This window comes from Scleropages formosus, chromosome 10, assembly GCF_900964775.1.
Source record: "Scleropages formosus chromosome 10, fSclFor1.1, whole genome shotgun sequence".
NCBI classification, from domain to species: domain Eukaryota; kingdom Metazoa; phylum Chordata; class Actinopteri; order Osteoglossiformes; family Osteoglossidae; genus Scleropages; species Scleropages formosus.
Genome location: NC_041815.1, coordinates 26,949,412 through 27,237,769, shown reverse-complemented (window position 1 = coordinate 27,237,769; position 288,358 = coordinate 26,949,412). Strand labels below are relative to the sequence as shown.

Below are 288,358 nucleotides of genomic sequence, written 5' to 3'. Positions count from 1 at the left end.
CAAGACACCTCACGCAGGACTCAAACCCCAGACCCACCGGGGAGCAGGACTGTGGCCCAACCCACTGCACCACCGCACCCCCATAACTTAAAAGTAACTAAAGTACAAAACACACATAATTGAATACATCGATATTTTTAAAAACGTGCTCCATGCATGCCCTTGGCTCTTCAGTGTGACAATGTGGAGCAATCATTGGACCCACGACTCTCAGATCCCCACCCAAACGTTACACATCCACCAGAGTGTTTCGCCGTTGAAAACCGGCAGCGAGGGCCGAAAGCATCCTTTGTGCATGCACAAATCACACTGCCAAGCAGACTTTGGCCTTTATTAAAATTTAATGCAGCTTCTTTAGATAAATATTTATAAACATGAGCGCTCTGTGTGTCTTTTACTTCTTCTTGAACACTTGGTGGCAAACCACATCTCCGCAGGTCAGCTCCTGAAAGGCAGGGGAGAAGAGCGAATGGCCTCTGACCGTTAGTCACAAAATCCGTGTTGCGTTTCCAGGTGTGACAGCACTCCTTCAGAGGCTTAATCCTCCATTTTCACCGCATTGCTACCGTGCTCATGCCTTTGCTTTTCAAATGAACATGGCCGAGGGAAATTTCTGCTCACCAGGTGCAGCAAGTCCCCCTCAATCCAGTGTTTCCAGCCCCGGCCAGGTTTCTCCCCCTTCTGTGTGCACACCAGCTTGTCTCCATCCCAGGTCACCAGGGTCTGGAAAAGAGGTCACAAAGCATCCTGAGGAATCTGGGACCACCTGGATTTTCCATAAGGAGGTGTGAGAGGATACAAATGGAGGAGAACCAGACACATGTCAGGTATGTGTGCTTCAGGTGGTCCGGAAGACCCTACCTTGACCACCCTGTTATCCAAGCCCTTGGTGTGCTCATCAAACTCCACTCCAACCGTGAAGTTCAGGTCGTAGTTCCGGAAAGTACTCAGCGTCTTGGTCTCAAACTTGTCCCCATCCTGGACAAACACCTTGGTCTGAGTCAGATGGAGGGCAATCTTACGGGTGGCAAAGTCAATATCTGAGGTGAACAGGGAAAAAAAAAATCCTCCATTTATCACGGCACATATTTTGATCACTCTGCAGCGCAACGATCCGTATTTTCCGACAATTATACAGGGCTGCGCCGGCGTACGGTCTTCCAACTTACTTTGAAGGGTAAATATATTTTGCTGCGCTTTTAACAGCGGGCTTGGAAAACATCTTGATATTCACACCATATTTTGCAAAGATGAAAACTCAATTCCATATTTTACATTTTTATTACCTCTTTATTTACCCTTTCAAATTATGTCCTTTCCACCTCCACGTCGGCGTAATTTACACGCGCCTGGTGGGAACGAAGGCGCCGAAATGAAAGTTTCGAGTTTCGCGAGGGAGGGGGGTGCCATGAATTGCAGATAAACTGCTGAATAATGAAGGGGCCCCACTTTATAATCAATGCCTTGTGGAGCTGCGGATTGGTTGGGTTGGGGTGGGGTGGGGAGGGGGTCGACGCTGTATTGGGGTGACACGCAAAGCCTGGCCTAATTTTTCTCACTGGGATAAAAATGCAGAAAAGGCCGGATCGATATTTATTCCACGTGGTAATGAGCAGAATCCATTGGTGCGCCGAAGGTTAAGCTGCGACGACAGGTGCTCAATAAGTAAATGGAGCAACTCCGGCGACCCTCCGCTCCGTGTTTTTCTCTCCCCTGATTTATTTATTTACCCTGGATTGGTGATTTTATTATTATTATTTTTTTTTCCCCGTTGCGAGAGCAGTAAAAGCAGAGTCTTACCCAGAACTTTCATGTATTCTTCAAAGTTCTCGTTTTTCACCATCTCCCAGCGTCCGTTGTAGTCGGCAGGCATCTCGAAGCGACGGGGCGAGAGGAGGTGGTGTCTGGACCGTAAACGTGGAGAGAAACGGGGGAGGAGGCGCGCATACACTCCCGACTCCTTTTATACAGGCAGGTCTCTACTGTGGTAATGCGAACCCGGGTGCGGAGGTCGGACGATAAGGCACTTTATTGCTCTGGGCCTCTTAAGTTGTGCGGCAGGGTTGTTGTCTACATTGCGCAATGAATTATTAATTCTAATCGCAAGCAGACGTGGTGGAAGCTCGGCAGTCTAAACAAGAACGGTCGCCGACACAGAGGCCTTTGAGTAAATGCCTCGTCCAGTTTCTTTTTTCTTTTTTTGACGCTGTTTGGACACAGGTGCAAAGCAGTCGTGCTTTAGCACGCAGCCCGGAGATGGGTCTCGGGTTCGAGCGAGCACCTCTAAAGGCGTCCTAAAGAGGCCGACGGTATGCAGGCTATGCTCTGTTTGCCAGTCAGTGCCGCAGTGCTTTCGAAGGACTGCTTAGGAGGAACGCTGATTTGTAATGCAAGCACTTTGCTAAACCGCCTCCTTGCAAGGAATTATGGGATCTTTCTTGACCAGTGTCCCCTGTGTCATTTATTATGAGGAGTTCATTCAAGGTTCTCTTTGTTGTTGGGGTTCTTGTTAAAGCCGCCATGCGTCGTGATACGAGCACCTCCAGGGGAGTGGCTGGTGGAGAGGTCACCGAGTTTGAATCCCACCTCCTACTGGTGTATCCAAAGGTAGAGGTTATACAAAATGCAAATTAATGTGATTGCAGCAACCAGCTGGATTTCACAGTGGAACAAGTTGAGGCCGGATCTTATTTCTAAAGGTTGTGAATAGTTTTGTGTTCAGGGAAGTATTGGAAAAATTATAGCTGGGGGGGCAGTAGAGTTAAACAGAGGGTCGAATCGCAACAGGGCTTTTGGTAACTGTGCAGCATATTCAGCAAAGACCACATGAATTTCACATTTACTTATTTAGCAGATGCTTTTCTCCAAAATGACTTCCAGTGAACTCAATGTAGTGTTAACAGTCCATCCATCCATCCATCTTCCTCCGCTTCTATCCGGGGCCGGGTCGCGGGGGCAGCAGTCCGAGCAGAGTCCTCCAGACTTCCCTCTCCCCGCACACCACCTCCAGTTCCTCTGGGGGAACCCCAAGGCGTTCCCAGGCCAGCCGGGAGACATAGTCTCTCCAACGTGTCCTGGGTCTGCCCCGAGGCCTCCTCCCAGTGGGACAAGCCCGGAGCACCTCCCCAGGGAGGCGTCCAGGAGGCATCCGGAACAGATGCCCGAGCCACCTCAACTGGCTCCTCTCGATGCGGAGGAGCAGCGGCTCTACTCCGAGCTCCTCCCGGGTGACTGAGCTCCTCACCCTATCCCTAAGGGTGCGCCCAGCCACCCTGCGGAGGAAACTCATTTCTGCCGCTTGTATCCGCGATCTCATTCTTTCGGTCATGATCCAGAGTTCATGACCATAGGTGAGGGTAGGAATGTAGATCGACCGGTAAATTGAGAGCTTCGCCTTACGACTCAGCTCCCTCTTCACCACAACAGACCAGTACAATGACCGCATTACTGCGGACGCCGCACCGATCCGTCTGTCAACCTGCCGCTCCATTTTTCCCTCACTCGTGAACAAGACCCCGAGATACTTAAACTCCTCCACCTGAGGGAGGAGCTCCCCCCTAACCCGGAGGGGGCAATCCACCTTTTTCCGACTGAGAACCATGGCCTCGGATTTGGAGGTGCTGATTCTCATCCCCGCCGCTTCGCACTCGGCTGCAAACCTCCCCAGTGCACGCTGCAAGTCTTGACTTGATGAAGCCAACAGGACCACATCGTCCGCAAAAAGCAGAGACGAGATCTCGCGGCCACCAAAACAGACACCCTCCGTTCCCTGACTGCGCCTAGAAATTCTGTCCATAAAAATAATGAACAGAATCGGTGACAAAGGGCAGCCCTGGCGGAGTCCAACATGCACCGGGAACAGGTCTGACTTACTGCCGGCAATGCGAACCAAGCTCCTGCTCCAGTCATACAGGGAACAAACAGCCCGTAGCAACGAGCCCCGAACCCCATAATCCTGAAGTACCCCCCCACAGGATGCCACGAGGGACACGGTCGAATGCCTTCTCCAGGTCCACAAAACACATATGGACTGGTTGGGCAAACTCCCACGAACCCTCCAACACCCTAGTGAGGGTATAGAGCTGGTCCAGTGTTCCACGGCCAGGGCGAAAACCGCATTGCTCCTCCTGAATCCGAGGTTCGACTATCGGTCGGATTCTCCTTTCCAGTACCCTGGCATAGACTTTCCCAGGGAGGCTAAGGAGTGTGATCCCCCTGTAGTTGGAACACAATCTCCGGTCCCCCTTCTTAAAAAGAGGGACCACCACCCCGGTCTGCCAGTCCAGAGGCACCGTTCCCGAACTCCACGCGATGCTGCAGAGGCGTGTCAGCCAAGACAGCCCCACAACATCCAGAGACTTGAGAAACTCGGGGCGGATCTCATCCACCCCCGGAGCCTTGCCACCGAGGAGTTTTTTGACTACCTCAGCAACTTCAGCCAGGGTAATGGACGAGTCCCCCTCCAAGTCCCCAGCCTCAGCTTCCTCTACGGAAGGCATGTCAGAGGGATTGAGGAGATCCTCAAAGTACTCCTTCCACCGCCCGAGGACATCCTCAGTTGAGGTCAGCAGCGCGCCACTTCCACTGTAAACAGTGTTCGTGGAACACCGCTTCCCCCCTCTGAGTCGCCGGACGGTTTGCCAGAATCTCTTTGAGGCCGACCGAAAGTCTTCCTCCATGGCCTCACCGAACTCCTCCCAGGCCCGAGTTTTTGCCGCAGCGACTGCCAGAGCCGCGCTCCGTTTGGCCCGTCGGTACCTGTCAGCTGCTTCAGGAGTCCCATGAGCCAGCCAGGCCCGATAGAACTCCTTCTTCAGCTTGACGGCATCCCTTACTTCCGGTGTCCACCACCGTGTTCGGGGATTGCCGCGACAGGCGCCGGAGACCTTATGGCCGCAGCTCCGAACCGCCGCACCGACAATGGAGGAGCGGAACATAGTCCATTCAGACTCAATGTCCCCCACCTCCCTCGGGACCTGGTTGAAACTCTGTCGGAGGTGGGAGTTGAAGACCTCTCTGACAGGGGCCTCCGCCAAACGTTCCCAACCGACCCTCACTATGCATTTGGGCCTGCCAGGTCTGTCCAGCTTTTTCCCCCGCCATCGAATCCAACTCACCACCAGGTGGTGATCAGTTGACAGCTCAGCCCCTCTCTTTACCCGAGTGTCCAAGACATATGGCCGAAGGTCAGAAGAAACGACTACAAAGTCGATCATCAACCTCCGACCTAGGGTGTCCTGGTGTTAACAGTCCAAACACCTTATTCACCACAGTGACTTACACTGCTAGATACACTCCTTACAATGGATCACTCATCCAGACGTCAGTGTAACACACACACACTCTGTCACTCACACACTATGCATGAACCTGAACAGCATGTCTTTGGACTGTGGGAGGAAACCAGAGCACACAGAGGAAACCCATGCAGACACGGGGAGAACACGCCAACTCCATACAGACTGAGTGGGGATTGAACCCATGTCTTCTCGCACCTCCCAGGTGCTCTGAGACAGCGGCGCTACTTTTTGTGCCACCACTGCTGCGGAAATGCAAAGAATTATGGAAATTACCAGACCTGTACCATGTTCCTCTCCGTGTTTCGGAGCTCAAAGTGGAACTGGTGTTAGTGAAACACACATTCAAAAGCAGCTGTTTATGACAGACAATTAAGCACATTTGCTTCTCTGCTTCGCTCCCATTTAGCTTTTTTGCATCTGGCCTCCAAAGAAGCGTCAGCTAAATGAATAAATGTAAATAAGCCATACAATATGTATTTCAGCTTTTTCCCTTTTATTCTTTTTCATGACAAGTATGTAAAGCATTTCATATGTCACATGGACAGCAGGAGACATAGCAGTTAGAGCTCTGACAGCTGGCAGGGTCTTGGTTTGAGCCACACCTTATCATTTACATTTATTCATTTAGTTGACACTTTTCACCAATGCAGCATACAATTATTACCTACTGATAATTATTTACCTATTTTCACAGCTGGGTAACTTTACTGAAGCACACACACACATACACTTTCTGAACCACTTGTCCCATACAGGGTCACAGGGAACTGGAGCCTAACCCAGCAACTCAGGACATGAGGCTGGAGGGGGAGGGGACACACCCAGGACAGGATGCCAGTCCATTGCAAGGCGCCCCAAGTGGGACTTGAACCCCAGACCCACCAGAGAGCAGGACCCAGTCCAACCCACTGTGCCACCGCACCCCCCGTTTACTGAAGCTGTTTAGGGTTAGTATCTTGCTCAAAGGTACTACAGACAGAGGTAGAGATCAAACCTGTAACCTTTGGATCGAAAGGAACGAATGCTAACCACTACGCTGCCAGCTGTCTCCAAGGTGCTCACCTTGAACTGAAAGAGTAAAAATGACACTACTGTATAAATTGCTAAATCAAAATAAGTAGCGGGGGGGGGGGGGGGGGGGGGAGAGCAGCGATGCAGCGGGTTTGGCCTGTGCCTGCTCTCTGGTGGGTCTGGGGTTCAAGTCCTGCTTGGGATGCCTTGCAATGGACTGGCATCCTGTCCTGGGTGTGTCCCCTCCTCCTCCAGCCTCGCGCCCTGTGCTGCAGGGTTAAGCTCCGGCTCGCCGCGACCCTGCTTGGGACAAGCACTTTCAAACTGTGCGTGTGTGATATAAGTAGCTTCACGTACAAACCTTACATTGTAAGTCAGCTGCAAATAATATCAAATTATAATAGCATAACATTAAATAATGACTAATAATAATAGAGTGCTTCAGCGTAAGCTTTGCCGCTGGTGACTTTCAATCGCTCTGTGCATCACGATTCCCAAGATGAAACTTAGGGAACTTTCCAGAAAGATGGAGTCTCACCCTGGCCCTGTGTGCGTTGATTTCAGTGTCATCTATAGTTATATTTTGATGCGTTGACAGGGTAGATGAGGATGTCTGCTATATTACCGATGGGATATAGTTGCTGAGGTCTGACAATTTTTGCCGCTTTGACTGTGTCCTTGCAGCATTTCTGCCCCAACTCCAGAATTATAAGTGACTCATTAAAATGCATGAGGAATGTATGAGCAAATTGAGCTATTGATGATCTGCTGACATTTGATCGCTCTGCATTTGCGCTCCATGATGATCCCACGGGGAACGGCGAACGGCGAGTAAACAGTTTTCACCATCGCCCGTGCCGGCGTCCCGTTCTCTATCAAATCTGAGGAGCGCCCCCCCCACTTGTCCATGCAGACCCGTCCTCGGGAGTGGGACGCCGGCTCATTTGAATAAACACAGAACTGGGATTACTTCTCTGGTTCTCTTCATCGGAACGAGCCTCTTCTGTTATGCGTCCGGCACAAAGCTCCCGGCGAGTTCCAGATTCGCAGATGCCTCTGCTGCTGGCCTATTTGGAGAAAATAAGTTCTTAATAGCCCCTAGAAAGTGCCATAAAGACAGCAACGTTCATTCAGAGGGGTCCAAGGTCACCAAGTATATACCCCGGTCTATCAATGAGGCGATAAGCCTCGAGGCAAGAGGAGCTGGACTCTTGAGGCTTTGCTTATCTCTGGGCTGACGTGTCGTCCTCGACACCCCGCTGTCCTTTGAATCGTCCTGGCGTGACACCTGGCACTCAGATGGGCGGGGCCATGTTACCTCTGAGCTGCCCTATTGGTCTATATGACACACGTGACGAACAGAAGCAGTGAGCACAGAAGCTTGAAAAGCGCTGTCCTAATTTTTTACTTTTTACGTACTTGCAAAGGATTGTATGGCGGTGCAGCAGATCGCACCTGGTGCTTCCTGGGTCCTGGGCTGTGCCTTGGTCTCGGGATCGAATCTGGATCAGTCTGCGTGGAATTTGCACGTTTTCCCATGTTCACCTATTATTCCACCAGGTGCTCTGGTTTCCTCCCACAGTCCAAAGACATGTGTTTCAGGTGGACTGGTTACTCTCAAATTGCCCTTTGGGCAATGAAGGTGTGTAAGTGAATGAGTGTGTGTGGTTGCCCACTGGCGGACTGGTGTTCCTTCCATAGGCTCAATACACCCATAACCCTAAATTCACAATCACCTAATGAATATGGGGAAAAGCTCATGTTATTTATACTAATGCCTGGCTGTCAGGTGCAAATGTCTTATCAGAAAGGAGGTGTTAATCGTCCGGCCTACACTAACACGCTTCCCATCTGGATAAGACTGTCAGCTCTGTGAACTGAAAGTGATCTGAGGGTTATTGACACACTTTACCCAAAATAAGCCTGCAGGGATAAGACCAGAACTCTGTGAAGCTGGCCACCCTTACAAAGAGCACAAACAAAAAAAAAATCCCCCGTGTTTCGTTAGTGCTGCGTTTCTGCAGTTTTTGCAGTGAAAATTAGAATTTGCCCTCTTTTTGTTTTCCACATAATTGCAATTTCTATTTTACAGCTGTGACGTCGCTCAGCCGCCCTACAACAGCACAGGGACCTCAGATGGCTTATTCATTTCTGACTGTTTGTGCCATTTAAAGTACCATCGCATCTCTCTTTTAACCCTTTGAGATATTTATTTGCATTTTTATTTTCAGACTGTGATGCCACTCAAACCCCTTCTTCAAAAGATGCCCTGGACAGCATGATGTACAGCAATTTTTGACCAATATGTAATATTTCAGCCTTAAGTAACATACTTGAAAAGGTAGTGTTTCTACTATGAAATAATTTTGATTAAAAATAAATAAATAAATAAACTATTTTGGGGATGTTTCAGTCAGGTTTTCCTACAAGTATTGAGACTGCTCTACTAAAACTAAAAAAAGTCCGAGACTCACTGCCAGTAGTAGAGTTCTATGGGTTCTTTTGGATCTCGGTTGAGCTTTTGACATCAAAGACCACTGCATATTACTACATTGTCTGGAAAGTTGGGTTGGTCTTCGTGGTGCTGTGCTTAACTGGTTTCAGACATACCTAACAGACAAAAAATTCTTTAATTTAGGTGATCATGTGTCTGAAAATAAGTATGTTGCATGTGGTGTTCCACAGGGATCAATTCTTGGTCCTATTCCTTTTTTCCTTATACATATACATATATATATAATGCTTCCACTCTGAAAAATTATTTGTTTCATTATTTATTCGGGACAGCTGGTAGTGTAGTGGTTGGCGCTGCTGCCTTTGGCCCCAAGGATCGCAGGTTTGCATCTCACCTCCTGCTGTAGTATGCCTGAGCAAGGTATTTACCCTAAATTGCTCAAGCTTAAATTGCTTAACAGGGTAAGTGAATTTAATTTATAAAAGTAAATTTAATTATCTATTTCTATTTCAATATTACCATTATAGGGGGTGCGGTGGCGCAGTGGGTTGGACCGCAGTCCTGCTTTCCGGTGGATTTGGTGTTCGAGTCCTGCTTGGGGTGCCTTGTGATGGACTGGCGTCCCGTCCTGGGTGTGTCCCCTCCCCTTCTGGCCTTACGCCTTCTGTTACCGGGTAGGCTCCAGGTCCCCGCGACCCCGTATGGGACAAGCGGTTCTGAAAGTGTATGTGTGTATTACCATTATTATGGTGACAACTTCCACAGCTATGTAGACAACACACGATTATATAATATTTCAGTTGTGCCTCTTTTTATTCTTCTGATTTTGTTTTTGAGATATTATAATTAATTCGTTTCAGGCTGCGATGTCATTTATTCCCCAACAGCACATGGACCCCAAACTGGGCCTATTCATATGTCACCATTTGTGCTGTTCATAAGTATCATTGTATCTCTGTTACAATTTCAGATATTCATTTTTATCTCTTTTTTTTTCATTCTGTGACATCATTCAGCCCCCCTGCAACAGCACAGGGACCCCAAAACAGGCTTATCCGCTTGTGTCCATTTTTGCGGCTTAAAACAAACACCTTTTACTTTTTGAGATATTAATTATTGCTAATGGGCAAAGCAAGATTATTAGAGAGAGACGGGCATCTGAAAGTTCGTGGACATCGCAGCTGATCGATGACACTATTCACGGCTTTTCCATTTTATCCTCTGCAAATCCTTTAATGCAGCTGCTGTCAGCAATCGCTCACAGGCGTCTCTCCCAGAATCTACTGGGAGAAAGAAGACTCAAATGCCACGGGTGTGTTAGTGCAGCGTGGAGGCCTGGCGAGTTAACAAATCTATTGGCAGTAATTAAGTTTAATAGGGCCGAGCCGGCGAGCGGGTTACATGAAGCTTTTATGGCCATCGCTCAATACTGCGTTGTTGTATTTATTATCCCAAAGGGGGGCTGCGTTGTGTTCTGCCGCCACTTGGGGACAGTGTTGTCATCCCGTTTGTCACAAGTGTCCTCGCCAGACGTCTCCGCCGGTCCCTTTTCAACAGCGGCAGCGGTTCCTTCATTTCAGCAAATACCAAAATGATTTGTCAGTGTGCGGTACTTTGCATTATCTACTTCAAACAGTGTTTTGGAAAATGACACCGTTCTCAGTCTTCCGCTGTAATAAATGGGTTTTCGGCCCCAAATCCATGCGGGAATTAGGCAAAGAGGCGTGACGGCTGTGGGTTTCATGCTATTCAGCCTTATCATATATGTTGCATGTGTTACAGACTGGACCCTAGTAGCGTAGCAGTCCTGAGATGGGTCCTGAACCTGGCAAATTTACATTTATTTATTTAACAGACCCTTTTCTCCAAAGTGACACCCAATGAACTCTATGTAGTGTTATCAGCCCACACACCTTATTCATCACAGCGACTTACATCACTAGATACACTACTTACACTGGTCACTTATCCATACATCAGTGGAACACACACACTATGGGGAACCTGAACAGCATGTCTTTGGGAGGAAACCAGAGCACCTGGAGGAAACCCATGCAGACACAGGGAGGACATGCAAACTCCACATAGACTGAGCAGGGATCAAACCTAGGTCCTCTTGCATCACCCAGGTGCTGTGAGACAGCAGTGTTACTCACTGTGCCACCATGCCACCCGTAAATTAAAGAATCTAATGAACTAGACCAGACGACAGACTTTCTGATACTGAGAAAAGGTGTTGGAGGTACCCCCCCGGTGGCCCTTGCAGCGTGAAGACCCTTCTTTGGACCGGGCAGTGCAGAATCAGCAGGACAGGTGTGCCATGAACCCCCCCCCCTTACGGTTATTAATGGTCTTACAATGGGGTGATTTATTTCCCATTAATAATGCATCACGCAGACACTCCGTAGATCGGGGAAGTCTCCGCCGTGGGAGTGTTTATAAAGTGCCCATCTCTCACCATGGCAAGGTGATCACTCAAGGTGCCATTAGTTCCTGATTAAATGGAGAAATGGAAATAACTGGTGAGCCATGCATTATTAACACTATATCGCGCGTGTGAACGGGTGGGGGGTTGTCCAGGTGTGTGACAGGAACGCAGGGGGTCCCTCACTTTCAGTTCCAGAAATTGCTTCATTAAACACTGGTTTTGTACATTCTGTGTGTTGGAGGTTTGCCGTTGTAACAAGCAGCAGAGCAATTTCAGGACTTCCAATGAAGGTACAGTTATTTTACACCAGATAAGATCAGCGAAATACCGACCTATGAAAACTAGCATCCTGTCTCTACGTCAGCAGGTCTGCACATTGAGAACTGCTCATGGTGCCAACAGGGTGGTCTAAACCTCATCTGGTACTCGGACCACCAGCGCATTGCTCTTCCTCCCACTTCCATGGCGTGGAAGTTTTTTGTTTTCCTCTCCTCAGTTGCCAGATGCCTTATTTCAGTGCAATTTATTAGCATCTGTCTTTGGTTTTTTATTCGCTACCCTGTGTCACTCTGTAATGACTACCATTTGAAATATGTTTTGAACTGTTAAACGATGTTCATTGCCGTGTCAGAATGAATGTCGGATGAAGCTTCATTTCATCCTGGACTGTCATCTGCAGGTTGCCTTGCAACCTTTGAATAGCTACAGTATTTTAACTTACGTAAAACTGTGTATTTAAGTTGGTTTAGACAAAGACATCTACAAACTAAATAATAATAACAACAAAGAAACAAAGAAGCAAACAAAATAAATAGTAATAAAGATAACATTTATTTATTTTTCTCTCCACAGGCATAACTGGGCATCAGGTACTGTTGTGGTTACAGTCACTGCCTCCCTTGGACCTCCTATTTTGGTGCCCTTAAGTCAAGGTGTTTACCCCGAATTGATGCAGTAAAAATTACCCAGTTGTATAAATGGGTAAAATGCTGGAACAAGTGTAACACTGAGTCGCTTTGGAGAAAAGTGTCAGATAAACAAATGTAAAGGCAAACACAACATCTGTCAATAGAGACACTGTCACGGGAGCATGTCTTGAAACATCCCAGCATTGCAGAGCGGGCTCATCTGACCTTGGGTTCAAGGTCTTTCCGGAACAACACCATTTTTAAGCCCAGTTGTGTGTGTATGGAACCATGAAACGGTAATTTTCTGTCCTCTCTAATTAATGGCTTCGCTCTTCTCACATAGACAAGGATGTGGCCTTTGCACAAAATTGTCTAAAAATAAAAGGCGGAAGCGATTGAAATGTGCGATGAGGCTGCTGCTCTGGAGCGCGGCCCGATGGGCGAGAGCAGCGGCGCAGCAGAGATGCGTGTCGCAGCGGCGCCTGCGGGACACGCCCACTCGGCGGGAAAGCGTGTGGGAGCGTGGTGGGCTTGGACACGCAGCCCGATGGGATTGTCATAGCGCATGTGGGACAGGGGGACACCAAGACAGGCTTGATCCCTGCAGGAATGGCAGGTCTCGATCTTGGAACAGGCACACACACACACACACACACAAATGAGCAGACTCCTCGACAGTCACACACATAGACACACAGAGACTCGCACATGGACGATCACAGACACCTATAGACAATTATATAAACGCATCGATACACATGTACATATAGAGTGACATACACACATCAATGTAAAGAGACATACACACCGAAACGTGCACGCGCGCACAGTCATACATGTACTCTCGCATATGTGCACACAGAAACACCTGTAGACTGAATCGCATACGCACATACGCATGCACACACATGCAGGAGACATATACATAGACACTCTTGCTGCGAATCACGCACAAGCACATGCACGCACGTGCACGCGCACGTGCACTCAGGCATATACAGCATGTCCAGAAATGTGCCAACAAGTAGGCATTCACATATGCACGCAGACATACACACTCACACGTACGCGTGTACGTCGTCACACGCACACAGAGACACACACCGAGACAGGGTTTCACACACTCTGTCGTATTTGCAGCCACGCGCTGCTCCCTAACGACAGCGTCACGGGATGTTGATTAATGGCTCCACGTCCCAGTGACTCAGGAGCTTTACACACAGCCTGCGGGCATCCGGTGCCTCGGCCGCGGTCCTGAGGATTAACCCGGTCGCTCTCGGTTCCACCTTCCATCTCTCCTTTCCGCCATGCGGCCAACGCAGCGCCCCCTATCTGGTGGGTGGTCCAAGGAATGGTACTGTCCTTGTTCCTCCTCTTGTAGTGCCACTGAGCAAGGTACTCACCCAGAATTACTTCAGTAAAAACCAAATCACCCAGCTGTATAAATGGGTAAATAACTGCAAGCAGCTTTAAACTGAAAGTCACTTTTGGGAAACGCATCAGCCAAATCGCACACACACATTTTCAGAACCGCTCGTCCCATACGGGGTCGCGGGGAACCGGAGCCTACCCGGTAACACAGGGCGTAAGGCCATGGGGGCAGGGGACACACCCAGGACGGGACGCCAGTCCGTCGCAAGGCACCCCAAGCGGGACTCGAACCCCAGGCCCACCGGAAAGCAGGACCGTGGTCCAACCCCCTGCGCCACCGCACCCCCATATCAGCCAAATCAATGTAAGTGTAAAAAATGTTCCCGCTTTGCATCACGGGGGGTGGTGCCTTCACTCCTGACCCTGAGGGTGTCCTCTCACTGCTTCCCACGCTGATGTCAAAGTCTCCTTTCCTCCACACCGCCCTGGCTTCAGCTCCTACCCCTCGCACCCTTCACCCCAGGGCGGGAACCGATCCAAAGCCCTCCTCATAAATGGTGCTCTCGCTCTCTCTCTTTATCACATACTTATTTTGAAGGCCAAAATATAATTTGAAACACATTGAAGATGGTTGCCGCGGTTCCGGCTCGGTCCAAAACACACCCCGCCCCTTTTGAATGTTAATGAGCTTGTGTGAAGCGGTTTAGGGAGCTTATTTTTTAAAAGCACAAAGATAAGCACCAACACAGATTAGTCGGCGACTTTAATCGCCCCCCTGCTCCGTTCCCCTCAAGTTCTTTCTCTTCCCACTTTCCTTTCTCTTTCTCTCTGTCACCCACCCAGGAACGGACCCAGAATTCCCGGCTCGTGCGGATTAGCTTTCGAGCTATTGTACCGCTCATGTAAAACGCGGGTCTGACTTTTCACTGGCAGGAAGGCATTTCAGCAGCGCCTCTGAAGGCCCTGAAACAAAGTGGTTAAAAAACAGGGGAAAAAGATGAGAAATAAAGGAATCAGGCGTGACTTATGCAAAACACCCATACATCTCCCTTGTGTTTCAGCAGGAGATGGGCGCTGCTGATGCTCCCAAAAGCAATAACCGTCTCCAAATTGGTGACCGCTTCGCCCTGGGAACGACAGAATACCCAGCATGCATTGGGGCGAGCGGACTACATCGCCCCCTAGAGGCAGCTGGTCACCTCAGCGGTCAGAAGCGGAGGACGATTCCAAACGCAACGCTTCGCAAGTGGATCCTCGGTTCCCTTCGCAGCGGAGTCGCCCCGTCCCTTGATCTGCTCTCGACTAATCAGGCGTAAATCACCAGGGAATGGCATGTTTTCAGCGTTTTTGGATCTAAATGCCAATTGGCGAGTAAATAATTATTAAAAGGATAAGAGGCAGACGGAAATTAATAAGATGTACGCAGGGCCCTTGAAGTCTGACAGTGGGACACACTCGCGCTCTCGCTCCTTGTGAAGATGAAAGTTGTGATTATAAATCTCCAGTTATAACCCGTCTCTGCAGGCCGACAGAGTCAGAGCTGTGCAAAGCCGCTGACGAAAGACAAAACAGAGAGTGAAAGGAAAATATCTGTTTGGGCTCTAAATCCAGTCCCATGTTATTCCTATAAAAGTTGGAAATGTGACTGCATTAAGCAACATTTTGGGTGGGACTGGGATGGTCACGGAGGGGGTCCATCGCTATAGTGATGATGCGACACTCACTAGTGGCTTCTGGAGAGTGCATTTCCAAGTCGAGTCGCACTCGTTAATGAACGATTTGTGTCCCTGTCTTTTGGGGACAGATGCCTCGGAACGTGGTACAGATGAAGACCACTTTAAATCACAACATCTCACACCCTCTGTTTATGCCTGAGCCCGAATACAGACAGCTGGGCTTGGGTGACCTGTCTCTCCCTCCCTACCCTTTGCTTACTCACTTTCTCTTTTTCTCTCGCTCTTTCTCACACACACACACACAGACACACACACACACACAGACTCTGCCTTACATCACAGCTTGTACAGTTTATTTCTCTTTTGTTGTAAGTGCCTCCACAAGGTCCCTAAACACAAAAAGGAAAGGTGTGTGTGCGTGTGTACACGTGTGAATGGCTAACCCCTGTGTTTAAGTCAGAAAGCCAATAAAAGCTTTTTCAGTGCTGTGAGCCACACATCTGTCACCAATGACAACACTGTAGAAAAAGAGGAAAGAGAAACATATAAAAGGCCCTCGTGACACTGGAAACGGCCGAGCTCAACACGCGGGACGACACGTCCTTCCTGCGCTGCTGCAATGGAAATGTGGGATATTCTGCCAGGTGGATGCAGGGTGTGGTCCTAAAGGGGTCGCTGACATCCCCGCCACGGCAGCGTGTTGTGCACGTCGGTGCCGATGACGTGTGCGGGGTTACCGAGGGCAGCAGGGCTGGGGGTGCGAGCACAAGAAGGGGCTGTGAGGTGAGCGCCACTGCTGCCCACCCCGCCGGAGCTCCATTTTGGTCCATCTCCCCAAGAAGTGGCGAATAAGCAGGGAGCTGCTGTGGTTGTTAACATCTCTTGTGGTGAGAGGTTCCAGAGAGCATGATCTGAGAAACTGCGCTCCTCGAACCCCCGGCAGCGCTTTTCCCCTCCCCTGCTGCATTAAACCACAGTGTGTTTGGCTGTGCGGAGCTCCATCGCAAAGCTGGAAGGCCTCTCTGACCCAGAAGCTGTTCGGGTGCGAGACCTGCATATCTGGTACACGAAACGGCCGTATCTGCAGGTTCGAGGCGTCGTGAGACGCTGTGTTTGTTCTTCACCCCTTCCGCAAAGTGTCTGATGGGCTATTGCACACATTTCAGGATGACAAATTGCCGCGTAGCCCGTGGCGCTGGTAATCTTCAAGGGGGGCGGGGCTTATCTCTTGCTGGAATTGTCGACGGGTCCCCCATTTCCAAAGGGGCATCCACGGGACTTGACGCTCTTAAGTTGATGGATGTACGTAGCAAAAACGAGAAGAAGAAAGACGAGTAGGTTCTGAACCGCCACGTTAGGATATGCCCTCCTACAGTTTCCAGCGCAGGCATTCCGGAACTAATACCCCCAAAGATTAGGGTAATGTCATTTAGGCGGCCCGGACACGAGCTTTGTAGAGAACTCGGCAGCAGCGGCACGTCGGTCCACCCGCGGTATGACCGCGACACAGTGTATAACATCTCCGGTCCCCGGAAGCAACGAAAGCCTCGAAATCCTGGCAGCCATGATGGAATCCGGGGACCGCCGCTAATACGTCTCGGCGGCCTTGCTCCGCAGCTCCATAATTAATAAAAGCCCTGTTAAATAATGCAGGAATTAAGTACAGCGACCGACAAAATCCTCCCACCTTTCAGCACGCATGGGGGGGAGAGGGAAAGAATGTCCAGATTTATACTTGGAGGATTTTTCTCCCTCCTCTGGACTCGTTTTGTATTTCTCCCTGTTAAATAATTAAGAGAGCCTAATGTTTCTTTATGAACAATCGGCCCCCGCGACGCCATTAGGTCGCCGGCTGGGAAAAAGGGGTCATTTAATCTGTACGATCGCCTCCCAGGATCCTTTGCTGAGGGGAAAGTATCATTCAGGCCTCGCAGCCGGACACAGAGACCCCGGCCGGGGAGTGGGGGAGTGTCTAAAGGAAGCAGAGTTCATTAGCAAAGATCAGAGGCGCTAATGAACCGTGGGGTTAATGGGGAACGCGCATGGCGGCGCTCTCGAGCGTCTGGAACGCAGGCGATGGCCGTCGAGCCGGATTCCGCTGTTGGAGCCGTGCTATCGTCTTCCGGCACGGGACATAATTACCATGCTGTAATTGCTTTCAGAAATGAGTCGAGGAATAAATGAGCACAACAAGGTGCCCGAGACATTATGTTTAAATACATTAAAAAAAGGGGGACAGTATATCTAACAATGTAAAACGGTCTTGACATAATTGGGCCTCGTTCTGTTGTCTGAGCCACGCAGACTGTTTCTCTTTTATGACTCTCAAGTGGGAGGCGAGGACACTGATTGAAACTGTGAGTGTGTAGCGCTCCTCCCTGGGGTCCCCCTTGGACATTTACTTTATTTATTCATCTAGCCGGCACTCTTCTCCAGAGCAACTGATAGCGTCAGGCTCCTTACAGTGATTTACCTGTATCTTCAGGATAAGTACCTTGATCAAGGGCACTACAGCAGGTGGTGAGATTCAAATTCAGGTCGTCTGAATCCAAAGGTTGAGGTTGTAACAATTGTGCCCCTTCTGACATAGCCGCAGATATCTTGGATATCTGCAGTTATGTCAGAAGGGGGCACACCTGAGACCCCCCCCCCCCCCCCCCCCCCCACACACACACACACACACACACACACACACACACACACACGCACACAGACTTGATAAACATGCTTGAAAACAGGATGGGAGTCATGGACAGGCAGCTGGCAGGTCGAAAACCTAAGTTATTGCAGTCAGAGCAAAGACACAACATCGTTCAAAAAGGGCAAACAACTTCCACCAGTTTCCCATCAATAAAGAGTAAAGTATAGTAACAGCGGTAAAATAAGGTCACAGACTGAGTTTTTTAGCCTTCCTGCCTCAGGAATTTGTTTTGCCGGGGACTTGTGCACTTCTGCAACTGCACCTGGCACAGAGCTCAGGCTCAAGGTACCTCTGATGAAAAACGGAAATGCAAATAAGCGGGAGAAAAAGATGCGCAGATACATAAACTGAGCAAAGCACATTTTTTTGCCTGGCAAAGGAAATCATATTCCGTGTTTGCTCGCTACGTCGGAGATAATAAACGTAAAGCCGACTATACCGGTACCGGTCGTGTCCAATTACTTGAGTGTCACCGTGACGGTGTTATTTTAGCATCTCTGTGGCATCCAAGGTGAATTGTAAAGCAAACATTGAAGAGCTGTATTGGCATCCCAACTTTTTAACTGGTGATCTCTCACCGTTTCATAACTTGCAGGAGTGTGTTGTCCGAAGGAGTGCGCTTCCGGTTTCGGTATGATGTGCTCTTTCAGCCGAAGCCCCCGGGAGTCGATGGGAACCCATAGAAAAGTTTGGGATTTAATGATCGGGATACGTTAGAGGCGCACATTCATTGCTAATGTGCACTAAGGGAGTATCTGGTGGACGTGGCTCAGAGAGCTGCTCCCTTCCAGGATGTTGACTTGCCAGTCGAACGTGCTGCATGATGGAGTGAGTGGTTGTGTTTCATCCATGCGAACCCAACATTAATTCAATAACCTTGATTGCCCGGTGGGCTTGGAGAGACATGCACTTCAATCTCTCATCGTATGATGCGGCCGGGAAGAGCTGAAAAGAGGCCCACGCTGCCCCCCCGAGGCATGAGGTCTGAGCCTTGCGCTGGCCAGGAACACAATGACAATAATAAATAGCAAAATAAAATGCCGAGTCCTACCTGGCGCCCATCCCATGCCTCTTTCAGCCAAAGCCATTTTTGTTTCAAGTCTGATGCCATCCAGCCAAATCCTCCTGGGGGCTGGCGTGGGAGCCGAGGGGGGCTATGAAGAGGTGAGGTGGGAGTTGTTTGGAGACACGGGGGTCTTGCTCCAAGACATTTGATAAACAAACACTCATCGGTGACGCAGCCAAGCCGGCTTGTCTGTGCTTGGCTCCTTGGTGTGCTGGCTCTCTCGCAAGCCCATTAATATTCATGGGTACATGCCGTGAGCCCAATCGGCCCACAGTCAGCATAAGCACATGTATTCATTACATACAAACACTAAAAGGGAACAAAACTCCACTCGCTTGGACTGCGTGGTTTCAAATAAAAGAAAAACAGCTATTTGAAACATTTGAGGTTTCTGCTGGGGAAATGAAGACGGAGTGGCATGTGAAAAGGGTGGGGATTAGCGCTCATATGAGGGTCTGTAGGTATAATTCGTTCTACCGGGATAGACGAAAGCAAGGGCTGTCGTCCAGCATGCCTTACCTGCAGGGGACTAGGAAATCTGGGGGATGGACCACTCCCGCCCCCACCATGTGCCGAGACCGGAACAAGATCTGGGTGTAAACATGAATACGAGCGATTGTGGTTGAGAGAGAGAGAGAGAAAGAGGAGAACAAATTGAAAGGCAAAAGACAAACATGCCAGCAATATGAATAATCTGCTAACGGAGACATGCTGTGACCTACACATCATAGCAAATTTTGCAATGTGTAGAAAAGCCCAAAAGAAACAACCCAAGTCACCCTGGCCTAAAGGACAGAACCTCATTTTTGACATGGCTCCAATGTCATATACACCCTCAGGCAACAAAGGGCAGCAGGGCTGCAACAGGGACCTCATCTCTGCAGCTGTCTGCCACTAGCAAAAGACACAGAAAGTGGAGGTAACTGTCATGTGTGGCTCATTCTGAGATCTGCTTAAAGTGCAGGTTATCCCTTTGGCCAGTTTAGTTTGACTTTGGCCAACTTTGCACATCTCCTTCCTGTCAATGAGCACGAAACTCGTTTCTTTGTTTGCGTTACGCCAAGTTCACATGTTTTGTGTCCTGTTCAGCTAGTGTAATTCTGCAAGTGGGCCCAGTCCTTATCATCATCCAGAAGAGTCACCTTCGACTACATGGGGCCTCAACCAACGCAAACAAGTAGCTGCTACTGGAAAAATTCAAAGTGCCCAAAAGGTTAGCGAGTGTGCAAGCATCATCAGGAGAAGCAAGAGCCCACCAAAACATATAATTCACCAGGACTTCTTATCGTTGGGGAGGACACAACCTAAAATGTTCTATCCACCTATGAACTCCAAATCCAACCATCCATCCATCCATCCATGAATCCATCCAACCATCCATTCATCCATGAATCCATCCAACCATCCATTCATCCATGAATCCATCCATAAATCCATGAATTCATCCTCCCATCCATGGATCCTCCTTTCTTCCTGCCACATAATTCTCTTCAAGGGACAGACAGTGCTGTCCCTCTCATCATTTTCAGGAAGACCAAGAGCCTACCCAAACATGTCATTCCTCAGTGCTTTTTATCCTTGTGGAGGACATAGCGTGAGATGCTCTATCCATCCAAAAACTTATAAATCCATCCATCCACCAGTCCATCCACCCATCCATGGATCCTCCTTTCTTCTTGCCACATAGCCCTCTTCAAGGCACAGAGGAATGGCGCTGTCCCTCTCTTCGTTTTCATGTAAAAGTGTTCCCGCACTACAATCTTGGGAAGCTGGCAGCAGATAGACACTCATTGTTATTCCTGCCAACTTTCGGTGGGTAAATTCACCCCTCCGCTCTTGTTCTCGCTCTCCTTTTTCGATTCAGAGAAAGCATGGTACTCCAACTTTTCCCGGTGACAGCTGGTGGAGAGTCGGGATGTCCCGGGAGTGGTGAACCGTGCTTGAACGCCACGCTGTTGCACATGTCTGGCATTATCTTCTTCAATGGACTCCCAGATTTGTCGAGTTCATGCGTATGTCCCAGGATTTAACTCCCTCCACAGGGTAAAGATATGGTGGAAATCCAAAAACTTCTTCAGCTCTGAGGAAGCACTGAGGACTGGGCCACGCACAGCTCTGGGTGATGCGTATGTTCTCCCATGGGTGTGAGTCATGAAAAGGCGGGGTCAGCAGTCAAGGCTTTGCCCGTGATCAAGGGTCTTCATCAATAGACTGACGGAAATGTGTGTGTGGGCCAGGCTGGAGGGCTTAGAGGCTGCCTTCTACGAGCTTGAGTCCCCTCCCTGGTGAGGCCCGGAGATCAAGGTTAGCAGAAGCTTGGTAATTATCCCAGCTCCTGCCTTGTTGTTTGCGAGAGATAAAGAATGACACTCCGCTTGCCAAGACAGGAAGGGAGGCGTTGCTAAACATGCTTGTAGAATCCATTATCTGAGCTCGGCTACAACGGAGCTTCTCCCGGCACTCTCTTGTTTCTGATCTCCTCCCGTTCGTCTATTCCACTATCCGCTTCGACTCCAGAACCACCCTACCTGCAGATCTGCCCCAGTGACACACACCGCACAACCACTGCTATCCTGCCGGATGTTGAACCAACAAATTGAGCACGCATGTAACACTCACAAATACCTACTCGCCCACACACACACATACACTGACACACTCACGCACATGGGAGCCGGGCAGGGAGTTGGACAGCGCCAATTCGGAGCTCTACTGTCCCCCCCCAGCACATGGGAAGCACTCGCATCTTCCCTGATCCAACAGACCCGTCTGGTTCCGGCTGATATCAGCGATCTAGCGAGCAGCAGGCAGCCAGCGTGCGCTTCACACTTCTAATGAATTTCTCTCCGCGCAGCTACTCTCCTTCCTATCTGGATTGTTTGGCAGCCATTCGCTTTTCAGAATGCCCTGAAATCTATTTGTTTCGCCTCCTGCTGGCACCAAATGGTCCCTCCGTGATCCATGTTTCTAAAAGTCAACCGTTAAAAAAGAAGAATTATATATGTTTTTTTCTTTTTTGTTTAAGGGGTGTAAACAGTGGAACGGGAACTCGGGCTTGGGTGCGTCGAGGGTGATCGCTCACATCACTGCCCACAACGCAGCTCATCAAAAGACTTCAACAGGAGCGAGAATGAACTTAAACTCATGCCGGAAATTTTAATTGTCATCTGCGGTTCCTTGGAACAATTAACGCATTAATAAAATGACTAAGGCCTTCGAGCTAAGTGCAACTTCCATCGAAAGGGCCATAAACAAAACAGAATCCTATTATGAGACACAGCTTGAAATACATCCATGCAGCCACCTGGGGACGGCACTGATGGCACAGATACTGAGATGGAGGAAGTTATTACTTTGTACCAGTAAGAGCACCTCGTCGAAAATGTTCCTGGCATTCCAGGCTGTTCTCCGCCAGAACGATTGAAAAATCTTTCGTTAAATGTGCCTGAAACGATCTCTCTCACTGAACCTGCTCGAGCAATTTAAGGTTAACCGCAGAGGTGGAATCAGTTCATTAGCACCACAAACTGTGCATTTTATTACCCAACTTCCTCTGAACGGAGCGCTGAAGATGAGCCATCTCTCGGATGTTTCCTTATTTCCTGCGAACGAGCGTTTAAGGAGCATGTGTCTCCAGGGTGTGGAGCATCACAGGCTGTACCATACAGGTAGGTGCGGGACGCCCTGTTGGAAGGCCACGGGGTTAGGATCCAGATGAGATATTTGAACAAGGATCAGAAGCCTTGTTCAAACTGGATCTGAGAATCTAAAAATGACAATATATAGAATTAACACAGAGAAAGCACTGAGACGTCAACCTTCACAAAGAGAAGGACGCACACAAATGAGTTTCTAATCCTGCTTTGATTTAGTTTTCATCCTCAGATGAGGTATTTAGGTGATTTCTACAATCCATCTCAACTCACTGAGTCTGATCCACATTATGATGTGAGAGGCGTTTGTCAAAATACAGTCTCTCTCGTTTAGGAATGGCTTGCCGAATAGACCAGCAAAAGAGTAAAATTAAAACCCAGGAAAACTGACAAAAACCAAATAAGTTGATCCAAACAATATAATTTGTAATAAAACTTATTTAATCAGTGCTTTCGTAATGAGGGAAAATAACTCATTAAGCAGCAAACACACACACACACACACACACACACACACACATTTTCAGAACCGCTCGTCCCATATGGGGTCGCAGGGAACTGGAGCCTACCCGGTAACATAGGGCGTATGGCCAGAAGGGGGAGGAGACACACCCAGGGCGGAACGCCAGTCCGCCGCAAGGCACCCCAAGCGGGACTTGAACCCCAGACCCACCAGAGAGCAGGACCCGATCCAACCCACTGCACCACCGTGCCCCCCGTAAAATTAACCAACTGGAGAAAAAAAAAACTCAAAAGAAACACAGATTATCATTTAAAAAAAAGTCTTGTGTCTATCAGGCTGCATGTATTTCCATTTCATTGGATGACATCTCTTTAAGTGCTTTGTGGGTGAAAAAAGCACCTGGCATGGTAACACTACCCCTGGCAGTGTTTTGCAGCGGGTGGCCGACAACTTTCATTCCTGGTCTGAATCAGTGCCATTTCGTCATAAGGCTTGCTATCGTTTATGTTCCAGCTCCGCACAGAAAAGGCCTCCTCGGTTAGGCTAAGAGAGGAGGAGTGCGGTGGGTAGCAAAGCACGAAGTCGTGTGGGCGGCTACAACCAAAATCCAACCGAAACCGTTACACACACATTCACCGGAGGGGCGGAGAGCCACGTCGTCCTGTTTGACCACACATACTGTGGTCATCATCACTCACTTGGTGCGGTCAACCTGAGATGGACCCTACATGTGCTGCGCTGCATGGTCCAGGTGCTTCCCCTCCAGCGACGTTCCTCCATCACGGCTTCAAATGTGGAACGTTTTATCCTTATCCATGACCACATGCGGTGCACCGCATTCCATTATTCTGAAAGGGTAAAAACAAGATATTTTTCTTGCAGCAAAATGTTTTTAACAGGAAAAAATCATGTCCTTCACTCTTTCACTTCTCCTTTCAAAGGAAACCTGCGCATTTGCTTCGTTCTTCATGTCTTTTGAGAACCTGGTCAGCTGCTCTAGCGGTACAGTTTATGTTCTGAAAAACAAAACGCAGAGTAACTCCTGCCTCCGTCTCCGGTGAATGAACTCTGCTGCTCGTAAGAAGAGTGGCTTCCCGATCGGCAGAGAAGTAGTAGTCAAGGCCATCGGAGTGTGAGACATCTTTTAATTCTAGAAACGAACGGTGAAAGCCAAACTGCGAACGCATGTGAGAACCAATTTCATGTCCATCTTGCATTACTGCACGGGAAAACATGGCGACTCTCACGTTTTCACTTCCGAATATTGCTACGCACCACTCAGGGAAGGTTCATTCACACCAGCACTTTATCCCGTGTTGTTTTTCCCCTATATTAATACCAATTCAGTCACTAAGTGGTAAGAACAACAACAGACCATAAAATTTTAATAATACTCTCTCAATTTAAAAGACCATTAATTCACTTACAAATGGTAGCAAGCGCTCGTTTGGCTATGAACGCTCACCATTTTTGGGGAGAATCACATTTAACTACACAGGATAAAACTTAGAAGCGAAAACATCAGAACCTCCAAAGATGAAAACTCTGAGGCCGCCACCCTGGGACTGCATTTTTTTGCTGCTAATTAGTATGTTTATATCTATAGTATTCATTATATTGTAATATCTTCAGCTTTTTTACTGTGTTTATTGTTTTTCATTTGTGTACGTAGCCTTGTGTTGTCTTTTTATGTAGCACCATGGTCCTGGAAGAACGTTGTTTCGTTTCCCTGTATACTGTACCAGCTGTATATGGTTGAAATGATAATGAAGCCACTCTGACTTTGACTTTACTTAACACCATTAAAATTAAAAAATGTGCAAAACTCTTTACAAAAGAAAACAACCTTAAGCCTGATCTCCCTCTAAAGATAACATATTTACACACGCTCACACACACACACACACACACAACTCCAAAGGGAGATAAGGTTCAAGGCTGTTTTATATATACATATGTCCGTATGTGCGGCGGGTTCAGCTGGTGCCTGCTGTGTGGCGGGCCTGTGGTTCGAGCCCTGCTTGGTATGCCTTGTGATGGACTGGCATCCCTTCCTGGGTGTGTCCCCTCCCCTTCGGCCTTGCGCCCTATGTTGCCGGGTAAGGCTCCGGCTTGCCGCGACCCCACTCGGGACAAGCGGTTGTTGACGATGGATGGATATGTATGTCCCTTCTCTTCGATGACTCTCAGCTCAGACTTGCCAGCAGGTCCCCACGACCTCATGTTGGGACAAGACTCCTCCTGGGATATTTAAGAAACCAGCAAAGCTGAGCGATCAGATCCTACATAGAAGGGGTTTGGTCTTCCCTGCCTCTCTGAGAGGGACTAGTAAAAACTGGTGCCCGCCGGTGCCATTCCGGGGATTTGTCTGGTCTCCCTCCTCTGGCTCTTCTTTCTCTTGATCACCCTTGACAAGTTCAATCCATTGTCTTCACGCGGTGGGTGATGGGAAAAGTCAGCCCGCCCTATTGATTCACAAGTTTAACAATCAGTACTTAAGATGTGAGTGCACCTTCTGGCCAGTTTGTCATATTTTAAAGCAGCGATTTTTATGTTTTCATCCCCAGTTTTTGACTTCCTCTCCCCTTTGAGAACTTTTCTTCTCTCTGCTTCGGCAGACATCAGTCCTTCTGTCCATCTCTGGGTCCCGAATTCATCTGTGCTGTTCGCTTTCTGTTCACCCACACCAGATTGGCTGTTGGTGTCGTTGAAAGAACTTAATAGCATAATTGTGAGCTTAGCAATTAAACTACGAGAGTCGGGACATCTGCATGAGAGATTCACCATTCAGGGAGTAATTGCTTTCTGCTGAGAACAATGTACTTAGTTTTGTTTGACAAGATTTAGCCAGTTCATTTTTCCATGTTCTGCAGAGCCATAAGTCTGCTGCTTTGTAAGACCATATTTAACGCTCGCGTTCAGAGCCAAAGAAATGAGAAATTACTTTGCTCATATAAGTTTTGGTGTTAGCGGTCTGAAGTTCCACTTGCATTGCCTTAGGAATGGAGGGAAAAAAAAAGTGGAGTGATCTCATAATCTAATTCCAAAAAGATAATTTGCCCCAAGAAAAGGAGAAATCCAACCAGTAGGGAGAGAAAATTGAATCATGGCAGAATGAGTAACGTTCAGAGATGTGTGATGAGCTCTGGGAGATGACTTCTGTCTCATGTACGCGCACATGCCGCACGAGCACAGCTGGCGTCCGTGTGGCTGCATAGGGTTAGGGTTAGGGTTAGGATGCTCTCACAAGGGCAGAGATTTACATGATAGCTGTGTTTTGGTACCTTAGTCAGGAGAATGAAAACATCTATGAGCGTGCAATTCTTTGCCTTGGTCGCCATAGTACATACCACACATTTATCTTCCTGAGAAAAATTTGCTTCTGAAAACTGAGCTACATCCATGTCCTAGACTCATCCATGAAGAAAAAGAAGCCCCCAAGTGAATCCCTCATCAGTGTGCCTCAAACTCCTCTCCTGTACATTTATTTATTTATCAGACATGTTTATCCAAAGCAACTTCCAATGAACTCTATGTAGTGTTATCAGCCCACATACCTTATTTATCATGGTGACTTACACTGCTAGATACACTACTTACACTGGGCCACTCATCCATACATCAGTGGAACACACTATCCATCACTCACACACTATGGGGAAACCTGAACAGCATGTCTTTGGAGTGTGGGAGGAAACCAGAGCACCCAGGGAGAACCCACACAGACACAGGGAGAACATGCAAACTCCACACGGACTGAGTGGGGATTAAACCCATGTCCTCTTGCACCACCAAGGCACTGTGAGACAGCAGCACTGTGCGCTGCACCACTCTACCACCCAAGCCATACCGGCCTTGCTGTGGTGTACGTGCCACATATTAGTTCCTTATAAATTAAAGTCTTGCGTCTCAGGCCGAACCCCTGATATCTGAAGCTGTATATACCAGACCGGTGAAAAATGTTCGTACACCTGTGCAGCACCTGAATGGAACAAAATGGACAGAAGACTGAAAGCAAAGTAACACGCAAGTGTCCTGCATCCAAGGGAACTGGGCAGCAGAGGAGCTGGGAAGACGTGACGCCTCGCTCCCTCACCAATGCCTCGTACGGTAAAAATAGTTTCCATCAAGCGGACCCACTTTTTTGACGGACTCTCTGCTCATGAGAAGCACACGCCGCGACCCCACATGGCCGTTTTTGTAACCACGTGGGAAATCGTCACGCGCAAACACACGACCGGCCGGCAACCATCACTCACAGGCTCGCTGTAAGGTTGCCTACATCCTTCTGTGTTATTAACACTCGTGCCGCTGCGTGAGAGAGGCCTGTATTTCACCGACTTCCTAACAAACCCCGGGGCCCAAGGACACCGCCACCGGCAGGGCACTGAGGCAGACTGCCCCCCGGAGGCAAACAAATACTTCACACCAAACAAACAGGTATCTGTCACGCGCTTGGCCGAGCTTGGGCGACATCCTCAAAATGATTAACGGTCTCCAGGAGACGTTAGCACCGAGAGCCGCATCCGTGTAATTATACCTCCCTCTCTGTTGTCAACTCGAAAAATGGCTCGCTCGCACTTTAAATGTGCTGTAAATTCAATAAAAGCACTCTGCTCATAAAAAAAAGAACACTATTTGCAATGCTCGGGAAAAAATGGCCTTGATCGTTAGATTTTAGTCGCTTTCAGCATATCGTTGTCAAAATATATGGGTCGTTTGTGGCACAACCAAGAAAAGCTTACTTTTGTATTGTGCTTAATAGTGCGCCACACCAAACCGGGTATTGTAATTCGGGCCCGGGATCATTCGGGTGTTTTCTGCTAATGAAGGGTAGGACCGCGAGTCTGCAGCCGTCAGCAGAAATGTGAAGCGCAGGACGGCTTGAAAAGGCGAAAGTAGAGGAGATGTGTCTATGTTCAGCTACTTATTGCTCCAGGTAAATTTATTGGCTTCGATAGTTCATCGAAGGCAAGCGGAATGAAAAGATGACATTTACTCCCTTCATTTCATTATCCTCTCCATTATTATCCGTCGGGAAGTCCTTGGCAGTCTCCGGGGCGGAATTAAGCCAACAACACGCCGCAGTCCTTGCTCCACATGGCGGGAGTGATGGGAAGATTTGTCTGGAGTGAGAGAGTGAGAGCAGGACTGGCAGAGATGGAGAAGAGATGAATAGAGAGGGAGGAAAAGGGGACAAGAGAGCGAGTTTCTCCAGCTGGATTGGGTCCATTTCCGAGACTCGCTGCTGTAGGGCTGGGGGGGAGGGGAGGGTTGTGACTTTTAAGTGAGTATTTCAGAGCTGAATGGTTACAAACCAGTCTTGCTGAGTTGCGATCCGCCTAGTTTTCATCGCCTTGGTGCTGATCTACAGCAGCATGTGTGCGCAGGTGCGAGGAGGGAAGATGTGGGAAGGCAGACCGTTTTGTACGGCCGCTGGTTTCATGCATTTCAAATTAGGCGCCCGGATCTGAACGCCAGCACAGTTTTAGATCCTCAGCCGCCTACCCTTTTGCTCCCGGTTGCCCGGCCCTCGCCGCTGCGCTTCTGTATCCCCTACGAGGTCTTTGTCAATTTGGGTTGGGCATCCAGCATACCGCCTTAGCATGTGCCCTGTCACACAACCTCCTCTTGCACAAGAATGCAAATGGTGCCGTGCGAGTCGCCCTTCGCCGATCAAAGCGTGTAGCTGATCAATATTGCATTGAGTCGGCATGCATATTTCACCACGAGCATTGTCCAATTTCCTCGTCTCCGCTGGGGTGAGCAAACCCTCCTCTGCTGATGAAGTTAATGAACATCCTGGCCCAAGCGTCCACCTTTGCCAGGGAATGATGACCTTGGGTGAGATGCTGCAACAGCAAGGCTTTGGCAGTCAACCTCTTGCAAAACAGCTAATGTTTCATTTTCATTGGCTGAAAGTACCATGGTACTGTTCGGGACGGACCGAAAGTTGCGGAACAATTGTATGTCCACAAAAGTTGGCACGATGGCACAGCGGGTGACACTGGTGTCTCCCAGTTGATGCGGATGTTGGTTTAAATCGGGGTCAGTTATTGTGTGGAGTTTGCCATGTTCGCTTGGGTTCCCTCCAGGTGCTCTGGTTTCCTCCCACAATCCAAAGACATGTTTTTGAGGTCAATAGGGAGAGCTAGTAGTGTTGTGGTTAGATCTGCGGCCTTTGGGCCCAAAGCTTGCAGGTTTGCATCTCACTTTCAGCTGTAGTACCCTTAAGTTAGGTACTTACCCTAAATTGCTCCAGTAAAAATTACCCAGCTGTATAAATGGGTAAATAATTGTAAGGGAAACTAATATTATAAGTTGCTTTGGAGAAAAGTGTGAGCAAAATAAGTAAATTTAAACTCATCCCAAAACCTGCTGAATGTGTTTCTTCTAGCTGTGGCAGGACACTGACACCATAGGTGGAGGGATAAAAACTTGCATGGGAGAGGAAAACACAGCAGACACCTCGATTCCCTCCTCCGTCCAGGCAGGGTACATGCTGTGTGCTGCGGAGGCGCAACCTCAGTGGAAGCAAAAACCCGGGCTTCCTGGCAGTTGCTGCTCCCCGACAAGTCACTTGTTCCTCACAACTGCTGCGCTGACCTTTTTAGCATCTCGCACAAATTTCCTCAAACTCACTGGAGCAGCAGAAAAATCAAATCTCAGAGCAATTCAATAAAACCGAGAGGTGGTGCGAACGTCCGGCTCGAGATTTTATTAGAGTCCTCGGCCCAGTATTGGGGAAATGAAAAGGAAGAGAAAGATAAAGATGTGCTTTTTATGCAAGAATTCATGTGAGCCACATACAAGAGATCAGTGAATATTAGAAAGACTTTGATTTTGTTGTGTCCGACACCTGAATTACTATATATACAGTGTATAAATGACCGAGGGTTTTAACGTTTTAATTCTCTAGAACAGTTACCATCTGTGCAATAATTCAGGTGAATTCTGGATGCCTAGAGCCGTACACCTTTCAGACGGTGATACATCATCACACCTTCGAAATATTGTTCCAGTTATGGATGCGGATGAATTTGAAATTTCTCCGTGTACCATTTCTGTCTCAAAGTACTATTGTTAATCAATAAAAAAAGGAAAGATTTCACTAGAAACTGTGATATTTGAGGAAAAAAGTAAGCTATTCACAGTTTATTCATGACGGATGATTCATTTAAAATTTTCATAATGCAACTCGATTCGGAATCGGAATTTGGAAAGTTCCGGATGTAGCGAAATACGCACTGATCAGGTTCGGAACTTAGGGGGCAAAGTCTTTCACTTTCTTTCCCTCCTGGTCCTCACTGCTCCCAGCACCTGTGATCGAAAACACACTCCTGTCCACGCTTGGCCAATATTGTTTTTTCGTAATTGGAAAAAATGAAGAGGAGCTGCCGTTCTTGGTAATAGAGGGGGTCGGGGGACCCTGCTGGGCAGAGTTCATTAAAATTTCCATTTCCCAACCAGTGGGACTCCAAGTGAGGGCGGCTCCTGCTCCCGGGCAACACCATGGGAGCGAGGGGGTTGGCAGAGCGGTGGTATTTCGGGCGAACGTGCAGCGGCGGGCCACGCGGGCGTGCTCGCGCTCATTTGCGCGTCTACCCGTCGGTCGCGTCAATTAGAAGCGTGTTTTTTATCGGGAAGAAAAAAACCCACGCGCTCCGTTGCACGTTGCGCAAAATCCCATCCGAGTTGTCACTTCGACTCCGTTGCGGTTTGTCGGGCGGCAAGCGTGTGCCTGCGTGCGTGCGGGGGGCGCAAAAACACATATAGGGAAAAGTAATGGCCGTGATGGGCCGCTGAGGGGCCAGCGAGAGGGTTTGTGAGTACTGTCACGCTCAGGCTGAGTTCTGCTTTTACCCATGGCGTTATCTTCCGCCAGCAGCTGTGGAGAGCGTGCCGTGGCGGGGACACGCTCGAAAATGAGGGATGAACCGGAACTCGCGTCAGGGGTACGGATCAGTCCGCCGCGCATCGCAGGACGGCTGCGCCGGGGGCACCGGTCAGGGTGCAGGAGGTTGTAGGTTTAGGTCCCTTACTTTTCTCACACGTTCAGGCTGCAATTAATCCACTGCAGAGTATTAGCGTTCTCTACGGGAAGAGAAGACTCGATCTTCGAATGCATTTGCGAAAAACGATTTTGGAATATCTTCTTAAAGGTCGCTCTGGCCCTGAGAAAGTACCATGGTGTACCTTTTCTGACAAAATGTACTTTACTAGAACTTTTTCTGCTTTAAGTATTCCTATACTGCTCTTCACTCCACTATATTAGTCAAAGAAACGTACCGCATTCATAAGAACTAACATCCTCTCGGAGTCTGGCATCATTACAGTTTCTGCAGTAATGTGCAATTCGAGTCATTGAAAGCTGGAGTCCAACCGTTTTTTATGGTTACTTTTCTATAAGTAATCAGTTTACACGCGGGGTCATTGCATAAATGAGAATAACACAGGCTGAGATAATTGACTCTGGCTTCAATGATCCAGTTAGAAAATCACAAAAGGCCCTTGCATGAGTAATGCCAGACTCGGCCTCCTTCTGCAAACAGTGGGTTTGATGAAACAAGGAGCTATTTGCAATGAAAATCAGCAACTCCGGCTCTCGGCGGTTGGCCTCTCTCACACTGTGTTGCTAAGCGTGAGCGATGGCTAAAAGCATCACCGGCTGGGACGTGCTCACGTTTTGCGAGTTTTACTTCTGTCTGCGGGGTATAGGGCTCAAGAAACTGCGGCAAGCAGACGCACCAAGACGTACCAGGGCATACCAGGACACCGCCAAATGGTGCTGAAGTTCACGCAAAGCTGAAGCTTCAGCGAATGCTAGAGACCCAGTTGTATGAGTTCGTCAGCTCTGGTGGCATAAGAAATGCAAAAAAGGATCCAGACGGGTTGCCAGACCAATCCTTGATCCAGTGCCCTTGAAAGTGTTATGTAATGGAGATGAGAACAATGGGCTCCTTACATGAGGAGGCCTACAAAGCTCTGCAGTGGAACAAATAGGTGCTGGACTCTGCTCAATACCCCAACACCGAGACCGGCGGTCACAAATCACTCCCGTCGAACGCCCCGTCAAAACGACGAGTCCCGATTCCTCATTAGCGGGCGTTTCGATGCTCGAGGAAGCCGGGCGATTTGGATCTCTTTACGAGCTTTAATCCCGTGCTCTCGCCAGTGTCAAGTGAACAGCAGCCGGGAGACACGGCCAGGGGCTGAGCTGCATCCCAGCCATGCCAAAGGCCATGGCAATATGTTCATTCACTAATCAGCCTGCCAGCTAAATAGAAAGTGTGTGCGCGAGTGTGAAGGGGAGGACAAGGACTGGAATAGAGAAGCGATACACGCATCACCAACTGGGACCCACTAAATGGATGGATCTCCAGCCAGGATGTGTTAGATGGATAGTAACCCGCCCTCCCCCCCAGTGCACGAAGGCCACAGCACAGGGAAGCCAGCAGGCACCGACTGCGGGCGCGGAGTGAGAAAGTAGGTGAAGGATGGCTTGTGCGGTCGCTCTCAGGGGTTAGGAGATAGTCAGGACTCTGCGCTGGAGAGATCAAGCACCCCTGCAGAGTGGTAATGGTGCGAAGAGGGTCTGGATGTTAGCTGTGACGGGAAACAGCTGAGACAGCAGCACCCTTTCTGACTGAGGGCACATCATGAAGCACTCAGCAGATATGTGTTCAAGGAGCTTGCGAGGCATTTCTGGGACACCATTTGAAGACTGCATGGTGTGAGCGGTGATGCTGCTCTCTTTGGCCTGGTAGGGATTTCATCTTGTCTTTGGCCTGGCCTGGTTTGGATCTCAGGCTGTCTTTAGCCTGATGGGGATCTCAGATTGTCTTTGGCCTGGTACTGACCACAAAGTGTCTTTGGCCTGGTGAGGAACTTAGGCTTTCTTTGATTCGGTTCAGATCCATCTTTGGCCTGATGTTGATCTCAAGGTGTCTTTGGAACGGTTCAGATCCATTTTGAACCTTGTGTTGATCACAGGTTCTCTTTGGCCTGGTTCAGACTGCACATCATCTTTGGCCTGGTGTTGATCACAGGCTGTCTTTGGCTTGGTATGGATCGCAAAGTGTTTTAGGCCAGGTTCACATTGCAGGCCATGTTTGACCTAGTATCAGTCTTGGGCCTGGTAACCAGTGAAAAGCTTACATCTGGTTATTGGGAAAAGGACATTGACACAAACTGGGAACTGAGATGAAGGTGAAATGGTCAAATATCATCCTGAGCAACTTGACAATGGACCAAAGATGCCTATTTTGTGCGATGTTATGCTTCTGCCACAAACAGAGTTTGGGTGTTTGACAGAATAAAAGCCAGACTGGCCTCTGCCTAAGAAAACCATTGACAGCGGTCAAGGGGAAGCTCTCACAGCCACACTTGATCCAAAACCTCTTCTGTTTGCATGCTGTCTGACCGTGATGTGTGAATGTGATTCACCACCTTACTGAAAACCTGTGTATAAAAAACCGTAAGTCCAATGGGCAGCAGTGCATATAAATATCGTCGACAATCATTGGCGCTTCGTACTGCAAAAAATACCAAGGCCGGTGTATGTTTTTCAGAAATTTCCCTGTAGTTTCTCATAAGATGAGTCAGCACCACACATCACTGTGGCTGTGAGATCCTGTTTACTTGCCTGTTTCTCTTGCATGTTCTGCATTTTTCTCCAGTACTGCTTTTTTCAATAGCAAAGGAACTTTTACCCTACATTCATTCATTTATCCAATGTTTTTCTCCAAAGTGACTTACAATGTGAGCTTTATACACTGGGCCACTTACACTGTTTTACCCATTTAAACAGTTGGGTAATTTTTATTTCATCAGTTCATATGAAGTATCAAGGGCACTATGATGATAGCAGGTTCAAACCTGGGCCCTTTGAATACAAGGCAGTGGCTCCAACCTTTGCAGGCAGCATTATCATTTTTTGGGGTAAATTGGAGTTGGCGACTGGGATGAATTAGAGTTGAATTTTTTTTGACCCAGTCAGGTAAGGAATGGCTGGTCGGGGTTGAAATTTGCGAGATTGGCAGGTTTGCTGGCGGGGCTTGGAGGTTGCAAGGGCACCCGGGTGACCTCATTGGCAGGACACAGGTGTCTCATCGTCCGTCCCTGGATGAGATTGCGGGGCCCCGTCTGCGGCCCTGTCTGCAGCGAGGAGCTGTAATCCATCTCGGCCGATGGCGGCTTGGCCGGAGGAGCTGCCCCGGACGCACCGAGGCCCAGTTATTTCCGCTGCGGATACCCTTTAGGAGGGGACAGAAAACAAGAGGAGAACATCCATCTTCAGCCCTCTGAGTAAAATTAGGCCTTTATGACTGCTTTCTTCCCCTTTATTTTCTCATTTCTTTCAGAGCTAAAATTAGTGTTAACAAGGTGAAACCTCACATGCAAATTTTCCATTTCTGCAAGTTTTTTTTTTTTCTGGGTTTACTGGTTAAAACAATGACTTTAATTGATAGAATTAATTGATAGAAGAGGTTTCATCCCAACATCACTGCATTAATGCACATAACCAGCATATTTCTGGGAAAGAAAAGAGCTTCAATGTTAGGTGATTGTAAAATGAGGAAGAAATATTAAAGACAGGCTGGAAGGTTTCACTGAATATGTAAATAGCTTGGAACACTTAACACAGCTATCATAATAAATAAAAAGCATCAATGGAAAGAGAAATAAAAAAAAAAAAAAAAAACGAACGCACATAACCAGAATTATTCAGAGGCCAAACATAAAAAGCTTAAAGGGAGCGAAGCGGAAAAGCAAATGTGCTTAATTGTCTGTCATAAGCAGCTGTTTACGAATGTGCGTTTCACTAACACCAATTCCACTTTAAGCTCCGAAACACAGAGAGGAACATGGTACAGGTCTGCTAATTTCCATAATTCTTTGCGTTTATGTGTGTGGTATTTGCTGAACGTGCCGCACGGCTATCAAAAGCCCTGCTGCTCCTGTTGTGATTCGGCTCCCTGTTTAACTCCAGCTGCAATTTTGCGATATTCTCCTTGGCACAAACTTATTCACAACCTTTAGAAACATCATTCCGGCCTCGACGTTGTTCCAGCAAGAAATCCAGCAGGCTGCTACAATCGCATTCATTTGCATTTTGTAAAACTGCTATCCGAGCAGATCTGGGTTTATGAATATAAACTATGAAACACGTGGCTCGCATTCAGCAGCAATATACATTCACACCGTGCTATTGTACTCACATTTTGGGAAGCATATTTTACCACGTGTACCTGCATCTACAAACGCATTGTATTTTTTTACACATTTCTCTCACACATACACACACACACACACACACACACGCTGACTCCCAGCATCCACATAACCGAAGTCCAAGAAGCACAAACATCTCCATTTTGCACACATAATGCGGCCTCGCTGAAACCATGCAAAGCCAGCACCACCACAGCGCTCCTCACCAGCGGCGACGGGAACGTATGAAATCCCATCTGCATGGCAACGAGCGAGGGGGCGTGGACGGCAGCGCACGGGCGGAAAAGCCGAGTGGCGCGGTGCGGTGAAAAGCTTCCTGTAAGTACCAGCTGCCTCCGAGGATTATGGTAAACCTGGTCCCCACCTTCAGAAGTCTGTCCTGGGGCTGCGGCAAATCTGACGCTGCTGCGCTCCCCTTCGGGCCTCTCTGCCATGTCTTGAATGACTCATGAATTATTCATGGGCTCCATAGCACAACATAAATATGCAATCTGCTGGCAAAAAAAAAAAAAAGAACAGGGACGGTGACTTCATACTTCTCTGAAGTTTTCTTTTTCTTTTTTTTTTTGATAATTACCTTTCAAGGAGATGTTTCTGACACCAGAGAATGATGCTGCACATAAATATTGAAATGCTCGTACTTATTCTCATGGTCCGCATTAACTTAAGGGACGAGTCCACATTAATTGGCACATGTCGCATTTCAGTGTACGTCCTCCAATAGTGGTAGATAAACATCTGCAAATGTAAATCAAACCTAACATGATACCATGAAAACATTAAGAAAGAAAATTCCCAAGGGCATTACAAGTAATCTTCTACAATCAAACGTACAAAAGGCATGATGTACATTTATAAAACTGGGACAGGAGGACGAAAGTGTCCCTCCCAGCTGCAGCAGTGTGCGAGATGGAGAAGCGACAGGGGAGGGAAAGGAGCAGAGTGCTCAACTTTCTTCACTGCAATGGCAACTAAAAGTGGTCTGAGAGTCAAAGTGGTTCAACGGTCAGCAGGTGGCGCAGTGGTTAGAGCTCTCATCTTTCATTCATTTAGCTGATGGTTTCTTCCAAAGCATCTTACAGTGTTGGGTGCATTTGTTCTTGTTTAAAAAAGTACTGTTTACCATCGATGCTTTTTATTTGTTCTGATATTTGTAATATAGCCATATTAAGTGTTTTAACCTATGTATAGGTACAGTGAAACCTTACAGGCTGTCCCATCACCAAAATTTTATCATGTTAAGAAATCACCTGGCATATCTGTTTTAGTCCCCCCCCCGAATAAATTCATTGGTTATGTGAGTTCACGACTACGATCTAATAAAAACACCCAAATTCTATATATTACAGCTGGGTAGTTTGTACTGTAAAAACTTTTCTTAGTGTCTTTTCTACTGTATCATGACTATGATAGAATAAAAACTTTTCAATGAATTCTATATAATACAGCTGGGTAGTTTTTACTATATCCATTCAGGGTACGTACCTTGCTCAACAACAGGGGAGGAAAATGTGAGGTCTGAACCCAGTTCCTCCAGGTAGAAGGTTATGGCTACATACTGCCATGTGAGCAAAGCTCATTGGTTTGAGTCCTTCCTCCTGTGGTAATACCCTTGATCAAGGTGCTTACTTTGAATTGATGCAGTAAAGATTACCCAGCTGTATAAATAGGTAAATAATTGTAAGTAGCTTAGTGTACAAACCACATACTGGATGTCACCTTGGAGGAAAGTGTCAGATAAATGAATGAATAAATAATAATAATAATGAAGGTGTGTCTAACTCTGTGCAGAAACTGAGCAGGATTGTTCTGAGATTAGAGCAACAAATTGATGCAGAGAAAACCAGAGCAGGAAAACACAGCAGCGCGGTGCCAACATCAGTCATCAATCAGAGTTAGAAACACACAATTAAACAGTCATCTGGTGTGTTAGCACAAGGCCTGGCAATAATGAGCGCTGAGCCATGAATGTGAAATACTGAATATGTACCAGTGGACCTTGGGAAAAAATGACGAAACCTGACAGACCAGCTGACTGCTGTGATGGACAGGTAATATACAGACTCAACTGAGTCATTAATCGCACAGCACAGGATGTACTTACACCGACAAAACAGGACCTAGTCCCCCTCCCATTGTATGACCCATGATCAAGGCACCTAGAATGAATTGTAGTAAAATTACCCTGTTATACACACACACACACACACACATTATCAGAACCGCTTGTCCCTTACAGGGTCACGGGGAACCGGAGCCTACCCGGCAACACAGGGCGTAAGGCCGGAGGGGGAAGGGGACACACCCAGGACGGGACGCCAGTCCGTCGCAAGGTACCCCAAGCGGGACTTGAACCCCAGACCCACTGGACAGCAGGACTGCGGTCCAACCCACTGCGCCACTGCACCCCTACCCTGTTATATAAATGGATAAATCACTGATCAAGGTACTTACTCTGAACTGCCCAAGAAAAAAAATATCCGGCTGTATAAATGAGTAAATAGTTGTAATTGTAAAAAATAGTAATTATGAAGGATTCGCTTGAATGTTAGCATTAGACAAACACTCTTGAGGTGGACAGCAGCCTTTGAGAAGGACAATAGTTGTGTCCCTTCTGCAGCAGATCATGCAGCACCCTGCCTGAGTCGGAGCGGCTTGGTGATACCCGATGTTCCCCGGAATTAATATTACATCCGCACTCATGAAATATTGATGCGTAAACACAGGAATCATGGGAAACAAGACATTTTGGACAAAGTGAAATTAGGCAGTGCAATAAACCACCTTGTTGAAGAGCAACTATGGGGACACATCCAAAGTGATTTGGGTTTGGGCTGTACTTTAATGGGAGGATAAGACACGGCCTTTGCCGAAATTATTGATGGTTGGCTGGCGGGGGAAAAAAAAAAATGTCTTACTCTCCAGGCTACCGCCAGCGGGTTTGTGGTTACCTATTCATGAGCTCTGCGGGCTCCGTTTGAAACGGCGTGGGGGGGCGCGTGTGCGTGCGAACTCACAGATGACAATCATTAGAGCCGCTCGTGCTTCAGGCATACAAGGGACAGCTGTTAATGCGTGTGTTTCCCCAATCGGGCGAGTTCATCGCGTCCCAGCGAGCGCCAGTCACTGATGGGAGACAGTTTCGATGCAGATGGAGTGCAAAACTCAAATCTAAGTAAAATGAAAAGAAATCTGTGCACCTAAACAACTTCTTCAGTTCTTGAAGCCTTAATTTTATTTCTGTTACAACTACAATTCATGTAACACAAGAATATGCATAAAGCACAACGGACACTTAGTTCTTTGATTTATTCAGATTCCTCGTTCAGATTATTCTTGAACCAAAACAGTTTTTGGGGGTGGGGGTCTAAGTGGCGTGGGGGTGATAGTTATCACTTTACATTTGGAAGGTTCTGGCTCGCAGATAATCTCTCCTGCTACAGTTGCCTTAATGAAGACACTTACACTGAATTTATGTAGTAAAAATTACCCAACTCTTTGAAGGGGTAAGTCATTTGAAGTAACTCAGGAATCAAACCTAGCACTTTAAGTCATGTTGGAAAAAAGAACGTCAGAAATTAATTTAAATACATGAGCAGTTGCGAGTTCAGCACCACGGACAGCAGTAAGGCTGTAAATCTCGATTCCTTTGCTCGTAGTTTCCAAGTCTTTAAGTGCACTCATTCAACTATTAAAAAAAAATAATTAACCAAAAGTTTTATTTCTCTCCTGCCATACACTGGTTAGATCACAACCAAATTTTGCTTTTGATGAAGATATGGAATGTATGTGGATTATTGCTGGCATGTGATTGATACCCAGAAGTTCCGCACACAAATATATGCTGCACTCTAATTTTGGAGCAATTTGGAATTTTGGAAAACTTGGTAATCTTTCTGGAACTTGTTAGACAGGGATACTTGAGAACACCTGTGAAATACCTTCTGTCCTTTCACTATATTTACTGGTATCTGTATTTTCTTTGGGTACTGATTCTATCCCTGTGTTTTTGTGACCCATTTCTTTTCTGTTGTTAATTAAAATAATGTAAATAGCTTACTATACAAACCTAGCATTGCATGTTGCTTTGGGCAAATATGTGAGCTCAATGAATATAAATATTTTGGTATAAATTCAGCACGAGGACACTACACTACCCTAGACCATCCTGCTGTCAAGGCCTTCACTCGTAGCATCTGGGTCTTTAATCCCCGGTTAAATTGAACAAACAAATTGAAAATTTGATTTTCGGTGCTATTAAAACAAATTAGATTTGATCAAGTCATAGTTAGCGTAACTGAAAATATCAATAAAGATGTATCTCTATGTTTTTATTTATGGCCTTTTGCTGAATCATAATGCTGGTTACTTTGATTAAAGGGGTGTTAATCAATGGCTGCGTAATCACCCTTAATCCTTGAACAACCGAATGGAGCACTAAATAACAAAGGACTAAATAAAATGCTAATTTATTTTGTTCTGTTTTACTGTCACAAATGAGTAAATAGAAAGAGCGTGATTTATTATCACAGACGCATGCATAACGGTTTTTGAACGTTTAGTTTGGCTCAACCTGACTGGGAATTGATAGCGGGTTCTCGGCTCTGGGTTTAATGTGACTTGAGTCGTGTAACACATTCAATCTAAATCCCAATCAAGGGCGAGTAATTAAGAGCCCAGCTGCTGCAAACAGCAGCCCAGCCCACAAGGCCCGACAGCTTGATCCTCGTGCAGCTCCAGCTGATGGATCTTCATATGCTGTATACACACAATGAGTCAATAATAGATATTTGCTGAAGTCTGCGCAGTAAGCATGTTCCTTTGTACTCGGAGGACATTTCTGCACACGTCAGCATTCAGATTTCTCATATTCTTCGGTGTCTTTTCCATAATCATGCCCTGCAAGAAAATAGTACACAAAGCCCACACTGATCTAATAGCCTGATAGAATGCATTATATTTAAAGCCAGAATCCAGCTGGATAAATACTGTCTAGCGTTCACTTTCCACACTTGCACCGGTACGGCCGACACGTCCATCACACAGAGTCAGTCAGTAGGTGGCGTAGCGGTTAAACCCGGCACCTTACATTTGCTGGACACAGGTTTGAATCTCATGTTGTGCCGTACTGCACCCGATTGAGATATTTACTTTCGATCAGCTGTAATAGACCCCAGAAGGTCCGCCCACAGATATATGGTCCACAGCTCTTAGTTTAAAGTGATTTGAGTTGCTTGACCCTCAACCCTTACTGAAATAGTGATCTCTCTGTCAAAACATAGGGGAAATTTAGAGTGTGGAAATGGGTTTGTCTTAGGTTTGACATGGATCTTTTCCTGGGAAAATTGTCCACATGTCTCAGCTGATGTCCAGGACGGCACTGCATTGTGCTGCAACCCTTCCGTCCCCTGTTCCTGGAGATCCAGGTCACCTGCAGCAAGTGCTATTTTTCTATGGCGACCAGTGAGGTCCGGGCCCCGCCGACTGTTTCCCGATCTGCCCTACAAACACGGCCACGTGGAACAGATCGGCAGTCGGGTTCGAGGCTCTCAGGATACGAATCAAACCTCCTTCCATCCAGTTTTTCTCATCTCCGTTTCAATGGTTTTAATGATTCCACGTGATTTTACTTGATTCGGCACCGAGTTGGACTCCTTATGTTTAACTTTGTTTAAATGTTTCTTAGGCCCCTTCTTCTGACTCATCTGACTCAGCTGCGTTGCCTGGGATTGTCCTGTTAGTGCCTCTCCCTTTGACGAAGACTCATTTTCTGCATTATGCCGTCTCGCTGTTCTCAGTCAGAAAATATTCTTTTTACCACGAGGAAAATGGTCATAATTCAAAATATGCCTCTTTTATCCAGACTGGGGAAAAAAAACTGCATTTTTTAATCATAACTATATCTATCTCAGTCCTTTTTTGCTGCATCCCTCTCCAACACACACACACACACACACACACACACACACACACACACAGAGAGACACAGACGCATACATACCCTCCCTTTCTCTCCCTTCATCTCTACCCGTAAGCTGCACTGCACAGGTCATTTTTCAACTGCCCAGGCGAACGCATTCCCTCCTTTATTTAGGATTTGATTTATTCAGCTCTGAATAGGTAGCACCTGCTGTTCCCGTCCTCTTCTGCCTCTGACGCTCATGCTTTTCGGGGCCTTGTCTCACTCCCGACTGTCCTAGATGCACTCTGCCCTACCTCTGCTGTGTGACTGAATAGATACATTGCTTTGCAGATTGTCTGGATTTTTTTATTGGTTTTATTTTTTTTTAAACCATGAGCAACGTTAGCTGGATTTCATCTCCAGCTGTAAATACAGGAGCCACTCAGACACGGCATGCATCTGAGAAGCAATCTGTTCTGCCTTATATTTATTTATATACCTTGTTTTATTCTCCCTGCAGACGACTGTTTTTGAGGCACCCCCGAATCCTTCAGAAAGCTTAATCCGACCTCGTTTATTGAGTTTGTGTTTATAGAAACTGCTGGAATAATATGAGCGCGGAGGGATTTGCTGAAGATCAGACGACCTCCTACTTTCCGCTGCCTCGCCTGTTATTCTCGCTGTGAGCGGGAGAGGCCCGCACTATGGCTGTGTCAGCCGGAGAGAGATCAGCTCTGCTTTGGGAGAGATCAGCCTGGAAGAGATCAGCTCCGCTTTGGGGAGGCTGTGCCTGCTCCAGGCTTTAGCACCTCACACCCCTCCCCATGCATCCACCAAAGGAACTGGTGAGAGCTCATGGTCTAATCCTGCTAATGGGGAGTGAGGAGTCAGAGAGTCACTGTGGATTCTCTCAGATTCTCACTGCGAATCCCATAGTAACTTCGGAGGAGAGTGGAAAGAAAACCTCTAAGTATGACACCTGGGTTCTGACCGACATAAAACAATTACTGATTTAATACATGAAAAGGAACTTCCCTCTCTCATGTCGCTACCATGATCCAGTCGAAGGTCTTCTCAAGTAAAAGGGCAGAAATAGTCATCATGCTAAGTTTGGGTTTGACGGAAGGCCAAGGAAAGCGAGGACATCACCTGGGCATTTCTTGAACTCTGCTTCATTGAAGAGCACCTGGCCCTGTGTCCTTCCCCCTAGTTACATTACATACATTTACTCATTTAGCTGATGCTTTTCTCCAAAGCAACTTACAATTAGTTACCCATTTATACAGCTGGGTATTTTAACTGGAGCAATTTAGGGTAAGTACCTTGCCCACGAGAACTACAGCTGGGTCTCACATTCCATCTCTCACTCAATAGCATCAAGGCCTGGTGACTAAACTCCTTCCACCTCTAACTTCTCGGTGTTCCCTAAAAAGGTACCCAAACCCTTTAGTCTTTTCAGTTTGGCTCTGATGTGGTGCAAGGAGAGCCCTCTCTCCCTCAGAGCTGCTAAATCCCTCCAGGCATTCGAAAGGGTCACAAATCCATCTCTTTCAGACCCACTTCCCTCCTGAAAACTACATGAACTTGCATTACATCATCTGTCATGATCGTCTTAACTCTATATGCAACTATTCGCATGATGTGTGCAGGCAAAAAGTATGGTGCTGGACAAACTGACCGCAATTCGACTGTCACGCATCTCTACATGAAGCTCTTGGTCTGCTGTGAAATATACTTTGGATTACTACAAGTTGGAGAAAAGCATGGGCTGAATGAAAAGATGTAACGTTTGAATAAGGGGCAGACCCAGATGACCTACGCAGAGTCACAGAGACCCACCAAGGGGGACAGCTGAGCAATTAGAGCCTCTTTTCATTGAGGGACAATGTCAGGATGCTGACCTCAAACAATACAAGCATCGTCTTTTTATGAGAGATGGGTGGCTCCTGTTTCCCAGCTCTCCTGTAATTGGATTTTTTTTTTGCTCATGCCCGATTTGTTGCATTTCTGAATGCGGCTGGATGACAAAGAAAGAAAATGAGATTTTTTTTAGCATGTGCCGCTATGCAATTGCGCAGAGCTACACGGGAGAAATCACACTGAGAAGAATGGCTGCGTACCAGCACTGAGAATCAGAGCTCTGAAGGCAACCAAAGGACCAGTAATGACCGTTCGCATTGCCGTTATGACATTCCTTCGATTTTTCCAGGTGCACGGTACACAGTGACTTTCTTAAAGCGAACTCAAAGACGCTTACAGCTGGTGAGCCAGTTCACGGCAATCTTTCTTCGTCTGATCAATGAAAAAGCGGTTCTACAGCAAAAAAAATCCGGACTGCTGTCAGATCCATCCTCAAACCTCAGACCTGCAGCAGGTTTCTACATCTAGCAGGAGTGTAACAGAAGCAAAAATACAAGTGAGGAATGTATATGAGCAGCCATCTGTTAAGCCAGTGGAGCAGAATTCTTTACATTCCTCAGTTTTGCTTTGCAGCTGGTTGTGAGAGGGTAAAGGGAGCCACAGGGTGGGACTAAGATCAGAGACAGCAGGACTTTAACCATTAAAGGGGACTTCATATCAACCGAAACAAGCCCTTCTGGACATAACACAACACATAAAGTAAGTCAAAACCAAAAAAAAAAACCTCTTGCCCTCCTTCCCCCCATGCCACTCCCCAATTCTTCAGGCCAGCTGCCTTTGTAATCCTTAGAATTGGTCCTTAATGGCCAGCAGCTGGCTGTCATGGTTCAATTACGAAAGGGCCGGGTCCCTGGGAGCTGTCGCTCCTGTTGCCTCTGCCTCCTGCCCCGGGTTGGACTGTCCAGCAGCTGACCTGCTCTTTATTTATTTATTTTTTTTATTTATGGTAGCACAACGGAACAGAACTGGATTACAAGATTATACAAAGAGAAACAGATGAGAATATAAGAATAATAAAATAAAACAAAATACATAGAATGGTGGGGCGCGGTAGTGCGGCAGGCTTGGTTGGGTCCCGCTCTCTGGTGGGTTTGGGGTTCGAGTCCTGCTTGGGGTGCCTTGTGATGGACTGGTGTCCCGTCCCGGGTGTGTCCCCTCCCCTTGCGCCCTGTGTTGCCGGGCTGAGCTCCAGTTTCCTGCGACCCTGCTCGGGACGAGCAGATTCAGACTGTGTGTGTATGAAAGGAATACAGAAGGGAACAAATCACATTTTTTTGTTTTGAACAGTGGAAAGAGCATCGCTCCACTAAGAATCTCTGAGACCACTTTAGATTCATTATTTACACCGAAGGCCCGCCTATCCTGTGCATCTCAGGCAACGTGCAGAAAAGTGCTCCCTCAGCTATACAACTCCATCAAATAGGACCTATTATGTCTTCCACGTGGGGGCTGTTGCTCGCTTTGTTGCACCTCGTGTCCTATTTTCCATTAAAATAATACCTTGCGTCCTCAGAAACACTCTGCAGATCACAAATATCTTGATAAACAGATTAAGGTTACTAATTATTATATAGGTTACCTTATTATTTTATAATTACAACATACAGTTCTTTTAATTCACTAATTACAACGAGTGTTTGTGCAGCTTGCCATCACATGGGGGAGGAAAACTTCTAAGGCTTTGAATAATAATAATAATAATAATAATAATAATAATAATAAGAAGAAGAAGAAGAAGAAGAAGAAGAAAGAAAAGAATAAACTTTACTGTTATAGTGCCTTTAAAAGGATTTTGTCAAAAGATAAATAATAAGTAATGTAATAAAAACATAAATGGGGCGCAATAATAGAACAATGAAAATATATTTACAACGAATCATCATAAAAAATTATGTTTAGATAATTAAACAGAAAATTAATACAGAGAGATGAAACTGTAGATTGCAGTAAAACAAATAAGAAGAGAGAAAAGGGAAAAAGAAAGGAGGCTCACTTGAAAGGAATTATGAACATGCGAGGATCGATTGAAGCCTGGATTGAAAGATACCGAGGGTACGTGATTCCATCATGCTTTTGGGAAGGGAATGTCACAGTTTGGGGAAAGGCTTGCAGGGGGTAGAAAAGGCTAGAAACTGATGACCATATTACTCTGCACCTCCCACAATAGGTAATACCTCCCTTTCGTGCCAGTACACTATGTAGAGCAGTGCTGTCCAACCTTTCTTGGCCAAGGTCCCCAATCATTGCTGTGAACAGGTCTGAAGGCCACACGCATAAATCACAGTGACATACTGCGCCTTAAATGTCTAAACTGAAGAATAATTACTTCATTGTATTTAGGTTGCCTTTACTCATCTAGCTGATACTTTTCTCCAAAGCAACAATGATAAGCTACCGACAATTATTTACCCATTTACACAGTTGAATAATTTTAGTGGAGCAATTTAGGATAAGTACCTTGCTCAAAGGTTCTACAACAGCAGGTAGAACTCAGACCTGTAACCTCCAGAGCTGAAGGCTGCAGCTCTAACCACTACACTTTCAGCTTCTTCATAGGTGTGTTTAAATATGTGTTTGATGTTCACTGTATAGTCATGCGATTCAGTAGAATGTATAGTATTTATGGTAATTTATAGTATTTATGGTATTAATGGGGCAGCACGGTGGCACAGCACCTGGGTGGTGCAAGAAGGCATGGGTGTGATCCCCACTAAATCTGTGTGGAGTTTGCATGTTCTCCCTGTGTCTTCATTGATTTCCTCCAAGTGCTCTGGTTTCCTCCCAGAGTCCAGAGACATGCTGTTCAGGTTCACCCATAGTGTGTGAGTGACAGAAAGAGTGTGTTCCACTGATGTATGGATGAGTGACCCAATGTAAGTAGTATATCTAGCAGTGTAAGTCACCACGGTGAATAAGGTGTGTGGGCTGGTAATACTATATAGAGTTCATTGGAAGTCGCTTTGGCGAAAAGCGTCTGCTAAATAAATGTAATGGTAGGTATAATATATATTAATAATTATACACATGTTCTTGTTGGCCACGTTAAATGAAATGCTGGACCTCGTGTAGCCCTCAGGCTGCACGTTGAACACGTATGATGTACAGCTTTATAGGTAAGCATGAGGGTTTTGAAGTCAACTTGTTAGGCCCAATTACACAACATTGCAGCAGTGGGCCCAGTTACTGAGGACATTATGGGCTGCAAAGAACCGCCATGGTGCAACTGTTTAGTGTGAACCCCAATCACCCCGCCTCCAGCGTTCTGGAGAGGGAATAAACACCCAGGCGAATGCCTTGTTAATTGAGCAGCACGGCAGTTTGCTAATTCCGTCATAATTAAATCAGAACTTAGCCAGCGACGCGGTGTTGTAGGAGATAGCATCTCTGCCGCTTTATTATAGCGGTGTTTATCGCGAGGGCCAATATTTGTCGCGCACGCATGTGAGACTAATTGCTCTCGGCGGACAAGCGTTGAAAGTGCCGGCGCAACTGGCCGCGACGCCCTGAGGATTAACGCACACCGTCTGCCCACGATAAAGACCCTAATCTGGGCTCGCCAACAACAGCACATTCATTAGGCTTTTACTGGGAGGAAAGCTGGCGCTCCCCACTCACACCATTACAGGTGAATTAGCCGTGCATTGTAATTTCAACCAAATTAGGGGCCTTTTAACTAGTGGGGGGTGGGATTTAAACCCTCTCTCACCCACATCTAGACAATCTCATTGACTTAATCGTGTGAGAAACCGGCTGGAGATGTTAAGTGAATAGAAGAATGCACACGTGCGTGTGGAGGACAGGCAAGGGTACCCATCCGTCTCCAGGTTTTGGAAAATGAAGATATTGGTTGAAAAAAACATTGTAAAAATGAAAATGGGAGGGGAAAAACCTTCGAAATATCTTTCTTTGGTTGCCTTTGTCAAAAATGACAGGTTTATACATTAAAGTGCTTACAGTGATTTACCCATTTATACAGCAGAGTAATTTTCATTGCATCGGTGCTGGGTGAATACATTCCATAAGGATGCTACTGTAGGGTCAGAGATTTAATATTGGGTCCTTTGATTGCAAGGAAACAGCCCTAACCAGTATGAACTGTCCCCAGATACATCATTACAGATAATCAGGGTCTCAGCCAGTGGAAAACACCCATTAAATTTTGTGAAACATTTAGGTTACTTCACTGCACAATGTTACCAGTGCTTCTCTAAAAAACTGAATTATAGTGCAGGCTGAGAGCAGTTTTTCACTCTGACATCCTGAACTGTAGGATGGGGGGGTGGCTAAGCTTGACTGATGGCTTTCTAATGCCCCACCCCATTCCAATTTTCAGAATAATGACGCTAGATGCCACTAACTGGTAGGACACGAGACTATAAATTATAGGCAGCTGGTCTGAAGATCTGGAGGGAAAAGGAAATTCTCACTGCAATGAGTTGCCTAGGAGTTTCTTTGCTTTCGGTTCATATTTTTGGACTGTTTTGTAGCCTTTGTTGTTGTTTTTATTTACTCCCTTAGCCGGTTAAGCTCAAAAGCACAACGTCCCAATTTCTGTTAATTGTTTTTCTCTCATAATGATCTCTTTTTTTTTTTTTTCCCACCTCCCTTCCTGGGAACCCCGCTGTCCCGTCAATGCAATTGCTGCAAAGGGCAACGAGTGCTAAGGGATCGCATATTATATATCTGACTTGTGCAATTTGTGAAATGCATGTCAACTGTTCCTAACCTCTTTGGGCCCTATCAGCGCAAAACATGAAATGCAATAAAGTTTTTTCTTTTGTTTATAGCGGAGTTCAAAGCAAGCATTGTCTGCTCTTCTATTGCTTCCTTCTCAGACTGGTTTATTTATAACCTGGAGAAGGCTGGCTTCCCCCTTCATGCGACACACTTACTGATAACCCCATTCTGCTGCATTCACGCACAAGGCGACTAAAGAGCATTATCCAAAAATGTCACTTGTCAAATCATAACAAGACAACATATTATCCTGTTTCTTTAAAAAAAAAAAAAAAATTCACATTGATTTAATCTAGCCTTTAAACACTTGCTGCGGCAATAAAAACTTGAGAAATTGCTTGTTTTTACATTCCACGCTATAAAAATACATGAAAAGGGAAAGGCATTTAAAAGATAATGAATCCGCATGCGAGGTATTGACAAAGCGCGGGGATGTGGGAGAGCTGCGCCGCTAACACAAGTGAACGTCTTTTATTTGAATTGAATGAGAAGAAATATTAGAGAGCGGGCCGAGCCATTTGTTCTTGCTGCAATCTTAAATAGAATCGGGTTTAATTATTTAAATCGCCCGTAACTGGCAATAAATATTAGCTAACTGCCATTGCTATTCCGCTGGAGGGTTTGAATCTGTCTTTTTTCAGGCCACGACCGCTGAGAACCCTGGTATGACAGTAAAGGGAATTCAGATACCCAGGTTGTAAAATTTAAAGTGTTTTACTCCAATTAGGGGTTCTTTTACTGCTGTTCTAGCCACGGAGTCTGATTCTGAAATGAATTGTAACTGTAAGAAATTCTTCAGAGTTTGCGTTTCCAGCCTCGCCGCAACCCAGCGGTCGGACCGGAATCCGAACCAGGGAGCGTTTTACCGAAGAGCAGTAGGTTCAGAGGAGCTCCCCAATAATGAACCGACGGGCTGAGTCACGGAGCCGAGCCAGCAGACGGGTTTAAACGGACGTCCGCACGTGACGCTTCCAATCTAATTGCTCGGTGACTACATTATTTTTCAAAAGGCCTGAAAATGATTTTGCATTTCAAACCACCTCAGTTCCTGTAAACTGGAGTGATTATTGAAACACCCCAGGGTGCGCAGAAATGGATATTTTATATAAAAAAAAAACAAGGTTTGAATCCTTGCCACTTTCTTTGATGAGCCTGGGAAACTAATTCTCTTAGAAGAATAAAAACATAAGACTGATGTTTCAGTAGCATCTTCATACCAAGGGGCACTAGTCTGGTAATCTAGTCTTTTAGCATCCCAACATCCTGCTTTATTTATATATAGATTTATTAATTTAGCAGATGCTTTTCTCCAAAGCGATGAACAACTCATACAACTCCCATCTATTCTTTTTCTATCGATCTCTCAAATTCATAGTTTTTACGCAGAGAACACCAGCAAGAGTTTACATATCAAACATACTCATGTACCGTGGATCAGAATGACACGCCAAGGCATTGTGATCCATGGCCAGAGGAAATCCGTGGATCCATGGTCTCGGCCCAAATGGCCACGGATGCTGCCCAGTCACTGCTTCCAGCCAGGAGGGGCTAGCAGGGGATTAGAAGGTATTGCCCTGACAGAATCCGCCGCTTAGCTGCTTAGTCAAACCCGAACCGGACAGCCAACCGCAGCTTGTCACATTGCTGGAGGAGAAGCTGCGGAAAAGTGGGAGGCGAAAAAAAAAAAACCTTTTCTTTGTTGCCTCCAATGCTGACTTTGCGCCTGGAGCCTGTCACTAACCTGCAGTCTCACCTCTTAACCTGTTCATGTCCAGACAGGTACTGATGCTATGGAAAATAAGCACATATAGCATATATACCAATAAAAATAAGCATATATATAGCTTATGTGATATAGCTTATACATAAGCATATGTATAGCTTGTGTGATGTATGTTGATTCATAGGGTGGAAAGAAAAAAACTAGCTGGACTTAAGAATCACTCGTCCGTATCAATGTCTCTCTTTCCACTAATGTAATGAACACATTGTATTTTATATGAGATGTGTGTATATATAATATATATATATACATACATATGATGGTTTTCTCCAAGAAGACTTACAATGATGGTTTTTACACTAAGCTACTTATCATTATTTTCCCATGCATACAATGTAGATAAATAGAAAGCATTGAATATAATTGATGCCTATCATTTCTCACGTAACTATACATCTAACCCCAATAGATCTGAACATGTAAGCTTTGATCCATACATATAGGATATAAAAATGGTTATTGTAACGTTTTAGGTAATAGTTATAGGAGTATCTTGGTTACAGGGTTACCATTACACTCTCAATGAAAGTACACTGTCTTATTGTAGAGAAAAGTGTTGAGCTCATCAGAGCAAAACCACTGACAGAGATGTCCTATGCGTACTTTCTGACCGCATCTGGAATGAAAATTAAAAAAACGCCCTGGATTTTGGAAGGTTAAAAAGACAACAGCAGCGCTACGCTGGAAGTTCTATAACGCGAATGCCCTTTTGCTGTGTATTCATCATATTTTCAATAGTTCAGTACAACTTGAATTTATGGCCTGGCTTTGCAAGGAAGAATTTATGGTCCACGCTCGTTCGATATTCTGAAGTCGACAGGTTAACAAGGTGCGGAATAATACATTCGGGGTGGGTTTGCATGGCGCGCGTAGAGGGTATCTCTTGGGCCGTAGGATTGGATGTGGGTTTGAATATGATTCAGTCTGTGTGCATTTGTGTGTTCCTCTTGTCTTTGTATGGGTTTCCTACAGGTGCTCTGGTTTCCTCCCACAATCCAAAGACATGTGCGTCAGGTTGACCGATGACTCTGAACTGCCCTTAGAGTACATGTGTGTGTGACTGATATGTGATGAATGGAGACACCTGCGAGGAGTAAATTTTATGAAATCCCAGGTGTTTCAATGCAAAAAAACGCCGGGTTCGAGAATTTAGGCCAGGTGATGTGTATACAGGTCGCCCCCACAGCCCCCTGCAACACTTTCCCCACCAGGTGTGTTTCTCGACGCTCCAGCAGATCGCATCAGTCGACAGCAATTACGCAACAAGCGATGCCTCTTGCCTAAACGTCCCCGGTGACGCGCCTCTCTTTCCTGCGGCAGACGCGATTCCACCGAGGCGCAGCGGCTCTGAGGAGACAAAGCAAAACAACAACACCGACATCGTTGTCAAGACAGAGCAACGTGTGCGATGACAAAGACAACAGAGCACAGGTGAGGGGAAAAGAGACCTCCAAGGTTATGAATAATCATCTAAACGAAGCACAGAACTGAAAACAGACAATACTCTACACAACCCATGTACTTTACTACAACAACGTGACCTACACAAGCACAATATAACCCCATATGCTACACGACAGCACTACGGGTGGTACACAGCAAAATAGAAACGCCAAAGAATAGATTCATATGAGGAACCTAATAAGCAGTGGGACCACCCTTTGTCTTCTGAAGAGCATCAGCCCAACTTGGAATGCTGACATACAAGTCCTGAACTGTCATTAGTGGGATATTGCAACATTATTCAAGAAGAAAAGCCATTTCTTCTAGGGATGAAGGAGGTAGAAATCTACTTCATATTCTGAGCTCCAGAACACGCCCATAAAGTTTCAGTGACATTTAGATCTGGTCTTCAAGAAGGCCATGGAAGGCCTTTTACTTCATCCTGATGTTCATAAAACCTCTTGTTCATCCTGATGTTAGTGAAACCTCTCTTGAATTTGTTTAGCAGTGTGTATATCCCTCGAGATGACTGCCCACATTGTTGCGGATCCCCAACCGTGACAGTTGGCAACAAACAACATGGGTTGAAGGGATCCTTTGGCTTTTTCAAACGTTAACTCTTCCAGGCATAGGAAACAGGATGAAAGATCACTCATCAGGCAATGTTAGCTTTTTCTGTTACACAGGGGTCCAGGTTTTATGATCCTCGCACTAGGTTATTTGTCATTATGTGCATTATATTTACATATTTATTTAACAGATGCTTTTGTCCAAAGTAACTTCCAATGAACACTATGTAGTATTACCAGCCCACACACCTTATTCACCGTGGTGACTTACACTGCTAGATACACTACTTACAAGGGGTCACTCATCCATACATCAGTGGAACACATTACACACAAGAGGTTTCATAATAGGAGCCCTTTGTGAAGCTCACAACATACAGTTTTTGTTGAGACTGGGTTACAGAGCTACTAATTCAATTCACTTGTAATTTTTGAGGCTGGATTTTTGAGGCATTTATCGACTACCCTATGAATTGCTCATCCATCCCTTTTGGCACGCTTTAAATTACAACCACTGTTTCTCTTTACCAATGCAGTTTCTCCATGTTTGTCACATGTTGACATTATTTTTGAAACCGTAGGTAAATAATTTAGCAGTTTTGATCACTGATGTATCTAGAATTCCTGCGCAGACTACTTGGTCTCTTTGGAACTCATATTGCCTCCCATCTCTTTGTAAACTCAAATATTAAAATACTAACGGTCAAAACTCTTTCATTGCTGACCATACTGCTAAATGGCAATAAACCTAAAATGAGTACAATTTCCATCTGCTTTTGTAATTATGATCGAGTTACTTCAAAATTAAACTCCTTTTACCTGCAGTGACTGTTATTTTGTCCACCCCTCGTATACACAGAAGAGAAACACCTTGCCCTGAACAACAGCACGATGCAACATGCTCTGGAACAACATGTTCTCACTACGGCAAACCCTCTTGACTCCTGTTCAAATTCCCTCTGGTCTCATTATGAACATTATTTTTACAAGCCCCTTTATTTACTAATCACCTTTACTTGTTTGTCTGCGCTTGAAATTGTGCTTCCTTTCCCAACTTTCAAGATGCTTAAAAAGATTCTTACGCATTTTGCTAACAAATTCTTGTGTTCCTTTTTTTGGGTGAAATATGTTTTCGTTGTTTAAATATTGTATCGCAATAATCAAGAAGCAGCAGAGAAAAGTCTCAGCATCTTTGCGCCCCCTATTGGTCATTTTTTAAGCTTTTCCATTCGAATCAAATTCATAATACATTTGTACTTGAATTTGAATTTCACTGTGCTTATTCTCTCTCTCACACACACACACATACACACACAGAGTCTGTAAGACACTTATTCAGCACAGCTGAGAAGCAGAAACAAATTAATTTTGCTCAGTTTATGGGCGAGGGGATACTACATGCATATGAAATCCATCTTTGTGGATTTGTGGATACAATCTGCATCTTTCTGTAGTTTGGAAAAAGTAATAACTACCATAACTGTCTTGTTTTTAATGTACAGCGTGCAGCAATCCTTTATCATGAGTTTAATAATCCACCATAAAGCAAGTTAGAATGTTCTTCTTATTATTTCTACATTGTTTTTTGTATTAATTTTCATGACACTGCGGTGTTTTGCTGAACAGTATAAAACACTGGTCACCTCTTTACTGCACTGATTTTTTTTGTTGGGGGGGGGGGGGGACCTGTGCAGGTTACGTGTAGGAAACACAAGTAACTAGGGCACATGTAGGTAACCAGAGGACACACATGCAGGTAACTAGGGGACACACTTGTCCGGATAACTAGGGGACACACCTGTCCAGGTAACTATGGGACCACCTGTGCAGGTAATTAATGGACACACCTGTGCAGATGAGCATCTTCATTTAGAGGGAGAAAATGCACATCCATGCTAAAGCAGTCGAAATTCTTTGGGCACAAATTATATGTACCTGTCACTTACACCAGGCAAATCATTTACTAGGTTACCGGCTCATTTACCCTTTGTACTGTTAATACAGTAATCAGGACGCACTAGGCAGCCTAGGATGATTAGAGCTGATAGAAATTACAAGAAAAATCTCCAGTAAACGTTAGGCGGCTTTGTGAAAGGGAAGTACTTCTTGTGCGCTGTTGTTGTAAGTAGCGCAACAATCTGCCAGTTAATCGATTTTGATTAATCCTCTTTAGAGATCAAGGAGATCGATTTTATAGATCAGTAAAAGTTGTCTGGCGATGTGAGGAAGACCACACCCTACCTACCGCCATCTGCGGTCACAGAGAGGGACGACGACCCCCCCGTCCGTGTTTCACAACTCGAACATACGATTAAAAAAATAAAAAGGGGGGGGGGCGATCGTTCTTCAGATGAATATTCATGGATCCCTCTCAGTGACGTAACGCCCCGGTCCCGGGGCGCGCCGGTGCGCGGTCCCGTTTCGCCAGATGCCAGAGAGTCGAACCCGAGAAGCACGCATCGCGGCGCGCGGCGGCACCCGTCTCTCACGCGCCGTCCCCGAGCCCTGTCCCTGCCTCGCGCACGCGCCCGCGAGCGAGCGAGCGAGCACCTGTCCGCCTGTCCTGTTCTGTCCTGCGCTGTCCTCTCGAGACGCGCCCGCCGCGTGACGATCCCGAGGAAGACGCCGCGAGGCTCCGAAAGAGAGCGAGAGAGAGAGAGAGAGAGAGAGAGAGGGGAGGCTGAGAGGAGGAGGAGGAGGAGGAGGAGAGAAGGAAGAGAGAGGAGAAAGAGAGAGGTCATCGCGCCCTGTCCGCATTCCGATCCGTCGACATGAAGATGCTGAGAACATGCCTGATGTGCGTGGTGGTGGCGGCGGCGGCGCTGGAGCTGTGCGCGGTCCGAGCTGGAAAAGGTGGGTGCAGCTCGTGGTGGATGGAGATGCCAGATGGAGATGGAGATGATGGGAGAAGGATGGAGATGTCCTCCTTCCAGGATAGAAAAGTGGCTGTGTGTCAGGTGCTTCCTTGAGAAGAAGGTGGTGTTGGGATGGCGATGTACTCGGTGGAGATGTCGGGTCTCGCGCTGGATGCAACTGAAGTGGTGAGATGGAGGAGCGCGCGTGACACGCAGACCGGAGACGCGCGGAGGAGTGACGGACCCGGCGCGTCCTGTCGGGTGATGCCGAGATGCTCTGATGCTCGGAGGGGTGTGTTTCCCTCGCCCGTCGCGTGCGCACCTGCCGTCTCCTCCGCGGCGATCCTGTAAGAACATCTCCGTGTTTTATTGTGTGCGAAGTTAGTTTCCTGCAGCTCGTCACCGAGTCCCTCTCACTTTATTCCCTCTCACTTTTACTGCGAATTCAGAAGGAGAACCCAAAGATCGCTGTGCAGCTCTTGCTGGGCTCAGAGACTCTAGAACCGCACATAATAATAAATAATAATAATCTGTAAAGACTGAGTCGCACATATAATATTGTGCAGCCTTGCAGTAAGTGCGCGAGCTCAGTACCTGGCCGTGTCCCGTGTACCCCGTCGTCTTAACCAGCACTTTATTTTTAGTCGGCAAATCTAGTCACGTGACCAAGGTCTAAGCAGGTGTTCGCTCCGGGGACGCGGGAGACCGGCGCGCCTTGGGCGCAAGACCGCTGTCCGTCAAGCGGTGTGTGTGTGTGTGTGTGTGTGTGTGTGTGTGTGTGTGTGTGTGTGTGTGGTGGGGGGGAGGCGTCGCTGAGAACGTAACCGCACTGGAAGTAAACAATTTGCCGGAAAAGTGAAGGGAGGGAGGACGCGCTGCTCACGGTTCTAATTAAGTCCCCAGGGGGGTGCTGGGGGGGGAATGGTTGGGGTGAGGGAGACCCGGCACGTGCAGGACTTGAGCGCCTCGCGCTCCAGCCATTTTTCACTCGTTCAAATACGGAATGCGGTCCGTGAGCGCGCGGCGCGCGCCTCTTCCACGCGGATGTGGCCGAGAAAACAGTTCCTGAAAAACAAAGCAGCGCAGCGGACCTGTCTGCGGTGTTCGCGCGCACGTCTCTCTCTCTCGCTCTCTCCATGTGCGTTGTGGGTTTGGAGAAACCCTCCTACACATACAGCCTGCAGACTCCTTGTTGCGTGTTTTCTACCTGCATCCTGGAGGTAATGGGTTTGCATCCTTTCTTATGCAACCCCTGATAAACCCTGGCATGTGTTATGACGATTAACCAGGAGGACACCTTATCTCAGTGTTCCCCGGTTCGATGCTTATGACTTTTCACCACTTCACCATCTAAGGCAGGGCAGCACCGACGGGATCTGCATCCGTGGAAACGGGCAGCTGACGTCTCCACCACTTGGCTGCGCCGGCGAGGCGAGGAGGCTGTGTGAAGGGTGTCTGATGGCCTGCAGCCAGGACGCTTGGCGAGGCCTGTCGCCTGGGTTTCAGGAGGCCTGACTGGGGCAATCGACCTGCGCCCAGGAGGCTGTAGGTATGAGGGGTCATAAAGACGTCGGAGAACATCCCTGAGGGTTTCGACGCTGATTTCGGATCCCGCCGAAAGGAGGCAAAACGACGCATTGGCAGCAGACAAGGCGAAGGACAGGGGTCACATCACGCGGGGTCTCGAGGAGAACATGCAAACATTTTCTGCAGCTGCAAAACTCACAGCTTCCACAGGGCGTCTTAAAAATAGAACGTTAAATAGCATGGTGGCAAAGGTGCCCCGTTCGGCGCGTGTCGTGCCGAGAGCAGATGGGAGGAAATCATAAAGGCGCCGCGGCGATTTGCTCATTTGTGTTGTTTTGTGCGCCTGCGGTGCCCCTCGCTCGCCCTCGCTCGCTCGCTGTGTGGGCTTGCCGAGGCTCCGCGGCGCTGACAGCCGCTTCTTCATTAACCGAGCGGGGGAGGTGGCGAGCGGCATGGTTGACCGGACCCTACCGCGGACCATCCCGTGTGGGCCAGTGCGTTCGGACCTCGTTCCATTCCCATTGCGACCGCTTGCGGTGCACAGGGAGAGGAGGCAGGAATGGAGACCCCAGAACCAGCACCGCAAAGGGCCATTTTTGCAGTTTTGGGTATAAACCTCCATCGGCCTTCCGGAGACACCTACAGGGAATGACAGAGAGACGAACGGTTGTTTAGAGTCGAGCCGGAGGAGAATAAAGGCAATTAAAGAGTAAACGAGAGCTTTCTCTCCACGGCGATGCCATCGATTTGGCTCTCACAGGACTGAGAGATGAAAAGACCTGCTCGAGATGCACAAGATCTGGGCCAATTCCTGCTCCTCGTATTTAAAATACCGTGCCAGAGCCTGATGAATTCCGCTCGTTCCGTCGGTCCGAGATGTTCGCCCGGATTTGCGTATGCAGCCGAGAGACGGAGGCGCCTTGGTGGAACCTCAGCGCAGCTGCCAGATCGATCACACTCCTCTTTTTATTTTCCGTGCATTTTACCTTCAGTAAAATTTGACTCATGAATATTCATCACTTTCAATGGAAATTGTTGGTCCTCTTTTCTATTTGTACCCCATTGCTGTTTCTGTTCAATTGATGCATCTGAAAGGTCCACAGTGGGTGTGAGGGTGTTACTGAGATGTGTGTATCTTTCTAGGTGTGGACATGTCAATAAGAGAGTGTGTGTGTGTGGGCGGGCACATCTCTGGGACTGTCTGTCTTCCCTCTCTTTCTCTCTGAAAAAGCACTAATGTGATCTATGGGATATGGCATAAGTGCGGGGAGCCCAGTGCTCTTTACCGCTCTCCTGCAAAAACGGCCACGATACAGTGGCATCTTCTGACATTTTTCTTTCTTTCTCCCCTGCTATTTTCACTCTGAAGTCAACAAATTTACATTTTTTATTTACTGAGCTCCTTATCCCAAAGTTGCTTTTCAGCGTTAGCTCTTGGTATGAAGTTACTTGCAGTGATTTACCCATTTATAACGCTGGATAACTTTTTTTTTTTTTTTACTGTGTCATTTCAGGGTAAGTAGCTCAATCAAGGGCACTGTAGCAGGAGTTGGGATTTGAATCCAGGTCCTTGCAAGGCAGTGACTATAACCACTACGCTCTCTGCTGTCCTCACAGAAGCTCTGCTCTGGTCAGTACTGACATGTCCAGATGGGACTGACTTCTTATTTGCACAGCCTGACCTAAGGTGGCCTTGCCCAGGTGGGCTTACTTGTAACCTCAAGTGGTCTGTGCCGCTGATCTGGGAGGTGAAGTATCGAGGGGCAACGATGAGCTTCTCCCTAGAAATGGAGCACGAAAATGTGTGGGATGTGACGGCGTCTCCCTGTGGGTGCCTTGAGAGACCTGCTGAGGGACTCGCAGGGAGTTGGGGGTGCGGCCCACCGGCAGAGCTGGAACGAGACCACCGAGGCCACATAACCTAGAGGACTTAATGAAAACTCCACAGAGCCATGACCCGCCATGTCCTCCCTCCCACGCCGGGGTGTGCCTGCCCTCATCAGAGGAAATAACCCGGCAAGGGGGCGGAGCACAGAGAACAGCATGTGTCATAGAAATATTTTTACTCCGCCTCTCCTTGCTAGAAGCAGAAGGGCTTAATTAAGTGCAGTACCAGCGTCAGCTGCCGTGTTTGCGAAAGGACGGGAAGGGGACAGGCTCTTGTCGCCCCTCGAGTGGAAACGGATAAAAACCCCAGAGAAAAGAATGAGGGACCCCGAGCTGGAGAGAGCTCTCCGGCTCCCGAATCATCCCGACTCCCGCTGCGTGAAGTGGCCAGATGTTCCTCCAGGCTGGGTGGCCAATGGGGATCAGCATCATGCTGGGCAGCATTGGGGAAGGGAACGGTTATTTTTAAAATTTTTCATTTCCCCTCTATTTGCTGTCGCCGCTCTGCCGGTGGAGTAAATGCACCAGTGTCGGGCAATCCGACCAATCAGCTGCAGAAAATTTAGTTCATTTAAATTTTTTCTAACTCTAGGTGTATTTATATAGTGCCCTGATGTCTTGCAGCGCTGTACATTGTCATTAACACGGAGACCTTCAAAGGTCAAATCGCTCCAGAATTTCTGCATACAGAACAGTTTCCGGGTGCAAAAAGGATTAGATGTGTTGAGTGTCGATTGTGTTTCGTGCGCTGTAACTTTTCCTGTGTATTTCACACAAATACACACATGCACACACACACAAACAAAGGGAAGGACAAGAAAGCAATAATATAAACTCGTGCAGCATTGCATTGCATTTGCTTTTATTCCATAAATTTGGCTCCCTTCATAATTTAACACAACCAAGAAATAAGCTTGCTGTGCCGGAAGAAGCCCCCGGGTTCGCGTCCACCATGTGGGTTTTTTTCTTTAATTGTTGAGCATGGCTTGAATTGCATGACGCCTGCTTCGTTATCAAGGCCCGCAGGCGCGTCGAGCAGGCGGTCTCATTCAGCTTGCCGTTCGCCGGTATAAACACACACGGCGCAGCGTCGTAAACTCGACTTGACACCTCGTCACGGCGTGTACGGCTCGCCTCATTCTGCTCGGCAGATGGCTGGCGTCCGGGAAACAGGGGCAGATAAATAAATAAGAGTCACATTTAACCAGGAAGCTGGGAAGAAAGCTCCTTAGTAAAGGGCTCGGCTGGGAGTAGATTAGATGGAACAAGGGAGGATTTTTGAGGAACCGGTTTCTTGCCGAGCGATGTGGTGGCCTGCAGGCGGGGGTGGCATGCTCTGTGTGTGTGTGTGTGTGTGTGTGTGTGTGTGTGTGTGTGTGTGTGTGTGTGCGCCGGTGGGCTGAGGGACAGCCGGGCGTGAAATCGGGTGCGGAGAGGAGCCGTCTCGGGCACGGCTTGCGGATGGTGCGGCGCGGCACTCTAAAAATATCTCGCCTTGGAGATCGCTGTTTATTTTTCAAATTAATCTCTCTCCCCGGCCGCTTCCTTGCACGCGATGAATTGGTTAAGGTCACTCGGGGGTGCCGTGTGTTTAGTGGTAATTGGGAGTGCGTCCACGCGAGACGAAGAGCCGCTTCCGCCGCACCGTCGATGGCGCTCTCGGGTTCTGGCCCATCCCTTTCTGTGCATCGCTGGGTCCCCCCTGGTTTGGTCTGGAATGCAAATGAAACGAAATGGAAGTCAAGTGCTCTTCATTTCAGCTGTGTCTGTGCGCGGGATGGTGGGGCCGGGTGGCGTTCGTCTAATTTTATTACCCCTCTGGCACTAGACCCGGAATAACTTTTCCCCAAAGTCACCCGAGAGTTGGCTCAGGCCTGTTAGCAGAACCGTGTCGGACAGGCTCTCGGATAATGACTCGGGGGTCCAGATGTTGACAGGGAGGCGGAGGGAGGGGGCCGAGCGGAGGTGGTGCTTTTACACACATCCCTGCCTTCCTTCCCTCGTAGCTGCTGAATCCCTTTCAAGAAGGGTCTGAAAACACATCTCTTTCAGATCCGCTTCTCTTCAGATCCCTAAACTGTTCCATAAACTTGAGTCACACCATCTGCCACCAGCCATTATGTTCTCCATCAGCTCTGCAGCTGCTTGTGTGATGTGTACCGGGCAAAACGGTGCTTTTGGACAAATGGACTGTGCGATGAGAATTGTGTGCGTGTATCCATAACTCTTCATCTGTTGTGAAATGCACAATGTGTACTCAGAGTTGTATGGCACATTGGAAAAAGCTCCTACTAAATGAATAAATTATTTGAGAGTAAGTCACGCTAGCAGCTTCCACACGAGCCACAGCAGATCCCAAAGCAGGCTTCCTCAGTGTGATTGTCTCTTTGGTGCCAGTGTCAATTATCAGGCCTCATTGGTGAGTGTTGAATGCTCATATACACAGATGGAGCCTGAAGGTTCTTGGTTTTGCCTCTGAGGTGGAATAAGCTCCTTCTTCCCCTTCAGAGCTGCTGAATCCCTGTTGACATTCAAGAAGGATCTCCAAACCCATGTCTTCTGGACATCCTAATGTCCACATCTCTCTGCTCCTCAGGGGTTGCACTACATTATCTGTCGCAGATAACTTTGTGTAACCTATCAATTCTATGTGCAGCTGCTTGAATAAATTAGTCAATGTTAATGAATAAATGTACTGGGCGACTTTCACCTGGACATAGTCAAGATGGGAGAGGGACTCTGAGACTGAGGTTTCCTTGTTATCTGTCTATCGTCAGTCATTTACTGCTGGATATAGAAATCTATGGATATATATATATTTTTTACTGTCCTCCACCATGATGAATCAAAGATGCATTGAGGCCCATTTCCAGCATGGATCAGCTCTGCAGCTGAGCAACTCCCATTTTTCTTACAATGTTATTAGTTTTAAGTAAAGGCCACAATGGCAACGGGCAAGTATGTTCTTCATCTCCTTTTGTTTGTTTTTGGTGTCCTTTCCACAGTCCTCCCCAGAGACCCTGTCAACCCCTGTAAAACTGTTGTAAACCCTTTGCAACTATGCCTTTTACTATTTCTGGTGCATAGCGAACAATCTGTTCCTGAACGTGAACTACGGAAATGCAGCATGATTATGCTTTGAGTAATAAGTGTAAAAAGTTTTAGTCATTTAGCTGACGCTTTTCTCTAAAGCAGCTTAAAATTCTTAACTATTTACCCATTTATACAGCTGGGAAATTTTACTGGAGCAGTATAGGGTAAGTACTTTGCCCAAGGGTACTACAGCTGCAGGTGGGATTCAGACCTTGGTGTCCAAAGGTAGCAGCTGCATCCACTACGCTACCAGCTGGCCTGGTTTTAAAAAAAAAGTTAGACTAGGCCAGCAGGTGTAAGAATTCCTCATGGTGATGCGCGTCGGCATTTCCTGGGGTCAGATCCAAAAATGGCTGACGCGCCACAAAAGAACGGGGCACGGTTTTTGATAGCCGGCGCCAGGAGACGGAAGAAGTACAAGATCAGGTAACCAAAGGAGGTAAACGGGGAACGGGACAGCGGCAGAGAAGGAGAGGAAGGGCCTCTTGTGTGAAGGAGATGAAAAGAGCTGTGAAGGAGATCCACGCACAAAGCCGAAGCATCATGTAACCCGCTTGGGCTGATCTCTGAATATTGGCAGCGGTGAGGAGGGAGGAAAAAAGGAGGCTTTTCCTTTTGAGGGGAATATTAATTTTCATGATGCGACTCGCAGTCAGACATTATCTTCCCGTTCGTCCTGCAGACACACTTGATTAAGCCTAAATGTATTTGTTAAAATGTGTCTGCTTTCATCTGGCGATTTCCATATTTTGAGCGTTGCTCCTTTGACGGAAAACGGTTTCTCTGCGCTGAAGCCTGTCAAAGTATGAAACACTTTTTTTTTTTTTTTGCTGGGTTGCACTTTGAGGGAAAGAATGAGGAATTGGCTGCTGCTGCTGCCGCTTGGCAATCCCAGATGTGCAGGCCTCGCTGTCATCGACTCGTACTTCTTTTCTTTACGGGCGGCGGACTCAGAAATCCATAAAGAACCCTTTGGAGTTAATCCGGAGACATCACCGAAGGGCCAGTAAATCGCAGCGGAAGGCGTGCGGGCGGCAAGTGAAGTATGCTTTCGGTTCAGTGGTGCACCGGCACCTTCTGGAGTCTCCGAACCCCTGGAGATGCAGGGGAAGCAGTTGAGTTATAGCGCCTGCGGTAGCTGTCCGTGATGCAAGGCGGTGATCGATGGCGCTGCCACGTTGCGTCCCGCCGTGATGGCCTCTTCTCCGTGCCGGTGCTAGGCCAACGGTCTGGGCGGAGCCTGAATCTTTCACTTAGGATACATGAAGTCATGGGACAAGTGTGGTGGGCAGGGAACTGGACATCATGTTTAAGTACCCATAATCTCCAGGTATCCTTCAGCGCGTGGCCCATAGACTTTGATGTCAGACATTACTTTGTCAGATACCAGGAAACCAACTGCTGTTGTGCCTTTAAAAAAGTTTGGCGCCGCTCACTTAGAGAACTTGGCTGATTCAGCAAATGTCCAGCCATATAAATAGCTAAGAGTATATAATTGTAAGTCTCTTGAAGATAAACTGTCAGCCGAGGCAAATAATTCATGCAAAAATGTCACGGTGATGTAGGTCTCTCCTGCTAGTGCTTCTCTGGGGCAACGTGAACGGCGGGTTGTCGTCTGCAGCGGTCCGACATCTCGCTGCGGGAGAGCTCTGCACCGCCGGGCCTCTAGTGCTCACATCCAACTGCCCAAACTGGGTCACCGACTTTGTAAGCGGTGGGGGGAAAATGGGGGTAAAAAGTGCCCTGGTTTTGTGTGAGCAGCACCTCAGCGGGTTTTCCCCTCCAGGGTGTATGGATCGGGTAGCCGATCACCTCCGCGGCGCAGCCAGGCCGCGATGACAACCCCACCGGGAAGCGCGGTGCTGCCGCGCATGACACTGCGGGGCTGCGAGTCCTTAATTTGTCCCGCTGCGTATTGTGTGAACGCACGGCCCTGCCGTCCACCCCTGCTGTCCCTGGATGCCTGACAGGATTCTGTCGGAGCGTGGGAGTGACGCTTCCCAGCCCGGTCCCCTGGACGTGGCGCGATAGTCGTGACGAGTCCGTACAGCCCGCGCCGGCCCCTCCGCACCCCCGCCGCATCCCCGCTCTTATTAGTGCAAAATGAGGGAATGCGTGTAAAAAAAAATTATTTACAGGATGCTAATTTCCGTGTTCGCCGTCCTCAAAGGGGCCCCGCTAATCGAACATCAGACGCTAGTTACTTAGCGGACAGCTAAGGTTGTTTGGCTAGCTAATTATTTCCTTTACTGGTCACTTCCGATGCTAATTAGCTCGCCTGAATTTTAAGAAATATTCCAATTTAGGGATATTACGTTAGCGTGCCGGGAAAGATGTGCATGCTAAGTAGCAGCTAATGAGCTAGCTAATTAAGAATAGTACCTTGTCGTGACGCACAGGTGACACAGCAAATTTATTCAGCCCGTTTTTCAGTGCGTAATTTCTGGGATTTCGCTGTGAAGATGCTTTGATGTGCTTCCAGGTCGATGTGAGACGTTCCTGTAGGGAATGCGCTCTGCGGCCAGCGAGCGGGGCTGCACGGTCTTTCTCGTACCGCAGCAGAATGTGTGGCAGAAACTGGCGCGGGGGAGGCCGAGTTGGTGCCAGGGAGAATTATGCGAAGTTTCGGGTCCCGCTCGCTCCCCTCGGGAACGATACTGACAACTCGATGTAGCAGATGTCTAGTTACACGCGAATATCGAGGGATTGTGCGACTGCGTGGCGTAGCGCTGGTGCCCGCATATGCGCTTCTGCACCACGGCGGCTAAATTCATGCACCACAGACCCAGGAGAAGACACCTGGACTATGAGTCCCATGATGCCACACACTCTTCCTCGTAGGGGTGTTTCTGGGGCTCTGCAATTGTCCTGGCTGGGTATAGGTTTGTGTCCTGTGCCTGAGTCTGTTGGGGCTTGTTGGGAGTAGGTTTATTTGCCGTACCTGCTCCTTCAAGCCAGCAGGGTGTTGGTTTGTACTTGTTCTATACCTGGTCTATATCTCATAGGCTTGGTCTAAGACTGCATCCTATATAAAGCCCAAGTCAAGGCAGTTAGACATTGGATCCTACGCTGTACCGGATGCAGGAACAGTTTACGTGCTGCACCTAGATTGGATGAGGCCGTTGAGTGCAGGTTTGTTAATTTCTGACCTTACCTTGCGTACTGTGCCTCGTCCAGTTGTCACCAGCATGGAGTAGACTTGTGTCCAGTACCTGGTCCGAGCAGGCCCAGTTGGGTGTAGGGTTCTTGCTGTACCTGGTTCAGGAATGATGGACAAGGTAAGGTTTCTCTTGCTGTGTCTGGTGTAAGCGAGGGCAGCTGGGCAAACGTTTGCATGTTGTATGCAACCTAACCCTAACTCAGGTGTAGATTTAATTCTCCCCGTCTTAAGCAGGGCCAACTAGGCATATGCTTGCATGCTCTACTGCTCTACTGGATGCTGTCAGGGCTGGCTGCTACAAGACAAGCTTGTGGTACCTCTTACTGGAAGGATCTGGGTCAGATCTTACCACTCCTGCAGGATGTTTAGCTTCCCCCTGGGCTTGGCGTCTGACGGCACCCACATTAGTGGAAACCTGACTGTCACTACAAGGGTCTCCTGCACCTCCAAGAGATGAGGTCTCCCTGTGGGTTCCTCACCTACTCGGATAGCACTGACACGTGCCGAACCAGAGCGGAGCAGCACTGTAACTCTAAAGCACCAGTTCCATCATGCTCCTTTCCCGCTGCCGCATGTGAATAAGTGCCTCAGGCTCATTTCGAACCCTTGCGTCCGGCACCCCTTGGGGTTTTCGAAGGCGAACCCAGGTCCTCCCGCATGCCTGCACACAGGTGCCTCTCGCAGATCCATGGCTTTAATGTGGTTTATGGGATTCCCAGCAAAGCCCGTAGACAGTCGACGTTCTGCAGGGAACCTAATAATAAGATTGTGAGTCATTAAGCCCCTCTCTTCGTTCATTAAGAGCACAGGGTTAGCTGGCAAGAGAAAACCTTTAATTGGATTTCTGAATAGTCTTTTTTTCTTCCCTTCTTTTTCTTCCTGGCTGCTACAAGAGAAGGATGCTGCTGTTCTCCTTTGCTGTGTTGGAATAAAAGCCCCCGCCTCGCACACTCCCTCTGTTTTGAGTCTTTGTGTTGACGTGGTTGTATATCGGCGGTCTTGGCAGCTCTGGAACCGATGCTCCCCCGCTGCTGAAGTCACGTGGGAACACGGGGACAGACTTTGTCTTTGTGATCATTCGTAGCCTTGAAAAGAAGCATGAAATCGGTGCCCAGATCCTTCCAGCCGCTCATCCTTCCAACCTGTATTTCTCCACTGTGTGTATGTGTGTCTGTGTGTGCGCGCTCACCTCACACTTACCGACAGTGGGGAAATGCAGTATGTCAGATGTAAGGTGCAGGAGGTTCCCTCGCACTGGAGCACCCTGCCACCCCCCACGAGTCCTCATTACTCTGGCACTCCTGTCCAAAGACCGGGCCCAAACATCTGCCGCTGTGCAAAGCTGCATCGCCGTGGAAACCCCAAGGGGACGAGCGGCTGAAAGATGTGCTCAGCACACTCCCTCCCACCTAACAGCCTGATGGGCCCAGGTTGGAAGGGGAGGGATCGTGCTAGTGTTGGATGCCGTGGCTTCAAAACGCCGTGTCATGTTTTCCCACACATTCAGTAGACGCTCCTAAGAGCGCTACTTCCATCTTGGCACGCTGGTCTTGGAGGTAGTACAACAACGTAGGTTCCCTTGGCCCCACTTTATAATCTTCTACCCTTGCATCAAGCAGAACTTAGAGCATTTCACAACAGGAAAAGAACGTTAGAAGCAGATACGTGACACACGTGGTCGTCTTTTCCTTGCACTCTTTAGACAAGTAGGTACATGTAGAATTGGTAGGAAATGTAAGGTGATCATAACCAATGGTGTGACAAATGTATGCACACACACACACATTTTCAGAACCGCTTGTCCCATACAGGGTCACGGGGAACCGGAGCCTAACCCGGCAACACAGGGCGTAAGGCCAGAGGGGGAGGGGACACACCCAGGACAGGACACCAGTCCCTCGCAAAGCACCCCAAGTGGGACTCAAACCCCAGACCCACTGGAGAGCAGGACTGTGGTCTAACCCACTGCGCCACTGCACCCCCAAATGTATGTAGCAATTAAGAAATTTGAAGTGGTGTATTTAAAAAAAAAAATATGTATTTTGAGGTTATTTCTGAAAATAATGCAGCAGTTCCGAGGCAGAGAGGGAAGGCAGGATGCGGCTTACCATTAACACACACCTAGTTGCCATAATTCCCCAATTTATGCCCTTGCCTGACAAACCATTTGTCCTGAACTGAGACATGGAGAAGAATCAGTTCTGATTCCTTAACACATTGCCCAGCTAGACTTCCAAAATAACAATTATTAAATCCTGGAATCTCAAGTCAGTGATCCCTTGTCCCCAAACCGCTACCTTTGTCACACATTGATGTACGCACTGGTGACAAATACACTACCTCCCCTCTGTCTGCTTTTTTTTTTAGCATCCCTTTGAACGTCGGCTCCCCCTATGTCAGTAATGAGCCTAGAACGAAACTGAAACGGTCTGAATATTCATGAGCTTAAATTTCGATTACTTTGGAAAAGTACATTCAGGTCTAGTGCCAGAAGGGTAATACAATTGTTGGAGATGGCTACAGCTATTTGTGGTAGGTGAGGGGATCAGGAGAGATGTGGACCTGAAAGAGATGGGTTGTGAGACACTTTTTAAATGTTTGAAAGGATTCAGCATCTCCGAGGGGAAGAGGGAGCTGCTTCTATTCTACTAGATTCAAAATTGAGAATCGAAAAATTTTCAGTTTTGGGATATCGTTATTGGCAGAACTACAGAAAAATGTGACCGTTTATCCTCCTGCCTGTAGAGGTATTATCAGACTCTCAGTTGCTCCCTGTTCTCTGAAACATCAACCTGACAGAACATCATTTCATCCACATTTGTATGCATGCCTTTGTTGTCTCTGTAATGAAACCCCCAGGTGTTCCACACCCGACACCGACAGCCATTCGTGGGTCCCACCTGCTGAGTGTGCCTGTGTAAACTCTCTGGTTCGTCCTTGTGCGCTTGGAGACGGGAGACCGCAGTTGTGAAGACCGTGCGACTCCGAAGAGCGTGCAGTTTCACCTCATGGAATAGAAGCCAGACACTAAAGCTAATGATGGCTCACAGCTTACAGGATATCAAGGCGAATCAACCCTGGTAACTGAAAGTTGACATATGGAGAGACTTCTCTAGTTTGGCTGACTGACAGGTTGTTTTAAAAAATAAATTAAAAAAAAAAAAAAAAAAACTCTACGAAACATATTAAGTCAGACAAGTACAGAACTTCTGTAGTGAATAATATCCTGTGGTCAAGTAGATTAAATTAGCATAAAGCCTTGAGTCATCAAAGAAGTACAAAAGTGTGTTTCAGTGAGGCCCTGGGGTGTGTAGGGAGTGTTTAAATGGAAGTATTCATCTCCAACAATGAATGATTATAATCTGTACAGTGCATCGAGAGCTCTGCCAGACTCTGGGCATGAGGACCCCGCTCGGACCGCAGACAGAAAGACGGTGAAGGTGCCCTTGTGGACTGCTGATCGCATCCCGGGGTGGGCTCACTGTACTCCCTGCATCGACTTTCCGCTTTTTTTTGTCTTCCATTCATAATAATGATGACTTCACATTGTGGAGGGTCCCTGTGGACACACACTGGGCGTTGGGTTGGACTGCTGGTAGTGCAGCTGCCTCTTGTGCATTTTATCTCTGGGATCCAATGGGGAGTCAGCCGGTCGAACGGTTGCGCTTTCCTCTCCTGTAAATGCATATATCTGCAGGCAGTTATGTTGTTGATGATGTTTTCAGAGCAGCTTACGGTATAAATCTTGGCGTTTGTGGTGCTGCCTTGCACATCCTGGAGATTTGCCCAGGTACTCTGGTTTCCTCCCACAGTCTGAAGACGTGTGTTTCAGGTGAATTGGTGACTCTTCATTGCCCTTAACATGTGTGTTCATGTCCTCTGATGGACTGGAATCTAGTTCAGGGTATAATTTGCCTCATACCTGGGACAGACTCTGGATCACCGTGACTCGGCACTAAACAAGCAGTTATTGATAATGGATGGATCTGTAGAAAAATGATCTGAAATCCATATTTAGCATGAGGTCCATGATGATCTGTAACTGGTCTCTAAACCAGTGGGCAGGAAGAGGAATCACAGAACAAAACAAATATGTAAAGTAGCTTATAAGGACATTAAGTGCTTAAGCATTTACATCTTCTATACCACCTGCAGATGGAGGGTTATTATGATGTGTGTAAGCATTACTGTGCATCTGTGTTTACTGCAGCTTTTGTTTGTGTGTGCATGCACGAACACGTTTGTTTGCATGTGTTGCGCGGTCGCTGTGGTCCTCAACCAGCCGTCACGTTTGCTGTTTGTTCGCACGTTCCGCACGCATGCGATCTTGAATTATCGCTCTTACTTTGTCTTTTCCTGACTGTCGCATTTTATCCGTTTGTCTCCTCCGACTCCGTTCTGCTCCTGCTGGGAGTCTGCGCGAGACGGCCACCTGTTGTTCTCGCAAAGGGAGGGGGAAGGGGGGGTCCTTCCAGCTGAACATCTCCAGCGGACCCCCCACAGGTCCCCTCCAAACCGATCCCCCCCTCCCACTCACACCCGGCCTCCGCTCTCCCGCTCACCTTTTGGGGCTTCGCTGGTTTGCAGCCAGTGCTCGTCGAGCAAATGACTTTCCCCTGAGTTGGGAGAATAATTTTTCCAGTCGTGGGGGTGATTTCATCCGTGGAGACTCTCTGGGGGTCTGTTCAAAAATCGACATCATTATCAGGCCTCTGTTTTCTGCTGTATTTCCACCCTGTGAATGTTATAAATAGGACACATTAAAGGTCTGGGGAAGAAGGGATCAATTCTGCTGATTTTGTGATGTTTTTTTTAAAAAAAAAAATTATATTTTTGTCACTTGCCGCTTCCACTCCGTCGGCGGAGAAGGAAGGAGGGGTGTTGAAATGTCGCCGTTTCGGCTCGTTTGGGAGTCCCTGGTCGCACGTTGTTCTTGAAGCAGATGAAGTACTTAACGAATCAGACAGTAATGAATACAGGGCCACGCGATTGCCATGGTAATGATCAGAGCACGGAAAGAAGCCGTGCATCAACCCCCCCGCCTTCCTCAGAGAGAACCTTGAGATACAAAATTTTACCATTTACCAAGAGTTGGGGTGAAGATGAGCCGAGAGGCAGCCGTACAAATGCTGATGCGCAGACAAGTAATGGAAAGGGAAGTATTTACCAGGGGTGAGTTTTTTCTGAGGATGCAAATCAGTAGTGCTGGACATTTTAAATATTAATATGTAGCAGAAGCTACAAAAAATTTAAAGTAAACAAGTTGTCTCTCCTGCCTCTGTAAATTCTGAGATTGTGTAATTTCCCTTGGGATTAATTGCTAATGAATATAACCAAGTCTATCTATGTATCAAAATGTAGGTGAATTTTGTACCATTGAAATGAATTAAATTTTGGATCATATTAGGATCTTTTCCAGTGGAAAGCAATATTTTAACTGTGCAGGAGCCAAAGCCAGTTGCAGCTCATGTCCAATGTATGGCGTAGTGGTTAATCACAGCTGATGCCTTGCAGTCAAAAGACCCAGGTTTGATTGATCTTCTGCTATAATACACTTAATTAAGGTCCTGACCCTGAACGGATACAGTACAAATTACCCAGCTGGATAAATCGGTAAATCACGTAAGCCGGTTATTATACAAAACTGCGTAAGTTGGTTCTGACAAAGGAGACGGACAAATAAACGTAGCTCTGACTTTAGGGGTCCGGCCGTTTTCTTTATTCACTCAAACAAGTGTCAGAGACGATGTCACACCAGATTCGTCTTTTGCCGAAAAAGGTCACCCCGAACCAAAGGCGCCTAATGAAACGCCACCGGGAGCCGCGCTATTGAAACGCGACACAAAGGCAGGAATTTCATGAGTCCATAACAATGGTTTTAGCTGACTTCATTTTACGAAATCGCAGGCGCTCTCCACGCTGACAATGAGTGTGTCACCGCCAAAGAACTGGGACAGGATAATTGACTGTCTTTGAAATGCCAACCTCAGTCATCGCTGGTGCTCTGTTATACGACTGTGTGCAATGTTTCATTACATGGAGCATATTATTTTCTTTAGCAAAATGTCAGTAATCAAGTGCTCTCTCTGGAGTTGTTGTAAAAGTATGATAACAACAAGAAATCGCTGGTGGAATAAAGGCAGGAGGAGATGTTGTCTGAGAAATGCATTATAAATTAATGCTGTTTTTGGGGTTCTGGTTTTTCGGACAAGCAAATTCCCCGAGAGGACCGCGAGTTGGTCAGGAGGACGTCCCAGGTTGCCTCATTTTTGCCTCGTTCACCATCTCTCTAACTTCTGCCGCAACACCCCCCGCAAACCTCTTCACCTGGTTGCCATGGCAACAGCACCGGCACCAGAATTGCTTAGTGGAGCTTGTTGGTGGAGTTGGTCAGATCTGGAGTTGGCTTCAGGACCATGGACAGCTCCCAGCGGAGTAGGGTGGCGGTGGGCGTGAATCGAGGGTTCTCGATGGACCGGGTTGCGTTGCGCCACTTGCCGAGCTGAATGAGTTTGGCAGACTTTCGCCCCATGATGCTGCGCAACTCGGCGCTCAAGAAAAATCATAAATGAGAAAGCCTCGCCCACCCCCGACCACGAGACATTAATATCTTTCAATTTGTCAATTAGTTATTTCTTTACTGCTGTTGATTTCCCTGGTGGGTTCGCAAGAGATGGAATTAAACCTGGATGGAAATGAAGTGCGGCCAGATCCGCGGAGCCATTAGCGGCCTGCCGCCCCTCTCAGCAGATGCCTGGCGAGATCACCGTTATTAACCTGTACATCAAACCACTTACGGCTGTAATCAGGACACCATCAGCCCTCGAACCGCCGGTGAATGATCTGAACGGAGTCCCCAGGCTGACGTCTCTCTGTTAGTCTTTCTCATTCATTCAAACTTTCCGGAAAATTAAATTAATGAAAAATAAAAAATTAATCTGACACCTGTAACGAAAGCGGCCGAGTTTTAGGTTTATATTTTAAGATACTTAGTTTAACCACTTATACAGCTGGGTTATTATTTTTTTTTTTTACCCAAAGGGGGAGGGCAGCAGGCAGCTTAGTAGTTAGAGCGCCCACCCTTGGACTTAAAGGACTCAGGATGATATTCCACCCAAAACCATAGTACCTTTGATCAAGGTACTTACGCTGAATTGACACAGTAAAATTTACCCGGCTCTATAAATGGCTAAACAAGTAGCTTAACACTTTAAGTCATTTTGGACAAAAGCATCAGCTCAATAAACCATCTAATACAAACTTTCAAAAGTAAAATTAAGAGGTAGCTATTTTCCTTTGTTACCCCTTTACACATTGTCCTTTACATGATACGACGAAAGTGACAGAAACAGTTATGTGTAGGAATAAACTGCTAGGGCACGAAAAGAAAAGGGACTATTTCTGATAATTAATACATTTTTTAGTGTGAAATGTCCGCTTCTGTTCCTTCTCTTTCCAGCTACATGTTCCCGTACGCCATTTTTAGTAAAGAGTTTTCATAACCGCCCAATCCAGCAAAAATCGGAGATCAATTTCGGTAACCATGGCAACACGCAGCAGTGACAGTAGGGAGGGTTAAGACGGAACGTGAGAGGAGTATCCCAACATCGTCTTGTTGCGCGTTCACTTGTCTTTGCACCTCTGCCTGGGAAGGGTCCCGTCTTGACACTTTAATGGGAGACACCGCGCTGTTTGAAAAGTGCCTGTCTTCCCAGGGGCTGTAGTGAAGTGGTGTGTGTGTGTGTGTGTGTGTGTGTGTGTGTGTGTGTGTGTGGGTGGGTGGGTGGGTGGGTGTGGGAGGCCTGCAGAAGGAGGGCTGTTCCATTCACAATGACGGACAGACGGCTAAGCTTGTTAGAAAGAAGACAGCTGTTAATCCCTAAACTGGGTCCTGTGCTGCTCTGCCCAGGGCAAGGAGTGACTAATTGTGATTTAAAATTACACACTGTGGAAAATGTAATCTAACAACGTTCCTGACTGCTTCAGACCTCCAGATCTGCTGCGAACCAAATGCATTGGAAAATTTGAAGTTTGATGGAAGCTTCGCTCTTAGTTTTTTAGGGACTTCCATGTTATCCGCGCCTGGTGCGATACCCATGTCTACCAGGGTATCGATCCCTTATGCATGCTGGATTATCCTGCCCAAATTCCATCGTATTCCAAATGCAATGTAGGATCTGTACTGATCTTGGGATGAATATGAGTTTAAATTTTGGTATTTTGAAAATAAAGTCAGTCACTTACTTTCACTGACAGTTTTCTGTTCTCAAGGTCGTGGTGGGCTGGAGCCTATCCTGAGATCACTGGGCACCTGGGTACGCCCAGGATGGGACGCCAGTCTATTGCAGAATATAAATGTTTATTTAATGAAACAGATAGTTACAAAAGAAATGATACACAAAGGAGGTTTTTCAAAGTGAATGGGGAGCTGGGTTGGTGTTTGTGGAGATTTCGGCACCTGGAGGGTGGGCTCTTCTGCATCCCGCCGTTTATCCCACCCCTCTGTGGCCGCGGAAGCTGTGATTGTCCACAGCTCGGAGTGGTAATGCACTCCTTCATTCAAAACGCCTTTTTGTTTGTTGGCAAATAGCGCCTATTAAAGAGGCCCGGTTCTTTGCCAGGAAACGTATATCGTCGGCCTCCTCGCTGTGTTTACCGAACTCGCAATTTCATGTAAGTGGTCCAACAATTATGATCCATCAGTGACTGAAGGAACCATTTAGGTCTCGAATTAAAAAAAAAAATAAAACCTTGTTAGCGTTTGCCGTTGCCCGACGTCCAGAAACGTCTGCTTCTGCGCACCGTAACAAGAACCTGGATGCGGCGGCTCTGAAATCTCCATCTGTTTGGGCTCCTCTTGCGTGGATCCGAGCCCGCTGGTGTGTCATAAATTGAACTAACAGGGCCGTTGTCATCTTCAATCTCGCCTAGCAGCTGTGCTGCTTCCGGAGAGAGGGATCTCCAGGATGCCTGCGGCAGCTGATGCTGTACCTCGACAGGAAGATCCACCATCAACCTCCACCAGACCATCGGCCTCTACTAGGCAGCTTATTCCTCACGGTTGGGGTTAGGGATCGACTTTCTAGTTGCCAGTGCGAAAGCGCAAGCAACACAAACCTATGGAACCCTTGGGGACCCTGTCTGGAAGTAGCTCGACATCAGTGGTGTTGAGGATCAGCTGGGACACGTTCTTAGAATGTTAGCAGCAGAAGATGAAGGTCATTCAGGTTGCAAGCCATTGAACATGTGGTCACCTCAATGACAAAGTATTGGGGAGTTTTGGTTCAACTCTGGTTCCCTTCCCACATGTAAAATTTGCCCAGGTGTAACTCCTCTCAGTAGTACTTATACAGGAGGCAGCTGGTAGTGTAGTGGTTAGACCTCCTGCATTTGGAGCCAAAGGTCATGGGATTAAATCCCACCTTCAGCTGTAGTAGCCTTGAGCAAGGTACATACTGTAAATTGCTCCGGAAAAATTATCTAGCTGTTTAAATGGAGTAATAACTGTAAGAGGCTTTGGATAAAAATGTTAGATAAATGTAGGAAACTTTTAACCCCAGTAGGTAACAAGTCACAACACCCTTTTCCCTCATACCTCTCACAGGTAGTCATGTGATGTGAAGCATGGCTGTTTCCTCCAGTGATCTCCAACCGACAGCCATATTTCCATGTGTACAATCAGTTCTCCGACCACCTCGTTGTCCCGTCAGGTTTTTGTGGTCATAGTACTTACATTTAAATACATTTATTTATTTAGCAGACGCAGTGGGGTGCGGTGGCGCAGTGGGTTGGACCGCAGTCCTGCTCTCCGGTGGGTCTGGGGTTCGAGTCCTGCTTGGGGTGCCTTGTGACGGACTGGCGTCCCGTCCTGGGTGTGTCCCCTTCCCCCTCCGGCCTTATGCCCTGTGTTGCCGGGTAGGCTCCGGTTCCCCGTGACCCCGTAAGGGACAAGCGGTTCTGAAAATGTGTGTGTGTATTTAGCAGACACTTTTCTCCAAAGCGACTTCCAGTGAACCCTTTGTAATGTTATCAGCCCACACACCTTATTCACCGCGGTGACTGCTAGATACGCTACTTACAATGGGTCACTCGTCCATAGATCGGTGGAACGCACTCTCTCTGTCGTTAAAACACTATGGGAAAACCTGAACGGCATGTCTTTGGAGTGTGGGAGGAAACCAGAGCACCCGGAGGAAACCCACACAGACACAGGGAGAACATGCAAACTCCACACAGACTGAGTGGGTATTGAGCCCACGTCCTCTTGTTCTACCCAGGCCCTGGGAGACAGTAGCGCTACTTGCTGTGCCACCATACTTCGTACACATGTACTTTGAAGAATCATTTCTATAGATGAGTGTAGCATTCCAGGATTCATATAGTGGTGCTGCAGTACCACCTTGCGCCAAAACCTGCATGAGCCGGTCACCATTAATGAATTGACTCTTCTCGATTCCTCGGCCCGTGCTTTTCCCGCTGCGCGAAGATAAAGAAATGCACGACTGTATCGACTCTTTCGGAGATGAATTGAGTTTATGTGCATGATTAAAGTGCTGCTCTTTCAAAGTTATACATTCTCATGCTACAGATTCCAGCCTCCCCAACATCAGAGTATGGATTTTGCACCTGACATTTTAAATTTTTTAAAAGGTCATTCAACAAAATATGCTTTTATTTATAATGAATTTGAGGGGTTTTTTTTTTATTCCAAAGAAGATAGATTCCACACCACCCTTTGAAGGTAGTGACTTCCCCCTCGAGTATTTAAATTATTCCTAATGATAGCTTGTTTTTACTGGAAGAAGTTTCTTCTTCTGAAGCAAGAGAAAGCTGGAGACACAAGAACAATTAAACCGGAGCGTCTGCTCTCGTGTTGTCGGCTGTCAAAGCTGGGCAGCTCGGTTTGTTAAATTTAGGGTTTCTTTGAGGGTTGGGATGCAAAGTGCTCCTTTTTGGTGGAAGACGCCAATGAGATGCTGCTCTGGATCTCCTTCCCAACACATGCAGGCCCGCAAAGCTGCGCTAGATCTCCAAGGCTGTCGTGGGGCCGTGGGACCCGACAGGTATAGAGTAAAAACTGGAGTAAAACCTCCTGAGAATAAACTGCACTGCAAGCCAGCGATGTTTTTGTTTTTAGAGACATTTACCCCTTTTTTAAAATTTTCTTAGACAACACAATTTATCGCCACGGGCTTTTAATTCGTAACAGAGACAGGAAACAGGTTGACAGTGTTTACAGTACCAATTTGACGTTCCTGGTTATGGCCTCATTTGCATTTTGATTCATTATGAATCAGTATCGTGCAGCCGCGGGTTGCATGATGAGCGATGATGAACTAGAATCTGGTGGCTGAAGTGATATGTGATTAGATTTTTTCTTTTTTTTTTTTTTTGGTGGGGTTTGATATCATCTTCAGCAGCCATTAGAGCATCTTCACAAAAAGCCCTCGGTTCATCAGGCTGGAGTATGGCTGCACATCCTTAATAAGCTGCCGCTTTCGTGGGCTCCCCTACTCTGCAGCAAAAAAGCAAGCGGGCTCCCAAAACCTCTTCAGTCTCTTTGGCGGATTTTTTTTTTTTCTCCTCGCTGAACAAAGCCCTACTCGAGAACCACTCGGTTCCGCTCCCGAGTATAATCAATTGCTCCCGGCCAATCAGCCAGAGTTCCAGGTTACAAATGTACTTTAGAAGTATAAGTACCTTGCCCTCAAATGAAATATTTATTCCCATCTTGGTTTCAAGGAAAATAATACAAAATGCACCTTCATGTACTTTGAAGAACATAGAACATATGTGTAATTTCTGTTTTTGAGCAGCCAGAAAATTACAGCTGATAATCAGTAATTGGGTGTATCACAGATTGCATTATTATTATTATTATTGATGATGATGATTATAATGATATAATCATCATCGATAATAATAACAGCAATAATGATAGTGGTGGTGTGGTGGGTTCACCTGGTGCCCGTTGTGTGGTGGGTCTGGGGTTAGAGTCCTGCTTGGGGTGCCTTGCAATGGACTAGCATCCCATCCTGAGTGTGTCCCCTCCCCCTCGTGCCATGTGTTGCGGGGTTAGGCTCAGGCTCGCCGTGACCCCTCACTTGGAGCAAGCGGTTGTTGACGATGGATGGATGGAATAATAGAGTATTTTTCTTTAAATTTTTTAATTTAAATGTATCAGTTCAGGGTAAGTACCTTGATCAGGAGTACTACAGCAGGAGGTGGGATTACTTTACGCATTTGTGCTGTTACTAACATACTATCGAGAGGCCTTATGTACGTTTTGTAGTTATGTAAAACTAGGGAAAAGTACTGGAATTATCGCTGCGGCTGCAAGCCCGTTGGGCCCAGCCTCCGATGGGGGCAGATTAGCCCTGTTGCCCCGGTTACTGGGACCGGAGCGCGTTACCACTAATTGGCTGGTGTAACTTTAATGTGAGCCCGTGCAAATGAAGCCGGCTTCTGCCGCTCCTCCTTCCGCATTCGCCAAGATGGAAGTTTTTCTGTAATAGAATTAATGATGGAGCAGGAAAAGGACCTGGGTTAAAATTAACTTAATTTGATTTGCAGTCTGTAGCAATTAGGGCACGAAGGTTGAAGTCTGAACGGCCCGGTTTCCCCAACTGTATAGACTTTAAAAGTGTGTGTATGTGTGTGCTGTTCTTCCACCCCTCTTTTGCGTAAATTCGTTGCATGAGCACGAAAAAAACCGAGGGATTTTCACGTTTAATTTATGCCGATACGGCAGAATATTCTTAATTTCTGCACAAATCCGCCTTTCAGCCGGAAATCCGCCTGAGTCTGCCAAAGGACACGTAGGATTTACGGAACGGTCGCTTTCGGCACGTCGGCGGATCCCTCGCGTCCGTGCGGTCTGAAAACGGCGTTCTTTCAAAGTTTATAAATCTTTTTTGAGCATTTGGTCAAAAGATGGTGCGGCTCATGGGGCGACAGCACATGCACACATGCACGGTTTGCAGAAGACGAAACACACAGTACGAAACGGAAAATAACACAATACTGTTGTCTTGTGGATAGTAGAACATCTCTCTCTCTCTCTCACACACACACACACACACACACACACACACACACACACACCTGCTTACCAGGCTTGTAACCATGTCACCCTAACATATACACCCAGTTACTGTTAACAAACACCTAGTTTCCATGACTCCCCTATTTAACACCCCGTTTCGCGATAAGAAATGCTGCCTCTCCTCGCTCTTTCACAGTAATGAGAGCACGCAGGCACTTTGAAAAGAAAGCGAGACACAAAGAAGCTCCAGTATTTACGATTCGCTTCTCCCCGACGCCTCACCCAGCCAGAGTTCCAGAATGAAGCTCAGAAAAATCCAGAAATTCTGAGTCATCGTCCTCTTGCCCCCCGAAACAACACATTTGTCACAGGTGGGAGAAAAACGCTCGGCCAGGTGGTCGCGGTCCAAGGAGTCCTTATTTGAATATTCGAAACGTGTTCATTGCTCCTTTCATCCTGACGCTCGTCAGCCCGTGCGTGACCCCTGTGGACAGGAGGAGGCCAGGCTGGGAGTCTTCTGACCCAGCAGCCCTTTGTTTTGGCACGTGGTGCCCTCTACTTCCTCAGCAGCGCTCCTTGGCGTCGCCGTTCCCCGTCGAACGTGAGCCTTGCTCCGGAGCGCCTCCCCTCAAGCAGGCCTGAACTTGTCCGCCCTTCCCCTCCGCAGTCCCGACAGGCGGGCGCTCACGTCCACGGCGTTTGGGGAGGGAGGACGGGAGAGAGCGTGTATTGCTAATTCGGGAATAGCCAATGGCGAATGAAAGTTTCGTGAGGGCCTCCGCTGAACGCGGCTTCCAGCAGAGAGCGGTGAGCGGCACGCGGCTGCAGGGAAAGCGCTCCGCTCAAACCATCACCCGAAGAACCCGCCCGAGAGGCGGATGTGGTTTCGGGGTGGGGACTCTAAAGAACTCTAATAAGTGTGGGAAGGAGCGTTGATTTGTGGGCGCTGAATTGCGCGTGTGTGCAAACATAGCGACGGAATATGAACTGCCAGTGCGCGCGAGCGCGTGTGTGTGTAGAGCTGGGTGAGCGACGCTCTTCCAAGTCAGCATCACACCTCGTAGGGTGCGCAGCTCGCAACCCGCCGTCCATCACAAGTTCGCGCCTCTCGAAGGGATGAGGCGGACAGGGCGAACACCGTTACGCCGCTTTGTAATCTCAGTTTTTGTTTTATTATTTTTCTTGAAACCCGAACAAGTATTACACATTGAGAGGTTTCCCGGGCAGGAGGGCAGGCGGTGGGCGGGCGGGCGCTTCGACGAGGGATCCTCACGGATTTCGGCGCGACAAGTCTTCCCGTGTTTGCCAACAGCAGCTCTTATTCTCATTCCGCCGGCGCTGACATGAAAGCGGAATGAATTTATCGAGCTCCCTGAGCCTTTATAACCGTGCCACCGCCTCGACGTTCCCCCAGAGCAGCGGTTTGCAAAGCCATCCCTTGTCCCGTAGAAGATGACTGAAATCTTTTATAGATAAGCCGGAAGTGGGAGGGGAAGAAAAAAACAGGGGTTTTGAAATCGGTAAGGTTGCCGTATCGGCCGGCGAGCGCACCGGAGGACGAGATCCCCACCGGTGTCTTAGTTCGCCCGTCTGAAGATCCGCTCACACATCCTGCTGTTGCCTTTCATCGTCCTTCCCTTTAGCGATTGCCCCGATGGCGCCTTGGTGTTCGGCTGGCCCCTCGCGGAGGAAGCCCGAGCGTTGCGCGCTAAACAACGAACGGGTAGATGTTTGGGCGGAACTTGGACAAAACACACATGAAAGGGATTATCTGATCCTCATGAAAGAAACATGGGGCCGGAATCTGGTTTGCATTTCAAACGAGGAGGACGGAAATCACACATCGCACAATGGAAATAATCAGCCGAGGAAGAGCTGGGTCGCGCGCGCGTGTCGGAGCGCTGCTCCCTTTTAATGAATCCTCAGCCGAGACGAATAGTGTAGTGCTTTATATATAGTAGCACTTGTCGGTGTGTGCGGAAGGGTGTACGCACATTAGGGTATTTATGCATGTCCGCATGCATCATAATCGCATAAAAAAGGTCCAAATGTGAGGGTGCAGTAAGGGAAGTGAAGTTGGACCATAGTGGTATTCATTTGTAGCCTTTATTTATTTATTCATTTATTTAAATATTAATTTATTTTATCATTTTATTATTTCATTATTTTATTTCCCTCCCTGCAATGAACTAGCAACCTGTCCTGGGTGTTTACTAACTGGAATAACCTCCATGCTTCTTGCTCTGGACCACAACAAGCTTACCTTAAGATAAGTGATTACTAATAGCGGGGGAGTGAATATTAAAGTCATATCATTAATAATATCATTATTCTTATCGTTAATCTGACAGTTTTGTCCCCTGTTTCTGCCTCCTCAGCACAACTTGGTAAGACTAAGGTAAGACTTTGACGTCGGTCCCACACTGATTTTAAACAGTCTTTTTTACTTCTACTTTTTAACATTAATTTTGAATTCTTTGACAGATTTTTTTTGGATACAAAAGAGGATAATTTTTTTCTTTTTTTTTGTATCCACGTCAACCGTTTGTCCAACGCAGGATTGCTGTGGTCCAGAGCAGTAGTTCAGAGCAATCCCACACACTCATTCACTTGCACACACGATACAGGCAATTTACACAAAAGTCTTTGGACCATGCAAGGAAACTCCACGCAGACTGAGCCACGCTTGAACCCGCATCCAACCCCTACCGTGCCACTGCTAGAGGTTAAAACATAGTTACGAAATACAAAACGAGTGATATCTTCATCAGATGAGCTTGTAATACAGTAAGACAGAATATTCCATTAACCAAAAAGAGATGTTAATTAAGATGTGCACAGAATCATTATTAATTGTAACAGTGAAAGATAATTCATATTGTATTACAGCATGTTACATAACTGTCCAATTCTTGGTCCTTATTGCATACAAAGGAAGGCAGACTTGAAAGCCAAGTTCATTTTTCATCTTAAGGCGCTGGTTTTTCCGAGAAGTAAGAAAGCATTCTTTTGAGAAACAACTTTGAAATTCTTTGAATCAATGCAGCAAATTAATTCATTTGACTTAATGTGTATTTATTGAGGTTGTCTTATTTGCCGTAGTTGGCTGCCTTTCCTCGGTCTTTGACGGTAATGAGAACACGCAGGCAGTTTGAAAACTAAATTTAAGAATTTTTACAGCTTGATCCTTGAGTGGCTTCATGAGCTGTTTTATTTAAGGCCCTGACGCTTATCTAAATTCCTAATTGAAGTTTAAAATCTCAATGGGGAGAAAGGTTTCCTGGCGAAGGTAACCAAGGTTTTTTGATGGGTGGTGTGACAATCACACCCGTGTGATACAAAAAGCTCATGGTTTGATTGTGTTTTTATCACTCTATGATAATCAGATGGAGGTTTACTTTAATTACTTCTAAGGTTTTTCTGAATTCTGTTTTCAAGATAGGGGGTGCGGTAGCGCAGTGGGTTGGCCCAGGTCCTGCTCTCTGGTGGGTCTGGGGTTCGAGTCCCACTTGGGGTGCCTTGCGACGGACTGGTGTCCTGTCCTAGGTGTGTCCCCTGTGCCCTGAGTTGCTGGGTTAGGGTCCGGTTCCCTGCAACCCTGTATTAGACAAGTGGTTCAGAAAGTGTGTGTGTGTGTTTTCAAGATATACTGATTACCATACTATTGCTTTAGAAATGCACTTGTGGAGCAGTTATAACTCCATGGGGGGTGTCCCTACGTTACACTGACTTATTCGGGAGACACTTTTCTCCAAAGCGACTTCCAGTGAACCCTTTGTAATGTTATCAGCCCACACACCTTATTCACCGTGGTGACTTACACTGCTTACACTGGGTCACTCATCCATACATCAGTGGAACACACTCTCCCTGTCACTCACACACTATGGGTGAACCTGAACAGCATGTCTTTGGACTGTGGGAGGAAACCAGAGCACCCAAAGGAAACCCACACAGACACAGGGAGAACATGCAAACTCCACACAGACTGAGTGGGGATAGAACCCAACTTCTCTCACACCACCCAGGCACTGTAAGACAGCAGCACTACTCACTATGCCACCCGTGTCCAGACACATGTCCAAATGTCTTTGTTGACAGGGAAGTTGGTAGCCTTGGTTTTCATGGACTGGGCACCTTCTCAAGGGTATTACAGCAGGAGCAAAATTCGAACCCAGCACCCTCTACAAGTAAGGTGATATCTAAGCCAGCTTATGTCCCTCGCACAGTCTCAGAATGGGTGGACACCTTAACGCGAAGAAGGCAAAGTTCCTGAAATCTGGTAAAATGAATCAGTTTGTTTTCAATATAAATACAACAAACAGTAGAGAACTTCACCCTTCTCGGATCAATAGTCAATAACGAAAAGACGAAGAATTACCCTCGGCAGAACCCGTGAAAAGGACCTAGATAAGATCTTCAAATGCAGAGGCGCATCTTTTGCGCACAACAATTCGACTTGTTCAAGCTGCGGCGTTTTCAGTAACGTCATATGGATGCAAAGGCTGGACAGCGAAGAGGGGAGACAGAAAGAAAACCGACGCCTTTGAATTGCGGTGCCGAGGAAGAATACGGCGCGTACCGCAAACAACCTGAAAAGCAAATCAACTGGTATTGGAGGTGATCAAACGTGCGTTTTCCTGCAGGAAGCTCAATTGGCATGACTACACCTTTCACGCGAAGAGAGAGGTCATTAGAAAAAGACATCACGGTTGGCAAAGTGAAAGGCCAACGCAGAAGAGGAAGACCGGCAGTGCAATGGGTGGATTCTGTACGTTCAGCTGCAAGTGCATCTCTAACGATTAGCTGTCTGACTGAAGACCAAACAAAACTCGGAACAACCATCCATAGGGTCACCATGAGTCGACATCGAAATTGACATGACATCGGAATTTGCTGTTCGCTACGGTAATTTAAAGGCGTTTACTCAGCTGTTTGCTATTTAAACATGTTTACTTAGACTAAAGATATTCTACCTGTAATGATATTTTCCATCACGGTGCTGGTTAAGTAACTCCTGTCCTTTCGCGGTCGGACTGGAGCCGCGAGCCCCTGCAGTTCGACCTTTTCCCGACACCACCGCCTCAAGGGCCGAGACGCCGTCCGTCATCGTTTCCGATCAATCCTGTGCGTTTGTTGGCAGGGAATGGAGCTAATGGTTTGACTGTTGATGTGTTGTCGGTAATTAAGACGAACCGCTGGTGAGCGCGGAGATTAAGCGCCAGCATGCGGCCGCCGCTTTAGCCCGTAATGCCTCTGATGGATCTGCTCTGGAGGAAATTGTCCGACACCGAGGGCTGCCTTCCGCTTTGCATTCTGAATCACACCTTGAATTCGTTTGTTTTTGGGGAGTACAGGTGTGTGTTTGTCTGTGTGTGTGTGTGTGTGTGTGTGTGTGTGTGTGTGTGTGAGATTTATATACCAGTCTCCATAGGCCTCAAAAAAAAACGTGTTTTTTCAATGCTTTTTTTTTTCCTTTTTACCGGAGTACCAGCCGGTTTCTGGAAATTTCTGTGTGTTAAAAGCTCCACACAAATTGGTTGTTATTATTGTGATTACCACTGCGGTTTTCACCATTGTCGTTATTACCGGTGCATCTCAGGAGCGTTCGCCAGTCAACGCCAGGAGCACGGCCATGTTTACTTTAATGCCGAGTGGAGGGCGGGCTCGACAGTTCGGATAAATAGCTTGTTATGTCTCTCCAGCTGTGCATTATACGCTTTTGTCTGGATTCTCTCTGGTTGTAAGAGCATTGAAAGTCTGTCCACATGGGGATGAGAGTTTGTTCGTTGAGGTTTAAAGAATTTTTCTCTAGTGCCAAGAACCTCAGTGTCACATCAGCCTTGCAATTGCTACAACCACTTGTTCCAAGCAGGGTCGTAGCAAGCCGGAGCCTACCTGGCAACACGGGACACAAGGCCGAAGGGGGAGGGGACACACCTTGGACAGGACACCAGTCTGCCACAAGGCACCCCAAGCAAGACTCGAACTCCAGACCCACCCCAGAGCAGGCAGAGGCCAAACCCACCGCGCCACCATATCAGCCTTGTTGGAGTTATAAAGGGTGTGTATAAAGGGTGTGTGTGGCATCGAGAAAATGCAACATTTCTGTCCTCGTGTCCCCTGTGATCAGGAAAGGACGGATTTGCTCCCATATGTCTGAAAAACATCCTTTGCGCTATTGTTACCAAATAAAGGCTGAAAATATACAGCCACACTCAAGTTTCATGTATTGACAGACTGAAAATGGAAGTTAGAAATTATGTATACACACTTCCGCTGACTTTTTCCTCAAGAAAAACACTGCTGATCAAGGGACGGATCGCTGAGACGTACAGAGGGTGGCGTGTGACACGAACCTGTTAGGGGAAGCCAGCCGAACCCTTGGCTTCTTCATGGACTTGCAGGCTATATCAGCTTAGAATACTGGCCTTGCTCCTCCTCGTCTAGCTCGGAGAACAAAGCTCATCTGTAAGATGCATTAGACAAAGGCATCAGCTCAGTAATGTACGGTTCCCTGTTGCTCTCTCTGCACTGGCTTCCTATAGCTGCCCGGATCAGATTTAAGACCCTGGTCATGGCCTACAAATGCAGCAATAGAACTGCTCCCAGATATCTTGATCATCCACTACACCCCAACCAAACCGCTTCACTCTTCCACACCTGCCCACTTGGTGGTCCCGGCCACAAAAGGTAAAGCACGGAGGTTCTCGGTTCTGGCTCCGTTGTGGTGGAACGACCTCCCCCTCTCACTCAGAACTGCTGAAACTCTGTCTATATTCAAGAAGGGTCTGAAAACTCACCTTTTCCAGACTCACTTCGCCCATCATCTCTGTAGCTCATATATAGGGTAAATGTTCATGCACCATAACTTCATGATTGTGTCCAGATGAGCCTTTACGCAGCTACTCCTGTATTGTATGTAAATGTTTGTGTACCTTAAAAAAAAAAAGGTAGGAAGGTAATCAGGATTCATCTATCTGCGTTTTATGTGCCTACTTGTGCGATGAACATCGACGCATCAAGTGGAAAGAAACAAGTTAAGTTTACTTAAGAATCACATGTCTGCAACTATGTCTCTTTCTCCTAATGTAATGCACAAACTATATTTCTCTGGGATGTATGTCGGTTTGGAGAAAAGCATCTGCTAAATGCATAAATGTAATGTAAAGGTAAAAATTAAGTGAATACAGTAGGACCCCTGTATCCTCTGTCTCAGTTACCGCGGTCCGAAAAAATTAAGTAGAAAATTCCAGAAATACAGTCAACATTCATTTTGCTTATGAAAATGTCTCATTGTGCACAATTTATAAATTAAAGTTTATCATAGGTATGTACAGTATGTAGTATTCCCTACTATCTGTGGTTTCAGGCATCCGCTGGGGGGCTTGGAACCTATCCCCTGCAGGTACGGGGGTCCTACTGTATTACTTTTTACCAGGTTCTCGATTTACTTTTCTGAGAGGGATGACCCACAAATGCCACTTTCGCCTAACATAATGGTGGAGAGGAGAGTTTAGAAGACACCTGCTCGCAGATGTAGGCGCTGTTGGGCTGTGGGACGTGTCTCGTCTGAAACAGTTGGGCGGTGGCCACACAGTCAATTCATCATTGGCCCAGACGGCTCCATCGGGGAGCTAAAGTGAAGCGTTTCTGCTCCATTCATCAACAATTGCTCCCGGTCTAATCGTTCACACACTCCCGGGTGTCAGGTGATCCATCCACGGGCTGCGGGGAGGGGATCGCACTGCGTCTTTTACGGTGCTCATTAGCGACGAGGACAAAGAATGGACATTTTGAAACGGTTTTCAGGGGTCCGGTGATCAAGAATCTCAGTTCAGCTTGTGACAAACTCAAGGGTTGAGTAGCGGTTAGAGATTTGGCTCACCTCTTCTCATCCGCCACTTTCTACCGTAATCCGTCAGGAACGTGCGGTTCCCCATTGCTCTCCGGGAAACGGATTCGATGTGACATGGAAGAATTTGGTGGGAACCACCAGCCCAACCACCAGCTCAACACACCTGTGCTCTTCATACCTCTGCAGTCTGCTTATGTAACCTCAATAGTCCCCCCCTACTTCACAAAGGTTATTAATTCCTGAAAAAAACCCTTTGAAAGGTGAATTCATTATTCATTTTGTGTAAATTACCATTTGTTTCAATGGTAAATTTTTTTTATTGCTCCTGAGCCCCAAAATTGGCGTCTATTTTTACTAAAATATCAGCACATCTCATTTTAATGATTGCAATTTCTTTAAAAGTTAACATTAGTTGTCATAATATAACAAGGTAATTTCCCTTCACTAATTAGTCTGTAATATGGTATGTCTGTCTACCTTCGCTCGTTCAGCTCTTCCGCAACCAAAACGTACCGTACAATTAACGCTCTACAAGCAAATCAAAAATACATATGATGACAAATCCACATTTGGTCCTGTGACAGCTGGTAGTGTAGGGGTTAGAGCTACTGCTATTGGACCCTCAAGTTACAGGTCTGATCCCAACCTTTGTCTGTAGTACTCTTGAGCAAGGTACTTACCCTAAATTCCTCAGGTAACATCATCCAGCTTTTCGAATGGGTAAAAACTGTAACCTTAACACTGTAAGTCACTTTCGAGGAAAGTGTCAGCTGAATGAATAAATGTAATTGATGTTTATGTATTAGCTGGAGGGGGTGTGGTGGCGCAGTGGGTTGGATCGGGTCCTGCTCTCCGGTGGGTCTGGGGTTCGAGTCCCCCTTGGGGTACCTTGCGACGGACTGGTGTCCCGTCCTGTGTGCGTTCCCTTCTGCTCTGAGTTGCTGGGTTAGGCTCCGGTTCCCTGTGACCCTGTATGGGACAAGTGGTTCTGAAAGTGTGTGTGTGTGTGTGTGTGTGTGTGTGTGTGTGTGTGTGTGTGAGAGAGAGAGATGTTTATGTATTAGCTGGACTACGGGGTGTGGTGGTGCAGTGGATTGGACTGGGTCCTGCTCTTTGGTGGATCTGGGCTTCAAGTCCCGCTTGGGGTGCCTTGTGATGGACTGGTGTCCCATCCTGGGTGTGTCCTCTCCACCTCCAGCCCTTTGCCCTGTGTTGCTGGGTTAGGCTCTGGCTCCCTGCGACCCTGTATGGGACAAGTGGTCTCAGATGATGTGTGTATTAGTTGAAACAGAACAAAAGCGAGCAGCGAAAATAAATTAAAACAATGAAAATGAGCTCACATCAAGTGGACATGTCACAATCTCACAGCACCTGTACTGCGTGATTTGACATGGGTTCGATCCTGGCTCAGCATCTGTGTGTTGCATTGCTCTGCTGTATAGAAATGTGAATGAGTGTGGGGATTTTAGTGTTGTGTATTTAGTTCTGCAGGACTCCTTGGATAACGGTGCTGTGTAGTAATAATACATTAATTCACTTAGCAGAGGCTTTTCTCCTAAGCGACTTCCAATGAACTCTACGTAGTGATATCAGCCCACACACCTTATTTACCGCGGTGACTTACACTGCTAGATACACTACTTACACTGGGTCACTCATCCATACATCAGTGGAACATACTCCCTCTGTCACTCGCACACTATGGGGGAACCTGAACAGCATGTCTTTGGACTGTGGGAGGAAACCAGAGCACCCAGAGGAAACCCACGCAGACAACACGCAAACTCCACACAGACTAAGTGGGGATCGAACCCACGCCCTCTCTCACCACCCGGGTGCTGTGCGACAGGAGCGCTAATCGCTGTGCCACCATGCCTTGGGCAATGACTGTATCGTACCCCTCCTCTTCCCCTCCCCCACAAGACCATACTTCCCTTCACTGTCACAAACTGAATCGCTGCACGAACGAGATCACGAATAACATCCGCTGTGATCCTCCACCCCTAGTCTGTGTGCTTTTATGATGCCTGGTGTTCTAGCTGGGCCGTTTACCTGCATTACTCCGACTATCAGCTCTTATCCGCGGATTTTTTTTTTTCATGTCAGATTTGCCACCCGATTTTTCTCCACCACCCACAAAACGCGGCTTTGGTGCAACGGATGAACCGCACCGCATCAAAACGTTGCAATCATTTGCAATGATCGTTACCAGGGCCCGGGACCCGTGATGCGCCGTTCCGTAACAAAGGCCCGCAGGAACCGCGTCGCTTACCTTCAGCGAGGTGCTAATGGCGGCGCCTGGAAGCGCTCCCCCGTCAGCGAATTCATTACTCCGCCGCGGGGACGGCCGCCTTCGTCTGTGACACGTCAGCCAGACTGCGAGCTGTCAGAACTTTGTTTTCCCGCACTGCTTTGTCATCGCTGTTGTTGCATTTCCTGTGCATCTCTGCCAGGAAAAGGCCCTTTAATCCATTTTTTGATGGCTGGGTGAGCTAATCTGCTTACTTTCCCATTGTGGATTAACGCAGTGATAAAACAAGCAGGTGGAAGAAAAAAATTAAACCAGAGGAATCACTCTCTGTGGAACCAGTTTGGAATTGTCAGATTAGCAGGATGCCTTCCGGAATTTTCTTTCATACTTTCAAAAGAACAAAAGTACACAGGCACAGATATATACAGTATATGTATACGATATGTATATCCAGGTGGCATGGTGGCCCCACAAGTAGCATGTACTCCCTGTGTCTGTGTGGGTTTCCTTTGGGTGCTCTGGTTTCCTCCCACACTCCAAAGACATGCTGTTCAGGTTCACCCATAGTGTGTGAGTGACAGGGAGTGTGTGTTCCATTGATGTATGGACGAGTGACCCAGTGTAAGCAGTGTATCTAGCAGTGTAAGTCACCTTGGTGAATAAGGTGTGTGGGCTCATAACACTACATAGAGTTAATTTGAAGTCCCTGTGATGAAAAATGTCTGCTAAATACACACACACACACACACACACACACACACACATTTTCAGAACCACTTGTCCCATATAGGGTCACAGGGAACCAGAGCCTACCCGGTAACACAGGGCGGAAGGCCAGAGGGGGAGGGGACACACCCAGGATGGGACACCAGTCCATCGCAAGGCACCCCAAGCTGGACTTAAACCCCAGACCCACCGGAGAGCAGGACTGTGGTCCAACCCACTGCGCCACCGCGCCACCGCGCCCCCCCCATCTGCTAAATAAATAAACGTAATTTTAAATACAGGGGTGTGGTGGCTTTGACTGGGTCCTACTCTCCAGTGGGTCTGGGGTTTGAGTCCCGCTTAGGGTGCCTTCTGAGGAATGGTGTCCCATCCTGGGTGTATCACCTCCCCCTCCAGCCTTATCCCCTACATTGCAGAGTTAGGCTCTGGCTCCCCATGACCCCTGTATGGGACAAGTGGTTTCAGATGGTGTGTGTAATTTTCTATATATATACATATACACCTTGTGGAATGTGGAGTTTCTCAGGTAACTGTTCTTATTTCATGTTTCAGTAAATCTCGGATGCAGTGAAAAGCATCAGGTTGCCCAGTGGTTAGAGATGCCACCTCCAGACCTGGAGGTTGCAGGTTTGAATCCCACCTTCTGCTATCACTCCCTTGAGCCAAGTACTTACCTTAAACTGATCTGGTAAAAATTACCTGGCTGTATAAAGGGTAAATCACTGTAAGGAGCTTAGTGTTGTAAGTTGCTTTGGGAAGCTAAATGAAATTAATGGAATAGAAGCTGTTGGCTCATCAAAAAGGGGGTGTGGCCTGGACTGCTGCATTGAACCTTCTCTTCCCTTTGCGAGGTCCACGGATTTTGCGAAGTTCCGAATTAATTCCTGGCTCATCTGAGCGTCTGGTTGGGTGAGAGATCTGCGGACACCTCAGAGGAGAGTATGCGTTTTGGTGAATTATCAGGGCTTGACAGGCGGGGACGCGCCCCCCTTCTCCGTAGAACATCTCTTATCTGTGCTCAGACCATTCCGGCACTTTCCACCACAGATGTGGAGCAGCAGCCCGAGAGCGCAGGAGCAAAGGCTTAACCCAAACAGGTGAAGAAAGGGCTTTTCCAGCACGCACCACTTGAGAGCGCAGATACGGGGAAATTGGATGCATATGTCATGTACTGGGTCAAGTGCCGTCCACGAGAGAAGTTCTCTATCTGAAAACTGCCTGCTGCAGCACAGAATGACAATTCCTCCTCAGCGGTGCTTCCTGCCGGACAGAATAATAAACAATTTTATTTACGTCCCAGCTGCGTGTGTTTGTTTAGTAGCAGCTCAATGCAACTGTACAATAAGCAAAGCTGAAAACGTGTGAAGCCGAAACACGGCTCCTCATCTCCTGGCTCTGGCTGGGAAGTCTGTTCGCAACTGAATTTGTTTGTAACTCCAAAGAATTCCAGAACTCGGAATTTAATTCGTTTTTTAATTCCAAAGCAACTTTCGCAGCTAGATCACAACCAGTAAAAGTGTAACAATTCAGACTTCACTGATTTTACTTCCACCTGAAGCTGAGACAATAAGAATGAGTTTTTACAGACAGTAAACAGCTGACGCAGAATTACGGAATAAGTAAATACACACACATTTTCAGAACCGCTTGTCCCATACGGGGTCGCGGAGCCTACCCGGTAACACAGGGCGGAAGGCCGGAGGGGGAGGGGACACACCCAGGACGGGACACCAGTCCATTGCAAGGCACCCCAAGCGGGACTCGAACCCCAGACCCACTGGAGAGCAGGATTGTGGTCCAACCCACTGCGCCACTGCACCGCCGGAATAAGTAAATAACATACCTGTATTTACAGAGTATAAATAGTAGTATAAATACAAAAAAATGGAAGTAAATAAGAAGTAAATTACAAAAGTGATGATGTGAAAAAAATAATGATGTTCCTCTAAAAATGTTGGATAAAGCTGTATTAATCAAAACTATATGGATTTATATATTATTCTTGTAACTTATCTTCATATTTATAGCTATTATTGATATATTATTATATTTCTCATTAACTAACTAATTAAAATGAAAACTACAGGTGGTCCCCAATTTCCGGAGGTTCGACTTACGATTTTTCGACTTCCCGATGGTTAGCTGGCGATAGACATTCGGTAGAAACCGGACTTCGAATTTTGAATTTCGATTTCTTTTTTTTCCCGGGCAAGCGATACGCGGTACGATACTCTCTCGCGATGCTGGACAGCGGCAGCGATGTCTATTAGGTGTATTAAATGCATTTTCGACTTACGATATTTTCGACTTTTGATGGGTTTCGCGGAACGTAACCCCCTCGTAAATCGGGGACCACCTATATTTTAAAAATACATCCCCTCTGCAAACTTCCTTTCAGTACAAATTGTTGACTGATTTATTAAATGAAGATGTGCAAATTTCCCCATGTTGTTATTAATAGGCAGCAGGAACGTCAGCTATGGGCTGTAAACAAAGTGGCAATGAGTTGACTAGATGAAGCACCACACTCCTCCTCACTGCAGTCGATGGGTTGGGCAGGTGAACGCGGGTCGCGTTCGCTGAGCTGGAGGCAGATTCTTTTTCGAGAATAGATACGTAGAGAAAATACAATTAAAAATAAGCAAACAAGCCGGGAAATGTTTGCATTTTCGGAAATGCGTAACTGGACCGCTTGCGACACGAGAGGCCCGTGTAGAAAAGCAGGCCTCCATACGTAGCAGAGCGCGAGCGTGTTTGCGTTTCTTTACGAGGAGCTGGTATTTTGCAGGCTTTCTCGAGAAGGACCGCGATCGGAGGAAATGCTACCCATTATTCCTGGGTCCCCAGCGGCCTGGCACGATTATGTGATAAGGTGATGAAAAACAGCCCTGAAGAATATCAAATATCGCTGCCTGCAGTTCTCATAACCTCTTGTAGAAGTATTTTTAAAAAGTATACATATGCGTTTGTCATACTGACAAGCGGAGGCACCGAAGGAATACGAAGTGGTCTGGTTCTCATTTGTCGGTCACCGATGTTCAGAATCCCAGAAATGCTGCAACGTTTTATAGAATAATGAATTAACCTGCGTTTGGTGTTCGGCGAATCTGAATTTATACAATAATATTATGAATTCAGCTTTTTTTATTATCATTGCCCTTCCCTCCTAAATGGATTTCTAATTCAATTCCGCAGAAGTTACTCCGCCGGCGATTGTAGGTGACTGCGCCGTACGTAGGAACTGGAAGGCCACGTCTCGGAGGTTTCTTTTTTGTTGATTAGCCCTTATGTAATTTGCGTTATCAGATGCACCAGACCTGCGCGTTTTATGGATTTTTTAATTTGCGCCTCGTTCCTCGGGAGATAAAGTGGGTTTGGCGCCGATGTTCCGGTGTAGACTTGTTTATCTCGAGCAATGCATTCCTCACCCAGGTATTCAGGATGCAAATACTGAACGGGAAAGATAGAATGGAGGGGGATTGCTAGCTGTGTTACTTTCGGATTGTCTCTGCGGTCGTGGTTTTCTGCCGAACGAGACCAAACCTTCGGGGATTTATTTTGGCGAAGCTGCGCTTGATTGATGCTCCTTCCTACTGGTTGCGACATGTTTGTTTTGTCATTATAGTAAAGCAAAACAGTTACATATTGAGATCCCCTGGGATCTCACCGGAACAGGTAGTACTGTTCTCCGTACCCTCCTACACGGTAAATCCTGGTGAAGCCTCGTCAGCCAGAGGGCTTGTTGGTTCCGTTGCTTGGATCCTCCACCAGAAACCTTCAAGTCCACATCCTCAGCTGCAAGTCTAATAATACATATACACATATATTTGATATTTTTTTAAAATAATACAGCTTCTTTCACAAATGTTCTTTGCCGTCTTTTTGCTTCCGGTGCTTCTTCATCCCCATGAGCGCAGTGCGGCCATCTTCCCGGCACGACCCAATCTTTCCACCCGGTGGAAGTCTGCTTATCTCTGTCATGGTGATTTATGTAAAAAGCATCATGGTTTTTAATTGAAATACTTTTCCAAAGTAAAGAAACGGGGTGGGATGGGGGGGGGAGGGGGGCATTAACAAGATTAAGGGCCTAGCAGCTATTGATCATTTCTATGAATATTAAAAACAAGTAACACAGTGCATGAATTAATTGTTTCAGCTGCCAAACAAAAAAATGAACCATAGAGGAAGATAATCTAATAATCTTGTTGAAATATGGTTTGGGCTTTGGCACGTGTTCAGACGATGGTGTTGAATGGGAGCCAAGGACTCTTCTGCGAGATGCTCTCCTTAGCTCACTGAACACACACACCCAGGGGTGCTCGGCAGTGTGGATGAAGGAACAATGGACCTGTTGTTCCTCGCACCGACCTCATAATGGAGGTTCCTTCCGCAGCCGTGGAGACGGAACGCGGAAGTCCTAGTACCCAGACATTTGGATTGAAATGCAGATTTGCAGACTATGCGGAGTCATAAATAGCAAAAAAGCCACTAATTCTCCTTTCCGTGTCACCCTGGCTTTCGGACCCATGCAAGCAGTCCAATTCTTCTGGAAGGTTCTAAATTTGTTCCAATCAAGAGACCCTTGCGATTCCTTTCAGCATACAAATAAACACAGTTGCATCTAAATTGTATTGTACATTAAAATCCGAGTTTTGTCCTTGCAGCAGCAGAAAAATGCGACACCCATCATACAGCTGAGATACTTATTTGTTCATTTCTTTGCACAGGAGATGTGCTCTGGGTAAGTTCCAGCACTTTCTCACTGTGCCTTCATTCTGGAGAATTTGCATTTGTTTATTTAGCAGATGCTTTTCTCCAAAGCAACTTCCAATGAACTCTGTGTAGTGTTATCAGCCCATACACCTTATTCACCATAGTGACTTACACTGCGGGGGGGCACGGTGGCACAGTGGGTTGGACCAGGTCCTGCTCTCCAGTGGATCTGGGGTTCGAGTCCCACTTGGGGTGCCTTGCAATGGACTGGCGTCCCGTCCTGGGTGTGTCCCCTCCCCCTCCGGCCTTACGCCCTGTGTTGCCGGGTTAGGTTCTGGCTCCCCGCGGTTCTGAAAGTGTGTGTGTGAGTGACATACGCTACTTACACTGGGTTACTCATCCATACATCAGTGGAACACACACACACTATGGGGGAACCTGAACAGCATGTCTTTGGACTGTGGGAGGAAACCAGAGCACCTGGAGGAAACCCACACAGACATGGGGAGAACATGCAAACTCCACACAGACTGAGCGGGAATCAAACCCGCATCCTCTTGCATCACCTAGGTGCTGTGAGACAGCAGCGCTACTCGCTGTGCCACTGTGCCACCCACTTTGAAATTAAAATGCTTATCTATCATCAATAACTGCTTTTCCTCTGCAGGTTTGTGATGTGCCACAGTCTGCTCCAGAGGCATGGGGTGTTAAGCAGGTTACACTCAAGATAGGACTCAGTCCAGGACAGAGACACACACTGACTAAGTGCAACTCACCAGAAACACATATTTACACTATGGCACCTTTAACTTAATTTTTTGGAGCTCCGCAGATGCAAGGATGGGCGAGACTGTGGTCCTGGGTGAGGAGAACCACAGGAAATGCAAAACCACCCTAAAAGTAGCGCTCAAAGTGTACGCCAAGCTCCTGCTCTCAATTTGCACTCAAAGGTCCACGAAACGTCGAGGAAGGGGTTAAATCCCTCCAACCCCAAATGCTCGGCCTTAAATCTCAGAGCTCTGCACACCTTTAATAGTGTTCCTTCCTGCTTGCTGTGGTACAGTTAATAGAAGATGACCTTCCTCTAGATGTATTTATTTGCCTATTAACCACAAGGTAGACCTGTGAAATCAAGTGTTCACGGTTTATATGGGAGCGCAGCCCCCGGTGCCGTGTTTGTCCTGTCCTCGCTTTGCGAGAGGAGAGCTGCCGCTTAGTGCCACTGCTTCAAATTCGTGCTGTGTGTGCCCGTGTGTGTGTGCCCGTGTGTGTGTGTGCCTGTGTGTGTTCACGTGTGCACTGGTCCAGGTAGGCGGCGAAGCTGACGGTTTGGCGCCGGCGCTTTTTAAGCATCCCACACACCCAGGAGTGATTCAGATCTGTGGCTCGGCTGGATGGTTGCCCCCCTCCACCGACTGTGGACGACGGTGGGGAAGTCTCACGCGTTCCGTCGGGAGCGAGACGGGATGCGGGGGGCTTCAACCCCATATCCTCCTGTTGAGCCCTTTCCCCTTGGGTGCAGAGAAAACCTGCAGGAGAAATCCCAACAGAATTACCGCAGTGTGCCGTCCCTCTGTAATGTGATCGTTGGCGGCATCCCACAGCGATGAGATTCCAACTATCCCTGGAGTCGCGGGCTCTGCAAAGCAGGACAAAAACACCAAAAATCCCTGCAAAACAGAGTGAAGCGAAGCGGTTTCCTCTCTCCAGTTATCACTTTAATTTTTTTGCTGTTTTTTTGTTGGTTTGAGTCACCAAAATATTTAAGCAAAAAATAATTACAAAAGTAAAAACTATTAATTCACTCCGGCTTGCCCTCGTGGCAAGTTGCGCTGGTGAGTTTCGGCAGCGGCGGCTGCTCCGTCGGAGAGTTAATTAAATTTGTCTTCTGGGCTTCGGAGAAGTCAAAGACCTCTCGGTCTCCCGTTGGCTTTTTTACATTCATTACATCAGTGCTAATTGGCTGGCAGTCGCTCGGCGTGCGACGGACGCACCTCCGTTCGCCGGCGTCGACGGCGAATCGCTCGGCGCCACGGACGCCGGGCACGGTGACCTGTCGAGTCGAGCCGGTTCTGCCGCCATCCAGATGTTTAATGAGATGTGACCGTCTCTTTGATTAGCTCCACCCCATGCCAACATGTCCTGGGAGTTTGTTCGGCAGCCCAACCGTCATCCAGCCATTAACAATCCCTCCGTGTGGCCACTCGGCCCTCGGGTAAAACTGTCATCAGATGCTAATGGGGTAGACTGTCTCGACGGGCCTCTTGATGCCCTCTCGCCACACACCATCAGCACCAGCACATTGTTTACAAAAGTAGAGGTTTGCTTTGGGGGAAGGAGAGCTGGCTCTTCATGGATCAACTCATCCCACATTAAGGGGGGTGCAGAGCTCTGCAATGGCCTGAGATTTGAACCCAGGTGTACCCTGCCTCAAACCATATGCTTCCTGGGTAGACTCTGGATCACAACCTTGTACTGGACTAGCAGATATTGATGACGGACATTCAGACTAAAGTTTATTCCCCTAATGGAAACTTCTGGCATTGTGACAATGAGATTATTGAATGAACGGACTGTCCGTACAGGGGGAGGAATATGTGAAAAGTCACAAAACTGCAGTAAATACTTGCCTGTAACATTTTCAGCTGAGTTTATGTCTCAATTTGCACAATAACAAAGCAGAACGTAGTTTTTAAACATGCAGGGACTGAAAATCAACAGCTTGTTCGTTCTGGATTTTGGCCTTGATGTGGTGGAACAAACTCTCTCTGTCCCTCAGAGCTGCTGAATCCTACCTGGAATTGTGTAAGAAGTGTCCAAAAACCAGTCACTTTATGAATCATTTCCCACCCGAGTTTCTGAAATCTTGCTGAGTTAATCCTTTGCCACCTACTGCTTTTTTAAATCTGTTTTCCTATTCATATTTCACTTCAGTAGGCAGCAACTGGAATATGTGTGTTATGACAACAACGGCAAGGAACCAACAAGCTGTGCTTCAGTAATTGTGTGTGTGTGTGTGTGTGTGTGTGTGTGTGTGTGTGTGTGTGTGTGTGCCTAAACCCTCTGTCTGTTGTGGGATGCACCTTTGTTTAATCTGAACTGCGCTTCACTTTGGAGAAAAATGTGTAAATTTGAAAACGTAATGCCAAACTCACCAACGGGGATGGGAATGCAAATCTTAAACGAAGGAGCAGTGCATTATGGGTTTTGATTTGAAATCTCGAATGCTATTTTCCTTTTTCTCAATATGAGATCTGCCATTACGCCTGCCTGGTAATTATAATAAGACAAGCCACATTAATAATATTTCTGGATATGAACATTTGCTTTACAGTTAATTTTATCGCAACCGTGACACTGAGTCACGTGACTCCTATCCAGATTGTACAGCTTGGTATTAAACAGATGTCCCATCGGGGCGTTACAGCTAAAATCCTTAGGCCCCAAGCATTTCTTCTCCGTGCTGCTCAGACAGGGTTGGAACGAGGTGGGTTTTAATAGGAGCTGCACATACGCAGAAGCCACATGTTCCTCAGAGAGTAATAATCTGTGATTTCAGCTGTTTGATATTGTGCCGAAGGCATCGCACACTCCCGAAAATCCTGGGCAGACACCCGGCTTTAATATTTTACCGATAAATAAATACGGTCGTATCAGACCCGCCAACCGTCTGTATCTGCTGTGGCGCTTTGACTTCCTTTGCTGACGTGGAATTGCAAAATTGTACTCCTGCAAGCGGGAGAGATAACCCTGACCTGCGAACCTACAGCTGCCTGTCGAAAAAAGCACCGCTCGGCTCCACGCGCAAAATATTTTATTAAGCCATTGTTTGCTGAGAGGCGGCGAACAGAAGTGGGTGATTTTTTTTTTTGGTTTTTTTTTTCTCCTCTTTTTGCTTTGTATGTCTATTGTGGTCTTACGAGCGTTCCAGTATAAATGTTTACTCGCTCCGCAGTGACGTCGCTGTTGTGTTTGCGCGGCCTGTGTGAACGGAAAAGAGATGTAAAACAGCAGGAGGAGGCGGCCGTGATGGATGGGCGACAAGTGCCGTCTTTAAGATAGAGCCCCGCAACATTTATTTTTTATTAGTGACCGCTGAGACATTAATTCCAATGCGCTTGACAAACACGGTAGCCTCCTTGTCTCCTTGGTACTGATAAAGAGAGGGGGTGGAGGGGAGCTGGGTGGAAAAAATGAGTAAAAGCGGTTAAAAAAAGATAGCAGCGCCACGTTTCTGAGTGCTTGCATTTGGCTGGTAAAGAAGCGGGTGCGAGGAAGGTTCTAGAAAGGAGGTTTTGAGCAGAGGGAATGAGCCATGAGGGTGTCAGTCTGCTCGGACTGCAGAGCCAGCAGAAGCTGCTCTTGTTTTCCTGCGGTGGGGCCAGATGTTGAACAGCGGTGGATGTTGCTGGCAAAGCTCCCCGGGGGGCATACCTGCGCAGGTGAATAAAGTGAAAAGTGGCGTAACAACCCCCCCCCCACGATCTACACAGGCACATCGACAAAAACAACAGGGTTATTGGAGATTATAGGCCGACAGCTGCAGGGGCCACTGAACAAAAATCTACAATTGGGCTCCAGGTGCCACTGCTTGAGTTCCTCCTGTTCCCTTTAGCGGGCGGCCTGCAGTACGCAGCATGCAATCAATGCGCCTGAAAGGTGTGATTGACAAAGATGACACCCTCCCCAACCACCACGAACAACTGAGCCCATCAGCCAATGAGCCGTGTGGGGGGGCCCTTCCTCCACCACTGCCATACTCCTATTCTACCACGAGTGCTGGAGGAAGTTCTGTAGGTGTGACTGCACTTAAAGCTGGTGCTGTGATGGTTAGAGCTGTCAGCTTGCAATCGAAGGTCCCGGGTTCGAATTCACCATTCTGAGCAAGGAACATACCCTCAACTGAGTCACTTCTGGGCGAGAAACTAAGAACCAGGATGGAGTCCTAACTATGTGCTCTTGCAGGAATGAGGCCAAGAGTTTTGCCTGGAAGCAGGAATTAGAAAATAAAATAATATCATATAAGGTAAATCTCCTTTTCATTATGACAGAATAATGACAATGAAATCAAAGCATGAATACTCTTTGTGCAGCTGTAATTCTTCCCATCAAATACCCTAGACATGGATACTGTAAAAATGACTAAAATTACTCAGCTGTATAGAAGGGTAAATCATTGTAAGTAGCTCAACGTACAAACCTAACCTGATAAGTTGTCTCGGACAAAGGCGTCAGGTACACGAATGAATTAATAATAATTTGCAGTTTTGTTTTGTCAACAGTGTTCAGACAAGAGATTGATTAATTGCTGACCTAATAGCCAGGAATGACACCTATAACACCTGGGAGGAATGGGTCATGTTGCGATCGAGAAAGGAGGGTGTCGGCAGCTCGGCGCTGCAGAGTTAACCGGTGCTGAGATGGACCAAGCGTGTTTCGTGGAGCTCAAACTCAGGCCAGCTGTTCTTTAAGCCTTTATTTATTTCTTTTTTTAACTCAGAAGGTCCATTTGTCCAGATGGGCTCAGCGAAGATCCTGCTTATCGCAGCGATTCTCTGGCCAATGGTTCCCTCTGAGCAGCCAGGCGGGAGTGTCTTTATTTTAGTGCCGCAACGTGGCACTTTTTGTTTTTATTCTCCCGCTGCACCATTAATCACCTGCTGCCTAAGAGCAAAAAAGTTTTTCATTCATTCATTCATTCATTCATTCATTCATTCATTCATTCTTTTATTAACTCACCAGACACTTTTACCCTTAAGCGATGTTAAAACGTTAAGCTATTATTTACCTATGTATACAGCAGGGTCATTTTTACTGTGTCAGTTCAGGGTAAGTACCTTGCTCAAGGGTACTAAAGCAGGAGGGGGGTCTGAACCTTCTACCCTTTTTTCCAAAGAAGCAGCTGTAACCACTGTGCTACCTGCTTCCCTTTTACCTGAAGTACCCCACCTAGCTTACCGCAGTATTCTTAAGCCTTTAATAAGACCGGATGCTTGAAGCAGGGCGGATGGGTTCGGTGCCCTGCTCTTCGGCAGAGCCCCTGCCGGGCTTCGCAGCTCATGAGATCAAGGCGGCCTTTTGCTGAGTCCTGTTCTTAAGCCCATCAGTTACCCTTTGTCCGCACCTGGGGCCATGCTGGGAGGACCACCCCCGAGTCCGGTTGGCTCTGCCCTCATCGTGATGCTCGTACCCTGCAATGTGGATGAGCAGACGGATTAGAGAGAATTGGAGTACCTCCCTCCCTCCGCTGTAGGTTAAGACACTATGAAGACTTGGACTTGTGGAGCTCCTCGCTTGTTTTAACTGCAAGGCATATGGGTGTATGTGTGTGTGTGTGTGTGTGTGTGTGGACGTGGATGGATTTAGGAACTGCGGGGAGAAACAGCAAACCTCCGAACATGTCAGTCTTCCTGCTCTTTACCTGGGTTGAGCAGAGGAAGATGGAACGTGCGCATGATGTGTGTGTAGGTGTGTGTGTATTTATATTTATATCTATGTGTATATGTATTACACATGTGTGAGGCTGTGAGCAGAGCGAAAGATTGCATTGGTTTGGTCATTACCGAATGAGTTTCCCTGGATCCTTGGAGGGACGTGTTCCGGCACTTTCCGGCTGCGGAGGGGTGGGTAATGAGAGTTGGCCGGTGCCAGGGTTCTCTTCTCCCGGCCCGCGTTTCATCTGCAAGCAATGGAGACTCGAACGGGACTCCGGCGGGATTCTTATGTGGTTTCTGCAGCCGACAGGGAACCACTGGCGAGGTTTTATTTTACCCCACACCGGCACATTCCGTCAGCGAGTGTGACGACCGTTGTGCATTCGCGGTTTGTCCACCGAGAGCTGCTCTAATGAAATGATTTGTCCTCTCGCAGTGTGTGCTAAGAGAGGAGTGTTAGGCCAAACAAGTCCACATTTATCTGTCTTTCTCCCTGTGGGATATTATATGGTGTCTCCAATTCTGGTGTATATATCTGTGTGTGTGTGTGTGTGTGTGTGTGTGTTTCACTGGACAGGATTTGGCATCGCATCCTCAGGTTTTGCTTGGTAACCAGGAAAGTTTGAAAGGAAGTTTTGTTTTTATTTTCTTCGGTGTTCTGTGTCTCCGAGGTCCCGGGTTCGACTGGTCCGTAACAAGTCTGTCTCGTGGCAGCAGCTTCGTGTCACCGATGGGACCACGCCGCTTGGGCCACTGGAGGCAAAACACAGCAGCCGACCGATGCTGGATGCTTGTAACAGGCGTGACTTGGCACACGCGTGGATTTGTGGAACATGTGTACATAAATAGAACACGTACCTTACATGTCGGCACGCCGGCTGCTCCTTTGCCGGGTTGTGATGTCGTGACATCATCACATTTTACGTTTTCTTCTCACCGATACTTTTCTCCAGAGCGAAACAGAATTACACACTGTAGCAAAATTTTTCAAAGTTCTTAGTTGTGTTGATTTTTGCGTCAATTATGATTAGTTAAAGTTACACGATTACAGAAACGCCGCTAGTTCTAGAGCATCAGTTTCGGTTTGGTACTTTACAGCCATTGGGCGATTCTAGAAGGCACCAGAACATTCTAGAAGTACCAAAACACTCTAGAAAGCAGAAGATCATAAAAAGTGCTGGAATATTTGCTACTTTGAACACGGTGCCAAAATTAATCAAAATTTGCTTATTTCATTTGCTAAAGGTATATTTTCTAAGAATGCATATATAGTACAAACTAGCACCTAAAGCATATTTAATGTAACAAAATTGGATGGAAAATGCAAAAAACTGACATTATAAAATTTTGCTACGTTGTGTCATTTACCTGTTTCTACACCTTGATTATTTTTACTGGGGCATTTCAGGGTACGAACCTTCCTCCAGGGGACCACGGCAGGAAGTGGGATTTGAACCTGCAACTTTGAAGGCTGCAGCTCTAACCTCTTTGTTACTGGCTCTCGTGGCACCAGAGTGCTTATTAGCAGCATCGGCATCTTGTATTTGGTTTTTTCTCCTTAATTTGCTCTCTGTAATAACTTCCACACCTTGAAATGTCGAGTCACTACGTCATGTTGAGTCAGCCGGGATTTTACTGAACCTGGTCGCCTTAATTTAGAGTATAATAACATCTTTCCTCGATATATCCGAGCTTAAAATACTTTGATAAAAAAGCTCAGTGTCCCACAATAATGTCCGTCGTCCTCAGACGCGACGAAAAAGCTGCGGGAGGTGTATGGAGTCCAGCTTTGTCCTCGGCTGGTCAGGTGAGGATTGTTGAGAGACCCTCAACTCGACGGGCAAAAAATTAAAAGACCTCGAGCTCCGAAATTCCAACCACAGGTGGTCCCCGATTTACGGTGGGGTTACGATCCGCAAAACCCATCGTAAATCATAAATATCGTAAGTCAAAAATGCATTTACTATATCTAACCTGTAGGGGGCGCGGTGGCGCAGTGGGTTGGACCACAGTCCTGCTCTCCGGTGGGTCTGGGGTTCGAGTCCCGCTTGGGGTGCCTTGCGGCGGACTGGCGTCCCGTCCTGGGTGTGTCCCCTCCCCCTCTGGCCTTACGCCCTGTGTTGCCGGGTAGGCTCTGGTTCCCCGTGGCCCCGTATGGGACAAGCGGTTCTGACAATGTGTGTGTGTGTGTGTATATCTAACCTATGAGCATGTGGGTAAACACAATAGTTAAATGACCTAATGATCGTGTATTAAAATTTATTATTATTTTTTATTAGAATTATTGCTATTGGTGCTATAATAATATCTGTAGTTCAAAGTTAAAACAAGTATTATTTTAATTATTTGTATTATTGCGTTTATCCACATACTGTCCAGCAATTATGACGTCACAACTGGTCTCTTGTCAGGTGTCCTCAGTCATCTGGACTGATCTGGACAGGTGTCCCTCTCTTTTTTGCATCTTCCCCATTTTTGAGTTCCCCTGCTTTACTTTTTTGTTGTGTGTCTCATATCCTGACTTGTTGAGAACTCCCTTTGTTTCAGAATGTTTCCCAGTTGCCACTTCCCAGTGATCGCTGGTGCCACGGAGCTTTTCTCGGTGACCCGGCTGGTCCTCGCTCACCCGAGACATCTGTCGTAGAACCAAACCAGAACAGGAACCGGGGCCAAATAGTGAGACCAGCAAAGAGGTGGAAGGACTTCAACTCTTTGGAGCCAAACAGTCTCCCTCGGTGACACGTCACCTGCATATAAGTCTCCCTGTCCTCTTCCAAGGAATACCGGGAAAAAAAGTCCACTCTTCCCCATTTAGCGGATGGTGGGAAATACTTAAAATGTTATAAACCCGACAGCAGTAATGTTGCTCTCTAAAGACGCACGACTTCACATCTTTTTCTTCCACGACAGTGAGCACTTTGGTGTTGATCAAAAGCAGTGTTTGGCGCTTACCGCGTTCAGGCAGGAATTAGCTTATGCTAAATGCCCCAGGTATTAATAGACACTCTATGTGGGCATGTAGAAATGGAAGGGAGCGGGAAGAACTACGCGGGAATGAACTTAGTTAAACACAAAAAAATTGCTTTGAAGGGTGAAGGGATGTTAAAATGCAATAAAACGAAGGAACGTTATCGGTTTCAATCTGCGCTGAGTTATAAAAATGTTTCTGTCAGCTTTTTGGCACCTACGGCGTCATTAATTCCAGTCCGCTGTTCTTCCTAATTAAGCTGCACGTTGGCGCCACGGCTCTGGGGTCCTACCGGTTTAATATTGTTCTATAGGCTTTTCTTCACTGAAAAAAGGAGAGGCTCATTGCAGCCTGGATTCGCCGGCATTATTTACTCTGCCCTGTGAAGTGGTACCTCTCGGAAAGCAGTGGTCTTTAAGGGCTCTGGGTGAGAATATTGACCCCTCTTTGAGGTGCAACTGGAGGAGGGAAAGAATAGAGGTGAAAGCTTCCTTTCTAACGGGGGGCACTCCTCAGGATGGCGCTGGGCCTTAATGCCGAGTGTGCCCTTAACTTTTCACCGAGGGTTCCCATCAAAGGGTGGATTGGGGTTAAGATGTTTACATTGACTTTCATTTATCCAGCAGACAATTTTCTCCAAAGCGACTTCCAATGAGCTCTATGTAGTGTTATCTGCTCACACACCTTATTCACCAGTGACTTACATTGCTAGATACACTACTTACACTGGGTCACTCATTCATACATCAGTGGAATACACTCTCTCTGTCACTGTCACTCACACAATATGGGGGAACCTGAACAACATGTCTTTGGAGTGTGGGAGGAAACCAGAGCACCGAGAGGACACCCAAACAGGCACAGGGAGAACATGCAAAGTCCACACAGGCTGAGCGGGGATCGAATCAACATCCTCTCAAACCACCCAGATGCTGTGAGACAGCGGCGCTACTCGCTGTGCCACCGTGTTGATTGATGGGGTTCCCATCAAAGGGTGGATTTGGCTGGAATGGGGTTAGGACGTGGACAAAAACACAACCCCCCTCAGCAAAAAGCTGGTTTGCCGAGCAGCTCTGTGCTTTGATCAGACTCCTCTCTCCTGGTCATAATGAAAGTCCCAACAGCGGGCTGGCACTGAGTCATGGGGGTGGGGGGCAACCCCTCAACGCCGTGGCTCACCAAAGACCCTTATTATACTACTCTGTGATTTTTTGCCATCACTGGCACATGAGAGCAAACAGGTGGAGAGAAAACCTGTATTTCTGTAGCTGAAAGCTCGCCAAGATCTCACGATGCCAGCTGATGATCATTACATTTGCATTTATTGATTTAACGCACACCTTCCTCCCAAAATGACGTACAGCCTAGAGTAAACAAAAGTCCGTTTCACCGACAGCACTGATTTTCCCAACACACGCCACGACTGTAAGTGCATGTAGGATTGATAGGGATTTTTTTTTAGCAGACAACATAGAGAAAGGTTACGGAGCAGATCGGGAGGGAAGTGAGTCTAAAAGAGAGGTGTTCTAAGATTCTTCTTGGATGCTGAGAGGATTCAGCAGGTCAGAGGGAGGTCATTCCACCACAATGGAGCCAGAACCGAGATTGAGATTCTGATTCTGGAGCTCTTGTGTGTGGGATCACCAAGCGGCTGAAGGTGGAGGAGCATATTGGTCCGGTTGGTTTGTCGCAAGCAATCAGATCCTGCCGGTGTTTGGGTGCAGATCTACGATGGTCTTGTAGACCGTAACCAGAATCTTGAACTGAATACATGCAGCTACAGGCAGTCATTACTTTTCTGAGATGAATTCGTATTGATGGACCCCCCCACCACACTGAGTGAAACTCCCACTGAAAGACATGCAGATGCCACGTCTTTTTTAGCTCAACAATTTATTGTCTATTTTTTAAATTTTAATTAAAAACAGAACTGGGTCACAAAAACTCAGCAACCAGGTCAGTAGACAGAGGAAATTCACACGCATAGAGACACAAGTGCTTCCGCTCGGGGGGAACAGATCTCGTCCGACAAGTTCGGAAAAGGTGACCGGACCTGAATTATGATGCAGGTGTCGAATCATAACTTCTCTTTTGGAAGGAAGTTTGATACTTGAGTCAAACTCTTACTTGTGGCAGGAGCTCATGGTGTGGAAAACAACAGCAACAACAACAACAAAAAAAAACTTGCCGAATATGTAAGAATAATGAACTTATATTCCATGTTTTCATCAAAAACATTTGTGCGGTGATTTGAAAGGTTTATACAAGGAGACAAATAAAACTGGCCTTCCGCACCGCTGAGCGAACGGCGCTCCAGTTCACGGTGTATCCTGCCAAACGTCTCCTTTAATTTCTATTCCTCTCTCCAGTCGTATCAGGCTAGGATCCTGGACCACTTGCCCGAGCGGGAAGCTCATTAATGGCCCTTTTGGTCTGTGAGATGGAAAAGAAGAAAGTTAACTAGGATGAAGTGGCTCGTCTGAGTGAAGTACCCTCTCCGATTCGTTCCCGAGCCGTCGGACGCAAACAGCTTTGCGTACTTCGCGCGTCCGAGGAAGCGTGGCCGGAGAAAACTACGTTCCCCTTTTCCGAGCCCTCCTCGTCTTCGCTACGGCGCCGGCACCGTACGCGACGTGTTGTCGGGATAGGCTGACGTCTCCAGAGAACCCCGGCGGGGGTTTATCTCGACCTCGCGTGTCCCCTGGCGCGCTTGGCTCAAGTCTCAATGAGGAAGGCCGCCGATCAATAAAGGTCGTCCGTCTCCTTCGGCGGCGACAGCTCACTTCATTATTGCTGCAGTCGACTCAATTGTCCGCACAATAATGGAGAGCGTCACATCCGAATCCGTTGTGCTATCCCATCCCCCATCCCTTCCGCCGTTGCCGGCGCTACAGGCCGAAAGCGGTTTAGCGGCGTCGCGTGGATTTCGGATCAACTAGTCGAGGAGGTATCTCTGCTGTCTCGTGGCGCGGTCGAGGAATTGCCCTGCTTTCTCGCCCATTTCTACTTGCGCCTCCTTGGTAGTGCTCTCTCGAGGACTTGGAAGTGGTTTACAATGGTGTGTGTTTTCTTCATTCCGGCGCCACTGCGGTGGTGTAAATTAATTAGAGGCCAACTGATGATGATTCCCTGAGAGGGTCTCCTTTTCAAGGGTCTTTAGATGGTGCGTTGCTACGGCGATCGGTCCTCCGAAGGAACCGCGGAAGCACGGTGCACGAGCATCCGGTCACTGGAAGGCACGTACCCTATACTTCACGTAACTGTGTTGATCCATGAGGGGGGGGCATGAACGTGGGCTTACACTTTTCATACTCCTGTCGCTGTCAGCTTTAGTCCCGATGGAGCAGACGTCCATCCCGGTCGTCCCCCGATGAGCCTCCTTCCAGTAATGAGAGGCGAGCGCTGGAGCATTTTGGTCCCTTGGCGAGATCTCGAAAAAGGATCCCGTCCGTCTCTCCTTCCCAGCAGGAGAGAGACGACGGGAGACAAACACTTGTATGCAAATGTTACCTCCCAAAAGACATCATGTTACATCCACTCTCCAAAGGCTCTTTGAAGGCAAACAAAAACAAGGCTGGTCCAGGGCGCCGTTTCAGACACGTGCCCCAAATGTGGTGAATATAACATGATGCCATGAGAGAGGGATGCGTTTCCGGGAGATTGCATCACCGCAATCAGACAATAGTGTAATTCCGTGTAACGAGGGTCATCGCACGACCGGGGGTGGCGGGGCTGACCCGGCGCTGGGTAGCAGGAAGTCCCCATCAGGGAGCTTGTGAGAGACACCGACAGGATGGCGCCCAGTCTCCATTCTGTCCGATTTGGCATACCGGACGTCAACAGACGAGCTCCGTGGGTTCGAAACAGGCCTGTGGGTGTTCCTCTACCTCCGCATTAAATTCCTCCTATTCTTTTTCTGCCTCTCCACACAGGATAACTAACCTGGGCTCCTGTTCCGTGTGGAGTCAGCAGCTCCTGCGGAGTCGGCGCTTTTTATTTTGGTCACAAACGTCTAGATTTTCATTGTCCATGTTACTCGGTTTAATTTTACCGCACGCGGAGCTGCGAGCTATTTATAGCGAACCGGGAGGCGTTCTCTCGAAGCGGCTGTGCCGCGGAACCGCACCTCTGGAGAAACGGCCTGTCCGTTTGGCATTTGCGCCATTCTCATCCCCGCTGCCGTTCATTTTGGAAGCCCTTTTTGATATTTAATGAAATCTGCAGCTCACATTGCCTCCATCCTTATTATATCATTTCGCCCTGTGGTTCCTCCTTACAGTGGGTCGCCTTGCGGAGTGGTGTTAACGTGCACTTTTATTTCAGCATTACGGGGCCGAGCTGTCCGTCACTGCCGCTCCGCTCCTGCCCTGCCCGCGTCTATCTGGAGAGAGGAAAATCGGGATTTCTCAAAAGTTGCTGGAGACGTGCGCTCAGAAGAGGAGTCTCTTGTGGGAGGATAGAGCTGAAAAACAAAAATAAAAAGTAACGCGCCGGAGAAACCGTTCCGGGCCCTTCGCGGTGCCCCTGTCCGCCGCCTTGCCGACTCGTACAGATAAAAATTTCTGAAGGCCGAGGAGCGTGAGGGGTAGTTGTGTCGAATGATTGCCGCTCGTGTGTGTATGTGTGTACGGGAAAAGAGCTCCTCTGATCTGTAAGGTCAAGGGAGTGATGCTTCTTCGGCGGTACCTGTAATACTACCGAAATACTGAAATTATTGTATTATTCTTCTTCTTATTATTATCACTGCCCTGCAATGAACTGGTGTAGCAACCAGGGTGTTTCCTACCTTGCTTTCTATTGTGCATCAGAGCAGCATGACCCTGCACTGGACAAGCGGTTATTGATAATGTATTTATTACCATCATGAGATGTGAGATGAACTGGTACCGCTGTCCATGGTGCTAATGTGCTTCACTATGCACCATGGACACACACACACACACACACACACATTTTCAGAACCGCTTGTCCCTTACGGGGTCACGGGGAACCGGAGCCTACCCGGCAACACAGGGCGTAAGGCCGGAGGGGGAAGGGGACACACCCAGGACAGGACGCCAGTCCGCCACAAGGCACCCCAAGCGGGATTTGAACCCCAGACCCACCGGAGAGCAGGACTGCGGTCCAACCCACTGCGCCACTGCACCCCCCATGGTACCAATTCATCTCAGGGTAATTCTAATTATTCCCACACATGCAAAATAATAATTCATGCACTATGGTGCTTCACTAATCTTGTGCCTTATAGAGTATGTCTGGGCCATTGGACCACTATGACCTTGACTTGGACAAGTAGTTGAAGTCATGAGTGAGTGACTGATGTTGTTGTTGTTGCTGTTGTTGTTAATTAACAACAACAACAACAATAATAATAAAAATAATTTGGCTGATGTCTTTATCCAAGGCAGCTTACAATGGTTAGATTACTATAGATTTTGAACAATGATTTCTCATTTTACATTCACAGCAAAGCCTGGTGTCAGATGTCAGACGCCTGAAAAACAGAGATAACACAAAAAGATCAAACACAAATAGACACACGTGCTTGTCAGTGTGTCAGCTGTGTCGATACCCGGCGAAAAGCGCTGCGACGTGGGAATCCGCAGGGAAATAAAAGGAAATAGAAGCACTGACTTGATTACCAAGTTTGAGGTGCCATGAACACCAATAAACAGAAAGGGGAGAATGAAAGAGAAACAAATAAAGGCCCACCTCTTCAGAGCATTAAGGAGAGTCTGATTTAATAACGAAAGTGATTGTCTGCCGCGGGGCGGGGGATCTTCGGAGGTCGTTCCCTCATCGACGAGGCGATTTCACGACTCGCTGGCGAAGATAAGTCACACACTGTACCTACATTAGCCCATTGGCCATATAACCATAACCACATAACAGAAATAAACACCGTGATCGGCGGAGTTTGGTTTCTTTGGACCCGTGGCCGTTGGAGACGGAGGCTCTCGGGGGTGCAGGTGGTACCTGTTACTGCCCTGCCTATCATCTCCAGGGAACCTCAGATTTCAGTCGCCTTGGCGATTCATTGAGTTGAGGCTCTACTCTTTTGCGATGACCGGTGTGGTCGACATTCTTGAACTGTTGAGGTGCAGCACGCGGTCATTGCTTGTCGTTGGACCGTAGGTTCCGGGCCCTATTTCTGGCCTTAACTGCATCCATCCCGGATGATGTCTCAAACAGAGCTGCATGACGACCGCAAACACGGAGAGTGTAGTGCAATGACCTTCGCTTCACTTTGTCGTGGGGAAGATTTGTGACTATTTTTTTCTTTTTCCCAGCCTGCTTATCTTCTTGATTTCGCAGAACTGTTGTGTTTGTGTGTGTGTGTGTGTGTGTGTGTGTGTTTGTGTTGCTGTGTGGGTGTATGTGGGACTGGGGCCATCAGGGTGCTGTTGATGTTTCTTTGTGTGAGACCTGGGACCCAATTAGCAGGTACCTTGTCGCTGACACCATGATCACCACAAAGCTCCCAAGTGCCATGAGGCTGGAGGATGTTGACAGAAGCATGGGTCCCAGATGGCCTAGCGGCCCGGTTGGGCATTGGGTCTCGATTTTATGAGGCACTTCTATGTGGCAGGATGGTGGGTCATTCTGGGATGCAGAGAACATCAAAAATGGCAGAAGGTGCTCTCCCCAAGGGTCCAGCAATCAGAAATGGTGACATGTGGTTTGGATTTCCAGCCTTAAAACCTGTGCTGGAAGGCTGCTCTCGGCCCAACCGCACAGGCGTGGTTTTGGGTCTTATTGGTCCTGGGGTTCTGGTCAGGTGTCTGCCTTCCGACCCCTTTGGCTGTATATTCATCTCTTGGATTTTTGGAATTTCTCCCACAACCGAATCTGGCTTCAGTGGCTCGGGCTTGGGTGTAATCTCTGCCGTCGCCACGGTGACAAGCGCCAGTCGAGAATTTACCGAGATTTAAACACACGGAAACGGGGCGGCGCCTGTTAACGGCGACACATGACATTAAGCGGAGAGCTCAGCTGCAAAGCGACGCAGCCGCTTTCCCATTATTCACCGAGGCCTCCGCGTTTTCGCGGCAAAACTTTAACTTCATTCTTCGCTCAAACACAAATCGATTTTTTTTTTCTTCTTTTTTTCGTTGCGGGGTGCGGATGATCAATGGTACTTTTGCGGCCCGCGTTTTGTGATCTTCGCGTTTTTACTGCATTGTTATGTGCCAGAACCCAATCCTTGCTGAAAGAAAATAAAACGGCACAACAGAAGCGCCAAACGACCGTCTACCGAAGTGATATATGGTGTAGCCGAGTGGTCGCAGAGTTCATTAAATTTCTTATATAATGCTTTTTTCCGTGCCATTCAGCATTCTCTATAATATATCGCCTTTGTACAGGAGACAGTCCTGAGATTAACGTTTTTTTCTGCTCTAGATAATGGAACAAAAGAACGACGCGGTAGCTTCTGCGGTCGCTGTAGCGCCATTGTGACCGGGAGGAACGCGACTTTCCGAGGAGCGAATCCATGCGTTTCAACATGTTTTATAACAATTAGAAGAAAGTACAGAGGCCCCGCCCGTGTCGAACCCGGCCTAACTGCGTCCGTTTCGAAGGCCAGCTGAGAGGACCGCTCTTCGTTATCAGGCTGTATTAACATTTCTTCGTGGGGGGAATTGGAGGAAGATGTTTTTTGTGTGCTGGCGTGTGTGTGAGTGCGTGCATGAGCGTGCGTGCGCTCAAGAGGAAAAGACCGTCAAAACGAGCAGGTGCTTCGGCTTTCTACCCCATGCATCACTGCGATGGAAGGCACGGCTCGTTTTTAACCTCATTCATCTGCCGGAATGCATGCAACATGCGGGAACTCTCACGCACACACACACACACACGCACGTGCGTGACTACAGGGGCGCTTGCGAGCGCTCGCCGCACTTTGCAACGGGGGCTCGGCCGAAACGGCGAGACGCCCAGGTGCCTCCGTTTACTCATCGTTCACGGTCAGGGGATGCGGTCGTGTCAACGGCGCTGAAGTGGTAATTAACCTCTGGGTTTAACCTGACTGTCTCTACCCAAGTGCGGCAGACGCCAAACAAAAGAAGCGATTCACGATCGCTCGCGGTCCTCCGGCAAGCAGGGAGAGCGAAACAAACCCTTTCGTGAAGTAACTTGTTAAGCCGTTCTGTTCCAGCCTTACTCAGAAAAAATGTCTTATATGAGTAATATGCTCAATTTCTGACCTTTTTACTGACATAATTTATATATTTAATTATTTTGTCAAGTTGTACTTGTGGGGCTATGCAATGGAAAGTTATGCCTAATCTAATGCCATCCATCTATTATCAGTAACTGCTTGTCCAAACTAGGGTCGTGGTAGTCTGGAGCCTATCCTGAAAGCGTTGATTGTGAGGTAGAGTTCACCCAGGATGGGATTTCAGTCCATGGCAGGACAATACCACACTCATTCACTCACACACTAAGGGTAATTTAGAGTCACTGAACCACCTGCAATGCTTGAATTGGCACTGTGAGGGAACCAGAGCACCTGGTGTGGGGAGAAGAAGCAAACTCTGCACAGACCGAGCCGGATTCTCGCCCCATATTAAAAGGCAGTCCAAGTGGTGCGAGGCACCAGCGCTACCCGCTGAGCCACCATCCCACCCAAGCTAGCGATGTGCACTCATTCGTTTCATATACGTTAGGAAGGCGCAGCCCAAGTCCACGGCGTCCGCCGGTACGTTTGGAGGTCAGCGGCGCGGTCGCCGTTCGAGACGGGCCGCCGGACGGACAGGAGCACCGTTCCGGATTCTGACAGGGACACAATGAGGAGGTTCCTGGGATGTATTCTAATCAGCTGCGTACACAAGCACACAAGCACCCTCCACCCCCCCACTCCTCCTGGCAGTCTCCCGGAGATACGCGGGATATAAATACACTCCGCAAAGGGCAACCAGCCCGCTGATTAATGCAGGGAGACTCTCCTCGTCTCACTGGGTCAGTAATGCTGGAATTGGCGCCGACCAAAGACCTCCCTGGAAATTCGACGCACAGAGCAAACAGTGATAAAATCAATTTGTTTACGTTTCCTCCCTGTGGGGGGGGGGAAGGAGGGGGTAGCAATTTTTACCCTGGTGAAAATGCCACAGGAAGCAGAAACGGATGCTCGTGGAAGTACGGGAAAGGCAAATAAGAAAGGAGAGAGTGATTAATGACACCGGGCTGCGGGTTTCCAGCTAAAGGGTTATGAAGGTCGGCGCCCTTTTCTCTCTCACTATTTACTTATTTTACTTCTTCGACTTTTGTCTTTCGCTTTCGGGTCATTTTTCATTTATCCCTGACCCTTCAGGCAGATTAAATCCCAGCCCGATTTCTCCTTATAAAGGGGGGGAAAAAAATCTATGTGACATTTATAGAAATGGCACCCTTGATGACCTTTTCCTTATTGGTATAAAGTACGGCCTGTGTGCGGACCGGCAGGGGTGGGACTAAGGGGCGGGGCTAGGGGCGGGGCTAAAGGAGACAGGGCGGGACCAGAGCGGCAGCGGAGTGCAGGACTGCGCTCCGTCGCTCTTAATTCCTTTCTTAAATTGACATGGGCTCTTCATTACGGCGGCGCTCCCTCGGGTTCGGCACCACGTGCGCGATGCGAAATTAATTTGGCGCCGCACGTCACCTGCTCGCTGTGCCCACACGCCTCCATTATGCCGGATAAAGAGCTTAGGCGCTAAAGCACCAAATAAGCGCCAGGTTTAAATTTCACTTATTTATATATATATATATATATATATATATATATATATATATATGTAATTTTTATACAAAATTTTGAGCGAAAGAAAGGGTGCCGGCTAATGAGAGACGCCACAGCAATTTCATATTCAAACTGAAATTTCTTTGAAACGGCGTAATAAACATTAATCAGATTACACCGTGCCGCGGTCTGAAAGAATGGCGCCGCCACAGTTGGCATTCTGCCTTTGCCACCGATTCCTGTTGCCTGATTTCTGTGAGCGAACGGGGATCCCTGGGTGACCGGCGAGGTTGGAGCGGCGGTAAATGGGAATGCGACTGGGCTGCGGTACCTGCGGGAGCGGTTGTTATCAACAAATATCCTCCCGGGCCTGCGGGGGCCTTGCCTTAAACATGTTGCGTGTTGGCCACCGCCGGGGGGGAAATTTCTTCCCCGAGTCATCAAGGGCCGGGAGCCGCCGCTGCATCGGGTAACGGTGACAGCCTGCTGCCACGGTAACCTCCTCGTACGCCGTCCCTTCCTAGATCCATTTACCCAAGGACGCTTCGGCGACCTGCCTCAACCTGCCTGCCCTCTTCCTCCTGTTGACACCATGGGATGTGGAGCAGAAGTGCTCGCTCCATCTCACAGACTTCATTCGCGACCCTCGCCGCCGCGTTGCATCGATCCCACACCGCGGCTCCTCAACCGCTAATTCGTAAGACGTATTTGCGCGGGTGGAGCTCGTTCTAAGGGCAGTCGAGCTCCGAATTTCAATGCGCCGCTTTGCGGGGCGGCATCTAACATCCGAGCCGTGATGGAGGAACGGAAACAATTACGGCGGAGCGAGTGCGTGTGGAGGGGAGCGGGCCGAGCGCTCCGCCCACTCGAACCCTCATCCCCCAGTGATTAATCGGCGTTGCGCACGGAGCGGGCGGCGCAGGAGCCGAGTCGCGCCTTGGGTCGCTGAGTCAGACGAGCTCCTTCCTGCCTTCATCTCCTCCTCGGCTCCCCTTCCCTTTGTTCTCACAATTAAACTTTCATTTGGTGCCTCTTGCCCTCCGCGTCCCCTTTCATGAGCCACTGTGGCGCCACCTGCAGCCCGTGATGAAATAATAAAATAATACACACGTACACTCGTAAATAAATAATAAGCCCTGCTTGGAGGGAAGTTTTGTTCAGCGAAAAATGCTGTTTTTCCCGACTCGTTGTTTTCTCCCAGGGAGGGTTGTCATACGAGGAGAGCGAGTTCGCCCTTAACCGCTGTTCCTCGACCGCGTAGGACCGGATCTCCAGCAGGTTCGGTTTAGGCCGAGAGCACGGAAAATGTTTGTTTCGGCATCGAGGCATCCGATTGACTTCTTTAGGCTGATGCGTGCGAACGGAAGAGGAGGCGAGTTGTTTTGGGCTTCATCATTTTTATGTCATTAATTCCCGTCAACTTTCCCCCAGGACCGCCGTTCTCATTAGGAAGGGCTCTCTGTTAGCTTTAAAGTTGCTTAATTAACAAGGCAATTAATGCACGGCTGAACGCGGGCTGAGCATGTGGAGACCGTAGCTGCTGGGGCAGCTGCATGTGTGTGCGCGTGTGTGTGCGTGTGTGCGTGCGTGTGTCCCTCTGTAGACCCAAGTGTTTCCATCACGGTTGTCCAGGAGTCACAGGTGGTAGCTGGGCCTTGTGTGTGTGTGTGTGTGTGTGTGTGTGTTGTTAGTGGGATGGGGTCCCAGTTTATGCTCCGCTCTACTCGGTGAGTACGAGCCAAAGGATGCTGGCAAAGAGTGGATGCAGCTCAGGGTGGAAGTTTCCAGAAGAGGTTTTGCAGTTATTGCACAGAAACGCGCACACACACACACACACACACACACACACACACACACACACAGAGTCAGACCATCTCTGATACCACATCTGAAACACTCACCCATCACACCAGTTCTGCACTCATGCAATGGTTCCAGCCGCTGCTCTTCGGCCCCCTGTACCCGGAAGAGGCGCAGATATTGATCAGCCGTGGAGTCGAACACCAAGGAAGGAGCAGAGGAGTTGAAAGTGCGAAAGAGATGGGGTTTCGCACCTTTCTGGAATGTTGAGAGGGATTCAGCAATTCTGAGGGAGAGAGGATCTATCTATGTATCTCTTTATGAAAATGTAGGTGAATTTTGTACCATTGGAATCAATTAATTTTTGGATCGTATTAGGATGCTTCATGGGAAACAACATCTAATTTAGGACCTTTTCCTGTATAAATTCTAATCTATTGTTTTCAGCGACCTGATAATTAGTGTTGATACCAGGGTGGCGCTCATACTCAGCAGTCCTGCTTCTAGAAACTTCCCCAGCTTGTCTGGGCCCTGTTAGCATGACTTACATTGACTCATTTAGCAGATGCTTTGTTCCAAGGCAGCACATTACTCAGCAGACAAAATGCATTTGACCACAGCAGAAGAGCTTCAGTTGGTGTTAGGAAACCGAGAATTGTGGCTGAAAGAGCTGCATTTCGAGACAGTCGGAAGCTGAAAGGGATTCAGCAGTTCTGAGGGAATTAACGGACAGGGCAGCTCAGTCTTCTTTATGGGGCTTAGAAGTTCTCATGGAACTCTTCAACGATGGAGATGGTGCCCAGGGAAAACCGCAGCCCTCGTGCATTTTAGGAAGGCTAATTTTTACCGAAATCGAGGGTCTTTGTGCTTCACCCAGCTAAAATAATGGGAGGCGTACAGCGCGCGCACTCTAACACGTGCTTCTTAATCTTGTTTTAATTTCGGCGTCTTATCTGATTGTGCTTTATTAACAGATGCGGTTATTACGGTTCCTCGATCCGTGCCGTGCTGATTAGAGGCAAAGTTAATCACTTTAAGTACAATGGCGCCCCTGACTGCTCGACGCAGATGAAAGCCGCCGTCCTGTTGGGGCATGTCAGCCTGGGGAACGACAGTGAAATCTGCACTTACCCCCTTCCAAAAAAAAAAAAAGAAACATAGGAGTGTTTATGTCCTTGAGGATTTAGCGTGCGATGCGGCACACACACACACACGTGGTGTATCAATTAATCTGGGTTCGGGCAAAAATCCCTAACAGTTCATTAGCATTCGTCAGCGCTCTTATCTGTGAATCCTTATCGGCGGCAATCGCTGGTCAGGGTGCGCTTGCCGAGTCCTTGGAAATGACCTCCATGCATATGCACCTGCACACAGGCATGGAAACACACACACACACACACACACACACACACACACACACGTACACAGACGTAAGCCCACACATGTATACTGACGGGCTCGGATCGAGGCCTCTGCGCTGCCGTGGAAACGGAGAGCAGAGGTGAATGGGTTGGAGAGGCCTGTTGGACGGGCACCTGCCGCTCTCACCGCTGCCAGCGTGTGAGGAGGTACAAGTGGAGAGGGGCACTCATGAGCGCGCTCCTCAGGCCGTCTGTGGCATGGCTGCTGCGTCGCCGTGCTGGAAAGCGTTTGGCCTCTCGGCCCCGTATCCGGATTAGTTTCCCAGCTACATGAATATGGAGGAGAGGCCTCTCTCGCTTAAAGTGGAGCGTGAGATGGAGCGGGATGGCCGGGGATGTGAGCTAACCACAGTCTCACCGAACGGATCCTGAGCCGGAGGAAGAAAGAGGATAGGAAAGAACAGGTTTTTCAGCCCCCCCATGAATAATTCAGCAGCCGCTCTCCTATGCAGGGCCGGCACTTTACCGTAACGTTGCCTTTTCTTCTCGTGTTTTTTTAATTCGGCACATCCTGGTACATTAAAACCATTCAGCTTACCGTTTCCTGAAGAGAATCGCCGCCGTTTGCGTGCCTTTGGCAGCCCGCATTCCCGAAGCTTATCGCTCCAACGCGTCAACGAGGCACTCCATCGACGCGCGCTCATATCGGCGCCTCGGAATATCAATGTCCGCCAAACGGCACCGCGGAACGTCAAATAACTGTAATCACTGCGCTTTTACTTGGATCGGAATGACAGGCATAACTGGCCAAAAAAAAATTGTCTACAGGCCTATTTTTAAGTGATGCCCAACCAAGGCATTCCTGACATGCCCCACATTATTTCACTATGATCATTGTCATTATCATTATTATTATTAACCGGGCAGCAGGTGGCATAATGGTTTGAACTGTTTCTTTGGAAACAAAGTAGCCAGGTTCAAATCCACTCCTGCTGAAGTATCCTTGATCAAGGTACTTACCCTCAATTAAAGTAAAAATCAGCCACCTGTATAAATATGTAAATAATCGTACATGGTTTATTATACAAGCCTTGAGTTGTGAGTCACCTTGGAAAAAAGCATTAGAGAAATTGAAAAGCCGTTTTTTTCCCCCATACTTCTTTTCTCGTTGTATTCAGACGTTCAGCATCCAAGGCCTCATCCATGTTTGTGCCATGCTTCATACTCTGAAGTGGTAAATATGGTCCATTCCCAGTACCACAGGTTACTTTTCCACCCGCGTTGCGTTATTTCTCGAAATCAAGGTTGAGGCGACTCCGGTTCAAGGCCCGCGGTGCAAAATTCGGACAGGTACGAGGCGGGATAGGGGTGCTGCGCACTCGTGGATTCGCGGGTTCGAACGCGTGGAGCCTGGTGCCTCTGTGTTTCTGTTCAGACAACGGAGCTCGGCCCTTCGTTACGAGGTCCCCCACTTTGCTGCCCGACTCGATCCGCTCTCCTGCTCGCCCTTCGCCAATCCCTTTCGGAGAGACGCTCCTCATCTGCATTCGAGAGCGCAGAATTCAGCTCGAGCGTGATGCACGTGCGCTGAATTTCTCCGCGCTTTCCTCGTTGCGGTCCGAAAAACACGCCACGTCGTCCTTTTTCATGGTTTTTAATACAACCGTAACAGCGAGCGCTCGTGTCGGTGGGGAAAGTACCATGTAGAAACACGAAGCTGCCTTGTAGTTGTAGGGCGTCTAGCGGTCATTTGAAAAATTTGGCACAGAAATGCTTTGTCTGTTGTGATTTACTCGTGTTAAATTACATAACAAAAGAAATCAGACGCCGTGAAATAAAACTTTAGTGGAATATTTGGCCGAATGAACCCTGCAGAACTCAGCAGCCGATATTTCGACGCTGCGCTTTTGTCAGCTGAAACCCGATTCTGAGGACTCGATTTATTGAAGTATGATTTGGTCATATAAGACGGACAAGGTCATTTACGTATAAAATTTTACCGGCGGGTTGAACACAAGCATCTAATTTGTGCTGCGAAATACGAGTCATCGGTGATGTTTTAATGAGCGGCCCTCTTGTCACATCCGTCGAAGACCGAATTCTGACTCTGCCGCAGTGTTGCCCGCGAGGGTCTCCGTCAGTGGCGCTGTGGATGACAGCTCAGGCATGTTCTTGAGTTTCTGCCTCCTATTTACAGAGACCGGGGAAGTGCAGGGAACTTCGATCTTCTGGCTTCTTCCATTTGTTTTTTTTTTTTAACAGCACCGGGTCATGGCAACGTGAGGACGTTGCAAACAAGGGCAAAGGGTCAAGAAGTGACAATATTTCAGAGGTGTGTTCACGTAATAAGAAGTTCCACAAGTGTGTCTGGAACTTCCAGAATTACTTTGCATTGCCAGGCAGATCGAATGTTAATTTTTAAACTGGAAGAGAGTCGAAAGTTTCGGTCCTGCACATAATTGGGAACTTACGTTTATTCAACTGACCACTCTTCTCCAAAGCGGCTTATAATGTGAAGCCACTTGCAATTATTTGTCCATTTATACAGCTGGATAATTTTACCGGAGCAATTTAGGGTAAGTACCTTGCTCAAGGGTGCTAAAACTGGAAGTGGGATTCAAACTTGTGACTTTTGGGTCCAAAGGCAGTAGCTCTAACCAGTATGCTTCTAGCTGTCCCCCATAGCTTCCATAACTTTGTCAAAAAAGAATTTGGTTTCTCATCAAGCCAGAAAATAGAAGCGGATAAATCAAAGTTTTTCCTAAAGATTTTTGGAATGGTTGAATGCTCCCCATTCCAGAAACCTTGTATCATATTGTATTTCCAGAATAAATAAATGAAGATGCCAGGAGTGGGATCTCCTGGTTTTCAGTGGAGCAGGGGAGCAAGGGTGCAAGTTGATGCTTTGCCCCACCCATCCATTCCCTGCTAGTTTCCTGGGTAATTTTCAAAACCTTTTTCTATTTCCCACGAGAACAAATTCAGGTTTTGTCGCACTCCCTGGTACGAGCTGGGTGCTCAGAGTCAAGTTTGCTCCTACGTGTTCTCCTCTCAAAGCTCATCACCATCCCCTTCGGAAGAACCGGCCAAGCTAAGCCGGTAGGCGACTGGCTGGAAAGTGGTCGAGAGCTCTGGGAGGACTCTGGGCACAGAGTGTGTCTGTGAAATGACATTGCTTACCCATAAGGCCCCAGACAGGGGCGGTGGAAGAGCCGGGGGGGTGTATTGAGTGTATTGTGAGGTCATGACATCAATGCAGTTCTCCACGGGAAGCCTGTTCTAGCATCACCTGGGGTTTTTTTCACTTTCTTTGCCATTACAGGCCACCCAAGCACAGGTAACACATAAAGTAATGGGTCCAGCTAGCGTACAGCGAGCGACAAATTCCGACCAGAAAAGGGAACATGAACATTGAACATTACCTCTTTATGAACTCAAAGAACCTTTTGAAACTGCGATTAAATATTTCATTTAAATAGTACATATTAATCTGAACCAGTTCTTGAAGGTCACTTACAATGTTTGTACGCTAAGCTACTTATGATAGTTTTCCAATTTATACAGAAAGGTAATTTTTACGGGCTTAATTCAAAGTGCCTTGATCAAGGGTACCACAGCATGAGTAGAATACAACGGTAAGATCTCGGAGTCCAAGGCAACAGCTCTACTAATCCTAACCTTAACCCTAACCCTGTAATGTATGGCTTTAAGTTATTGCATTCCCTTGTTGTCTTGTATATAATAGAATTCCTGTCATCGACTTTGCCAGAGATAACAGGGAAAATTGGAAATTCGGTAGGATTATTTGACTTTTACGTGAATGCTGAGCTGAGCATTGTGTTTTGTTGCTGGAGTAGAGGGGTTTTAAAGCATATGGAAATGCCTAAAGTTCAACAGCCAAGGGTCTTGGTCAATGGCAAACTCAACAGCCAATTACAATTGTGCAGTTATAGGTGTTGCCTGATAGTCTTCAAAAATGCACTGTTTACATTACCACCCCCTTTTCAGTTTTGATCCTATGAAGATGCCACCTCAACTGTTGGTGGAACTTTGGCAAATGTGACGCTCAGCTTTGCATTCGCATAATAATCAAGCTGAACGCTGTATTGTACCTGCGGTAAAAGGCAGACGTTGTAAGCGGAACACAAAGGCAGCGGGTGTGCATGTGTGTGTGTGCAAACTCCCAAAGCAAACCAACACAAGGAATGCAAGCATTCGGCAAAATTCCTGCAAACTCTTCTCATGACAGAGTAAAACCGACTGTCCTGCACTTTGAAACAGCTCTGCAGAGCCACTTTGAGATCCAGGTGACCACTTCAAATGAGACAGACTGCAGCGTCTGTCCCAACCTGAGGGCTTCCGTTCATCTGTCACCATTAACACTTCGATCGAACCGAGTTCACCGCCGCAGGCTATGCTTCCCGTGCAATTTCCCCAATTGCTTTCCCGGCATGGGGCGGCCGCTGGGGCGGCTGTTTGAAGGATCCCTCGGAAGCCCGGCGCTGCGACGAGACCATCGTCAGGCTATCGATTTGGCCGACGTTGTTCTTTCGGGGAGATTGGATTTACCACTACCAGAACTGGGTGCCGCTCTTAGCACGGAAACATTGCTCAGCTATTCAAGCGGCACCCCCCTCGGTCACTTTAAAGCAGGATAATTCTGCAGTGACCTCTGGGTCTACACGGGGAGTACAGAGCGGGGGAAGGGAAGTCCCTGCCCACATGCGCCATGCGCAAATCGTTCACCCGTGAGAATCTAAGGTTTTTAGTGTTTCCCCGTTTTAATGCATTTCATTAATAAGTAATGCAGAGCTTGTGTAATCTCTGACGGGGAAGAGCGGGACTGGTGGACGGCAATCGGAGGCAGTAATTAAACCGCGCCGTCTCATTGCTATCTTCGATAGGTTACGACGAGCGACATAGCGCAAATGTTATATTTGCATAATTTACTGGGGAAGACGTGGGAGACCTGATTAACATCTAAAAGGTTATTTTTAATGCTTAATTTTAGCGATCCCCTCTGAATGATAACACGGAGCTCTTCCTGGACTCCGGGTGGCCTGCCCCACGAATGCCAACGCGGAAGTGTGCGCACGTCTAAGCTTATTAAGGACCAGGAGAAACGACTGTGAAGTGTCCATTGTAATTTGAAGATTACGGCAGGGCTGTTTCCCGTTCTCCACGGCAGCGAAAATGTGCCCCGGCTGTCAGTCGTGGGTGTCGTGTTTCCCAGGCGTGAGATGAAGGCTAACAACCAAGCGACACCCTCTCAGCCTGTCCAGGAGGGGTTGAGAGGATGGAGAAGTCGGCGCTGTGTACGCGCTGTCGAGTTTTGGCAGCAGACGAATGCCAGAGGTGTTTTCTTTCCGAGCGAGAGCTGTCATCGCAGCCGTCTGTGTGTATCCCACTGAGACCGCCCCTCCCACCAGCAACGGGGAGAGTGCAACTTCAGCGCTCAGCCCCTCGGGTCGGAGCGTGCTCCAAAATCAGGAGGAGCTCGAACGGACCCTGTGGGAATACTCCACCGGAACTCCGGCAGCCTTTACCACGTGCCGGTCGGTACGTGACTTCGACACAAGGAAATCGGGATCGTTATTTATGCCATAGCGGGTGGAGAGAATGCCCACGTGACCCCAGAGTAATATATCACTTGCTTCTGGGGTGTACACTATTAAATCTGTCTGATAATGCTGTCAGAGGGATAGGATTGCCTTTAAGTACTTCAGTTTTATTGCTTCTCTGATCAGATCTCGCTGACAAATATTTACCACGTTTTTTTGTGGGGGATGGCAAAGTTGAGCCGAAGGATTTATTCCGTGATCATTCCCCAGCTAATTCCCCCGCTGCAATGTGGGCTGTCAGTTTCCGTGAAACACTGGGTTGAGGGAAAGTGATAAGCCGACATATTAATCAATCTCAAAACATCTATCTGTCAAAATATTTTTCCTGCTACTAAAATGTAGGAGCTGAGCAGTAAGTTGTTTACTCTTATGCATTAGCAAATTAGCTTTTTCCCTTCTCTGCCCTCGGTGGGTTGACGAAAATTGATAGCTTCCTGTCGGGGTGAGGGTGGGGCAGATATTTCTGTTGCTTTTTTTAGAACAGAACGGGTTTGCACGGCGCGATTCGTTGTGTTGCTACTTCCTCCTGCAAGGCCTCGGTTTTATATTCATCTTTCTCACCTTGCAGGGTTCACACGCGCACACACACGCGCACACACACACACACACATGCAAATTTCAACTATTCCTCACCCGTGCTTTGGATTATTTTTGCAGTTTCCAGGCCTGAGATGACGTCCCCTCCCCTTGCAGACAAGGGCGAGAGGGACGACGTCTGTCCCCGTGTGGCCCGTGCTCGTACCGCTGCTCTCGTCTGCTACATACAAAACAATTCGGTGAAGGGTTTGAATGCCTTTCGCTCGCCGCGGGAGGAGAATGGAAACTTGAGTGACTCCCGCAGCAGGGTCAGGCTCGCCTGCCTCATGTTCCGGTTCCTGCCCTTAATGTGAAATTCCCATTAGTCTGCGGTGGGACACCCCAACTGACCTCGGCTCCCGCGCGGGACATAAATCAACCACCTAGTCAACAGTCGTCGCCAGGCTTGGAGGTCTCCCTGCTGTCCTCGAGTCCTCTAGCGGAGTGACCCTCGTTTAATGATATTATTGGTCTCGGTGCCCCAGATCTTTGAATGTGTCTGCTTTTAGCAGGACAGGCCAGAGACCTCAGGCTTTGCACTGAAAACATTTCTTCTTGGAGTGCAGGTGCAACTTACTGTTGTTCCTGCTTTGTTCTCTTAATAGCACCTCTCGCATGAAGCCTTGTCGTACAAAAGGTGCCTGCAATTTCCCCATACAAAAAACATCCCGCAACAAGCTAAGGGAAGCCTTTGATGACAGCTATTTCTCCGCCATTGTTGTGTAGTAAAATCTGTGTTTTCTGTGTTTGTCCCTCTTTGTTTGCTTTTCATTCCAAGCATCTCTGTTGATGTCTCTGTCTGTCCGGGTTGCTCTACGTTTCTAGATAGACAGGCGGACAGGGCAGCTGATACTATGACAGTTAGAGCTGTCAAAGCACTGGGTTCGTACTGTGCCTCCTACTGTAATACCTTTGGTCAAGCAAAAATTACCCTGTTGCATGTAAATGTAATGTAGATAAAAACTTTATTGATCTTGGAGGAAATTGCATGAGTCTACAGCAGCACTCATACAACAGCATACTGCCAGAAGACACTGGAACAACACTGGAATAGGGGAGTACAAGAGTGTACAGTATGCAGATAAACGAGGTAGGACAAATGTGTTAACTGGACCAGTCCACTGCTGTCCACTCCATCTATCCATTCATCCATCCATCGTCAACAACCACTTGTCCTGGGTGAGGTCACGGCGAGCCGGAGCCTACCTGGCAACACAGGGCGCAAGGCCGAATGGGGAGGAGAGACACCCAGGACAGGACACCAGTCCATCGCAAGGCACCCCAAGCAGGACTCAAACCCCAGCCCTGCCACACAGCGGGCACCAGCTGAACCCACCGTGCCACCACGCCCCCTCACTCCTAGCCTCCAGAAACCACAATGAGAGCGCTAGGGTACATTGGCTGAAGTCCTGCAGTTATAGCATACATGGCGTCATACGCCGCTTCCATGGTAGCAAGCAACATGGACAGACACTGACTGTAGTAAATTCAGTTTCCAGGCTGCTGGTCCATTCTTCAACCTTAATGCACCCAGAGTTACACCACCTGCAGTATACAAGCTTGGTAGACCCACCAACTCTCCATTTCTTGTACTGCACCTCAATGCTGGGGATCACCTTCCATTCCCATTTGCTGTAGATTCCCTGGCTTCCACTCCTTATAACTGCGAGCTCTGCTTGGTTTCACCGGCTGCTCTTCTGTGACCTCGGGACGGTGTATGAGATTCTTAGGTAAGCATAAATCCGAGAGCTCATTCCCTTTGCTAATCCAGGGATAGGATTACACAGAGAGATGTAGTAGCTGAGCGCTCGCGGGGGGAGATCAGTCTACCTTGCAAGAGAAGTGGGACATTATTCAGCTGTCTTCTCTCTGCAGGGAGCCTGGTAGGCGAGGCGGAAGCAATGGGGAGGCACACGTTTCATCCAGGTATTGATGGGTATCGACCCAGCCGAGGCTCAGTTGAGTTTGCATCATGGGGGGTTGCAGTGTCTCCCCAGGGTGTACCAAGCTGGGACTGCAGTGACACATGTTCCCTGGCGTTCCTTCATCTAAAGCATGGCAGCAGTCCAACTCTAACCCCTAACCCTAACCTTACCCTTCTGAATAAGCAGAAAGTCCCTATCCCACCTTTCAGGCTGCTCACTATTATCTCTCTCATTGTGTTTATTGACCATAGACCTCATCTTCTGAGTAAAAGCCAATGCACATGTGTTTGCGTCAGCTGCCCCTAGTGGTGCCGGGTCAAGTTGCGTTTGATCGGCAGCTCGGTACCTCAATCCAACCCACTGAGCCGATTTTTACTAGTACCTCCTCTTGTCAGCCTTCCACCTAACTTTCTGCAAGCAGGGGGAAAAAATGCTCTCGTAGATGTAGAACCCATGTGGAGTTGCTCGGCGTTAGCATGTCTGTCAATCTGGAGAATAATGGAACATAATGGTGACCCTGTCTTCGGGGCCTTTGCGCTCCTTCGCTGCAGCGAAATAAAACACGAGTTCCACCGTGGCGTGACATGCATCACGGACGCCTTTTTTAGTCATCCAGCCCCGACACATGTGCTGTGACGCGCTGCCTCATTTGATCAGCTGTAATAAATGTCTGTGGAAAGCATGGAAATCAGGAAGGCATCGAGCTCTAATCTGTGTACGTGTTGTGCGCAGGAAGTTAGCTGGAGAGCTAAACTGCTCACTTTATTAGAAGCCCCTTCCGGCCCCCTCTTTGAATCAGTCGGAGTCATGGTGTCAGTCAGGAAGTCTCTAACGAAACTCTGCATATGTTACTCAACGTTTTCTGACTTGGTTTTCCACCCCGAGAGCAGGCTGGACCCGATGCCGGGATTCGGAACCGCCTACATTTGCCGCTCAAGGGACTCTCACCATTTGGTCGCCTCCAGCTGGTACTATAGCACTCTGCGATGGAATGTTTAGTTACCTGCCTTATTTATACCGAGCATCAACCCTCCCCTCCTGCTGACCTACATTCACCCTTTTTGATTTACTGGCAAAGCCATGTGCTGCAAATAAGCATCCATCCCACCCCAGGGGCCCGGCAGGGCTCGCCGAGGCAAGGTTACTAGAACCTTCCGCAACTTCCGCTACCACTGCTGCACGGCCAGCGGGCTCTAGAGGCAACCCTCTCCCAGATTGGTGCGGCTGGTGGAGGTGTGCGCCTTCACTGCTATCAAATTAAATTTGGGTGACCATCCAGCAGTCGCACAAGGAGGGGGTCAGTCTACTTCTTTTTTAATGAATGCATGAAGGGTGTCTTCAGTATCGAAGGAGAAGCCAAGCCCAGACTTGGATACATTCAAGATCCTGTAGCGCATCGAGCTGTGCACCAGCTAAAAAAGAAAGAAAAAAAATCGAAAATGAGGCCCAATTACATATGTGAATGCTACCAATAAAATACTCTATAATGATTACTATAATAGTAATAATAATTCATAAATATGAAGTCCAGAACAAGAGAAGTATCTACTTCTGAATTTTTTTTTTTAAGAAAAGGAGGACCAAAACCTCTCTGGTGAGTGGATTCCGAGAGAGGGCATCACACTATCTCACACAAATGCACCCCCCACCCCACACACCCACCAGCTTTTTCTCCTCCACATTTAGGCTGCTCTGCCTCCCTTCTTGCTCCCCGAATGTAGCGGCCACATGAAAAATGGATGCGCGCTCGTTCTGTAGTCTGGGCATGCCTCCCCGCAACGTATTTATACCACCAGTAACAAGAGTGAAGGACGGAGCTTCTTTCATTTTCACCACGGCAACCGGCCTCCTGCCTCCTGGAGCCGCTGCGAACGGGAGCTAAATGTTCGCCGTAATTTTTATTTATTTATATTCTTGACCTCCCCTGTCCACAGTGCCACCCCCACCCCCAACAGCCTGTGGTGCAACCAAAGCCAGTTCACATGTGCTCTCTTAATTACTATTATAATTATTATTATTATGCAGGCATGCTGCTCGTCAGCTTCTTCAATATTATCTGTATTCCTATTGTTGTTGTTGTTTGATGTTATTGGTGCTGCTGCTTGGCGGATGCTTACGGAAAGGCCATACTGGGTGCGGCTTCCCGGTCCGTACAGCAGAGTGTTATAGGCTGCAGTGCGAGTGAACTACTTTGCTCAAGGCTGAAACGGGGAAGACGCGTGGAAATCTGATGAGCACTTCTCTGAAATCCGGCGAAGAAGCGCGTCACCGTGTTTGCACTTAGTGAGAAAAAGGGAATTTAATCCCGGCGTATCTTAAGAGCAGCGGCGGGAATGGATGTTCGAGCCGTTTCCTTTCCCCATCCCTGTGGAGAAGACGACCGACGTGACGCTAAACTTGGCTGTTAATGTATACTGTTGTTATCCCTTCTCATCTCCACTTGGAGGAGGAGTCAGGCCTGGTTGTGATTTTTTTCCACTTTTCTCCAAAGCGACATACACACACACACACACACACACACACTTTCTGAACCGCTTGTCCCATACGGGGTCGCGGAGCCTACCCGGCAACACAGGGCGTAAGGCCAGAGGGGGAGGGGACACACCCAGGACGGGACGCCAGCCCGCTGCAAGGCACCCCAAGCGGGACTCGCTCCAACCCACTGCGCCACCGCACCCCCCATTGCTAATGAATAACGATGTATAATTGTTCCTTTGTTAATCTCAAAAGCGTCTGGTTTAAAAAAAGAGTGACTGGCAAACTCCAAAAACGTGTTCAAAATCTTCAGTTATTCGTCTTTCTCCACATACAAATACCATCAAGGAGACAATATATCGTTTTTCCATGACTGTGATCGGTGATGTAATAACAGGCCTTATATAAAGGAAAATATCAAACTGTCCTTGAAGTGGAAGACCTTTCTCGGTGAAAAACGGGATCAATATTCGCAGTTTTGTTGTATATTTGGTATCAGTGATTTGGTGTATCAATCGGAGTCCTTTGTCCAAGGTGACTTAATATGTTAGATAATCAACTTTACAATGATTTACCCACTTGGGCAGCAGAGGAATTTTTATTGTATCAGTTCAGTGTGAGTACCTTGACCAAGGACACACCAGCGGGAGGGGGATTCGAACCCAGGACCTTCAGAATGCAAAGTCAAGAAAAGTTTATTTCTATAGCACATTTTCAAACACAATGGTCATTCAAAGTGCTTTACAGAAAATAAAGTGCATAACAATAAAAGTACACATAAGTAAAATTATAGAAAATCCTAAGACATTTAAGAACAGACATTAGAAGTAACAGTCACATAACAAAAGTAAAAGAAATCAATTATGTAAATGCACGAGAAAATAAAGATGTTTTCGGTAATTACTTAAAAGTAGTAACATTTGCGGGATTTTTAATATCCACTGGAAGGAGGTTCCAGCGTTTGGCAGCATGATGACTAAATGCCATTTTACTCAACTTTGTTTCAACTGTGGACACCCCTAGCTGACCAGTCCCTACCTATCTAAGAGATTTACCAGGCTTGTATTCTTCAAACGTATCAGTGACATAGTTTGGGGCTAAACCGAAGGGACGGCTCTCACCGCTACGCCACCTGCTGGCGGATTTAATAAGCCGCGGTTCCCGTGCAGCTTTGCGTGAGGAAAGCCGAGGTTCGTTCATTCGTTTTCAAACTCATTGCAATACATAGATCCTGCGGGATGATGGAGAAAAACCTTTTTTCGCAGAACACGAAGTAGAACCCAAGCGACCTCAATCATGAGGATGATGAAAATTTATAGGAACCTTCTGCAAAACATTTTAAAAACCTGCATCAAGTATTTACAGTTCTTTAGAAGTAAGTTCAGCAACGTGCTTCACTTCTTATACCGGCTGCCTTAAATAACACTTAAAGCTCGAAGCGGCTTAAGTGCACATCGCTAGCGAGCGGTGCGCTGCGGTAAAGTGATGTGTGCGGTAAAGGGATACGCGGCTGACATGGTGATTTATGGAGTAAACCGTTGTTTACAGTGGGAGCTGACAGATCGTATTGCATCGTTCAACGCGGACAGGCCTACACCGCGCTCCGCCAAACGACACTCCTCTCGCTGGAACTACAGTAAATCCGTGTGTGTGAAATCTCCCCTCCGCCACCAAATCCCCCCCCCCCCCCTTTGCTGGGGGTGGGGGGGCCTGCTTTAGTCACAGAGGGGATTATATTTTCAGCGCGTCGCCACACGGAGAAGCTCTGGTGTCTCCGAGACGCGTCGAGACCCTCTGAAGGACTTTATCGGGTTTGATGTGACAGGTTTTTCCTGGCTCGAGGATCCGCTCCGTGTTCCGGGTGATTCCGAATACCCGCACCGTGTGCGCGCGGTGTGGTGCGTTTGCACGGGGTGGCCCCGTGCGCTCGTGGTGCGCCGAGAGGCTTTCCTGCTCACTGACCAGATGCCTCCTTCCGGAAGACGGCTCTCAGAAAGGCGGGAAGGCATCTTATCGGTCATGAAAAGTTTATGCTCCACCTGGTTCAGTAAAAGTGTGTGTGTTTTGGACAGCTGAGGGCCTGCCCCACCCGTGCTCTGAACACACTCCTCATGGTATCTTAAAGCAGATAGGAGTGGTGGGGTCTGACTCACAGGACACCACTTTGGGTCATTTATCCATCATCCCTGAGCTGGAGCATGAAGGTGTGTGTGCAAGCATCTGTGGGTGTGTGTGTGTGTGTGTGTGTGTGTGTGTGAGATAATGAGCACGCTGTCAGGGGCTGCAGGACAGTGGCAGCCCGTTCCGATAATTAGGTGATGCCGATTGCCATTGGTTCGAGCTGACAGTGTATCGAAAACATCTGCTGTTCACTCCCAGTCAGCAGGAAATGCGTGTTTTTTGCAAATGCGGGTGTGTGTGTGTGTGTTTCTGCTTCCCTGTTTGCGCATGTTTATGTTAACAGGCACATTCGAGTCTCGCTGCCGTTGAGACTGTAGCAGATCGGACTCATTCGATCGCTCTTCCCTCCTCCTGCCGCTCGCTGTGGGTCACATGCTGAACCTAGGTGGCGCTGTCCTCGCTGGGTAGCTCATCCCCACCTGACCAGACTAATGGAGGGAGGTGGGTCTGTTTATGTTAAATCATGTGATTTTTTTAAAGAATAATTTTATATAACAGTAATATAATATAATGTAGGTAAATCAGGAGTTTCATTTTAACAAATTTTAATGAAATAATTGATGTGCACATAGAGTCCAACGTCAACTCAAGTGTTCTTTTTGATAAATTGTGTTTTGCCCAATATTCTTACATTTATTTACTTAGCAGATGCTTTTCTCCAAAGAAACTTCTAGTGAACTATGTAGTGTTATCAGCCCACACACCTTATTTACCATGGTGACTTACACTGCTAGATACACTGCTTCCACTAGGTCACTCATCCATACGTCAGTGGAACACACCCTCTCTGTCACTCACACACTGTGGGTGAGCAGCATGTCTTTGGAGTGAGGGAGGAAACCAGAGCACCCAGGGGAAACTGACGCAAACACGGGGTGAACATGCAAACTCAACACAGACTGAGCGGGGATCGAACCCACCTCCTCTCGCACCAGCCAGGCAGTGTTACACAGCAGCACTACTCACTCAGTGATCTCAGTGAGAGGGCGGAGGGTGATGCAAAGAACATGACGATTGCTCAGTTTTGCATCCCCATCAATATTTGTTACGTTTGAGTTTACACATTTGAAAAAAAAATAACTTTAAATTTTGAAACAGTTATGTTTTTAAAAGAGTGTGGCTCGCATTTAACTGAATAAACAACCATTCTCTATTTTTCTGGACATTCTGGAAAATTATTTTCCGATGCCCTGGATTGTCAGGTCATTACAGCATTAAGTTGCCGGAGGATCCGTCGTGTGGGGATGAGCTGCACTGCCGGTGAGGACGCCACCCGTTGTTCCCCCTCTCCTCGGGTCACGGAACCAGAGCCTGAGGGCCACTATAGCTGTCGGCATCCTTCTTTTGTCCTTGACCGTGAGCCGCAGATGATCGGCAGCCTGCAGCGACCGTATCGCAAGCGCACTGAGCGTATGCCCCCCACCCCCATCGTCAGCCCCTGAACCACTCTGGAGCCAGCTATCTGTCAGTCCCCGTGGAGGAGTGATGAATTTATGGCAGCGCATTCGATTGCTTGTTTGGACTTGAGGACGGGGGTGTCCGGAGGCGTGGGGGTGCATCCCCCCCACCCTGAGATGAAACAATTGGTCCATTAGTCAAGCTTCGCTGGTACAGTACGTAGTCCAAGATGAACACCCTGTCAGCATCGTCACAGTGGGGGATTGGGGTAGTGCTACAGGTGAGCTATGCAGTCTCTTCTGGCTGTGACAGCCCGACAGGGGGTAAGTGTTGCGTTTTTTGTGGTTGAGTGGCAGCACTAAACGGCGGTAGTCGACTCAGCGGTCCACGGCTGTCCGCCTCTTTTCCCGATTTTGCCGCGGTCGTTCGCATTTTGATCAGCTCCTCATTTGCTGCCATCCAGCAGGTTGCACAGTGCTTAAAGCAGCTGCTTTGAAACTTTAAGGACCCTGGTTTGAATCCCAAATCCTGCTGTATCACTGTCAATCGAGGGATTGACCCTGAATTATTATACTACATTAATTAATATAATTAGTAAAAATATGGGGTGCGGTGGGTTGGACCGGGTCCTACTCTGCAGTGGGTCTGGGGTTCAAGTCCCACTTGGGGTGCCTTGCGACAGACTGGCGTCCCGTCCTGGGTGTGTCCCCTCCCCCTCCAGCCTTATGCCTTGTGTTGCCGGGTTAGGCTCTGGCTTGCTGTGACTCTGCTTGGGACGAGTGGTTTCAGCCAGGGTGTGTGTGTGTTAGTAAAAATTTTACTCCTGTACAAAAGGTGTCACGCCATACCTTGGTGAGGGTAGCATTGTCAAAAAAAAAGTCACAGATGCAGAAATGCAGTAAAAGTTGTGTTCTTGTGCAAAGTGCTAAAAATGTACAATGTTACAAGTCACAGCAGTAACCATAATACACACTACTGGGGCTATACAACTACTCACCTTCTACATCCAATCATTACCTCATTGCCCTTCTCTTTAGCTTGTACTTACGGCCATTTTATATGCCTTAAGCTCCACCCCCTCTTAGACTGTACCATGTTTAAAAGAAGATCACCTATCATGTCCATACAAACACAGAATAACATAAAATACACAATTAAAACCACCATACATGTAGACATTCATTTGACAGATAGACAATATCCAAAAACAGACACATAAATATACATTTCACACTCCCAATTGCACTCAAAAATTTCCAGCATATTTGAACACCCCTGCCAGGATGGTACATTCCCCAAGAATGATTTGGCACTTCCCATGATGTCCTATAAAGCCAGTCCAAAGGCCTTTATTCTGATTGGTGATGAGGAACCAACACCTGACAGGTTAAAGGGGCAGTTGGGAGGGTGGGCAAAACTATAGAAACAACAAAACAAAGGTAAGTGTTTTTAGTGCTACAAATGTACATTCTTAGTGAAATATTTGAACTTCTACCAGAAACATTCTGTAATGGAATAATGAATATGTGAATATGTTAACAGTAGCAACATGGCTCAACACAGTTTGTGCGTGTCCGCTTTCTAACAATATTGTGCTTGCGTTCCCAATGTGGTGAGGATGGTTGTGTCTTTTTAGAAGGGTATTTAAGTGGTCGTACAGGACAGCTTAGCCCGTCACAAACGGGGGAGCGATCGTAGGGCGCTTTGGGAATGAATCGATGAATATTTTCAGCAGGGGTTCACCCGCTGTCACAGGAGTCGTGTCCCCAGGTTTGGATTGTTGATTTGCCGGGGAGAAAAGAGATTTGCAGACACAATTCTCCCCAAGATACCTACATTCGGGATGAGCGTTTAAGAACAGTTCCTTTCAATACCCTTGCTTCTACTTATGAGGCATTTCTTCTCAGGTACGGGGACCAAATTTGGGTTTCGCTCACCTCCCAAAAGCTTAGCGGTGCGAGACCAGAGCCATTATAAGGTTTCTTCACTGTTATAGTCTGTCTTGTGATGTATTAAGTTCTTGACCTCCATCAGCTCTTGTTTGCGGGTTTCATCTGTTATAATCTCTGTGACCACGGTCCCCTTCGGACTCTCCGAATCGACCACGGTCCCCTTCGGACTCTCCGAATCGATCACGGTCCCCTTCGGACTCTCCAAACCGGTTATGGTCTCCTTTGGACCGTCTAAACCATGTCCACTTGTACGATGAGTGCTTCGTCATTCTGTTCTTTTTTTAATTTGCATCAAAGTTAAAATTAATACATAAACACCGAGTACCATGTTTATGTGTGTTTTGTTTGTATCTGGTTGTACGGTACTTACGAACTGTGGAACATCTGAATGAGTTCAGGCAGACAGACATACCCTATTATAGAGTAAATAATAAAGGTAAACTGGCCTTTTATAACTGTTAACTACTGCTTTCTCCAGTTTAATGAGATTTGGTGATATTTTATCATAAATAGCAGTCCATTTGGGGGCTCAGGAACATTTTAAAATTTTTCACATTGAAACTAATGGTAACGTAAGAATTATGAAAATTAACCTTAAGGATTTCTCAGGAACATATTACCTTTGTAAGATGAGAGAGGACTTTTTTGGTTATCAGAAGACATATGGTGGATGCCTGGTCTTCCAGTTCGACTGCAAATTTGAGGAGACGGCATGGCCTTATGGGAAAAGAGAACAAAGCCAACCAGCTTGATTCAAAAGAGAATTTTAGTGAATTGGCGCCGAACGAGACGGACCTTGCGCTGCTCATCGTTGGACTCCTCGTTTCGTTTTCCTGCTCGGAGACAAGGCTCAAAGAACCGCCTGTGTGATGATAACAAGTTTTCGTATTGATTCGGAGAAAACTAAATTCGATTTTGTCAGTTATCAAGATCAATAAGTGTCTCTTTGCGACAAATGACAGTAATGCTTAGTGCTCGTAGCGCCAAACTGGAACATGTGGTGTCTTTTCAAATGAATGCATTAATAATTTTCCGCTTGCGTCCAGATTGGAACGGATGGCGCTGTTTTGTCAAGCAGATTAAATCTCTTGCAACAATTTCTAGGTCTTTAATCTGAGCATTTTATGTAGTCTCTAATCTTTTCGTCCAGTTTTGCGGAGGAAGCTTGTTTTTCTATCCGTCCGTCGTTCCCTTTGGCATTCGCTCTCTTTTAATGGAATGGAATGAGATGGCTGTTTGGCGGAACCACACATCGAGGTCCACCCAGGCTTTCGGTAGCTGGCCTCCGGTAGTTTCCATGCCCCACGGTGTGGGAGGAAGTCCCCGGAGTTGGGCATGGCTCTTCACCTGGGCCGTCACTTCCCCCTCGCTTGTGGAATTGCTTCTAAATGGAACTCCTTTGATACTAACTGGGCTTTGAACGCAAGGCAGCCTGAGTTTACTTTGAGCTCTCTCTGCTGAACCTGCCAGCTTCTTCAATATTCATCGTCTCGGACATCTCCCAGAATCCCAACGAGAAGGTCTTTTCACAATAAAGCCGACTTGCACCGCTGCTTCTGAAGCACCGTTTAAAGAAGAAACATTAAACATCCAGCATTAAATATTGACTTGCTGAACACGACGTCTTAACTCTGCCCCTTTTCTTCCGAAACTTAATTTCCATATATTCGTTTATCTGACAGTTTTCTGCAAAGCAATTTAAAGTGTCAATCTACCTACTGCTATTCACTCATTTATACACCTGGTTAATTTTACTGGAATAATTTTGGTTAAGAACCTTGCTAAAGGATACTATAGCTGGAGGTGGGATTCGAGCCGGTAACCTTTGGATCCCAGGGTAGCGGCTCTAACCTATTACAGTAGGTAGGACGGTGGTTAGAGGCACCACCTTGCAATCAAAGGACTCCCGTTTGAATCCCCACTCCTGCTGATGTACCCTTGATCATGATACTTTCCCTGAATAGACAGAGTAAAAAATACCCTGCTGTGTAAGTGGGTACATCTGTGTGAGTAGCTTATTGTACAAACCGAACAGTGTAAACTGGCACGGAGAAGAGTGTCAAATAAATGTAATCCCAGCAGTTTCCCTGAAAGGTAATGGCAAGTAAAACATTGTTTTTTGGAGGTGCTCGGTATCTGCCGTCTTCCTTCCCGCGGGTCTGCTGTAAATCACTACTTATTTTTTCAGTTTAAAATGCTTCATGTATATTTTACATATGATGCTTTCTATAAACAATAAGTATTTATTTATTTATTGCTGGTGTATTTCTCCATGGCAATGTAATGAAATAGCATTTCTCCTTGTGACTCCCTAACCCCAACCTGCCAGAGCTTAGTTTATTTGATAAGCCATTTAAAGTGATTTGCCCATTTACACAGCAGGATATTCTTACTGTGGTTCAGGGTAACCACCTTGATTAATGGTAGTATAGGAAGGAGTGGGATTTGAACCTGGAATCTTCTGAGTGCATGCTGACAGCCCTAACCATCATGCCCCTTGCTGACCCAGAACTGATGGCATTGTAGGCGGTTTATTTATTGGAGAGGAGAATAAGTGGCACACTGGGCGGCATGGTGGCACTCTAAGTAGCACTGCTGTCTCACAGCACTTGGGTGGTGCGAGAGGATGTGGGCTCAATTCCCACTCAGTCTGTGTGGGGTTTGCATGTTCTCCCTGTGTCTGCGTGGGTTTCCTCTGGGTGCTCTGGTTTCCTCCCACAGTCCAAAGACATGCTGTTCAGGTTCCCCAATAGTGTGTGAGTGACAGAGAGAGAGTGTTTTTCACTGATGTATGGATGAGTGACCCCTTGTAAGTAGTGTATCTAGCAGTGTAAGTCACCATGGTGAATAAGGTGTGTGGGCTGATAACACTACATAGAGTTCATTATGAACTGATTTGGAGAAAAGTGTCTAAGTAAATAAATGGAAGTGCTTTAAAAATCTGGGAAAAATCATTTACGGTGGGTTTCGGTTGTCTTGAGTAGTCATAAAAAAAACTCGTCACACACATAATTATGTCCTCAAACGTACGAATGGCCCCTGAGCGGATTAAAGCAGTTTACCTTCCACTGCAGATGGAAAGATGTGCGTAATTACTCATTTTGGGTTTCGGGCACCTTCCGCCTTTCTCCTGCCGTCCTGTTAATTCCAACGTAACAAACACCTTCATTTAAAGCACATCTTCATTTCTGTGAAAAGCGTAAACCGTCAAATGATGTTTTCTCCGACGGTCGAATGGCGGCGGGAGCTAACAATACCGCGCTCCATCGCGCTCAATAAAGACACGGCTGAATGGAATGTTAACACACCGCGCGTCGCGTTATCGTCCTCGAGTGCGCCGCCCTTTGTGGGAGCCGCTGAGACTCGGCGGGAACGTGCCGGATTTCAAGGTTAGCCCTGGCGCGACTTTTCCGAATGTGCGCAGCACGTGGTGGCGTGGAAGCTACAGAGGAATCCGTTGCCTTCCAGCAGATGCCAGCTGACCCAAGGCCGACGGCACCGATGGAAAGCGAAAGGCCCGTTCGGCGTCTGTACCGCACCGGGGTGCGTCAAGGACTCCGCGTAGGTGAGCGGCCCAGGTCAGGCCGCGGTTCAAATGTGGGAATGTGATGAATCGGTTGGGAAAAATCTGGATCGTTATTCAACCGCCCCTCCCCGAGAAAAGTTCGATGTCGTATTCCGTTTTATCGACACCCGCTGAATGCCAGAGGGAGGCCAAGTGTTGTTTTTTACGCTTAAACTGCTGTTTTTATTCGGCTTCTTTTTATGTGTTTGGCGAGTGGATCAAAGTTGCTCTTTATTCTGGCCTTAGGGTGGTTTAAAAAGTGGCAATTCTCCTCCAGAGCGGCGGCACCGTAACGGCGTCCGGTGAACTGTAACACCCGCCGCGTGTCCCTGCGTGAAGTGCACCGTGCCATCTTAGCCTGGGCTCAACAGCGCCCCCTAACTGCCATATAAACTACAAGCACGGTGCACAAGTCCAACAGGCCATGAGCGTGAACGTCAGTGGTCTGCTACCGGAACCCGGGTTCCAACCCCTCTCCTGCCCTAGTACCCCTGTTCAAGATACTTACCCTGAACTGATACGGGAAAAATTACCCATCTGGAAAAAGGGTAAATCACTAAGTAGCTTAGCATCGTAAGTTGCTTTGGAGAAAAGCATCAGGAAAATAAATGGAAATGTTGTTTACTGGTTCAGAGGGAACGCGCTGTTCCCAATCGGGTCGCTACCCGGAGATTCGGGATTGGATCCGCCGCTTATCCGCTTTAAACTCGCCTTTCCGGATTTGCGAGACATGCACCGCGTGCTGGAACAGCGTGTCAGGGGCCATCGGGGAGAGCCATCCATCCCCCTCTCCTTTTTTATCCCCATTCTGACCTGAAATGTCAAGGTCCTAAATTCTAACTCCTTTCACATTCATCACATTAAGAACAATGATAACCCCCCCCAACACCACGGCGCCGGTCTCTCGGCAACGTCCCGCGGTCCCCCGTCCCCGAACCCGCGGTCTTTGTGCACTTGAAGCTAGCACTTTGTCACTTCCTATCTCTTCCCCGCCGCTTTTATCCTGGGGTTCAGCATCCATTGGCGAGGAATTTATTGTGTGTGACAGATAGAAGGAATTCAGAGAGACAAGAAGGGAATGAAAAGAAGGAAAAAGATTTACGCTAAGCTAAGTGTGGGGGTGGAGGAGATGTAGTGTGACGTTACCGCGATACACTGTTAATATTTCTTGACACATGGGTCATGTAAGCAGCGCTGCGCAGATACCCATATCAGTGTGTACGGCACGGGGTTCGGGGGGCGCTGCGTCGCCGGGTCCACTGTCTCCCGGTGCCCGTCTGCTGCGGAGGTTAACGCAAAGCTCCGCGGATCGGAGCTGCGTCGGAACCCACGTCATCTGCAAGGAGAATTTGGTCACTCGGCGTCATTGTGCCTATTCCTCTAAACAGGGCAAACTGCTGTGGCATACAGGCCAGCAGGTAGCGTAGTGGTGAGAGCATCACCTTAGAAAGGGCCTTTGGATGAATCCAGGCTCCTGCTGTAGTTCGGTTGATCGAGGTACTCACCCTGGATTGATACAGTAAAAATTACCCAGCAATGTAAAGGGGTGAAATACTAAGTACAGGTCCTGGGTGTGTCCCCTCCCCCTCCGGCCTTACGCCCTGTGTTGCTGGGTTAGGCTCCGGTTCCCCGTGACCCCGTATGGGACAAGCGGTTCTGAAAATGTGTGTGTGTGTGTGTGTGTGTGTGTGTGTGTGTGTGTGTGTACTAAGTACAGTAATACACATACAGTACTTTTCAGGGTCATTTTGGTACAACAGTAATCCTGTTATAATAAAAAATGTGCGATTTCCACAAAGCACAATGCAATACGACAAAATAAGACGATAAAATAAACATCTGTGCAGTAATTTAATAAAGGAGTCAGTACATTTTTTTTTTTTTTTTTTTTTTTTATAAAGCCGATTCTTTAACAATTCTGGTTTAATTTGTCTAGTAAATCAGCAGCTCCAGAGAAATTATTTATGGTTTTTGGTGCCTTGCTGGGAGATGGTGAAGAAGTGTCGTAAATGCTATGCCAACTCTGCCGTCAATTTTTTTTTTTTCCAAGTTTTATGCCAGTAAATCACCGTTCTGTAAAAGATTGTGTTCAGTTTTTTTGTGGAAATTAAATATTATTACGATGCACTGTGCTGACAGAGGGGACGAGCTTAATGGAAATCAGACTCGAGATGTTTTTGTTTTTCACGCGCGACTTTCTTTAGTTGTCTTCGAGAGGCTTGATTGCTGTTTGTAATCAGCGTCTTTTATTATTCAGTTGAGGGAATTCAGCATTTATGCTGCACTTAACCCCCTGCACACAGTTACTCATTCACACACACACACACACACTCAAAAAACCAGACCCTCGCAATGGTAGAAGTCTTGCATTTTATTCAACAAGTTATGAATAATTGCTTCCTGCAACAGTGTCTCGCACCCCGAGCGCCTTTTATGAAGTCTCCCTACATCAGATTGCGCACAATAAACACCCAGAGCTGCCTTCGGGGGGGGGGGGGGGGTGTTCTCACTCCGCACGTCTGCATGGCTGCAGCCACATAACACAGATAAATGTTCCGGCCTTCGTTCGGAAAGCGGCCTGTCAGCAGACAAAGGCAGTTGCTTTCTGGGTAACGGGGTCGAACCCGGGGCGGCGGTGGGGCTACACGAAGCGTGATGCAAGCGCTAGAAATTGTCTTGTACTTTCCAGCCAGTCTACCGGGGGTGCTGGGAGGCGGGGGGGAGGGCGTTCGTAGTATTTCCCCCACCGGAGCTAGAGAAGCTGTCCATGCTGACGGTGTGAGCCGGAAACTTCTGGAAGGGCCGGAAGCGGGAGATGGGCCTCGGAAGGGCATAATGACCAGTGTCTGACTGGGGTTTGAAAGACATCTTGGCGATGTGCAACCCACCTGTCGGGGTGCTTTAGGACAAGGTCCAGGTGGGGTCTGTCGGTGAAGTCGTCTGTGATCATCGCACCTGAGCCACAAGGTGTGGGACAGATACCACGGTATTGCTGTTAAAGGAACTTGACCTAAAAGGCGCTACACGCTATTAATGAGAACTTGCTCAATATCTTTTGTAAAGGCGGGTATCTGAAATGTGCAGGAGAATTAAAAGATTAAAGCAGCGCCACATTTTGGGTCAAGTCCTTCCCAGGTGGAGCCCAGAGATGGAGAGACTGAGACCGAGGCTGTCAGTGGACATGTATCTGTGGGTTTAGATTAGTATATTTGTGCTTTTTAAAAATACATTTGTCAATAATAAACATATGTATATACACACACACACGTACGGTGTATGCCTTTTTGTTGCTGGATTCTGTGATTTAGAATTTGTTCCCTGCGGCATTATGGTTTAATTCTGTGCGTGTGCTGCATTGCTCTGCTGGAGTTTACAGCTGCGTTTCTACCACTGCAGGTCACCTTTTTGTCGTTTAAACCCTAGATAAGAATTTATTAATTTCTGACATCTTTTTCCGGGGTGACTCTCAGTGTTACATTTGTTCACCGAGCTACTTTACACCGATTTACCCATTAATACAGTTGGATCATTGGAACTCAGACCAAACAAGATGCAAGGAGAAAGTTTACTCTGGTAGGCTTAAGTAGACATTCAAAGCATTAATTTAAGAGGTAAAGCTATAAAAGATTAACATTAAATCGTTTATTCATTTAGCTGAATTTATTTTCCAAAGCAACATACAATGTTAGGTTTGTACCCTAAGCTACTTATTTTCCCATTTACATAGGAGGGTGATTTTTACTCTTCACATTTATGGTAAGTACCTTGATCACGGGCGCTATAACAGGATTTGAACCCTGGTTCTTTGACTGCAAGGAGCTGCCTCTAACTGCTGCGCCACCTACCGGCCCTGTGCTTTGGTGATGCGGGGCCGCTTGCAGAGATGTCTGCAGAAGCAGCAGAGACTGTACTGTACAGTCGGCAAATGATGAGGAGCTTCGGTCACCATGAATAATGGATCGTACCCAGTCTGTGAGGGTGCTGGGTGGTGGTGGGGGAGGGGGTTCGAATCTATCTTCCCTAAGTGGTTATAATTAAAGAAAAAATACAACATTGACTTTCCCAAAAAGAATATTTTAATATTGTAAGACAATGGTAAATGATTTAAAGTAGTTTATTGCTGATGCAATAAGTGCAATAAGTAAGAAAAGACTGAGGACGTCCACGAACGACAGTTGGCTTGTAGATCGGAATGTGACACTTCTGGTGGGAATACGTGCAAAATCCCACAAACGGGTCCGGTGCTCTGACCGCCCTCATCCTGGTTTTTTGGGTCCACTTTGCAGTGGAGCGAATAAATGGAGCCGCCCCAGAGAGCCGAAATTGGGTCCGTCGACGTGTCGGAAACACCGCATCGCGTTCCGCTCTTCCGCAAGATTGAAACCGCTGCACATGGCTCCGGGGCCGAGAGGTTTCATCCTTCAACGGATATGACAGCAAGTCGCAGGTGGCTGCTGTCGAGCTGCCGCTGCCGGGTACAAATATGGCACATGTGGTGTGGGCATCCAGCTTGGTGATGAATTTACATAGTGTGGCAGCTGCTGGACGGTGCTGTTATTCACTCTGGATGCAGCGACCCCATAACCCTCTTCCTAACTCTAACTCAAACCATAACCCTATACCAAACCCTAACCGAAACTTTCTCTAACCCTAACCGAACCCATAATCCTACTCCTAACCCAAATCCTGACCATAACTCTAACTGACTTAAACCGTAACCCTATACCTGAAATGATCCCAAACCCTAACTCAGCCCATAATCCTATTCCTAACCTTAACCGTAACTCAAACCATAACCCTGTACCAAACCCTAACCGAAACTTTCTCTAATCCTAACCCTAACCGAGCCCATAACCCTATTCCTAACCCAAATCCTGACCATAACCCACTGCAACCCTAACCCTGATTTAAACCCTAACCCTATACCAAAAACTATCCCAAACCATAACTTTAATCATAACCCTTGTCATAACACTAACACTAACCCTACCCAAAATCCTAATTCTAACCTTAATCATAACCCTAACTGAACCCATAATTCTAACCCTGACTCAAACCATAACCCTATACCAAACCATAACCGAAACCTTTACTCTAATCCTGACCCTAACCTTAATGATAAGCATAGGGCTAACCCTCCCTCCCTGCTCTCTGGTTGCACAGGGGAGATGAAAGTATGAATTGCAGGTCGCTGAGGTCACTGTCCCCACGCGCTCGTTGTGTGACGCTTTAACATCTGGGGATTTGGTTGCTTTGAGGGCGATCATCCTGGTAGTGATTCTGAGTGCTGGTCTTTGTGAGGACGACCAACCGCTCAGATTGTTCCGGGCTGTCAACCTCCCCCCTCTCCCGGTCTCGCTTGGCCGCCAGTGACTCTTTGAAGAGAAGCAGGAGGGTTGAGTCTCTTGGATGCAGCTGCATCATCTCTCACACCACGTGACGCCCTCCTGCCTCCCCCATCCCCATAGTCATTCCACACCCCCTTGACTCTGGAATGTCATTAAAGACCCACAGCTTGAGTAACGCCACTAAAACAGTGACTGGGGGGGGTTTTCTGTGTGTCTTCACACATATTCATATGCATCCAGTATGCATGGATGAGGTCATCTTTCGCAGTAAAAATAATCTCATAATTCTTACCCCCTCCAGGCATGTTATTTGAGCAATCTGTCTTTTTTTTTCCCCTCCCCCCTTCCATCTCCTCTTGACTAGGAGATGTCACCAGCAACCTCCTGTCGTGCCACCATTTGACCTGTCACACGTCTTCTTTGAAAGATGGGAATTACTTTCACATTAATTAAAGTGTCGTTGTCCAAAGCAACTGACATTGGTTGGTTTGCTAAACTGGAAATTATTTATATTTTTTACAGCAGGGTAATTTCTACTGTATCTGTTTTGGGTACGTCAGTCAGTCTCAAGTATTATAGCAGGAGGTGGGATTTGAATGCAGGACCGACACTTGCGAGGTAACTGCTCTAATCACTACACCACCTGGTGCCCCTAACTAGCATCCCAGAATATTAACTTTCTATTATTATTATTATTATTATTATTATTATTATTATTAGTGCTGTGTACAGGAGCCCATGGATGTTCCTCATGAGCCACCTTTCTCCTAGGTCAATGAGTCAGACTGGTTATTCCTCCTCTCCACCGTGGGAGAAAAGGAGCGAATGTGAACACTTCCCTTTCGTTTGGTACTTTTGCGGTCGTCAGCCCCCGCCCCCCTGCAGTGAATCAATGCTTCAAGGCCGAGGAGGTGGGGGGGATCCAGCTGTTAAAGCGTCTCCTTTACTCATACTTACCCAGCTTAACCCATAGGTAGAGCAGAAGCTGGAGCCTCAGCTATGGGACTCAGAGGGTCCAGGTTCAAATCCCACTGCCTACAGTACTACCCTTGATTAAGGTCTTCAGTTTACTTATCTACAGGGCCATCGTTAGCGATGTGAATGGTGGTGGAGATTTGGGGGGGGGAGCAGTGTTCTTTCACGGGCAGAATTCCGACTTAGAGCCCCGCTAACCAATTCCTCCAATAAAAATTGTCCAGCTTTAAATATGCAAATAACTGTAAGTACCTTAATCTTGTAAGTCGCTCTGGAGGAAAACATCGGTCCCATGAATAAAATATAAATGGCCGTGGGTGAATCGAGCGGTGGTGGGGCGGGGGGGTGTTTAAAACTACAATAAGTAAAGGAAAAAAAAAAACTAACCAACCACAGGTGGAAGTATATTAAGTGTGACGTGGAGTTGAACTGAATAAATCACCTTGGAACCGACCCCCAGCCAGCGGCAGTGTTGCTTCCCGCCCCGGCTCATCCGTTTGATTTTTAGGTAATTTGCCTCCATTTACCTCCATGCGGTTTCGGCTAAGAAACAATAAGCGCGGGCCGTGTCTCCCCCCGGTGACGGGCCCGCCTCCTCTGCGACCCCCGGGGGTTTTCGGAGACCGCGGTCACGTCGGAGCTTGGAAAGGAGGCCATCCGTCTTCTCCCGTGCCGCCGCCACTAATGCCTGCTGTCACTGTCAATTCTATTAAGGGATGGTTGTATTAAAAAACAATGTGAACAATGGGACACACACGCGCACACACATGTGTGCGCACACTTCGTGGCACGTGCTTTCAGTAATGGAAGCTCACAGCAGGAAATATGGCTGCGGTTGGGGGAATCGTGCGGTTTCTCCTCTCCGTGAGACCCTGCCTGTTTTATTATAGGCTGATGGGATGTTTGCTCATTTCCAAAAGTTTAAAGAAGAACAGAAGTAAGGGAGCCCAGGAAGGAGACAGAGCAATGGAACGAGAAGGTGCTACATCGCTTTGGGACGACCAGAAGGGCCGCTTGGCCTCAACTTGCTCCTCCTGTCCTGCCTGCCCGGCATTCCTCAGCCGACCATAACACGCCCCTCAAAGGTGGCTCCTCAGTTGCGTGAAACGCACTCTCCAGTCAGGCTGTGGTCAGCGTAGCCCACCCTTTACGCACATGGTTCGTCGTTTTCTGACTTTCAAGGTCACCTGCCCCGCCGTGGGTGATGCAAAGTGTTTTAGCACGTTCTTTACACCAACAGCCGCAAACATCACCGTGCAGCTTAAACCGAGAGCATTAATGAGTTTTCTAATTATGCTGTTTAGTCTCAAGGCCCCAAGGTCCCTGAGCGAAATCAATATGTTTACTGAGCCTCCCTTCACCCCACCGCTCACTGCAGACTAGAGATGTTCTAGAAGTTATTGCATCCGCTTGTCCAACGACAGATACAAACCCTGAGTGGGTGGCTGAATGAAAATTTTCAGAAGTCTGAAATTAGTAATAATAATTATCCATCCATCAGTAACCACTTGTCCCGTACTGGTGATCCAGAGTCTATCCCAAACACAAAGGACATGTGGCAGGGTCCACCCTGGATGGGACGCCACTCCACCTCAAGGCAACCACACACTCAATCGCTCACTCATATTCGGGGCAATTTAAAGTCACCAGTCCACCTGAAACACATTTTTGGACTGTGTGAGGAAACCAGATCACGTGGAGGAAACCCATCTTAACATGTGGGGAACATGTAAACTCCATATGCATTGAGCCAGCTTCGAACCCACATCCAAGCACTTTATCCAGCAGATGTGAGGCACCAGTACTACCTGCTGCACCACAACATTGCCCACCCCATATTATATATATAGATATATATATATTTATACACACACACACACACACACACACACACACATACAAACATGCCTGATATATACATAACTGATCATACTTTATATTTTCACTGGAACACATAAGGTGAAGAGTCAGGCCACTGGATTTTGTACATTTACATTTATTTATTTAATCAGACACTTTTCTCCAAAGTGACTTCCAATGAACTCTATGTAGTGTTATCAGCCCACACACCTTATTCACCGCAGTGACTTACACTGCTAGATACACTACTTACACTGGGTCACCCATCCACATATCAGTGGAACACACACACTCTCTTTGTCACTCACACACTGTGGGTGAACCTGTAAAGCATGTCTTTGGACTGTGGGAGGAAACCAGAGCACCCAGAGGAAACCCACACAGACACGAGGAGAACGTGCAAACTCCGCCCAGACTGAGCAGGGATCAAACCCATGTCCTCTCCATCATCCAGGTGCTGCACAGCAGCAGTGTTACTCGCTGTGCCACCGTGCAATTCTACTTTACCCTTGACCCAGCAACACCCGACCACTCTTACTTTTCAAAATTGTTATTATTATTGCCGCTACTACAAAGAGTGGTCTCAGTTTTGACACGTTTTACTGAATTTGCCACTGACCCGTGAACAACAAGACGTGACCCCCGTTAGTGCCCCCCCCCGGAGGCCGTCCCCAAAACCCTGGGTTCAAAGTATAAGCGCCGTGAAAAGGAAATGAATGCGGAGAACTTTGCAGATAAATCGAGCTGCGCACGTCTGGTCCCCGTAAGATTAATCGTGGGATCTCTGGGAGCGTCTGCAGCCGCCGCGTGGCCCCCACAACAGCTCCGTCTCGCACGAGGAAATAAAATAAATAACAAAGCGGGCTTTTGATGAATGGGGAGCCCCATTCGCCTGCTCATTACAAACCCGGAACATTCAGCGTACCTTTGGATCTGTTTGGAGGGAGGGGAAAAAAGGGGAAAAAAAAAAATAATAAAAAAAACCAACGTAGAGAATCGAATCACAAGAATAGAAATGGTCTTTTTTTCCAGGAAAGTGATTTTTTTTTTTTTTTTTTTTTTTTGTTCATACAAGGGCAACGACGGAGGGCTGGGGGTCACAGTCTGGTTGTCTGCTTCCTGCTTCTGATCCTTCTAGATCATCGAGAAGCTCAGGAGAAGCATTTAGCACTGATACAGTTGTAGGGCAGCAGGGGGCATAGTGGTTAAAGCCATCTGAATGTCAAAGAACCAAGGTTTGAATCTCTTTCCTGCTGCAGTACCAGTGAACAAGGTACATACACACAACCGATAGAGTAAAAATTACCCTGCTATATGAATAGGTAAATAATTGTGAGTAGCTTAGTCCATAAAACCAACACTGTTAAGTCCCCTTGGAAAAAATATCAGATAAATTATGTTTTTGTTAAATGTTAATAATGACGGTCCTTCAACTGAAATTACAGCTTTAACATTTTTTTTTTTCCTACCGAAATCTTAGATATGTGGTTGTTTTTCTTTTTTTTTGGTTCACCTTGTTTCTTATATGTCGTATATCGTTTCTGGATCTTTGGAGAAGCCAGAGCCAGATTAACTGCCTCTTCCTTGCCAATATAAAGCGTGGGGCACGGAGCCCATCAGCCGTAACATGTCACACGACTGAAGTGAAGAAGGCAATTTACTGCTGTGTGAGGGTACAGAACATATATATTTATGGGTCTTTGGCCATTATTCCCTTTCAAGTCGTGCCTTGAATTGTCTGAAAGCTTGTTTTCTCCTCTCCTTTCCCTGAGCCGGTCATGTGACCTTGGGAGGTCACGGTCACACGACCCTGCTGGGTCGCCGCGGTCCGTCACTTTATTTCCCGCAGGATTTGGAATCCCACGTTTTTTTTCGGTCGTTTGCGCCTTTCACATATGGTGGAACTCGGGGGGGGGGGGGGTCTAAATGTGCCATCAACATCACTGCCACCACCATCATTACCATGATTATCCAGCACGATGCAGCATTACTACACTAAAGCCCCTCCTATGGCCACCCACATTGATGGTTTCCCATCATGCCTTAGGACTGTCCATGCATTTTTCTTTTTTTAATTGCTTCCTGGCACTGAAATGATTAATTAAACTCATTGTTTGGATTGAAAGTAACATCAAGCAGCCCTTTCAGGCGTGAATAATTTGCTGATCGGGCTTCTTTCCAGACAGCAGCTGATTTTTTTTTAAAAATATATATTTTTTTTTATTTATTCACAGATCAGAATAGATTACCAGCCCACCAAAGGTAGCTTTTTTTTTTTTTTTTTAAAAAAAGGAAGAAACAGTTAACACTTTTGTTTCCATACAATGACGTTCATTAATCGGTGCAAGGCCAAGAAATGCCAAACGTTACAGATTTGCGGTTGCATGCCGACCGAGTCTCCATACAGGTTCGCGAGGTGAGGTACAAGTACGTCCCCGAATCGTTACGAGGGGGAGGTGTGTTTCTCAGTGAATAAATTTGTAACTTCGTGTTGCGCCGATGTTTTCCAGAAGCTGTGAAAGTCACAGCCCAAGTGGGAAAACGCTGTGTCTTCAGAGGCTCCTGATTGGCTGCGCTGGCTGCCAGGAGGTGCTGATTGGCTGAGAGAATTCTAAGTTGTGACACCATGCATAACTTCAATTATTCACTTTCACTGTGAGAAACTGTAATTATTTTCGGAGTCAGATACCTGTGTTTCCATGGTAAATGTACAAATTGTGTTCTTAAAGGAGAAGGTTGCTAATTTGCAAGGAAGCAGGTTTTTAGCTGTTACTTTGCACCTTTAGGACCTGGGTTCGAATCCCACTACTGCTGTGGCATATTTTATCAAGGTACTTGCCCTGAATTGGAACAGTAAAAATGACCTTGCTGTGTAAATGGGTCAATAAGTAGCTTAGTGTACAAAACTAATATGCATTGTATGTAGCTTTGGAGAAAATTTTCAGCAAATATGAATGTACATTGCATAATTTTATGTCAATATTTCATACGGTATCTCTTTCATAAAATTAATGCCTCAAATATCTACCAGCGTAAACTTTCCCCTTGCATCCTTTTTGGGCTCATGACCAGTTGACTGTGTGGAACACACATACTACTCCAGTTACTCTATAACACACACTAGTCCAGTTACCCACAACACACACACTAGTCCAGTTCCCCCACAGCACACACACACACACTACTCCACCGCTCCAGCCTCCCGCTCCTCCGCTCAGTGACTGCAGCGCGGCTCTTGTTTAGTATAAATGCAAACATGTCTTTGCACATGAATCACATCCAAACACGTTGTCAGTTTTAACCCCTCTCCCCCTCCCCCCGGCGGCAAATGCAAGTTGTGCCACTGGCAGGGTTTAATTATACCTCAAGAACACAATTGTACATCTGAATAATCAACACCGCGCTAATCAAATGCAATTAAGCAGGGGCTAAAAGCCAGATTTGGAGTCGCGCGACCATGTTTCTGCACCGTGCACGAGGCCCCTAATTGCGAGCGTGTGTGCGCGCTGTTGCGCCGCTCGGTTCGACGCGCTCGCTGACAGAGCGGTGATTTCGTTCTGCGGGAGGGTGTTTGATTGCATGTTTCTTCGGGATTTCATTATACGAAGCTGCCTTGAGCGCCTGCCGCCGAGCCGCCTGGCCTGCGAGGTGCGCTAACCGCCCGTCCGAGGGCACCGCTCGCGATGAAAGCCTGACGGAGACCATCTGTTATATTCCTTATTATTATTACTGTTGTTATTATTATTATTATTCCTTATTTAGCTGCCATGTTTGTCTGAGGCCACTCCGTGTTTGATGAGGAAATTACAGTGATTTACCCATGTATACAGCAGGCTATTCTTACTGTATCAATTCAGGGTAAGGACATTTATGGAGGGCGGGATTGGAACCAATAACCTTCACATTCCAAGCCACTATTTGTGTTTTTTTCTGACAGCTCAGGTAAAATCTCCTGTCACAGATCACACAATGGATTTTTTTTTTTTTTTAAGGCAACTGAGATTTCTGAAAGAAAAATATTGATGATAATCCTGCTCCGCTGACCCAAGGTATTGGTTCAGGTTGGTATCGGGTTGCGAGTTCCGCCAGGCATGATGGGAATCACTTCCTTTTAGTGCTTCTGGGTAGCGGGACACACAGGGAGCTTTTCAGGAAGATGACTGTGGCCCAGAGGAATGTAAGAAAACAAGAGCAGACGACAGGGATTCAATCATGTAAACCAACTAAGTGACAAAAAACACAGGGAAGAGTAAATAGAAAAAAAAAGCAAAGTGGGGGAGGAATAAATCAGCTGGAGGAAATGAAATTAAAACAGCAGGTGAACAGGTTTTAAAAGGGAATCAAGAGCGGACAGTGTCTTCGCAGCCTTGATGTTGTCGACTGCATAAACGGCCCTTTAGAAACCGTGAACCGCTTAAATAACAACGCAAAACTTGGGTCAGAGACACAAAAGTATAATTACGACTTTAAATATCTTTTAAATGCAAATATTTAAAAGCAGGTGGTGTAATAGAGCTGCTGCCTTGTGTTAAAAGGTTCGAATCCCACCTCCTGCCTTAGTATCCTTGATCAAGGTACTTACCCTGAACTAATACAATAATTTCCCAGCTGTATAAATATGTAGGTAAGGGTACATATCTAAATATATTTTAATATACAGCGAGTAGTGGTGCTGTTTCACAGCGCCTGGTGGCACAAGAGGATGTGGGTTCAATCCCTGCTCAGTCTGTGTGGAGTTTGCATATTCTCCCTGTGTCTGTGTGGATTTCCTCCGGGTGCTCTGGTTTCCTCCCGCACTCCAAAGACATGCTGTTCAGGTTCACCCATAGTGTGTGAGTGACAGAGAGAGTGTGTGTTCCATTGATGTATGGATGAGTGACCCAGTGTAAGTAGTGTATCTAGCAGTGAATAAGGTGTGTGGGCTAGTAACACTACTTAAAGTTCACTAGAAGTCGCTTTGGAGGAAAGCGTCTGCTAAATAAATAAATGTAAATACGGAGCAGATCTGATACTGTTTGCATCCTGGTAGTGGTCCTGTTCTGATCCCTCTGAGCTCTGATTTCATTTGGACCGTTAGGAGGAGCGGGTGTTCTTCAGTGCTCCCTGAAGTCTCACTTACACCTCCCCAGCACCAGGGGAGATGAGCTTTGTGCCGCCTGTCCCACCTGCTGCCATTAATGACATTAATAACATCTTGTGGAGCCGAATTACCCCTGCAAACACCTGCAGGAGCATCTGCTTGGCGCACCCCCCCTAAGCACGGACCTGGAGCATCCGGTCGATTAGAGAGCTTACTTCCCTGTATGAGCGCTGCATTGTGTTCGACGACTCTCCGGATAGGACAGTTTGCCTGGAAGTTGCGGCTTTAATGAGATTAATGAGCGCAACCCCGCCATCGAGAGGACAGCCGTGGCTTCAAAAGGTCGCCATTAAACGGATTATGGATTAATGCATCTTGTTTAGCTCGACGTCAAGTTTACTCCGGTGCGCGTTTTAGGCTTTGGCAGCTGTGAATATTTCAGTTTTCGGGGAGGGACCGTCACATGATGTTAGGTGCTGTCAACTGGAGGCCAGTCTCACGGTTGGCGACCGTGGGAGGAATAGCGTACCCAGCGTCAACATGGAGGGGGTGCCAGGGTGTGTCCATATTTTTTTCTTCTTGTTTCAATAGGTGGGTGTGTGCACTCTCAAAGGGCACCTCTAAATCTACCCGTGGGGTGCGCCAACCCCCTTGCACCCCACGCCAGGGGGGCACAGATGGGCCTGTGACTCTAAGAGGCCCCCCCTTGGGAGCGGAGCCCTTTGCTGCCATGGCTCCGCTGTCAGTTCGGCACGCACGCATCACCCCACGGCAGAGCGCCAAATTGTAGTTAGTTGGAACAGACACGCTACCGGAGAGGTGTCTCGGCCCGCCGTCCGCATGTCAGCGGCGCCTGTCTGAAAGCATGGTGAACATTGTCATCCCAGCTCCTCTCTGACACGTTTTTATCTCATGTCACGGAAGGGAGACGGACAGGTGGTAATTCCGCGGAGGCTGCGGGGAAGTAATTTGGGCGGATGAAAGATGGCGGATGGGGTGCGATCACAGCTGCGCGCGAACCGGGGACCAGTGAAAAGGAGCCGAAGTGCCTTTCCAGAGCTCAGCTGCAGCGTCGCACAATGACACTAATGGCTTCAAATTCAGACTGAAGGGTTTACTTTTTGTTTAGGCGCCATTCGTATATCCACTGACTCCTTGTGACGGTTGAGTTGTGAAATTTTCGAGATACACACATCTTTCTGATTTTTTTTCTTTTCTTTTCTTTATAACTTGCATTTTCTTCACTGATTGTCACTGTGCGTTGCAGAGTCATACGGCGCTTAACGTTTTGCTTAATTACTGACCGCATATACGATGGCGGTCCCATAAGATTATAACGGAGCTGGAAAATTCTTATCGACTAGCGACGTCGTAGCGCAACGTGTTACTCGTGTTCGTGGTGGTGATGCTGTAAACAAACCCACTGCGCTGCCAGTCGTATAAAGTATAGCACATAGTTACGTACAGTACATAATACTCAATGACAATAAAAACCTATGTAACTGGTTTATGTATTTACTGTACTTTTTTATCGTTATTTTACAATGTACTCTTTCTACTTGTAAAAAAAAAGTTTATTGTAAAGTGTGCCGTGTTCCACCGGCAGCAGCATCAAAAATCTTGTGTTTACCACATCTCTTGACTGCATCAAGGCTATACCACCTAGGTTTGTATAAGTACACACTATGATCGAGGCTATACCATCTAGGTTAGTATAAGTACACTCTGCAATCAAGGCTATACCATCTAGATGTGTATAAATACACTCTATGATCAAGGCTATACCATCTAGGTTTGTACAAGTACACTCTATGATGTTCGTACAACTACGAAATCGCCCAATGACACATTTCTCAGAACGTATCCCCATCGTTAAGCGACGTATGTCTGTATATATGCTGCTGTAGCCTTGTGCAGCTTCCTTTAGAAACAGTACTTTCTATCTGTTTTCTAATGTTTTTGGTTTGTTGTGGATCGAACATGGTCTGCGTTAACCTGCCGAGCCAAAACATGGAAATAAAGGGCTCAAAAACAGAATATGAGTTGAATGCCTTAATTCAACTCACTTCCATAATGTTTACAGCTCGTATCATGTGTTCCTGGGTGTTGGTGCTCAATAACAAGATGAGGATCATTGCATGCATTCATGGGATGAATCAAGCATCAACTGGCATTGAACAGGAGTTTGTAGACATGTTTTAATTTTCTGTTTAGTTTGAATTTTTAATGTGGCTTTACATTAATAAAAATATTTTATGATTTTTATCGTAGCTATATCCGTTTTTTTTTTTTTTTTTTAACAGAACTTAACCAGAGTGCAGAAATGGAGGGACATCTGTACTGTGTAACTTTTATTGATCATGAGTTTTGAGTGCGGACAGACTTCCAGTCCCTTAATATAAATGCTAAAATAAGTCTTAAGTATTTTTGCTTGAGGGGGGCACAGTGGGTTGGACTGGGTCCTGCTCTCTGCTGGGTCTGGGGTTCGAGTCCCACCTGGGGTGCCTTGCGATGGACTGGCGTCCCGTCCTGGGTGTGTCCCCTCCCCCTCCAGCCTTACGCCTGTGTTGCTGGGTTAGGCTCCAGTTCCTCGTGATCCCCGTATGGGACAAGCGGGTCAGAAAGTGTGTGTGTGTGTGTGTGTATTTTTGATTGATCATAGCTATGTTCAAGTTTTTTTTTTCCTTTTATAAGGATCTTACCTGCAAATAAATGGAGAGGCGTCTGTACAAAGAACCTCTAGCTTCATGAATAAATCGAGTTGCGGACTTCCCAGCTGCGTTCCTGAGCTAAGGCACCAGCGTACTACCATGTGTCGCTGCCATCCGACACAATGGTCAGTTCTGACTCCGCTGTCGCTGTTCTTTCCGTTTTTTCCCTTTGGCACTTTCAAATGAGCAATGCGCCTCGCTCATTTTACACCGCTCCCAGGCCCCAGCCAGTTGGAACTCCGCGGTAATATTCGCCGAAGAGTAATACTGTCACTGCAGAAAGCTTTTACTCGTCATATTTTCTGAGGATTGAAAGCAGGATCGATGCGTGCTGAGCTGGCTCTCTTACACCTATATAACCCACCTTTTCTTTTTTTATGGACTCCGAGATAAATGCCAACAGGTGCTGAGGTTCGAGGAAGGAGCCATTCACAGCGAAAGGAGGACCACAAAGACAAATCACAGCGCATATTTGTGTGGATCTCGCATCTGTAACATCCTGTTCCCGTAATGGATGGAGCCCAGGGATTAAATACGGTGCGGTTGTTCTCCTGCCTCCCCGTCGCTTGAATTAAGCGCCCCCTATTTCCGCGGGTTAATAACTCCCCAATCTGCGGACGACAGCCGGGTCGGCTAACGACAAAAGGCAAACAGGCGCCGGTTTCTCCATGGAAGATGGACGCGGAAGAAGGCTGGTCGTCGGGACAGGGGTTCGTGCCACTTCCTCTGCCGCAGAGACAAATATAACGGATAACGGCATTGACCTTTTCAGCCGAGCGGCACCTAATTCCGGCAGGCAAATGGCAGACCACGGGCGGCAGAGAGGGAAGGAGAGCGAGAAACATCGGGAGATGCAGGAACAAGCGCTAATAGATTTTAAAAAAAAAGAAAATTACATTATTCCGGAATGGCCGGCCTCTCTTATCTATTTGTGTGTCTTTAACTGAAGGCCCGATATCACCGACATCTATTTGCTGCTGTTTTGCTCTGCCCATTATGAGGCTATACAGAAATAGCTGGGATGTTACTGCCTTTTAAGTGCCTGACAGCCCAACCGCTGCATCTCAGAAAATGAACTGCTGTAGTTCTTCAAGGGGCCACCAGGTGGCACAGTGGTTTGAGCCACCACCTTGTAACTGCAGGGGCACCAAAGGTTTGAATCCCAACTCATGCTGATCAACGTACTAACTCTGAACGGATACAGTAAATGTAATGAAAATTAAGTAAAATGGAAGTAAAAATTACCCAGCTGTATAAATGGGTAAATCGCGGTAGGGAGCTTTATTTACAAGCCTTACACTGTAAGCCGCTTTGGAGAAAAGCGTCAGATAAACAAACAGTTGGCGTCGGTTCCTCATTTGGGGTGATTTCCTGTGTCCATGTTCTGTCGTGATTGGAAACCTAGTATTGCCACTGAACTTTGGAAGATTTTATTAATAAAAATCACAGCAATTTAAAAATATAAAGCATTGCAGTTTTTACTGCTTTCATATTTGGGGCCTCTGGGGATATAAAATCAGACCTGCACGATGATCAAAAAATTAAGTGAATCAGCTCCATGTGGACAGAGAGACAATAATAACCGGGACACCCGGTGGCAGAGGGGTTAGACAAGCCCCTTTCCAATCTGAGGACACGGGTTTGAATCCCCATCTTGATGCAGTAGAAATTACCCAGCTGTATGAATCAGTTTAAGTTCCTACGTAAAAAATCGACACATTGGAAAGGCAAACTGGAGAAGAGTGTCAGGTGATTTAATAAAAATACATGTGGGTCATATGTACCAGCTCAAGTGACCCTGGGTTATATCCCTGCTGCCGGCATCATTCTTTATGTATAAAAGGGAACGTGTTTGTTCGACTGTGATGTGCTGCTGACGTCCCGCCGCTGCGAATCCCAGTCTGGGGACAGAGGTGCTCTCACATGCCACGGTGTCACCTTGCTTCAGTCCCGGCTCACGCCGAGCGCTTCCCGTCGTCTCGCCCTCCGCGCACCCGACAGCCCCGGACATCTGCCGGTGTCACTCGGTCAACACTAATGCAGAGTTAAATATTTAAAACACATCTAATTGTGCTCGAGGGGAGCTTGGGAGAGGATCGGAACCAAACTGCTCAATTAACTCTGCAGCGCCAGGGGTCTTCATACATTTACATTTATTTATTTATCTGATGCTTTTCTCTAAGGCCTCTTATAATGTTTTAGCCATTTTTACATCTGGGTAATTTTTACTGGGCAATTCAAGGTAAGTAACTTGCTCAGGGGCACTACAGCAGGAGGTGGGATTCAGGTGCAGAAGTGGAGGCTCTAAGCACTATGCTACCAGCTGCCTGCCCACCCCAATTAATACAGCTGGGTAATTTTTACTGTGCTACTAAGGGGAAGTACCTCGCTCAAAGGTACAACAGCAGGAGGTGGGATTCAAACCCAGCTCCTTAAGATGCAAAGTGGGAGGGCCAACCACTACGCCACCTGCGACCCCCTAAAAAGGCGAATATGATCTTAAATGACGTGGTTTCGGCGGTCCGGATCCCCCGATCGACCCCAAACACATCGCGCAACGGGAGCGCGCAAACCGCACAGGCGCGCGTCCGCGAGCAGCCGCGATTTGGAAATGTAATTACATTTGCTGAAACTTTAATGTACACCCCCCCCCCCCTTTGTAGTTAAAGGAAAGAACATGGTCTCTCCTGCCATTCATTACTAATTTAGAGAGCTTTGATTGGTCCAGATTCTAATAGGGACGTATTAAATATTCAAGCGTTTAAAAAGAGGCTATTATCTGTCCTGAATCCTGCAGTTTTGCGGACTTTTTCTTATAAAAAACTTCGTCCTGAGGAGTCTGGAAGGACATCCGTGCGTTACACGCTGCTGACAGGCCAGACGACGCCGAAAACGGCGCGGAACGTAAAATCAGCGTGAAAACACCTCGACGCGCGACAGACGGGAATAACGGCGGCGTGGCGGGGTAGCAGGGCAGCGCGCGCCTCCGCGTGCTCACGTCACGTGCGCCCGGCTCCGGTCGTTCCTGGCGGGCCCGCCGCGAGGCGCCGCAACACGTGTCTGCCGCGTTCGCTGTCGTGTCGCGCTCTGAAGCGGAGATGCGGGAGGGCAGCGCGAGACTAAAGTGGGGAGAGATCTTCAGAGTTGAAAAGACGGGGTTGTGTGTGTGTGTGTGTGTGTGTGTGTGTGTGTGTGTGTGTGTGTGTGTGTGTTTGTGTGCGCGTGGTTCCGTACAGAAAAACTGCGCAGCGTTACGCCTGGCCGCCTGCTCCGCAGCTCTGATTGCCCATTGGTCCACGTGACGGACGCGCGTCTCTGACGCGCTTCCGCCTCATCAAGACAATTTGTTCAGCGCTCCTCCTGGGTCGACCTTATCTATCAGAGTTTAATTTCGTACAGATTCCTTTTTAATTAAAACACGTTTCTCTGAACTCCCCTCCCAGGGACTGGACCCCAGTCATCTGCTGAGCGGCACGGTGCGACCGCGAAAAGATAACCGGCGTGGCACGGTCCACTCCAGAGATTAATGGTGTGTTGCCAGTGTCCCCCCCGGGGCCCCAGTGATCTGTCACGTTAAATCCATGACTCCCGCCCTAATTACTGTCGAAATGGAGGAGAAATCCTCGACGCAGCCGAGCGGAGCAAAGTTGGGCCCGGCGTTACCGCCTCACCTCCCCTCACCTCGCACCCGCCCGTCTTGTGGGAGGGAAAAGAAAAAACGTGATTGTCTTCACTGGTCGGAAATGTTCTTGTCAGGCTCGTCGCCATTCGGAGCGCGTCTCCGTCAGTCTCGTTTACTACAAAGCTCCCGTCTTCGACCTCCTTTTCTCTGTATAGTTTCGGCGCAGTTTGGAATACCGACAACCTTCATTTCCATCTGATGCCACTGGTGAAAAGGATTACCGGAGTAATACCGCAGTCTGGTACCAATCGATAGCTGTCAAGTTTAATTAGGAGTGAAATGGGATGTAATCGGATGCAATGGTGTCGTGACCCAGTGTGCACATGATCGAGGGGGTCGCCGCTCCGAGATGGAACAGGTGCAGATCCGGTCAAAGGTGTGAGTTCGCTTGCTGGACGCAATTTTTCGCCACCGGTTTTGGGTTAACGAGATGCGGCAGGTAATCACCCAGAACCGAAAGCCTGCGAATTCTGTCTTGGCCCCGATGCACTGGAACACACTCCCTCTGTCCCTCAGAGCTGCTGAATCCCCCACAGCACTGAAGACTTTCAAAAACTGATCGCTTTCTGACCCGTTACTCTGCTGGTCTCCTGACGGCTGCACAAATTTACATCGCACAACCAGCTTCAGTCATTTGCATACGGTAAAACGTGTGAGTCTGCTCACTGGAAATTATTATTGTTATTATTACAATTTCACATTTGGTATTCAGTGAACAAGTCTGAGCAGGATATGAGCCAACATGTCTTCCCAGCCCTTCTGCAGCAGTTCCCAGAAATGTAGGGCACTGGTGGGTTGCTTTGCTTTCTCATCTATCCAGTTAGTACCTCACAGTTGTTGCCCAGGTTATCTACATGTACACACACTTTACACTGGTACTGCACCTACTACTGAACAACAAACTCCCTCAGCCCATGAAACAGTAATGAACCTACTGCATGCAAACAGCTCGGACCTCCCTCCCTCTACGAGAGCGTGGAAGGGTATGGAAGGCATTCATTCCGACCTGGTGCTTTAATTGCTTTTATTTTTGGACTGTAGGTAGATGTTACATTCAGCCCCACCGACCCCCCGTTTAAGAACAGGAAGTGATGCATGATAACTTGGAGGAGGATAAGTAGGACAGCAGAGATGCAAAAAGAGCAAGGACAGCAGTGGGGGCTGCAGAGAAAGTTGGGAAAGTTTACATGTGAAGTGAAGATGGAGTTTTAGGAAGCACCGTCTCTGGCCGCACTGAGGACTATGTGGTCTTGCCTGGGGGTAAAATCTGCCTCTTCTCATGTTTGCTCTTGGCTGAGAGGCATGGACTCGCTGCCATCGAACTTTATGTTCCAGGTCTTTGTTTTGGGGCTCCATGGCAACCAAACGTTTGCACCCAACCTGGGACTTCCTATTTGATGCATGAGATGCACAGTTCTTCTGTGGTTGATGGCGCCCATCACGGTCACCCTTCTGCCACCTCGGTCACAGCGCTGTGTTCCTGTAATTGTCCGAGCCCATCTTGGGAAAGGTCACCTGTCCCATCTCCGGAGGCGGAAAAAAGCAGAAACATTAAGTCAAATTATGATAAGTTAAATCAAACAAAAAAGGAGGGAAAAAGAAAAACAAATCTAAATTCATAACAGGAACAATAGAACCGTCAGTGGATGAGGTCGTTGGTACGATACGCCAGGTCGACTACAAGTAGGGGTTATGAGACGCCACTTAGCTTGTGTTTGAATAGCCTAATGGAAGCATTTGTCTTCTCACACTGAGGTCAGGAGATGCACAGAGGACTCTCCCCCCCGTTCTCTTTTATTGAAAGATCCTTTAACACTGATCTGACGACAGCTGGGGTGTCGCCCCTGGATACAAGCCTCACAGGGTGGCACATCATAAGGGATGAGGAACATCTCACACGTTCTCGCTCCCATCCACAAGATTTGACATGTATTTCACTGGGCTTTTATGTGGTAAGTGTGCCCACCTAAAATATGAAACAAGAAGAAACTTAATATTATAAGGTCTACCATTAAGGGAAATCCATCCATCCATCCATCAATAACCCCTTTTATAATGCAGTGTCATGGTGGTCCAGAGTCTATCTTGGAAGCATAGAGTGTAAAATGGTACACCCTAGACAGGATTCCTGTCCATCACAGTGTAATCGCACAAACAGAAAAAGCCCTTTAGAGTTACCAGTCCACCTGAAAAGCATGTTTTTGTAAAGTGGGAGGAAACCAGAGCACCTAGAGTAAACCCACAAAAATGAGGGTGGGGGTGGCATGCACACTCCACACAGACTAAGGTGAATTTCAACCACCTTCCAAACCCACAGCTAAGACCTTGAGTCTCCAGCACTATCCCCTGTGTCTCCATGCCACTCTTAGGGATATATTTACATTTATTCATTTACCTGATACTTTTCTCCAAAGCAACTTACAGTGTTGAGGTTACAATTATTTATTCATTTCTTCACCTAGGTAATTTTACTGGAGCAGTTTAGAGTAAATCCCTTGCTCTAGGACACTACAGCCAAAGGTGAGGCTCAAACCTGCCACCTTGGGAGCTAAAGGCAGCAGCTCTAACCACTATACTACCCACTGTCCCATGCAGAAGATGAATGTATGTAGGGTTTTCCTGTACATGCCCTGTTTCTCAAAGTTTTATATTATTGTTTTGACAGATAATAATTGGAGTTGTAATTGTTATGGTAAATAGGGGTTTATTTAAATGCAGGACTGTTTTTACTGTTTTTACTTCCAAAAAACTTCCTTACAGCAGCATTACTCTCTATCTATGTCACAGTAAATAACTGATTCTCTGCCATACTTTCAAGATGCATCTTTCTGAACAGGTGCGTTTGATACATTCTATTTTCTTTTTCCTGACTCCCCATATTGGCATTGCTTTGACTTTTCCCCGACATAAATTTGATTTATTTGTTTACATCCATTACCGAACAGGAGTGTTTTGTGATGCCGGGTAGCTTCTGTATAACTTTATTTCTGAAATTGTCTATTTCCAGGTCTCATCAAAGATTATTATAAAGATAAAAAAGAAAGACTGCAATATCATTAAGGCACAGATGCAAAAAAAAAAAAAAAAAAAAATAGAATAAAAGAAAAAACCTTTCAAGGGTAAAGAAATGTAGGCTGTAATTTCGTGGTTCAAAATTATAAATGCGACCGTACTTCTGCGTAGCACTCGGAGCGCAGAAGTCTTCTCGGAAATTACAGCGCAGGGCTTATCAAAATTCTGCACTAATGCAATGTCTCGCACAGTCCAATTGCATGCTGTGTAAAAGAAATGCCGGCTGCAGAACGCGGTTAACATTTCGCCTTTATAATCACCATCAAAAAAGGTATTTGTAAGTTATTGTGTTCAGTGTAAATTTTAGTGGCAAATAGTGAAATACACACACACACATTTTCTGAACTACTTGTCCCATATGGGTTCGCGGGGAACTGGAGCCTACCCGGCAACACAGGGCGTAAGGCCGGAGGAGGAGGGGACACACCCAGGACGGGACGCCAGTCTGCCGCAAAGCACTCCAAGCGGGACTCGAACCCCAGACCCACCAGAGAGCAGGACCCGGTCCAACCCACTGCGCCATCGCACCCCCCTCCATAGTGAAATACATGCATGTAAAAAATGATGTAATTGCATATTATGTCACTGGTGGCTGTGCCATTTTCAGTGGAAATGGGGGTAAGGTGTATGCGGTGCGGGGGGGCTGCACTGGTAGGGAGTAGGATCCTGTCTTCGTGTCTCCAGGTCGTGAGTGACAGACCTGCAGGCCGGCCGCTCATTTTCACCCCTCGGAATGCATCGGTGACTTTGTGCGGCTCAGAGGACGCTGTCACATTGCGTCGGTGACAATGCTGTGACGGCGGCAGCGGCGCGCGCCTTTCCGCTTCCGCGGGCCGCATTTTGTCCCCAGACGAATCCTTACCTCGCAGGGGTCAGTGATCGCCTGGCTTTCCCTCCTCGCAGTCACCTCAATGCGAGTCAATACTGCACATGTGCTCACAAAAAGATTGATGACTAACAATACCGTATGAACTGCTATTCCTCGCGACTGCCGAAGACCCCGAAGTGCCACAGCCTGCAACACCCGCAAATGAAAGAAGATGAAAAATGAGAACTAAGCATCTGGGAAAAATACAGTACAGGGCAATTAGAATACAGCTTCATGCATGCCAAGTGTTTTACCCTAAATTAATATTCATTACATGCAAATTTGCAGGAAGGTACCTTTAGTGCGCGTTTTTATGGGGTCCTACGCTATATAGCAAGACCATAGGGTACGACCTGCATCGTGGCAAAGCCCAGGTACCAGAAAGCTAATTAATTAACAAAGCTGCTCATCCATCATCGAGGAATGTTAAAATAAATAAATAAATAAATAACAACACTTGGGGCAAATTCACTTAGCAGAAGCATGCGCTTAATAACACATGCAGCATTTTGGCTGATGGCATTTGCAGGCAATTTCTCATTTTTAGTCAGTTTAACAGAGTGCAGTATGTAAATCAAGCCAGCTGTAATTAAGCTACCGGAATATCCCCCCGACAACCCTTCTGGCATGACTGGTTTTCAAACAGGGGATACTGACTTTACAAGCTCCTCCCCCTCATTGATAGGCATCTTTAAGAGCTATGCCCCGCCCCCTGCTGACGATCACCTTTCAGAGGCTGCCGTTTCAAAAAAATTGTCGATATTGTCTCCTCATTGGATGACAGAAGACACTTGCCAGTTAAATCCTGTTCCCCTCCTCATTATCCATCCGTCAAGGTCACATGCTTGTAGGTAAAATGTATTCATGGTAAAAGTCAAGGAAACGATCCCAGTAATATATTATGGCACGAATATTTTTTCCTCCTGAAATCTTCTAAATGCTCTTTCCATTCACATAGATGACAGTAGGGTTGAATCCCGCAAGGGTCACCGGTACTGCTCCCACGGGCAACATAACCTGAATTGCTCCAGTAAAAACCCAGCTGTTTAAATGGAGAGGAACCGCAAATAAATGACTGAGTGAAATTGCTCATATATAAAGTAATAATGATGCTTGATTGTCGGGTGTCGCTCATTTCAAGTCATGCAGGTTGGGACACGTTACATGTGCCAAGTACCTCATTACATTTTTCACTGATGAAACTACTCCAAAATAGATGCTTTGCGTTCAGTGGCTCATTTCTCCTGGGTACTGAGTTACTGTTTTGTAACGTCGTCCTCCAAATCTCCTCTGCGTGAAGGTTTAGTGTACTTTTTAAAGGAATTCATTTTCTCCCCTTGATTTACCCTGTTAAAGCAAAGGTGAGTGGAGACTGTAACTGGCAGGTGCTTTTTTTTTTTTTTAAACAATGTTCCGGAAGGTTCCTTGTTGCCAGGACTGCAAACTGAATAAAGAATGAGCTGACGTCTCCGAACAAGCCTCTTTCTTTTAAACGAATAAAAGGAAGCGGCACGTACCACCTGTACCCGTTTAGCCCAGGGAGCCACGGTCGATTATAACCCTCTAATTGTCTCGGCCACCTGTGAACTTTTTTTTGCCTTGTTGTGCAAAAGATGTACATGTTTGGCACCTCAGCTGAGGGGATCGATCTGCTTCTTTCCTCCGAGGAGGGCTTAAAGGAAAGGAAAAAGATGCGTGAAATGAATATGTTTGGATGGGAATGTAATAAAGGAGCCTGTCCCCCTGTAAACAGAACAGCTACTGCTTATTAGAGTACCGCTTATTGATTATTCCATTTATTTATTTATTTATTTATTTCGCTGAAAAATAAATCCAGTGTAGCAGCTCAGCTCGCCTTGACTCACTGACTGACATCCCTCCCCGCTCTCTGTCTCCTCAGTGAACAAGCACAAGCCCTGGATTGAGACGTCCTACCACGGCGTGATCACCGAGAACGCGGACACCGTCCTACTGGACCCTCCCCTGGTGGCCCTGGACAAGGATGCCCCCATTCCCTACGCAGGTAAAAGCCAGAGGCCTTTGTGTTTCCATACCTTGCAGTCTGGGGTCTTGGCTTGACACCGCTGTGTAGTCTTTGCTCCGTAAAGCAGACAACATGGGCTGTTTTGATCGGGTTTCTTCCTGTGAGGGTTGGACAGAGGGGCCAGTTGATGCGTGTCCAAGCGTTTGTCCTCTGTACAAAATCCTCCGGTTTGGCAGAGCCAGGCAGTCTGGTGCCCCGCTCCATCTGACCAGCTTACAGGTCGTCTCGCGTCCTTGCTGACAAAGTTGGATGACGGCCCTCTGTTTGTTTTCTTTGCTGTCGGGGACCGGGAAGCTTTGTGGGGCCATCTCTATCTGAGGACACAGCTCTGTCGATGGAGGGGAAAAAAAAAAGTGGCAGCGAGTTGACAGAAGGGCGAGACGGAGAGGCGGGGTGCCAGCAGCCGAGCGGGCAGACGGAGGGCCACCCATCGCGCGCCCTCCAGACTTCTGGAAAGTGCTCTCTGTTTGTCCCACATGTCTGCACAGACATTCGGAGAGCAGCGCTGAAGCTTTTCATAACCCATAGATAAACTTTGTGTGGATCCTCCACGCAGCCTCTTGCGCTTCTACTTATACCCAGTTGAGCAAGAAGTACAGGTGGGTGACAGACATTCTGTAATTAGCCAAAGTGATTTTTATTCAAATGCCTTTCAGCCATATGAGGAGGATTTATGCAGGTTGCATTTACACCTCATTAATTAGATTGACTGGAATTAATCCTTTCCCTGACAGCCGTGAAACACTGATGCTTATTTGCTGACTTGCGTTAAACAGGCCATTATGCCGTGTGTCTTCTTCGGCACGTCTGCAGTGCCAGTGCAGGAATTTCTCAGCCTCAGATGATGCCAAAAAAAAAAAAAAACAGGCTGTGTTGTGCAGTTTAAGGATTAAAAAGCAGTGAGAGCCTCAAGGAAGAATAATAGAAGGAAACCCAAAGGCGTGTAAGAGTGCAGTGTTTCAGGAGGCATGTGCAGTCGCGGAGAGCGGTGCTTAGTTCCCTGCAATAGATGGATATTGATACTGAATCACAAAGGGAGCCTTTGCTTGAATTATCGTTATGTTTATATAAAAGAAGCCACGGGTTTTGAAAAGATGCATCCAGCTGTTTTCATGATGGATGCATGCAGGTGTTACATGGCCGTGTATTAAACCCAGTCGGGGTCTTTGATTAGGTGAATGCATTAGGCATGCAGCTGTCTGCCTGTGCCGCTGGAGAGCCCCATCTGGGGGAAAGCGTTGCTGCACAGGAGTCATACTATTTGGGTATGAACTAGCACCACATACCTAGTGCTAAACCTGTGTTTCACGGGCGAGGCATGTGATGGGTGGGCCGAATGATGGGAGAATCCAGGGGTGGGTGGAGCAAAGGGTGGGCCAGTATTTCATGGGTGGAGCTAATGCTGGGCGGAGCTCTGGGGCTAACATCCCTCCAAAATGTTCTCCAAACTCTAGTGCCCCCTGTCCATTCGCACTCTGTTCAGTTGTCCACCCTGTCCTTCACATCTCCTGATACAAAGATCTGCTCTCCTTTACAGCCAACTGCTCACATCAAATAGCCACAGGTACAGCATGACATCTGGAAAAAAAAATAAATTAAATTTCATGTAATACAATATTCATAATATTGAACTAAATCCAACAATTTGACATTCTGTATTTAAGCTATCTCAGCTCTGAACTATTTGATCTAAAATGATCTGTATATTAATAACACAACAGACACCTGGTCTGGCTGCTAATTTTGCTAAATTGGCCTAATATCTGGTGTTGATTGAAGGAGCTATTTTTGTGTTTTTATGCCAGGTATATCCAATTAGGGGAAGTATCAAAATCTGGTCCTCTGTTATGAATCATATGAAACGGTGCGGAAGATAACTGTAACTGAGGCTTTTCCAAAAGCCCAGTCACTGGGTTGCCCAGCATGTGCTTTCATGAGAGGGAAACATCGAGCTTTAAAGCCGCATTTTCCTTTGCGGTCAAATTTCTTTCTGCCGGAATCCCATCCAGGGCACCCCGCCTGCCCTTCTTCCGCAGTCCTAACTGGACGAGTGATTACGGGAAAAGGACAGACGACGCGGTGTTTCTCTCAGTGCTTTCCAAAAGCGGCAGTTCCTCTACGTCGCCGGCGACTGTCGAGATGAAGCAAATGAGTTTCCTTTACACCCCGCTTCTCAATCAGCTCTCGGATCCCCCGGCTGCACCCCTAGAAGCTTTGTCCTCGGTCTCGCGGTTGTCCCCCAGTGCCCCATTAATTGCTGTGAGAACCAAGGTGGGAAACGCAGAGCGCCGGCTACGGCTGGCTTTGATGGGAAACAACAATGGGCCCGAAATCTTTCGCCATTAGCCGCAGCGCCGCGGTTTGGCGGCGGGTAGTTCCTTCAGCGGAGCGCTCTTAGTCAAGTGGCTCCCGGGGCGTCCATTTGACAATTTATCTTGAGTGCAATCGCGCCGTCACTTCGCCGTGACCTTCACGGAAACTGTCACACTTTGGTTTTCTCATGCCTGCTTTCACAAAGCAGCAAAAAGTCACTTTTTTTTAAAAAAATTCTTTTAAGATCAGATGATGGGGCGACATTAAAAATGCAGAAGAAAGCCCCATTCCGCAGAAAACGGCACCGCTCAAACTCATTCGTAAGGGTACAATCCGGAAGCCGCGCTCGGCATGAACCCGTGCCGCAGTGTTTATCTCCGCTCCTCCCGGTCACGGCGACTTCAACCGCTTTAAATGTTTGCACTTTTTCGCTGCTTTGTTTGGTTGGAAGATTAAAAGCGGTGGGGGGGTGAGGACTTGAAAGCGTCGCTAGATTAATTCTAGATTGAATCTTAAACCACATTTGCGAGGACTTGTGAAATGGCACATAGCCGCCGGGCTTATTGATTGGCCCTCGGCTTCCGGCCCCGCTGCACCGCTCACCGCGGGGAATCTTAATTTGATGCAACCTGCAACATTGCTCAACTCATTGCTAATTTATTTATTTCTGGATTGTCGATTTTCTTTTTCTTTTCCCCGCCCCTCCCAGCTGCCTTATACTAACTGTGCAAGAAAGTGGCAGCCGTTCTTTTTTTTTTAACGCCACTGAATGGCTGCATTTTACGATGGGCAAAGACACCAAACTTCTCAGGTGGACATATTTTCTTTTTCTTTAGATCAGAGCCCATTTTTCATCAATAATTAAGGATTTGTAAGTAAGGTGTATGGGAAGACCCTGGGAACAGGGCAGGGGACCACCCCCCTTGAGCAGTGGAGTTACAGGGTAAGTTCTTTTCAGTTATTTATGGTTTTAAGCCTTATTTTTTAGTGTTTTAAAGGTTCTGTCATGCAGTCTTTATATTAGTTGATCTTATTGATTTTTATTGTTTTATTTAAGATTTTATTATTGGCATGACAGTTTTTAGGATCTATTTATTGAAAAAAGATTTTAATGATCAGAAATGATGGATGGAGAAATTTTTACCCGTCGAGATGGACAGTCAGCGTGGAACCAGACACCTTCGGCGGGCTGGTGATCCATTCTGATCCGTGAAAAGAAAAAAATAATAATTAATTTTCTTCAAAAGGAAATCAAAACGACGCCTTCGTGAAAATAGCCGGGATTTTCCGTTAAAGATGAGATCATCCCGATATTTCCCGACGGCCCTTTCCTCCAATCTGTGCTTTAACTATTCTTCAAAAAGAGCGAAACAAACACAGTGCCGAGTGCTGACAGATATTTAAGGGCCGCTTTTTATACCTTGTCGAACACGTACCTTAATGAACACGTTTTGTAGTGTTTTGAGACAAAGACACGGTAGATCAAATGTAACCGTGTTGCGTAGGCTCCGGGAAGGTAGAGGTGCGTGTAAACAGTATGTTCTTCTGCGCGCGGTCTGACAGCACACGCTGACAGACTTGTTTTCATACTCGTGTTCTCTTGAAGCCCAAGCGAGATTCATAGTGACGCGTGTTTACATGGCGGAGTCATTCCAGGGCTGCCCGTGCATCGTGCCGACGGCTCCTTTTCATCTGATTTCGCTGCTAATACCCCCCCCCCCCCAACCCCCACGGCCTGCACCCGCCAGCTCGGTTTGTCTGGAGCCGTTATGTGTTAAACTTCACAAATGTGCCTATTTGTTCCGGGGGGAGTGTTTGAGCATCGTGAGCGCAGACACGCCTGTTGGCTTGATGCCCTTCTAACGAGTGTAACAAACGGTGTGTTTTTCCTCGCGGAATGAGTCCCGACACGGGTAAACGTCACGCTTACAGGTTTGTCTGTGTGAATAAGTAATAAGTAGAGTGCCAGAAAGAGCCATCTATTGAAGTCCAGGCGACGGGAGACATTTCCGATTATATCTGCCGTCACTGCGCAGTCTGCGAAGGAGCGCTCGGCGAGATAATGAATTATTTAATTTTTTTGTTTACTTAGCTTTAATTAACGACTGAAAAGAGCTGCGTGACAACAATGTAGAGGCAATGATTATGCTGAAATAATAAAAATATGTACAGATACAGGTAAGTGGAGCATAAAGACAAAAGACTGCTATATTTAGTAAGGGTGGTCATGGAGTGCCAAGTAGGGGATCGCATCTCTCCTATTCATTAGAATTATGACGCAGGACAGATGCTAAGTTTTGTAGAGGAAGACGGTTAGACGCTTAAGCCGAACTTGAGCTTCTGGTGCGGACTATAACAGTAACGCACGTTTTATTGGCAGAAACGCTCCATATATTCATGAAAAAGAAAACTTGGATTGTCATTCAAGAGGTTGAAAAAGACCAAGCAAATGTTCAGATTCATGTAAAAACAGCATAATGGCAAAAGGTCACAACAATTAATTACGGTTCAATGGCTAGGGTAAGAAATCTGAAAAAATGACACGCTGATACCCTTGGAAAAAGCAATTTCTTAAACCTCTCTCTGAACTTCACGCCGCCAATTAGGACTCTTCATATCCGACGACGCGGCTATCAGCTGGGTCCTCATATACGCAATTCAAGTCCGAGCCCTTGAAAAAGAAGTGGAAGTTGAATCCCGGCAAAGTTTGCCGTCCAAGTTTTGGCAGGGGTGACGCTGCGCTACTTTCCTCTGGCCGGTTTTCAGCCGCGAAACAATCCTAATGTCATTACGAGGCTCGGCGGCCGGCGGCAAACGCTCGGGCCAGAGCTCCCTGGTGAACACTCACATGATTACTCCTCTTAATGGGCCAGGAAGCATCCCGCTTCGCTGCGCTTTCCGACGGCAATGTAATTTCACCCTTGTAATCCACGGAATCAATATGGCACAGGTCAGGCGAAGGCATTAGGGCGCCGTGCCATCGGCACCATTTCGAGAGGAATATTCCCTTTTATGTTTTACGGGGGATGGAAACTGTCCCATTTTCTGGCGCTCTGAGCAGCAGAGGCTCTGGGAGGGACATCGCTCTCTTGGGATCCTTGGCCAAAGCCTGGCATTCTGGGAAAACGGCAGCTGACTGATGGCCAGGTCTTGCTGCTTCTAACCCAAGGTTGCTCAGGTCACCCGTAACAATAGCGTCTGTCTTTGGACTCCCCGGACACGCTCATGTCTCACTGCTCCTCATGGGTTAGACTGGCGGCCATCCCTCAGAAGGCTTTCCAGTCTCCCTGCTCTTCAGTTCTCTGTTATCCATCATTAGCGTGGTGGAGCGGTGCCGGCTGATCATTTTTAGTTGCGCCCCTTTCACCAACCACTGTAATCATTGTCAAGGCAGTAATTCAGCACCCCTCAACACCCCTCTAAGTCCGACATCTCATTATTCATGGCCACCTTTAGAAGATGGTTAACCAGTGAAGCCGCCCATTGAACCACACTCCAGACGCAGCGTTTCCTTGAGCGTTCGTTTCCTTGCTCTCCACAGGCATAGCGGTGCGGTACGTAAACCCACCGCGCCGGATGATGCATTGCTCAAGCACAGCCTGCACAATGTGTAACATTTAGATTTCTGTAGCCCGCATCCTGGGATTGATCGCGCTGCGAGCCGTTCGGCATCGCTCTCGCCTGATCCCAAGCTGCATGCACTTGGCATTTATATCTCCTCTATGAGTTACTGCGGGTTAGGCCTTCTGCCAGGCAGATAAATAAGAATAAAACACACAGCGGAGAAATCGGCGAGCTCACGACGCACTGGGGATACTGACAAGCCACTTAAGATGCTGGCCCTTGATACTGGCTTTTTTTTCTGCTCCTCCCGGCGGTGCGGTTGCGGTGGCCACTTGTGCCGGGGTGTGTGACTTGCGGGGAGGTGCTTTGTCACGAGTGCTGGCACGGCATCTCCTGGGCTCTGCTTCCCCACAGCCGACGGGACAGTGCTGCCACGGCGTGGAGGAGTGATACCGGCCTCTCCCTCACTCACTTATGCCCAAGAATCTCAATCCCTGTCTGGTGCCTCCGTGTGGGTCAGCTGTGAAAACGAGCCCCGAAAACAGATGGGTGACATGAGGGTCAACACAGGGTAATACCTGTAGACCCCGCCCCAGGTTCCACCACTGCCTCACTCAAGAAATGTGGCCCGGGATCACCCGCGAAGCTGTGGTGAATGGCACTATGAAATGACCTCATGACCCTAATTAGGTCTGGACCCAGGAAATTCTCATAGGTGTATGGCAAGACCCCCGAGGGAGGCATGGTATCGGAATGGCGTAGGACCATAGGAAAGATCAGTAGTGTAGTTGCTGGAGCTGTTGCTTTGCTATTGAAGGTCCCAGGTTCAAATCCCCCTTCGTATTGTAGTACCCTTGATCAAGGTATTTACCCAGGACCACACCCACACCCACACCCACACACACTTTCAGAACCGCTTGTCCCATACAGGGTTGCGGGGAACCGGAGCCAACCTGGTAACACAGGGCGTAAGACTGGAGGGGGAGGGGACACACCCAGGATGGGACGCCAGTCCGTCGCAAGGCACTCCAAGCAGGACTTGAACCCCAGACATACCGGAGAGCAGGACCGTGGTCCAACCCACTGCGGCACCGCACCCCCCTACCCAGGACTACTACAGGAAAAATTACCCAGTTGTGTAAATGGGGACATAATTGTAAGCAGCTTAATGTAATTTGCTTTAGATAAATAAGAGTGGCTTCTTATTGTTGAGGCAGAGTAAATCATGGTTTGGCTTTTGATGTTCCCTTGAACTCCCAAAATTCTGCATAAACCTTGCTGTTTTAAAAAAGTCAAAATTTAAGCATTTAATGCCACACATTTAATGTTTATACTGCTGTATCTGGACACAGAGGTTCAGCTCCCCCCTCCCCCCTTCTTCCCAATCCATTTAGATACTCATCACGATGAAGGTACTTTGAATTGATATATTCAAGATATTGATATTGTAAAAATTACCCAGCTGTATGAATGGATAAATCAGTGTAAGTCACTTTGGGGAAAAACATCAGCAAAACATAAATGTGGTAATCTTACCACGCTAATCATGCTTCCAATATTGCACAATATTCAGTGTACAAGCCAGCAGATATTACTTTCCATCCTCTTCATACTTTGTGGCAGCACTTAATGAAATGTTTTCTGAAGTTGTTTATTCTTTGTGTTAGTTACTAATAAATGCAGCCATAGCTGCAACTTGAGTCAGGCCTACTTAGTAATCATTTACCACGCTTTTCGGTGGGTGCAATTTGTATTTCTGCTAATTGGATCTTCTTTCTAATCATCCAACTGTTTTTATCAGCGATCAGCAATATGCTCGGAGGCTTTAGGAGCTCATTACTATTGGGAAACGGAACATGCTGGAATCCCGGCGGGTCAAGGCATGTTTACTTGGCCCTTCGGTGATTGTACGGCGCAGACAGCTGCCGGGATGTGGGTTTAACAGGGAAATTACTCCCGTTTAAACACAGCATCTACCGGATCTGGAATCCTTTGAAGGATCGATTGCATGTTGGAGACATCTTCGCGTCTCAAGAGCTCTGTTTCTCCATACTGTCTGCAAAGCTGATATTTGTATCTGTGTTCTCTACTCCTCTGCTACATACCCCACTGACCCTGCCTCCCAAAAAAGGGGGCAGTTGGTAGTGTAGCCGATAGAGTTGCTGCCTTTGGATCCAAAGGCCCATGGTTTGAATTCCCCCCCGCTGCTGTAATACCCTTAAACAAGGTACTTACCCTAAACTGTTCTAGTAAAAATTACCCAGATGGATAAATGTGAATGTCTTGTGTGGTGCAACAGTTCCTTACCAATTCTGCATTCTATAAAATATTTTTTTATGGTGTTTTTATAGTTGTGTACTTGCAAATCACTTGAAATATTTAGTCATTTTATTCAATAATTTGTGTTCCACTTTGCCAGTTTTTTCCCTGATTTTTTTTTTTTTTTCCCAATAAAATCTGAAGCATAGTTTTGAGATACACTGTTATACACAAGGAAGGGGGTGCAGTGGTGCAGTGGGTTGGACCACAGTCCTGTTCTCCGGTGGGTCTGGGGTTCGAGTCCCGCTTGGGGTGCCTTGCGACGGACTGGCGTCCCGTCCTGGGTGTGTCTCCTCCCCTTCCGGCCTTACGCCCTGTGTTACCGGGTTGGCTCCGGTTCCCCGTGACCCTATATGGGACAAGCGGTTCTGAAAATGTGTGTGTGTGTGTGTGTGTGTTATACACAAGGTTCATTTTTACTGTTTCAATTTGTGGTTAATGCTTTGATCAATAGTATGACATCATGGGTAGAGATTTGAACTTGGGACATTTAAGTTCAGGGCAGCGGCTCTAATCACAACACCACCTCCTCAGCTGGGTGCTGAACAGAGCACAGCCCGGCACCGGGGAAAATGATGAAAAGAATAAATCAGCAAAAACATAAACTGAACAGGAGCAAAAATAAAAAAAATTAACAAATGAAGTCGTCTACATTGTCTCTTGGCACAGCCGGACCGATATTGCTGCATTAAACCTTCTTAACGAACGCTTCCAAGACTTAGCGTCACTTGCGCTTCATTATTCTGTTATTTTTCCCTTATTGTTTCTGCTGCGGGTTTATCGTTTCCCGCGGCTGCCTGTAGTTTGTCACGTTGGCACGTACATGATTGCACCTTAGTTAGATGTATAAGCGGTGTATTCCAGCTGAGTTTTGCTGTCCCAAAACGGGGTATTAAAAGACAAATGTATGTACTTGGGTATAATGTATGTATTGTATCTGCTGGGCGTTATTGCACTCAGGATCCCCTGATTGTACTCACTGCTGAGAGATTACCCATCTCCAAAGAACATTTTTCTGTCGTCCTGCCATATTACTGAGAAAAGGGGCGCTCTCTGTGGAGCTAGTGGGTTAACTTGGGTTCGGGATGCCAGAAGGAAACGAATATAGTTTATAGCTCATAGTTTTTATTTATCTTCCCCTGTTCTTGAGACACTCTATGAACTCCCCAGGCACTCTGTAAATAACCCATGTTGATTAATTGGCCCTTGCAGTCAGTTTGATTGAAATGCAGTCCTAATTAACATATTATCATTTATAATCTCTCTGTATTTACGCAGCGTACTTTCATTTATATGCTGAAGTTATGTATTATAAAATGTGATTTATCCCTTCGAAGCTGTAGGGAAAAATTGCTCTTGTAAATCATGCTGCTGCGGCCCATAAACGGAGTGAAAGATTCACATCTGGCCGTCTGGGAAGCGATGGCATGTGACACGTGGCCTTCCTGACGGGCTGTTCTCCGACGGCCTACCGTCACTTTTTAGTGTGGGCGTGGGACTCGCTGACCCGTCTCGCTCGGGTCCGAAGCCCATCCTCGCGTCGTTCATCCGTGACGAGCTGGAAGAATGGCGAGAAGGGTGGGGATCCGAGCGCTGCGAGCGGCTGGGCGTTCACCAGGCAGCGGTCACGCTTTTCTCGTACCTCCTTCTGATTGTAAAGCTCAAGGAAGTCAAAGAATAAAATGAGTCACCGCTGTCCTGCGGGGGGGGCAGTAATCGCGTGGGGCTGGATCGCTGCCCCCGCTTCGAGCCCCACAGCCTCTCAAAGTGTGTCCACCGGTCCCAGCTGAGAGGAGGGTAAAAGCACATCTTTTACAACATTAGGCCTGCAGAGCAGATAGCGAACGAAGGGAAGTGCTCATGAAGTCAATTCTTGTCTCTTCGGCACAATAACTGACAATTTGGACACTAAGGGATCAGATTGCCGCAAGTGGACCCTGTGGTTCCGGCGCTCTGTGCGTCATCAGGAGTACGACATCTCATCACTTGACTGGAGCCTTTCACCTGGATGGAGGCAGTGTGTTAGAACATAGTACATCCAGAGAGGTAAAAACTGTTTTCTGATTTTATAGTGACCCATTCTCTTTTATGGATTATTATTATTATTATTACTATTATAATTATAATTATTATTATTAGTAGTAGTAAATTCTTGATTATTCCAACTTTTGGTTGTTTAACATTCTGACATTCCCGGCATACCACATGACATCACCTACTTCAAGGCGCGCACATTCGGTCTGGTACAAAACCAGTTGATGGGAATGACGAGATAACGACTGGATAATGAGATTGACCGCTTAGGAATAAAGGAGGGCTAAAAGTGCATAGGGATTTAGGCTTTTATCCTGCACACAACATTTCCGTATTATTGAACTTTTTCAGTTAACCAACCTGGTGTCTGTCCTGTTTAGTTTGGATATTCAAAGCTTTATAATATCAATGTTAAACACCTACCATGCATTATTTTACATTTACATTTATTCATTTAGCAGACGCTTTTGTCCAAAGCGACGTACATCTCAGCAAAGGTACAATTTATGCATTACGTTAAGAGAAGGAGACATAGCTGCAGACATGAAAGTCTCAAGCAAACCTAGTTCATTGCCTACCATTTGCAGCACCGGGGTTCATCATTCAAGTAGGTGCATAAGACACAGGATAGACAAATCCCAATACCTTCCTACCAATTTTTTTTTAAAATATTATGAGATACACAAATGAGCAAGTAATTTTATTATTAATATAATAAAATCTATTACTATTACTTGCATCCTGCTGACACCTATGCTCAAAACGAATTACAGCGCTGGATACTCTTCCCTAAACAACTTAAGTATTTACCCCTTCACACTACACTCATCCAGGTTTGAATTCCCCATCCTGCTGTGGTACCTTGAGCAGGTTAGCCCAGTTACCCAGCTGTATTAATGGGTAAAACTCTGTAAATACCTTAACATTCCAAATGTTAAATGCCAACACGAAGAGGAAATTAAGAATGACCAATTCACCCGAGACACGTGTTGGGACTGCAGGAGAATGTCCACTCAAACTAGGGGAGGACATTCAGACTGAGCGAGATTTGAACCTACATCCAAACTCAAAGCCCAGGAGAAGGAAGGTACCAGTGCTACCTGTCCTACATAACAGCAAAGGGACAATAGAGCTATTTTGATGCCCTGCTGCTTCTGCTCACATGTGATAACATGACATCTTGAGTTTCCCACCTTCATGCTCGAGGTGTCATCGACGCCTGTATTGGGATGCCACGTTTGGCCGTGGGCGAGGCCAGAGTCTGGGTAGGGAACCGTGATGGGGAGAAGAGTGCCCACAGAGCGTGTAAGAGATAGGCCGACATGATTCAAAGACGAGAAGAAGAACGAAGATTGGCTGAAAAAGGGCAGTACGCAGATAAACGAAAAGCAGGTGGGGATTTTCAGACCTGGTGAGTGTTATCAGGGCAGCGATAAGCGCAGCCTCCTAGATAAATGTTGTCTGAATGATTCAGACTTTTAGCTTTCCATTCGGTTTAACACTTTTTTTTTTGAAGATTGTGCCCTTCCAACGTGAACGAGCTCAGGATCCAAGCGAGATCTTCGTCATTTTGAAGTCGTATTTTGCCGTGAAATGAATGATCCTGCGGCAAAAAGTCATTTGAAGTTGAGAACAACTAAGAGTGCAGTGCAGCTGCTGATTCCTCCCGTGGTCAATTTACTATGCAGCAAAAGGACGTTTAAAGCTTCGGTAAAACAGAAAGTAATTGAAAACTTTAGATTCTTCGGATCAGTGACAAACAGCAAGTGATGTAGTGTTCAAGAGAAGATGAGCGCTTGGCAGAGATGCAGAGAAAGATCTAGAAAAGGTCCTCAAATGTGCCCATGTGTCCACAAGAAGGATGATCACAATTTCTCAGTCAACGGTATCAAAATCAATGGCATTATCTAACAGTGGATGGATTTAAAAAATTGTACTTTGAAGAAAGACCGGAAAAACAAGGAATTACAGTTGACCTTTGAACAACGCAGGGGTTAAGGGCGCCGGCCCCCTGCGCAGTCGAAAATCCGGATATAACTTTTGACTTCCCAGAAACTTAACTACCAATAGCCTACTGTTGAGCGGAAGCCTTACCGATAACATAAATAGTTGATTAACACATTTTGTATGTTATGTGTATTATATACTGTATTCTAGCAAAGTAAGCTAGAGAAAAGAAAATGTTAAGAAAATCATAAGCAAGAGAAAATACATTTACAGTACTGTCTTTATTGATTTTGTAAGTTTACGTCATTTGTTTACAAGATGAATCGTCTGTCTGTTAGTAGCTACATCAATATTGTCATATGATACAAAACACTGTAGATGTTATACGTATTACATGTAAATTCTATGGTAGTAAATGATAAAATAGACTGGTATTTACATATATTTATGCATTTGTGACATACCTAACTTTTTCTTCAGTTTTTTGATATTTCGAGGCTACGTGGTTCGTCTGCAAATTTTTTTCAAATTGTCATAAATCTCCAAAAAAATTTTGCGAGATATTTCTTGAAAAACTGTACAGTGTTGGCGGAGATGTTTAAGGACAGCATGGATGGTCAGGAAAAGAAACAGATGGATGTTGGATCAAATCATTTAGATTACATTTAGATTAATTTATTTAGCAGACACTTTTCTCTAAAGTGACTTCGAATGAACTCTGTCATGTTATCAGCCCACAACCCCTTATTCACCGGGGTGACTTACACTGCTAGATATACTACTTACACTGGGACACTCATCCATCAAATCAAACTAGAACTGTCATTGGAGGCATAAATTGTGGAGTTAAGTTCATGGTACTTTAGAAATGGCACCAGAACGTTGAATACTCTTGAAAAGACAGTGATACTTGGAAAAGTTCGAGGCAAAAGAGAAAGTGGACAACCAGTGACCAGAAGGATAGACTCAGCCACAGTAACGATGGACGTACCCTGTTCAACACTGAAGACGCAAGTGAAGGACAGAACTTTCTGGATGTGCACTATCGATGTGGTCAACAAGAGTCTACATGGAGTCAACAGCACAAAAAGCAGCAAAACCACAGACACAGAAAACAACTCCTTGGTTCAAGTCTTATTTTCCTTCGTTCTTCTCGGTAGAAAGAAGGTTGATGAAAAGCTGCGTTACTTTCTAAGCAACCATCCATCTGGAAGTCACTCTGCAGGCTTTAAATATGGGAAAATGTCAATGAAATTAACTTATCTGATGCCACCATCGATGAATGGTACGTACACAGTATGTTAATCCAGCATTGACGTGATTAAATATTAAAATGGGGAGGAAAAAAGTTGGAATTACATTGGAGATGCCTTAAAGACCTTTTGTGCCTTTGAAAATAATTTAATGAGTTGAAAAAGATATGAAAGGCTAGAGGGGTATTTTTAATAAGCTAACAGATTTTAAACAGGTATCGCTGTGTCTATATTTCTTCAGAACCTGGGAGTTCAAAGCGGTTGCTCTAAAAAGCAATTTGGAAAGGAGCAGATTAAATTAATTCGCCGAGAGAGGGGGTAGCAAGCAATATTTCTGGTTGTTTCTTCTCGCCTGCTGTTTTCGACCTCTTCTGTTTGCAGGCGCCATCTCTGCAGGGCGCAAATCTGTGTGAGTTAGTGCGACATCCCGACCCCGCTAGTCTTCTTCTGCTCTCTCGGTCTTCGACGATCGATCACGGCCTCCTTTAAAAAGTTGAGTAAAAGTAATGTTCTAAGAATGCAGCACACCTATGGTAATTTTGTGGACCGTCTTCTGTTTTCCCAATATCGTTCGCAACCTGAACATCATTGTGCCTGGATGGAAACTTGAACCCAACCCAGGAAGAGCTTTACAGCTTCTCTCCTGAATCATTCGGTGAAATCATTATGTTTAATGCAGGGGGTAGTTATATGGAGGTCCAATTACCATTTAAATTACCATTATGTTTTAATTACCATTATCATTAAAACTGCCGTTTTAATTGTATTGATAATTTAATTAATTTAATGGAAATGGAATTTAATTAATTCAATGATAATGTCATTTAATTACCAGTTTAATTACTATTGCCATTAAAACTGCCAATTTAATTGTACTGGTAATATAATGGAAATGGAATTTAATTAATTTAATGATGATGGAATTTAATTATCATCTTAATTACCATTACCATTAAAATGTGTGCACAGACACACAATTGCACCTAAAATCCCCAGAACACCAAAATACAAACATTGGAATCAACAAACAGGTCACACCAACACCTTTATTATATATTTATGACAGAAATCACTGTACAGTAGCCCTTTATTAACCTTTTGGGGACAACAGCTGCTGTAGTGGTTAGCCTCATTACCTTGGACTCAAAGACCTGGGTTTGAATCCTGGCTCCTGTTGTAGTATGCTTGTCTAAGCAGTTTACCCTGAATTTATAGTGTAAAAATTACCCAGTTATATAAATCGGTTAAATCAATGTAAGATGGATGGGAGAAAAGTGTCTGATGAATAAAGTTTCCAAAGAGTGCAGTACATAATAGTGCCCAGCACATAAAGGTCTGAGTTGAGCTTATAAAGTTTGAACTGCTGGTTAAAGTGTCCAAGAAATCGGTACCGTTAAAAAAAAAAAAAAAAATCCCTCTTATATGGTGCCTAAAGGGTATCTATTTTCACATGCTATTATATCAAATTTTCCTTACACAAGACCCCATTTTTGGGATCACTATTTTTTCATTCATTGCACCAACTCATGTGAGAAATTTAAAGGTAACGGCAGGTAAGCACATGGGCTCAGACTACTGGTTCCCATTATTGCCCCTATGAATTAAAATGAGATCTTCTCCTGAACTTGGAGCACTCGAGAAAGCCGAGGGCGACGCGTAAAGCGCTCGTTCGCAGTCTCCCCAGGGCTTGATTATATAATTTCTCCTCCTTTTTGAGGCGCAAAGACAATTGGCAATATGAAAATGTCCTCTAATGCCTATGAAGTCGCGAGGAAGCGCGGCGTCACAGCCGAGCACGTGGACTCGTACCCGCGCGCGTTTAATTGTTCCTTTAGTTCCGTAATCATGTCGTTAACTGCAATCTGCTTCACTGGCAAATTGTGCCGATGAAGCAAATTGGCCTTTAAGTGAATTTTTCCGTGGCTCTAATTTCCGTCGCTGATGAGTCTGAGTTTTCGACATCCATGCTTTGTTTCGAACTTCGGTGGAAACTACGGGCGAGTGAAGTATTCTGTAAGGAATGTTCTTCGGAACAATAACTCGGCGCTTTCTTCTGGTATCAGCAAAACCGTTGTGTTTCGGGCGGCTTAGGCATGGGCGACCGGCTATCCAGGGTGAACCCTACTAGGCCTCGAACCCTTCAAGGAAAGACACGGGGTCAACATGATCCTGACTCGAACAAGCAGTTATTGGCAGTGACTGAGTGCTTGATTTCACTGCTATTGTGGCCTACTAGTAATAGTAGTAAACCATAGTAATTGAGGTCACACATAGTGGCACAGGACCACTCTAGTGCCTCACAGCTGTGTGTTTGAACATGGGCTCAAATAAAGTGTGTCTGTGCACACATTTTCATGGTACTGGTAATTAAGTGCCTGGGTGGTGTGAGAGAAGTTGGGTTCTATCCCCACTCAGTCTGTGTGGAGTTTGCATGTTCTCCCTGTGTCTGTGTGGGTTTCCTTTGGGTGCTCTGGTTTCCTCCCACAGTCCAAAGACATGCTGTTCAGGTTCCCCTGTAGTGTGTGAGTGACAGAGAGAGTGTGTGTGTTCCACTGATGTATGGATGGGTGACCCAGTGTAAGCAGTGTATCTAGCAGTGTAAATCACCATGGTGAATAAGGTGTGTGGGCTCATAACACTACATAGAGTTCATTGGAAGTCAGTTTGGACAAAAGCGTCTGCTAAATGAAGGAATGTAAATGCAAACCTCCATCTGTATAGTTTCCACATCCTCTGGCTTCCTCTTGTGTTGTGTGTTTTAATGCCCTTGTACAGATGAGATCTGAACCAGACTCCTTCAAGCCCAAATTTAGCAGCTCTAACCACTATGCCACCTACTGTCCTGCAGTCCAATCATGTGTTTCAGGTGGATTACACACACACACACACACACACACACTTTCTGAACTGCTTGTCCCATATGGGGTTGCGTGGAGCCAGAGCCTAACCCGGCAACTCAGGGAGCAAGGCTGGAGGGGACACACCCAGCACGGGACGCCAGTCCATCGCAAGGCACCCGAAGCGGGACTTGAACCCCAGACCCGCCGGAGAGCAGGACCTGGTCCAACCCCCTGCGCCGCCGCAGCACCCTCCCTCAGGTGCATTAGTGACTCTAAATTGCTTTTTGTGTGTGTGAGAGCGAATGAGTGTGTGTGATTGCTCTGTGATGGGCTAGTGTTCTGTCCAGGGTGTACCCTGCCTCACACCCTATGCTTCCAGGGTAGACTCTGCACCAGCGTAACCCTGCACTGGTCAAGTGGTTATTAATAATGGATGGATGTGCAGAGCGGTAGCAGTAGTTAATCCAGCACCGAGGAGTTCACCCGTATAGAAACAAAGGCCCCGGAACGGCGTCGCGCTACTTTAACGGTATTCCTCAGAACGGAGGTCTAACGAAAGAATTACAATGAGCGGAAAGTGCTGCGACATCAGTACCGCCGTGTGAAGCTGCATCCGGGAAGACATTGTTCTTCCTCACCCCTGGGAGCCCCGAGACTTTTTGCTGCTTGTTAGCTTGTCTGGCTGTTGCCTTTGCTTTGTCAGCGTTTGGCCCCCGGTGCACACTCTTACAGTGAACCTTATTTAGCGCTATTATGGTAATTCGATTTTAAAAAAAAAAAAAAAAAAAAAAAAGAGAGAGGGCTTTTCTTGTTCTAACTTCTTCATTTAAACAATCTGGCTGCGAAAGGCTGCCAGCGTAATTAATAGATGTGTTTAGGAAACATTAGGGACAAACAATGGGGCGTTCTTCATGCAGGAAACTTTAATTAAAAATTGCCAATGACAGATCGGTGCTTTTAGTTCTATTAAGTTAGTGTGGAGCGGACAGACCGTCTCTGCGGAGGGGTTCGCGGTGGAGCGGTGCGGGGGTTCGACTGGGCAGTACGGTAACGTGCGCCTGTGTGAAAGGAGCCAGGTGAGACGTGAGGTAAAACGATGACACCTGCAAGTCATTACCACACAAAGAGCGGGTGTTCTCTGTTGACCCGGAGTTTGTAGCGTCACTCCCACCCAGAGTCTCGAGTGTCTGGAACTGAAGACTGGATTTTTAGTGCTTGGCTTGCAGTGATAAAAATAATAATAATTTGTGCTGTGCTGAAATGACCTTCCCCTCTCACTCAGAACTGCTGAATCTTGTCAAAGGGGTCTGAAAACTCACTTCACCCATCATCTCTTAAGCTCATGTAAGGTGTAAATGTTCATGCTCTATAACTTTATGATCATACCCAGATAACTCTTTACGCAGCTACTCCTGTAATGCAAGGTAAATGTTAATATACCGTATATTTCAAAAACAATCCAAAAAAAATTATTATTAGGAGGGTGATCAGGAATCGTAGATATTTGGATAAAGTTTCATGCGACTACTCGTGTGATGAAAATTGGTCAATATGGTGAAAAGTAACTAACTGTACTTAAGAATCACATGTCTGCATCTATGTGTCTTTCTCCTAATGTAATGAACACATTGTATTTTCTGTGAGATGTACGTCGCTTTGGAGAAAAGTGACTACTTAATGAGTAAATGTAATGTGATGATGATGATGATGATGATAATAATAATAATAATAATAATAATAAGAAGAATTCTGAAAAATCTGTGGCTCAAGAAGATATACATCAGAAATTATACCACCATCAGAGAACAGTAGACAACATAACGTACGCATAATGAGATTTTCTACTTGCTGGGGGTGGGTGGTGTGGTTAGTGCTGTCAACTCAGAATTAATGTAACCAGATTTGAATCCCATCTCCTGTAGTATCCTTGATTAGGGAACCTACTTTCAACTGACAGGGTGAAAATTACTCTGTTGTATACATGGATAATTTATAGTAACAGTGGACAAGCCTCACGTTCTAAGGTACTTTGGAGAAGGGTGTCAGATAAGTGAACAAATGAAATTCAAACTGAAGAAGGTTCAAATTTTATTGGGGGGGAGACATGATTTCCTTGAAATACTTGCTTAATGTGCATCCACTTAATATCAGTAACAGCTTGTCCAGTGCGAGGTTGTCGTGGTAACTGGGGGAAGCAGATGCTGTGGTTGAGCTTATGCCTTACACTCCATGGTCCCGAGGGTTTGAACCCCACCCTTTGCTGCTGTGCCATTGGTTCGGGTTCTTACACTAAACTGATAGAGTAAAAATTACCTGTATAAATGGGTAAATAGATGTCAGTCTCTTCGAAGGGATACTTTAGGTAATTTGGAAATATACACGTACCCTCACGTATTGACATGAACTTTGGGTAATGACCGAAAGAATAAGACTGGGGATGCAAGCGGCTGAAATGGGTTTTCTCCGCAGGCTGTTGGGACTCGCTCTCTGTGGCAGGGTGAGGAGTTCGGCCGTCTGGGAGGAATTCGGAGTAGAGCCGCGACTCCTCCGCATTGAGAAGAGTCAGTTGAGGTGGTTCGGGCAAGGATGCCCCCTGGGCGCCTCCCTTTGGAGGTATAACGGGCACGGCCAACTGGGACGAGACCCCGAGGTCGGCCCAGGACCCGCTGGAGAGATTATTTCTCCCAGTTGGCCTGGGAGCACCTGGGGATCCTCTGGGTTGAGCTGGAGGAAGTTGCAAGGGACAGGGATGTCTGGGCTGCTCTGCTCTCCCTATTGCCATTGGGATCCTATGAGGACAAGCGCGGCAAGAGGATGGATGGATGGATGGATGGATGGATGGACGGATGGACAGAAGGAGGGAAATGTACATTCCATGGTTGCCTCCATTCATCTAAAATCTCGCTGTCTGGTATCACTATGTGTCCGAGTGGCACGACAGTAGAAACCTGGTCCCCGTGTTTGGTGTATAGTTGGAAACCCGGTGTATCACGTCTCGTTTCCATTTTTTTTGTTTATTTTTATTTCTTGTACCCTCAGCCACCCGCCCTCAATGTAGGGGGTGGACTAGAAGGAGACGCTTCAACTCCAGTTGCCCTTTTTAGCAAATCCCTGCTCTATGACAGCGACGGAGAGATCAGAAAAAGGGAGAAGCACTTGCTTTTAAGTTCAGCGCATCACATAATATTAGGACTGCGGAGAGCCGCTCGGCTGAATCGGAAATGGAGCGACTCCGCCGGCGTGAACAGGCCGCGCTCGGCGCCCCGTCGCCACAAAGAGCCACTTGCGCGACTTAAACAACCCTCTATTCCATTCACCGCCGCCTTTGATTCGCATGCATCCTTCCCGTGTACACTTAGCGCCTTTTAAAGGGAAAAGAAAGAGGCACGCGAGAGGAGCACGAACACGGAACGCGCCCCCCCCCGCCCACCCGCCCGCCCGGGAAGCCATTTTGTACTGCGGTGTTAACCTCTGCGTTCAAAGCTGCTCGAGCGAACCGCGCTCTGTGTTCTGGGGAGTCTTATCTAACCCGCCTTTCACTCCGGCACATTCCCTCCACCCGTTTGATCCAATTACGCCTTTGTCGTCTATACTCTTCACACTTGCTTTGTTACAGCGCCGTGAAGTATTGAGGTGAAATAAAATGTAAAAATTCTTACAATGGAGCATTTTCAGGTCTTCATCCAAAATCTAATATTAGATAAAGGGCATCTGAGTGAACAAATCACACCTGCTTTTCTTCCTTTTCTCACCAGCACTGTGTGGAAGAAGTATTTGCCCCTGTATTCTTAATTTACATTTATTTATTCAGCAGTTGCTTTGGAGAAAACCATCTCCCAATGAACTCTATGTAGCGTTATCAGCCCACACACCTTATTCACCGCGGTGACTTACACTACTAGATACACTGCTTACAACAGGTCACTCATCCACACATCAGTGGAACACACACACTCTCTCTGTCACTCACACACTATGGGTGAACCTGAACAGTATGTCTTTGGAGTGTGGGAGGAAACCAGAGCACCCCGTCAAAACCCACTCACACACAGGGAGAACATGCAAACTCCACACAGACTGACCAGGGACTGAACCCATGTCCTCTCGCACCACTTAGGTGCTGTGAGACAGCAGCGCTACTCGCTGTGTCACCGTACCCACTTAATAACATGTATCACCTTTAGCTGCAACGACTGCAAACCACATTCTTCCTGCAATTCAATATCAGTCTTTAACATCACTGTCCGCTTTTCGTACTGTTTTCACGGCACCGTAATCCTGCTGTAAAATGCACCATTATGCTACGATACAGCCTCTTAAATATAACACCAGTAAAATGATAGCAGCATTAAAGTAATTAATAGAGGAGGCTGGAGGGGAACGATGTTTGTACATCCAGTGCAACCCCTGAAGGGCAGCCATTGTACCACTTACTATAATACCATTAAGAGGATGTATTACTCTGCTATGATGCACATATTAATTGGAGTGGCAACACAAAGGGCATCCAAGATGTCACGATAATATTAGAGTACCTTGTTGGAGGGCGTCTGGAGTTTTATTTATATAGATGGCACTTTTCTCCAAAGCGGCTTAAGGTGATAAGCTACTTACACTGATTTACCCTTTCATGAAGCCAAGTCAGCAGCTGTAACCACTTCGCCGCCTGCTGCTAAGCATTTACAGAGCACAGACAGGCTCTTAGTCAAGTTCCTGCCACCATCGTTCAACTCGCCATTAAAATACGAGGCATTCATGCCAAACAAAACCCGGTGTAATGTTTCTCGGTGTTCTGACTGGTACGGAGAGGCGGGATTTGAACCGAGGCCCTTTGAAGCACTGCATCACTTTTAGCGCCAAAATAGTAATAAGCGGGTGCTGTAATAATAGTAATAATATAAGCACATATCACATGCTTATATCACAATACTTATTCACAGTTCCCACTTATTACCATTTTGGGGCCACATATACATGATATGTATGATATTTAATTTATTTATTGTGCAATATGTATGATAAACTAGTTTTACTGATTCCAGATTCTTCATTTTGGCATTGCAGTGATTTTTAGGTGTAACTTTATAGGGCTGCAACTGTGTTTTTGTCCCATAAGACATAATGGTAGTCTGACGCCCGTCTGACAGTCACCCGTCCGACAATGAGCTCTTGCCGAATGTGGCGCGGTTTGTCCACGGACCGAATAGCCGAAGCGACTCCTGCCCACAAAGGTCAGGGAGATTTCGGGAGGGGATGGTCTAAGGAAGGAGGGAGGCGGGGAAGGAGGTGTTTGTCGATCGTGGAGGACACCACCCCTCCGGAGACCGGCTGGCAGGACAGCAGGACACCATTCGGGACATCCTCTTCCACGAATAGAGCTGGAGAACGAGGGCCCACGCGGCTGTTAACTCCTTTCAGCCACTGGGGAAGGAGTCCCTTGCCGAACTCCCTCTGCCGACCCGATGGAAGCGTCTGGAAGGAGAGTGACAACGTACGCACACACGCTTCGGCACATCCACACCAACACGCGCGTTCATCCGCACGCCCCCACGCGGAAGGGGGACGGCAGCGGGGGAAGTGTCCCCTCTCCCCACCCCTTACCTCATTTACCGAACGGAAATCTGGCTCCATCCTCGAAATGCAGCGTCAGCTGAAAGGCACTTATTAACATTCCCTCGGTGCCACATGTGCGAGCGCAACGCGAGGCAGCCGTTTATTAGAGAAGCGAATCACGCGGCCAGGTGTTTATTCTCAGGGATCTGTCATTAAGCAGAGTCTCGCTCACGTGCCCACATCACTTATCTCTCCGCGGTCCTCGGCAGCACCACGTCTCCTCGGAGGGATCCCGTCTCTATTTAGACTCTCATTGTTCGGTAATTTGCAGTGAGAAGGCGATCATATTATCTTTTGGAATTAAATGATGACCATCGATTTTCCTCCCGGTGATACTTATTCGGGACCCGAGGACGGGTCGACGCTCTTAGTTAAAGGCGTCGCATCACACAAAAGCACTTTATTAATATGTGACGGAGCAGCGCCGTTTCTCCCACGGCCTGCAGTGCGTGGCCTCCCCTGAAATACTCTGGTATTCTCAAATAAGGGTCTGATTTTCGGTGCGAGGCATTGGAAGAGATGCTCATTTTCGGTTGTCTCCAGAGGGACGAATACCGTTTGGGAGGAAGAAACGGGCCCGGTCTACAGCGGTCCCCTCTTATCCGCGGTTTCGCTTACCCCAGTTTCGGTTACCAGCGGGCAATCGTGGTCCGAAAATATTGAATGGAAAATTCTAGAAACCAACCATTCGTAAGTTTTCAATTGCGCGCCGTTCTGAGTAGCGAGATGAAATCTCGCGCCGTCCCGCCCGGGACACGAACCATCCCTTTGTATGCTACCCACCCCAATCACTTAGTAGCGTCTTGGTGACTAGATTAATTGTCGCAGTATCGTAGTGCTTGTGTTTGCTTGTGTCCAACTAACCGTCTTTTTTTAAAAAAAAAAATCTTTATTTAAAAATCAATAGTTTTGAGGACCTGGGCATTGTTCCTTAGTTTTCTTTCTTCTTCTTCTGTATAGGAAAAAACATAGTATATATAGGGTTCGGTGCTCTCCGCGGTTTCAGGCGTCTACCGGGGGTCTTGGAACATATCTCCTGCGGATAAGGAGGGGCTACTGTACTGTACTTCGTAAATGTGAGCAGGAGTTTCTTAAAAAGGGAGCATATCTGGAGGGGGACTGGGGTCAGGGGGCATCGCGGTTAGGGCTGCGATCAAAAGGCACGGGTTCGAGTCTCACCTCCTGCCATAGTACCCTCAGTTGCAGTGGTTACCGGGAATTGACAGTCAAAAATTTTCCCTGCTGGATAAATGGGTACATTTTGTAAATATGTAAATATACAATGTGAACATTGCAAGTTGCCTTGGAGACAAGCATCAGCAAAATAAATAATCGCGAATGCTTTCCAGGAAAATAGCAGTTTGCCCTCTACTCTGTCTGTTCTTACAGATGTGATTTGGGCGAGATGCATCTGGCTGCCTCTGAGCCCCGTGAGCTGCGGCGCGTGAAATCTGCGCGGCGTTTGAGAAATGAACGCGCGCGGTGCTCAGACGGGGGCCGCCGTGCGGTCGGTGGCGGTCGTCGCGAGAGAAGGTCTGTTTTGGTTAATGCCTTTAATGGCGGACGAGCGTAATGTTTACCAGCCCCAACTGTGCGGGACAGTGCTGGAAAGAGTGGACGAGATCGACTTTTGACCTCTGGGTAAACTCCTCCACGAAAGCCCATCTCCTCCTCCCATCATTAATACCCGACCCCAATCGCCAAACCGAGGAGCGGGCTTCCAAAACCCGAGACAATCTGGCGTCCCGAAGGACCGCTCCCACCCCGGGACCACCCAAGTTTATTGGGCGACGCCGCAGAACATTCCGGAACGTTTCATTACATTTTCCCAGAATGTCACCCACGGATTAAGCCTCGGAGCCTGATCTCAGCGGGCCTTTAATCCTATAAAACAAGACTCGCTTCAGCAGCGCGGGCGCACTTTCCTTTCGGCCCAGGTGCGGTGATTAATGGCGAGTTACTCTGGCAGCACGAGGAGCTTTGAAAGCCTCCTGCCTACAAATAATATATAAATTCGGCGTGTGATCGGAGCGGCGCCTCCGCTTTGTTTCCAGGTGCTCTCGGCGACGAAATGAAGCGCCGGGAAGCGTTTGCGAGCGCGCTCCAGAAATCAGGAGCATGACAGGCGTGAACGGGGAGGGGACGGCGCAGCGCGGGAGCGGCGTTTGAAGCCCGGTTCTGAAGTCGTCTTCAAGCATGTTGAGTGTTGCCAAATGATATTTAAGTGCGGAGACTGAATCCGATCTCCGGCTCCCCATCTCCCTTTGACCGTTTCGGCGGGGTGTGCGAGTCCGGCTCGGCCGCAACGTCCTTGACAGTCCAATTAGAGACATTTGCATATCTTTCGGGCTGAATTAACGTTGTCCACGAAGGCGGAAAATGGGGGGTGGAGGAACATTGCAGGAGAGCTGTCAGTTTGCCTGTCAAACCGAGCCCCCCGAGGCCCCTCCTGTGGTGGGGGCAGCTGTGGCTCCATGGCAACCAGAGGTGCGCTGCAGCCAAGTGGACCAAAAGGGCCACCTGCATCCCCATCGCCGCCACCTTGTTGCCCAGCGACAGGCGTGAGGGAGGAGGCAGTACCACATATCTGACAGGTAACACTTACTCTGAATAGTCCCAACACTCTTCTGGTGTTGTGTAGGGGTGCCTGGCTAATTAGTGCCCCCACTGTGATTCCATGGTGCCAGAAATACATTTACATCTATTATCTGACCATTTCCTCCAACACAACTTACAGTAGTTATTTACACTGATTTACCCATCTATACAGCTAAGTTTTATTTATTTATTTTTTTTAAATATTAATGCTTGATAGGGGGTGCAGCAAGTTTGGTCTGTCCCTGCTTGGTTTGGGGTTCAAGTCCCACAGTGGGGTGCCTTGCAACAGGCTGGCGTCCCATTATGGGTGCATCCCCTCCCCTTCCAGTCTTGTTGGATGAGGCTCTAGCTCACCGTAACCCCACGTGGGATAAGCGGTTTCAGTCAGTGTGTGCAATTCTTGATCAAGGGTGTTACAGGAAGGGATGGTGTTTGAACCCATGTTCTTTGAGCGCAAGGGAGGAGTTCTAACCACTAAACCACCTACTGCCTTGGGCTGCAAATGATGTCTGGTCTCATTTGTCAGATAAATTTACAACAGCCCCCTCCCCCGCTGCTCTGTTCCTTAATTAAAGGATTAAGTCGAGATCTCCAGCACCACCATCTTTAATTACTCCAGTTGCTAATTGTTTGCCAATGAATGTGAGGTCATACCTTGCAGAATCAAAATAGAATGCATAAAAATTTACTATGGTATAAAGCATAGGCTTTTACTGGTCTCGCCTCCTGTCGATCAGACCTATTAGAGGAGAACGTTGTGAAAACGCAAAGTCGTTGTCGATATTTAACACCATGCTGCTGCACAAGGCAAATGGATCGCGTCCTGGCTGCTTGATGGAACTGGACCAGCAGAACAGCAAAGCAGCCATTGAAAATCATTGCTTTCTTTAAACCTTCCGGTTCCTGAATCAATAATGTACATTTTTTCCAATTATTAGCTTTTATATATCACTGTCAAGAAGGCAAGAGCTAGAAGGGCAGCTGGTAGCATAATGGTTGGAGTGGCTGTCTTTTCTCCTCAAGGTTGCAGGTTTGAATCCCTCCAGCTGTAGTACCCTTGAGTGAGGTACTTTAGCCTGAATTGTTTTAGTTAAGGCACCCAGCTCTATAAATGGATAACTAATTGTAAGAAAAGCATCAGCGACATGAATAACTAAGCCAGAGAAAAAATATGAGTGGAAGGAACAGCGATATAAAATAATTTCTCTTATAGAGGTTCAGCAGCAGCCCAAGGGAGCCTCAGCTGTCGTGACATCAGAGCACCTTTAGTGGGCGATGTGCTGCCGCTCTGAGGCCGGGAGGCAGTTTTCCGGTGTTTTCCACGGGTGCGGTTGCGTAATGCCCCGTCACGCTACTCCTGACAGCAGGGCTACCGTCAGGCTCTCGGGTTCGAGGAGGGCTGCCTGCGAGTGACAGACTGACACATATTAGCGAATGAGTACAAACGCGGCCTGACGGGAGCGTTCTCCCTGAAGAGGCGCGTCTGTCCATCACGCGGCGCCCCCTGCCCCTCATGAGAATAATTTAAAGTGATGGTAATTTAAAGGCCCGTCCAGAGCTTAGTTCCGGGCCTCTAATCAGAGATGCTGGTTTATAACTGGTTCTATTGACACGGCGCCTATGGAATCAACCTCTCCAGTTTTCATTTGTTTTAACCAAGACTAATGATCAATCATTGATCACTTAAGGCAAGACGGGTGACTGAAGGCAAGGCATGACTAATGGATCTCAGATTTTGCCCATCCGAAAGAAGTCGCCCTTTTTTGCCTGTCCCTCATTGACTTTTTTAACGAATTCCGTTCCCTTTTCGTGCCTCGTGGGCTTTCCTTTCAACACAGGGGGGGAAGTCGGGAAGCCGCCCGTCCCACGGTCCGACAGCAGGGATCAAGTTCCCACGAGCCACCCGTCGCCAAATAAAACGAGTGTTTTGAGAGGGAGACGCCCCCCCCGCATAAGTCACATCACAGGCGCACGTTGGGTTTGAGCGAGGACCGGCCGATCTCGTGGGGCCCCCGCGGTCCTTTACTGAGTCTCGGGCCTGTCATCTGTCTGCTTCCCCATCTCCTCTCGCGTCCTGACAGGTGGAACAAAGAGCATTGCAAGCACTCATGGGTAATTTTTCACGCTGGTCCTCGTGTTCAGTCAGAGAGCATTAGAAAACCAAGACGAAAAAAGGGGAGGAAAAAACGGACTCGGGCATTTATCATTTGATGTTCGATAAGTTAAAGAGTGGATAAGTCACAAGGGAGTAAATGATGTGAAAGGAAATATAAAAGATTATCTTGGGCATCTTGTGTCTGGTACATAACACTTAATATTAAAGTCACATGAACTCTGGCGCTTTGGCGGTATTTGACAGGACGCGGTGTGATCCATCATGGAATGAGTGGTCGACGCTGAGATGCATGCGCCGCAGGATCCACTTTTCATCACAAAAAAAGGACCGAGGACTGTGAACAAACCGAAGCCACTGACTGCGCTGCTCCACTGCCTGCTCCGTGGTACACAGTGAATCCCCCGGCGCTTCGCGTTATGAACAACCCAGTTACTAATTCCTGAAGAAACAAACCTTCTCCAGTTTGCTTTTAGCTGTATTTTATTAAAGATCCATTTTCTAAAATTTCCTCTTTTTTAAAACAGTGATAACGTGACGTGTATTTACACAACCAGCAGATAGATGGCAGTAAAGAGCACTCAAGCAAGGTAAGATTGTGGAACCACCTTAATTAATTTAAATGCACATGTATTCATTTAGCAGACGCTTTTCTCCAAAGCGACGTACATCTCATAGAAAATACGTTGTGTTCATTAAATTAGGAGAAAGAGACACTTAGATGCAGACGTGTGATTCTTAAGTGCAGTTAGTTTGTTTCTTTCCACCGTATGAACCAACTTTCATCACACGAGTAGCTGTGTAAAGGTTTATCTGAATATGCATGATTCCAAATCACCTTCCAAGTAATATATATATCTATATATTTGAGATACACATAAACATTTACAGAAGTAGCTCTGTAATGGACCCATTTCGCCCAAGATCTCTCCAGCTCATGTACGGTATAAATGTTCATGCACTGTAACTTCATGAACATCACCAGATAAAGCCTTTTATCAGCCACTACTCCGGCATTGTATTTGCTTGCTTGTGTATCTTAATATTATTAAAAAAAAAAAAAAAAAATTATTTGTCTATGCTGTGTTTTATGCACCTACTTGAACGATGAACCTCGGTGCAGCAAGTGGTAGGTAACAAATTAGGTTTACTTGAGACCTTCATGTCTGCAACTGTGTCTGCTTCCCTTAATGTAATGCATAAATTGTACTTTTGCTGAGATGTACGTCGCTTCGGACAAAAGCGTCTGCTAAATGAATAAATGTAAATGTAAAGGGTTATCCGGGACTGATCATAAAGTTATGGTGCATGAACATTTACACCTTACGTGAACTTAAGAGATGATGGGCGAAGTGAGTCTGGAAGAGGTGAGTTTTCAGACCCTCTTTAAATGCGGCCCGAGATTCAGCAGTTCTGAGTGAGAGGGGGATGTCGTTCCACCGCAACGGAGTCAGAACCGAGAACCTCCGTGCTTTGCCTTTCGTGCGCAGCACCACCAAGTGGGCAGAAGTAGATGAGCGTAGTGGTCTGGTTGGGGTGTGGCGGATGATCAGGTCCTGTAGATATCTGGGAGCAGTTCTACTGATGCGCTTGTAGACCATTCAACTCCGTTCCTCAGTGTTTACAGATCATGGCTGGTGTTGCTGCATTTGAGTGATCAAAAAAGGATGAACACTGCATATGTTTACCGGAAGAATTAGTCAGACATCAGCGCAAGAGTTTGTGGCAACAATCTATTTATATTTTGGGATTTTAGTTCATATAAAACAAAGTTTATAAACATATTAAACTTCCTTACAAAGATTTATTTTTAGTTTTACACACACACACACACATTTTCAGAACTGCTTGTCCCATACGGGGTCACGTGGAACCGGAGCCTACCCGGTAACACAGGGCGTAAGGCCAGAGGGGAAAGGGACACACCCAGGACGGGACGCCAGTCCGTCGCAAGGCACCCCAAGCGGGACTCGAACCCCAGACCCACCGGAGAGCAGGACTGTGGTCCAACCCACTGCGCCACCGCACCCCCTTTTAGTTTTACCTATATCCTAAATTTTTAGAGATCCTGAGAGATGTCTGTATTATTCAGGTGTTACTTATTGCGACTCAGTAGTAAAAGTGAAAATGGAGTTATGATTAAAAACACGTAATGAACGGGTTTATGGTAGCAGATGCTTATAAGCCGAGGAGCCACTTTACTAAGAAAATTCATCACTTTTCCAGCAGTTCACAGCACTCAGGGATGTAATCGTCTTTAGTGTTGTCCTCAGAACTGACACGACTGAAAGCCATTTCAGTAGAGCCTGATCACCTGTGCGTGCCTGCGTGCGTGGTTGTGTGCGTGTGTGTGTGTAACTCCGTGATTACTTATATGCACTAATTAAATGGAAAAGTTCAATATTTGCATCAGACGATTCTGCTTTTAATCAGTTTTTTTTTTTGTTTTTAAAAAGAGTTATCATTTTCAACCCACTTAAGTTATTTTAGACAACTGATAAGAACATTATGTCTTTTTTCGACGTTGTTCAAACTTCTACAAAGATTGTCTTGTTTTCCTTTTGTTAAATCTCAATGGAAAAACGTTTGCGATGAGTGTGTCGGTCAATCTCTGCAGTCAGTTATTGCGATTATTAATATTCAGTGAAGGCGGGGATGTCATGCATATCCTCACAGTCTTGAATACCTTCCTGGCCCTGTAGAAGTAGAGTTTGGGGCTGTTTCCTTGCAACCTGTTGGTTATTGGTTCGAACTCCCCTCTTGCTGTCGAGCCCTTGAACAAGGTACGCACTATGAATTGATACGGTAAGAATACCGTGCTGTATAAATGGGTAAATAGTGAAAAACTGATTATCAACTGCTTTAAGTCAAAAAAACAAAGGTGGCTCCTGGGAACGGAAGGACACCTGTTGTCCCACTTGTCGGAACAAGGACTCCCAGTAGCAATATTACCGTTAAACAAAACAATCAAGCCAGGCAATGCAACTGATCTCCCATTTCCTCCCTTTTTTATACCCTTTTATTGTGGTAATAAAGGAAATGCAAAGAACTATATGTACGCTTCATTTGTTGGCGCCATTATCATTATACATCCTTGTAGTTTCCCTTGCTGTTATTAATATCTTCCACAGTTCATTTGTGTTTTTCCCCCCATGAGCTCGCTCGCTCTGTCCCAGGTCTTAGAAATATCAATACAGTGGCAATCTGTCTTATTTTCCTTTTCCTCTGGAGGAATACAGTGCGTCCTTTAATTATAACTACAGGGCTCCTTGGCGTGGGCTCAGCACCGTTCCCCACGCTGTTATTAAGGAGACTCATTATTGAGAAAGAGCAATATTCATTACTTCCAAAATGAGGCGTTAATATGATGCAACATAAAAGGCACTTAATGAGGTTTTTTTTTTTTTTTTTTTGGCTTTTAATTTCAAATTTAAAAATGCATGTTACAAATGATCACACATTTAATGGTGATGGGAAAACCAGGAACTGTAGACCATAGAAGAAAAGAAATCCTTGAGAATGACAACATTAAGCAGATTTTTTAATTTTGTGGATGATCAACACCATTCAACTTGGAATAAATTCTGCACTCGGCTCGGGTATTATAATTAAAATCCAGCTGTCTTCTGTGCTTTTAAAGAGGGTTTAAGCGAAATGAGTGGAGTTTTCATACTGAGCGGTGAACCTTCCATTGGCAGTTTTACCCTACAATTTCAATTGCATGTAAGCACAGAGGAATGTTTAAATGACGCCGAGCTATAATTTCACAAGGTAATCCGTTACAAGGTGAAAAGACAGTACATGAGCATGTTTTATAAATCAAATGTGGTAAATGCTGTTTTTCCATGTGATTTTCTTTAGCTATGACAGTTGGAGGGCCTGAAGTATCAATGGGTGGAATCACAGGAGTTATATCAGAAACAAAACTCAAAATTCATCAAATCAGAAGCTCAGCTCAAAAGTCTCACTTTAAAAAGAGTATTGATTGAGGAAGAGTAGCCACGCCCACTGCCCATTTCCCTATAATGAACCTTTACTGTGTGCGCAGTGGGTTGGACCGCAGTCCTGCTCTCCAGTGGGTCTGGGGTTCGAGTCCCGCTTGGGGTGCCTTGTGACGGACTGGCGTCCCGTCCTGGGTGTGTCCCCTCCCCCTCTGGCCTTACGCCCTGTGTTGCCGGGTAGGCTCCGGTTCCCCGTGACCCCGTTCTGAAAATGTGTGTGTGTGTGTGTGTGTGTGTGCGCCCATTGATCCTCAATTTGGGGGCGTGGCCTATGTATCTGTAGGTGGAATTATAGCATTTATATTCTTTTCCACTCTGTTCGGTTTAGAGAGAGAAATGGTATAATTAAGATGTCTAGGTACTTAGGCAGACGTACATATTGATAAATAACTATTTTAATAAGTCAGTTGGCAACAGTGGAGAGGAAAACAAAAATCTCCCGGCTGTGAAAGAAGGGGAGAAAAATAAACCTCTGGGGCTCCAAGTAAAAGTGGGAATCCATTCTTCTGTTGTTCTTTTCAAAAATATCAAAAACCCATCTCCAAAGTCCCTTCCTAAAATGAGTATGAATGAAGGAAGGGCACCCACACCCAGTAGCCATTGGTCCCTGGGATGGGAGCATGGCCTTGGCCATCACCCACCATACTCTTACTATCAGACAGCAGAAAAATGTGGAAAATGTCTTTCAACAGCAATGTCGTCTCAAAGGATTGCTTTGCCTCCACCGCATGAATGATGTTTGCCTTTAACTCCCTTTCCAGCAGTTATTTTTCACAAAGGCTTTGTTATCCACCATTATGACGACAGGTAGAGTGTGGAAGGTAGGTTGTGATCGCGGCCATGAGTCTGTGATGGCTTGAGTGTCTATTTGCGTGTGTTTGAAAGCATTGATGTGCTGGTCATTCTTCCTGGGCAGGAAGCAGAAACTAAAGTAAAGCCCACTCTTCAGGCCTCGGGTGGATTATAAAACTGCATAAACAAGCTTAATACATTGGTGTTTAATGAGATACGGTGGAATGAGATTACTCGGCTCTGCTTTTGTCAGTCTGTTTAAATACATCCCGTTCGCCAACAAGATGTTTTGTCCCGATTTTCTCCAAGAACTCTGCTTTCTGTTCTGCAGGCCAGCAGAGACAGTAATTGTGACCGTAAAATGCGGCGGCTCGGGAGTAAACGAGCAGTCAGGTCTGAAGCACATTTGAATTCTGCGCGACTCGACTTCAAATCATGAAAGTTTCCAGCACTCCGACGGAAACTCCGTTAGGGTCACAAGTGAAGGACGGAAAGTTCTGGAAACGGTACGAATCGACCAGTCAAAACCTCCCGATCAAGTACGAACGCGATGCTTCCCGCTTTAATAAGCAGACGTGCGAGTTCCCTCACGAGTGATCAGTTGCGTGCATCTCCGAGTGACCCTGTTTCGCCTTTTCCGCGAGGTTAAAATTGTTATTCGGTCTGCCAATATCTCGCTTTCCATATGGCTGGAAGCATTTTCGAGCAATCACGGCATAACCGCTGCGACAAACGTGTTCCTCACCAATATGTATATGCTGTGCATCTTATTACACAGTTATTAAACTGGAAGTCAGGTCTGAGATTTATGTAAATAGGCCACCCGAGCACCAAAGTAATCCTATCCTAATCCCGAACCCAACTGCACATGATTGAAAATTGTTATGACGCTACATAGCTAGTTAGCATTAGCTTCCGTGCAAGGGCATGGAGAGGACTCAACTGGTACTCGACTTGGACGCTTCCACCTGCCTTTCCATAACGGCAGCCGTGTGTCGGTGGTGTGAAAGGAATGAACCCAGCGGAGGCTGCTTATTTTTGGGTATTGATTCCGTGTTCTTTTTAATACTCTTATCCCTTTGTACTTGCCCATCTGATCCACCCATATAATTGATACTGACATGTGACATGTTGTAGTATCTCAGTGGGCGCCGGTGGATTTCGGGACCCTTTCATCTCGAAGAACCTTTCATCGTAATGAGGGGCCCGGGCGGCCCTTTTGTGGCGTTTGTTCAAGGAAACGACCCTCAAGGAGCGGGCAAAGTAATGCTCTCCGGCTCTCCATTAGCCGTGGCAGGACGAACCCGCCGAGAGCTCGCCGCTCCTCGGCTGAGATGTTTCTGAAAGCCTCGCCGCAAATAGGGAATTGCTCTGCCCCTCGCCGTGTCACAGCATATGCTGAAGGGGTGCGGGGGGGGTGGGGGTCGCAGGTCCCACCCGCTGCGGTAAAATACGGAGCGCCTCCGCAAAAAGAGCCCGGAAGGTCGCGAAACACAATGGAGCCCGGGACGAAGGCGATGGATGGTAGACATCGGTCGCCACTCAGGCATGGCTCGGGGTGGGTGGGTCTGTCAAGAAGCAGGTGGGTTGAAATAGCTGCTGTGTGCTGAAAGTGCCCTTGTGCAGAAAAGCTGCTTTTAGGAGCCGCACGCAACGCTGTGCTTTGGAAAAGGAGGCTCCAGGAAATGCCAAGGACTGCGCTCTTCAGCAGATCACTTTGTTTTCCATCCTAGCAGGCTGGAGATGTGTGAATTTAAACAGAGACAGGAGTCGATGGACAAATGCCTCATGTTTATGCTTCCAAGTGTCGCCGGGGCGATCCATCCCAGTCTGCTTTCCCCACAGCTGAATGACAGCTCTGACTTGTATCTCACCATATTTGCATGGTTGCACTGATGTACCACAACTCCCTTTGCCTCTGTTTTCACATCATTTCACACCTAGAGCAGCTGGTTGGGTAGCCTTTCAATCAAAGAGCACTGGTTCAGAGTTACATTAATTCATTTAGCTGACACTTTTCTCCAAAGCAACTTACAGTGTTAAGGTTACAATTATTTACCCATTTATATAGCTGGGTAATTTTACTAGAGCAATTTAGGGTAACTACCTTGCTCAAGGGTACTACAGCCAGAGGTGGGGAATCAAACCTGTGGGCTTTGGATCCAAAGGCAGTAGCGCTATCCACAACCTTACTGGCTGTCCCTAACCATCCCCAACTCTGCTCTAGAAACCTTGATCAGAGTACTTACCCTGAATCAAAACAGTAAAAATTACCCAGCTGATCAAATGCCTGAATCGGGCAGCACGGAAGCACAGCACCTGGGTGGTGTGAGAGGACGTAGGTTTGATCCCCATTCAGTCTGTGTGGAGTTTGCGTGTTCTCCCTGTGTCTGTGTGGGTTTCTTCCGTGTGCTCTGGTTTCCTCCCACAGTCCAAAGACATGCTGTTCAGGTTCCCTATAATGTGTGAGTGACAGAGAGAGTGAGTGTGTGTTGCACTGATGTATGGATGAGTGACCCATTGTAAGTAGTGTGTCTAGCAGCGTAAGTCACCGCGGTGAATAAGGTGTGTGAGCTGATGACACTACATAGAGTTCGTTGGAAGTCGCTTTGGACAAAAGTGTCTGCAAAATAAATAGATGTAAATCAGTGTAAGTAGCTTAGCGCAGAAACCTCATGTTCTAAGTCGCTTTGAAGAAAAGTGTCGGATAAATTAACAAAGAATATTTCACTCCAGCATTCCCCTGCCCTTCTGCACTACCCACTTTGGGACAGCTGATCATTCAGAAGGTGAGGAATATCTTGTTGGTGCTCTCCTCTTAGTTCTTACGGTTCCTCTTTATAAGCCTACTGTTTGGAAGCTATTAATTATGTCCTATGATATTCAAAGCATTTGGCCACCATGGACCAGATGAAACTCGCCAAACTAGCACAGCCACAACAACAACAACAGACTCTTAATTGTATTTGTATCATTGTTCCCTCATGAGGCACAAACTCAAGAAGTTCCCTGTTGAATCCTCTGGTGCTAATCTGAGGACACTTTTGTGTTTGTTTTCTTTGTCTTTTCTGTTTGGTTTGATCGTCCTCTTATGAAGTAAATCTGCGTAAATTAGCTGAGCTCAACTGGCAGATTCAGCTCATGATGCTCGCTTTTGTCTGATACATATCCCTAATGGGGTCCGTGCCCAACCTGTAGGAAAAATATGTAAATAATGCTCAATGTGCTGGGTGTTAGAGGAAGTCCAGGGGTTCGAGGGTGGCAACAGAGTTAGATTTTGACAGTGATAGTGACAAAACTAAAAGGAGAAGTAGGACACTGAAGTAAAGAGGCCTTGGATGGGTCACGGCAAACATGCAGAATATAGCATCCATCAAGAATTTTCTAGAAAATCCGTATCTGACCACGTATTGTATTTCTACACCTTGGGTGAAATAGCAGTTCATCGCTGTACACGACAGTATTGAAAAAAGAAAACGCATGAAAATCCCGGACATATTGTGCCGAATGCCCCTGAATGTTATTAGATGTATGTTATTTCGAGAAAAGCAAAATGCATCTGCTGAATGCGTAAATGTAAGCACATTGATCTGATATCTATAGCTAAAAATCAATGTGCATAAACTATACACGCACCCCCATACATACATAAAAGTGTGTGTGGAAGGCAGCTAGTGGTTTTAAATATTTAACCACATACATCCCCACACAGAACCAAACTTGTAATAACAGAGACCAACTATAGTACAGTCATCAGGAACGCGAACTTAAAATGTCGACCACGTTTCTTGGACGTCTCTGCTGCTGTGTTTCTGTTCATAAGAGGCCCTTGACACTTGTAAACCTTTATCTTCCAGGTTGTCTGTGGTCATACAGTCTTTTCTACATTAAAGGCATCATCAGGTGCTGTAGTGGTTAGTGCCATCATCTTGTGGTTGAAGGTCCTTGGTTTCAATCCCCACTCTCCAGTAAACTCTTGATCGAGGTACTCACTCTGAACTGGAGTCAGAGGTCGCGGGTTTGAATCACGCCTCCAGCTGTAGCACCCTTGAGCAAGGTACTTACCCCAGATTGCTTCAGTAAAATTACCCAACTGTAAAAAAAAATTGTATGTGGCTTAACATTGTAAGTTGCTTTGCAGAAAAGAATCTGATAAAGGAATAAATATAAATGTAACTGATACAGTAAAAATTACCTAAGCTGTCTAAATCATTGTAAGGAGCGTACTGTAAAAACACTATTAGTTGCTGTATCTCATTAATGACAGCCGTAACACAGTGTTTAATGCTACAGAATTTGGATCCAAAGGTTGCAGGTTCGATTCCCACTTCTGGCTGTAGTACCCTTGCGCAAGATACTTACCCTGAATTGCTCCAGTAAAAATTACCCAGCTGTATAAATGGGTAGATAATTGTAACCTTAACATTGTAAGTTGCTTTGGAGAAAAGTGAATGAACGTAATGATTATTATTAATAATAAAGGTTTGTCTTGGACAAACTCATTGTTAACCTCAGTTCAACGTGGCCAATTATGACGTCCCATATCCAAGTTAAACTCAATTAAGACAGCTGGTTTCTCTCTGTTTCTATTATACTTGGGTTGTGTATTTTGGGTATAGAACATCTAGCAGTTAAACCTCAGATGGTTGAATCATGACAACATGAGCAGATGGTGTTTGAGTCTCTTGTAAATTCCAGCAAGGCTTCGGAGAAAAGTAAACTGAGGAAAAAACAGATTTTTCCGGAAAATCCGGCGCTCCACCTCCCTGAATTCCGCCGGACGAGTAACACTGGATTAAATGTGATTTTCTGTGTCACACTCACACACCCTTTAAATGAGACAGGAGATGGACCTGGGAGGAGGGAGGTGGATTAAAACCGATTGCCCTCTCGGGATCCTTTATAATCACACCGCGGTGGCATCCCTGTCGTCCCGACAGCCGCCGGGGCCGATCCCTTGTGCGGTGTTAGAACTTCTGTACCTACAAAGCAATAGCGCACACACTTTTTTTTTTAGTGGAAGAAACTTATAGCAGAATTTTGTGTGTTTCTAATGATGTTCAATTTAATTTCTGCTTTGAAACTTTAAGGGAAATTAAGCAAATGGTGAAATTTACGGCCATCTGCGGAAGGCTCTTTATAAATCTATTTAATTGCATTAGGTAGTTACAGGCGTTTGATGTATGTGACGTGCTCTTGAACTTATATATCATCCTTCAGCGTCATTCTTGATGAGGCAATAAATTGAAAATAATAATGATGGGAATAATAAGCGGAAGACATCCGTCAGAGTTCTGACAGCCTTCACATTTGAGGGTGAAATGACCGCCTGCGTGCCCACGATAGAGCCTGCATCGGTGGTTCGGATGCGCATCCTGGAGGCACAGCACCCCTCGCAAGTGTGTCTCCACCTGGGCGGCCTGGAAAACACCTGTTCTGGACAGAAGGGTGAAAGCAAAGCAGCCCACCAGCATCCCGGATCTCTGGGAATAGAGCTGACATCGCGATGTGGTTGGTGAATCGGCAGGTAAACGTACAGTTTGAGGCCCAAAGACACTGTATTGCAGCACATTTCGGGAAAGTCCATGTTGTGCAGTGTTGGTATGAAGGTGTGAAGTATGTACACTGTGGTCAGTCCATGTACTGCACCCCCGGGATTATCAGGTGCACCTGGGAATGAGACGAGTACCAGGTGCGGCCAAAGGTATATAAGTACACAACTGCACTGAGAAGCCACGGGAAGCTACATGTTGCTGCTGAAGAGCTGATGGTTTTCCAGGATGAAGAAAAATTCAATGTTTTTCCCGAACGATTCCTAGATAAATGTTCCTTGGTTTATTAAGCTGCCGTCTCTCCTCTGCTTTGTGCTACAGTAAAACTCTGTACGTCCTCCCTGCACCATCTCACGCTTGTCACTTCTGGACCGGACACATCTCAGTGTCCCAAGTCCCCCGCATTTTGGAGACTGTATTATTTACTATTTATTAATTTTAGATGATGCCTTTCTCCAAGGCGGCTTACAGTGTGATACTTGTACATTAAGCTTAAGAAAATGATTTATCCATTTATACGGACGTTAATTTTGACTTTGTCGGTTGAGAGATTACATTCATCAAGGCTACTACAGCAGGAGGTGGGGTTCAAATCCAGGTTCGGAAAGCAACTGCTCTAACCGCAGCGCCACCTGCTGCCCTGTATTAACATATGAACTTACATGCAATGTTAGAGAGCGCATCTGTAGTGCCGATGTGGTGAAGGATTGTGGGAAATCACCTGCTCTCATCTCATGCACATCTCGGTTTGGCTTGGAAGCCGAGCAGCGGTTTGTAATTACCTGTGTTTTCTTCCTCCCATAAATACCGAAGAGCAGACACAATACACACACGGCCACATTCACACACACACACACACACCCCTCCTCCCTCACCCTCGTCTGGCACGCTTGTCCCTGGCAGCCTCCTGGAGACAGCGGATGCTATTTTGGACACTCTCATCTCGCCGACTCCCAGCTTGAAGAGCACGCAGCCTTCTCCCGGAATGCCTTTGCATTATTGATGGGCAGGGAGCTGCGCTCCGAATGAGTGGCCGAGGCGGAGTGGCACTTCTCTCCTCTTCTCGTGCCCGAAACAACGCCTCGCGCCCTCGCCCTCGCCCTTCACGCCTCCCTGGGCCGAACGTGGACGGTCGGCCCCCGAAGTGTCAAAACATCCCATAATCCTTATTTTTTAGTATTTTTAACCATAAAAACTGGATGTTGGCAATCATCGAACGCTGTTGTGAAGAAAATTAATGAACCTTCTGAACAGATTGAAATAAAATAAGCAAAAGAACTGAATATCTGCTGTGGATTTCTTAACCTTCCAGCAAAAGTTGTTTTCTTTTTTTTTTCTTTTTTCTGTTTTAAATTTTCTTAATGGCTGATAAATGTCTCCTTCAAAGATGCAGGTTTCCTGCGCGGACAAAAAAGGAACAAAAACTGCAAGGCTTCTGCTGCCAAAATGTTCCCGTAGATAAAATAATAAATGTGTCTGGAAGGATTCATTAGAAAAAAGTGACTTTAAACAGAAAATACAGTTGTCCCTGAGCTGCAAATGAATGGAACCAATGCAAATAAAAGGAACCTTTTATTTTATTATGAAACAAGACAGAGCTCCTCTCAAATGTGATCATCGCAATAAAAATTTCATCCTCTTTTGCAGTTTACTAATTCAAAGTTATATGCCAATGACAGACCTATGAACACTTGATAATTTTCCATCATTCCTCAACAAAAATATTAAATAGACAGAAAAAATATAGAAAAATACATAAATAAAAAAAGTTTTAATTTAATGATCTTGCTAAAATTAGTCCGATTTAACTGAGTTCATCAGTTGCCTGGGAACACCTGCTTCACTTTGACAGTTCGTTCAGCCAGATGTGATGATGTATTATTAATTATTCCTATTCAGCTGTCGACGCGGGTGTGATCGCCGAGGGCGGCCGTGATTGGCTGGTTGCACTCGAACCCTGCTTGCTTCGGCACGTCAGTCTGAAGCGACGTGGTGACATTTAGCCAAAGTGCATGGCACTCGGGGGCGGGGGATTAACCCACATCCCCTCCCGGACCCGTGGAATAAATCTTCCGCGTCAAAGAGGAGCAGCATTAGGAATGTTTTACATCTTCTGGCTTTGAAGGAAAGATCCTGGGCGCCCAAAGTGAGGCATCCCGCGTGGGGATTACCCCTTCTACACCCGGCGCTCGGGCCTCCGCTGCCGTCCGTCTTGAGATCGGAACCCGCGACTCTCCGTCGTTCAACCGAAGGCTGGTTGTCTTGCTGGACAGCTGCGCCTCATGTCACGGCCCTCTGCAGCTCTCAGAGTCCCCTCCGCCGGAGATCAACGACACTCCTCTTCTCTGGTCAAGCCGACCTTTATGTAATAGAGACTGTTTTTTTCTTCCTGCTTCTGCACGCAGGGCTCTGGACAGCTGTTGTATTGACCTCCTCAGCGGAGCACCCGTCGCTCTGTGAGGGACGAAATGTGACGGGTTCTTATTCTTCGAGTCCCCCCGTTCGTTTACAAGCACATTTATTCAACAGAGTAAAGTATATCAACAACAGACGAAGAGCTATAAACACAGACACTGGATTGTGTGTCCGATACCACAATGTTGCAGGTGACATTCAGATATCAAGTACAGAAGCTCTCCAACTAACGATAGTGTTACGTTCCGATAAACCCATCGTAAGTGGAAGAAGAGCACAGTTCCTCACCTACCGAACATCACCGCCTGGCCTACCCTACCTTAACCGTACTCGGAACGCTGACCATAACCTACAGCTGGGCGAATTTAAGCAGGAGACACACATGGGCGTTCAGTAGACCTGATGGGATGTGAAAACACAAAATAAAAAACACTTTCGACACAGTGTCGGTCACTTACACTTGTTGGTGTGGTCGCTACGGAGACTACGAGCGCGGTTGAGCGGATGCTGCGGCTCACTGCCATCGCCCAGCATCGGGAGAGAGAATCGTACCGCATATCGCAAGCGCGGGAACAGATCAAAATTCGAAGCACGGATTCTACCAAATGCGCATCGCTATCGTACCATCGTAACTTTGAAAAATCCTAAGTCGAACTATTGTAAGTAGTGGAGCATCTGTACATAGATAATCACAGCAGACGTTGGACTCATTCATGGAGCTATCAGGAGATCAGGAGAGAAGTGACTGAAAGAGATGGGTTTGAGATCCTTCTGGAATGTTCAGGTGGATTCAGCAGCTCCCAGGGATAGAGGGAGTGCGTTTTGGGACAGCTGGTAACCTAGTGGTTAGTGCTGCTGCCTTTAAATCCAGAGGCAGCAGGTCTGAATCCCACCTCCAGCTGTAGAACCTCCAAGCAAGGTACTTATCTGAAATTACTCAAATAAATATTACCCAGCTGTATAAATGGCTGAATAATTATAATTCGATTTGGAGAAAAGCGTTAGGTAAATGAATCGAAGTTCCACTGCATCGGGACTTACTTATCAGACACTTTTCTCCAAAGCAACATCCAATGAACTCTATGTAGTGTTATCAGCCCACATACCTTATTCACCGCAGTGACTTACATTGCTAGATACACTACTTACACTGGGTCGCTCATCCATACATCAGTGGAACACACACACACACACTCTCTCTCTCTCTCTCTCACTCACACACTATGGGGGAACCTGAACAGCATGTCTTTGGACTGTGGGAGGAAACCCACACAAAGAGGGAGAACATGCAAACTCCACAGAGACTGAGCAGGTATCAAACCCATGTCCTCTCACACCACCCTGGTGCTGTGAGACAGAAGCACTACTCGCTGTGCCACCTTGCCAACTTCTGATTTTGAATTCCTCGTGGGTGGGACCACCAAGCAGCCACAGGTGGAGGAGCGTAGCACTTTGCAGGGATGTATGGCGAGTCGGACCTTGACCACCACAGTTGATAAAAGGTTTATTTTTCTTCGTGTTTGTTTGCATCATCTATAAATGTGCTCACAGATGTGACTCCAGATGTGAATCCAGGCTCTTAGAGCAACTGGCATTTGATCCCTGAAAGAAAGTTCACACCTCAACAGCCTCGACTCGCTTGCGTCGAGGTCGAACATCTGCCGCTCCGAGTGCCGGGAGCCGCGAGCTTTTTATCCACCTCGTTTCACAAATTATAAAGGCAGCCTTTGCATTTTTTCCCAGTTTATTAGGTCTGCTGGCGATGAGCAGCATTGTGTGGTTCGAGAGTGTCACCATGGTGACTGCAGAAAATGTGTGTCTGTTCAGCGCGGTGCTTAGCATGGGTTTGGGGGGGTGCAGCCGCAGTCCTCAGCCCTGATTCAGGGGTGAGGGTCAGAGGTCCGACAGAGGAGGCGTGGTCAGGGTGGAGGTGCTCGCGTGAAACAACACAAAAACACACACAGGAAGCTGCGGCAGCAATTCAGGGTCATTAGTTGCATCCTAACCCTTCAGGGGTACTACAGCAAGAGGGGGTGTTCAAATCCACAACCTTAAGCTCTAACCACTCTGCCCCCTACTGCCACCTCGTTCAGATTCATTTTATTCTCAGCCCAAACTGATGTCTTATTCATTAATGAGGGAGCAGCGAATCTGAATAAGTGTCGATGCATGTTTTTCTAACTGGAGCATCATTCATAGTTCTTTCTTCACTGACTTTTTGGAGTTTGCTTCTGAAGCCAAGAACGTTTTTCTCTAAAAAGGGGACAGCTCTCGGGTGAGCACTTTTATTTCCAAAATGTGAGGGACAATGCATACCGTATGGAGATTAATGATAAATAATAAATTTTAAATATATGTTTTGTAAATGCCCTCCCCCAAGCAGTAATATCGTTAATGTTTTATCGTAGGCTTTTCCCCCGCAAAGACTTTTGCATATATCTTCAACCTAAATGAGTCGTTCCGGATTTTTTAAGTATCAGTGGATCCCCTCCGTATCCCAGGGTGCCCTCGTGAGCCTAGATGTCTGGAAGGCACAGGAAACTGTCCTCTGGTGCTCTCTGTGAGAATTAATTTGCCCCACCACCCATCACCTGGTGTGTTGCAGATGAGCTACCACCCCCTGTTGGCAGCCAGAAACTTGCAGTCCATTCACAGGTCTGTAGGGGGCGCTTCTAGGCGGGGCTGACAATGGATGGATGGATAGCCAGAATGACTCAAGTTGATGTTTGCTCCTGTACATCAGGGCCAAAGCAATAGAAATATTGGGACTGCCAGGTGACAGAATAAATTTGAACCATAGCCCGAGTTTTCGGACTCCCGTTCAGATGCGATAGATTAGCTGTTTGCGTTTATTTTGGCTTTTTGCCGAAGTGGATTATAACATTGAACTACATACACTCAGCTGGATGATTTTTACTGCATCGATTCCACATAAGTAGCTGGATTAAGGGTAGTAGAGCAGGAGGTGGGATTCAACCTTAGGTCCTTTGTGTTGAAGGTAGCAACTCTAACCACTACACCACCTGCTGCCTCTACCAGTTGCTGATTTTAGAGAAAAACAGAGAAAAATTCTGGGGAAAATCGGGACGAGGATGCCAGGAGTTTTGCCAAGGTTTTACTTTTCCTTCAAAAATCCCAAGTCTACATCCATCAGGAGAAGTCTGGGTTCGAAAAAGGGAAAATGCAGTGTGCTGGGAGGCTGTTTTCAATGCGAAGCACAATAATATAAACAGAGCTCATCAAGCTTTTACAGACACTCAGATGGACACACAACACCCCGGTTTGTGCTCTTAGGGTTATTTCCACCAGTGCGGGAATCATAACCACCACACCGTTGCTTCCACGATGTGGTGGTTGAATAGATCGGTCAACGGGAGGGTGGACGTTCGAAATCTGTTTTCAGATGCATTTGCAGGAAACGTCCACTCAGCGCCGTTGGCTCAGCGGTGATCATGAACCCCTCTGTTCATGTTTGTCGAATGTATTCTCCTGGAGTGAAAAGCTGTGCCTTTAATCCACACCTGTCGGTATAGAGAAACAGGAGAATAATCCTGAAGGTTACACAGGCTTCCCCCTGCTTAACAGCCATAAGTCATTTATTGTTTGTTTGTTCGACATCAATAACCGATTGTCCAATCCAGGGTCACAGTTGTGAGCGTATACTGTAAATACAGGGTGTGATGCAGGGTACAATCTGGGTGGGATGCCACTACATTGCAGTGGGATCAAACACATCCTTACACACACCACAGGCAGTTTGGAGTCACAAGTTCACCTGAAACAGATGTCTTTGTAGTGGAGGAAACCCACGGAAACACGGGCAGAACATTTCAACTCCACACACACCGAAGCGGATTCGATCCCACGTCCAGATGGGCAGCCCAGGCGATGTAACGCCCGAGCAAAACCAGCACAGTATCACCCCTCACAGACATGGGCCGTCTCAACAAAATCTCTTCAGCCGTCACACCTGCGCTCCCGAGATTTGATCTCCCTCGTCATGGTGATAAAACCTAATGACAATAAATTATCATTTGTATTGCACATAACGCCTCCGCCGTTGCTAATAATGACAAATTCGGCAACGCCTTGTCTGTCAAGTGCGCGCGGCGGCTCCTCATCCGGCCTCGTGAATTATTCATCGCGAGCCTTCCGCGAGTCGATCCCCTGCAGGTCTTTGCGCTGGCCCTTCCTTGTTGTCTAATCATCTTTGTTTGGAAGACTCGATGTAAATGTTCATTCGCCGCCCGGTCCGGCGCTATAATGCCCGGATTCGGAAGCGTTGCTTAGCACGGAGCTGAGTGGCGCACTCTTGCAGCCACTTGCCCATTTAGTGCTATTGTGTCCCTCGGCCGTTATTACAAGGTATACAGTCACCCGGCGTAATTGCGGGGAATGAATCCGCTTTAATGGAATTACCGGGGAATAATGGCGGTATCAGTCTAAAGCTTTCTATTATAAATCCAGATGGGGAGAAGGACGGAGCTAATCAAAGGCCTATTGTGATTGTAATAAGTAAGGACAGAAGCCCAGGGACGGGTCAAGGTTCTCCATGTGGTGTAATCCGCCACCGCTTGAAGTCAATGACTGTGCAGGGGTTTGTTGGACAATTTAAGAGGACCCCGTTCAATCTTAAGGGGGTTGGAAGACGTCTATATATAAGGGAGTATATGTGCTGTGTAATCTGCTTTCTGTCTTTAAAACTGGCGGAATGTTCCGGATCTTCTCCCCGCCATATACCACCTGAACAGTGATTCTTAACTGTAGTTAAGGTCTAGCCAGATACAGCAGCACAGGCAGTGTACTTATCCCACATTATCTGGTCTCATTCAGTACTGAAAACAAACCGAATATCAAAGAACCAGATCATGAAATCATTATATTATTTCTTATGGGGATAAAATTGCAAATCATTCCAAGCCCATCCCAAGTTCACCCCTAATTCGTTTAATCACCCTAAATGATACTTAATATCATGAGGAAAAAACTGTGTAATCCATTCAAATAGAATAAATAGCAATTTGTAACATCATAATTTATCAAATAATTTTGAAAAAAAAACTATTTCATACAATAAGCTTGGCCTCATAGTGTGCGTGGACTGGCTTTGAGGACTATTAAAGCTATATTTCACTTTTAAATAAATGGATAATTAGAAAATGAAAGTGCAATGGTGCGAAACAGAGGATGCAAACACAAACATCTAAGTAGGGAAGTGAGATCACAGAGTGCCAGACTGCAGCCGAGAGCGTGGGTACACCGTTCCCACAATGCATTGGGCCTCACAGTCTCTCTCACAGAACCATTTGGCAGAATCTTCTAATTTTGTCTCAGTTTATTGCGTCACATTGAATCCTGTGGGCTGGACCCAGTGTCGCAGGCCAGATAATTGAAAATATGGAGCAATTACTGATAAGTGGTATTAATAGTTCTGGTCTGGAAAAGTAAAAAACCAGATATAAGGAGACAGAATAATTGTTCTATATAATGTGTTGTGTTGACATGGGGATGCATGGTGGCGCGGCAGGTTTGGTTGGGGCCTACTCTCTGGTGGGTCTGGGGTTCACGTCCTGCTTGGGGTGCCTTGCGATGGACTGGCGTCCCACCTTGGGTACGTCCCTTCACGCTCTCCATTGTGGGGCTAGGCTCTGGCTTGCTGCGACCCCGCTTGAGATGAGTGACTTCAGACTGTGTGTGTGTATATAGATGTATATATGTAACATTTTGCATGTCAGAAGAGATACAGGGAAGCCCTCCAGGTCTTGAGACCTGCTGTTCGATGCTATGTTATTGAGGTGACCGTGTGATCAATGGCTGGTAACGTCAACAAACTTCATCTTCTGCAAGAAAAGTTCCAGAACTGTGCTGCTCTTTCACGGTCCCCAGCAGACTGTAGCTGCATCTCAGCTGTTTCAGACCAGTCCTCACCTGGTCCACATGCCATGATCTAGCGGGAAGAGGGAGTGGAGGAGGCACTCGGGCCAGAAGGTACGGGGTTACTGAACACGTAACCCCCCGCCGAGCTTCTCCACACCGTTCACTGCTATGGGGGTCAATAGAGCGGGGGGTCTGCAGAAATGCTTTCAAACAGGTCTGTGGAGTAACAGGGTCTCCTCCGGCAGTGAGATGACGGTTAGGGACCACATTATATCTGCCTTGGAGTGTACCGAGTCACGAGGGAAATAGACCTCCCAGTATCACGGCTCCAGCCCACTGTATTTAGGACCTGGTTTCGTTTCACTGTTACATTTTATGTTTATTCATTTAGGTGACGCTTTTCTCCAAAGCGGCTTACAGTGTTAAAATACTTACAGTTATTTACCATTCATTAATACAGCTGGAGCCATTCAGGGTAAGTTCCTTGGTCAAGAGTAGGATAGCAGCAGGTGGGATTCTGACAGCAGATCCTCATTCATTCATTCAACACTTTTCTCCAAAGCAAAGTAGCATACACACACACACACACACACACACACACACACACACACACACACTTTCTGAACCGCTTGTCCTATAGGGGGTTGCGGGGAACCGGAGCCTACCCGGCAACACGGGGCGTAAGGCTAGAGGGGGAGGGGACACACCCAGGACGGGACACCAGTCCGTCGCAAGGCACCCCAAGCAGGACTCGAACCCCAGACCCACTGGAGAGCAGGACCCGGTCCAACCCACTGCGCCACTGTGCCTCCCAACAGCAATACAGCATTTTATTAATAATAATAATAACAATAACAATGAAGAGGTCCTGACACTCGACGGGTCATTCACCCATTTATACAGGTGGGTAGTGTTTACTTGTCTGAACTCAGGGTAATTACCTTGCTCAAGGGTACTGTAGCAGGATGTAGGATTGAGACCCTGGTCCTTCAAACGCAAGGCAGCAACTCTAATAACTATGCTACCAGCTGCCTGTGATTTCTGTTCTATGTTTCAGTTTATTATTGGCAAATGGACTTATAAATAATAAATTGCTCTTTGTGACAAGTATTAAGTACTTCATGTTTCGGAATGAGGAAACATATTGATAACATTAATTATGAGTGGTTGATATTTATGGTGTTCCCATGTCTTTGATTCGGGGGGCTGTAGGGTTTGTCCCAGGAGGTTTAAGTGGAAGTTTACAGTAGGCCTATGCTCTTATATTTGTGTGTGTGTGTGTTCGCACAAGAGCTCCGCATTGACTCTGATTAGCAGTGTTCGGCCTAAGAGACGTTTTGTTGGCAGTCGGCCGTCGGTTGGCACCTGGCTGTCACTGCTGGTTCCCCGTCTGTTTTACCTGTCAGATGTGAGATCTCCTAATGAAGACACACCAGAGGAGGTGAGGGAGAGAGACACAGATAGAACGAAACAGCACGGCAAGGGCAGAGCGAAACACACACACACCCTTGATATGCAGACATATACACGTGCACACAGACGAATACTCTCACATAGTCACGATCACTAACGGTGAACTCCTCATGTTACAAACATTTGAGTTACAAGATATACATATTTTCCACTTTGTTGGCTTGTTTTTAAGTGGATTATTTTTTGTCATTTTACTTTGTAGTCTTTCTGAAAAGGGGGGCGCAGTGGCGCAGTGGGTTGGACTGGGTCCTGCTTTCCAGTGTGTCTGGGGTTCGAGTCCCACTTGGGGTGCCTTGCGACGGACTGGCATCCCATCCGGGGTGTGTCCCCTCCCCCTCCAGCCTTATGCCCTGAGTTGCCAGGTTAGGCTCCGGTTCCCCTTGATCCCCATATGGGACAAGCGGTTCAGAAAGTGTGTGTGTGTGTGTTGGTTTGTTTCTGAGTAAAAGAAACTGCATTTCTGCATCCAGATGTTAGCTGGCAGTAAAACATACCCAAACAAGAGAGGAGTGTGGAACCGCCTTGATTCAACTCATTTCCCCAGCGTTTAGTTTCAAGTTTTATTTGTCACACGCACAACCATACTTAGTACGACGTGCAGTGAAATGCTTTTCCGACTGTCCGCGGTAGATAAATAAGGCACTACAAATAAGTAGAAATTAGGAACATGCTACAGGAATATGAGGAATATATAATGATGAAAATAGGGAAGAATAAATAATAAAATTAAGTGGGATACAACAGGACGTGTCCGGTGTTCCTGATTGTCGGCGATCAATTACAAGATCAGGAACGGTGCATACGTTTATGATCTATCAGTACAGGCCCACCAGAAAAAATATTTTATGCTCCCGATGCATCAGTGAACAGCTGGCAACAGAAAAGAAGTTTCTGGAAAGAAAATGTTTTCATTTTCATCCATTTCAATTAGTCCTAATGTAGCCTGAAGTTAATTTCAATGCTAAAAGTTTTTTTTTTTTTTAACCCAAACTCCAAGAATTTTTATTCACACACACTTTCAGAACCGCTCGTCCCACACGGGGTCACGGGGAACCGGAGCCTACCCGGTAACACAGGGCATAAGGCTGGAGAGGGAGGGGACACACCCAGGACGGGACACCAGTCTGTCGCAAGGCACCCCAAGCGGGACTCGAACCCCCAACCCACCGGAGAGCAGGACTGTGGTCCAACCCACCGCACCCCCCTTTGAATTTTTATTCATTATAGCTATTTTCAAGATTTTTACAAAAAAATAAATCCCTAAAGAAATTGGGGGAGATGTGTGTTCTCAAGCTTTTACGTATTGGGTAGATTGTAAATAAATCTGAAAGTGTTCAGAAGCTGACGAACACTGGACATTTCCGGAATGATTCAGTCAGCAATGAGCTTTGAGTAGAAGGTAATGCATTTTTTAATTTGGTCATTTTAAATTAATTTCACTTTTAATGTAGTTTGACGTGTGCACTTAGGATCTGGGAAATAATACATTAATAAAATAAATGCTATACTGCAAGGCACTGGCATCCTATCCATGGTGTACCCTGCCTCATACCCTGTGGTTCAGGGATGGGCTCCGGACCAACCTGACCCTGCACTGGACGATTGGTTATTGATAATGGATGGATGGAAGTGTTACAGAGTAATTTTTTAAATTATTATAACGCAATCCGAGGCGGTTGCACACGCCACTCCTTGAACTTACCGCTCACGTACGCTGACACACATACACACATATACACACACACACACACACTGCCGATAGGTCACAGAAACGCAGAGATAAACACACATGCAGGCGGAGATTAATAAACAAGACACAGTGACCTCACTGCCAAAAACACACACACACACACACACATATATATGCACAGTGACAAAAACACACAAAGGATCATACACAAACTCTCTCGCACACACAGACACACACATACACATACAACCGAATAATTTTCATTTTAAGAAGCGTGTAGGCAGCTTATCCGCGCTGCGGAATGTATTTATGGGGCGGCCCAGTGGCGAGGCGAGCCAGCGGGGCTCGTTCTGGGGGGGGCGGGCGGGTCGGCGTGTGCAAGCAAAGCGCTTTGTGATTAAAGACGCGCTTTGGTGAAAAGGTCAGGAGCGAGTTCTGCTTTGTGCACAGCGGGCCGCAGCCGCGGAGCAGCCCGCCGGGGGGCGGGGGATGGGGAATGGGGGTTGGCGCCGCCACCGCCGCCGCCGAGCGCCGGTCCCGCTCAGAATAGAGAAAGGGAGCAGGTGTAAACGTGGTGAGGTGCAGCTCCTCCTTTGTGAGGCGGCCAACCGAGTTTGGCAGGCGCCTGCCGCTAATTTAATCTGCTTCCCCCGCCACTCTGGGACTCGGCTTAATTGGGGATTTGGACTCTCTGGATTGAAAGTACCGCGTGTAAAGAGTTATTTATTGCAAGGAATAATTTTTTTTCTGGCTATTCATGGAAACTGCGGCATGTTGCCTACGCTCCTTTCGCAGCGTGAATTGTACAATGCGCCATAAACCCGTGAGCTTCTCACATTTGCAATGTGTGTTTTGAGGCAGCAGGGGGAGAACCGGTTAAAGTTCATATTCCCACTGCTGTAGTACCCTCCATCAAGGTGTTTGCCCTGAACTGTTGCAGTAAAAGTGAATAAATCTGTGTAAGTAGCTGAACAATGTAAGGGGACTTTGGATAAATGTGTAGATGTGTTTTTAGTGTCTTGGTTGGGAAATATCTGTGTCGTTAAACCTCTTTTCCGAGTGAGGCTGTACGCTGTGCATTTTTAAGGTGCTCCACCTTGCTTTCTCCTTTATTTTTATTATTTTGACATTTATACTATTAATTCTGTTGACTCCTGGCCCGGTGCCACGCTTCTAATCTGCCAGAGCCGGGTCTGTCAGAGCGAGATGCCACGGATTGTTCCGGAAGGCTGGAGTACACGGTGGCCCGGCGGGATGCCCACGACCCCCGCAAGCCCTCGCAATACGAGAGCTGCCAGCGGCGTCACGGGCTCGGCGTGGCTTCTGGGTCAAGAGTTCGAGCATCCCTCGCAGAGCCGGCTTTCAGTCGTCAGCCGAGGGGGTGGGGGGGACGGGACAGAACACCTGGCCGCTGCGCTGCGTTACGCCGCATTAACGGACACCCTTTCGGACGAGGTCATCTGGAGGAGAACCACAAACAGACCGACTCTGCGCTTGGCTCTTGTTAGCACAACTCCTCCATGTTCTGTCTTCCACTCTTAATTGTACAAAACAAGGTAAATACCTGTACCAGGGTGCGCAGGAAGCGCCGAACACGCACTGCATTTGTGAATGAAATTAATAACACACCGCAACTCTGCCAGGACAAACGGTTATTGGAACTAGATGGATTAATTTAATTATAAACTAAATTTACGTTTATTTATCTGATGCTTTCCTCCAAAGCGACTTACAATGTCAAACCCCTTACACTGATTTACTCGTTTATACAGTTGGGAAATTTTTGCTTTATCAGTGCAGGGTAAGTACTTTGATCGAGGGGAGTAAGGATTGGAATCCAGGTCCTTGAAAGCCAAGGCACTATTTCTAACTAATACATCACCTGCTGCCTCATATTCTATTAATAATTTTTGGCATTCAGTTGAAATTATTTTGTTCTTTTTTTAATACCTGGGGCAACAGGTGGCAAAGTGGTTAGAGCAACCACTGTGCATCCAGAGTAAAAAGGTTCAGATCCCCACTCTTTCTGTAGTTCCCTTAACCAAGATACTTACCCTAAATCAGTACGGTAAAAATTACCCTGGAGTATAAACAGAAAAATCAGTGCAACTAGTTCAGTATACAAACCTAACATTGTAGTTGTTTAGAATAAAGGTGTTGCACAGTTAGGTAAATAAATCCTCATAATAATCCATATGAATATGTTTCTCCCCACAAAGGTCCCCAGCTGAATGTTCTTTCAAGGTGGGTGAGCAGGGCTCTTTGGCCTGGGCTCCACCTCACAGGGGGGTCTCACCTGAACCAGGGGTGTATTGCAGCACCACATAGAAACTACCCTAACCAGAGAGCCTAAAGCTAAAAATTATACTGTCATCACACTCACTCTCACACCGTCTGAACCGCTTGTCCCATACGGGGCCTTGGGGAGCCGGAACCTAGCCCGGCAACACAGGGCGTAAGGCCGAATGGGGAGGGGACACACCCAGGACGGGACGCCAGTCCGTCACAAGGCACCCCAAGCGGGACTTGAACCCCAGACCCACCGGAGAGCAGGACCCGGGCCAACCCGCTGTGCCACCACACCCCCCTTACGCTGTCATGCATTCAGCAAATATAACTTTTCATGTCATTTTTTCAGGAGGTGTGGTGGTGCAATGGGTTTGGTTGAGTCCCACTCTCTGATGGGTCTGGGGTTCAAGTCCTGGTGGGAGTGCCTTGTGGTGGTCTGGTTTCCTGTCCTGGGTGTATGTCCCCCGCTCAGCTGCCTTGTGCCCTGTGTTACCAGGTTGGGCTCTGGTTGACTGCAACCCCACTTGGGACAAGCAGTTTGTGTGTGTGTGTGTGTGTGTGTGTGTGTGTGTGTGTGTGTGTGTGTGTGTGTGAGATTCTTTCATTAAAATACTTAATTTCTACCCCACTTCCCAAACAGCAAGGGGGCCTCGCAATGCGAAATAGCCGAGGCCTCATCTGAGCTCTCGGAGGGCCTGTGTGTAAGAAGGTATCATACGCTTGTGCGACCCTTTGTGTGTGCGTATTTGTGTATACACACACGTATCGCTAATAAGAGGCGCTTATTAGCCGCAGGTACCGTGTGCCGACAGTCCGGCGTCGCTCCAGCGCAGGCAGGTCTCCTCCCGCTCCAACACCAACATCTGCGTCCCATTTATATTTGACAGTTTTATATAATAGAAGCCACCCTTGGGTTTTATCACGGAGCCGTAAACTCTCACAGATACTTAAACACAATGAATATAAAGCAGCTGCTCTGACGGGGATTCGCACGTTGCTCCGTGCCTTCTTCTGGGGAAGGGAGACAAAGAGGGAACGACTCGTTTTTCATTTAATGACCTGCACGCGTTATTCTTTTACCTCCCGTGCGATAAACTCTCTTTCACACGGCGCATTCTTCTTATTATTAACCTTTATTTATGAGACTCCTTTCTACCGAACGTTACTCAACACAATGTAAGACAATTTATTTTCACACAGAACACAGACTCAGAGCTTTCATGGAGTTACAGCAAGACAAATATCACATGGAACATATATTCACAGGAAAAATAAAAGAAAAACAATAAATACAGAGATAATAGCAGGAATAAAAACAAATACAAGCTACGAGTGAGTCATTAACAATGTACTTTATATAATAAAACAATAAGTACCAATTTCACAATGATTTATCTATGAATACATATATATATGTTTTTATTGTACAAATTCAGAATCAGTTGGCTACTTACCTCATGGCTGCTGCAGTAGGAGTGGGATTTGAACCCAGAACCTTCAGGAATCGAGATGAAAACCCTAAAAACTTCATATCCTGCCTCCCTTCTGCCCCATTTGTGTGTTACATCTCAAAATTGTTACTTTTATTATAGTGACTGAAGCTGAATTTTTCATGGTATAAGTGTGTTATTCAGGGAGCTGAACCAGCACCATTGTGGTGACCACTCAAGTTCCTCATCCAACCTCATATATATATATTTTTTTTGCAATGCCTATAACCACTTGTCCTAAGTGGGATCATGGCAAGCTGGAGCCTACTTGGTAGCACTGGGCGCAGGACTGAGAGGGCCGGGACACACCCTGGACAGGATCCCAGTCTGCCGCAGGGCACCCCAGGCAAGGCTCGAACCCCAAACCCATCACACAGCAGGCACAGGTCAAACCCGCTGCGCAACTGCACCCGCCAACCTCATATTAATAGTAATTTTTTAATTTTTTTTTTTTAAAAAAGACATAGTATTAATCTGATACCTTTACAAAATTCACCAGTTTGTATCAACAGGGTAATCGGTTCAAGGTAGGTAGATTGATCAGGGGTACTACACATGGTGCATGGATTCAAATCCGGGACTTTTCGGATACAAAGCAATCGGTTTAAACCACTACATTACCCAATGTGAGCCAGCGGGCGGTCAAACTCGGACAGGACGTGGGGCATCAGGACGGACATCTCCCAGGAATCCAATCCTGCCCTGATTGAATTATGACGGCCAGCTGGCAGCTTTTAACTACTATTTGTAGAGAATGTAAGGGCAGCTGGCCTGAGGTCTTGAGGAGCTGTGTTTGGAGGGTAGTGATTGAGCATCGCTTGGAAAAGAAATGGTTTTGTTCAGCTTTGTCTTGCCTTAGCTCTTGCCTTTTGCACAGAAGGGCTGCTTTCTGTTGGCTTTTGGCTTCTAATAAAACCCCTTCTGGCTGAAGTTCTGCTGTCTTTGGCCTTAGTCCTGCCCTGTGGTCGTGGCCTCCTCCACCTCACAAACCATACCCTACAGCTGCGCAACCCTTACCTTATGGTAATTCACAGTGTTTTGAACACAGACATATAGTTTTACCCAGATTTGCCTCCTGTTCTTACCTGAAGGGCATACACCTGTCAGGACCGATTTACCACAATCTACCGCGTTCTCCAGTGAGCCTTGTGGCGATAAACATGGCGCCGTGCTGCGGCACTCGTGCATTTCAGCAGGTGGCGGGGTGCTTGAGGAAATACAGGTGCTGATTTCCGGAAGGGTGATGTGATTTATCTCGACGTGCTTCATTAAAAGCACCTACTGCAGCGCAGGCAGGTGACGCTACACCTGAGCGTCAGCGGCGCAGGAGGAGTCGCGAGCATCAGCGCTGGAGATGATGATGACATCATCGTTCCACTCGCTCAGCCGAAAGTGATAGGCCTCTGTAACTCGTCCCCCACCCTGTCACTCACAGATGGGGGGAATGGTGGCTCGCATCCTTCCGGCTTGAAACCCAGCATCTGTCGTATCGACAGCGGGGAAGAGAGAGGACCGATCCTTTACATAATTGAGGAGGTGGGGGTGGGGGGGCTCGGCGAAGCGCCGCAAGGTCGAACAAATCATGTCTCCGCCTCCCAGCATGCTGCGGGAGATGTGCGTTTCTAATTACAGCCGCCCCCGCTTCGCACCGCAACCCCACCGCCCCCCCGCCCGCCTCCTCCACCGACAACATGGAGAACACAGAGCGGATGGGTATTAATTCTCATCTGCGCAATGGACAGCCCCAGTAATGTCTTTCCCCTGCTAATTTCATGAAGAGCATAATTACAGGCTTTTCAATTTGCTCGGTGAAGTTTCCCATATCGGTGAAGTTGGGGGGGGACGAGAGGGGCGAGAGGGATGCGTCCAGCTTTGACGAACAAGTCGCAGTTCAGCACCAACGTGGCATCACGTGCAGAGGCAGAAGAGCAACACTGGTGTTATTTACCGTAGGAGATAAAAGACACACCGGTGGCTCATGTTGTATGTGATGGCTGTGTGTGTGAGACGTTCAGTTCAGTGTCGAGCTCAGCATCGTGGGTCCAAGGGCTTCTTTACCAATAGGCATATCACTGGCGATCACTGATTGGTTGGTCTATTTTTATTAATTTTAAGTCCTCAGCAACACTGGGACAGAAATAAAGCACTGACAAAACACATCCACACAGATAAACTCAAATACATCCCTATTTATTAATACAAATACATCCACATACATAAAGCAAGGTCAAAAAGTTACAATATTCCACAAATTTGGTCACACAGCATTAATAAGTTACAGAAGGTGTCGAGATATTGCAGAATTCCTCTCAACTGTCATGTACATCAGATGAAAATTTTTTCTAAGGAAGAAATTTATTGACTTTGGTCATGCATATATTTATGGATGGAACTTTCACCAAGAGCTCTTGACTGTTTTTGGGGTTCTGGTTGGTAACAAAACATTGTAAGTTGCTTTGAAGAATCAAGTAAATGTTACAATTTTTCTTATTTTTTATTTTTTTTTATTTATCTGATACTTTTCTCCAAAGTGAGTTACACTGCGAGGTTTCTGCACTCGGTACTTACACTGATTTACCAGTTTATACAGGGTAATTTCGGAATCCGACGTGACAGCTGCACCCGCTGTGGGAATACTGGACTGAAAAGAGTTTTAAAGATCAGATCTAAAGGATTAGAAAGCGACGTCTCTGACAGGAAGGTGACGGCTGCTGGCTGGAGGTGTCCAGGTGTTGCGTTGATCGCTATGAATCATGCATGTAATGAAATCTTGCCTTGGCCTTCGGAAGGCTGATGTGCGGCCCCCCCCCCCCCCGTAGAGAGATAGATCCACCGTTCAATTCGCAGGTCTGAGGTTTGCGCCAACGTTAGCGCGGTCGAGTTTAGTTCTCTGCGGGGAGTCGACTCGGTTTCCCCGGTTGAGCGGAGGGGGGGGGCTATGGGGATGTGCTCTGGAGCTCTCACTCTTCCCTTCATTCCCACCGAACCAAGTGGCTTTGGTGGGAAACCGATGGTGGTTTTGCCATTGAGGCCGCGGGGCTCATCCGTCATCCGTGGTCGAGACACGGATCCCTCACGTTGACGACTTATCAGTGTGTGTGGAAGTGAACGTGCACCACCGCTCCTGAAGTACAGCAGTGCACTTTTACACCACATTTACATTACATTTACATTCATTCATTTAGCTCTTGCTTTTATCCAAAGCAACTTACAGTGTTAAGCTACTTACAGTTATTTACCCATTTACACAGTGAGGTAATTTAACAGTGTAAGAGCAGGACTCCAACGTACGACACTGTTGGAGAGGTCAGCTGATCGGGTTCGAGCCACCGGTACCACACAAAGGAGCACTGATTTAGCACTCTTTCCACTTGCAAAGAGATCAAAATGGTTTAATGGTAGCTTGCTGGAGGTGTAGTACCTCGATCATGGTGCTTACCCTGAATTGGTACAGTAAAACCTACCCAGCTGTATAAATGGGGGTAAATCACTGTAAGTAGATCAGTTCAGTGCACTTCACATTGACAGGGATGTTCTGTAGGTGGCTGGTGTGACTCCGAAGGACACTGCCGAGAGCCTTCATTCCTTGAGTAGCCCCCCCTGCCTAGGTTCAGGTACGGCCCATGTCAGTGAACCGCTACGTCAGCTCCCTGCCCTGGCGCCCCCTCACTAGCGAGTTCTGGTCACCCTGAGATCGAGCCGTTTGGGAGGAGATGTGACAAACACCTCGACCCTTTAAAGAACCTGAATATTTTACCGTGTCTCTCGGAGCTGCTGCGTCCTCCTTGGTGCGTCACCTCACCGCCGACCCTGCAACGCCAGAGAGGCGCCAAGGAGAGCCTCGCTGTTCCCTCAAAGGACCTCGCTGCCACTAAAGAGGGAATAAATCTCCTTCTTTAATAAAAGATAAGGAGGGTTAATTACTTCATTACCCGCATCTAAATGACCGTGTCATTCCGTAACGTCAGCACCGCTAACACTGACCTTCTTGACCTTCTTGCCCTCCCACAGGAATTAATCCCAAAATGCACGTGTGCTGTAGAAGAGGTGGCAAAATATTTTTTGCATAACCTCCAGTCATTTCGCGGACCCCCACCCCGCCCCGCCCCGCCCACTCTCTCCCATCTGGCCCAACATTTTCAACGGTTTTATTTTGCCTGTAATAGATTTATGCTCGTTTCTGCCTGAACGGCGTTGCGAACACACTGTGCGGGACATCGGCCCCGGCATCTTACCGCGTCGGCCTTATCGCCTCCCTCGCACGCTGCGCACGTGGCGATCTTATTATTATTTTTCTATGCACCTCGCCACATTCCCTCCATTATGCAGCCCATTTAATTTCAATAAGTCATTGTGCAGGTGATATAAAAGGGGAAATTTAACCGGTGCCCCACACCGCACTCCACGTTGACTGCGGAGGGTAAATGATTATTTCGGTGCTCGGGGAAGAGGAGATGGGATTATAAGGGGGACGGGGAAAAGGGAGGGATGAGGGAACGAGAAAACGAACGGGGCCAAAGTAAAGTTGGTCTTATCAGGGGCGGCCAGCAGCGATACGCACACAAAGCGAGGCGCCAATCCAATTTACTCCTTCCTGTTAGCTTTAGCGCTATCGGTGCAATTAGCCGTCGCCGCCGCCGCGAGCCGCCATCAGAAACCCCCTTCAAGGAAGGAAGGTGGATGTAGATGTGGAGCTGCGGAGCAGCTGGTGGTTCGCGCCTCGATTGGTGGCGCTCTTCACGGCCCGTTCCGTCAGTTATTTTCCTTTGTTTTATAACTGATCCGTTCTCCTCTTCGAATGCGGCTGCCGTTGCTCAGCGCGATTCACGCGGCCTTCGCGATGGCATTGCTCAGGGTGCGGGCGAGGGGGTCGTCGCGGCCTTACGCTTACGGCAGTGTTCAAAAGTCTTAGGCACTTAGATGTTTCACAAAAATATTTGTTTTAAACGGTTTTTTAATGTCTTCTGCATTAGTGTCAATGGGAAAGAGCATATTTTAGATTTCCAAGCATTCCTTTTGCAAAAAGTTACAGTATTTAAGTAAGGGTTTTGTATGTCGTTAAAGTACACACGCACACTGTCTGAAACCACTTATCCCAGGTAGGGTTGCGCCAAACCGGAGCCCAACCTGGCAACACAAAGCGTAAGGTTGGAGGTGGAGCGGACACGCCCAGGACGGGACGCCGGTCCATCGCAAGGCACCCTAAGCAGGACTTGAAGCCCAGACCCGCCAGAGAGCAGGGCCCAGCCAAGCCTGCCGTGACCCCGCTCAGGACAAGCAGTTGTTGATGATGGATGGTTACTGAGCTTTGTAGGAAGTTTATAAATTAAGAGCATTATTTTTGGAATCATTCTCACTTTACAGCTTTTTTTCCCCAAGTGCCTAAAACTTTTACACAGTGAATTTTATCTATTTATCACATGCTTTTCTCCAAAGCGACTTCCAATAAACTTTATATAGTGTTACCAGCCCACACACCTTATTCACCACAGTGACTTGCACTGCTAGATACACTGCTTATAATGGGTCACTCATCTATACATCAGCAGAACACACACACACACTCTCTCTGTCGCACACACACTATGGGTGAACCTGAACAGCATGTCTTTGGACTGTGGGAGGAAACCCACGCAAACACGGGGAGAACACACAGACTCCACATAGACCGAGCGGGTATCACACCCACGTCCTCTCGCAACACCCAGGTGCTGCCAGACAGCAGTGCCACTCATTGTGCCACCATACTGCCTGCAGCCCAAGCTCTAAACGCTGTGGAAGTGAGTTGAACTGAGGTGGTCCTACACTCCTTTTCTGTTTGGGCCTCCTTTACTCTTACTATTCCCCTAGGATGGCATGTTAATAAGGGTTCGTGCCGCTCCAGACGCACATTCGACAAGGGTACGTCAACCGCTTTTCGCAATAATCTATATTCCGGTGATTATTCCTACAATGATTATTACTACACTTTTTGATGTACCCTCGAAACCAGTCAAGTGAAGGAAATGCTATTAAAAATGAATTAACGGGAAAGTGTTTGTGTTGAAAGCACATGCAATTGGGCTAGAACGGTGGCACAGCAAGTAGTGCTGCTGTCTTGCAGTGTGTGAGTGGAGAGAGAATGTGGGTTCAATCCACACAAACTAAGTGCGCATTCTCCTCATGTCTAATGTAAATGCTGGTGTTAGGAATCAATAACAAAATATGGAGCGCTGCAAGTTTTTACGATGAATAAACCAACGAGTACTGTAGGCAACATCTTCCCTTTCTTTAAAACTTTACATGACTTTTTAATTTTAATGATGCTCTTGGGTAATAAAAATAATAAAAGTGCTGCAGAGTATTTTTTTTATTATGATAGCCCTCTGAGATTGTAGCAGAATCTATCCTGCAAAATAATTTGAGGGACGTCTTTATTCCGAAGCTTTTTTTGGCCGTGCCTCCACTTCGGTGGTAAAAGGGACTTTGGATGTGAACAAAGGAACAAATTGAGTTACACACTCGGTGAGGTGTTTGCGAGTCGGGGCAGCTGTGCACTCACCTCGGGGTAGCCCAAGCAACGTGGCCTGCCTTGGGACCAGAAAAAATAAAAAGGTACTGGTGCTGATCTCACACGACAGCGAGGTGATGGATTTTTTGTGACCTTGTATATGTACATCCTTATACCCCGTGTGCCAGAACTACAGAGATTATGGCGTGTTGAGAGAGTAAGAAACCAAAGAGGAACGCACTTGCGGCAGGTTCTCGAGTCACGTTCTTTCCTCTGCTGTCCTCCACGTGAACCCCTCCTCTACCCCCAACCCCCCGAAACCCCCGCCACAGGTGAGATCTGCGCATTTAAGATCCACGGGCAGGATGCCCCATTCGAGGCGGTGGTGCTGAACAAGACTTCAGGCGAGGGTCTTCTGCGGGCCAAGAGGCCCATCGACTGCGAGGCACAGAAGGAGTACACTTTCATCATCCAGGCGTACGACTGTGGAGCGGGGCCCAGCGGAGCCAGCTGGAAGAAGTCTCACAAGTGAGTAGTGACCGGTTATCCCGGTCGGGGTCATGGAGGTCGATATGCAGAAAAGTTTGCCAATATATGTAGGGCAGCTGGTAGCATTAGAGCTGTTGCCTTTTGGTCCCAAAGGTAGCAGGGTCGAATACCACCTCCAGCTGTAGCACCCTTGAGTAAGGTACTTACCCTAAATTGCTCCGGTAAAAGTACATAGCTACAGGTGGTCCCCGACTGACGATGGGGTTATGTTCCGCGAAACCCATCGTAGGTCAAAAATATCGTAAGTCGAAAGTGCATTTAATACACCTAAACTACCGAACATCATAGCCTAGCATACGCGCGATGGCCATTATGGGCTTGCCGCCGCTGCCCAGCATCACGAGAGAGTATCGCACCACAAATTGCTTACCCAGGAAAAAATCAAAATTCGAAGTCTATCGCCAGCTCACCATCGTAAAGTCGAAAAATCCTAAGTCGAACCTCTGTAAGTCAAGGAGCATCTGTGTATAAATGGGCAAATAGTGAGTAGTTCAATATTGTAAGATGCTTTGGAGAAATGTATCTGCTAAATGAATATAATGGTATATAGTAATTGTAATAGCAATAGTAATAATGTGTATATATAATATATTCAGTCTGTTAAAGTCAGATATGGTGACATTGGACATTATCCATTAAAATTTGTAGAAATGTGTGAAGTTTGTTCGGGGGGGGGGCAAACTGTTGCAGACCAGTCTCAGTATTTCTATACTGTATCTGCATGGATGTATTTGATATATTAGAATTTTTTCTATACGCAGTCCTGTGCAGAGGTTTTTGCTAAGTGAGTACAAGTTAACGCAATCTCTGCAGGGAACAAATAAACTCTGACATATTTTTGCAAGGGAGGGGGTGGTGGCACAGCAGGTTTAGCCTATGCCTGCTCTCTGGTGGGTTTGGGGTTTGAGTCCTGCTTGGGGTACCTTGCGATGGACCGGCGTCCCACCCAGCCCCATGCCCCGCGTTGCCGGGTTAGGCTCCAGCTTGCCGCAACCCCACTGGGGACAAGTGGTTTCAGTCAATGTGTGTGTGATATTTCTGCAAAATTATATGGGATATATATTGTATACCATTGAGACCCTTTGTGTGATTTTCTTTTTTTTTTTTTTTTTGCTCACTTGAACCAAATTTATATTTAATGTTGTAAAATTGGCACGCATGTTAACTGTCATTTGTCACCATATGCCGATAAAACGCTGCATATTTTGATCAATGTAAAAAGAAAACAAAGCTGTTAGCAGCTCTAGCCCTTTAAACGATTCTGTTTCTGACTGTTTTGAATGTATTTCTTTTTCCTGAGCTGGGCTTTATGAAGATGTCAAGTCGCAGGTGCGAACGAGGCATGTGTGTGTGTGTGTGTGTGGGTGGTGTGAGCGCGTGCCGAGGAGAAGGGGCTGTGTGAACTTGTCCGAGGTGTGTTTTGGCTGCCGCTCATCGATCGGGCCCGGATGCGTATCATACCCAGGCCATTTAGCCCTCAACAGAGAGTCTTTCTCCACCGATTACTATCCCACACCTCCCTCCAGCGTGCGGCCGGCCGCTTGCCCACCCCCTCCTCCTGCTCCTCCTCCTCCTCGTCCCATCGCCTTGTCTTCAACCCTTCATCACATTCCCCGACTCGCCGCTCTCCTGCGCCCCATCAATAACCCCCCCGTGTGGGAGCGCGAGGCCGGTGTAATTCTCGCGGTGCGGCTTTGACAAACGGGTCGGTCCCGCCTTGTCACGCTCTCCTCGGAAGGGCTTGATAAACACCCCCCGCAGCTCCATACAGCCGCCTCGCTCACCTGCCCGGCACCCCGGGGCTTTTGTTGCAGCAGTTAGTCCTCCCGCAGCATCACAGGACCGTGTTTCGCACCTCTTTCCGGGAGATCAGGGCTCCTTTGATCACTCATCTCCACGGAGGAGCTTCAGGAGCCCATCGAGGTGGCACAACGAGTAGCGCTGCTGTCTCACAGCGCCTGGGTGGTGTGAGAGGATGTGGGTTTGACCCCTGCTCAGTCTGTGTGAGGGTTGCATGTTCTCCCTTTGTCTGTGTGGGTTTCCTCTGGGTGCTCTGGTTTCCTCCCACAGTCCAAAAAAAAATGCTGTTTGAGTTTGGCCATAGTGTGTGAGTGACACAGTGAGTGAGTGTGTGTGTGTTACACTGATGTACGGATGAGTGACCCAGTGTAAGTAGTGTATTTAGCAGTGTAAGTCACCGCGGTGAATAAGGTGTGTGGGCTGGTAACACTACATAGAGTTCATTGGAAGTTGCCTTGGAGAAAAGTGTCTGCTAAGTGTGTAAATATCTACATGGACCCTGGGAGGAGAAACATCTAGAGGTGGTCAATCCTTGTAGCCCCAACCACTTCATTAGCTCCCTGTCCATTGGTGTGGCAACAGATGCTGGAACAGGGCTGTACTGTGGTTTGGTGATCATGTCCAGCTGCCTTTAAGCTGTCCTCTATACACACACTCCAGGTCCCGTCCCAACATCAATCACAGGAGAAAGCGTCACCCTGACCCCTCGCCATCCATCGTGCTCTTTATTTACCTCTGGTTGTCCCAGACGGCTGTTTGTCTGCTGCGCCGACGACGTGGGAGCTGACCTCGGGAGTTCACCCATGACCGGTTCTCTGGGACCCCTGGAGAGCCGACGGCCGGGACGGTGCCGCAATGGGAGGGTGTGCTTTACCAGTAGGGTGTTGGAAGAGCGCCCACAGTGGTGAATAGCTGCAGTGTCAACATAGGACCAGATTCGACACACAGGCACACTCAATTTTAGATACACACAGATGTTCACACACCTACACGTACATACTCCTCAACTGTATGCATGCACGCAACACTCCAGCGCTAAACAAGCACATGCATTCACATATTTCTCATGCTTCCTGACAGACACACACACACACACACACACACACAGTGCTACATGCACGCAGCATACAGACACACATCAACACATGGACTCACGCAGTCAGAGGATGGGTGGTGGTGGGGGCGCTGTGGAGAGAGGTCCCTGCGGCCAGGGAGAAGAGGTAAATAGCTCTTGACAAGCACATAAGTGTCTCTCTCTGCTCCCCTTCATCTGCATACCCCCCCGGCGCAGCTCCGTCATCGCTCCCCCGCAGACACACGTGTGTCATGAATCAGCGCCTGGTACATCTGGCCACACAGAACCTCGGAGGAACGTCTTGCCAGACAGGGGAGGAGGGGGATCGATGCTCAGGAGGCTTTGACTTCATGAGGAGTTCCACTCGATTCCCTACTTCCCCCATGAGGCGTTTCTACACATTTCCGAAACCGATATGGATTCTGCGCACTTCTCCACACCTGCGCGCCGTCACACCAGATCCACCCCGGCCATCTTCTCTTTCGTCATAGTTTGGCTCATGCTGCGTTAAGTTCTCTGCCTCCATCACCCCCGTTTGTCCAAAAATGTGTCCAAACCATGTCCACTTGTCCAATGAATGCAAATTTACTTCCATTGTTTTCATTGAGCGGGGGGTGCGGTGGCGCAGTGGGTTGGACCACAGTCCTGCTCTTCGGTGGGTCTGGGGTTCAAGTCCCGCTTGGGGTGCCTTGCGACGGACTGGCGTCCCGTCCTGGGTGTGTCCCCTCCCCCTCCGGCCTTATGCCCTGTGTTACCGGGTGGGCTCCGGTTCCCCGTGACCCCATATGGGACAAGCGGTTCTGTAAATGTGTGTGTGTGTGTGTTTTCATTGACTTCTTTCTCTTTGCATTAAAGGTTCAGTTAATATAGAAACACTGACTACTATATTTACGTGTGTCTTGTTTGCAGCGTAATGGTTAGAGCTGCTGTGTTTAGACCCAAAGGTCACAGGTTTGAGTTTCACCACCAGCTGTAGTACCCTTGAGCAAGGTACTTACCCTCAATTGCTCCAGTAAAACTACTCAACTGTATAAACAGGTAAATAATTGTCGGCTGCTTTGGAGAAAAGTGTCAGCAAAATGAATAAATGTAAATGAGTCCTAATTAAATGTATAGTATGTAACAGCTACAAAGGACCTGGATGAGCTCAGGTGGACAGAAATACTGTATTATAGAGTAATTAATAAAGGGAAACTGCCCTATTATGATGACTGCTGAACTGTGTCCGTTTTAATGGGATTTGGTGAAATTTTACCATAAATGGGGGTCAATTTGGGGGCTCAGCAGTGTTAAAAATTCTTACGGTTTAATTTTATTGCAATGACGTCTTCAAGTTATGAGAATTCACCTTTGAAGGGTTTTTCGAGAAAAAAATCACTTTCCTAACATCGAACCCGCATCTTCTCGCATCACCCAGGCGCTGTGCCGACCTGCTGCCCTGCTGCTCTTCTGCTCTTCCCGAGCTACTTAAAGCAATAGTAACAAAAAGACCTTTTTCCCGGAAGATTCTCTATCCATACAGTCGCATCCTAGGCGGGAATGTATAGCAGCAGCTCACCTGTCACATACTTAGGCAGTAGAATAGGAGCCACATGTTTGTCCAGATGCGCTTGCGCAAACCCTGGCTCGGCTCGGCTCGGCTCGGCTCCTGGCACACGCATAACCCTCACGCCAGGCAGGAGATGGACAGAGAAGTACAAGCCCTGAGCTTTAATAAGACAAGACCGGCACTTGTGAAGAGTTTCCAGACCCCCAGATGGCCCATTGCTCGTCTGCCTTCTGTCACTGCTTGGCCAGCGCTCCTCACAGCCCTGGCGCGTGCGTGCGTGCATGCGTGTGTGTGTGTGTCTGTGTGTCTGTGTGTGTCTGTGTGTGTCTGTGTGTGTGTTTGCTTGCTTGTTAGGGAGCACATTCTTTCTCCACGCAGACGTACATCCTTGAGAAAGGCGAAGAGATGGAACACGCACGTCTTCCGCTCAATGTGAAAATTAACTTTGCACATTTTCCACCTCACACCCTCGGTGTGTTTTCCGGCCCGGAATTTCGCATCCCGACGCTTCTTTGCTTTGTTTAGATATTCCGAAGCGATTGCAGTTATTTTTTTCCAACACGGCGCTCTCATTGAAGGAAACGTGCACGCTTTTTTTAATTATCCCATTTCAGGGCTATAGTTATACTTTCATTGCTTTTTTCCCCATTTCCCCGTCTCAGGCATCCGCCCGTACAACTTCTGGAAGTTTCTAAGAGCCGAGAAGGTGTGTGCATCTGTTGTCCTTTGGGTTTCAGTCAAATGCTGGGAGTACGAAATGATTTATGTGCAGTCAGTAATGATTGAAGATCGTATTCACATAAACGTGTAAACAAAAAATGATCCATCGTGAAGCGGTTCGGCGCCACGGGGGGGTGGGGGGGGTCCCCCCAATCCTGGTATTGAGACTTGGCCCCAGGGTCCCTCCTTACTACCCAAACTGTGCTCCATTCTGACTCTCAATTGCCTCCTGCTGCCACTCTCTCTCTTTCTCTCTCTCTTTCTCTCTCTCTCTTTCTGCAGGGCGGTGGTGCACATCCAGGTGAACGATGTGAACGAGTTCCCGCCCGCGTTCCGGGAGCCCATGTACCACGCCGCGGTGACGGAGGGCAAGATCTACGACAGCATCCTGCAGGTGGAGGCGAGCGACCAGGACTGTTCGCCGCAATACAGCCAGATCTGCAACTACGACATCGTCACGCCGGACACCCCGTTTGCTATCGACCGCAACGGTCAGCAGCCCTCCTTCGTTTTCTCTTTCGTGTCGGATGTCCGGGGCTTTTTCCTCCCTCTATGTCCTTTCGTGTTCGTCCTGTTCTCGGACGTCGGCTTTCGGCCTCGCCGGTTTACGCCTTTTACCATCCGAGATGGACGGCGAGTCACAGGCCCCGTCCTTGTCATCGGGTCAGTGGGTTCCGCACCCCCCTGTGGCTGCTGTTCGAGGAAGTGGTCCACTGCTGATGGACAGCTGACTCTGTCTGACACCCTGATCCACATGGACAAGGTCGACTGCCGCCGAAGGCTCTCCCGCTCCGTAAACAAAATGACTCGCTCTTCCAGCCGACCGCTTGCACAGCTGCTGTTTACACCGCCGTCATCCTGGGAGAGTAGAAGGGTTGGATTCGGAGGATAAGCTTCTCCCCCGGGGCTTTCTGTATCTGGGCAGTGACCAGCACTTCCTGGGCTCAAGGGTGGGCGAAAACCATGTGGAATACACACAACTGCCAGGGAGTTCTTAATAAGGTACACACATGGGGTCCGAGTAGTGATGGACAACAGAATGAGGTATGAACAGAGTCCAGGAAGTGATGTGGAAAAAAATGAGATCCGAGCAGAGTATGGATAGTGGTGGAAGAAAGAATGAGGTAGAAACTGAAGGTGGATGGGGATGGAGGACAAAACGAGGTACGAACAGAGTCTAGAAAGTGAGGGAGGACAGAATGAGGTACAAATGCAGTATGGACAGTGATGGAGGCCAGAATGAGGTACTAATGGTGTAAGGATAGTGACAGAGGATAGAACGAGATAGAAATGGAGTACGGATAGTGATGGTGGACAAAATGAGGTACGAACAGAGTCTAGAAAGCGATGGAGGCCAGAATGAAGTACGAATGGAGCACGGATAGTGATAGAGGATAGAATGAGGTAGATGTGGTCCTGGTTGAGGACAGAGGTACAATTAAACACACATTTGACTAGAAACCTCCAGCCTTGGCGACATTCCCACTCTGGTCACAGGAGGCACTGCAGCCAATGTGTCGCCTTTATTAAATCTGAACATTTACACTGATGGGCGTGTAGGGCCAGCGGGGAAGGAGACGACGGTTCGGGGGGAATCGGAGCAGGAGCAGGCGGCTGTTCCACGAGCGCCAGCCGACGCCGTTTCCCACAGTTCCGCGCCATCTGCTGCGAGCCACGCGCGTGCGCGCGCATACACACGTTAACACACACACACACAAATACTGCGAGCTCCGAGAAGGCTCTGGCCCCTCCCCTACAATCTCATTTAGTGTTCATGTGGCTCGAGAGCATCTGTCGCCGTCGTGGAAAGAGGGGCTTCCGCTTCCGCCGAAAGGGGGTAAGAATGCAATTTAGCGCCCGAGCTCGGCTGTCAGCAGTCGCAGCACATTTCATCCGCTGACACGGATAACTTGATGTTCTAATTTAAAAGAGGGAAATTGCGTCTCCATCAAGCAGAAAGCGACTCACCAGCGCACGGAGGCAACAAGGGGTGAAATGGGAAGAGGACCCTCCGTTCGGTTCCGAGAAGCGCTGCGTCCGTCAAACCTGTCAGGCAATCAGAGCTTCGGCAATGCACGGCATGCTGGGTTTTATACATGTGGCGCTCTGGCCAGCTGGTGCTGTACTGGTTAAGGTCACTGATTTCTGTCAGGGGTTTGAAACCCGGGGACCTGGTCTGTCGAGGAGTCGAAAGAGGTCCGTGTTAAATATTTATTTTCGCCATCCGTGGCATAATTCCATGTAAAATAATAGTAATAATTTTCGGCGAGGTCCATAGCTTCGTTTGGAATGCTAAAGGGGTCTGTGGTCCAGAAAATATTCAGGAGATCTGAGTTAGATGATACAGTGGTTGAAGTTAGAAAAAACAAATAAACAAAAAAGAAATAAATATCTTCATTCCAGTTCTCACCCTATGAGATAAGGAAGACGTTTCCTTGAACACTGAGGATGAGTTGTGTCGAGAGCTTGGCGGAGCGCTGTGTCCAGACACTAACCCCATCATTCCTAATGAGTGCGGCTTCTGATGCCCCCCCCCCCCCCCCCAACACCATCCCATGGACAAGATTAAAAACAGTGTATTTAACCCTGGTTCCGGGTCTTTCCCCCCGGCTCCAAGCCGTTCACTCAACAGCCCTTCCCACTGCGCTCTTGTCATTCCAAGGCCTGTCAGCATCAAATATTTACCGCCACATTACCAGCCCTTTCCATTATATTACTTTTCTGCCAGAATAAAGCAGCTCAATGAGGTTATCAAGGTGTGCGCTTTCTTTTCTTCCCTGATGACTTTGTTCAGGCTGTCGGCGAATGCTATACATAACGCTCACCCAGCTGCTCAAGGCAACATCAGACAGTGCAGATTGTGCTCTTTGTTTCATGCAAAATGCAACGACCTGCCTTCTCCGCTCGTCTCCGAAATGCGAGTCAACGCAACGTCTTTATCCATCCGCTCCTTCAAGGAAACATCCGGAACACGGAGAAGCTCAACTACGACAAGCAGCAGCAGTACGAAATCATGGTGACGGCTTTCGACTGCGGCCAGAAGAGGGCGACGGAGAGCGCCGCGGTGCACATCGACGTCAAGCCCGTCTGCAAGCCCGGCTGGCAGGGTGAGTGGTCCGCCGCTTGACTTACGTCAGCCATCTTTTCAATACCCATCATGCATTTGCAGTGTGACCTTCTGCCTGGTCGTAGAATAATAGCTACAATAATGCCATATTCATCCGCTCAGTTGGACAGGGATGAGGAATAGTGGAATAATACAGATTACCAGGGTAGCCGACCTCTTGTATCCAGAAGGGGCACAGCGGGTGCCGGGCTGTGTGGCGGTTAGAGCCCCGCCTTGCCTTTGAAGAGCCTGGGTTTGAATCCCTGCTCCCGCTGTAGTTCCCTTGATCAAGGCACTTACCCTGAATTGATTCAGCGAGAGCAGCCTGCTGTATAAATGGCTAAATCACTGCAAAGTCAATTATCTACCATTATAAATCTCTTTGGACGAGGGCCTCAGATAAGTAATAGGTAGTAATAATAAGAGCTATCGCTCATGCAGTTGATCCATTTTTTCTTGGCTCTCGGCTTTTTTTCCCCCACACTGACCCGAAATTCTGGGTCTTGTGATTGCGATTTATAATAAGTGAGAGTCTGTAAGTAACCTGCCCCGTCTTTTGTTCAACAGTCACTAGTTGACTTTCGTTATCATGCCACTATTTATTGTTATTGTACCTCAAACCGCTACTTTTTATACGCTTTCCTCCTGGGTGACTCTCAATGCTAGGTTTGTACGCGAAGCCGATTACACTAATTTACCCGTGTATCCAGCAGGGTCCTTTTTAATGTATCAGTTCAGGGTGGGGTACCTTGATCAAGTGTGCTACAGCAGGAGCAGGGATTTAAACCCTTGACCTTCTGATCGCAAGGTGGTAGCTCTAATCGCTGCACTGACCAAGGTCTAATGCATCTATTTTAATTATGCCGACTGGCATTATTATGGCTGATTGTTTATATTTACACTGTTCGTGCTTTAATGTTTCACTTGGTCAAAACTGTCACATGCTGAGATGCTGCAGTTGTGTTTGTCCATCGTCGTACACTGCTTTTTAACGCAACGAGCAAAACATGGAGTAAGATGGTGTGACGCAGGGGCCGCGCCCCCCTTAACACTACTCCACGTCGACCGTGTCCCATGGGAGCTACCAGCACCAGCTGGTGTCTACATTTCCACATCTCGGACCGTCGCCCTCAGGAAGACCTCGCTGCGCTCTGTGAAAAGTATAGCGGACCGTCGTCTTCCTCTCGGGATCTGCGGCGCAGACGCCTCTTGCGCTGCCATCTGAACGACCCGCCGCTCGTTAAAGCGCCGTAACGCGCGCTTTCGAGGGCCTCGTTGTCACTGGGGAGCGACAGATGTTGCCAAACGGCTTTAACAGCGAGCACCTGTGTGACAGTTTAACAACAGGTGTGTGTGAATGTGAGTGTGTGCGTTTGCCCTGCAATGAACTGGTGTCCCATCCATCGTGTATCCTGCCTCACGCCCTGTGTTTCCGGAATACACTCTGGATCACCGAGACCCTCCACTGGACAAGTGGTTAAGCAGCGGGTGGATGGATGCACGCATTGAAGCGGTTTGACAGCCTTTTTATGAGCTGAAGTGCGTACGTATAAGTTTTTGGGGCGGCATGGTGGTGGTTCTTAGCTGGGTCCAGACATGGGTTCGAATCTGGCTCAGTCTCTCTGGCTTTTCCATGTTCTCTCTGTTCACATGAGTTTTGTACGGGTGCCCTGGTTTCCTCACACAGTCGAAAGACACGTTTCAGATGAAGTTGTGTCTCTAAATTCTCCTTTGCGTGCGTGAGTCAGCGAGTGTGTGCAATCACCCCGTGATGGACTGATGCCGTACCTCATGCCCTCTGTTTCTAGGCTACGTCGTGGATCTCCAGGACCCTGTATTGGATAAATTGTAATTGATGATGGACAGATGATGGACATAGGTATATGATCACTATGGAAACAGCTCTTACCGCGGTACCAAACTGTTCTGACCCCCTCTCTGTCATTGCCCCTCGAAAGAGAAAAAATAAAAAACCAGACATGAAAAGTTCAACCCTGAAGTACCATATCCTTTTCAAACAAATCTTACACACACACAACATAACCAGCAGGGAAGGCTGCTTTGTGTGCCGCGTGAAAGCAGAATAACTGCGGGAAAGTGAGCGGAGCCAAGGGGGAGTCGTGGCCCTTTATTGTGACCGTAGTGCCATTAATTTCTTTCCAGCGGCACAGAGTTAATCTCCCCCTTTGAAGCTGGTTTGTGCGGTTTATTTAAATTCATTCATTTATTTATTTATTTGTTTATTTGCAAATGAGGATTTAGACGCGTTATTACCAAGAGAGCAGTTGGCCCTGCAGGCCCTCATCCCCGTCTGCAAAGGGCAATCTGGCACCGCGCCCCTGCGGAGGGTGCTCTAAATGTCACCCGGCGCAGATTAAAAGCGGGTTGCCTCCATGCGGTACCACCGCCCCACCGGCGACACCACACCCGATAGGTTGTAAAGTGTGTCGGGTCGGTGGTCTCCACACGAGGGAGTGTGTCAGCGCCCGAGAAATTGACATTCACAGCCGGGTCGCGACCCTGCAGCATCTCTTATGTGGTTAGCGACTCTGTAGTCCCAGTGCCCCTCCGAGCCCTCAAATACGGCCGGCACCTCTCGTCACCTCCATCGCCATAGGTGACTGACCTAATGTTGGTGCAGCTCACCTGTCACCCTGGTTACACATCAGCCCAACTGATGACTCAGAGACGAGCAGTTGCATTGAAGCCGATGGCCTGGTTGGAGGTTAGAGCTGTCGTCTTGCACTTGAAGGATCTGGGATTGAATCCAACTTCCAGCTGTAGTACCCTTGATCAAGATACTTAATCTGAAATGGTACAGTAAAAATTACCCTGCTGGGTGAGTCATCGTAAGTAGCTCAGTGTTGAAGAGATGTTCCAAAAGCTAGTGTTTGGTAGAGCTCCAGGGAAACATCTAGAAAAAGTCACATGCACTGAAATTTCCTGTTGTGTCCAGAAGAATGAAGACACTGTATGGATGTGAAAGCTGGGCAGGAAAGACATGGACTCCTTTGACCTGTGATTCTGGAGGAGGCTTTGAAGGACACCACGGACAGCGAGGAAAACAAACAGGTGGACGTTGGATCAAATGAGGCCGGAATTCTCACTGGAAGTACAAATGACTGAGTTTGTCGCAGTTTGGAAGCATCGCAAGAAGGTTGGATTCCTCCAAAAAGAGGTGAAGCTTGGGGAAGATGGAGGAGATAGAAGAGAAGGACGAGCAGCAACCAGATGGATGGAGTTCAACCTCAGCAACAACAGACGCACCACTTTCCACACTAAGGACACAGGGGGAGGACAGAACTTTCTGGAGGATCTCTGAATTTCCACTCAACAGCACTCAGCAACAAGATTAGTATGCAAACCTAACACTCTAAGTTGCTTTGGAGAAAAGTTTAATAAATATATAAATTACAGAAGGAAAAAAAATGAGGTGATTTAAAGAGATGAGGACAGAATGGGGGAGAAGACACGTTTGAAATGGCACCAACAAAAGATCCAATGTGACGATTTCTGGCTTCGCTCTGTTTGTATGGATCAGTCAAGCAGGACAGAGTGGAGTGCACTGAGTCCTGCTGTCTCACACACACACACACACACACACTATTGAAATAGACCCATCACACTCAACAAGCACTTTTGCTTCCTTCAGAGTTGCTCCTCTAGTTTAACTCTCCATCCCCTTCTGGAACAGTGTCCTCCTTCCACCCATCAGCCTGCGCCGGACGGGTCATGGAAGGAGCCCTGCTTGGACGGAGGTCACTCGATCCCGCCCCTCCGCTCAAACCGAAACGTCACTCGGCGAGACGCCTTCCGAGAAACACCAAAGATCTGCAATCTCCTCGCGGCACGATTAAAGACAGAAAAGAGAACAAAAGTGACTCAAATCAAGTTGTGTGGGACTTGTCTAAAAGTTATAATCCATTAAATTGCTTTTTGTCTGTGGGCCAACCCTCGGGTTTCCACAGCTTTTGAGCGAGTGCGAAGGCGCACGCCGGGTTAACCGCAGCGCCGCTCGACTCAAAACAATTTTCAAAGAGCCGGTGCGATCGGAAGGCGAACGCGCCGCCTGCTTTCCGCAGAACCTCTTCAAAGCCGTGCAGATCGGAGGAGCTGATCGCCAATGAAGTCATTTCAGATAAGAGAGGGAGGAAGAATTAAAGAAACGGGGAGAAGAAATCGGTTTCCTTCCATCGGGTCCGTGTCCCCCGGACACTTTTGTTGTCCCGGGGGGTGGGTGCCGTGTTCCGCCTGAAGCAATCTCCGCTTCCTCCGACGCCTCTCGGTGTGTTTTGCTCAGATCCCCAGGCCAGATACGAGCCATCGGCAATCATGTGCGGCAAACGCACTTAACCACCCCGCCGAGGTCTGCAGCGAAACACCCAACATCCCCCCCTTGTGTTCCCCTCCCTCCGATTGAACCTCTGGACTCGTCCTCCAAAGAGGGCCAAGAACAAAAGCAACCAGCCTTCCCGTGCACCTTGGGGTTCAAACCAGCAACCCAAGATGCACGGGACTGAAACAGGCCAACGATGCCGGGGTAACCTTTTCAGCGTCATTACACAGCGTCTCCCCGTGTTACGAAAGTTCGAGTTAAAAGGCACATTTCATTTTTATTTATAAATAAATAAAATATATTTAAAAAAATATTTACTAATTTTTCATAGGATTTTCTTTGCTTGCCTGTTTTCTGAAATTTCCATTGTACTGCCTGAATTCAGCTCAGTTACACAGTGTTTGCAACTCTTCTGTGATCTGGTTTCCCTACATGTGAGCGATCAATACCGGTACATTTTTGTGGGATCAGTCGCTTAACAATCGGCCATAATTTGGAATTAGTGGAAGCAAAGGATTTTAGTTTGAGTGCTTTTAACTTTGTTTTAACTTTAATGCAATTGACCGTTAATAAAGATGTTAAAATAAAAAGTTAGAGTATGTCTCAGTGCATAATAGCTTTATCCGAGACTTTTACGGAATCTAACTCTTGAACAAGCAGAGGAACCTCTGTCCTTTTAACCGTTTCTCCCTGCCAGCTGACAGATGTGGTAACCTGGAGGATGAACTCAGTGGAGCGGGACAGCGTTCCCGTGGCAGCACCGGTGTGTTTTGTCGGTCCCGAACCCCATGTAGCTCAGCTTAGCCCCTTAGTCCTGGTCCCTCCCCACAATGCAATGCAACAGTGCCAAGACCACAAGTCCTACCGTACAGCGCAACGGGACCCTGATGGAATCAGGATGTCTTTCTGTGCGTGACCGCAACGGGGCCCAGACTCACTCCCATAATGCCATGCGGCAATTTGAGGACCAGGAATCGATTTGCACAGATGAGGGAGCACCGGTTTCCCTAAAACAAAGCTGTGCTGAGTGTAGGTGGCGCAGCAGGCTTGGCTGGGTCCTGTTCTCTGGTGGGTCTGGGGTTTGAGTCCCGCTTGGAGTGTCTTGTGATAGACTGGCATCCCATCCTGAGTGTGTCCCCTCCCCCTCGAGCCTTGCACCCTGTTTTGCCGGGTTAGGCTCCGACTCACCGCAAGTCCGCTTGGGACAAGCGGTTTCAGTCAGCGCGTGTGTGTGCGCGCACTAAGTGTCCTCTCAGGTCACTCTTTCCTCGGCGCATGTGAAATATGCTGCGGGGAGGAAAAGGCGATGATGCAACCATTCCCGTTCACCGGCAAAGAGTCAATCCAGCGCAGCCGCATGTGTTGACCGTCCGACCGCCTCCCGGCAGCGCAGCCTCCTGAATCAAAGCGGAGTGGATGTAACTCCTGGAGCCTCCAGCTCGCAATTTACACTCACATAACATCAGTTTCCCAGCAGAAAACCTCCAGATTATGGTGCTGTAAGTATGACTCTTCAAAGAACATAAATGTTGAGTTTTTTAAACCAGGGATCATCGTTAGTAATGAGTCTATCCAGTTTAGGGAATGTAGACTTTCCGTTAAAAAAAGCGAAATCCAGTTCATCTTTTCATCCGACTTTGTCCCTTGTTGAACCTGCCCATTATTCAGAACAATGACAAAACTGCCGGGGCCTTTGATTCCTTTTCTGAACCTAAATTTTCGCTGCAACGAAACAGCCGAGCCTGCTGAGTACGCAAACGCTGGCACTGAGCATGATGGGAGTTTCTCGCTCATAGTTACATGTACATTTTTAGCTGACACTGTTCTGCCCTCAGCGCAACATACTGTGCATTAATTTACCCATTTACATAGCATGGTAATTTTTACTCAATCGGTTCACCGTGGGTATCCTGATTAAGGGCACTGCAGCACGAAGCAGGATTCAAACCTGGGTCCCTGAGTGAAAGGTCCCACCTGCGACCACTACGTCACCTGCTGATCCCAGTTTAACAAGATTAAGAAGAGCACCACTCCTAATAGGGCCAAAGGGAAGAGGGGTGCGATTGTGGGATGGGGAGCAGCTCTCTGGCTCCTCTTGGTATTACATATCCGCACTCTCCGAACTCACACACGCATCTTCGGTGACTCCGGCGGACTGTTTTACCGCATGCATTGTTCTGTCTAATGAGCTTTTCCAGAAGAGTAACTCGAATGAGAAAACTGCGGCTTCTGTAAGCGGTGCAGGGATAAACACAGGGACCCTCAGTACCCAGCATGCTCTAGCAGGGGTAACCTTAGTGCACGGATGGCGGTGCGATGCCGAAGGCCACGCGTGCGTGACAGCAGTCGGGCGACGCGTCCTCTCGTTTCCATCGGGGACGCATCCGGATGCTCGCGCGAACCCTACGTACCAGCGTAAACGTGTGGCTCCGCACGCTGTCCCTGTGCAAAATAAATCCCTCCATTCACTTTGTTATAGTTCTCAGGATGTATGACAGTAATAAGGCGGCCAGTAGCCGCACGGGTACTGCTGCAGTACAGGACCGAGGACAAATAGTGCTGCAGGTACCGTGGCGTAAGATGAGGCCGAGCATCCACGTGCAGTTGTCATAGTGATGGCAAAATCGCGATCGACATTGAGAGTGTAAATGTCAGTGGGTGTTACAGATGGCGGGGAGCAGGGCTTTCGGCGCCTTCACCATGCCGACCAGAAGCCCTCGAGAAGAAACAGACCTTCATCGTGACTGGAGAAGGAAACCTTTCTTCTTGGCCGTGCAGCTCGGGTTTTTTAATCTTCCCCTACTACGTGTTAATTCTCGGCCCGAGTAAGGCTGCTATCGCAAATTATAGTGGTGATACCACGGTGTATTGTGGGGAGTGTCCACCTCCATGGCCACACGCTGGCCAGGCGCTCCTGGGAGCGGGAATATCTTTTGCTGCAATCCGGATGAGCGCAGCATCCTGCCGTGTTTCTTAAGTACAAGTTAAATTATTTATACGGGCAACAAATGGAGCATTTAGTCGCAGTCTGTCTGCAGGACCGCCAGGTCGATGGGTGAACCCCCAGCTTTTGGGTGCTTATTCCCAATAATTTACATGGTGGGACAAATACAGCTTGTCCTCACGTCTGGACAGCTGTGGGAAAGGGGGTCTAGTAAAGCAACTGACCAGAATCATACACGTGATTTTTTAAAATTTATTTTTTAATTTTTTTAAGAAATAATTTTTTGACGCACGCGAGAGGGACCACAGAGGCCACAAAGAGCGGCACCATTCGAAGCTTGTGGCGCTGCGCTCCGTAGCAATTCCGCATTTAATAAATACATTTCTTGTGTTGTTTAGAGTTTTGTCCTTGCAAATTGTTTGAAATATTGAGATATTCACTTTTTAGCAAACTTTAATTTTCCCCAATTGTGAAACTGCGAGGGAGGAAAATTACCATTGATCTTAATGAGGGAGATGGCTGGTGCCAAGACTTATTTCGATTCCTTCCAATTCTACATTTCCAAAAAAAAATTTGTCGCGTGGTATGAGAGTCGTGTGCTTGAAAATCACTTGAGATAGTAAAATAAAGTGATTTTGAAACTTCTGGGAGATACGGTAAATCCACAACTTTACGAATTTTGGACATAAGTGACAAAATTTCGGTTCATGCGTCGGTACTTCCCCATCAATTTCCCACATCGGTGTGTGTACTTTGTCAGTCATACTGCGAACATCCCGCATATCTAATACGTAGATTATATCGTGGAGGAGGTGGGTCATTGTTTCATTTATTCGTTTTCATTAAGCGCTTGTCCTGCTCAGGGTCGTGGAGGTCCAGAGCCTATCACACAATCACTGGACACGAGGCTGCGGGTGTACATCCTGGACCGGATGGCAGTCCATCACAGAGTAGCAACGCACACACACAAACTCACTGATAAATTAAATGTTGTGTTGTATATTTTGTTCTCTTCTTGGAAATCTATGTCGTTTGGAGAAAAGCGCCTGCTAAATGAATACATGTAAATGTAAGAGTTTGCATGCTCTCCCCGTGTCTGCGTGGGGCTCCTCCGGGTCCTCTGGTTTCCTCCCACACTCCAAAGACATGCTGTTCAGGTTCACCCGTACTGTGTGAGTGACAAAGAGAGTGTGTGTGTTCCACTGATGTATGGATGAGTGACCCATTGTAAGTAGTGTATCTAGCAGTGTAAGTCACCGCGGTGAATAAGGTGTGTGGGCTGATAACACTCCACAGAGTTCATTGGAAGTCAGTTTGGAGAAAAGTGTCTACTAAATAAATATATATAATACACGCAGTGAAATTTGTCATGTTTTCACGTAAACACGGGTGTCGTGCATCACCATATATCATTCAACATACTTTTGGCTTCACATAAATGCTATTTTAGGTACACTTGGATGGAACGGATATTCAGTAAAATGAAACACCTCCACCTCCCAATTAGTGTGTTGAGTGCATGATATACGGTATAGTTACAATATAATGTCGTGATACACAGGAGCGGCGGAGTGCGGTGGCGCAGCGGGTTTGGCCTGTGCCTGCTCTCGGGTGGGTCTGGGGTTCAGGTCCTGCTTGGGGTACCCTGCGATGGATTGGCGTCCCCTCCTGGGTGTGTCCCCTCCCTCTCCAGCCCTGTGCCCGGCTTGCCACGACCCCACTTTGGATCAGCGGTTTCAGTCAATGTGTGTGTGTGTGTGTCTGTGCCCACTGGAGTGTCTAGTCACTAGAGCTCTTGTTATATGTGGGTGGGCTGTAATACCCGGGTAAGGATGAAGGAAGGAAAACGCAGCCTGCCAAATTTTGCAGGGGAAGCGTTCGTTCACACGGGGCCGAGCTCGGACCTGCGGTCGAGTGCCAATCGCGCCTCGCCCGGCTCCCATTTTCACGCACTCCATCTGTAGATGGGACAATGCGAGTCTAATTAAAATGTGCGAGGCGTTGTCCTGCCTTTGAATCCTTCCCCATGGCATGCGCCGTTTCCCCACGCCACTCCATGGGTGCGAGCCAGTAATTTGGCCAAGGTTTGCAGATGGGGGTCTAATTGTGCGGCTGCGGTGCTGCTCCACAGAGCAAGATGTTCAGCTTCCTGGATGCGCAACCTTGGCTGCCTGCGGCCGATTAAACGCCTCTGTCTGCTTTCAGGCTGGAACAAGCGGGTGGACTACGAGCCAGGCACCGGCAGCAAGCAGCTGTTTCCCAAGATGCACCTGGAGACGTGCGACGGGCCGCTGTCCTCGGTGCGTGCCACCGTGGAGCTGCAGACCAGCCACATCGGCAAGGGCTGCGACCGGGAGACGTACTCGGAGCAGTCTCTGCAGAAGCTCTGCGGTGAGTCCCGGGGATCGGCACCGGATGCAAATGAGTGACCGCTGTGACCCGCTCCGTTCACCACTGTTCCTCCCGCAACACGGCACTATAACCTGAACCAGAAAAAGGAATTTAAAGTGTAAATTATACAAGCGCCAGTGCAGATATCTGTACGTATCGAACCCCGTAACGTCTGAAAGATTTATAACCCTGATGGTTTGCCCCGGGTTGTGTCGGTCGCTGATTTCCAGCCTATACGGGTTTGTTATGTGTGGCGCACTGTGTCACACAAGGACCCATGGTGTTTGATGGTCTGAACGCACGGTCCATCGACTACCTGAGAGCCACCTGCGAGTGAACACATTGCCCCCGAGACAAAAGTAGCCCCACCGCATGCCCAGACCTCGCTTCCTAGCCAACGCAAGGCCCGGATTCCGGAGCCGTGCTGCGTGCGATCACATGCGGTGCCTCGGCGAACCCGCGGGGAAGTCGCAACGGTGTTTATGCTAAATACCCACCATAATGCCCCCGCAGATGATCGAGCGAAGGGAGGCCTAAAGTGTCTCAGTAAGAGCCCTAAATGTCTCCAGATACCCTCCTCTAAATGCATGTCTTTTCCCACTAATTCCGCACGCGTGCTTTACCGCTAAAGAGCCTTCCACAGCTCCATAATCATTATCTAATACAAAACAGAATAAATTATAATTGCTTTTTTAAAGCACAATCAATTTAAGATAATGTGCAAAGACGGAGAGAGACGGGACGCATAGGAATCGGCCGAGAAAGAGCGCAGGATTTCCTCCTGCATTTATCTGCCGGAGCGCTCGGCGAGAACGTAATTAAGTCAATAGCTGTCTCCTGCCATAAATAACGCGAGCGAAAAAGTGCTCGGAGCTGGAATGGAAAGAAAAGCAAACATTTGCAGCCCAGAGGAGCGCGTTTCGCTTTTACGGCAGAGCGTCGTCCACTTTGCCAAGTTCCCACTTTCGCGTTCTCCCACTCAGTTCTCATCGGCTGAGTTAGTCTGGACTCATAATACACATGATAATATTCATAGTATAACCTCCCTCCGGCATGTGTTGTGCGTGGAGAGAAGTTTCGGACCTCGGAGAGGGGCAGAAAATCCAAAGGCGTCCTTCCAAAAGCCGCGTCGCACGTCTTTCGCTTCTTCCCAGAATGCGTGCCGACACTAAGAAAATAATAAGTTTTTCAAGAAGTGCCCACAAGAATCAAGAAAAAGGACAACTGAGTAGGTGGCAGAGTGAGACAGGAGACAGGCTAAAGTGATTTCATTTAAGTCAGACAAATCTGTTTTTCTCGGCAAAGCCTCTCGGCTTCAAATCTCATCGCATCGCACTTCCAGCAGCCCACGTGCGCGTGCATTGTGGGTGTAAAATCTATAGGCCAATTTCAGAACGGAGTCACACATCACCTGGCCATCGCTAGGCTGCCTTTGTTGCCATGGTTATGGTACACGATGCCTCGGCCGAAGACCGGTGAGGGGTGCATTCGGAAGTTTGTGCTGGATATCGATACTTGCGCACATGATGATTTATGGTCAAACGCAGCGATCTTACGGTCATTTTTATTTTAATGTGGTCACAAATGTAGCACAGCGTTTAGCAAGAGATGCTGGTGTTTCGTAGCTCAAGTGTTGCCACCCTGGGGTTGCCGTGGCGATCATTTCAGGAGCATCGTCGGGAAGCACGGACCTGCTCCCCGCCCCCAGCGCCTCCACCAATTGGACGGCATCCCTGCTGACAGACAGCGGGCGCGACAGCGACCTCATCTTCCGCTTCGATGGGCGCCAGGCGGCCAAGATCCCAGATGGGGTGGTGCCGCAGAACCTGACGGACCAGTTCACCATCGCCACCTGGATGAAGCACGGGCCGAGTCCCGGCCTGCGGGCCGAGAAGGAGACGCTACTCTGCAACTCGGACAAAACCGGTAAGTGGGAGGGAGGGGCCGGGGTGTGGCCAGCTCTAAGGGGGCGGGGCCAGCACATCTGTTAACTTTATATTATTACATAACTATTCTCGATGCAAACTTTTACTTACTTTAAAGCAAAACGTGCAACGTACAGATGCGCTTCTTTGTACACCCACTGCTTTACCGAAAGAGCAAAGACGTCCCTCATCGGGGTGTCTGGCATCTGGGTGTCGATGATGGGATGTGCCAGCGTCCCGGGTCTCCCAGCATCCCGGGTCTCCCGTCCTCGTGAGGTTTTCTAACCGCTCCCATGGGATGGGGGCGAAGCAGGAAGCAGCTCGGCAGAACGTGGCCCATCCATCACGCCCAGCAAAGTGAAATAAGAGCAGAAACACAAACACCAGACATGCAAATGCAAGCAGACCCTCCGTATTTAATTATAAGGGAGCGAACGCAGCTTTCTTTGTGCCGCTGCTGCAGTGTTGGCGCGAGCGAACCCTTTGTCTTAAACACGCGACACGTCACACTCCGCTAAACGATCCAGAAGAATTAGCGAAACAGAAAACCGTATGTTCCTTTCAATGCACTGTTATTATTCTTTATATAGCTGACGCTTTTGCCCAGTGTCGGGATTGTACATTACATTAGTGCTTTCGAGAGTACAAGGTAGCAATCATACGGTGACAGTCTGAGATGAAGTACAACACGGCGGTTAACAGCCTAGGGAAAAAGAGAAAAATTACAACATCAGAATGTAACAAGATCAAACTATTACAACATAAACTATTAGCGAGAGCACAGTGAGACTGACAGATTAAGTAAAGGCCAGCGAGAGACACAATGAAGTGCAGAGGCTAAATGGTGCCGAGGTGCCCTGACGTCTTGGAAGGTCAGGAGACCTGGAGAAGACATGGTGTTAAGTGGAAGCGCATTCTGATGATTGGGAGCTTGGAGAGGAGCAGGAGATCCTTTCTAGGGCATTTGGGGGGAAAGAGGAGGTTGTCAAGAGGGAGTGTTGAAGAATATGTCTAATAAGCTATAACTATGCATAACGTTGTGCTGCCAAATAGTATAAGAGGCTTCATAAGCTATATGATTAAGTATGCTTAATGCGTGGCTGAAAGGCCATGAGCTATAACCTATTAGTCTGGCACCGTACAGAAGGAAAACAGCTTCTTGCGAAGCTGCTTACCTCAAACCCGCTGCTGTAGACTGTGAACGCGTAGCTCGAGTAAAAGAACAGCCGGAATACAGCTGGTCCCCTACTGATCAACTTTACCGCGTTAGTTCCTTAACTCAAAAAAGTTTGTAAGCTGAATTGTAACGCAGAGTGGGCCAGGGGTGCGTCGTCGATTCCGTATGCAGGTACTTGCGTAATGTGCACTGGTTTCCTATAGCTGCCCGGATCAAATTTGAGATCCTGGTTATTCCCTACAAATGCATCAGTAGATCTGCTCCCAGATATCTACAGGACTTGATCATCCACTACACCCCAACCAGACTGCTTCGCTCTTCCGCATCTGGCCGCTTGGTGGTCCCACACACGAAAGGTGAAGCACGGAGGTTCTCGGTTCTGTTGCGGTGGAGCAACCTCCCCCTTTCACTCAGAACTGCTGAATCTCTGTCCACATTTAAAACGGGTCTTAAAACTCACCTCTTCCAGACCCACTTCTCCCATGATCTCTTAAGTTCATGTAAGGTGTAAATGTTGATGCACCATAACTTTAAGATCATGCGGAATCATCGATATTCCGACAGTTTTATGCAGCTACTCGTGTGATAAACATTGGTTCATACGGTGGAAAGAAACAAACTAACTGTACTATGGGCAGCAGGGTGGCACAGTGAGCAGTGCTGCTGTTTCACAGCACCTGCGTGGTGCAAGAGGACGTAGGTTTGATCCCTGCTCAGTCTGTGTGGAGTTTGCATGTTCTCCTTGTGTCTGTGTGGGTTTACTCTGGGTGCTCTGGTTTCCTCCCACAGTCCAAAGACATGCTGTTGAGGTTCCCCCACAGTGTGTGAGTGACAGAGAGAGAGAGTGTGTGTGTTCCACTGATGTATGGATGAGTGACCCACTGTAAGTAGTGTATCTAGCAGTGTAAGTCACCATGGTAAATAAGGTGTGTGGGTTGATAACACTACACAGAGTCCATTGGAAGTTGCTTTGGAGAAAAGAATCTGCTAAAAATGTGAATATACTTAAGAATCACACTTCTGCAACTAAGTCTCTCTTTCTCCTAGTGTAATGAGCACATTGTATTTTCTGTGAAATACACATCACTTTGGAGAAAAGCTTCTGCTAAATGAATAAATGTAAAACGGTGATATTGGACTTACTGCACTCACGTTGAGAATCGCCCGTCTGCGTTTGTTTATCTCTGTCTGTTGTGAGATGCACTTTTGCTTGCCCCATGTTGTACAGGTCTTTGGAGAAAAGTGTCTGTTCAGCGAACAAATGTAAATGTCAATCTGGACAGCTAACAGCTCCAGCAGAGGGGTTTGTTGTACGGGAGCAGAGCAGTGCGGCAAAATAATTGTCTCACGCTCAGGGACTGTCTCGGGTGAGCCGGGATGCCTCGTGCACAAGGCTGGGCGTCCTGAGTCCTCTGGCATATGTATTACTGACACTTTGTAAATAAGAAAGCAAACTAAAGACCAGGGTATTTGTGCTCATCTGTGGCTCCATGATCCCTTATTTTGCCCCACATAGAAAAAAAAAAAGAAATCACTACTACGGAAAAAGTGTAATAATAAGAAAGAAAAATATATGAAATATTAAATTTTAAAAAGCAGTGTATGTTATTTACCTTGAAGTGCAGACAAGTGCACATCACCTCGGAGCTGGAGGTATTATATGGAGGTGGAGGCTGCGCTTCAATGACCAGCTCAAAACTGGTGGACGGAGAAGCCATAGGATCATCTACAGCTTGTTCAGCTTCTGTTTGCTTCTGGGATCTTTTTCAAGAACTCGAAAACTCACTATTCGCAATCGTGATCTGTCGCAAAACTTTGGCCCGCAACTCAAATCAGTTTGCTAGGTCTCCATGAAAAAAAATACAAAATACTTCCCAGAAAGGTTCATAACAGCAAATGGTTCATAACTCAAATGTAAATAAGTCGGGGACCCTCCGTGTTTAGAAAGAAGAAGAATGAGAGGAAGAAAAGAAGTGTGATGAATGATTTAGGTGAACGGAGACTTGCCTGCATAAGGTGGGTCCTCCTAGATAGATCTTTGGAGAATATTGCGCTGCTATTTCTCAGAAAATGAAGATTGATCGTATTGGAGCACAAATGATAGAATCACTGGATGACTGGAGGGGTCATGGTGGATGTTAGAGATGAGGCACTGAAGGGGTCTGTAGATCTGAATGAGAATCTGGTGCCAATGAGGAGGCAGAGCGCAGCAGAGACCGGAGCAGAACAGCAGCGTGTGTCCAATAGATCAGAGTGTCTTAAACACACTGCGTCGTCCCTTGTCTGTGTGTAGAGATGAACCGCCACCACTACGCCCTCTACGTGCACAACTGCCGGCTCGTCTTCCTGCTGAGGAGGGACTTCACACAGGTCGACACCTTCCGGCCGGCCGAGTTCCACTGGAAGCTGGAGCAGGTAAGTAGACCTCCGAAATACTACAGGGTCAAGATTGTTGCAGAATAAAATAAAAAATCTGTGCATTAGTATCCTTCCTATTAGAAGAGCTGGAAGGGATTCTGACTCCCTCTGGGGTCAGTGTGACTCAGCCGGTGGTCATCAGGGGGTGGTGGAGGGCACTAGCAAGGTCTGAACATCTGCCAAACATGACCATCTTTTTCCTAATTGCATGAAGGCAGCTGGGGGGGTGATCGAACGCACCTGCAAATCAGGACGGTAGCCCCTAAGGTGGAGGGCTGGTTGATACGACAGGGGTTCGAGCAGTTAGCCAATGGCTCTCCTGTCTCTATTGCAGTTTGTGTTCGACGTGTGCGTCACTTGTCCTTGAGTCTTCGTTGTCATTTGTAGATCCAGGAGTGGTCAAAAGGGGGAGCTAGACAAAAGAATCTGAGAAGATGGAAAATAATTCAGACTTGGGGGCATATGGTTGTAATTAGCTTCTATATCCCCCCTCCCGGTCCCCCCCTCTCACTCTCTTTACACAAAATCGAGCTTTTAATACATTAGACCTACACAACCTGACAAAAAAAACTGCTTATCTTTCAGTTATCGTTGCTTTTTAATTACTTTCTGCCAAATCCAATCAGCAGCTGGTGGTTTTCTGGAAATGCTGAGACTGTAATCCGGAGATGGGAGGTGCTCGTCCTCTAGGGTGATGGCTTAGTGTTAAATGAGGGATCTGCCAGAGGCTAGGCCACAATTCGGTACACAGTGGAGCCACCCCCCAGCCCCAGCCATATCTACTACTGGGTGACCACCAATCCCAAACGTATCTACTACTGGGTGACCACCAACCCAATCATATCCTCTATTGGGTGACCACCAGTCCCAATCATATCTACCACTGGGTCACCACCAGAACACAATCGTGGGCCATACACTATTTGGTCATCACCAGGCTACAGGCTGGCCGCAAATGAAGCAGAACTGAACCACTATAATAATCAGGTCACGCTGCAGTGACCATAATGCCACAGTCTGGCAAATATCGCACCACTAGACAGTGATTAGGCCACCACAATCTCACCACGTCTCCACTATCTGACCCTAGTGGACGGCAACTGGGTCACCACAATGCCACAGTCTAGCTACTGTGAGACCACCATTTAACCACAACTGAAACTCAAGTTTATTTCTTAGCATTTAAGTATTTACTTATTTTTATTGCTTTACTTTTTATATATTGCAGGTGTGATGTCCACATGGTGTGTAAAGCCTTAAACACAGCACTCAGACTAAAATGTCTGTTGTTTTGCACATGGTTCTGTACATGAACAGTTTGTTTAATTTAATCATGCAGGTGTTATTGAATTTTTTTCTATTAATAAGTACTGGTTAACAAAATCCACTGGGCCTCCAACAGGCCACAATCAGGGTACTATTGGGCCAACAGTGGGGCATAAACAAGTCCAGCACCAGGCTGCTGTGAAACCCACTGTTCTTTGGCATGATCTCCATCCTGCTCCTCTACACAGTACATCCCCTACAGTCAGGTGAGCAGTCGCGTGCGGCGGTGTTGGGGAGGCGTGGCTTCCTGCAACAGGCAGGTGTGTTTGTTCGTAGCAGTCAGCTGTCCCGCTTCAGGTCTCCAGAGGAGGACAGGCTCCCCGGGGACTCGACTGTAAGCCTGGGGGCGGGGGCGGAGCAACGAAAGCACACAGTGAGAGAAACTACCCACTAGTTTACACAGCATGGTATTCGTACCATGTCATTTCAGGCTGAGGACCTCAATCAGAGGTACTATGACAGGAATAGGGATTTGAACCCAGGACCATCAGATTGTAAGGTAACAGTCCTGACCGCTATATTTATTCATTTTCCGTTGCTTTCCTCCAGGGGAACTTACACTGTTATGTTAGTATACTGACCTATGTACAGTGATTTACCTATTTATATGGCAGGTAATTTTTACTGTATCAACTCAGCATAAGTACCTTGATGAATGGTACTACAGCAGATCTGGGATTTGAACCCAAGTCCTTCCGACTGCAAATTGACAGCGCTGACCACTGCGCCCCCTGCAGCTCCCATATTGTAATACATTCACACATTCACTTCCACTGCTGAAACATTCATAACAGCGTCACTCTGTCGCTCCTTCCAAGTGGTTTATGGACGACTGTGTTCAGCACAGCCTGTCGAGCTGCACTGCAGAATTAAACTAAGTTTCTTCGCCGCGCAGAGGTTCAACTGGCAGGAAAGTCGGCACGATGCTCAATCTGTCACCGAGTGGCCCTCACAACCCCGGCCACCTGTGCTCCATCGCCGCCTCGCAGGCAGACAGTAAATGAGACAAAGGATGCCTGTAGCTCAGCCGGTGGGACAGAGCGGACCACCACTGGTGTTTTTCCGTCTCGCAGAATGAAAACGGCGAAGCGGAATAAGACCGGCGCCGGACGCAGCTGGGCCTGGCACTTAAACGCTTCCTTGAGCAAATTAGTGCCGCCACTTGATTGGTGACCGGAGCCAAAGCTGCGGAGAAGAACCAAAAAAGTTGCCCTGTGGCTACGGGAGACGGTGATGTCAGCCAGATACCTGTGAAACGAAGCTTCTCTATCGACAGAAAGATCCGGAAACTGGTTTTATCTCACCCAGTTGAAACACGGTGGCACTATTTTGGGCCCCGAGCTCCCCAAAAAGCAGGAGACCTATGGACTCGTCATTGATCGGCATCTCTCTTTGTTTCCCCATCTGTCATTGATCCGCGGTCCGCGTCTTGCCGCTTAAATATTCATCACGATCCGACTGCGCCTTCGATATCTCAGAAATGACACACATTATTGCGCCCGCATGTTTATCTTCACAGAGGCCAAGGGCTCCTATTTAACACGGAGCGCTTTGGCTGCGACACTGTGGAGCGGCGCAGCTGTATCTTATTACGCTTTAATGCGTACGTTCAGCTCCATGACTGATGATTATTCCATATGATGACTGTTTGTGCGTTTCAGGGAGATCAAAACACCATTATCATCTCGCACTGTTTACCATCACCGTCCCTTTCAGTGCTGCAATTACACATATTTTGAATGAGCACTGCAATACCACGGTGCAGCAAAACGACATATGGGTGTATAAATAGTTAAACATGTAAGCTGTGTGCGAGCGAAGCTGTGGATGAAACAGACCGACAAGCGGCTTTGGGAGAGTTTGCGAGAGCGGGGAAGCGTTACATCAGTGCGGTGTGTTTACTAGAGTTACATCAGCGGATGAGGGGAGTCTAGTTGGAAGGAGCGACAGAGTGGCGCTGTTATGAATGTTTCAGCAGTGGAAATGAATGTGTGAATGCATTACTATATGGGAGCTGCAGGGGGCGCAGTGGTCAGCGTTGTCAATTTGCAGTCGGAAGGACTTGGGCTCGAATCCCAGATCTGCCGTAGTACCATTGATCAACGTACTTACGCTGAGTCGATACAGTAAAAATTACCCCGCCATATAAACAGGTAAATCACTGTACGTAAGTCAGTATACTAACATAACAGTGTAAGTTCCCCTGGAGAAAAGCAACGGAAAATGAATAAATATAGCGGTCAGGACTGTTACCTTACAATCTGATGACCCTGGGTTCAAATCCCTATTCCTGTCCTAGTACCTCTGATTGAGGTACTCAGCCTGAAATGACATAGTACAAATACCATGCTTTGTAAATTGATAGATAATCGTGGTTGCTGGTTTGCACTGTTAGTCTCCTTGGACATAGGTGTGAGATAAATAAACGAGATGTTAATAGATGATACCTATTTCAAATAAAAGAAACTGTTAATACAGTGAATAAATAATAATAATAATAATAATAAATTTGATACATAATTTTGCTATTTCAAATTCCAAGTCTTCAGCAATATTTTTTAAGAAATCTCAGGCACGAAGATGCAGGTCTGAGTCACCAAAAGCCATCTCATTAAACATGCCAGTTAATAGAAGCACCAAAGCGTTCAAGTCCCAAATAAACATAAAATCAAATCACAAAATCAATCATTTTCCTGTCTGCTATTTTTCATGCTGTTTCATTTCTCCTTTCAACTTTAAATCTGAAGTTGTTGCGGAAGAAACAAATATTTCCCAGCCTTTGTTTTTTTTTTTTTTATCTATCAGATCTGTCTTCTGTATGTTTTACGATTTCTTCTATGCTGTATTTTCCTAGCCCACGCTTTTGTTTGTTTGTCAATAAATCTTCAGTCTGGCTCCCATAAATAAAACCTGGCTGTTGAGGTCTGCTCTGGCAGGTGCATAAAAATCATATATAGATGTTTGCTTTTCATGCACTCGCTTCCCAGGCTTCTTTTCTCCAGATATTCTCGAAATTCCCTTGAATGGGATGTGAAATTCCTCGGAAGCGGAAGAAAAGTTGGCAAAGGCCCTCGGAGGTCTACACCTCATGGTCTGTCTCATTCAGACAGGCCAGTTTAATGAGGTCTTCTGCTCCTCCTTATGGGACAGTAGCTTTGTCGATGAACAACTCTGAATCTCCACCAGGTGGGGTAATGGTTAGTGTAGTTACCTAACAGTCAGATGACCTGGGATCAGATCCTGCTCCCACTCCATTACTCTTAATCAAGGCACTTACCCTGAACGGATACCATGAAAATTACCTTGCTATATAAACGAGTAAATTGCCAGTAGCGTAGTGTATAAACAGCATAGGTAACCTTGGAGAACAGTGTCAGCAATATGAATAAATAATAACCTAAATCGGCTTGTCCTACAATTTTACTGCTGCCTTCTTTTTATTCTGCTTAGATTGCAGCTGGAAATCACTGCAACACATCCCTCCCACACATGGCATCATGGCATCCATACACAACGTCCCACACACACACACACACACACACACACACACACACACACACACACACACACACACACACACACAGCCATGTGACCGATTAGCGCTACATTCTCTCTTATCCGACTCACGCTGTAATTGGTCACATTAAATATTAATAATAAAAACATATTATTATTATTCATTCAGCTGATGTGTCCCCAAAGCAATTTACAAATTTAAATTACAGGATTACTCACTGGCTACTTTACAGTTACCTATGTGAAACGACCATGTCTAAGTAAAAACGTTTAAGAACTACATCAAAATTACGTTTATTTTAACGTTATTCATGTAGCTTCACAGATATTAATTACCACAATACTGTAGCTAAAAGACCAGGAAACGTTATAAAAACGACAGCGGCAACGGAAACAACAGCGCGCGCTTGTAGCGCGTGCAGACGAAAGCACGTGATTCGAAGCGTCACTGTAATTGGGTAATAATGAGAGCTCTGGGCGGAGCGCATTGGAAGGTTCAAAAAGTAAATTAGCATTGTTTCAGCCTTGTAGGTATATTGATACATGTTAGCTGGGCTTTAATACGAAAAATGTTTTCGTTGTTATAACTAACTATAAGGATGTTTTTATAAAAAAAAAAAAAAAAAAAAAAAAAAAAAAAAAATACACTTCTGCTGAAACGCTGCACCCAGCTTTATAGATAGTCATTTTGGTGTAACTCCCTCTGATGGTGTCACCCGGTACGGTCCGAACCCCCGCACCTCCTGGCGACGCCACTCTTCTTACGAACCCAAACCGCTCCGAGATGAGTTCGGCCCCCAGTCGGGCGAGGAGAACGCGGTCGGTGTTCCGTAGCGACGCTGCGCTTCGGCGCCCGAGGCCCTCGCCGCACCTCAGACGTGTTATAACTCTTGTTTAAGGCGCCGTAGATTTTAACGCTCGTGATTTTTCATTTGTGTCAGAGCGACGCTGACAACCAGGCGCCGCCTGTTATGCTTCGGATTACCTTCACAGATCCCACATTGTCTGTTTTTTATGCTCCATTTTATCATAGCCCAGACAGCAGACACAATATAAGATGATTTAAAAAGGATAAAAAAATGAATCAGAGTGATTTAATCTCGGAGCGATTTCTTATTTGTTTCGCAGACTTCCTGCCTCCCTCTCGGTATCAGTCACGGTAAATCAGGGCGGCAGACGTCGTGAATTAAATGCCCTCTGCTACTTTGCATAGCGTGACGGATCGCAGCAACGCCGTACGGTCCTGCTGAATATCAAAAGCGCCGCTTAACGAGTCCCGCAGCTTTCATTCGTCTCGAGCCAAGCTCCGCCTCCTCTATCAGCCGCTCATTCGCGTCTGCCTAGAGTAATGAGGGCTGTGGTTTTTTCGGAAGTGAGGGGCGGAGCCACGTATTGGCCAGAGTTGCGGTTTCCCTCCGCCGAGGGGGCGTGGCTCAGTGAGATTGAGGGGTGTGGCCTGTATGGTAATGAGGCAACGAGAGGGAGGGATTCAGCCGAGATCCAGTTCGCCGAGCGCCACGGGATTGGAAACGGCGCAGGGTCGAGACCCTTGTGCCAAAGCTCCTCTGGAAAATGAGCACATTTAGTGAAGATCGACTGCGGGGATGTGGCTTGCTGTTCCTCTGTGTGTGTGTGTGTGTGTTTGTTTTTGTGTTTGTATGTGTATAGGGGGCGTCAGTAGGCGACAGGTGCCTTCTTGATCGCGGCTGCTCTTTGGAAGCAAAACTTGGCGATGGGCAGTGCTGCCCCCCTCTGGCCGAGCGAGGCATTGCTCCGCACCTGTCCATCGCATCTCCTGTGGTCAAGCATCAGACAACCTTCATCACTAACAATAGCCCTCTCTGGGACAACGAGCTCCTCAGTGAACGGATACACACACTCACACACAACAAAGGGTCTTCATTAGTGACTATGTGGGGGTCAAACTCCAGTAAGAGGAAAGAACAAGGGCACTTTTGCATAAAGGAGCTCTGTCACATTGTCCTTCTCTGTTCTGCATGTAAAGGAACACGACTGAAGTCGCCGCTTCATTATTCTTGCTGCAATTTCAGCTTTTTAATGACTCATGATGATATATTAGTCAGCGTTTTACGGCTTGCGCGCGCAGCCTTTGTAGGCATTTGCATTGTCGGCGCGCTTGGGTATAGAAAATTTGTTTTTTTTTTTTTTTTCCATTATGTTTACATAACCTAACTTGGTAGATGATGCCCTCCTCCCCCCCACTCATTCGATGAAATATGTGATGAAAGTAAGCTGCTGGGGTGGCGCGGTGGCGCAGCGGGCTTGGCTGAGTCCTGCTTTCTGACAGGTCTGGGGTTCGAGTCCCGCTTGTGGTGCCTTGTAATGTACTGGCGTCCCCTCCCCCTCCAGCCTTGTGCCCTGTGTTGTCGGGTTAGGCTCCGGCTTGCCGCAACCCCGCTGAGGATAAGCAGCTCCAGCCAACTTGTGTGTGTGAGTAAGATGCTTCGAAATAAGATTAAAAAAAACAGTTTATGGCACTGTGGTAAAAGGTACAACACATTGTGGGCAACAAGGGGAGTCCTCTGTAAACCCAGTTCCTAACCCTAATCTCTAACCACTCATTCCCAATATTTATCCCTAAACCCAAACCCTTTTCCACTCACCCCCTATACCTAACCCTGCCCCTTAACCCTAAAGCTAAGCACTGCAAGAATGAGCCTGACCTCTACCCCACACACACATTGACTGAAACCGCTTGTCCTGAGTGGGGTTGTGGCGAGCCGGAGCCTAACCCGGCAACACAGGGTGTAGGGCTGGAGGGGCAAGGGACACACCCAGGATGGGACACCAGTCCATCATTAGGCACCCCAAACAGGACTCGAACCCCTAGATCCACCAGCAAGCTTGCCAGACCCAAACCCGCTGTGCCACCGCACCCCCCACCCCCAAAACAAAGTGTCTCCCTGACTGCTGCCATTCTTCAGCTTCATCACCCCTGGCAGGGCGGCCACCTCAGCAGCTCCATTTAGCCGTATTGATTCGGCAATCAGGCTCACACTTAGGCCTGGAAGGAAAAGCACTCCTCTCCGCTTAGTTTTTCCCAAGGAATGCGGGGTGCCGGAGATGTGTGGGCCGCCTTTCTTCTATCTAATTCGAGCAATTCTGTCGCCGTAATGTTGTTTGGAATGGATAATGCTGCTCAAACAGCCATTAGTCAAACGGCTTTTACAGAAACTTGCTCTCTCTTTGAGTAGGCTGTGAAAATGGCCCTTTTTTTTGGCGAAAGGCAATCAATTCACCCCATTAATCCTCCATTCAGAATACAAACTATTGATAAGTGACACGTATCCGAGCAGCCAGAGCTCGAGCCGCTTGTTTTCCCGCTGGCTGTTAATCAAGTATGTTAACCCGCGCACATTTTGTCAAGGAAAGGAGTCTGGTATCGATTCGCACCCATGCAAACGAGGAAGTTTGTTTGCATGCTCCGAGTGTAAGTGACGGGAAAATCGAACGGAACAAAAGGCACGAGGGGTAAGATGAAGAGGAGGGATGGATCGGCGTGCGGCCGCGACGTGTGCCGACACCCGGGAGGCCGGCGATTTCAGACGGGGGAGGTATCGACTCCGCCGTGGTCCCCGCCGCACGTCTCCAAGCCCAGGTGGTGCTCTCCAGCACATCCGTGGCTCATTGTAAGGCACGCAGCCATTACATCACCACTAACTGTATTGCTTATCGTCATCTGCGTGCTCATTACGTCACTAAATCCAATATATATTATAAATCTTGCAGCCGTTGTGCTGTTTATCGCAGACGATGCGGTCACCATATCACGACTAACTTCATTTCCTGTACTAGGCCCTTCAGTCACTGCATCACCGTTCCGCCAATTACACTGACAGATGCTGCATTTAGCAACAATATGTGCGCTGAGGAACATTATCTTTATTGTGCTTATGTAAGTGAAATGTCATATTGGATTATGTTTCAGTCCCCTTTACTGTGGCAACGTCAAAACACATTCCTGGCATCCTCTGTGAGGCTATAACTCCTTAGTGTCTGTACTCCTTAGTGAGCTCACTTCTTCCCATTTAATGATCCGTTGACATCCACTCCCTTCTTTGTGGTATAATGTACCATCTCCTGTTCTTTGCGAGACGTCACCATGCCCTCCTTTTGTGATTTTTCGGAAATGCAAATGACAGTTCAAGTGGCTTCCAGCGCTTAAATGTCTAAATCTTAAGAAAGTAAATGAGACCTGTCATTGCATCTGCAAGTCCACCTGCCTGTCCATCTACCATTGAACCTACCTTTTCAGCATCATTTTCCAACTGTATGAATAAGGTCAATGATCCCATAATTAGTCGGAACTGCGAGATCTATGTTGCCCGAATCATACGAGCTGCAGAAAATGCAAATCACCGCCCCTACAGAACTTCATGGAGGGGTGGGTGGGGGGGTGACTTAGCTCAAAAAGAGAAGGCCGCCTGTGGCTGATTTTTATTCTTCCCGAAGGTACGTCTTGTTGGGTTTCTTCATACACTGGTGTCTAATCTATCTAGGTTCCGGCCATTCATTTCTGGATATTATGTTTTGCTCTGCTTAGCAGTGCAACTTAAGATCTTGGTAAAATCTATAACCGAGGGCGGCATTAGCTGTCTGATGTCTCCCCCTTTCGCAATCAGATTTTCCTGTCCACAAAGGACTTAAAGAGATAAAATAGTATTCAAAGTTTTCACAGCTTTTATTACAGCTAAGGGTGATGTTTAATATTCCCCTTCTTGGGCATATTGTTATACTAATATGCATTCAGTGTTTTTGGACATCGTGCTCACTAAGAGTTTTGCCTGTCAATAGGCGTGGAGGTTTAATGTAAATTGAGTTATGCTCGTTTTGGCTACCGAATATTGCTCTGTGGGTATTTCGCAAGGTGAAACCACCAAAATCCAATTCTCGCCTTCACTCATAAAATTAAGATAAATGTTCTCGCAAGTTGCTCCGAATAGTGTCGAGTTTCTTCATAAATGTGCCGAAATTGGCGAAAGTGCACCTGGCACTTTTATATTCGATAAACAGCCCAACATCAGGATTTATTGTGTCTCTGTAATGACGCCCGCGGCGGCGGCGGAGTGGACGAGCATCTCTGAATTCCGATGCACGGTAAATTGGCTCTGACACCTGGCTGCTCCATGGAATTGACTTCCGCCAGCCTCGATAAGGCCTCCGCTCTGTTGGACAACCCGGTGGTAGATGTACTGTGACCACAACCGCTTGCTCTGAGGTTCCCATGATCCTCCCCTGTCTTTTAGCCCCTCCCACACCCTCCCTCCCCTCAACCCCTCCAAGTAAGCCATAAGTTCTTCGATGGATTCTCCCAAAGCCAACTTGCTCCATTAGAAGTTACAGATGCTTCAGAGCCTCATGTCCGGCCACTGGGAGGTAACGGTCCCGTTGTCATCTCTTCTGTGAATGGTTCGCGGCCCATTCCCGTCCCAGCAGATTTTAGCCCTTGTTGAGGTGACCGGTGAGAAACCGACCAAACTAGCTCCAGCTTTGGCTCCAACCCAATGCAATAGCTAATTATGATGAATTGATCAAATGAGAGCCGAATGACTAATCCTCGCATTCATCAAGGCCATCAATCAAAGACAGAGGAGGCAAGGGCATTGTGGGAAAGTTCATCGGTGTGAATTATACGCCATTACGGCCGTTTTTTTTCTACTCGTCAAGCTTGTCCTTCGCGTATTTCAATAGGAATGTGATTATGGCCGCTGCTTTCCTTCTATAAACCATCCTACCAGCCCAGCGACCGAAGGCTTTAAATCAAATGTGAGCGAGACCGCCCCTCACCCTCCCGACACTACCCTTTTATTCCGGGTCCGTCCCCCGAGCCCCCCCACCCGACATCGTGCCAAATTTATGGTTTCATTGCAAGAATAAAAGCAGGAGGGGGAAAAAAAAAACTTAATTCATTTTGTAGCACCGCGAGACTTCCAAATCAGTTCAGTTGCAATCTGCTGCTGGTGCTTAATGGATTTACATTAATAATGTAGCACAAGAACAATGGCGTGTACAGGAGGGCTTGATGTACAACACAGTCTGCCTCTGACGTCCTTCGGGGGGCTTGAATAATGACCCCTGGAAGAGTGCTTGTGGGGGGACCGCCATCGCCACCCCTCCACCTCCACACATCGCAATCATCCTCCTCACCTAGCCTTACCTTTCACTCTGCCCGGCGTGGAAACGAATACGAGATTAACGCCCACCCATCCGCAGGGCCTCGCGTCAGTAATTGAAAATATTTATCCCAACTTGCATCCGGAGGGAGACATCTCTCTCTCTCCATTTCTCTCCTTCTCTCTCTCTCTTTCTGCATCCTTCCTCCTCTCAGGTTAGGAGATGCAAATAATTCAGAGCGGGCCGTGTTTAGAGTCCCGTAAAATGAGTTACTCGCACTCATTAGGCCCTCGCTTCATTGTTTCGTTGCGTCGACGGCGAGACGGAGAGCCGCATCCGCGGGCCCGAGAGAAATCAGGAGATCGACCGCAGATTTGTGATTATTGCCACACTAATGTGTCTGCCTCAAGGTGCGAATTCCACCCCCGCCCAAACCACCCCCGCTTTTGCGTTGATTGGCTCGGAGAGGGGAAAAAAAATTACTCGGAAAACTCCAGGGCTTTTCTCGCCAAGTAAACAGTCAAAAAGCAACGTGGGACCATACCAATAACATAGCATAATTATAACGGCGTGGTGTGTTTTCTTAAATAAATAGACTCCTTACTTATAGCCCAATGTTTAACAAACATCTTTGCTGATTAAGAAAAAAAGGGGGTGAATCGCGGATCATTTGCATTCCGGCAGAATTTCACACAAACTCTCAATTAGGAAGCGGCAACGAGGTCATTTCGACATACACTTCTGTTCCTCGGAGAGCGGCGTGAAATTGCTGACCTAATTAGTCTCCGTGCCAGTAGGTAATTTATAGTCACCTCGAAGCGCATTCGCCACAACGGCGCCACCCCTGGGCTCGCTGCTCTCGTCAAGATTGCGTGCGAGGGCAGCAAGTCCCCCCCTCGGGCCCCTCAATGCAGTCCTGCCTGAGGTAAACAGCCCGGAGAACTCCGCCTCTGCTATGGACCGGAGAAGATCGTCCGCCAAAAACTCCACCCGCACCCGAATTAATGAACGCCTTCGCAGCTTTGGATATGAACTCAAATCGTTCTAATTTTCAGGAGATGGGTGAGTTTCACAGCGGTGTTTCACTGTCCGCCACCAGCACTATCCAACCGCCATCGATGAAACGCTGTCGTCGCACCAGTAGGACATCTTCACTCCGGTTTAAAAATCACACTCCAGTGCGGCAACAGTTTCAAATAACAGATTTTTTTTTTTTTTTTTTTTGTCTGAACATTTTTCAACATCTTCTCCTCCTAAGTGTGGAAATCCCTTGATGGAGTACCTGTGAAGATATAATAATCTTATGTTTCTCTATAAATTGCACGTTTTTGTTAGTGTTTGCTTTGCAGTATCATGTTTTGGACAACAAAATTCAAACGCTCAGAACTACTGTGTGTCTGATACATGCATCTGCCCCTTATATGATCAAAGACTTGGGTTCAAACCTGTGCTGTACCTTTGGCACCCATGATCACGGCACGGTGGCATAGCCAGTCGCGCTGCTGTCTCACAGCGCCAGGGTGGTGCGAGAGGACGTGGGTTTGATCCCTGCTTAGTCTGTGTAGAGTTCACATGTTCTCCCTGTGTCTGAGTGGGTTTACTCTGGGTGCTCTGGTTTCCTCCCACAGTCCAAAGACATGCTGTTCAGGTTCCCCCATAGTGAGTGAGTGACAGAGAGAGAGTGTGTTCCACTGATCTGTGGATGAGTGACCCAGGGTAAGTAGTGTATCTAGCAGTGTAAGTCACTGCGGTGAATAAGGTGTGTGGGCTCATAACACTACATAGAGTTCATTGGAAGTCGCGTTGGAGAAAAGTGGCTGCTAAATAAATATAAAGGAAATGATGAAGGTATGTAGTCTGAACTGATGCTGTAAAAATGGGTAAATTGGTGTAAGTAGCTTGGTGTACAAACCATACATTGTAAGTAACCTTAATGAAAGGCATCATTTAAATTTAGTTAACAATAATGTTACACTATACACTTTTACAGAAAGCAAAATAGTTCAGATGTCTATGGAGAAGCAATTATACTAGATGAAGGAATAATTAGTAGCAGAAGTACATAAATAATTGGCAATAATTGCCTTTCCCAGTGACCTTGGTCTTAGTCTCAGGTTCAGAGCGCTGTCTACGGGCTTCAGAGCTCGTCCTCGTAGAGCCACGTCGGTATTCATGAGGAGCTCCAGTCCCCTCCTGCCGCGCCTGCTCCTCTAATGCGCGTATTTTTCGACTCCACTTTGTTTGTTTTCCTCCAGCGAAAAGATGGAATGACTTCAATCCCACACAGGAAACAGACACGACTTTTTTTTTTTCATTTATTCCCTGTTCCCTATCTCAGCCTCCCGCTCTCTCTCTGTCCCCCTCCTTTCATCCAACATCACCTTGAAGTCACCTTGTTCCGGGGGCTCATCAATCTCCGCTTTCAGAATGAATCAGTCCAGTGACGCCCCCCCACCCCACCCCTGATCCTCCTCGTTTGACAAGCACTACTATTAATAGCCTCCTGTTTTTAACATCTTTTTTTTTATTATTATTTCTCCGCTACGGCGATTTGTTTTGAAAGCCGGGCCAACACGTAGCGAGGGCTTTTAAGTGCGACGGGGAAGACAGTATTGCAGGAACCTTTCCTTTTAGTACTTTCTTCTCGAAAGGATTTCAATACAGGAAGAGCGAGACGGTACAAATGAAAAGAATAAAAGGGATGCGCTCGTGGTTTTGTTGTGTTGTTCACGGCGTGCCCAGGAGAAGATGAGGCGCCTTTGATGTATCTTGCTGAAGCAGATCCTTCTCTTTCATGATCAGGGTCCAGGGGGCTTGTGGTGTGGCGCCTTCCTTCATTTTTTATTTATATATCTCATCATATATTTTTCTTTCATATCGTCCTGTGAGAGGAAGGTGGGGAGTTTTTGCACCTGTCGACACTGCGAGTACCCGTGAGAAGAATGTCACATCCTGACCTTTCACCTCTGGCTCGAGTGTGTGTTGCTAGCAAGTCAAATCAAATCCAGGGACTGGCAGCCAATCACAGCTATGGATGAGCTCCAGCAGCCAATCAGAGCTCTACTCTGACTCCAAGGGCCAATCAGACTGAGGCGTTGTGATTCTCCATTACTTAAATTTCGCTGACACTTTTCTTCAAAGCTGCTTCCAGTACTAAGCTACTTACAGTGATTTACCCTTTTATTCAGCAGGGTGATTCTTTTACTGGATCAATTTAGCGTAAGCAGTTAAAAGCGCAGAAGAACTGAAGCAGGAGGGGGATTTTAACCTGCAACCTACACTGCCTGCATCCCCATGTTTCTGGGTTGTCATGCAGTGGAGTGGCTAGAGCACGAACTGTCATTCTGTCATTATTTATTTTCTTCTCCTCGGTTTCGTATCAGAAGCTAAATGACGAAAAAATAGTATAATTCTTTCAAACTCAGCGACAGGATCAGCCAATCTAACGTGAATTAATTGTATTACAAAGGGCTTTCGCTACAATTAGTTTTTTTGACATTAATTCTTTTATGCAAAATTGTCTGACAGTTGGGAATAATTAGTTTGGTTCCTCATGTCACCCGATTTAATTGTGTGTGGGCTCATGCTTGGCTGTTCCTGTCTGACGTCGGGTTCGACATGACTTGAGTAAAGTTGCCGCGTGACTGACAGCCCACGGCCTCGTTCTGTCGCTGTTCTGAGGAAGCAGAACGAACAGTCGGAGAACAAAGCAACGCAAAGACCCCTGGGAGATCACCGCATTCCTACTTACGGAGTTGCTCGGCATGGCAGCGGTGCATTAGAGGAATTATTATTATTTGTTATTGTTATTTATCTGAAATTGCTCTCCAGTTCAACTTACAGCATTAGGTTTGTTTACGAAGCCACTTACACTGATACACACAGCTGGGTAATTTTTACTGTATCAATTCAGGTTAAATATGCTGATCAACAATACTACAGTGGGGGGGGAGGATTCAAAAGCAACATCTTTCTGATATTAAATTAATTTTACTGTTGATAAAGACATTGTTCTCCAAAGTGACATACAATTCAAAGTAAATGAAAATGCATGAGCAAGAAAGAAAGAGCTTTAGTTACAGACAGATGACTTTCAAAGTCCAGTTTGATCTGATACAACCGTTTCTTTTTGGCACAACTTGCTTGAGCGGCTGTGGGAGATCATATGACGGAAATGTCAGAAGATCAGGAAAGAAGTATGTCGGAAAGAGAGGGGTTTTCACACCATTCTTGAATTCAGGGTGGGATTCAGCAGCTCTGAGGGGGAGAGGAAGCCTATTCCGCCACATGGGAACCAAACTGAGAACTGACAGACTTTGGATTTTGCACCCCTTGTGAGTGAGACCACAAGCAGGCAGAGGTGGAGGAGCACATTACTCTTGCTGGGGGTGTAGGAAAGGATCAGGAGCTGTAGGTATCAGGGTGCAGATCTGTTGACCGTCTTGTTGACCCTTTCCAGTCCCTTGAACTTGACTTGGGCAGCTACAGGAATCCAACGTTGATTGCAAGACAGCAGCCGTAACTACTACGCCACCTGCAGCTAGCAAATGGAAAGTTTAACGGTTCACTCATTCCCAGCTATTCCCAAGACACGCATCCATGTTCCATTATTTTCTATCTGCAATTCTGACCACGGATTTTAAAAAATGGATTTAAGAGCCACGAGTGAGGTGTTGTGCAGCAGCGATACCATGTTCAGCACAGCTGATGAAGCTGAGGCCTTACAGGGACACAAAAAGAAGAGAAAATCCGGAAGTTCTATTTACGTTCATTCATTTCGCAGACGCTTTTCTTCAAAGCGACTTTCGGTGTTAATCTACTTGCAATTATTTATCCGTTTATACAGCTGGGTAATTTTTACTGGAGCAATTAAGGGTAAGTACCTTGCTCAAGGGTACTACAGCTGGAAGTGAGATTCGGAACAGAATTTTCCATTTCTGTTTTCTCTCAGGCGGTATGAGAGGTAACAGGAGTGCGAAACAACAAGACCTGTGATGGGGGGGCGACGTCAGTCATGCGGAAAACGAGCCGGGGAAGACTCCGCACGCAGGGGGAGTAGGGGGACAGCGGGTCCGAGAACAGCAGTGTGGACGAGGAAACGTGCGTCTCACACCAGGAGCCTTCGTTCCTTCACGACACCCCATGGCCTCCTCATCTCCACCCGAGCCCCTCCTGGGTCCGAGTCCTAGCGTTCGTCCCTCAGCCGAATCGGAGGAGCACCCGAACTCCAGCATGTCTAGCGCCGACGCGTTTCTGTGTCAGGCCTCGGCGGTCATTAGCTCCCAAGGTCACGCAATCGATTCCGCTCCACGTCTGGAAATTGGTTTTGTTCACTCAGCAAAGCGTATGGAGGAGAAGCGCCGCAGAGACGCGAGCGGACAGACAGAGAAAAACTAGGAGTACCAATCAGCAGCCGCTAAGTGGCACATGGGCAGCCTGGACAGGGCCATAGGAACTCCACGATTCCGCTTCATTTGGACGGAAGGAGAGACAAGGTCTCCCTTTAAGAGTCAGGACACAGATGCCCTCGGCATGCTTCTGGTTCAGGCAGAAGCTTGAGTTCGGGAACCGGGAGGTCGTGTGTTGATTTATGCATCTTCTGGTCTAGTTAAAGAGTTAAAGAGTGGTAAAGGTGCCGAACTGTGGGGTTCGAATGTGTGCCATGTACATAAGTGACCCCAGCCGACCCCTGCCCGAAAATATGCTTACGAGTCCAGCCAAGCATTCCGAACCGCGTACACGTATTCATTTCATTGACTGTTTTTCTCAAAACACTAAACTGCATTGAATTATTTACGCATTTATGCAGCTGAGTAATTTTTACTGTATCAGGTCTGGATAGCCACCTTGATCGATGGTTCTACAACAGGAGGTGGGATTCAGTCCTAACCCCTTGGACTGCATTGCAGCAGCTCTGACCACCACGCCACCCGCTGTCCCGATAATTTCCCTCCTGAAGGCATCGGCTCCGCGCAGCACGTCTGAGGCTCACACACACCTGCTTATTAATCCAGGCGGAACCTGTGGCCGACTGCCGCATTAATTGCTTGTTTATTTAAATGATGGGAGACACAATTAAAGCAGGATGTGGCAGAGCTGTAGGGAGCTGATCCTGGTTGGGGGCATTGGGGTGTTGGGGGCTGGATCTGGGAAGCTCACACCATCTGCCGTGATTCCACGAGTCAAATGAAGACGAGGAAGTGAACAACGTCGCCAAGGGGTTAAAACGCCAGTGTGTTTCGTATTAAATACTGTATGCAGTTAATTTAAGAAGAAAGGGCAGCTGGTAGTGCAATGATTAGTGCTGCTGCCTTTGTACTCAAAGGTTGTAGGTTCAAATCCCGCCTCTTTGAGCAAGGTACTTACCCTAAATTACTACAGTAAAAATTACCCAGGTGTATTAAAGGGGGTAAATAACTGTAGGTAGTGTAGTACTGTAACTTGCTTTGATGAAAAGCATCAGCTAAATGACTCAATATTAGAATGTATATGTGTATATGACAGCAGGGGATGCAGCGGTCAGGGCTGTTGGCTCAGCCTCAAAGGACAAAGGTTTGAGTCCCCCTCCAGTAGTGGTAAGTGAAGTATTCACCCCGAACTAATACAGTAAAAGTCACCCTGCTCTCTAAAAGAGTAAATCAGTACAAGTAGCTGAGTGTACTACCATAACACTGTATGTCACCATGAAAAAATCATCAGGGTACGAAATACATGTAAATGTAATATAGAGAATAACTGTATCCTTGGCACGGGCTGAGGGACAGTGATGCAGGGAGGACCCGGAACGCCTTTCGTTTCATCAAAAGGCAAAGCTGGTTAATCTTGCTTCAGTTAATTGAGCACGCACGCACGCACACACACACACAGAGTCGAATGTTCAGCGGAGATCCTCATCTCACATCCAGTCTCCGAACAGCGTGTCTTGTATTGCTGCTCAGCGAAGCGCAGAGATGAAAGGCTGAATGAATTATCCCACGAGGGGAGGCAGTGTTTTTGCATGTTCTCCGTAAGTTGTCAGGCCCTGGGGGGGGGTGCTGCCGGGGGGGCTGCCGGAGGGGGGTGGGGCTTGTCTTTGGGCCGTGTTGGGGAGGGGTGGTTCCTGTCAAAGAGGGAGAAGAGAACATCCCTCTTTGCTCGCTGTCCCCAGGCAAGTGACAATTTGCTTTCATCCACCTCTGCCAATGCTGAGAGCTTGGCGTGTGTGTGTGTGTGTGTGTGTGTGTGTGTGTGTGTGTGATGACAGGTAGAAGTCTCCAAACCCTGCAGTGCAGGAAAAAGCACTTGCCCATCTGCCGTGACAGCGGGAGCAGCCATTAGTTGCCCATTTGTCATGACACAGGTCCCGGGTTCGACCGCATCCTCAGACAGCCCGTCAGCGGGGGAGCAATTAAGCACATATTTGTGTTGGTAAAAATATGGGCAAATGGTACAACAAGCGATTTCAACCCTCTCCATGCATCTCCTGGATAAGACAGGTTCGCTGCTTTTTAAAAAAAAAAAAGAAACCATTCTCACCCCATTGCATTATGGGAGTGTTGGCTCTTCTTCAGATGGCCGTGTCCTCCTCTCCGCAGATCTGTGACAAGGAGTGGCACTACTATGTGATCAACGTGGAGTTCCCTTTGGTGACACTCTACGTGGACGGCGTGACCTACGAACCTTACCTGGTGACTGATGACTGGCCCATACACCCATCGCAGATCGACGTTCAGCTCACGGTGGGCGCCTGCTGGCAAGGTGGGTACGGTGTGTGCGTGTGTGCGTGTGCGTGTGTGCGTGTGTGTCGGTGCCGCACGTGTCCGAGCCCCTGGCTGCATTCCACTCTTTGAACCCGAGTTACCATGACGATAAAAGGAGAAGCGGCAGAGCAGGAGGCGGACGGCCTTTCGCTTCCCGAGACGTGTCGAGCAGCGGAAAGTGCCGGAACGCCGACGTGCATCAAAGCGAGCGCCTTCCGGGGGCCACGGTCCGAGCCCCGGGGCTGCGCAGAGTTCAGAAGGGAGACGCGGGCAGCTTTTCGAAAAGAAACCTAACGAGGACATTACAGCGAGGAGGACGGCACGACTTCGTCTTTATGAACCCGATAAGAGAACCGTCATGGCGAGGGGTGTAGAGCCCGGCAAAGATCTAGATTATTCTGCCGGTAATACGGTTGAGCGCTTCGGGTCGGTGCCATCGGTATCGCTGTTATCCACAACCCTTTGTTTTTCTCCCATCCTTTGTTCTTTCATTTTTTGTAGAATCGGTCGCCGAGCGACGGGGACGCAAAGTAAGGATTAGAAGGCCGGAATAAAAGACGAGTTCAGCGGCTATTACATCGTTTTGAAGCTGTGCTAAGCCGCTCCAAAGTGCCCCCGATAACTTTGCGCGCTAATAGAGCGCTCGATTGCCTCTCCAAAAGCCGCCTTTTGCCTCCGCTTAATCCGACGCATAATGGCGCACAGAAGCTCTTCCCAACTTCTGGACCTTGCTGTTTCCTTTTGAAAAGCGGGTTGAGAATCCCCGCCCCCCAACAACGCTCCAAAAACACCAGCACCCCCAACCCCCCGCAGGCGGCAAAACACGCAAACGATTTGTTTGCCGCCTTTATCTTTCACAAACAGTAATTAGCGTTACTTTGCGCGCTCTACCTACAATTACCACGCGGACCATTAGGGGAGGAAAGAAGGCGACGGCTGAGTAGACAAAGCACGCGCGCACGTGTGTGTGTGTGTGTTTTTGTGTTTGGATGAGCGCGTGTGGGCGGGAGATAACCGAAATAGGGGATTTCGGCAGTGACTACGCCGGTGGATTCTCTGCTCGGCAACCGGGCCTCCTGGGACCCGACGATGGACCGCAATCCCGGTTCTCTCAGACAGCGGTTAAGGAGTCTCCAGAGCAAGTGCCCTTTAATTGAGACTAATAGCCCCCCAATTACATCATTAGAGGTCTGACTGAACAAGGTGCAGAATTATCTCCGGCTCTCCGGGATAAATGTTGCCGATTTTTCAGTCGGTTTCCCCTAAACAGCAAAGAGGCCCCTATTAGAGGCAGCCATTGGAAATCGACTCTATGCACTCATGCGCTGAAGCCCTGAGACATGTCCTCTAGGGTCCACTGTTGACCTATGATCCCAAGTGTCAGATAATAACAGGTGAGCTCCGACATGGAGTGGGATCCGAAGATTCACCGCAGTATAAATATCTAAAGTGGTCTTCACTTCCCTGTTCGTCACGCTCAACATTTCTTCTCCATCTTTCTTTGGGTTTCCATGGAGCCAAAGGTTGCAGGATCAAATCCCATTTCCCAGTTCCAGCTGTAGTACCCTTGAGCAAGGTACTTACCCTAAATTGCTCCAGTAAAAATTACCCAACTGTATAAATGGGTAAATAATTGTAGGTCATATTGAAACTCCTTTTGGAGAAAAGTATCAGTTAAAGTTACAAATGTCTGGTATGTAAAGAAAAAAATGGCACCATAGTACAACAGCCAATAGCTATTTGAGCTATAAACATTCAAGTAAAATGTGTTGGTTCATCTGGAGTCGGCATCCTCTTGTTCCACGGACCACTGTGGTTCGTGGGACAAGAAGATGCCGACTCCAGATGTTTGAGTTAAGTAGTCTTCACTGGACTTTCTCTGTCTCGCTATCAAGCAGGGGCTTTAAAGGGGAGTTATGGCAACTAGGTGTATGTGTTAGGGTGGCATGGTTACCAGCATGGTAAGCAGCTGCAGGTTTTGGTGTCTGCATGACGTTCTATATATGGTGATGTTTTTGCTCCGTTCTGTATGTGCGGATGCTCTGTTTTCCCATGTGACGCAACCTCATCCCTGGTTTAGAATTTAAAAATATGAGGATGTGTCCTTTCCCGCGCTTTGGCGGTCATGACGGTCGCGGCACGTCTCCATTTGATTAAGAACATCTGTCGGGGAATAGCCGAAAATTCGGCGCCGGAGAAGCCGAGGCGGGTCGAGGGGCGGGCGCGTCCCTCGCTGTGTCGCCGCAGTGAATGTTAACGGGGACCATTAACCGCTCCGGAGCTGCCAGTCAGAAAGGCGAAAGCAGGAGGTAATATGTGTTAACGGCCCAGGTTGGATGGGTCTGCGGATGCGGGAGCGTAAGCGGCAATTACTGGCACTTAACGGAATGCCATCGGTGCACAGCGCGGCGAGCCGAGCGGACAGGCCGGACGCCGGTGTGACGCGGAGTAAAAAAGCTGTCGTGTGGAGCGGGGATGGAGGTGGGCCCGTGTGGAGTGGAGTGAAGTGGAGTGGAGGGAGTAACCTTGCTGTCCGCTGTGTCGCTCTGCAGGGGGTGAGGTGATGAAGCCACGATTCACCCAGTACTTCCGCGGGAGCCTCTCGGGCCTCACGATCCGTCCAGGAAGGATAGAGAGCCAGAAGGTCATCTCCTGTCTGCAGGCTTGCAAGGAGGGCCTGGACATCAACTCCCTGGAGGGCCTGGGCAAAGGCATCAAGGTACCATCATGAAGCAGGCACCTTTAGCTTGAAGAGTACTGCAGTGGTACCACAGTACAAAACCCAGTTTGTACCATGTAAGTGACCAAACTGCAGTACTGCGATACACAACCCAGCCGCAGTACTGCGGTACCAACCCCCTACTGTAGTACCACTGTACACAACCCAGTTTCAATACTAGGGTAAAAAAATCTCAGTTTGGGACTACCGTCCACAACAGAACTGTAGTACCGTGGTACAAACATCCTCTGTAATACCATTGTGCACAACTCACTTGTAGTCCTGTGGTACAAAAGCCCATTGTAGAACCATTGTACACAACTCCATTGCTGTACTGGAGTACAAATACAGTGTCGAACTACTATACACAACCCAGCTATGGTACTATGGTTAAACCCTCACGGCAGAATCGGTATCCAACTCCAGTGAAGTAGCATGGTATAAAACCCAGCTGTACCATGTTGACAACCCAACTGTAGTAGCAAGGTAAAAAAAAAAAGCCTAATGAAGAATTACTGTACACAACCCGAGGGTGGTACCACGGTTGAAACTCCCACTGTAGCACCATAGTACACAACCCAGCTGTAGTACTATGGTACAAAACCCATTATAGGAGCAAAGTACTAAATCACGGATGTAAAAAAAATCACGGTAACACCGTGGTATGAGAATCCTACTTGATCACCATGGTACCATACAATACAACATGGTAATACCTGCCATTATATGTATTATGATACTACAGAGCATAATAATTTCCTTGCTCTCGAGCACAATCTCCATTTCATGTCACTTCATATTAAAGTTATTATTTCCGTACAGAAGCTCTCGAGTGCCGAGATATCGATGCGAAATGACAGAGTTGCGCAACAGCGCAGGCACCGCACTTCCTGAACGCGCAAGAGCCGAGCCCCTTCGGAAAGTTCTAGAAGTAAGAAGCATTACGGGTCATCGTACCACGCTGTTCTGTGGTACAAAACAACCCTTTTACTTGTACACTGGGCTGACCCACATGGCAGGAAGGAGGGAGGTAGTTGTGTTAAATGAAACTGCGGCAGGACGCTCCATTAGACCGCACTCGGGGGAAACGCGCTGCTGAGGCTCCCTGGGAAATGACGGCACCGCTGAAGGAGACCGAAATGGACCCTCGGTCCAGCTGGCTGCGGGGGCGAAGGCGACGGCCGAGAAACGTGTTTGTCAACACAGATCCTTTCAGAGCACTTTGCCAGTGAAGGGCTTTCGCCCGAGAGGCACTTTTTTTACCGCTGAGTTTTTACACTGCTTTTTACCCACAGAGCCGGCGTCCTACCGCTGGGCCAAAAACATCTCCATCCCACTTTGTGTGGATTATTAAAAAGTAATCTGCAGCATTTTATTATTATTTATTCATTTAGATGATGCTTTTCTCTAGAACAGCTCAGAATGTTAGGGGTGTATGCAAACCTGGGTCCTTTCGCTTGCAATGTGATTCTAACAACTACGCCACCTGCTGCCCTACAACCGTACAAATACAGTATTTCATACAGAATGCATATATATTTCATTGTAAGATACACACACACACAGTTTCTGAATTGCTTGTCCCATACAGGGTCACAGGGAATCAGAGCCTAACCCAGCAACTCAGGGTGTAAGGCTGGAGGGGGAGGGGGGCACACCCAGGACGGGACACCAGTCCGTCGCAAGGCACCCCAAGCGGGACTCGAACCCCAGACCCACTGGAGAGCAGGACCCAGTCCGACCCACTGCACCACCACGCCCCCTACAAGAAAATACATTTATATACAAATTTATATATGCACGTTCAATATAGTCATTTATGTATTAACATATGTATAACATGTACGTATTACTAAATTATTTATGTTTTATCATCTTAAGATATTTCATAATTTCTCCAGTAAGAGCATTGGTAGGGTTACTCCACTGTTCTTTTTCAATATTATGCATGTTGTACTTGCACATATGTTTCTCTCATGGTCTGAATATTGCGCAGCTGTTCCCACCAGGGGCTCCAGAATGGTGGTAAAAGGCGTCTACTGAGATTTTACACTATATTTTACCTCCGTTGCCTCCCTCTACAGTTGGGCCAAAAGCATTTAATTTCTGTATTTTTTTTATAAAAAGAAGTCATTTGTAATCTGAAACTTTTCTTGATTTACAAAATTATTCATCCATTTATGTAGCTGGACATTGTTGCATCAGTACCATGATCAAAGGTACTACGGCTGGATAAGGGATGGTAGCTCTAACCGCTACGCCACCTGCTGACCCGCAATACCTGTGTTGCACACTTTTATAACCTTTGTTCTCATGCTGGAGTCCAGCTGCATTGCAGTTTGTTACACCCACCCCCCCCCCCATTGAGGGGGAAGGAAAAAAACGTAATGAGAAAAGTAACACTCGGCCGAATAACACTCGATGGAAGTTTGCGGGGAAAAAAAGGACCCCGAGATCGTGACCACCTCACGTTCCAACGCTCACCGTCATCAGGCTTCTCATCTGCAGAGGAGGAAATCACATTCTTACTGCGGCGCCGAACCGCGGTACGCCCCGGGCTGTTGTGTCTCCCCCCGCGGAGAGGAGTCGGCCACGTTAACGGGGACCCGAGGAATGAAAATTACATTTCGTACGCCTGGCCAGCGGACGCAGCGCTGGCTGCTTTTAAATGCAAAGCGAGAAAGGAGCCGTTTGAAGTGCGGCTGGTGCAAGTGGGTTATAAACAGGTTATAAATATATATGTATGTATATATCCCACTTAGAAACTGTGCGGCTGAGGTCAGGTTACACACTGAAGTATAACCAAGTAAAAACGTCTTTTTTTGCCAGTGTGAAAAGTTCAGTTGTCCAATACTATTGTGCCGCGAGTGACGCGCAAGGCCGCGTTTCCGTTGCATCACGTTTCAGCAGGAACGCGGCGGCGCGTCGTACGCGGCTCCCCCTAGTGGACGAGCGGGATAGTCATCGACAGCGATGTGCGAGCTGGTGATTAATTGCCCAGAGGGCAGCGGTGCGTTTGGGGTCAGCGGGGTGGGAGGGGCTGGCGTTTCACATGCTTCGGGGTGGACAAGCTCTGGTGTGTAACCCCCACAACACACACACACACCCCATCACAGCTCCTCAGTTGTCTCTTGCCTATGGCGGATCCATCCCCCTTCTACATGGGGAAAGTAATGGGCATTTTCGTAGACTCCAGGGCGCAATCTGGAGCTTCTGACGCCACCGTAGCGGTAGGCACTTCACGCCGTCGCTGAGCGATGGCGTCTTGTTGGTAGAGAGGCGAACAGCAATACAATCCGCACGCGTGGTTCGTGGGAGAGGCGGGATGGGAGCCGAGATGCGGTTACCACAGTGAGCGATGCTCTTGACCATCTCACTGGAGCCCCTGGTGGAAATAGCTGTGCAATAGTGAGAAAACCGGAGGAAAGATCTGTGCACGTACAACACGCATAACACGGAGATGGAACGACGGAGTAACTGTACGAATCTGCTCTAAGGTGTTCGCGGCCCTGGTTCAGGTACAAACCCAATTCTGTAAGTCGCATCAGAGATGCTGGGCAAAGCAGAAAAAAAAAGACAAAAGAAAAATCACGATCGAATGTTAATAGCGAGCGTTTGCACGAATAATAATAACTGAAGAAAAATCTCGGCAGAACATTTGTCATGATTTGCGCTGGAGGCAGCAGCAGGTGCTGTGGTTAGTGCTGTCATCGTGTAATCCGATGGTTGTGGGTTCAAGTCCGACCCTTGATTAAGGTGCTTGATACAATAAAAATTACCCAGGTGTGTAAATGGGTAAATCAGTGTAAGTATCGTGGTGTACAAACCCGACAGTGTAAGTTGCCTTGGAGAAAAGTGTCGGATGAATAACGATGAAAAATCGAGACTGAAGGTCTAGAGCAAGAGTTGTGCCTGTAAATGGTCACTTTGTGTCAAACAAAGTCCATGATTTGTCCCCCCTTTTTTTGGTACATTTCCATCTGCATCCTTGCAACCTGTTATTCAAACATCTCTCCTTTCCGACTGGTCCCTTTCCTGGTCCAGTTCCACTTCAACCCCGCCCAGTCCATCCTGGTCATGGAAGGCGACGACCTGGAGAACATCAATGCGGCGCTGAGGAAGGTCTCCTACATCAACTCCCGGCAGTTCCCCACGCCCGGCGTACGACACCTCCGCGTCTCCACTTCCGTGCAGTAAGTCTGTGTTGTCCTGTCTCCTCCACCCGCTCCGCCACTTACCTTCCCATCGATACTCAGGGATAGCTCCTCGGGTTTACTTTATTTATTTATTTACCTCTCCTTTCATTCCGCCAAAGGCGACGGCTCGCCGAACACTCTTTACACGTGGCTCCGTGTTAATATTCATGCCAGGTTCTAAATATGCATGCTTCCCGGCGGCGTCACCCTAGGGGGTCGGGGGGGTGGAACATTCTTTACCCCCGACAGAGTTTGATACAGGGTTCAGGGTGGAGTCGCTTCAAGAACGCCAGCGCGAAGAGATGGGATCATAAATAAGTGCATTTTTCTCGTTTAGCTTCAGGTATCGCCTTTCAAAAAGTTGTCCCCCCCGTGTCTATTTTTTTAGGTCAGCTACTTTCATGTGCCTTAGAGCTTTGGCAGCTAGTGAAGGATGAGGCTGGTGGGCTCAGCAGGCCCCTTCCTCTACTTGGAAGTCTCCACCCACTTTGGAAATAGTCTCCACCCCCTTTGATAAGCTCCACCCCTCATCCAGAGAAAGAGATTCTCATCTCATCCTCCTCCCTGCTCATCCCAGTCCAGAAAAACCTAGAATAATGGTGGTCGTGGCGCCTCCGGTTGGCCGTGACCATCTCCCCGGTGGGCTTGGGGAGCATCCTTCCAACACCCTGTTCGGAGGTGGGGGGTGAGCGAATGCCAAGCGGCTTCACGCTTAAGGGTTCGAGATAAGGCGTCTGAGCTGCAGCAGTGTTTTCTGCTACCTGACAGATAAGCGTTTGATTGGTAGTGTAGGTTTCGCTTAACTGGGCCCACGACCGCCCTCCACTGTCCGAGATCACGGGTTCAAGAACTTCCTTCTGGACTTTCCGTACAGCAATCTCCCAAACGCTGTAGTGGAATCTCCTCAGTGAATTAGGGTGCGACGAAGGGTCCCGAGCTCGCAGCAGTAACCGGGTACGAATCGGGCATTACAGCTGAACAATAAATAATTAAGAAGGTGAGACAAATGAAACGGGACCCTCCCCCCCGATCGATACTTCACCGCTCTTCACGCCCGTGATACACAGAGGAGCCTAGTGGTTTTTAATGGACTTTGAGAGCTCTGCAGAGATTTAGACAGATGGTTAAGTTTGGAGGTTTTCCTCAGCGGCACCCAAGGCCGGTGGCTTGCAGCCTGGGGGGGTGGGGGTGGGGGGTTGGGGGGGGGCCTCCGCAGCCGTGTGCGCGGCGTCTGTCCAATCAGACGCAATTAGCGCTGCAATGTTGGTTTCTTCTCGGCGATCCCCCGTTAATGAGCCTCGCGGCACATGATTCACAGTGGCTCGAGTGCGGGGAGGACACACTGGAGGTGGGGTCGGGCCCTTTCGCGGAGGACCGAAGGACGTGTGCGTGAACGCGAACGGTACCCCGAGAGTCCCGAGATGACCTGTTTGCTTTATAGCACTCCACTTGCGTGCGCATCGTCATAATCAGAATCGCTAAATGTCTGCGAAAAATAATTTGTTGCTGACTGTCCCTTAATAACAGCAATTACTGAGAACGTCAGAAAAGCAAGAAAGCCGCATCCGTCTCCTCCACTTCTTCACCTCCTACACGTGCGCCTGCCATTAATTAAAGTGGATGGGATCCAAGCTAATTGCGTCCCTGTCCGAAACCAGACTCTCGGGTTCTTTTTTTTTAATAATAAGTTACCTCTCAGTCCTCGGGGAGGGATGGAAGAGAACCCCACTGACTGCGGTGACCCTGGACAATCTTTGTGTCGCCCCCTGGGGGTCAAGGGAAGAATTACCGCTACAGTGATAAAGAGTGACCCTGTGGGCCATGTGGCAAACTGAGCTGCGAGCAAACAAAACTCCTCCCTTTTTAAAATAATCTCAGGTCAGACCTCCTTTGGACCTAAAAGTAAAATTTGTTCCTGTGTTGGAGAGACAAACACTGTGTGAAATCCTTTCTTACGCTCCCAGCGATTGCTGGGAAAGCGTCGCCCGCGATCCGCCGCGCCATGGTGTTTTATTACCGCCGGCGCACTGATGGAACACCTCCTTCATCACTCCGAAACCTGTCGCTCACACCCTGACTCCTGCTCTCGTTTACAACCAAAGCGTGTTATTTGCATAAAATATTAATTTTCGAGAAATGCTAAAATATGGGTTTTCAAAATTATAACTGCGGGGTGGTGTCAGAGTTTGTCAAATTGCTCAAAAAGCACCGAGTAAAATGTGTGTGTTGTGTGGTACGGCTAACGTGGGGCTCCTCTGCGGATGGCGGTGGCGATCGCCCTGCCTCTTGCAGGTGTTTCGGCGAGGACACATGCATCTCGATCCCAGACATCGAGGCAGTGGTGATGGTCCTGCAGCCCAGCGAGCCTCAGATCACCATTGCCGGGGCAGAGCGACTCACCCGACCGGCCGGCGAGCTGCGTGACCCCGCCGGGCTGCTGCTCTTCCAGGACCTGCACATCGTCAGCACCATCACTAGGAGCGATAGCTCCGCCCACAGCTCCGGTAAGATGAGGCCCCGCCCACAGACAGCTAGTCCACATGAAAATGCATGTTTTTCACGGGCGCAGGTGTGTGTAGGTGTGCTTGTTAACAGCCTCACTCCCAGTCACGGTTTGCACTGTGTCCAAATCGCACATTTTCCATCTGTGTGGGATGTGTGTGTCGGGGGGGTGTAAATACCCCCCAGTGTTTTGGATGAAGATGTGACGGGTGCTGAGGAAGGCCCTGGCACGTGGGAGAGCTCTGGAAAACACGAGTGGTTAAAATTCGCTGCGTTTGACCCAAAGCGCTCACTCCTCACGTCCTGCAGGTGGCGCCACGGTCCGTTAGGCGGAAGCAAACAGAGTTGCTCCTTTGTGGAGGAATGCATGCACCGGGCTTTCGGGGGTCTCTGATCATCTGCTTTCCCTTCGTCGTTGAAAAAGAGGTGAACTGCATCATGGAAAGAGTAACACGGAAAGGGGCACTGGGGGGGCAGAGGCTTCACTGTTCAGATTGAATCCACAGGCTCTGGGTGATGAAACAGGACACCAGCGTGGCTGAGTAGAAGAGCTGCTGGGGTCTCTGAACATTATTACGTCAAATCCTTCCCCCCCGCACACCTACAGCACCCCCAGCATCAAACCCTGACAACCCCCCCACTCTCCCCACTCATAATGCATCAGTGAGCCGCATATCCAGCTGCATCTTCTCGTATCCCATAGCAACAGGCCCGATTGAAAGACGACTTCCCGCTCGTCACGGAGAGGCTTCGGGGTCGAGGGCGGGGAGCAACCCCACGGCGAGCACCTCTCTAATGGCCCCGCCCTGCAGCACTCCGCTCCTCCGCAATTCACTGCCCCAGCACTTCAATCCATACCGCAAATGAGTCGCCGGGGAGTATCGACAGGGGAGCGTGGAAATTAGTCACAAGACGCCTCGTGTCATTCTGTTCAAGTCTTATTAATTCATGTCCTTTGATGGATGCTGTGATGGGGGGTGGTGGGAGGATGCATGGATGGTTACAGTGCGGTCGCAGATCAACCGTCGGGGACGGAGACACGGGTCTCCATGAGTGTTTGGAACTTTAATTCAAATAAAACAACAAAAACACCAACAAATGTCAATAAAACATAATAAAAAGCGCAATTACGCAATACATACATTTTTTTCTGTACATCTGACAATAAGTCAAAAAGTAACCATAATAATATGCGTTTGTATAAATTCAAATTACTGCGGATACTTTTCCACTGCACCCTGTGTACTGAAAGTAAATCACTGAGACGCTCATTAGCCCACGTGTTTCCAGTAGTTTTAATTAAAAACACATCCAAAAACAGAAGTGCACTGGAAAAAAACTGAACCATTAGTCAGAATCTGTACCATCGTCGCAAAACACCAGGAAAACAAAAATACTGCTAATAATCCACATGCAATAAACTCAGTTTTAGAAAAATCATCAATATATCACACTAGAGAAAAACCGAATAAAAAAATTACAAATAATTATAATGTATAATTATTTTATGGTGATATTGATACACGTGTGAATCTTAAACCCTTTCCATTAAAATCACTGTTAGATGCACAAAAGCACAGAATAAGTAGAAACAAAGCCTAAAAACATATAATTCAGACTGGAGATAAAAACCTCAGAATTACTGCGCTGCTTTAAAGTATGTGATCCCATAGGGACGGTCATGGTTCTTGTATCAAATATTAAAATACACTTATAAAATCTAAATATTAAATCTCAAAAATGAATTCATAAAATCTAAATGTTAAATTTTAAATCAGTAAATGACTGTGATTTACACCCCTGACTCTACTTACCTGGGTGGTTTAACCAGTCCAACTTGGGGTTCACTTATTTTTACACCTGCACTCCTTGCGTGTTTCTACTATACAGACGATTTTCTCTAAAGCAACATATGGAATTCATAATTGCACACTTACTGTGTCACATGAGGAACACTGATCTTCATAAAATACCCATTTTGTGGTAAAACTAAGGGAAGCAAGGGGTTACCATACTTTCATGCAGCACTCTATATCCATATAAACCCTTAAAAGTGTGTGTGTGTGTGTCCAGGAGGTGTGATCCCATGACCCACCTCCCTGGTGACAGTCACACTGGCGGGTTAACATGCTCATCCCACCGGGCAGCACCGTTTGGACGTCGGGTTCGAACCCCACGCTGCGTTACATCGCATTACATTTGCCGTGTTCCCATTTTCTGCCACGTCTATTATGTTCCACCACTTTTCACCGGGGTCAGAGGTCAGGAGTCTCACGGCTCTCGTCCCCCTCAGCGCGGGGCCCCGGCGTTCTCGAGGAGATCATACACAACCTGGATTACTGCGACATCCTCGTCGTCGGGGAGGAGCTGCAGCCCGAGCGGGAGAGCCTGGAGCTGCCGCACAGCGCGCTGCTCGGGAAACACCTGGACGCCACCAACTCCACCTCCGGCATCTCCATCTACGGTGCGTCCGCTCACGTCTGCAAACATCTGCAGACATCTGCCAGGGCTTCAGAGGGAAAGACAAACCCTCCTCTAATTTTGCTCTGAACACAGGCCAGCAGGTGGTGTAGTGGGTAGAGCCAGAAGGACGTAGGCTCAAGTCCCAACTCCTGCTGTAGTGCCCTTGGTCAAGGTGCTTACCTTGAACTGATATGATAAAAATGTGTAAAGTAGCTGAACATTCCAGGTAGCCCTGGGGAAAAGCGTCCAATAAATAAAATAATGTAAATGTATTTTTTGCCCGTGATGATGGACATGGGTTCAGATCCTACCGCCTACTGCAGTGTCCTTGATCAAGGTACTTACCTTGAATTGATACAATCAAAATTACCTTGACCTTTACATGGGTAAATCTGTTTAAGTAGCTAAACATTTCAGGTAGCTCTGGGGAAAAGCGTCCAGTAAATAAAACAAAATAAATGTATTTTTGTCCACGGCGACATCGTGGGTTCATATCCCACCTCCTGCTGTATATGGTGGTACTTTAACTTTCAGTGCGGCATTTGGGTCTCTTGGGAACACGTCAAAAACTGTCAAAATTGGGAGTGAATGGGCTTTGAGCACCTCTCTCTTCTTCGTTGTGTCTCCGTTCCAGGTGTCGACTCCATGTCCAACTATGAGCAGGTTATCAGACAGGTGAGGTACCACACCTGGCACACGGCAGCGATCGCCGACCGCAAGTTCCGCCTCACTTGCTCCGAGCTCAACGGCCGCTACACCAGCAACGAGTTCAACCTGGAGGTCAGCGCTCTTTAACTGCCTTTCTCGTCGCTGAGGTTGCTGAGGGAAGAGGGGCTGGAAAGCTCCTCCCACCCCCTCATCTGATTGGCTTAAATGACCCCGCTTATCCCACATTCTGGCCCCGCCCCCAGGTCAGTGTGCTCCACAATGAGGCGTCCATGGACCATGTCAATCATATGGTGGCCCAGCCCCAGTACCTCCCCGTTCGCCATCCTGTCGTGACCCACGGCTTCAGCTCCGTCTACAACTCCGGTGAGCGCCCGCATCCTCTGCACAACACGCACACATTCATAACTCATTCTAATTAGCATATTAGCCATAATTAGAAATTCACAGGGAAGCACAGTGGGTAATATTGATGCCTCCAGGCTCCTGGGCTGTGGGCTTGAACGTGGATTCAAATCCGGCTCAATCCGAGTGGAGTTTGCGTCTTTTCCCCATGTTTGCATTGGTTTCCTCCAGGTGCTCTGGTTTCCTCCCACAGTCTACATGCTTGTATTTGAGGTGGAATGGTGACTCCAAATTGCTCATAACGTGTGTGTGAGAGAATGAGTGTGTGAATTCCTTGGGGTCCCACCTAGGGTGTACCCTGCTTCACACCCTATGCTTCTAGAATAGTCTCCAGAACACCACGGGGGGATGGGCAGGACCCTTATTTTAGCATCTTAACACGGATGATAATGCGGGCTATTCTATTAGCCCTCCACACGGGTACTTGGGGGCATCTGGTCCGTGGAGGACTTCTGTGCAACGGCTTGTGTCACACACCATAGGGCAAAGATACATGACTGGCTACTTTTTGGCCAAATACTGTGCATTAATTTCCAAATTATCATGGAATGATTACTGTTTTAAACAAAGCGTTAACCTTGGGGTCACATGAAGGTCATGTATTGTCATACGTGTGCCGGTGAGGTGACAGTGTCTGTGTGCTTTGCACTGTGAAAGACATAGGCAGTGATCTTCGATCCGTTTTTTCTTATAATCGCTACTATAATTATATCATATTTAATATTATATTTAATAAGATTTATATTGTTTGCTATTATATCTTTCATCAGGGAATCATTCATTTTTTTCATAAGAAATAACATAAGCATTTTTCATAAGCAATCAGACCCCCTTCACAATGGGAACTGATGTCATGGTGAACCCGTTATGTGATCGGGAGGAGGAAGCGCCCACCAGGGGGTGACCTGCTCTGACCCTCAAACACCACTGAGGTTCTAGTCCCGCCCCCTGCATACTGAAGAGTCGCGCCTGCACTCCAACGGACGTCAGGATCTTGAGGGGAGATTGAAGTGCTGTAGATAAAGATCATACATCAGAGATGAGACCTCCCCCAGGGGGCCCGGCGCCGCTCCTGTCGCTTCGCACACAGATTAATTTTTCAGTGAGCGGCTGCCGGCGGTCGAGGGTCGGGATGAATGATGAACGATGATTGGGACTGGACCCCCCCAGTGCCTGTTACAGTCCACCATGCTTGGAACTGGACATCTCCATCCTATCCACCACGTTACTTACTTGGTTTCACCAATCCAGGCCCCGCCCCCTTGTCAAACCCACCTCACTGGCTCACGCGTTTCCAGTGTATGTCGCCCAACGTGTGTTTGTGCCGACAAACAGGCAAAATATGAAAGCCGGGAAGTAAATTGCGATGAAGCCACAGCCAAACCATGTTAAAGCTGCGGTTCACCCTCAGTTGTCTCCGCATGCAGCCATCCCCAGCCTCGCCACTGTGGTCATTGTGATGTGCATCGCCGCCCTGGTGGTCATCGTGGTGCTGGGTATCTACCGTATCCACGTGGCCCACCAGCAGAGCTCCAGGGGCAGAGACGGGGCCAAGGACGGAGAGCTGGACTGGGACGACTCGGCCCTCACCATCACGGTCAACCCCATGGAGGTGAGACGCCTGGGGGACGAGCTTAGAGCGAGCGAGAGGGATGGTGGTGAAGTGTGTGTGTGTGTGTGTGTGTGTGTGTGTGTGTGTGTGTGTGTGTGTGGATCACACAGTCCAAACACCGCTGTCCCTCACATCCTGCCTTCTGTCCCTCCATCCAGAACCTGGAGGAGACCCCGGCTGTCGACGAAGAAGCCAGCGACGAAGACGAGGAAGAGGACGAGGAGGAAGACGAGCTGGAGGAGGAAATCACCAGCGCAGAGTCGGAAGACAGCGACGAAGAGGAGACACGGGAGCCCCAGGGGACCAAGAGGAGGGGGCAGTTGGAGTGGGACAACTCTGCATTACCTTACTAGACACACACATGCGCTCACACGCACGCACACACACACACACGCACACACACACACTCACACACAACCACAGCCAGACAACCTATGCCTGATTCTAAGGCTACCGACTCATTGGTAAGACAGCCATCTTTCAGATTCCGGTGTTTTCTTTCTCCAATCGAGCCACTTTATACCTGCTTTTTACAAAGCGCCCTCTGCTGGTTTGGAATGTGTACTGCACCAGAAAAATTGCCCCCTAGAGATTATAGTCTGTTTTTTCACTGTAAAGAGTAGTTTATTGCCTATAAAAATCATAAGGAGCACCCATATAAATCACAGTTCATCAGTCGGTTTGGATATGCACACACTGACACCCCAATGCCTGTACTTTATTACAAAGACTCCAGTTAGCGGAACTGGTTTGTACTGGTTCATATTCGCTCTCCGGATTAGCGTCTTCGGCAAAACCCACCGCTCCCTGGTGTTCCAACGAAATAGAAGAAATAGAAGATGTTTTGTCATTTTCTCCTTCTTAGTCTTGTTTAAAAAAAAAAATCTGTAGTCTTGGCCCTAACAGCTTATAATTTTTATGCTTTAGAATATGAAATAAAAATGCTTGTTAATAGCTTTTTTCCACCTATTTTCTGGGTCTAGGTCGACACAGGAATATGTCATTTTTTAAATCCAATCCTTCTCGAAACGCTCCATCAATTGGCTGCAAAGAAAAGATGAAAAATGAAAAAAAAAAAAAGTTTTCATAAAAAAGAAAAACCATCAGTACGGTCCGCAATGTACATGGAAAAAAAAGGAAGAAAAATGTCACATACTGCATATGTATACACTGTACACTCTCCTTCATATGAGGCACCGCAGGAATTTAAACTTTAATGTATCTTTAATATAAACATTGTTTAATTTATTTGCAGTATTTTAATACTAAAACTTTTTTTCTCACAGTTGAATATATTTTACTTACACCGTTTGAAAATGTTGGAAATACTTATTTTAATGTTAATTCTAAGTCTTCGGAGATGCAAGACAACAAAAAAAAAAGAGATTTATTCACATTGGGTTTATATATGGTTTGAGAGTTACTGGAGATTGTTCTGTGAGGGTTTCCCCTTCTTTTTGCGTTGAAGCGCTGAGGGAGGAGCGTCGCTGTACATTTTTATACGCTCGTATGTACATAGAGTTTAGAGATGCAGAGTTGGGTCCCACCGCCCTTCCTCCTACCCGCGTGGGCTCTGTGTCCACCGGCTTGTCGGAGATCGCAACCCCCCCTTGTTCTGTGTGTGTGTGTGTGTGTGTGTGTGTGTGTGTGTGTGTGTGTGTGTGTGTGAGAGAGAGTAAGAGAGAGAGAAAGTGAGAGCGAGACTGACGCTCGGGCCTCCAGTGTAAACACTTAAATCCACTCAGCATCATTACAGAGGGACACACTCCGTCCTGTGAGGCTCAGCAGGAGACGCGACCTGCATCATACTGTCGCACTGGAAGTCAGGGCTCATCGACGCATAAAGCCCCTTAAAACCAGCAGGAGAAGGAACTGCTTTTATGCACGGAGGGAAAAAAAGTATAAATATATATATATATAGTACGTCTTTGGTTGCATTTGTCCCGTTTTAAGCCTCTGATGTGTATCCCTGTGATTCTGAACTGTCCTCACTCATCACTCATCAGTCATCAGCCATCACCAAGTTCTTGCTCTCCTCCCCGCGCAGCGAGAGGCCTCCTCGCCAGCAGTTCGCGGCTTCAGAGGCTGTGGTCGACAGGACAGGACAGGACAAGACCCCCCCCCGACCCACACACCCCCGCACACCCCCCCGCTTGCTGCGCATCCCCCCTATGATTTAGACGAGTGAATGGCGTTTTGTGCATAAGTACGTGTAACGTCTGTATCGGTGGTTAGGATTCGCTCACCCGCTTCGACACCCGTGATCGTGACATCACCCTCCTCCCCCCAACCCCCCACCCCCACGTTAGGCCCGCGCCTCGCCTCCCCCCCACGCCTCGTCGCGTCTCTTCCATCGGATCCTGGCGGATTTCATGTCCTCGTCCACGTTAACCAGCTGTCGCTGAGGCGAGGAGAGAAGGACGACGGCGCCGACAAGTTTGTCCCGAACACTGACCCTGTACAATGTGTGAAACTTTTCTAAGAACCTGTTTGACTCCTTTCTCCTCCTTTCGTATGGGTTTGATTTTCTTTTCGGTGGTCACCACAGCACTGTACATCGGCCAATAAAGACGTGTTTTAGAATCCAGCGGTGTCCCTCCTTTCCTGTCTGCCGCTCTCCTTTTCCTCTCTTACACACAGATGAAGAGGGAGGAACCTGTCCGCGTTCAAGGAAAAACGCACTGGTGAGCTGAAGGCGGCTGAAGGTTCGAGCCATATTCTCAACCGCTGCTGTAGTACCCTCGATCAAAGTGTACCGGCATATGAACTCAACCGGGACCACAAGCCTGTTCCTAATTCGATTTGTTCGTAAGTCCAAATATTTACCCATTTATGTAGCTGGGTAATTTTACTGGAGCTACAGGTAACTACCTTGCTCAAAGGTACAGCAACTGGAGGAAGGATTCAAACATGCAACATTTGAGGTTGATGATTGAGCGGCTGGTAATATGTTGGTTAGTACTGTTGCCTTGACTCCAAAGGTCATGGGTTCAAATCTCACCTCCAGCTGTAGTACCCTTGACTGTGGTACTTCACTTAAATTGCTCCAGTAATGTTACCAAGCTGTATAGATGGGTAAATAAGTGTAAAATAACTCAACATTATAAGTATCTTTGGAGAAAAGCATCAGATGAATTAAAAGAAAAGTGGCATCTTGAACTGCTACTCTATCAGCTGCCTCTTGTATTCAACACACACCTCTGTTGATTCATTGAAAGATTTCAGACAGAAAAAAAAATCAGATAAAGGTGTAATAAGTAAAAAAACATTCAACAAAACTTCTGTTTTTCACTTAAGTCGTTAAAATTAAAACTAAAATGACTGGATACACAAACAAACATACACAATCTCCAGAAAGTGTGACTCAGCGTGGACTGTTGACAGATTCAGCCAATAAACTTAAGCGGCAGCGTTTCTGGTCTGTTTATTGGTCACCGATACTGAGGTTGTGAACACCGTGGAAGTGAGTTGAATGAAGGTGTCCAACAACCCTGTTGTGTGTAGGAGCTCTTTACCGCCATCTATCTGCTGGGAGCATAAATACAGCCTGAGTTTGTACCACTGAAAACATTTCACTTTTCAATTGTGGAAAACAGTGAAGAAAATGCAGGTGGAAATAAACAAACTGGGAAAAGTTAATGTCCTCGAAAAAGTTGTAACTCGACCGCTCATGGCAGAATGTAACAAATATTTTATTATGTCACTTTTTTGCACTTTCCATTCTGTTTTGTTCAATTAAATATACTCTTGGCGTTGGTTTGTACTATAGGTCTGTTTTTAGAAAAACATTCCGCATTCTTGACAATAGCAAATTCTGGCAAATATTGGCACTGGGTTTCAAGCACAGAATGTTCCAGGACCTTTTAGGATCTGATGCTTTCTAGAATGTTCTGGTGCCTTCTAGAATCATCCAATGGCTGTAAAGTACCAAACTAAAACTGATGCACTGGAAGAACTAGTGGTGGTTCTGCAATCAGTAAATTTTGACTAATCATATAATCGACGCAAACATCGACATAACTAAGAACTTTGAACATTTTTGTTACACTGTGACACAAGGAGCAAATGTTTTTACCCTGAAACGCCCCGGTAATGGAAACTCGACTCTATAAATGGGTCAATGTCTCACAGTGCCTGGGTGGTGCAAGGGGACATGGGTTCGATCCCCGCTCGGTCTGTATGGAGTTTGCGTGGGTTTCCACCAGGTGCTCTGGTTTCCTCCCACAGTCCAAAGACATGCTGTTCAGGTTCACCCATAGTGTGTGAGTGAGAGAGAGAGTGTGTGTTCCACTGATGTATGGATGAGTAACCCAGTATAAGTGGTGTATCTAGCAGTGTAAGTCACCGCGGTGAATAAGGTGTGTGGGCCGATAACACTATATAGAGTTCATTGGAAGTCGATTTGAAGAAAAGCGTCTGCTAAATAAATAAATGTAAATGTCAAATGTTGTAAGTTACTTTTGGATCAAAGCACCAGCTAAGCAATAATTAATAACTATAAAGAAAAATATCCAAACTACCCAGAGCAGGTGTTGGGAAGACACCGAGCGGAGGCCTGGTCTGAGATACTCTTATTGGACCGGCCTCCTGATGACTGCGGAACCACTGGTGCAACGTTCGACACTTCAGTCTCCATCAGATCACAGGGTTCCGGTTTCGCCACAAATCCTCTCCTGTCAGTTTCCTACACCTCAAAGAATCTCCTACTCTTGGGCGTGACGTTGGCACGCCAGAGGGAGAGCGGCCCGGGAAATTGGCCTGAAATGGCCTTCCGCTTGAAAATGAATGGAATAAAGCCTGTTTCATAAGCACCGCATGCGTGGATCGGAATTAATGTCACACTTGCTTTGTGCCGGTAAACGGTCCAGATTACGGCACCCGCCCTCCCGTCACCACGCTTGAAAACGTTGTCACCGTGAATGTATAGAGAGCAGTTCGATCCCGCTGTCACCCGTTTCACGCTGCAGAATGACTCCCCTCCACCTCCAGAGACAACGCCGCCCCAGGTCTTGTTCCATAAAACAAAAAAGTAACAGTGAAACCAATAACCGCGCTTCTCGGCCCCATGAGCCAGACTCTGCAAACTTGTATAAAATTACTGATGCGATGTCGCCCCCTAGAGGCGGCTCATGTAGCTGCAGTGTGAACTCTGACCTCAGCTTCCTGGAAGTTTTGGCAATTTCCTGAAGTGGGAGATAAAAACCCAAAACTCTATACATTTGCTAAAAGCTTCTTTTTTTTTTTTTTTTCTTCACTTGCAGTATGTCTTCAAAACATTTAGGAACTATCATGTAATGGACATGGTGTGGCACACCGGTCTGTGTACGACGTTGCGTTCATTCGTTTTTGATTCCACATTGAAAAACAAAACGCGAATTACGATGCCGTTAGTTTTGAAAAATGAGAAAAGCGGCTTTTTATTGTTTCTGAGCACACGCCCGCACAAAAAAGAAAAGGACTTGTTCATTAATTCTCTTTTCATTTAATCAGACTAAGTGCGGAAATCAAACTCTCACCATACTAAATATGATGAATGAAATGTACATCTCATCATGCTCTACCACCACGAGCCAGCTAGAACTTCATGGTGCTTTTAACACCTGCACTTTATTAGTAATAAGATTCTGAAGAAGTCTGGGCCTGCTCTGTGGTGGCTCTGGGGTTCGAGTCCCTCTCGGGGTGCCTTGTGATGGACTGGCGTCCCCCCCGGTTGTGTCCCCTTCCCCTCCAGCCTTGCGCCCTGTGTTGTCGGGTTAGGCTCCGGTTCACCGCGACCCCTCCTGGGATGAGCGGCTGTAGACATTGTGTGTGTGATTCTTGAGAAGTAGCACCTGAAAAGTCCTGCCCATTTTCTTGGTGGACATGTCATCCTCCCTTACTGTCACTCTCTTATTGCTTTTGAAAAGCACCTAGTGATCCATGTTAATTTATGATCAATAACTCGGAGTGAAGCCAGCATGTTCAATGAAACCACGGGTGGATTATGCGCGGTTTCAATTCGCTTACATCCAGGTTGTTCGAGAATACCACAAAACGAAATAACTCAAAGTCAGAAGCTAAGATAGCAAGAAACTATAAATGAGGAATATTTTAAATAGTTTACATTTTGAGCAAAAAAGATGGTTTTTAAACATAATTAATTCATAATTGAGGGGGGCACTGTGGTGCTGGGGGTTTGGCCCATGCCTGCTCTGTGGTGGGTCTGGGGTTCAAATCCTGCTTGGGGTGCCTTGCGATGGACTAGCATCCCGTCCTGGGTGTGTCCCCTCCCCCTCCAGCCTTACGCCCTGCGTTGCCGGGTTAAGCTCCGGCTCGCCGTGACCCTGCTTGGGACAAGCGGTTGTAGACGTTGGTCGTTATTTTTAAAACGAATGAAAGTATAATAATTCATATTTTGTTTTTCAATTTCGAATCAAAAAACGTATGAATGCACGCACACACGAATGCAACACACACAAATCGGACCGCAACCCTATGATATCCTTAACGTCACAGTCAAGCATGGAGTCTACGAGCAATCAGTGGACCTTTATTAACCACATTTGTACTGTTCACGTGGGAAATAACCATAACCGTTCCAAAGATGACAGTAAAGTGTTAACCTGCACCTAAGTCCACTCATTCATCCGTTCGCCCACCCATTATCCATGAGCCCTTTTCCAATTCAGCGTCGCTGCGGCCCGGAGTCTATCCAGGAAGCATTGGGAGGGTATATCCTAGATGGGATGCCTGTCCGTTGCAGGGCACCTAAGAGTAAATTAATATGAGAAAACCCAAGTGTTGATGATGTGAGGAGGAGAGGATGAGGTATAAACTGCAGGAGTGTGAAAGACTCAACAGTAATGTATCACTGACCATCCGATTTCATCTATCCAAGTCCACTCATTTATCCGCTCTTGCCCTTTTCCTAGGTGAAGCCCCCTTGATTGTACAGCCTGTGTTACACTAACACCCTTGCACCCACTTTACCACTACTGGGTAAATACTGCACATGACACATGGTGGATTAAGGAGGCACACTTGGATGGGTTATATGTCTGAGGTCTAACCTGGTCCTTTGGGTTGATTGTTGATCCAGTTGCTGGGTCATATGTGACTGAAGTTGGGTTAGAATGAACTTCCAGTGTTGTTATTATCATGGTTTTTTAAAGTCCATAACTGTCATAGTCAGTCAACTGTGATACAAAGATCAGTGGAGACGGACTTTAATTACGTTGAGGATCTGGAAGTCATTTGATGCACTTGCAGGGATTTGTGTGAAGGCATCTAGGGTTCAAGATCCTGCAACCAGTATCCCTGTATGCTGGCTGAGGTTACCAAGAGAACCACATTCTCTCGTGAACATTTTTAACCACCTCTTTCCAGGAAGCTGTGGAGATACACAGGAGGGTCCTCCAGGCAACACTGGACAAGAGCATCTCCTGTGAGGTTTGTCTGGAGACCAAGGCTGCCAAGAGGTTCTGACACAGCTGCAGATTCAACCTCATGAGAAGTTCTTGCACAAGCAGTGCTGCTGAAGAAGCGGTTCTGAAGAAAAAACCTCCAATCAATAAATAAATGCACATGTCAATTCTGGCCCATGCGTCATGTGTGGAGCAAGAAGGTTATAGTCATACATGGCTGAGCAGTTGGACTGGTAACCCGAGTGCCAGGACTAATGACAACCACCTCACCAGCAGGACCCTCAAATTGACACTTGCTACAGGGGCGACAAAAAAGGGACCCTACAGCCTGCCCTGGTGCATCCTGGGAAAAGTAGGACACCTAAAGAAGAGCTCATGAACCTCAGACCTCAGAATTCATTAATCCATTACCTGTCTCAGCAGGTACACTCAAGATGAACTGGTGTGGGGTGGGGGTGGGGGCAGTACGCTGTTTTCCATAAGAGCCTCCTTATGACTAATTCCTTTGGATTGAGCTGTTTACCGGCAACTTCTGTGGATGTGTAATTCTTTGACAGCCCCTTTACGAAAACAGCGTTCTGATGGATGCGCTCAAATGATAAGCAATTAATTATGTCTTCAAGCAATTCCTTATATTTCACTCTTGAGCAAAGCGGAAGCAGAAATATGGATTGTTCAGCTCACCCAGAGAGCTTCTGCAAGCGCACCCATCCGTTAGAGGGACATTTATCACACTTTTATTACGCTGTCCAAAAAGTAAGGGCTGCTGCTTCAAATTTCTACCTGCGATCACTTAAACACACAGTCAGCAAGAGGCCTGTAACACCACTTACACATTTTGAGGACACAATGATACCTGAAAATATGGAGCGACGTTGGGACATGTTGACTCGTCCAAACATGCAGAATAACCTTTCAGAAAACCGAATGATTTGTGTTCACGAAAATAAACATCGATGGACACTTGAGAGTATTGACTCGTCTGAAAATAATGAATAATGTTTTTCAAAGTACTGGATGATGTTTTTAATGACATGGGAGAATAGAGAACAAAGTTCTGGAATTTAATTATATTTGGGAATATGAATATGAATACATTCCGGAGAATACTAAATGAGGCAGATGGAGGTTTGAGAATTAAATTGCATTTGAGAACCTTAATTCTGAAATTTAAACAAAAAAAGTTTTAAAAGCATTAATTGAAGCATAAGAATATTAACGACATCTGTTCCATACCTACACAGTGGGACTTCCCAGGTGAGGAGCAGTGCAAGACTGGATCATCCTCAAGGAGTAGCAAGGAGGCGGAGCTTGGTCAAAGGGGAGGGGCTTAAGAGGTGATGGGTGGGATTTATCGTCATGTACGGTGTTCCGATGGATTGGGAGATGAACCACAGATCAAGGAGCTGAAGTCTCAGAATCATGACTCATCTCCTACAGAACCACCTTCTGGAGCCTCACCCATTTATACACCAGGGTAATTTTCACCTTTTCAATTTAGGGTGCCTCTGTTCGAGGGTACAACAGTAGGATCAGGATTCTAACTAAAGGTGGTGACTCTAACCACTATACTCCCCAGCGTTCCGATGTCAGTCCTCACACGGTTGTCTGCAGTTTACACCCTTCAGCAAGCTATTTTAACCAAACCTGTCAACACTGTAAGGGATACAAGTAAAATTTACTCAACGATCATATTTAACTTGTCTTAGGTATTTATGTAGCGAGTAATCAGGTCCTGTAGGTGTCGAGGAAAAGGATCTGTTTATGGTAGAAAACCAAAATCTTGAAAGTTCTCGGTTCTGGCTCCGATGTGGCGGAATGAGCTTCCTCTGTCCCTCGGAGCTGCTGAATCCCTCTCCGTTTTCAAGTAGGCTCTCAAAACACTTCTCTTTCAGAACCACTTCTTTCCTGAACTTCTACCTGCTCCATAAATTTGCATTATGTCATCTGTCAAAATTACTTCTGCATTTTCTTTTCAATTCTATATACAGCCACCCATGTGATTAATGCTGGTTAAACGGTAATTTTGAAGTGCTTTGGAGTCAAACCTCTGCTTCTATGTCTCTCCGCCTGTTTGTAAAACGCACTTCGTCTTCTCTGAGCTGTACATCGCTTTGGAGAAGAGCATCAGCTAAATCAATAATGTAAATGTAAGGTATCTATGTACAGAGGGTGCCGTGCATGACGGATATCGGTCCCCTGGCACTGATTTCCAGAATGTTCCTCATGGATGTTGTCCCTGAGACCAGCAATGGACGGCCTGGCATCCTACTGCCTTGAGCTTCCTAGGGCTGACAGAGTGATGCAAGTGAGAACCTCCTCGCCACCTCACCCTCGTGCTCTGAGTCGCACGACCACTCTGTGTTTTCCGTGCGCATCGGAACTTATTTCAGGCGTCCTCCTCCAAAGCCACATTCCATTGCCACGTTTCGGGCTCCTCAAAGGACGAGCATCTCCCCATCAGGCACCTCGTGTTCAGTTCCAAGAGAGCCCTCGGTGTGTGTCTCAAACAGTAAGTGCGTCAAGTGGCGCTGTGTGAAGCGGTGCCCCGTGCCATTAATCGGAGACTTAAGTACCCTAATTTTCCCTCGGCAGGCTTTCAGCGCCTCTGATTGCGCGGCCATGAGACCTTCCATCACACAAGACCGATGCAAACAGTTTAAAAGCTGTAATTTTGTCAGCCCTGCAACTGAGGGTTGATATTACACTGCGACGTCTGGCCGAGAAGCCCTATTTACACTGTTTTCACACCGTCTCAAGACACCCCACTCAGGCATCCTTAGCACTTCTGAGTTGCGCCAAATTCCATCTTTTCTGTCCTCTTCCGATGCAACGAGCACTTTGGGGACGATGGGGCCTCTCATGCTGTGAAGGGCCTCAGAATCACAGCAGGTCCAAGGTCACTGCTCGGGGGGGGGGCTCATTGGGGCAGAGTTAACCGATGAGAGGTAAATGTAATAGTCGTCTATCATAACACCTTATTAAATTGCTGAAAAATGTCAATCTTTAAATGTGGAGCTGAGTCCCTTCTCAGGTGAACGTGGAGTGACTGGGGCAGGGGGAAACGGTGGAGGTGGTTCAGGAGGCTGGACGTCAGAGCCGTGAAGGTGGTTCAAAGCGCACCTCAGTGATTTCATTGGGTTTCGTTCTGAAGGATGAGGAAAATTCGGGAAGAAATGAATGCAAAGTCTGAGATTTAGACGTGCGACTCCAGTGGCACAATGGCACAGCGGGTAGCACTGGTGCCTCATGGCTACACTTGGTATGAAGTTTGCATCTTCTCCCCATGTTCGTGGGGGTTTGATCCAGGTGCTCTGGTTTCCTCCGACAGTTCAAAGATGTGTTTCAGGTGGACTGGTAACCAAATTGTGTGTGTCAGTCTGAGATATACAGTGCCAAGTAATGCACTGTAGTACTGTAGTCACTTTGGACAAATGCATCAACTAAATACATTTCCATTTATACGGCATTGCCCACTCATACAACAGGGTAATATTTACTGCATTAATACTGCTTCAAAGTACCTTGTTCAGGCTTCAGGAGGTGGAATTCAAAACTGTGTCTTTCAAGGGCAAGGCAGGAGCTCCAACCACTATGCCATCTGCTGCCCTTACATACAAGTTATAATAATAATAATAATAATAATAATAATAGCCTCCCACATAAATAACCATTAACTCCATCAACTCCTGTGCAGCAACAGAAACCGGACCTTTCGAAAAGCAACCAGGCAGTAGGGTTCCCACTAACAATTAATCCAGGCTTATTGTCAAAACAAACATCATGATAGGAAGGACAAGGAACCACTTTTAATCCTATTAAATATGAGTTAACATGCATCGTGGAGGGATTTATGTGCAGCTACATCACATGTAGTAAGAATTAATTGCATTATCTCGTCTCCGCCCGCGATTAATGGCACTGAAGCGTCAAGGACACCATTACTGTGTAATTTTAATTAGAGGCTCAAGGTGCAGTGGCCAGAATTTATGTACCTTTAAAATTAGGCTAATGAGTCAATTAAAAGCCTCGCGTCCTTGTGCCCTGCGTCAGGGTTAATTGCCTCTGAAATGGGGAGGCCGGTCTTTGGGCCTTGAGATGAGCTTCGGTAAGCGGCCCACCGATATGGCGCCGGTAATGAGGTGGGAGTAGTCTGGATGAGCTCTGAGTGGCGCCCTCTAGGGGTGGCATAGAGATGCACAGCTGTTCTCTTCGCAGCTGGTCCTAAATGAAAGCCGCAATTTAAACTTATTGACCTGTGTTGACTGATTGGTAAACAGGTGGCAGGGGGTGATAAGAAAAACCGAGAGACTTAAACAGCTGCAGGATAAGAAATCCCCGCCCACACACAGATGGCAGCGTTTGATTGGCTGGCCTCATATGTATATCAGACCCTTAGGAGAGGGGTGATGCCAGAAATCAATATATGTGTCCATTTGTTTGATTCACAGATTTTCAGGCAGCCCAATTGGCACGATTTTTTTCGCATTCATAAAGTGTGATTTGATCTGTTCTTAAAATTACTGTTCGAGATCCAATTAGTTTCAGAAACTGACTGAGCGCCGGGCGACTAAATGAATCCGCATTAATTACGGAAATCCATGAGCAAACAAAACCAAGCGAGATCATACTAATGGGAGGGTGTAAGCCAATGGACTTCGAATGGAGGATTTCAGCAGC

The 288,358-nt window shown here is 47.4% G+C and overlaps 2 protein-coding genes across 2 annotated transcripts; one reads left to right on the top strand and one right to left on the bottom strand.

Moving 5' to 3' along the window:
* Positions 1-394: 394 nt before the first annotated feature.
* On the bottom strand, positions 395-1,873 carry LOC108932310 (retinol-binding protein 2). The gene is made up of 4 exons (XM_018748576.1): positions 1,801-1,873; positions 862-1,040; positions 622-723; positions 395-445 (listed from the first exon to the last, which is right to left on the bottom strand). The coding sequence occupies exons 1-4, from the start codon at positions 1,871-1,873 to the stop codon at positions 395-397; spliced, it is 405 nt and encodes a 134-aa protein (XP_018604092.1).
* Positions 1,874-54,072: 52,199 nt separating this feature from the next.
* On the top strand, positions 54,073-277,229 carry LOC108932153 (calsyntenin-2-like). The gene is made up of 17 exons (XM_018748374.2): positions 54,073-54,473; positions 160,200-160,322; positions 219,339-219,534; positions 224,982-225,190; positions 227,657-227,806; positions 237,291-237,476; positions 239,145-239,402; positions 242,872-242,993; positions 261,548-261,710; positions 264,265-264,431; positions 268,476-268,624; positions 270,920-271,131; positions 273,423-273,593; positions 274,227-274,372; positions 274,504-274,624; positions 276,091-276,275; positions 276,434-277,229. The coding sequence occupies exons 1-17, from the start codon at positions 54,392-54,394 to the stop codon at positions 276,626-276,628; spliced, it is 2,835 nt and encodes a 944-aa protein (XP_018603890.1). The 5' UTR covers positions 54,073-54,391; the 3' UTR covers positions 276,629-277,229.
* Positions 277,230-288,358: the final 11,129 nt, after the last annotated feature.

Bases quoted from the DNA above. Each gene is read 5' to 3' on its own strand.
- LOC108932310 (XM_018748576.1), bottom strand. From the start codon at position 1,873: ATGCCTGCCGACTACAACGGACGCTGGGAGATGGTGAAAAACGAGAAC. The intron at 724-861 runs GTAGGGTCTTCC...CCTCTTTTCCAG, and splicing joins TGGATAACAGGGTGGTCAAG to ACCCTGGTGACCTGGGATGG. The intron at 446-621 runs GTGAGCAGAAAT...CCTGCCTTTCAG, and splicing joins AGGGGGACTTGCTGCACCTG to GAGCTGACCTGCGGAGATGT.
- LOC108932153 (XM_018748374.2), top strand. From the start codon at position 54,392: ATGAAGATGCTGAGAACATGCCTGATGTGCGTGGTGGTGGCGGCGGCG. The intron at 239,403-242,871 runs GTAAGTGGGAGG...GTCTGTGTGTAG, and splicing joins CTGCAACTCGGACAAAACCG to AGATGAACCGCCACCACTAC. The intron at 268,625-270,919 runs GTAAGTCTGTGT...TGCCTCTTGCAG, and splicing joins CGCGTCTCCACTTCCGTGCA to GTGTTTCGGCGAGGACACAT.